Source organism: Lepidochelys olivacea, assembly GCF_965140295.1.
Source record: "Lepidochelys olivacea isolate rLepOli2 genome assembly, chromosome: 5".
In the NCBI taxonomy this organism is placed as follows: Eukaryota; Metazoa; Chordata; order Testudines; family Cheloniidae; genus Lepidochelys; species Lepidochelys olivacea.
The window spans coordinates 21,202,531-21,473,888 of record NC_140415.1 but is presented as its reverse complement, the minus strand read 5'-3'; the positions used below and the strand labels follow the sequence as shown (position 1 = coordinate 21,473,888).

Sequence of the window (271,358 nt, the reverse complement as noted above, 5' to 3'; positions counted from 1 at the left end):
TAGGCCTAGGAGGAGGTTAACCTGGAGATCCCGCGACTTTGTGGGGCCACGGATGGGGAGTGTGTAAATAAAAAGGTGAGGGGAAAAGTGCAGCCAAAAGCATAATAAAATATTCATGAGGAGCCGGAAAAGGGGCTGCAGCCTGGCACACTCTAAATATACGTGTGCCAGGGTTCCCCTCACGTTGCAAAAAGGGCAAGTATCTGGGATGGGGGTAAACCATGTCAAAAACACGCCCGTGCTCACAGCTCCATGAAGGAGCCACCAACTGATGTCCCCGACAGGCCTCGGGACCAAGGTGGAATACAGGCTGGCCCATCGGGGCTGCTCACCCTCCAAAGGTGGCAGGAGGTCCTGCCACTTTGTATCCGGGCGGGACACCAGGGTGAGGGCGTGAAGGGTGTGAAGCGTGAGTGTGTATAGATGTTTCCTTGGCATGGTTTGGAAGCTGACCGGCTGCAGTTCATGCAGCCGCCTCGCAGTGAAAGGGTGAGGGGTTTGTTGGGATCTACGGGGTAGGGGCCCAATTGAAAGGTCAGGCGGGCCTGGGGTAGAGGGTGGGCGGGGTGCGCCCTTGCGGAGGACTCGGTTGAGATAAGCCCGAGCAGCGGGCGTCAAAGCGGCCTTCACCTCCTGAAGTACGCGCCAGGGGGTATGAGGTCTGGAGAGCCACATGCACCGAGCGAGTGTCAGGGGATCCAGCCAGTCTCCCTGGTCGTAGTCCAGGAGGTCTCCGACTCTCGTGACTTCCGCCAGGACCAAATTCTGGCGCACTGAGCGGGACTCCGCCACCTGCACCCTGAGCTGGGGGTTGTGTAGCAGGGGCTCCGCGAGGAGATCTGCTCCCACGGTGGCCGCCGCGGACCTGGTCATTGAAAACAGTTTCCAGGTCCGCAGGAGGTCCTGGTAGAAGACCGGCAGCCCGGAGAGGTCTCGCGGAAAACCTCTCAGATAGAGATAAAAGAGCTGCTGGTCGCCAGGAAGTGATAGGAAGCAGCAGTGGCTGAAGGGGCCTGAAATCTGTCTCTAGAGGGGAGGGGAGTTGGTGAGGGACAAGGAGAAAATCCAATGGAAGACTAAGCCCTGGGAACTTCCCCTGGACTAGAAAGTCTGGCAAGTGGCCAAGAGAAGTGAAGTAGCCATGAGGAGCAGAGGATGCTGTGGAAGTAAACCCAGTGATAGACCAGGAGGCAAGCAGGTGGGGTAGCAAGGAGCTCTGGGAAACAACAACAGGCACTGAGACTGAACAGACCTGGAATGCTAGTCATAGGGTCCCTAGGCTAGAACCTGGAGTGGTGGGTGAGACTAGGTTCCCCTACCAGCCACTAGGAAGTGGCACAAGACCTAGAGTGGAACGGAAGGCTGTCTGAGGCAGCATCTGGACAGCTTGTTCGGTGGGACTTTGATACCCTAGAAGGGGAGGGGACCTGACTGAAAGACCAAGTCAGGAAGAGGGCGCATTGTGAGTTGCAAAGAGAGACTGACCACAGTGCGGGCAATGGGGCAGGCTCTGTCCACCTCCTCTGATGCCCCAGAAACATCTCAGACCCTGTCCAGTAAGTGGCAACTGTGTTTATATTCCCTTCACCAATACAGTCATGCGCAGGAAAGTATTTACCGTGTTTCTTGCCCTTTAGCCCTTTCCCACAGGGCCAGAGAGAAACAGAGGTCTCCCTTTCTTGAGATCTCAGCACTTACTGGGCTCAGCTAGCCCAGGTTTTCTCTCTCGTTGCCTTCTTTCAAACCCCTCAGCTGATGGCTAATTGGTTAGTAAGCCCTCCCAGCCTGATCAGCTAATTAGCTACATATCCCCAATCAGCTTTCTCCAGAGGAAACTATTGGTGCCTCAGGATATGACTACATGGTAATTAAAAAACCCATAGCACACAGTCTGACAGCCTGGGTCAACTGACTTGGGCTCATGGGGCTTGTGCTGCGGGGATAAAAATTACCATGTAAATGTTTGGGCTCGGGCTGGAGCCTGGACTCTCAGACCTTCCCCACTCATGGGGTCTTAGAGCCTGGACTCCAGCCTGAACCCAACTGACTACATTGCAGTTTTGTAGCCCTGTGAGCCTGAGTCAGCTGGCCCAGGACAACCGGGACCATGCTGAGAGTTATCGCAGTGTAGATGTACCCTAAGAGATCAGAGTGCTGATTCAACAGGGTAAAAGCTAATTCCCAGACCAACCAAGAAGGAGGCACACCTGCTGTGAGTGCAGCCCTTTATGATACCCTTGGCCAAAAGAGAATTCTGCACATTTGCTGGCACTTAACATTAAAAAGGTCATAGAGCAGTTTTTAAACTAAGGGCTGGGGGAAAGCCGACAGGTGCAGAGGAACACATGGTTCAGACATCCCTTAGGGGAGGATCTATTAATAGAGAATCTCTATGTCCTAGTGAGGATGAGAGGATGGAAAATGATAAAATATAGGTAGGGTCTGATCAGAAACAGTCAAATAAAAAAAAGTCCAATTCAACTACATCATGTGATGGCAGATAGCTAAAAGGAGACAAATTTTGAAAGTACTTATATACCAATATTAGAAGTCTAAATAATAAAATGAGTGAACTAGAGTGCCTTGTCTTAAATGAGGATATTGACATAATAGGCATCACAGAAACATGGTGGAATGAGGGTAATCAATGGGATACACTAATACCAGGGTACAAAATATATTGGAAGGACAGAACAGGTCATGCTGGTGGGGGAGTGGCACTATATGTGAAAGAAAGTGTAGAATCAAATGAAGTAAAAATTGTAAATGAATCAAACTATAAAATCAAACTATGAATCAATCCATAAAATCTCTATGGATAGAAATTCCATGCTCTAATAATGAGAATATAACAGTATTCCCGACCACCTGACCAGGATGGTGATAGTGACTGTGAAATGCTCAGGGAGATTAGAGAGGCTATTAAAATAAAAAACGCAATAATAATACTGTGGGATTTCAATTATCCTCATATGGACTGGGTACATGTCACCTGAGGATGGGATGCAGAAGTAAAGTTTCTTGACCCCTTAAATGACTGACTCTTGGAGCAGCTAGTCCTGGAACCCACCAGAGGAGAGGCAATTCTTGATTTAGTCCTAAGTGGAGCACAGGATCTGGTCCAAGAGGTGAATATAGCTGGACCACTTGGTGATAGTGACAATAATATAATTAAACGTAATATTCCTGTGGCAGGAAAAACACCACAGCAGCCCAATACTGTAGTGTTTAATTTCAGAAAGGGGAACTACACAAAAATGAGGAGGTTAGTAAAACAGAAATTAAAGGGTACAGCGCCAAACGTGAAATCTCTGCAAGTTGCATGGAAACTTTTTAAAGACACCATAATGGAGGCTCAACTTAAATGTATACCCCAAATTAAAAAACATACTAAGAGAACCAAAAAAGAGCCACCGTGGCTAAACAACAAAGTAAAAGAAGCAGGGAGAGGCAACAAGGTATCCTTTAAAAAATGAAAGTTAAATCCTTGTGAGGAAAATAGAAAGGAGCATAAACACTGGCAAATGAAGTGTAAAAATATAATTAGGAAGGCCAAAAAAGAATGTGAGGAACAGTTAGCCCAAGACTCAAAAAGTAATAAGCAATTTTTTTTAAAGTACATCAGAAGCAGGAAGCCTGCTAAACAACCAGTGGGGCCACTGGACCATCGAGGTGCTAAAGGAGCACTCAAGGACGATAAGGCCATTGCAGAGAAACTAAATAAATTTTTTGCATCTGTCTTCACGGCTGAGGATATGCGGGAGATTCCCAAACCTGAGCCATTCTTTTTAGGTGACAGAACTGAGGAACTGTCCCAGATTGAGGTATCATTATAGGAGGTTTTGGAACAAATTGACAAATTAAATAGCAATAAGTCACCAGGACCAGATGGTATTCACCCAAGAGTTCTGAAGGAATTCAATGTGAAATTGCAGAACTACTAACGGTAGTCTGTAACCTATCATTTAAATCAGCTTTTGTACCAAATGACTGGAGGATAGCTAATGTGACGCCAATTTTTAAAAAGGGCTCCAGAGGTGATCCCGGCAATTATAGACCTGTAAGCCTGACTTCAGTACTGGGCAAACTGGTTGAAACTATAATAACGAACAATATTGTCAGACAGGGATAGATAATAGGACAGAAAATATCATGTTGCCTCTCTGTAAATCCATGGTACGCCCACATCTTGAATACTGCGTGCAGATGTGGTCACCCCATCTCATAAAAGATACATTGGAATTAGAAAAGGTTCAGAAAAGGGCAACAAAAATTATTAGGGGTATGGAACGGCTTCCGTATGAGGTGAGATTAATAAGATTAAGACTTTTCAGCTTGGAAAAGAGAGCTAAGGGGAGATATGATTGAGGTCTATAAAATCATGACTGGTGTAGAGAAAGTAGATAAGGAAGTGTTGTTTACTGCTTCTCATAACACAAGAACTAGGGGTCACCAAATGAAATTAATAGGCAGCAGGTTTAAAACAAATAAAAGGAAGTATTTCTTCACACAATGAACAGTCAACCTGTGGAACTCCTTGCCAGAAGATGTTGTGAAGGCCAAGACTATAACGGGGTTCAAAAAAGAACTAGATAAATTCATGGAGGATAGGGTCCATCAACGGCTATAAGCCAGTTGGGTAGGGATGGTGTCCCTGGCCTCTGTTTGCCAGAAGCTGGAGATGAGCGACAGGGGATGGATCACTTGATGATTACCTGTTCTTTTCATTCCCTGTGGGGCACCTGGCACTGGCCACTGTTGGAAGACAGGATACTGGGCTAGATGGACCTTTGGTCTGACCCAGTAGGGCCATTCTTATGTTCACTTAGCCCCACCATGTTAAAAAAATTATGTATGTAAACATGCAGCAAACACTGTTCTCTATTGTTCCAGTGCAGAGCGTGGAACACGTTGCTTTTCTCTTTATTAGAAAAACAGACAATGATGGGAAAAATCCTAGAAGTTAGAGCTTGGAAAGACTTATTAGATCATCTTCTCCTGGAATGTATCAGCTTACGTTAGAGATGAAATACATTATTATTGCTTTTATTAATGCTTTTATTTTGTTTTGCAAGAGAATGAATGAAAGACGCCATCTGCTGCCACCTCCTCAAAGCACAGTAGGAATCCAAGAACTTTGCCACTTCTAGAATGAGAGAGAATCTAAGACGGGATTTCTCTTGAATTCTCCCTGCAGAACTACAACCAAGCAAAGGAGGTCCTATTTCACACCTGAGATTTAATCAGTGACAATAGTAGCCTGCTTGATTCCTGGGTTGACCAGAGAGATCATTTATATCAGTGCTCCAAGGCCTGCACTGGCTTCCCGTATGGTTCCAGTATTCTTATAGGTATTATACTAAAGAAACCAATGCCCCTGTTTACTAGGTACTGTGCAAAGAGCTCTCATTCCAACAGGATGCGACAGTGGACTGTGATCAACCATATGAAGGGAGAGAAGGAGGACGAAGGAAACAGTAACAAGGACATGTTTCACCTCAACTGGACAAGGCTCTATGCCTCAGTTGCTTTGTATGTAAAAGTGCGACAATGTTTGTGAAGCACATGAAGATCCTCAAATGAATGGCTGAAGTGCAAAGTGCAAATGTTTTATCATATCTGTCACTTGTTCAGAGCAACTGCACCTCTATTCCCCCTCTGTGGTCTAAGGGCACTCAGTCAGGCTTCTGGCTTTCCTTCCTGACTGGGGTATTTCCAGGCTGCACTGTTCCTTGTCTACACTGTGAATTCCCCAGCAAGTGAGACCGCTTAAAAGGCTTACCTTGCCTTCTCCTCAGAAGCTATAAATAGGGTAATTGCTCACAGTTAAGGTACCACACAATCCTTTCAAAGCAAGCACATTTATTCTTTAAGGAAAAGCATTACAGGGAACACATATTAAAAACAATACAAGAACCTATTGTTGTACTAATAAGCTTACCAGAGATCACCTCAATATTTCCACAAGTGCTGGGTATCAATCCCTCCGACACTTTCCCAGGACTGGGGCCCTCCCCTTGGGCAGAAGGTCCTGTCCATTTGCTGGATCAGAACAAAGGCTCTTAAACTTAGGCTCTTTATCCATTAGTCCTTTCTTCATCTGTTGGCCTCTGGTGAATCCATTTTGAACTAGTACATGCAATCCCCTCCAGGAAGTGGTAGCTCTCTGGATGTGTTACAATCTGAGTGAATTTGCCCAATCACCCTCCATTGTTAAAACTTTCTGGAGGGCTGTGTTCACTCTCTCCCGTGGAATTATATACAATCCCTGGCCCACAATGATACATAAACTTAATACAAAGATATTGCAGGAAGTTGTCATATCTGTCACAATAATGATCTTTAGAGTTCCTAACATTTGGCTTCTCACCTCAGAGAAGACACCTTTCCCCCCTCTGTTCTGTCATAAAAAGATTGAGATCAACTGATGCACTCTTACTAATAATTCCTAGGTTTGTATGTGCAGTGCCTGGAAATAGGGAATTCTTTGGTCCAAGAAAGACTGAGCACCTGACAAAGATCCCACACTGGCATAAATTAGGACTAAGTCTACTGAAGTCAATGGAACCAACACATTTATGCATTATTTTAACTAAGGACTCACATAAGATCTGTTCTCCCTTGTATCCCAGCAGTGTGTGCTCATAAAGGGGAAAAGAAAGAATTGGGGAGTCCATTAATTTGCTTTCCCATTAAAACAAATTTTCCCCTTTTTATAACTAGAGGTCAGGGGCTGAAAGTAGGAGTGTGTGGGAAAGGTTCATTTTTAACTGATTTTTCATTTTGGTGAGCAAGAGCAAAACCAAAACCAAAAATCTAAGTTTAATCTGAGTTGAAAGAAACTTGTCAAACATCAATTTGAAATAACATCATTTCCCAAAATTGACATTTCAAAAATGTTTGGCTTTTCATTCCCCCCCTGCAAATGTATTTACTGAATTCAACTCGAATGTCAGTTGCTTGAATTAACTCTGTTGTCACAGTTTCATCAGGCAATGAATTAACCATCTATAAACACCATGAAATCGAATGAAGTTTAAAATAGATGCAAAAAATTTTCCTTCTGCTTTTCCCAGTATTTGTCTAACCTAAACATGGAGCATGGAGGAGGAATTTAAATAGTGTTCAGCACAACTCATCATAAATGCAGTCTGTGTGACCATAAGACTGTAAGAGTGACACCTGGGAGCATGCAAATAAGAATAGAGATGGGGTCAGAGTTGAGTGTAATACTCTGGGGACATAGCTTTATTATACACAAGAAGTGCAACAGCAAGAAATGAAAGAAAATAATAAGTATTTCCCCTTGTGAAAGAAAAAGATATTCTGCTGGGTAGTTTAAATTAAGTATCGAAGTGGGCACAATGGCTAATCGCAATGGAAATATTGTGTGAATTTAATTCAAACGTCTTCTTGGAAAAATATCACAATGTATTAACAATATCTTAAAAAATGCCAGAATTATGTCAGTACGGCTATGCATGTATTTCCTCAATTTGAAACTATCGGTTAGGCTACATGCCTCTTCCTTCTCACTAGTGGTTCCCTCTCAGTGCTTTCCTTATGATCACTAGCTCAGCTACTGATCTCCCTTGAGCTCTTAGTCTGATCTTCCTTAGTTTTTCCATATCAAAATATCTGTTGCAGTTAGCAAATTTTGCAGCATTGGGCCCTAAATTTGTTGCCTGATGCTTATATTCTTCAGAATCTGGACACCACTAGACAATCATTCTCAGTAAAAAGAGAGATTTCTTTCTTCAGGGATTGGAGGTTCAGACACAACAAGGCTTGTGAAAAGCAGTGCCAGTCTGTCTTCAAAACATAGATCCAATAGCTCCTATTATTCTTCCTAACAGTATTGCAATTTTCTTTGTTTTCTTGTTCCAGATCTGCCAGAGAAAAATTCTGATTCTAAGGCAGGCTAAATCTATTCACACAGCAAAACTAGTGTTTTAGTAGTTTGCTTGTTACTGCAGGAATCCACATGTTTTTGATGCTATATGCCTTTTGGCATAATTAAATTAAGCAACAAATGAAACAAAACAATATATGGGGTTTGGTCTATTACTCACTTTTTAAAAAAGTTTGGGCTATAAGAGACATGCAGATTTTAATGCCCAAACCTGGCATCTTTCTAATCACCTTATCCATTTGGGAGCAGCAGTGGGGAGGTTAGTTAATTGTTACTCCTTCCTCTGACATCAGTGGATGACTTGTCAACATTCTGAACACCTGCTGCTTGCAAAGCTCCTTTTCCAAGGGCCACAGATCAGAACCTCGCATAACAAAAACCTAAGAACAACACAGCATGTATTCCCAGGACTGAACATTTGCTCATACACTAAGAAAAAGCACTCAGAAGTGCAACAGCAACACTGGTGACATCTGCCAGAATATTATTTGCATAGTGCCAGTCGCATACATGGTGCTTTACAAAACCAGTAAGGCCAGGGCCATGCCCTGAAAACCTTACCATTTTAGATCAACAAAAACAAAGCAGTTCAGGTATGGGAGAATTTTATGAACAACACTGGGGAAATCAAGGTTCAAGAGACTCATGGAGGATGTTTTGAAGAGGGCTTTGAAGGAGTCTAGGAAGGCATTTGGTATTCAAGAGGTAGATGAACAGCTGTTACAAAGATAAGAGGCAACAGAGAAAAGGAGCAAAGCAGAGAATGGGAGAAGGAGATGAAGGGAGCAGTAAGAGGAGGACTGGAAGGAATATAATGAGCAAGAGGGCGAGTAGGAGGAAGAGAAAGCTGAGATGTAGGTGGGTGAGAGAGTATGGTGTGAAAGGCCGTGAGGGTGATGCCAACTGAGAGGCAGAAAATCGTGAGTCAAACATTGAATCATAAGAAGTTTGTGATCACAAAGGGTGCCCCAGCTACTTTTTAATTTATACCAAAACTTCTGCAAAGTAACACTCCCTGTCCTAAACGCATTATGTAAAAATCAATATTCATCATTGTGGGTTAAGCAATATGCAATGAGTCATTTATCTGATGAGTACATGAGCGTGACTGAGCAGTAATAAAAGTTCAACATGTAATAAAGGGAAAAGAGCATGAATCAGCATAAAGGAGTACATTATAACGAAGAATATAAACATGGACACTTCTTTGAAAAGTCTCACCTGGGAGCAGGAGGAATTATGTGCCAGGCAACACCATTTTGGGGAATCTGGTCAGTGTTACAAGGGATCTGATGGGAATTAACTGTTTCTGAACAATTTCTTCAAAACAATATTTTCTTGTTCATCCTTTTTGAAGTCTGCCTACCAGTGCGACCTTATTGCTGTGACTTTTTTCAGTGAGAGCAGCAGGTAGAACCAACCCTCTTGGGCCAGCACGTTAGATTTCAGGAATAAACTTACCAAATGAGAGGACCCGGAAATGAGATACTTTCATTCATATTTAGGCTCCTTTGAAAAATTAAGCCACTTATTTAAGTTCTGACCATAGATACAGGTCCCTAACTCTATCTATTCTCTCTTTTGATCTTACATACTTACATGGTGCCCAGTATTGCGGTATCTGACCCCATAATCTCTCAAAAATTTGGTGCAGTGGCCTTATTCTACCTTGTACTGGGAAATCAGTGTAATCTTCCACCGCAATCAGACACAAATCTGTCAGTTAGGTACTTATTTACCCCATTACCATTGTATATCCTCACAAGACCCTGTGAGGTATGATCATCCCTATTTTACAGATGGGGAACTGAGGCATAAAAAGATTAAGTGACTTGAAAGTAAGCAACCTCAACATCTTCGAGAACACAGAATAGAACCTGGGTTTCTCAAGTCCTAAGCTAGTGCCCTAACTACTGGACCACCCTTTCTCTCTGTAGTAGTAATTTACTATATGCATGTGTAAGCAGAGTCAGGATGAGCTCTACCCTGACATCTGGTGGCGAGTCATGGTGGGTTGTGGAAAAGAACTTCAGGGGCTGATCTCATTTGCATAGGCACACCCACCCCGCCTATATGGTCGCTTTGGCTGCTGTAGGAGCCCCAGTTTCTCTGTTATTGGGGCAGGAATAAACTGTTATTATCCTGATTATGTGAATCAAGGACAGTGGAACTGTACTCGGCCTTTTGATATGATGGAGGGACTCACCATCAACGAAGCAGCACTCGCTAGGCAAGGGTCATGGGTTCCAAAACCAGTGAATAGAGAGAGGTTGGGGATAGATATTAATACTTGGTGGTATGGGCTCCTGGGTGACCTTACATGCTAACTGCACTTTCTCATCTCTCCATGTAGAATATCAGAGCTAATTTTGATTCTATTAGGTGTCTAGTTACAGGCTGCTGAGGTGAAGTCGCTTTGGGCTAATGGTGTACCAGTGCTGAGGCTCCCCTACTACAAGCTGAAATCACAAAAGAGCTAAACCTACTAAGAGCTGAAATCATTGAGTGTTGTGTTAAGTAGTGGGGGACCCTGAAGATATATGGTGGAGCAGTTTGTGGGATGGCGAGCAGAACGGCTTGTGGAGCAGAGCAGTTTGTTGGATGCCTGGAGCAGCTCGTAGGGGCGGCTGGCAGAGCGGAGCTCCATGGAGAGGTGGGGCAATCAGCTTTGGACCACGTAAGGTGCCCCTTAACCCCCCCTCCCATCTCCACCCAGGTTGGGAGGTAAAACTCTGCAGATAAACTTTTGAACTCTGGGGCTGCCCTGACCAGGGACGGAGACTTTTGGGTCGTTGAACTTTTGGGACTTTGGGTGATTTTGGGTTCCTGGACTCAAGAACCAAAGGGAAAGGACATGCCCCAATTTGCTTGGGGTGGGTTTTTTGCTCATGGGTTATGTTATGAATTCTGTTGGTGGTGTTTCCCCAACATAATGCCACATTGTTTCTCTCTGTTATTAAAAGGCTTTTTGCTACACTCAGACTAGGTGCTTGCGAGAGGGGAAGTATTGCCTCTTGTAGGCACCCAGCGGGGGTGGTATATATTTGTCCCAGGTCACTGGGTGGGGGCTCGAGCTGGTTTTGCATTGTGTTATTGGAATGGAACCCCTAGATACTGAACCCGGCCCTTTGTTGCTGCCAACTCTGAATGGCCTGAATAAAGACCTCTTGCTATAGTCTTGTTCCATTTAGAAATAGAAATATGTTGCATGAAGGACTAAATACAGGGGCCATGGGTAGTTAGGGCCACTATACAACCCTATACACACTTGGCCTCACCCCGTTACACCCTCCAATGAGACCTGCAGAGCCACCTCTTCACAGCTTTTCAGGGAGCTAGGACTGATGAGGACCTGCACTTTGTCAAATACCTATACCCAAATGATGAGGCCATCCACTTGTCTAATCTTCTATTCTCACATAGTAGTTATAATCGGCTAGGATATTGCTGTCAGCTCCTGGAGCTGAACTTTCCAGAAGTTTCTTCTGTTTTTAATCTTCCAGAGCCCATTTCTGTGATCCTCAGGGGACAAAAGATTGTGTTTATTATTTGGATTTAACAGCTGAGTTTGTATTTGGTTTGTGTTTCATCTTGCAGCAGTGCTTATGCAGTCCTTTAAGGGTAACTGTAGTTTATGGCAAGATTTTAAAAATGGGAGCCTAAAACTAAATCTATAGTTGAATGTCCAAATAACCTGAATTTCAAAAGTCATCCAAAAGGTTAACCAGCATTTTGACAACCAGGCACTGATGGATTTAAGCCAGGGATTTAAGAGCATAATTTTGGGTTCCTATCAGAGCTATAACTAGGCATTTTAGCGCCTGGGGTGAGCAAACATATTTGTACCCCCCACTGTTTCTTTCCTGAATTTTTTCCGCCCCTTTGGCTCTGTGCTCTGGGAGGCTGCCCCCACTCATCCTCCCTGGGTTATGGCCCTGGTCCTTATTTTTAAAAGTCATAGACCATGTGTTTTAATTTCAGTATCAATATGCTCAAAGTCTGTAGGTCTTTTACATATGCGAAAACTTTCCATGGACTCATTCCAGCCTACATCATCAATCTTGTCTCTCTACTGCCATCCCCATTTTTTATTCCCATCTAGCACTGGCCTGATATCTGTTCCTCATGCTAGCCATTATTGGTGCAAAAGTCTTCTCCATTGCAACTCATGACATCTGGAACAGCCTTTCTTAATCATTTATCAGCTCTCAAACTCCATTCACATCTTTTCTTCCTTGCCTGTATCACTTAGCAAAATGCTATAGCCTTTGGCATGCAAGTCAGACTCAATTGGGGTGGGCAAACTACAGCCCACAGGCTGTGTCCAGCCCATCAGACCTTTCAATCTGGCCCTCAAGCTCCTGCTGGGGAGCAGGTCAGGGGTTTGCCTCACACCATGTGTGCCATGGCTCCTGGAAGCAGCGGCATGTCCCCCCTCTGGCTCCTATGTGTAGGGGCATCCAGGGGGCTCTGAACGCTGCCCCTGCCCCAAGCACCAGCTCTGCAGCTCCCATTGGCCGGGAACCACTGCCAATGGGAGCTGCAGGGGCGGTGCCTGTGGACAGGGCAGCGCACAGAGCTGCCTGGCCATGCCTCCATGTAGGAGCTGGAGGGGGGACATGCTGCTGCTTCCAAGAGCTGCTTGAGGTAAGCGCCACCGAGAGCTTACACCCCTGACCTCCACCCATACCACAACCTCCTACCCCAGCCCCCCTTCCTGTCCTCCGAACCTCTCAGTCCCAGCCCAGAGCACCCTCCTGCACCCCCTCATCTCCAGCCCTACCCCAGAGCCTGCACCCCTGCCCCAGCTTGAGCCCCGTCCCACAATCTGAATGCCTCAGATGCAGCCGGTACCTCCTCCCACAGCCCAATCCCCTGCCTTAGCCCGGAGCCCCCTCCCATATTCCGAACCCCTCAGCTCCACCTCTAGCCTGCAGCCCCCTCCTTCACCCCAAGCCCCTCATCCCTGGCCCCACCCCAAAGCCCACACCTCCAGCTGGAGCCCTCACCCTTCCCACATCCCAACCCTCTGCCCCATCCCGGAGCCTCCTTCCATACCCTGACCTCCTAATTTCTGGCCCCTCCCCAGAGCCCATGCCCCCAGCCAGAGCCCTCACCCCCTTCCACATCCCAACCCCCAATTTCATGAGCATTCACGGCCCACCATACAATTTCCATACCAAGATGTGGCCCTCAGGCCAAAAAAGTTTGCCCACCCCTGCACTAAATGAGCATAATGGTCTCTTCTAGCCTTAAAACAAAAACTATGAACCTCTTAATTCCTCTTTCCCTTTGCCATTATTTATCTCTAAGCTATAGCTACACTAGGGAGCTTATACTCTCATGTAGGTGCTCTAAGCCAACAGAAGAGAGCTCTCCTGTTTACTTAATTAATCCACCCCCAACGAGCAGGGGCAGCAATGTCAGTGGGACAAGCTCTCCCGCTGACATAGTGCTGTCCACACCAGCACTTAGGTGGTGTAATTTATGTTGCTCAGGGGCATGGGTGGCATGTATCATAGGCTGGGGGAGGCTATGCCTCCCCCAACAGCCTGGCATGGTCCCGCCCAAGCTCCTCCCCAAGGCCCAGTGCTTCCTCTTCCCCCTTAGCCGCAGCCAAGGCAGGCTACTCATCTTCCGGGAAGCCTGCTGGGACTGGGGCTGGGGCGAGGGCGGCCATTGCTGGCCTGCAGTTAGGACTTGGCGTGGCTGGGGCCACCCAGTGCTGAGGGGCCCCCGGGTGCTGGGGCTGTGCTGCCCAGCGCTCAGAGTAGGGGCTGCTGGCACTGGGACTTCCTGCCCTGTGCTTGGAGGTGGGTGTGCCCTGCACACCTGGTGTTCGGGGGCTGGGTGGGGATGCGCGCACCACCCACCCGCCTGGTGCTTGGGGGCAGCCATATACTGTTAGGATATAGATATTCAGGCCCGTCTGTAAAGGCCTAGACTCTAAGAATTTAGGTGTATTCTTACCACTTAGCTAGTTATAGAGGTTTAAAGGAAAGAATCAAAATCACTGTCTTCTGGTGTAAGGGCCTTCTCTTTCTGAGACAGTCTGAGGCCCTGTTCTTAGGCTAAGATCTCTGGCTAAGCAGCAGAGGCAGCCATAAGCTGGGAAGGGAACGGTCACATCCTCACATTCCAAACCAGTCACACTGAAAGAAGGCAATCTGGAGCTGTTAGAAAGGTGATCTGATCTATCACCTCCAGACAAAGGGAAGAGCCTAGAGGATGTAAAGGGAAGTTTAGTTTGACAGTTTTCTGTTCAGTAAGAACTCACTTATCAATAGACACAGCTGGGAAACCCTTATGTCTTTATAGATGTAGTTGTGAAATCCTCACTTCTGTATTGTTTTGTCATTATAGTTCCCACTTTGCTATTTTTTGTCTGTATAATCTCTGTCTGGTTCTGTGATTGTTTCTGTCTGCTGTATAATTAATTTTGCTGGGTGTAAACTAATTAAGGTGGTGGGATATAATTGGTTAAATCATGTTATAACATAATTAGGATTGGTTAGCTAAATTTCAGTAAAATGATTGGTTAAGGTAGAGCTAAGCAGAACTCAAGTTTTACTATATAGTCTGCAGTCAATCAGGAAGTGCGGGTGGGAATGGGAACAGGGAATGGGGGTGGGGAAATTGGAATCATGTTTTGCTAAGGGGCGAAATTGGAACAGGGAATGAGGCGGAAATTGGAATCATGTTTTGCTAAGGGCAGGGATGGGAACAGGGATACAGGTAAGGCTCTGTGGTGTCAGAGCTGGGAAGGGGGACACTAAGGAAGGAAACTGGAATCATGCTTGCTGGAAGTTCACCCCAATAAACATCAAATTGTTTGCACCTTTGGACTTCGGGTATTGTTGCTCTCTGTTCATGCGAGAAGGACCAGGGAAGTAAGTGGGTGAAGGAATAAGCCCCCTAACATGCGCCTCCTGCCCAGCGCTCAGGGAATGGTGGGGGCCGCGTGCCACCCGTCTGGTGCTCAAGGGGTGGGGAGAAGGAGCGGGGGGCTCTGGGCTCCAGTGGGGGAAGGGAGGCGGAAGGAGCAGAGCCTTAGGTGGGCAGGGTGGGCCCGACTGGGGGCTAGTCTCCCCGAGCTGGCAGTTCACCCACTGTCCATACTTAGTGGGGTGGCTTATTCACACTGCTGAGTGACGTAAGTTAGACCGACATAAGTAGTAGTGTAAACATAGCCTAAGTTTACACTATCGAGTGTTTCAGGATACAGGTAGTAGATAAAATAAGGCTGTATTGTATGGCACTACTCCAGCATTCCTAAACTGCTGATGGCATACATGGCAGGAAGTGCTAGCCCTTTACAGAGCAGTCTGGAACTTACATCTGAAGCAAGCCTAGTGCAATAAAGTTATTCCCCCTGCCTTGCCCTGGCTGTAAGTGCCAGACAATTCCTTAAAGGGAAAGTACACCATGACAGCATTTTACCTAGCCAATGATAGGATGAGTTTTAGACCATAAGTATAGTATATGATGGTACTAAACCAGTTTATATTGTAAAATATATTACAAACTTTACAACAACACTGCAAGCTACAAATATGTGAGACATTTATTGTTTTGTGGTTGAGAAATTTTATCCTGCACCATACCATCTTGTTTGCATTTCTCAGTTTTGCTCTTAGTATATTATCAATTACGGTATTGATGTACTTCAGGATTTTATTCCATACACATCTTCTTTTACAAGGTACCTCTTCAAAACTCCAGAGCCATGGAGGACTCAGCAATAATTAGAGACAGCCTCTGATTAAAGACTTTGGGAACTGAAATTAGTTTTGCTCATTCATAAACATTCTGTGTTGGCCACTTGATCCATGACCTGACAATGTGAAGTGTCACCTAAGAGCAACAGTGATCCTGGCAGCACAAGTGGCAGCAGCTGTTGCATTAGCTGTGTTCAGTGACACAGCTCTTCTGCCAAATGCTGGAAGCTAAAAATGTCTTGGTTCTTATACACTGGTGGATTCTCCCCACTCCAAGATTCTGGATCCTCTGTAGGGACCTAATCATGTACAGCTGTAGCCAAATTATGGCTGGCTCTGCAGAGACACTAAAGGGTAAAAGATTTTTTCCTCCACATACAAAAGCATAAATGTCTGCTGCCTTTGACGCTTAGGGCAGTGAACCTTCTGCCTTTCTTAATGTAGCTCTGCCTGGTGGTTGTTTGTTAATATCTGCAGTCAAGCTATGGCTCATGCGGGTGAAAATTCAAGACTAAATTTTTCAAATTGTGTGTACTGGTGCTATTGGTCCAATGAAGTTCCAATGAAGTCACACAAATGAGGGTCATTCTTGTCAGTTGCCAGTTTATGCAGATCAAGGAGTGACTGGTTCACATTCTTTTCCAGGTGCAAGGCACATTCCATTGCTGTCAACCCATTCTCCTAATCATCACGATCTGGTTTCTTGATTAAAATCAAGAGACTAGTAGAAATGTGTTAATAGAGCCTACTGCAGTTTCCACTATGGTTATTGTGAGGCTCTGTATAGCGAGGTTAACCCTTGACAAATACCATGTAGATTTACTAAATAAGAACGAATACGGAAATGAAGCAGTGATGTACAGAATCCCAACTACATGTCTGAAAGTTGGCAACATCTGAGAACAATACAGTTTCAGTTCACTGTTGAAAGGTCACTTGTTAAGCAACAAAATTTCTTTTCTCAAACTTGTTGAAATCCTTTACAAACAAAATTTTGGCTCGAAATACTGAGCCCCTGTATGGTGGTTGGTGCCAATGTTTGACAAAGGTATTTTGTCATTCTCCCAGTAGCCTGGGAATCAGCTTGTGTTGTTTCAAAATGAATGTACATAAACTAGAATAATACAAGAAAAAAACACCTTCAGTGTCCACTGACTGCTATTCCCCATAAGGAAAATGTAATACACAGAACTATCAGAAGTTTCCTCCTCAGGAGAATTTTCTTTGCATCCAGTCCCCGCTATTTCACATCTGAACCATTCTTTTTTTCCTCCATCTGCCACGGGACTAAAGCTGAGAACAAAGAACACACACTGAAATGATTCTATGTACACACATTTATATTCCTGTAGTTTTAAAACCAGAATCATGTATTAAAATCTACAATTTCCAGGTGCTACACAGCAATGTTGGTAATTATAAGGCTGAGTCTGTTGGTTAAAGCAAGATCCTGGGAATCAGAATTCCTGAGTCCAACGTCCAGCTCACAAAACACTCACTTTTGACCAGATTCTGCAACCTTTATTCACTTTGATTAGCACTTTTTCATGTGAATAAATCCATTTAAGTCAATAAGATTACATACTTGAGTAAATACTGCTCAAGGTGAGTAACAGTTGCAGAACCCGGCCCAAAATGATTTAAATTACTTGTCTTTTCCTTTCTGTTCAATTGTCCCTTATATAACATAGGCAGACTGGTAATGCATTCCTTATAGGGTGTTCTGAGGCTTACAATGCATTCCTTAAAGCCCTAGTCTACACTAGGAGTTGAAGTCGAATTTAGCAGCGTTAAATCAATGTAACCCTGCACCCATCCACATGGCGAAGCCCTTTTATCAACTTAAAGGGCTCATAAAATCGATTTCCTTACTCCACCCCCGAGAAGAAGATTAGCGCTGAAATCGGCCTTGCTGGGTCAAATTTGGGGTACTGTGGATGCAATTAGACGGTATTGGCCTCCGGGAGTTATCCCAGAGTGCTCCATTGTGACTGCTCTGGACAGCACTCTCAACTCAGATGCACTGGCCAGGTAGACAGGAAAAGGCCCGCGAACTTTTGAATTTCATTTCCTGTTTGGCCAGCGTGGCAAGCTGCAGGTGAGTGCAGAGCTCATCAGCGGAGGTGACCATGATGGAGTCCCAGAATCACAAAAGAGCTCCAGCATGGACCGAACGGGATGTACGGGATCTGATCGCTGTATGGGGAGAGGAATCCGTGCTATCAGAACTCCATTTCAGTTTTTGAAATGCCAAAAGATTTGTCAAAATCTCCCAGGGCATGAAGGACAGAGGCCATAACAGGGACTCGAAGCAGTGCCATGTGAAACTTAAGGAACTGAGGCAAGCCTACCAGAAAACCAGAGAGGCAAATGGCCGCCCCGGGTCAGAGCCCAAAACATGCCGCTTCTATGATGAGCTGCATGCCATTTTAGGGGGTTCAGCCACCACTACCCCAGCCGTGTTATTTGACTCCTTCAATGGAAATGGAGGCAACACGGAAGCAGGTTTTGGGGATGAGGAAGATAGCTCACAGCAAGCAAGCGGAGAAATCGGTTTTCCCAACAGCCAGGAACTGTTTCTCACCCTGGACCTGGAGCCAGTAACCCCCAAACCTACGCAAGGCTGCCTCTCAGACCCACCAGGTGGAGAAGGGACCTCTGGTGAGTGTACCTTTTTAAATAATATACATGGTTTAAAAGCAAGCATGTTTAATAAATTATTTTCCCTGGCATTTGCAGCCAGTACAGCTATTGGAAATGTCTGTTAACGTGTCTGGAGATGGAGTGGAAATCCTCCAGGGACATCTCCATAAAGCTCTCCTGGATGTACTCCCAAAGCCTTTGCAAAAGGTTTCTGGGGAGGGAAGCCTTTATTCCGTCCACCATGGTAGGACACTTTACCACACCAGGCCAGTAGCACGTAGTCGGGAATCATCGCAGAACAAAGCATTGCAGTGTACGTTTGCTGGCATTCAAACAACATCCATTCTTTATCTCTCTGTGTTATCCTCAGGAGAGTGATATCATTCATGGTCACCTGGTTAAAATAGGGTGCTTTTCTTAAGGGGACATGCAGAGGTGCCCGTTCCTGCTGGGCTGTTTGCCTGTGGCTGAACAGAAATGTTCCCTTCTGTTAGCCATGAGGAGGGGTGAGGGGTTAGCCACGTGGTGGGGGGAAGCAAAATGTGACCTTGTAATGAAAGCACATGTGCTACGTATGTAATGTTAACAGCAAGGTTTACCGGGAAAGAGAGTGTTCCCATTGTTCTATAAAATGTGTCTTTTTAAATACCACTGTCCCCTTTTTTTTCTCCACCAGCTGCATGTGTTTCAAGGATCACAGGATCTTCTCCTTCCCAGAGGCTAGTGAAGATTAGAAGGCGAAAAAAACACACTCGTGATGAAATGTTCTCTGAGCTCATGCTGTCCTCCCACACTGACATAGCACAGACGAATGCGTGGAGGCAGACAATATCAGAGTGCAGGAAGCACAAAATGACCAGGAGGAGAGGTGGAGGGCTGAAGCTGAAAGGTGGTGGCAGCGTAATGAGAGGAGGCAGGATTCAATGTTGAGGCCGCTGGAGGATCAAACTAATATGCTCCAGCATATGGCTGAGCTGCAAGAAAGGCAGCAGGAAAACAGACTGCTGCTACAGCCCCGGTGTAACCAACCACCCTCCTCCCCAAGTTCCATAGCCTCCTCACCCAGACACCCAAGAACACGGTGTGGGAGCCTCCGGACACCCAGCCACTCCACCCCAGAGGGTTGTCCAAGCAACAGAAGGCTGTCATTCAATAAGTTTAAAAGTTTTAAACTTTTAAAATGCTGTGTGGCCTTGTCCTTTCCTCCTCCACCACCCCTCCCGGTGCTTCCCTCCTCCACCACCCTTCCTGGGCTACCTTGGCAGTTATTCCCCTATTTGTGTGATGAATGAATAAAGAATGCATGAATGTGAAACAACAATGACTTTATTGCCTCTGCAAGTGGTGATCGAAGGGAGGAGGGGAAGGTGGTTAGCTTACAGGAAAGTAGAGTGAACCAAGGGGGTTCATCAAGGAGAAACAAACAGAACTTTCACACCGTAGCCTGGGCAGTCATGGAACTGGTTTTCAAAGCTTTTCTGATGCGCACTACTGTGCTCTTCTAACTGCCCTGGTGTCTGGCTGCGTGTAACCAGCAGCCAGGCAATTTGCCTCAACCTCCCACCCTGCCATAAACGTCTCCCCCTTACTCTCACAGATATTGTGGAGCGCACAGCAAGTAGTAATAACAGTGAGAATATTGATTTCGCTGAGGTCTAACCGAGTCAGTAAATTGCACCAGCGCGCTTTTAAACATCCAAATGCACATTCTACCACCATTCTGCGCTTGCTCAGATGGTAGTTGAACAGCTCCTGACTACTGTCCAGGCCTGTATATGGCTTCATGAGCCATGGCATTAAGAGGGAGGCTGGGTCCCCAAGGATACATATAGGCATTTCAACGTCCCCAACGGTTATTTTCTGGTCATAAAGTCCCTTCCTGCAGCTTTTGAAACAGACCAGAGTTCCTGAAGATGCAAGCGTCATGTACCTTTCCTGGCCATCCCACGTTGATGTTGGTGAAACGTCCCTTGTGATCCACCAGTGCTTGCAGCACTATTGAAAAGTACCCCTTGCAGTTTATGTACTCACCGGCTTGGTACTCCGGTGCCAAGATAGGGATATGGGTTCTGTCTATGGCCCTACCACAGTCAGGGAATCCCATTGCAGCAAAGCCATCCACTATGACCTGCACATTTTCCAAGGTCACTACCCTTGATATCAGCAGATCTTTGATTGCGTTGACTACTTGCATCACAGCAGCCCCCACAGTAGATTTGCCCACTCCAAACTGATTTCCGACTGACCGGTAGCTGTCTGGCTTTGCAAGCTTCCACAGGGCTATTGCCACTCGCTTGTGAACTGTGACGGCTACTCTCATCTTGGTATTCTTGCGCCTCAGGGCAGGGGAAAGCAAGTCACAAAGTTCCATGAAAGTGCCCTTATTCATGCAAAAGTTTCGCAGCCACTGGTAATCGTCCCAGACCTGCAACACTATGTGGTCCCACCCATCTGTACTTGTTTCCCGGGCCCAGAATCAGCATTCCACTGCTAGAACCTGCCCCATTAGCACCATTATGCCCACATTGGCAGGGCCCATGCTTTGAGAGAAGTCTGTGTCCATCTCCTCATCGCTCTCGTCACTCCGCTGACGTCGCCTACTCACCGGTTTCGCTTTGCCAGGTTCTGGTGCTGCATATAATGCTGGATAATGCGCGTGGTGTTTAATGTGCTCCTAATTGCCAAAGTGATCTAAGCGGGCTCCATGCTTGCTGTGGTATGGTGTCTGCACATAAAAAAGGCACGGAACGATTGTCTGCTGTTGCTCTGATGGAGGGAGGGGCGACTGACGACATGGCTTACAGGAAATTAAAATCAACAAAGGGGGTGGCTTTACATCAAGGAGAAACAAAAAACTGTTATACAGAATGGCCCCCTCAAGGATTGAACTCAAAACTCTGGGTTTAGCAGGCCAATGCTCAACCCACTGAGCTATCCCTCCTCCTGGTATTTCAGGCAGGACTGAATCTCCATTAAACTTTTCAAGGTGCCCCTGACAGACCACACCGAAATGATTGTCAGCCATTGATTTCACGGAGGGAGGGAGGAGAGGGGGAGCAAATGAATACAAAACAAATCTGGTGTATTTCTTGTTTTGATCCACTCCATCTATCTTTTACATCTTTGGCTGGCAGCAGACGGTGCAGTAGGAGTGCTAGCCATCCTCATCTCCTGCCTACTCGGCAGAAGACGGTACAATAGGACTGCCGGAAGGACAAAAGAGAATGACCTGGTCAAGTCACTCCTATTTTAGTCCCTGCACCCATGTCTGCCCAGGTGCTCCTGACCGACCTTACTGAGGCGGCTAGGAGCACCTCAGACATGATGACGATAGTTATCAGGCTTATTGCACTGTCTGCTGCCACAAGGCAATGGGTTGCTGCTGTGTAGCAATGCAGTACCACGTCTGCCAGCACCCAAGAGATGTACTGTGACAGTGAGCTGAGTGGACTCCATGATAGCCATGGTACGGCATCTGCACAGGTAACTCAGAAAAAAGGCATGAAACGATTGTCTGCCGTTGCTTTCATGGAGGGAGGGAGGGCCTGACGACATGTATCCAGAACCACCTGCGACAATGTTTTTGCCCCACCAGGCATTGGGATCTCAACCCGGAATTCCAGTGGGCGGCTGTTAGCCGACGGCCAAGGATGTTTGGTGAGGTGCCAGCTATGCCCGTTTATACCATCCGTGACTTTAACCGCTAGGACGCACTGTCCCTTCGCGGCGGGCAGCCCGGGCTAGGCTGACGGATGCCCCAAGGTCCTAACCACCCGTGACTTTAACTGCTAGAGCTCAGAGCTCCTTCGCAGCGGGCAGTCAATACTGACTGACAGGTGCCCCAATGGCAGCACTAAGAGCCTCTCCACACCCGTGACTTTAACTGCTAGAGCTCAGAGCTCCTTCGCAGCGGGCAGCCAGGATTGACTGACAGGTGCCCCAAGAGTTTGCCCCGTGGAGGCGGCACAACTCAACGCTAGGCTCTTAGTACTCTCACCTAATGGCCAGGCTTTAGAGCCAAAACGGCTGAGGTTCTTTAATTGTGTTGGCTGCTTTACAGTAAACCAGAGAAAACAAGTCAGGCTTATGCATAAATGGTTACCAAAAATTTATTAAGCTAGATTCTAATCATGTGGTTACAAAATTGCTAGTGCCTACTTATTTAAATGTAGAGATGTTACACACACAAACAAGTTACAAAACTGAAGCCACAATCCCAAAGAAAGAAAACAAAGTATAGAGCTCTATTTCAAAATATGTGTACACTAAAGATAGGAGATCAGGTGTGGGTGCTTCTTACCCTCCTTGCATCTCTCGATTCCAGCGGTGCCAAGCCAGGATCGGTCACTCAATTCCGCGGAAAGACGAATAAGGGACAAGGCGTAGGGACCCTCTTAGCTGCAGAAGCCTTGGGAGGCTGTCACTTATCTGACCAGCAGATAGATAGTGAAAAGCACTCAAAAATCATGGTGCTGTAGGTCCCCTACTTATACCTCTGTACTCCTTTATTCTCTTTCTCCTTTCTTATGCCAAATTGAGGCTGGTCTGTCGGGGTGACGCCAGCTTTCGCAAGAGTAGTTTACACTTGCAAAGGAGAGAAACAATAAGTGTCGACTACTGGACATTTCTTTTATCAGGGTAAATATTTTCCCAGCTAGGATGTTGGTGTGTGTGCATCACGCTATTTAGTAGGGGCTAACAGCCATGTCTGTCACAGGGCCTCTGCCTGCTGTGAGCTTAATCGTTGTATCTGTTCCCAGAGGCACATTGTAGCAGCACACCTGTGCTTTCACAGCTTCAAAGGCTGTGCTGGAATATATGTTAAGTGCCCTGTTCCTGCTTCCTCCTGTGTTTCCAGCAATGCTGGTCTGAGGGTGGGGGGGGGGGGGCTGGCTGTCTGGCTACAGCGGCGGAGACTGCGGGAACTGTGGGATAGCTACCACAGTGCAACGCTCCGGAAGTCGACGCTAGCCTCGGTACTGTGGAAGCACTCCGCCGAGTTAATGCACTTAGAGCATTTTGTGTGGGGACACACACACTCGACTATATAAAAACGATTTCTAAAAAAATGACTTCTATAAATTCAAACTAATTTCATAGTGTAGACATATCCATAGGGTGTTCTGAGGCTTACTTAGTCTGACATTCCCCAGGATACTATCTGGACTGTTGGATACTTGTGGCCCTTCAATTCTCCAACCTGGGGTGCCTTTTACACTGTTTTGCTATGAGAGCAACCACTCTTGGCTGGCTCTCACACAGTTTTCAGCAATCTAACCAGGAAGAAGACAACTAACAAAATCTTTCAAAGCACAGGACTTTGTGGTGATGAGGGACTTCAACTACTCAGAAATCTGTTGAGGAAAATAACACAGCAGGGCACAGATTATCCAACAACTTAGTGGAATGTATTGGAGACAAATTTTTAGTTCGGAAGGTGGAGAAAGCTACCAGGGGGAGGGAATTCTAAATTTAATTTTGACAAAATGGGGAGGAACTGATTGAGAATGTGAAAATGGAAGGCAGCTTAGATGAAAGTGACCATGAAATGGTAGAATTCATGATTCTAAGGAATGGCAGGAGGGAAAGCAGCAAAATAAAGATAATGGATTTCAAGAAGGCAGACTTTAGCAAACTCAGGGAGTTGGTAAGTAAGATCGGGGGGAGGGATAGCTCAGTGGTTTGAGCATTTGCCTGCTAAACCCAGGGTTGTGAGTTCAATCCTTGAGGGGGCCATTTAGGGATCTGGGGCAAAAATTGGAGATTGGTCCTGCTTCAAGCAGGGGGTTGGACTTGATGACCTCCTGAGGTACCTTCCTACCCTAACCTTCTATGATCCCATGGGAAGCAAGTTTAAAGGGAAAACAGTTCAAGAGAGTGGCAGTTTTTCAAAGAGACGTTATTAAGGGCACAACAGCAAACCATCCCACTGTGTAGGAAAAATAGGCAGTATGGCAAGAGATCACCCTGGCTTAACCAAGAGGGCAAATATAGTGCCCATCTATAAAAAGGGAAATAAGAACAATCTGGGGAATTACAGTCCAATCAGCTTAACTTCAGTACCCAGAAAGATAATGGAGTGAATAATTAAGCAATCAATTTGCAGACACCTAGAAGATAATAAGGTGATAAGTAACAGTCAGCATGGATTTGTCAACAACAAATCATGTCAAACCAACCTAATAGCTTTCTTTGACAGGGTAACAAGCCTTGTGCATAGGGGGGAAGCAGTAGATGTGGTATATCTTGACTTTAGTAAGGCTTTTAATACTGTCTCGCACATCCTTCTCATAAACAAACCAGGGAAATAGAACCTACATGGAGCTAGGTTGAGTGTATAATTGGTTGGAAAACCATTCCCACAGAGTAATTATCAATGGTTCACACTCAAGCTGGAGGAGCATATCAAGTGGGGTCCTGCAGGGATCAGTTCTGGGTCCAGTTCTATTCAATATCGTCATCAATGATTTAGATAATGACATAGAGAGTACACTTATTAGGTTTGCGGATGATTCCAAGCAGGAAGGAGTTGCAAGTGCTTTGGAGGATAGGATTAAAATTCAAAATGATCTGGACAACCTGGAGAAATGGTCTGAAGAAAATAGGATGAAATTCAATAAGGACAAATACCAAAGTACTGCACTTAGGAAAGAACAATCAGTTGCACACATACACAATGGGAAATGAGTGCCTAGGAAGGAGTACTGCGGAAAGGGATCTGGGGGTCATAGTGGATCACAAGCTAAATATGAGTGAACAGTGTAACACATTTTCAAAAAAGCAAACTTCCGGGAAGTATTAGCAGGAGTGTTGTAAGCAAGATATGAGAAGTAATTCTTCTGCTCTACTCTGTGCAGATTAGACTTCAACTAGAGTACTGTGTCCAGTTCTGGGTGCTACATGTAGATAAATTGGAGAAAGTCCAGAGAAGAGCAACAAAAATGATTAAAGGTCTAGATAACATGACCTATGAGGGAAGATTGAAAAATTTGGGTTTATTTAGTCTGGAGAAGAGAAGACTGAGAGGGGACATGATAACCGTTTTCAAGTACATAAAATACTCCTGGGGGAATTCTTCACCAAAAAATTAAAAATTCTGCGCACAATATTTTAAAATTCTGCAAATTTTATTTGTCAAAATAACACTATATTATCATGCTAGTTTCAATTATTTTGGTAATTTATTTCAAAATACCTGTCAGCAAGTATGTCTATAACAATACAGACATGTGCATAAACATTTCCACAGGAGCAGAGAGTTAAAGAAACCCCTACGACAACCCAGTTCCTGTTTCTCTGCCCCTGTCCCCACAGAGCCCATCCAGGGGGCCAGACACTCACACCCCCACCTCCCCCAGCCATGGCCCTCCCAACTCATACACTCACAACCCCTCCCCCAAGAGCCCAACTGTCGGACTCTCCCCAGCCCAAAGACTCACACCCCTCCCCCCCAAGTCCAACCATAACCCTCCTATCCCAGACACTCATACCCCCTGCCCCCTAGAGGCCAGCTGTGGGGCCCTCCCTAGCCCAGACACTCACACCCCTTTCTCTCCAGAGCCCAGGGATCCAGATTGAAAAACACCCTGATGCTGGGTCCCAGGCTTGCACGGAGTTTGCTGTGTGCCACCTCCTCCTTCCTTCAGGGTGCGGTGGGAACTGCAGCTGCTGGGAACCCTCCAGTTCCCTCCTTCACCCCCTCGGCCTTGTCTTCTATTTGCGAGCTGGGCTCTGCTGCGTCCAGCAGCCCTAGTGGTGGCTAGCAGCACTGCAGCCCATTTCTGTGGGGAAAAATAAATTATGTGCACAACATTAATTTCTGCAAAATTCTCTATTGTGCAGTGGCCCAGAATTACCCCAGGAGCAATAAAAGGTTGTTACAAGAAGGAGGGAGAAAAAATTTTCTCCTTAACCTCTAAGGATAGGACAAGAAGCAATGGGCTTACATTGAAACAAGGGTGGTTTAGGTTGGACATTAGAAAAACTTCCTGTCAGGGTAGTTAAGCACTGGAATAAATTGCCCAGGGAGGTTGTGGAATCTCTGTCTCTAGATGTTTTTAAGAACAGGTTAGACAAACGTAGGAATGGATAATACTTAGTCCTGCCATGAGTGCAGGGAACCCCTCCCCCAATTCACTGATGCTTCTTTTGTCTTTCAAATGTTGTTGATCCTGTGAGTAGAGATGAGGGGAGAGAGGTGATTCGAGGCTGCTATTCTTCATTTTTATATCCTTTTCCTCCTCTTTGAGAATCATGAGGTTCAGGTGACAGCAATTCTGTTCCTTTGCCAAGACATACATTTTTCACTTACACCCTTCTTCCTGCCAAAGAATGGGCATTTAATTAGGTGATAGTTCATTTGATTACGCTGATGCCTGGCTGAGGTGTTGGCTAGCCTTTTGCCTTTGGGGTACTGGTCTGAAGCTGTTTCCCCAGACTTGGAACATGCCTTAGATAGTAGAATTTCATAACTTTACGTATAACATTGCCACACATATTTTACCAGGACAATTATGTTCAGCAGATTATGAGTTTTCAAATGATGCCTCACAAGGCATACTTCGTACAAAATTTATCATAGACTAAAAGGGTGAACATAAGAATACAGACTGTCACATTAAGCACTTGGAGATACACAACATCTATCTTCTGATGGAGTATCGTTATTGCAAACACAATACCTACTACCCAGAATGTCTCCTCACTATTAAGAAGTTTAACTAAATGCCCAGCTTGGAAATGTCTACACTGTACTGCAGTGCAGACTACAAAGGTGTGAATAGTAGTGCATACCAAAATGCTGTGCTGTTACTCCCCTGTGTGGACAATGAGGGCGTGAACAAAAAGGTTCCTAATCCGTATTAATGGCATACTCTTCCAACAGTACTACATTAACGTAAAATAGGAACCTTTCAGCTCATGCCTGCAGTGTCCACATGGCGGAGTAACAGCTTACTCTTTGGTGCGCACTTCTTTCAGACCTCTGTTGTCTGAACTGCAATGCAGCATAGTGTGGAAGTATAACATTGTATAAGTATAGCGTTGTATAAGGGGACATACTGGATACATTGTATATGAGAGGGCATGCCAAAACATGCTACAAAGTATCTGAGGGACCACATGTAGGGACAGTTAGCTTTTGAATGGAGAAGCAATTAAGATAGAGCCAGCACATCTAAGAAGCAGGCATCAGAATGGAAGGTGTGAAGGGCAATTAGTTAAGTTAACTGAAAGCTGTTAAAGGAGATTGTTAAGGGTGGCAGGTAATTAAAGATACGTGACTGGTCTCAGGGATCTCCAAGGGTGGTGACTAAAATCTTTTTTCTTCTTTTGTCTGTAACTTCTCTGTAACTTGTTCTCCAAAAACTGTATAAATTAAGAGACACAAGCCCCACTCGGGGGGCTCACTTCTAAATGTATTAGCAGAGCAGCTTTGCTAATAAAACAGAGTGGTCTGATAAATTGTGAGTCTGAGTCAAACTTTGACAATAGACATAGGCTTAGTCATACTCTCCTCTTATTCACACCCACGCAGCTTCACTGAAGTTCTTTACTACAGTCTGCTTCTCACGGTCACAAGGGGAGTGTTGGCTGTAGCCAGCAACCTTGAAATGCCTTGTGTGTACATCTGAGGGAGGAGAGGGATGATTTACTTTGAAATTTTATTTTTCAAGTAAAAGATGGTGTGGAAAAACCACAGCCAACATTTCCTTCTACTACAGTATGGTACCTGTATTTTCCCTGTGAGATAAAGTGCTACTTAACTCTTGGAAGCTCTTTATTATTCCAATAGTGGATTTGCAATATAAAATAAATATTTGATAGAAATGATTTTGTAAAGCAAAAGGATTTTTTATTTTATCAGTAGTGATTAACATGTTACATGTCAGAGATGTAATACATTCTCACATTTACTTAATGGTGGAAAGACTATCTAATCTTTAATTTTGGTTCAAATTATTTACATAATGATACTGAAGTAAATCCATTGTGTTCTGCAGAGATTAGCATCTGACCCACTGAGACAATGGGCAGAAACAGTTTGACAGAGAATGAATAGCTGTAGATATGCTTCAGAAACCCAAGAGAGCATCAGGTATTTTGGTACCTACACACCTCCATAGCCAACATGCACAGCTATGTTTCCCATCATTCACTTCAAATCAGCACTGCTGGAGAAACAGTTATAGCATCAGCTCATTGCCTGACATGTTATTTTAGAAAGTAACATTATCCACGTAATTAACGTATGGGAATGGTTACCAGTACACTCGGCATCAGAGCTCAGTGATGTATTTCATTCCCATTGCTTCTGCTGAGAAATGTGTAAAGCAGGGAGCAATGAGTATAATCATAAAGGGCTCCATCAATTAGCATTTACTTATTTTATGAAAAAAACCCCAGAGGATATCTTGACAAATCTCAAGGTAAAAGTCTCCAGTCATTTTATAGCATCTATTCGTGCTGCTCCTGAAATTGGTGCCCTTCTGCTGTCCAGTCTTTAATACTTCCCAGTGGGAAAGTGATGGATGTGTCTAGAGTCCAAGAGCAACAGAAAAGTGTTTCAGGATTTTTTAATGTAAGTAGTTGCTGGAAAAGTAGCACTTCTTTTTCTCCCTAGCTGACATTTATTGATAATTATAATCAACCATATTCAGATATTCTAAATGGGATTATATGCCATAAAGAATGCAAAATTAGGGTTTCATTCCTATTCAGGAGGAAACTCAGGATCTGAATGTCTGACCCTGGCTTCAGCTTCAATCATAGACAAATTTGTCAGCATGCACTAGTCATGCACTTAAGTGTGCTGACCCATGTATATGGGTACATGCATAGCACTTTCAAATGGGGTTTGTGGGGGGAAAACACAATCACCTGTGCACAGGTAACTGTATGCCAAAGCATGTGATGGTGTCAATGCAGCAAAGCATTTATATAGGTGAGTGCATAAGAGACCCACTGAAAACCAGACTCCTATTCAGTCTGTGGAAGCTGAAGTGTAATGTGCACCAGTCTTTTGTGAAGACGAAAAAAAAATTGAGGTTTAATGATATTGTAAGCTACGCAGAAGGTAGGGAAAGCTTAGCACAGCTTTTATGGGCTTGGCCAGAGGCTCCCTTTGGTTTATGTGACAGAACAGCTATTTAGGGTCCAGTACGATCCTAGTTTGAGGGTTGGTAGCAACAATGCAGAGCTGAATTCTCCAGTCAGTGACTAGGTTTGCTGCATGCATGTTTGTTCTGCACTTTACCAAAGTATGAGACACGGCATCTATTTTGTTCTACCACTGAGATGCAGGAAGCAGCAAAAGTTGAGCAGGGCCAGGACAGTAATGATATAACTTATCCATTTGTGAGAGATAAGGCCAAATATTAGCAGCACTGTAGCCCTACTAGGCCAATATATTCCTATTCTTGTGTAGAGCTGAGCACAGATGTTTAGGCAAATGGTTTATTTGCTGAAAAATGCAGTTGTGCTCAAGCCCAAAACTATTCAGTTCAGTTGAAACTATTCTGTGAATTTGTGAAAACCTCCCAAAGTGTTTTGGTAATGACAAAAATCACAGTTTGTTTTTACATTACCAAACAATTCCATTTTTCATGGGGAGTCACAAGATGGCCAAAGGAGAAGGTGCCCTGCTCTTAGCCCAGTGGTTAGAGAACTCTCCTGGGATGGGAGGTTCAATTTCCCCACCTACTGTGGAGGAGGGATTTGAACTTGGATTTTACACACCCTAAGTTAGGTGCACACCTTACCTACTAGGCTGAAGATTCTCTCACTTTTTTCCTGGCCCAATGACTATTTATTATCATTCACTGTGGCAATGAATATTGGGCCAGGAAAAGAGTGAGTGTGAATGATTCTGTAGTCTGGTGGTTAGGGTGTAGGTGACCCAAGTTCAAATTCCTCCACCAATTACTATTTAAGTAATTTATTCAGAGTGGAACAGCTTCAAGAGAAGAGTGCAAGAACCCCTCCCCAGAATGTCTAGTAGCTTGGGCAATACAAGAGACCCAAGTTCAAATCCTCTTTCTTAAACCTCATCTCCCTTTGTTTTCCTTAAAAAGCCCAAAATGAAACAAACATTTCAGATCTGATTGAATGAAACATTTCATTCAACCTGACTCTAAATGTTTTCTGACTTTTCCATTTATCAAAAGTTGTGAAAATTTTCATTTTTGGTTTGACCAAAAACAAAATACTTTTTTAATTTCAGAATCATCAACCAACCAAGAACTCCATTAGTCACCCAGCTCTATTCTTGTGTCTGTCCCTCCAACCCCGCAATACTAATCTTGATTAATCAGAACCACAAACTTACCTCACATGACAGTGAAAACCCCTTTGGGTTTTCAAAGCGAATACACTTCTCTGCTGCAGGAGAGATGGGATATTCCCCTCAATCTGAGAAGGAGAAGCTTTTCATGGTCTGCTAATCTGATATTTCTAGATAAAATTAAAATGTGGATGCTTATACTTGTGGGAATGGTTCTCCTGGCATGCCTGCACTTGTCCCTATCTGCTCGGCTTAGAAGGAGAGCCAGCAGAGCACAGGAAGTGACATTGTTTCTGCCAGATCATCCTGCTGACAATGCCAGAGTAGGGGCACATATTTCATTGTATGATCTGTTAATTCTTATGAGCCTTATATAAGTAGCAAGTGTCTTCCTCTTGTACTGAAAATAGGTGCTGTATTTAAATCTTATTAATTAGGGACAACAACGTATCTATTTTAATCCATTTATTTCTTGAAGGGCTATGTCTTAAATGGACTAAGGTTTCACAAATTTGCATTTATCAGAGAAACCTTTATTGCTCTGCTAGTATATTTTAATTTTGAAGGCAAAGATGTGGTGTGAGATGTATCACCTTTTGACAGATTTACACACCAAAATTGGCTCTTGGCCATTTGGGCTCTCTGCCGAAAACCATTTCACTGTTCCTTTGGTATTGCTTGGACAAAGTCACCATTCATGACCTGTTCAGATCATATCTAAAATACTTATGAAACAGGTTATTGGAGTATAAATGAAGCAGTAGAGTGGAAACAGGATGATACAGGAATATTTGTTACAAGGAAAGGCTAAATTTGTTGAGTTAGTTCTCCTAAGACAAGGGCACATTCGTACATCCTAATAGACATATACAAACTGAAGAGGTTTGATGCAGTGGACTGAGAAACCATTCTTATTTGACAGGTTTCAGAGTAACAGCCGTGTTAGTCTGTATTCGCAAAAAGAAAAGGAGGACTTGTGGCACCTTAAAGACTAACCAATTTATTAGAGCATAAGCTTTCGTGAGCTACAGCTCACTTCCTCAGATGCATATCGTGGATTCTTATCTGGGAGATATTCAAAAGTTTAGAGGGCACAGTTTAAACATTAGGAAGTTAGCACTAAAATGGGCATCCAGGCAGAAGTATTTCTCTCAATGGATGACCTAATCAACAACGGAAGGCCACTGAAGCAAACATTAAAACATAAAACCCTGTATAGGTACACCATTCATGTAACTAGTTTAAACATATAAAAGTTATTAAAACATATTAAAAAAAAATTAAGGTCCACAGAGAAACTTTAACTCACTCTCATTTCCCATAAATTTAATAGGTATTCATCCCTGCCTATCCTGGCTAATAGCCGTTGATGGACCTATCCTTCATGAACTTATCTAGTTCTTTTTTGAACCATGTTATGGTCTTGGCCTTCACAACATCCTCTGGCAAAGAGTTCCACAGGTGGACTGTGTCTTGTATGAAGAAATACTTCCTTTTGTTGCTACCTATTAATTTCATTTGGTGACCCCTAGTTCTTGTGTTATGAGAAGGAATAAATAACACTTCCTTATTTACTTTCTCCACACTAGTCATGATTTTATAGACCTCTGTCATATCCCCCGCTTAGTCGTCTCTTTTCTAAGATGAAAAGTTCCAGTCTTATTAATCTCTCCTCATATGGAAGCTGTTCCATACTCCTAATAATTTTTGTTGCCTTTTTCTGTACTTAATGGAAATGTCTTCAGAGTGGTACTTACATCTTCTCTGCATCTTCATTATATCTTGGTTCTGCTTCCTCCTCTGATATTCTAGTATGGTGGTGGGCCAGCCTGTATTCAACTCTGGTCCCACAGCCCACCGAGGATATTAGTTGGTGGCTCCTTCATGGGGCTGTGAGCACGGGCACGTACTTGGTGTGGTTCAGCCCCCCCCCCCCCCGCAACACCTGCCCTATCTGCAGTGTGAGGGAGACCCTGGCGCACATCTATCTTGAGTGTGCTAGGTTGCAGCCCCTCTTCCGGCTCCTCCAGAACCTTCTCCTTAGGTTCTGGCTGCACATTTCCCTGCATCTCCTGATTTTTGCACACCCCATCCATGGCCCCATGAAGTTTCGAGACCTCCTCACCAACCTCCTCTTGGCACTGGCCAAGGTGGCCATCCACCATGCCAGGAAGAGGATGTTGGATGTGGAGGTGCTTTGCAACTGGGGGCCTATTTCTGCTCCTTCCTCAGATCACATATCAGGGCAGAGTTCCTTTGGGCCATGTCCACTGACTCCCTAGACACCTTTGAGGAGCAGTGGGCACTGACCAGGATTCTCTGCTCCGTGTCCTTTTCTGGATCCTTGATTTTGACCCTGTGACTCTCACACCCAACCCTGTTTTCTCATTAGTTGTTCCCCGGAATTGCTTGGGATCTGGGTCTAGTAGCTCCTCTCCTTAGGCTGGAAGGACGAGCCTTTAGCTGTGGGCAGGCTTGCGCCCACCTATAACCAGATTTCAAATAGATGATCTTCTAATACGGACAAAGTTGGTAACAGGGTGGCCTTCCCCTAAGGGGGTTGGAGTAATTGCAATCGGGTGACATTCTGACACACCTGGGCCTCATAAAAGGGCTGAGAAAAGTTAGTTTGAGAGAGAAATCACAGGGAGTGAGTTGGGGTTCTGAGGAAGGAGTCCACGGAAACAACTAAGGCAGAAAGGTAGTCCATAGGGGCCGAGACTGTGTGAGGCTGCTCCAGGGAAGGAGCATCGGAGTCAGTGCTCTGTACCAGAGAGAGAGTGACTTAAAAGTAACCCAGAAGAGACTGGGACCAGAGGCTGTAGGGAGGGCTGAAGAGGAACCCAAACAAGGCACAAGAATCTTCTGTTGGTTTGGGTCTTTTATTCCTCAGAAAGGGGTTGATCTCTGACAGTAACTGTGCCTGAGCCACAGGAATCCCTGGGAAAGACAGGATGCCTAGATGAGGGGAAATTGAGACAGAGAGTGCCTACAGTACCACAGGTGGCACAACAGGACTGACATGCCCTAAGGCACATCCATGCATAGCTATGATATGTAGAAAACACATGAAGTGCTCCTTCTATGACAATAGCAAGGCAGGCAACCATACATTTCCAGTGTCCATGACTTTTAATGGCAGCTTTGAAAGACAACTAGGAAGAACAAAATTAAAGTCTTTATGAGAGAGCACAGTGTGTATTGCCTCTATACAAGCGGCAGCAACTTTTAGAACAAAATGGCTGCTGTTCTACATTGCAGTTACATTCTTAGAAATGTAAAGTATACTTGAGAGAGAGATGTTATTACTTCCTTGGTATGTATGTCAAAGTGCCTAATCCCAGCTCCATGGGCTGGTCCAGTAGCACAATGGCCACAGCAACTGAGAGTCAGCAGTGCTATGACTACAAGAGGGTCTTAACTGAGAATGCCTCTTCATGAGTCACCTTGGCAGGGGCCCCTCAAGCAGCTGACTGCAGCACAGCAGGTACATCCTGCCTCAGTTTCACTTTCTGTAGTCCTTAGAGCCAACCGAGTTGCCCATCCTTCCTGCCACAGACCAGTCTCAGCCATCTCACCCACATCTCAGCTATCTCACCCACCCAGTAAAGAACAGATGTCCCTTTTAGTCAAATCAGAGCCCTGTTTTCGGGCATCACTTAATGTAAGTGCATATCCAGAGCAATAGCTCACAAATCCCCAACTAAAATAAGCTGAAAAGACAACAGTTCACTAGTTACCCACCCCTCCTCTCCTCTCCAGGTCACCTGCCTGAAGTAACAATCCCTGTTCATGTTTCCTGTGCCCGTATTCCAGGGCTTCCATCCTGCTGGCCAGTCTTAAAGCTTCTTATAAGTGTTTTGCCATAACCCTTACTTCAGGACTTCCGCAAGCAAGCTCCCTGGCCCAGGGTTCCCAAGCCTTCTTTGCCTGTGAGTCCTGCTGAGCAGCTCCAGAATCACCTTCTTTTCTGGGGGGTTGGCCTGCCCTTTTCTGAGTCAGATCATCCCCTTTATCTAGGCAAACTCTCCCCCATTTTTTCTCTCTACTCGCTCTTTCACCTGCCTCCCTTTAGCTACTCAGGCAAGCTTCTGCTGGCAGACACTACAGCTGCTGCCTGGGTTGTCAGCTGCCAGATGCTTTCTATCAGGACCCATTGGGAGGTAACTAATTAGTCACAGGTGAATGGGCCTGTTCCCTCTTACAGTTACCAATCACCCTGTGATAGTGGGAAAGAAAGGCTTTTTAAGAGGAGAAGATTGATCACTACCCAGAAGTGATGGTTATATGCAGTGTGAGTGAGGTAATGCTGCTCTGTGTGCTTTAACATTGTTTTCTTATTTTTCTGCATTCTTGGCCTTGAATAACATTTAGAGCCTGATTCTCTTCTTACCCAAGCATGAGTCTGGAGTTATTCCCCAGAAATCAAAGGAGTTCTGTTAGAATTAGGCACCACAGTAGCATTTGTGTAAGCATCCGCATTTCATTTCCTTGAGGGTAAGAGGTTCTTTGGTTTTTGTCATAAAAAAATACAGAAGAGCCAGGAAAAACAACCCTGATACAGCAGCAGTTATGTAGTTGAGTTTCCTGTAGCTCCAGAAATCTTGGTAGGCATAGCAGTATAAGAAGTTATATATCTTTATATTTATTACAAATGTTTGCTGTATTTGTGCAAAACCCAGCTTTTAATCACCTGTACAAATTATTTTCTATTAAACTGATACTACAACTAGCCAATCATATGTGAAGTCCAGCTGTTATTTTAATTATCAGTGTTAAAAAAGTAGGGTGTTTTTAAACAAAAGAAGGGAAAATGCCATGTGTTTTTCCCTGATCTGTTTAGTTTAAAAGCAACTGAACAAAATTTCCTCCAACTTCCAGAAAAGAAAAAGATAAGAATCTATCTTGGAGAAATTCTTCAGAGGGGTAACACTTATTTTTTCAAAAAGAAAAGGAGTACTTGTGGCACCTTAGAGACTAACCAATTTATTAGAGCATAAGCTTTCGTGAGCTACAGCTCACTTCATCAGATGCATATCGTGGAAACTGCAGCAGACTTTATATATACAGAGAGAATATGAACCAATACCTCATCCCACCCCACTGTCCTGCTGGTAATAGCTTATCTAAAGTGATCATCAGGTGGGCCATTTCCAGCACAAATCCAGGTTTTCTCACCTGTTAGGATATAGATATTCAGGCCTGTCTGCAAAGGCCTGTACTCTAAGAATTTAGGTGTATTCTTATCACTTGGCTAGTGATAGAGGTATAAAAGAAAGAATCAAAATCACTGTCTGCTGGTGTAAGGGCCTTCTCTTACTGTGACAGTCTGAGGCCCTGTTCTTAGGCTAAGGCCTTTGGCTAAGCAGCAGAGGCAGCCATAAGCTGGGAAGCGAACGGTCACATCCTCACATTCCAAACTAGTCACATTGAAATAAGGTGCTATTGGGCTGTTAGGCACTATCAGGACAGGATTGTATTCCTATCACCTCCAGAGAAAGGGAAGTGCCTAGAAAATGTAAAAGGAAACTTAGTTTGATAGCATCCTGTCTGGCAAGAACTCACTTATCAATAGCTGGGATGTGAAATCCTCACTTCTGTATTGTTTTGTCATTATAGTTCCCACTTTGCTGTTGTTTGTCTGTATAATCTCTGTCTGGTTCTGTGATTGTTCCTGTCTGCTGTATAATTAATTTTGCTGGGTGTAAACTAATTGAGGTGGTGGGATATAATTGGTTACATAATCATGTTACAATATGTTAGGATTGGTTAGTTAAATTTCAGGAAAATGATTGGTTAAGGTATAGCTAAGCAGAACTCAAGTTTTACTATATAATCTGTAGTCAATGAGGAAGTGATGGGGTGTGGGTGGGGGTGGGTGTGTGAGATGGGAACAGGGAATGGGGGTAAGAAAATTGGAATCATGTTTTGCTAAAGGGGGAGATGGGAACAGGGAATGGGGGTAAGAAAATTGGAATCATGTTTTGCTAAAGGCAGGAATGGGAACAGGGACACAGGTGTAAGGCTTTGTGGTGTCAGAGCTGGGAAGGAGGATACTAAGGAAGGAAACTGGAATCATGCTTGCTGGAAGTTCACCCCAATAAACATCGAATTGTTTGCACCTTTGGACTTCGGGTATTGTTGCTCTCTGTTCATGCGAGAAGGACCAGGGAAGTAAGTGGGTGAAGGAATAAGCCCCCTAACATCACCCTCCACCCCCCCCCACACAAATTCACTCTCCTGCTGGTGATAGCCCATCCAAAGTGACAACTCTTTACACAATGTGCATGACAATCAAGTTGGGCTATTTCCTGCACAAATCCAGGTTTTCTCACATCCCCCCCATCCCCATACACACACAAACTCACTCTCCTGCTGGTAATAGCTCATCCAAACTGACCACTCTTCAAGTTTAAATCCAAGTTAAACCAGAACATCGGGTGGGGGGTAGGAAAAAACAAGAGGAAACAGGCTACCCTGCATAATGACTTAGCCACTCCAAGTCTCTATTTAAGCCTAAATTAATAGTATCCAATTTGCAAATGAATTCCAATTCAGCAGTTTCTCGCTGGAGTCTGGATTTGAAGTTTTTTTGTTTTAAGATAGCGACCTTCATGTCTGTGATTGCGTGACCAGAGAGATTGAAGTGTTCTCCGACTGGTTTATGAATGTTATAATTCTTGACATCTGATTTGTGTCCATTTATTCTTTTACGTAGAGACTGTCCAGTTTGACCAATGTACATGGCAGAGGGGCATTGCTGGCACATGATGGCATATATCACATTGGTGGATGTGCAGGTGAACGAGCCTCTGATAGTGTGGCTGATGTTATTAGGCCCTGTGATGGTGTCCCCTGAATAGATATGTGGGCACAATTGGCAACGGGCTTTGTTGCAAGGATAAGTTCCTGGGTTAGTGGTTCTGTTGTGTGGTATGTGGTTGTTGGTGAGTATTTGCTTCAGGTTGCGGGGCTGTCTGTAGGCAAGGACTGGCCTGTCTCCCAAGATTTGTGAGAGTGTTGGGTCATCCTTTAGGATAGGTTGTAGATCCTTAATAATGCGTTGGAGGGGTTTTAGTTGGGGGCTGAAGGTGACGGCTAGTGGCGTTCTGTTATTTTCTTTGTTAGGCCTGTCCTGTGGTAGGTAACTTCTGGGAACTCTTCTGGCTCTATCAATCTGTTTCTTTACTTCTGCAGGTGGGTATTGTAGTCTCTGTATATATAAAGTCTGCTGCAGTTTCCACGATATGCATCTGATGAAGTGAGCTGTAGCTCACGAAAGCTTATGCTCTAATAAATTGGTTAGTCTCTAAGGTGCCACAAGTACTCCTTTTTCTTTTTGCGAATACAGACTAACACGGCTGTTACTCTGAAACTTATTTTTTCGTTAATTAAAACGGTGGGAGGTGTGTGTGTGTAATGAAAGTTGCCTTTACAGTCTTGATTACAACTTTCTCTCTTGTGAAAACGATAAACTTGGGAGCCCAGCTACATCTGTGCTAAACCCTGAAGTTCAAGGTCCTGAAATGGACAAGATGAGAATTTGAAGCAAGCCAAATTCTAAACATCACGTATCTTACTGCACCCCTGGAGCTGGCCTCAAGGTTATGTTAAAGTAGATGGGAAGCAGAAATGGGGTGTGGATGGCTGTACACCTCAGAACCACTGAGGGCAACACAAATTTGCCAGTTGGCTGTATTTGTTCTACATGTTCCAGGCTTTTGATGACAAATGTGTGCAGAATTTGATGATGGTCTGGGATTCAAATAAGTCATAAACAGAGCGGCAGATGGTGTAACAGATGCAATGGGAGCAAAGATAGCAGGTGTCTGGAATTGTAAGGAGAGAGCTGGTTTGCCCCATTTCTGACATCTGGAAAGGATGTCAGCACCTATCCATGCCAAGGACCAAACTCCCACCCACTTTGTGTATGTAAATGTCTTGCATTCTCCGATGCAGAAGAACAAAGTAGAGGTAAGTAAGAGAGAGATCTGATGCTCTGCTGAGGCAGTGCTTGAATTGGAAAAATAAAAGGACTGGTACAGTGTTCATAATGCACTAGGATCAATCTAGAAATCTCGCACACAGAGATGCTTTCTTCTCAAATGCTAATGGCCTGAAGGTTCCCTCCCCTTTCATCTCTCCCTTTGCTCCAGAGACATATATGATGCTCTAATACTAAGGCCATATCTACACTACCAATTTGTGTCAACAAAAGTGATGTAATAAAAATCACAATTTCATGTTCACACTCGCTCCCTCTGTCAGCAGATCGCATTCACAGTGGGGCACCATCATCGACAGTGTGAGCAATGCTCTGTGGGTACCTATCCCACAGTCCAGCTCGACACCTTCTGTTGCTAGCTGTTGTGAGAAGGCGGAGCAGATCGCAGCACATCTTGGGACAGGGCTAATGTCCCATGATGCATTGCTTTCTGTCCCAGCACTCCATGGGCTTCCAGCTTTCTTTCGCAGCATTTTTGCTACGGCCCTTCTTTGCTGTACACACCGGTATCTTTGTGAGAAGGGTTGGATCCTGTCCTGCTCTCCTATACTCTGTTTACTGTTATGAAGATTTAGCGGATGGCAGTGCAGTTAATTGTGAAATTCCTAACTGAGGAAGAATCGCACGTGCCTGACATTCTGTGTGATATGGATAAGAGCAACTTTAGATTGCTTTTGGCTTTCACAGAGGAGGTGCATAGGGTAGATTGTCACTTCTGGGCTTGGGAAACAAGCACTGAATGGTGGGATCATACCGTCATGCAGGTGTGGGATGACGAGCTACAGAACTTTTGAATGCGGAAAGCCACCTTCCTGGAAGGTGGAGCTTGCCCCAGACCTGCAGCGCAAGAACACCAGAATGAGAGCTGTCCTCTCGGTAGAGAAGCGTGTGGCAATCGCTGTGTGGAAGCTGGCAACTCCAGAGTGCTACCGGTTGGTCGCGAATCAATTTGGAGCGAGAGAAGTCGACCGTTGGGGCTGCGTTAATGCAAGTGTGCAGAGCAATAAATTGCATCCTGCTACGAAGGACCGTGACTCTGGGAAATGTGCATGAAATAGTGGACAGCTTTGCACAATTGGGTTTCCCTAACTGTGGAGGGGCAATAGATGGCACACACATTCCCATTTTGGCACCAGATCACCTTGCAACGGAGTACGTCAATGGGAAGGGTAGTTCTCCATGGTGTTGCAGGTGCTTGTGGATCATTGTGGGCGTTTCACTGACATCAACATGGGGTGGTCTGGGAAGGTGCATGATGCATGCATCTTCAGGAACACCAGCATGTACAGAAAGCTTCAAGCAGGAACTTTCTTTCCTAACTAGAAGATTAGACTGGGGGATGTTGAAATGCCCATAGTGATCCTGGGGGACCCTCTGTACCCCTTACAGCTGTGGCTCATGAAACCTTACACAAGACACCTGGACAGAAGTAAGGAGCAGTTCAGCAACAGGCTCAATAGGTGCCAGATGACAGTTGAATGTGCCTTTGGCAGATTAAAGGCACACTGGCGATGTTTTTATGGCAGGTTAGACCTCACTGGGGATAATAGTCCCATGGTCATAGCCACATGCTGTACATTGCACAGACTCTGTGAAGCTAAGGGTGAAAGGTTTGCTCAGAGGTGGAGTGCTGAGGCAAACCACTTGGTTGCTGATTTTGAGCAGCCAGATGCCAGGGCTGTCAAAGGAGCCCAGAGGGGGGCTATTTGAATCAGGGAGACTTTGAGGCAGCACTTTGACAATGAGCACCAGTAACATATCTCTGTCAGAGGTGCTTCAATGTTACATTACATGTATCAGAGTAACAGCCGTGTTAGTCTGTATTCGCAAAAAGAAAAGGAGTACTTGTGGCACCTTAGAGACTAACCAATTTATTAGAGGGTCGGGGGGATGTGAGAAAACCTGGATTTGTGCAGGAAATAGCCCAACTTGATTGTCATGCACATTGTGTAAAGAGTTGTCACTTGGATGGGCTATCACCAGCAGGAGAGTGAATTTGTGTGGAGGGTGAGAAAACCTGGATTTGTGCTGGAAATGGCCCACCTGATGATCACTTTAGATAAGCTTTTACCAGCAGGACAGTGGGGTGCGAGGAGGTATTGGTTCATATTCTCTGTGTATATATAAAGTCTGCAGCAGTTTCCACGATATGCATCTGATGAAGTGAGCTGTAGCTCACGAAAGCTTATGCTCAAATAAATTGGTTAGTCTCTAAGGTGCCACAAGTACTCCTTTTCACATTACATGTAGTTTTCCTAGGGGGCAATGGTGACAATGGGGACATTATATTCCAGTAAGGAAGTGATTAAACTGCCTGTTCATATATTGGTAGTGCCTGCTATCTCAATTTATAGGAAACAAATAAAGATAAATTACTGTTCAAAAACTTTTCTTTTATTAAACAAGAAACAACATACACACACAAAGGCACTTGGTGGGAAAGGAGGTACCAGGGAAGGACAGACTTTCAGAGCTGTGTGTAGGTCCAGCTATCATTGTGAAAGTTGTCCAAGGGGGTGGAGTGAAGGGGAAACCGAGAAGTCCCAGAAAACAGAAAGGACACTGGGGGTGGAATTTATGGGGGGCGGCATGGAAAAGAGTTCTGAATGTGCTGCAGTGGAGGTTGAGCACTGATCTGCTCAGTCTGCAGCATTATTAAGGACTTCAGCATCTATGTTTCTCCTCCATTACGTTAATCATCTGCTGAGTTGCATCCGGAACAAACGCGTGATTCTCTTGTCGTTCAGCATCCTAGCACTCCTTGAGTTCCCTTTTTTCTGCATTGGAGCACTGCAGGACCTCCTAGAACATGTCTTCTTTGCTGCATCTTGGGCGCTTTCTTATCTTGTGGAGACACTTAGCTGGGGTGCATGGGGTGTTCTTGAAGCCCACATCTGGTGAAGCACAGGGGACAATGCACAGAAGTGGAATTGTTAAATTCACACACAGCATTGAAACACTTCAGTTAAATGCACCTTTTGCAATATTGCCATCACTTTCTCACTGACCCTAGTGAGGCACACATCTCTGCAAATACCCAAAGCATGATGAGTGTTGGCGGTGGGGGAGGCACTTCGCATGGAGAAAAGAGCACACACTCTTCAAGGGTCGTGGTGCAGCATTCTAGGGACCAAATTCTAAATTCTCCCACACTTTTCCACAGGTGGGGGTCATTCTAGGAGACATCTCACTGCTAAGGGTAAGTAGGGAAATGAGGGTACCTCTACTCCATGCTTGTGGCTTCTCTGCTCCCTATGCTGCTTGCCTATGTGCCGCTTTGGTTCCTGCACAAATGATTGCCAAATGGCGCAGGAAAGTTTCCTGCAATGAGGGAAGGAACAAAGCAGCTCTGCCACGGAACCTTCAGCAGAGGATTATCAAGTACCTCCAGGAAACTTTCCTGGAGATCTCTCTGGAAGATTCCCGTGAGATCTCAGTGTGCATCAACACCCTGTTCCGCTGTACCGATTAGCTACATAGGGAAATGTCCAGCTCACAGAAACACAGACAGCCTCCCACATTTCTATGCCCTGACCCCACTTCCACACTACACAAGCCACAGCCACTTACCAGGAGTCTCATCTCCTGCTTCTTGCTTGCCGGAGAGCAACTGCTGAGACTGGCTAGACACCTCCAGAGTGCTGAACAACAGTTCCTGGCTGCATGCCCCACTGGGCAACCCTGCCAGGAGCTGCACATCCTCATCTAACTCCACCTTTTCATCAATAATTTCCTCCTTTGGGTTAGGTCTTCTTTTCACTGCCTCCATGCCCTCCGAAGTATCCAAGGGGCTCTTAGCGATGGAGGTGGGGTTGCCTCCGAGGATAGCATCCAGCTCCTTATAGAATCGGCAAGTCTTAAGTGAAGCACCTGAGCGACGGTTTAACTCCCTCGCCTTATGGTACGCCCGCCTCAGCTCCTTTATCTTCGCTCTGCACTGCAGCGTGTCCTGATCATAGCACTTTTCGCACAAGCCTCGGGAAATCTTCCCATAGCTATCCCAATTCCTATGGCTCAAGCGCAGCTGGGACTACACAGCCTCCCCTCCCCATATATATAGCAGATCCAACAGCTCTGCAGTTGTCTAAGCGGGAGAGCATTTGGTGCGATAATCCGCCATAGTCACTGGTGAAGATGCAATGGGACTTCTCCATTCCAAGCCAGCAGGAAACGGAGTTTCAAAAATTCCCGGGGCTTCTAAGCGGGAAGGGTGGATGGTTGTTTACCTGGGTGCAGGGCAATGGAGCTCAAACTGCTGACCAGAGCGCTCAGGATGGGCATTGTGGGATAGCTCCTGGAGGCCAATTAAAGCGATGATATCAAGTGTGGTGTCTACACTGGCACTTTGTCAACAAAAATGTAGAGGAAAAAGACATAAATCTCTCATGAGGGTGGATGTATTTTGTCATCAAAACTGGGCATTTTTCCTGATAAAAGTAGCCTTGCAGTACACACTCACTGTTTTGATTGACAAAGGGCAGTTTTGGTGACAAAACTTGGTAGTGTAGAGTAAAACCCATGAGGATATGTGGATATTTTATTGCTCTTTTCCTCTCATCTTTGTCCTCTCCCCTATTTATAATGGATCCTTTCCTTTTTCTAATCTTCTGTGTAGTGTTTCCCTTTCCTCTTTTACTGTTTTCTTTCTTCATCTCTCACTACCACAACTTCTCTGAAATCTTGTACCTTTTTCCTTTCCTAGATCTTCACTTTTTTCTACTGCATTATGTTCCTCTCTCCTCTCCAATTTCTGTCTCCCACATCCTTCTCCAGTCCTTGTCCTTTCTTCCCCATCTCTCTTTACTGATATCCTTCTCCAGTTTCTCTCCTACTTCTGTTCCTTGGTTGCCTTCTCCACATACCCAGATGCTCTCTCCCACACTGTAAAGGGCTCTGCTATTCCCTCTCAATCCCTCCTTCCTTCTCTGACCCCTTCAAAGTCTCTCTCCCCCTTATCTGTCTTTCCCTCTTCCGTGAGTCTCCCTCTCATTCCTCCCACAGTCTGTCCTTTTCCTACTTCCTTACCCTCATCTTCTCTCCACCCATGCTTCTACAGCTTGCCAACTGGGAACACATCTTCAAGGTTTGAAAGCCGCAACGGTAGTTCATTGCGTGCTCAGTGTGGGCCTTAACACGTTATCCATACAATCCACCTCCCAAATGCTAGCACAAGGGGTTTAGCTTTTTATTAGACACTCCTGGGTGTACCTAAGCAGCAGTAGCTTTAAATAAAGGAAAAAATACATGCCTTTAAATTAGTATTAATCAATAGCTTCTAAGACACATGCTAACAGTTCTATGCCATCAAAATGGAAATTGTGGTAGTAAATATATCTCAGTTCCTTATCTGATGAGAGGGGCATATTTATAGTGTATAATACTTTACAAGCCGTGTGTGTGTGTGTGTGTGGGCAGGCAGGCAGAATCTGACTTTTTGGGGAGGGGATCCAAATAACGGTGCTTCTGGATAAGTGGCAACCATCATACAGACACAGATGTTTCCCCATTAAAATTGCTGACCTTCTTTATGAGAACAGCACACAAGCATATTTTTCAGCTACCAGCAATCCAGCACTTTGACATTTCTGGCTTAGCTTTTGTATACTGTTTAATCAAATGATAAAATCATAAATCAGTCATTTTAAAAGAGGCTTAAAGAAGTATGTATGAATGGACGTTGTTAGTTCATGCTTCTCTGCATGTTTATTTGAGGCCTGGAATTGTTCCAATTGATGCTTTCTCAAAAAAAAAAAAAAATCATCGTAGGGTTGGGTTTTTTGTTTTATTTTTGTTGTTAACTCTGTCATTGCAGCATTACATCTATGATTGTCTGTGCCTTGTATAACTCAAGCCTATTCATTCCAGCATCCTGAAATGAACATAAAAAGGAATGATCTTTGAAAGATACCACATTGTGATACTGTGGGTATAATTTCCAAGAATACCTCCAACCTATTTGAAAGGATTGCCATGGCCAGGCTAGTAGTCTGAAAATCTGGCCCTTAATGCCTAGAATTATAATAGCTCAAAGGTCTTTAAGCACCTCAAGATATGCTTAGGCACCTAGTGGGATTTTTAAAAGCACGTGAACAGGTGCCTAACCTACTCAGGCATTTTTGAAAATCTGGCCCTAAATTCATACAATATTCATGACCAGTTGAGGCCCACACTTTAGTAGATCTTAGTTATAGTCTCCATGTGAACAGATGGTATATGACATATCTTCTTCTGTAAAAAAATTATTTTCAAATGTAATATGGTTGAAAAAGATACATCAAGCAAAACTTTCAAAACGTTGCATGGGAAATGCACACACACACACCCTATAATTGCTCAGCTGGTTTTATAGGCACAACCCCTCCATAAAGTTTTTAAAAAAATCTTTCCCACAGTCTCAGGAATATGCAAGCTAGATGAACTGTGTGGTGTGCTCTCTCTTATGGAAAATCTCTTTTAGTTTCAGAATGTCAGTTATATCTACAGGGAACAGCTTTATAACTGCCTTAAAAGGTCTATATCTCAGTAGAGACTGGTACACAAAAGGGAAAAAACAAAATCATTTACTTGTGAAATTTAGCCAGCCACTTCAGTATTTCCTGTCTCACTGGTCTATTTTATCAAAGACTGAATGGCTTTCCTGACTATAGCTAAATGGAAGCAAGCTTGCCATTATTATTTAAACCTTTTTCCTCTGACCATGTACTTTCTTCTGGACAATTACTAAGCAATAGAAAAATTACCAGCAGAAAGTACATCTATGCTAGTTCTTTTTGTGTGCATATATGTTAAAGAAGTTATGCACAAATGACTGCACACATACACAAAAAAGAGCATGCAGACTGCAAATACAATCAAAAAGAGCTAAAAGATGAGAAAAGATACTGTGACAAACATTGAGACAATCAATCACACAGCCATTTATAACAATACCTCCGTTTATCTATAGACATGGCTCTTGTAAATAAACTCACGCATGAAAATGTTACATAAAACTGCTCTTAAATAACTAATAAAAGCAGTAACTTCCCTTTCAACAAGATCTAATGTTAATATGGTAAAATGTGGAAGTTCTCTATGTCCCACAGTATATATCCATTCCTATAAGAAGACACGTTTCATCACTAGACACCCAGGGCTAAATTGTGCTTTTAAGGTACAGCATATAGCAGCTGACATTGCATTCTCCTACAGAGGCACCCGAAGACGCCAAGGGCTTGTCTACACATACAGGGCTGCCGCAGTGCCTCCATAGTGCTTAGCTGCCTATACCAATGGCAGAGCTTCCCACTGGTGCAGGTACTCCATATCCCCAAGAGGTGATAGCTATGTTGATGGGAGAGCCCACCCATCGAAGTAGCACTGCCTACACCAGGGGTTAGGTCAATATAACTACATCACTCAAGGGTGTTTTCCACACTGCAAAGAGATGTGGTTATACCAACATAAGTTTGTAGAATAGACCAGGACTAAGACTCTAATTTGATAGAGCAGAGGTTCCCCAGCTGTGGTCCATGGGCCACTAGTCTGCAGAGCACTTGCTGGTACTCCATGAAGAGCTGCCTTGTGACATCATGCTAGCTCTCTTCCTTATTTCCAGCTTGTCAGCCACCCCTGATGTCATCTTTCAAGAGGTCTCTACCGCTCCCTGACTGGCTTTCTTTCGGTAGCTCCTGCTCAGGACAGTTCTTACCCCCGGCCTCTAATTATGCCTAGTGGTCTGCGTTGGTCTATTTGGGCTTTGTTTCTGGAGGTAGCTTGGTGCTGGGGTGTAGCCCCTTTGCAGTCCCAGGCCTTTCTGCCTTCCTTCAGTCTCTGAGCTCTCTCCTTTTTATAACAGGCCTTGTTTTCCTCATTGATTGCAGCTGAGTGTGATTGGCAGTTGTGGTAATTGCATGGGGGTGTGGTTTGCCTGTAGGCAGGAGAGGCTGCCCTTCCCCTTCTGCCTTTGCTCAGTATGGGGTTTGTAGATCCCATTACACAGCAATTACATTGCCTTTAAAATATTATTTTCACATGTTTACAACTCTGGTAACAGGCTAAGTGATTGCTGGTGGGGTGGGGTGGGGTGGGGTGAGGTGGGAAGGGGAGTGGTCCCTGTGACAATCTCAATGGTTCTTTAAGAGCCTTTGGATGTAGACCTAACCATGCAAATTTACTGAGATTGATTTTAGCTAGGTATTCTTCTGACCTTATGCAATACTTGGCAGAATCCTCAGTAATATTTAACTCAATAAAATTACTTAGTAGTATTTACCCCACAGAATTGCTACGAGGATTAATTTAGTTAATGTTTGTACAGTGCCTTGAAGCTGTGAGCACTATTGCTAAATTAATAAATTTCTTTTTCCTTGGAGATTTTGTTGTTGTTGTAAAACTCATAAAAAGCTACTGCTCAAACTGTTTGGCAGTCTAATTCACACCATGTTTCTAGCAGGGCAGCAAGTCTGGAGCACAACTCTTAACAGCAGAATATACTCAATGGAACAACAACCCTAAAGAAACCCTTGCATCTGCAAGTCTGTAAACAATATCTGTTTACAAGAACACTCCCAACAATGGCTGCAGCCTGCTGGGCAGAACTAGGATGATTCCCTCTGTAAGACATCTACAAAAAATAATACTTTGATTTTTTGGTAAACTGTCTTCATCAGAAAGCGATGCCATACCTGAAATGGAAATCTGATAGACACATTCCTGTGTGGCAACAATGCAAGTCACTAAATCAAAAACAAACATGGAAACACATGGTTAGGTCAAACCCTAAAAAGACAGTATGCTGCCTACTGGGAAGACACATGAAAAACACATAATGCTAGGTTGTTATAGAGCATACAGATACACAGATTGCTAGAGGACACAGAATCTATGAATTGTTATGGGTAAGGCTAAGATTTTGTCACGGTTATTTTTAGTAAAAGTCACAGACAGGTCATGGGCAATAAACAAAAATTATCGGAGCCCGGAAGCTGTCCGTGACTTTACTAAAAATAACCCGGGGCAGGGCTGACGGGGGAGGAATGGAGCCTCATGTGGGGGAAAGACAAGCCGAACCCGCCACCATGGCAGGGGGCACAGCCCTGGCTCCAACGGCCACATTGGGAGTTGCAGCCATGGGGGACACACAGCCCCCCACTCCAGAGCTGGCCGCAGCTGTGGAACAGAGGTGTGCGGCCCCAGCTGCAGCCCCTGCCAAGCAGCAGCTGCAGCCCTGAGAAGCCATGAGTGGGGCACATGGCCCCTGCTGCAGCCACCAGGCGGGGTCACGTAGAAGCCACGGGGTTGGGACGCAGTGGGGGCACAGCCATAGCATGTGCACACACCCTGCTCCAGAGTTGGCCACAGCTGCTGGACAGGGGCACACAGCCCTGCTGCAGGCTTCCCCCAGCCCAAAGCTGCAGGGCAGGGGCAGCAGTGTCCTGGTTCCAGCTATCCAGCCCCAGGTGCAGGGCAGGGGCAGCAGTGTCTTGGTTCCAGCTATCCAGCCCCAGTTGCAGGGCAGGGGCAGCAGTGTCCTGGTTCCAGCTATCCAGCCCCAGTTGCAGGGCAGGGGCAGCAGTGTCCTGGTTCCAGCTATCCAGCCCCAGGTGCAGGGCAGGGGTACATAGTCTTGTCTCCAGCCCCGGCTTCAGCTGCTGACAGCTGAAGTGGAAGAAGTCATGGGAGATCTTGTACAGTCACACAATCTGTGACTGCTGTAACCTCTGTGACTACATTGTAGCCTTATTTATGGGTCAGAGAAGCATCACAGTAGTAAATACCAACTTACTACAGGGAAATGCACAGAACACAGGCAGACTTACCAAATGCAGACTCCTCAGTGCCACAGGCTATGTCTTCTCTAGAAATGATGCAACTGCACCACTGTAGAGCTTCAGTGTAGACACATACTGTAGCGATGGGAGGGGTTCTCCCATTGCTAGAGTTGATCCACCTCCCTGAGAGGTGGTAGCTAGGTCGATGAAAGAATTCTTCAGTTGACCTAGCGCCGTCTACACTAGGGGTTAGGTTGGCTTAACTGCGTCACTCAGGGGGGTGGATTTTTCACAACACCCCCGCCCCCAAGCAATTTAGCTGGGTCTACCTAACTTTTTAGTGTAGACCTGACCTAAGTCACTTTTTAAAATAGGTTTTATGCTCCTAAGTTACTTAGGCCCTTTTGAAAAGCTTTTGAAGTTTTGAGACATTGAAAGTTTTTACCCTTGTGATAACCACATTAAATAATTATACAATGGCACTTGGAAAAACAGAGGGAGCCTAATCATGACCCATCAGAATTTAGGAGTAAGGCATGAGCAGGTCCCATACCCCCACACATGGGGAATTCAGAAGACTACCACACCAGTGTGGCTTCTCAGTTATTCCAAGGTGTCTGACTTGTGGAGAGCCCTAGTCTTCTCCACCAGCCAAAGGAAGACCCTGCTCCTGGTTCTCTATCTCCCTTGCATACGGAATGTACAGGCTACTACCTAACATTGTCACCTTGTGCACTGCAAGAGAACCAAATCTTGATCTCACTGAAGTCAACGGCAAACTCCCAAGTTCAGATGGGGAACATGTGACAGAGCCAGGAATAGAACTGCTTTCACCTATTTCCCAGTTCATTGATCTAATCCTTAAACCATGCTTCCTCTCTACTAATGCTATATATAGGAATGTATGTATATTCTGAATGTATCACTGAATATTGCAACTTTTCTGTTATTTCATGTACCTTAAGAATTCTAAGGTTTGGTTTGATTAATCCCTGAAATGTCTGGATGTATTTCTGAAATGTACCCAAATCACTTGAAGTTTCCATTCTCCTTTCCCACCCTATCCTTCTGCTTCCTATATTAACATTAACATTTAAATGATGTTAATATTTTCATTACTTTTGATATTCATGATTTTAATCTCTATGGTCAAGATTTTCAAACGTGTCTAATGATTTTAGTTGCCTCCATTTTTGGGTGTCTGACTTCTTGAGACATACATTAAAGGAGCCTCATTTTTAAAAAGTGCTCAGCACCTACCATGGTGCTCAGCACCTACCACGTGCACAAGTCCATGGGGCCAGATGCGTTGCATCTGAGAGTGTTAAAGGAGTTGGCAGATGTGATTGCAGAGCCATTGGCCATTATCTTTGAAAACTCATGGCGGTCGGGGGAAGTCCTGGACGACTGGAAAAAGGCTAATGTAGTGCCCATCTTTAAAAAAGGGAAGGAGGAGGATCCTGGGAACTACAGGCCAGTCAGCCTCACCTCAGTCCCTGGAAAAATCATGGAGCAGGTCCTCAAGGAATCAATTCTGAAGCACTTAGAGGAGAGGAAAGTGATCAGGAACAGTCAGCATGGATTCACCAAGGGCAAGTCATGCCTGACTAATCTAATTGCCTTCTATGACGAGATAACTGGTTCTGCGGATGAAGGGAAAGCAGTGAACGTGTTGTTCCTTGAGTTTAGCAAAGCTTTTGACACTGTGCCCATAGTATTCTTGCCAGCAAGTTGAAGAAGTATGGGCTGGATGAATGGACTATAAGGTGGATAGAAAGCTGGCTAGATTGTCGGGCTCAATGGGTAGTGATCAATGGCTCCATGTCTAGCTGGCAGCCGGTATCAAGTGGAGTGCCCCAAGGTCGGTCCTCAGACCAGTTTTGTTCAATATCTTCATTAATGATCTGGAGGATGGTGTGGATTGCACCCTCAGCAAGTTTGCAGATGACACTAAACTGGGAGGAGAGGTAGATACTCTGGAGGGTAGGGATAGGATAGAGAGGGACCTAGACAAATTGGAGGATTGGGCCAAAAGAAATCTGATGAGGTTCAACAAGGACAAGTGCAGAGTCCTGCACTTAGGACGGAAGAATCCAATGCACTGCTACAGACTAGGGACCGAATGGCTTGGCAGCAGTTCTGCAGAAAAGGACCTAGGGGTCACAGTGGACGAGAAGCTGGATATGAGTCAACAGTGTGCCCTTGTTGCCAAGAAGGCCAATGGCATTTTGGGATGTATAAGTAGGGGCATTGCCAGCAGATCGAGGGACGTGATCATTACCCTCTATTCGACACTGGTGAGGAATCATCTGGAGTACTGTGTCCAGTTTTGGGCCCCACACTACAAGAAGGATGTGGAAAAATTGGAAAGAGTCCAGCGGAGGGCAACAAAAATGATTAGGGGACTGGAACACATGACTTATGAGGAGAGGCTGAGGGAACTGGGATTGTTTAGTCTACAGAAGAGAAGAATGAGGGGGGATTTGATAGCTGCTTTCAACTACCTGAAAGGGGTTTCCAAAGAGGATGGCTCTAGACTGTTCTCAGTGGTAGCAGATGACAGAACAAGGAGTAATTGTCTCAAGTTGCAGTGTGGGAGATTTAGGTTGGATATTAGGAAAAACTTTTTCACTAGGAGGGTGGTGAAACACTGGAATGCATTACCTAGGGAGGTGGTGGAATCTCCTTCCTTAGAAGATTTTAAGGTCAGGCTTGACAAAGCCCTGGCTGGGATGATTTAATTGGGGATCGGTCCTGCTTTGAGCAGGGGGTTGGACTAGATGACCTCCTGAGGTCCCTTCCAACCCTGATAGTCTATGATTCTGCCATCTGAAAAGTTAGCCTTCTCGAAGTTTCTCACATTGGGTGCCTAAAAATTGACACATCCAAAATTATTAGTCACTGTCCAAAATCTTACATGTGGCTATGTGAAATACTCACAAAGGCCCAAATTCTGTCTTCCGTTATACCTGTATAACCCTACTAACTCAAGGAAGTATAACTGAAAGCAGAATTTGCCTCATAGTAAATATCAACTTTAGAATCTATAAACATGTCAATGCATTAATATTGTTTCTTCTGTCTAGTTTTGGCTTTTCAAGGTGAATTGCTCCCTCTACTGGCTAAGTGAAAAAATAACACGGTAGCCTGATATTTACATAAGGTTCTCCTTAATACAACATTAGACAATATTGTGAAGTTTTCTAGCGCCATTTGTATTTCTCACTAATTAAGTTATACTGGTTTCTGAGATAGATTATTTTATAGTTATAATTTGCCATCCACTGATTTTTCATTTTTCTAAAACAACTTTATATGAAGGAAAGAAAATTATTTCACCACACAATATACTGTACAGAAGCGTATGAATAAAACCTAGAAATAAAAGTGAGCACACACTCAAATAAAAGAAAGCATTTGTTCCATTGTTTAAAGAGCAAATAATATCTTCATTTGTTCTTATTCATTCCTTATCATTATTATTTTAAGAGCCAACAATATACTAAGTGATTTACAATGCATAAATAGAGGCAGGGTCTCTCTAACAGGCACCTAAAAAGTTAGGCCCCAATTCTTCAGTTGGACCCCCACAGGTATAGTTCTGCCACCCATGTGGAGCCCCATTAATCTCTGTGACTTTGAAGGGGTTCCACACAGCCTAAAAGACACAGGTTAGACAAGATGTACTGGGAGATTCCCCCAGTGAGATAACGTAGAACATTTTTCTTAGTGGGAGTGGTAATGACATTTTATTGACATTGGTTAGTATTTGCAAACCTGTGTCAGAAGACTATTTTCAAGAGGATGGAGCCTTGTGCACTGGGATAAAGAGGTTGTGACAGACAGAAGTGAGATAAGGAAAGAAAGCAAGTGGTCAGGGGGGAAGTGATGGGGGCAAGGAACCATGCGATCAGAAACAAGACCAACGACTAGGCAGCAGCCGCGTTGTGCAGCGACTTTAAGGCTTTGCATAAGATACTGAGACTTAATTTGGGAGATGAAGGGGATCTAGCTGAACAAAGGATATGAATAGAGGAGCAACAATGTCCAAACAGTGGGAAAGCAAGATAATTTTGGCTGCTGCACTCTGGATGGGCTGGAGGGAGCAAGGTGGGAAACAGTGAGGTCAGAGAGGAAGTGGTTCAAGTAGGAGATAACTTGACCATGAACAATTGTTTTAGCTCTAGGGGCAGTGAGGAAGGGACAGGTTTTTAAGATGTTGTGGAGAAATAAATGGTGGGATTTGGTATCAGCCCAAATGTGTGGGGTGAAAGCAGGCCCTCTCAGAGTTCCAGAGAGGCCCGGGTCACCTCCAGCTTTTGAGGCCCCTAGCCATAATAAAAATAAAAAATCATGACAAATGAAAACAAAATAAGGCACTAAAAAAAGAGTTAGACATAATCTAAATTTTTTTTATTTAACAAATGCTTTTCTAGCCTTTTTCTGTGCAAATGCACTAATTATTGAGGAAAAATCTAGCTTTCATGCAATGTCACAGTTGATATTAAGTAAGGCGAGCCCATTCAAACGCTCTTGTCCCATAGTTGAACGGTGATAGTTCTTCACCTGCTTCAACATGTTGAAGATGCATTCACCTGAAGCCACAGATACAGGCAAACTGACAAAAATACGCAATGCAATTGAGATATTAGGAAACACCCCAGAGAGTCCAAGTTCAAGTCTTTCTTGAAACAATTTCTTTGGCTTGCAATCCAATTTAAAGTTTGTGGAATATATTTGTTTGAGGAAGATGACCTCATCACTGAGAGCTTTTGAGATTTCTTTATTGTACTGTCGCTGAAATTGTTCAGCTGCAGAAAGTAGATCTTTATTACTCAGTCTGTTGAACTGCCAAAGAAACCCCAAAAGGGTACAAATTAGTCGCAGTGACAAATCAATGTTTAAGACCTGATTGAATAAAGTCAATGATGACAAGGAAGACATTGACCCTACGATGCTGCTCGGCATCAGATTCAGTAGGTAAATTGCAATTGGTGGAGAACTCAGATGAAATACCAATATTCTGTGTTACTAATTTGGACTCAGTCAGGATTGCATCCCATTGTTCATGAATCTGCTGAATGTCATTGATAAGATTTTCAATGTTATCCCTCTCAACATCAAGTGTAGGACTGCATGCTTCAATTACCAGATTAGTTTGGTGGATCATTGTAAATAGCTTCATCCACAAAGATGACATCAGTCTATTCAGAAGCACATATCCACATTTGAATGCATTCTGAAGTTCAGTTCGAGCCTGTGTAGTGAGATTGAGAGATTCAAGTTCATTTAAAGCCTTTCTCACTGAATTCAAATGCTGCGCAACTGGTTGAACACCATCAATCCATGCAGTGGACATCTCATGCAGTGAAACAGGAAGATATTGCTTCAGAATTTCCTACCTTTGTGGACTGCTACTGAAGAGCTTGTACATTTGCTGAACAGTTCCAAAGTAAGTAATTGCCTCCTTGCATGATTCAGCACAGTCAACACCTACAAGGTTTAGTGTGTGGTTTCCACAGCTGGAGAAAAAATACAGTTTGAATTATGCTCAAGCAGAACTGCTTGTATACCTTTGTACTTTCCAACCATAGTAGATCCATTGTCATAGGCTTGACCAGTGCAGACTTGAAAATCTAACTTAAAACCTTCTAGAATTGCTAATACTCGAGCAGCAATTTCTTTTCCAGTTTTTCTCATGAAATTATAAAAAAAAACAAACCTTTCTTCAATTGAAAATTTTGAGCTGTCCACAAGCTTCACATATCGAATAACCATAGTAGTCTGTTTCTGGTGAGAACAATCTGGAGTGGCATCAACAATGATTGAAAAATACTAGGCATTTTGAATCTCATCAAGAATTGTAGTTTGTACGAATGAACCACATAGCTCAATAAACTCGTTTTGTATGCATGTGGAGAGATAATGGATTTGCATGCGCTTTTGACTCGCTTGCGAGTCTCAAACACGTTTAACATGCTCTGGTAAAAGTGGGTCATATTTGCTGAGGAGCTCAACTATGCCTAGAAAGTTTTCATTTGCACAATCACCAATATGTTGACTGGAATGAAAGAAAGCCAATCCCTGCTCAGAAAGAAAAAGGAGGACATTCAGGATGCACTCAAGACATTTTTTCCAGTTATTAGTTTCTGTAGAGAGTTCAGTCAAGAGTAAATGCTCAACTGAACTTTCAGCTGATGCTGCCCTACTGGCTGATTTCCATGCAACATAGTTTTCTTTATGTGACTTTGAACTCTCATGTGATGGTATTCGGTCTTTAAACTTCCTCCAATCTCTGTTGATACTCCATCCTGATTGATCAGAGAGAACTGATGCTGTGATAAATGAAGGGGTGGGGGGTAGCTCCCTATTATGGACACCCACCCAGCCAGTTAGCTATATAATCCCTTTTAGTAACTGTTCTCTACTTGCTTTACCTGTAAAGGGTTAAAAAGTATCACTGCTATGCATAGAGAAAAGGAAGTGAGTGGGCACCTGACCAAAAGAGCCAATGGGAAGACTAGAACTTTTTTAAATTGAGAAAAAACTTCCCCTTTGTCTGTCTGTTGTTGCTCTCGGGGACAGGCAGACAGAGCTGCAACTATGCTGTAAGAAGCTTGGTGACAGGTATGAAAAATTATTAGTATTATACCTAGAAACTACTCATTTGAAACCCCAGATATATAAGTAGATTAGGAAATGTCTAGGAAGACACGATCAGGTTTATCTCCTTTTATTTCTTTATGGCTTGTGGACTCCTCTGTGCTAACCCCAGATGCTTTTGTTTTGCTTGTAACCTTTAAGCTGGACCTCAAGAAAGTTATTCTTGATGCTTAATCCTTGTAAGGGTTTTTTTTTTAAAATCTATCAATAGCCTACATGTTGTTTAATTAGCTGGTGGCAACAGCTGATTTCCTTTGTTTTTCTTTCTCAGCTCTTCCCCGGACGGGGGGTGAAAGAGCTTGAGGGTACCCCACAGGAAGGAATTCCCAAGTGCGCTTCCTGGGTTCTCAAAGGAGTTTTGCACTTGGGTGGTGGCAGCATCTACCCATCAAAGGTCAGAGAGAAGCTGTAACCTTGGGAGTTTAATACAAGCCTGGAGTGGCCAGTATTAATTTTTAGAATCCTTGCAAGCCCCCACCTTCTGCATTCAAAGTGCCAGAGTGGGAAATCAGCCTTGACAGATGCATTTGCAATACTTTTGTCCAAAATGAAGCAGGGTGCACGGTTTTTGTTTTTCCGTACTCCAGCATAACCAGTCTCTTGTGCAGGTCTCACCATTTAGAAGAGTTTTTGTCAGCAGACGAGTAGGGAAAGCATGATTATCAGCATCTCATAGAATATTATTTGGAATTTCAAAACAACTAATTTGAAGAAAAGATTGAATTTGGGCAGCATTGCTCTTGTCAATAATTCCAATGTCAGTCACAGTCAAACCTGTAGTACTTATGAATTGCTCTTGCTGCGTAAGGTCTACATCTTCCAGTTGCTGTTGAGTTTCTTGATTGTACACAGGGTCTTCTGCTGCATCTGTTACTGTTGGCACATCTTCTTCTTGACTACTGTCCTCATATTCAAGTATTGGCACTGAAATATCACCTGTTGCAGTCCGGAGTTTTCATTATCTGTAGCATTGTTTGCGGGGTAAGGTGTGTTTTCCAGTGGTTTGAGAAATTAAGTTATTGGCTTTGAGCTCTTAGCTGCTTCTTCACTCAGTTGTTTTCGCCATCTCTTGCTTGCACCACTTTCAAATCTCCTCTTCATAGTGATCTATCTGGTCAATATGTAGCCTATCCACACTTGAAATATTCTGCTGCACATAAGTAGCTTATCTACACTTGAAATCTTCTACTGTAAACATGTACACAAATGTTGAATGGTACACAAATGCTGAAAAGACTTAAAATGAAAGAATATAACTAAGAACACAAAATGAAACAGTCAGGTTATTATCCTTATCACTGAATCAAAACTCAAGCATGCAAATATAACAGGAGAAGCTGAAGACAAAGGAATGACATATATATATAGTAAACACAGACATGGATACAGACAGAGGGATAATGTCCAAAAATTTCAAACGTGTGTCCTCATGAAACTCACTGTACAAGATGGTCCTCACAAATTTTCACCTTGAATCTGGGCCTACAGACTATGAAAGCCCATGATGATGGCAAAGCTAGGGCTCAACCACCAAACCAGTCATCTTTTTTAGCTATGGTATGAAGATAATAATGAGGAATTCTCACACACAAATAATTCCTTAGTCAACTAGATGTAAAACTATAAAGACCCTAAAATATAACAATTCTCTACCTTTCAACACGCACTTGATCCAGCACCAGCCACTAGTAGTGGTTTGTTTATATAATCAGCTGATCTGAGAGGACACATTCATCACGGTCTAATCTTGTGCCATCAGGACAGATATATTTTTATTAATATTTATGAACATTTTAAATTATTTAATATGACAAAATCTATATCAGTTAACAAAAAAATTATATCTTTTACCAAATCACATCTCTTATTTGCTTAAATTTGCAGCTCTAAGCTGAGAGAGCATGTCACAATTTGGTCCGATAGGGATGCGCATAAAAACAAGTTGTGAAACTTATAAAATGCCAAAAAATTAACAAGTGTCTAAATTTGAGGCCCCCTTTGCGTTTGAGGCCAAGGCCAAATGGCCCTCCTGGTCCCCCTCTGATTGGCCCTGGGTAAAGAACAGTCAAAAACTACCTCAGGAATGTGAGTATGGGTGACAGGCCAGGGTGGTATATTACCAACACCAATATAAAAGGGATAACCCCTCCTCTTCTTACTCAGAATCTCCACAGCTCAGAATCACTCCTTCAACATTGAACCCTCTCCCATCAGACAGCCCCAGGCCACAAATATACCATCAACCTCACCCCATTTACACACACAACCCTCCAAGCCCATATCCCATCCCAAGGCTCAGAACTATTCTCCGTCCGACCTGACACCCACCATACATCAGAAGTCCCCCCACCTACTTGTTATTTAGTCTGGAAAAGCAGGAGAAGAGATAACAGAGAGCACATTCAAATAGCTCTGTGGGGCTACCTGTCAGATACTTTTGTTCTGCATCATCCCTCTGCGGTCTACAGTCTATGTGCTACAGGCCAGAGGTCCTCTGGTGGCAGCCAGGTGTATTGCAGCCTCCAGGGACTGGACTTCTCCCAGACCCACCAAATGTGCCCCAGTGGCAGCAGGTGGTTCTGCAATCTTAAGTAACACACTTAAACACAGTTGTGATATTACTGGTGGGACTTGGCCCCACTAACCCTTAATGAACACCGCAGCCAGTGTGAAAGGGGATTTTTTAAAACATCTTTGTTAGCTGAAACCAGGCTACAGAGGGTTTCTTAGATGATGCTGTAGCCGCAAGGTGTGTTCCAGCTAGAAATGGGCTCAGACCAAACCTCCACATCTGAATATCACCAAATCCTGGAGTAGGGAAGATCAGAATTCAGTTTCCGACTCAAATTTTGCAGCTCAAGCCCATCTCCAGCTACAGTTGTGTTAGGTTGTTTGGTTTCAAAAAAGTTACAAACCACAGTGTGCACAGGGCCTAACGGAAGAAATGTAAGTGCTGGCAGCCGTGTTTACATGGATGACACTACTCTCTGCACAAAGTTGTTTTGTGTCATTTCAAGTGTTAATTTCCTTTTCTGTCTCTTTTTTAAATGAAACTAATATATTTAATACAAGACTATTTAATATAAAATGTAAACATCAGAAATGTAAATATCACTTTCTGAAGAAATATTTAAACAACACTCAACCAAGTCTCTGTACCAACGCACAAAATAAACATGCCTCCTGGAACATCCTCCACTCCTTTGGTGTCATTCCAGTTATTATGTTCTGCAGTGAGCACTGTGCTATGACAGATCTCTGTATACCTAGCTTAGCCACTATGGTTTGCTGTTCCCATAATTATTGTGTGCTTAGGCTAGTCTTGCTAGTCTTTTCAATAAAGTATGCAGTGCATGAATGAGATATCATAATAAGTGACCTCTTTCTTTCTGTAAATTGTGAACTGCACTTCTCACAAACAGAGACAACTGTACAGCTTGAAGTAGAAACACCTCTTATGCTTTCTATCATGTAATGATAGAAAGATAAAATAGCAGCTATGGCAAATTATTCCAGGAACAAACATTTATTACATTTATTATAAAACAATTTCATAGAGAAAGCAAGGAAGAGTATGTCATCTAACTGAAACTGTGAGGCATTCAGGTACTATAGGCAGAATGTAATTACCCTAACTGGAATTAGATTAGAACCTCAGGGCTAATGTGTTCTAATATCCTGGACAAATCAGGTATGGAGGCCACACCCCTTTTTCAATATACAAAATAAATTATTTTTGAATCTTCATACCACAATTATTAAGTCAATTTATGGCGGATGTAATTTCTCTCTCTCTAAAATGCAGGGGGCAGTTCTCTCCATATGCATGTGGAGTTCTCAAAAATATCAGTTGTAATCCTGAATGTGTATGGAGAAAAAGAATATATCCCTTAGAATGGAGAATGCACTACAAAGACAGAATCCCTCCTGAATTGCACTGCTTAAGAGCTAATTAACGTTCAGAATCAAGCAAGTGCTAACGCATGTCTAGTTTAAAGCAGGGCGTGTCTAGTTTAAAGCTAGGTGTGGGAAAAGTGTGTAGCAGCAAAGAGATCCATATTTTGTAGGGTCCCATGCTATAAGAGCATTTATTCAGGGCTGTCTGTCCTGGAGACATTTCAGCTATGGAGGTGCCATCCATGGGCAGAAAAATAGGGATGTCTGCTTCACCATTTGCCATATCAGTTGAGTGCTGCAAGCATTGCCAGTTGCAGCTAACCACAATCTCCTTTTCTGGTCCCACTAGTTAGGGCCGGATTTAGGGGCAGGTGACCCAGATGCCTGGGATGCTGAGCTTGGGGGGCACCAGGCTTGGGGTGCTGCTTTATGGCCAGTGATCCTAAACTCTGCTTAAACTTTATGGCCAATGATCATAAAATGGAAGGGGTGGGGAAACGAAGATGCTCCTCGCCTGGGGCGTCATTTGATCTAGGGTCGGCCCTGACACTAGTGATACTCAAAACTGTAATCTGGCTGCTTTCCAGTCCTGGTTTAGGAAGTCTTCTTGGGTCTCCACACATCTGCCTTTGAACAATGTCCCCCAAAATGTCAACTGATCCATTTTTCAAGAATTTTAAGATTGTGGCACAAAATATGACAAAAATCAGGACATATACAGTTATGTCTGACAATCTGTCCTTAACACTCACTACTGTAAAGAAGATAAAATTGTAGTGCACGATAAATTACAGAGTACTAGCCTTAGCACTCAATTTCCTGCCTTTTGATGGTTTTTTTGCACCTTCAGTTGCAAAGCTGAGACAATTACGAAAATTATATAGGCAGCTCTATAAACTGGGGCAGAGTTTTATCATAAAATTGTATGGATCTACCCTACAGTGAGTTATGAATCTTTAAATTCACATATTGGCCAAATGAGCAAAGTTCAAAGTGGTGGGGAATCAAAAACATTACAATTGCCACTCCTGCCCCAGCTCCAAGAAGCAAACTGACCAAATCTCCTATTATGCTCAATCCACCAAAATGTGATCAAACCAACTTCAAGCCAGAGAAGGAAAAAAATCGCTGTAAAATTGTTGAATCTGAAAAATCACATTATAGCTAAAATCATATTTCTGCTGTGACTACATCACTCAGGAAGGTTCTTGCTCATAGCATCATCCATTGTGCCCTGTGATTCATCCTGAATCGTCATCAGAGTGGACATAAGCCATTTGCAAGACAAAAACTAAAGATAATTATTTATCATTAAAGAGTTCAGATGGCAACCTCAGGTCTGAGTAAAATTCTGAACATTGATAGCTGCATGGGACATTTGTGCATAGAAACAGTTGCATTTGCCTGGAGCCTTCTCCTTTTAGAATGGAACAGAATATTTATAACAAAGTATTATCAGTTGTGAGAAGAATTATGCTGTTAAGAAAGGAAGGATGGTTTTGTGTTTAAGAAGCTGGGCAGAGACGCAGGAGCTCTCGGTTCAATGACCAGCTCTGCCACAGTTTTCCTTTGTGCTCTTGTAAAAACCACTCAAATTTTTGTGCCTCCATTCCCCACCTGTAAAATGGGGATATTAATTCTTAACCCTCAGAGAATATAGTAATTAATGTCTGTGAGGCACTAAGGACCACAAGGAGATTTAGGCATCTAACTGCCACTTTTGGTACATAAATCCAAAACACAAATCCTCCAAACCTCTGCTTAACTACTGCCTAACTTTGTAGGTGCCTAAAGCCCCAAGCTAATTTCCACTGGTGAAGTCCCCATGGCACTAAAAATCTGCCACTGGGCATGTGCACAGTCACCTCTGTCTAGGCGCTCAGATGCCTAGCTTATACCTAAGCTCCAGTGGGATTCCCAAACTAGGTGTTGCCGTGCCTATCTCACACCTGGGGCTTGATCCAGTGGGTGTTCTCAGAAGCTGCTTACCAGATTAGGCCCAACACAAAACAGCACTGGAGAAATCATCATCCCCCTTCTAACCTTTAGTCCAGTGGTTAGACTATTCATGCAGGATCAATTCCCCCTACTCATTTGGTGTAGAGCAGGGATTTGAACCTGGGTCTTCCTCCTTGCAGAAGTGTGCCCTTATCCACTGGGTTGTGGGGCCACAGAATGTGCTCCACCTCTGCTGTTCACACTGTTCCACTGTATCTGACTAATTAAATATACATTGAGCCAGAGAGTGAGTGAGTCTGTCTGAATGGGCAGGGTACTCATCTAAGGTGCAAGAACCCAAGTTCCAGTCATGCTACTTTTTGGACTGGGGGAGCCGAGCAGGTACTTAGCTTCAGGAGAGTGGAGAATGGCTGTGAATCCTGAGTGGAGAGGTCTCCCTCTGACCCAGACTTAGGCCTGGTCTACACTACAAAGTTAGGTTGACATATGCCAGGTTAGGTCGAGTTAAGAATGTATGTGTCTACACTACCGAGTCCCTTCCACCGACCTAAAGGGCTTGTAAAGTTGACTTCTGTACGTTAGGGGGCTTATTCCTTCACCCACTTACTTCCCTGGTCCTTCTCGCATGAACAGAGAGCAACAATACCCGAAGTCCAAAGGTGCAAACAATTCGATGTTTATTGGGGTGAACTTCCAGCAAGCATGATTCCAGTTTCCTTCCTTAGTATCCTCCTTCCCAGCTCTGACACCACAAAGCCTTACACCTGTGTCCCTGTTCCCATTCCTGCCCTTAGCCAAACATGATTCCAACTTCCTTACTCCCATTCCCTGTTCCCATCTCCCCCTTTAGCAAAACATGATTTCAATTTTCTTACCCCCATTCCCTGTTCCCATCTCACACACCCACATGCCCATGCCCACCCCCACCCCAGTCACTTCCTCATTGACTACAGATTATATAGTAAAACTTGAGTTCTGCTTAGCTATACCTTAACCAATCATTTTCCTGAAATTTAACTAACCAATCCTAACATATTGTAACATGATTATGTAACCAATTATATCCCACCACCTCAATTAGTTTACACCCAGCAAAATTAATTATACAGCAGACAGGAACAATCACAGAACCAGACAGAGATTATACAGACAAACAACAGCAAAGTGGGAACTATAATGACAAAACAATACAGAAGTGAGGATTTCACATCCCAGCTATTGATAAGTGAGTTCTTGCCAGACAGGATGCTATCAAACTAAGTTTCCTTTTACATTTTCTAGGCACTTCCCTTTCTCTGGAGGTGATAGGAATACAATCCTGTCCTGATAGTGCCTAACAGCCCAATAGCACCTTATTTCAATGTGACTAGTTTGGAATGTGAGGATGTGACCGTTCGCTTCCCAGCTTATGGCTGCCTCTGCTGCTTAGCCAAAGGCCTTAGCCTAAGAACAGGGCCTCAGACTGTCACAGTAAGAGAAGGCCCTTACACCAGCAGACAGTGATTTTGATTCTTTCTTTTATACCTCTATCACTAGCCAAGTGATAAGAATACACCTAAATTCTTAGAGTACAGGCCTTTGCAGACAGGCCTGAATATCTATATCCTAACACTGTACTACACCTCCACGAGAGGCGTATCGCTTCAGTCGACATCCATGCGTCAACATGGGGATAGTGTAGACACTGCTGTGTTATTCGAATGAATTGGCCTCCACAGTGCTCCACTGTGACCGCTCTGGAGAGCACTTTCAATTCCACTGCACTTCAGCCATGTACACAGGAAACAGACTTCTCCCTGTTAAAGCCCCAGGAACTTTTGAATTTTCATTTCCTGTTTGATTGGCACAGAGAGCTCGTCATCACAGCTGACAACAGATGCTCAAGGCTGCAAACACACTCCATCCTGGAGCACACAGGAGGTGGTGGATCTTATTGCTGTGTGGGGAGAAGAGTCTGTGCATGCAGAGCTCTGATCCAGCAGAAGAAACACTAACATCTATGCCAAATAGGCTTTTTGCAACCACTGCTCCGCTAGGAAGGCTGTTCCAGAACTTCGCTCCTCTGAAGGTTAGAAACCTTCATCTAATTTCAAGCCTAAATTTGTTGATGGCCAGTTTGTATCCATTTGTTCTTGTGTCCATATTGGCGCTTAATTTAAATAACTCCTCTCCCTCCCTGGTATTTATCCCTCTGATGTATTTATGAAGAGCAATCATATCTCCCCTCAGCCTTCTTTTGGTTAGGATAAACAAGCCAGGCTCTTTGAGTCTACTCTCATAAGATAGGTTTTTCTTTCCTTGGATCATCCTAGTAGCCCTTCTCTGCACCTGTTCCCGCTTGAATTCATCTTTCTTAAACATGGGAGACCAGAATTGCACATTGTACCTAGAGTATGTGCAACTTTTCCATTTCTTGCCAGTCCTGGGGAAATATCCCTTCCCTTTAGACATGTGTCTAAATGCACATTGGGAAAAGCCTTTGAAGGATGGCTATTAATCATCATTAAAAGGTCTTCATATCTGCAACAGTCCATCTGCCAGAGAAAGCAGCAAGTCCAAATGGTATTATGTGTGCAGGTAATTGCTTTTCAAATATTTCCCACAAAGGTGGAGCCCTGGATCAGGAGCTAATTAAGATTAAACATTCTCAGGAGTTTAAGAAAACTATTTCTTGTATGTGAAGTCCATTTTCTCTGGTTTTAATTAATCTTGTTTTTATTAAGATTAATATTATGTCAATAATTCTTGCAGCTGTCCCCAAAAAGAGGAGAAACCTATAATGTTTAAGGATAAGTGCTGAAGAGTCAAATTACTAGAATCTACTCCCCCACGCTCAGTATTGGGCAAGGAACCTGAACAAAAGTGTCCATCCCAATAAAGCTTTTGTCTACATGGGGAAATTGACCAGCATAACTATTGTGGAATAAATTATTTTGCTATAGCTATTCCAGCCTAGCTCCCTAAGTGGTCGCTCTATTCACTTGTATTGTGGAACAGAGCGTTCACATGGGGGATAAATTGGTTAGTCTCTAAGGTGCCACAAGTACTCCTTTTCTTTTCACCTGGGGGAGTTATTCTAGAATAAGATAAATTAAACCAGAATAGCTAAAAGGTCAATTTCCCCAGTGTTCAAGCCCTAAATTGTGTTGCCATTAGGCTGTAGTGGGTCAACACACAGGAAGAGGCCAAAGGACAAAGCAAGAGATGACCTATTTATGGGGTATTGGTCACAGCCTGCATGACATGTGGCTCAAGTAGAGAAGAGAAAATATTAATACATAGTTTCTAGTAGGCTAAAATAGCCTGTCTTTGTCTTATGCCAAGCCAAAATAGGGTGAATTAAACCAAGGAAGCTTTTTCACTCCTAGAATGGAATAACTCCTATTGTGTTTCTTCATGTGCATCTTGGAGTAATGATTGATGTAATAAAGGTGTAATGTGCTGATCACACTGTTACTGGCTGGAATTTATTTTCTCACATAGACCAGGGTTAAAAAAGAATAATATCCTTGCCACATGATGTGGGTCAGTACATATCCACTGACTCAAATGGCTCTAATGACTGTTAGAATCAGTACTCCATTTGCCCATTTTTCAAATGGATTACATGGGGTCTGTTTGAGGAGGAACAGTATACTTTTCACTGAATTTTATTTCTTTAACTACTTAATGGTTGGAAAATGAGTCTTTTGATGCATAAAATTTTCCACTGCATGAAAATGCATGCCCTCCAATGCTATTGGGAGAGAACCACTTATCCTTGATAGTACAACAAACCATTTATTGGCACAGATGCCAGTCCTGCTAATAGTAATATTTGCTCTTATGTAGTATTTAAACCTACAAAGCAATTTGCAAACATTTGCTAGTAAAGCCTCATAGCATCCCTAAGAGATAAGTTAAGTATTGTTACAAACTGATAAAGCAAGTTAGAGAGTTTAAGGCTCTGAATTATAAACGAGTGAGGGAAGCAATCAGGGTGACCAGACAGCATATGTTAAAAATCGGGACGGGGGTGGGGAGTAATAAGGGCTTATATAAGAAAAAGACTAAAAAATCAGGACTGTCCCTATAAAATCGGGACATCTGGTCACCCTAGAAGCAATTGCAGTATCAAACTGTGCATATGAATGTGAAACTACCTGGTTGCACAGTTACTGTGACAGTGTGTACAAATAGGGTAACTATTTGCAAAATACGATTTACAAATGGCTTATAATGTGTGTTTGCACACATGCACATCTTTTGATACCCACATGCAGTTTCATGGCCTCACAGCTGGTCAGTTTCTATTGATGGAGAGAAACTGAAGTTATGCAGTCAGGAACAATGCAATCTGTTTATTTACAACACGTACATAAATCCTGTTAAATCGAGATAGACCAAATTGCACACAGCCGATTTCAGAAACCCTAGCTCAGTCACTACTGACAGCCACCAGAAAGAGCTGCCGTCCTCACTGTCCTTCCAGGTCTCAAACTATCTCTCAACAGAGACAGAACCATTCCCTCCCAGCTAAGCTATTTCCCTCAGTGAGGAAACTGAAGAGCAATAGAATATTCACCCTTAGAAAATTCATCACACTGCCCTCTGCTCACATATTATCGTTTAGCTAGTTCATTACAATATTGACCGCCAAGAATTAGACATCACAAATGTGAACTGAGATACAGTACAGGGTCTTAATGAGCCAGATTCTAAAGTCTTTTACACTGGCTTTATATTGATATAAAACCTTTGACTTCAATTTATTGCTCTGTTTGATAATTGGAACTGGTCAATAAATGTTAATTTTTTTCAGAAAAAAATCAAAATTTTTTCTGCAGATTTAGAAAAAATAATTTTGGGGTTTTGGGGGAAATTTTGTTGTGAAAAAAGTTTTACCAAAATATTTCATGTATTTCTTTTTTTCAAAATAAAACATTCAGTGTCCATTTTAGGTTTTTTTTCCTTTCTCTCCCTTTTTCTTTTCCCTCCTTTCTTCCTTTATTTTCATTTTGCCACTGAAAAGAGGTGAAAATGAAAAAAGTGGTGAGAAATGGGGAAAAAAGGAAGAAGAAGCCTGAAATGGGTTTGTTTAGTTAAAATACAGAATATTTTTTTAAATCAATTTTTGATGAAAATTGTCACTTTTGAAAATGGGTCACTTTATCACTAAAAAAATGCTTAAAATTAAAAATGTCCACCAGCTCTACTGTTTATCTGAAATTGCTTAACTGATTTATTTTATTGATTAACTTATTGCATTATGGCTAATACTGGCTAATTAATTTCTCTGCCAGTCCACAACTCACTTGGCATTACTTCTCCACACCTCTTCTTTATTATTTAGGTATTTATTTATTTGTGGTAGCACCCACTGTATGCTCGGTGCTTTCTAAACACTTCTCGGTTTCTCCCTCTCTTCCTCTTTTCAACTTCACTTTACCACTTCCTTCTCCTCATCCCTTTTACCCTACTATATTTTCTGCTCTCATCATTCTGTCTCCTCCTCCATTCATCCTGTCCCTATTCCTGCACTCATGTTCACCCTCACAAATCTCTACACTCCACTACATCCTTTTCTGAATTCTTCTCCTTCTTTCTAATAACAACTCCAAGCCATGTCCTTTGATCACTGAAGAAGGTTAGTAGCTAACACCCAAACTCTAGCTGACAGATACTATATGATGACTCTCTAGGAGTCGAAACAACACAATGTTTCAGAAGGAAGTTAAGCAAATTTCGTTGAAACAACTATGAACCAACTTGGTTCCAAAAAATAATGAGTCATCAGAAACCACTGCAAACAAGCTAACAGATGATTTATCAAAATGTAATGTCAGGCAAATACTGTGACTTTTTGGGACAAAACAATGGAGCTATAAGTACCTTTGATGCAAATGGTGCAGTAAAAGTGTGAATAAATCAGTAATGGTTTAGTATTTGTTTTATTTTATCATTGTGGTCTTTGTCTAGTTTTGATCTTGCTTTCACTTCAGTGTAAGAAGATATTGTAAGCTGTCTGTTAAGCACTTTGGAACAGAGACTATATTTGTTTCTATACAGTATTGAACATACTGTAAACACAAATAGGGGGTGAGAGAACCTGGATTTGTGCAGGAAATGGCCCACCTTGATTATCATACACATTGTGAAGAGAGTGGTCACTTTGGATGGGCTATTACCAGCAGGAGAGTGAGTTTGTGTGTGGGGGGGTGGAGGGTGAGAACCTGGATTTGTGCTGGAAATGGCCCAACTTGATGATCTCTTTAGATAAGCTATTACCAGCAGGAGAGTGAGTTTGTGTGTGTATGGGGGTGGGGGGGTGAGAAAACCTGGATTTGTGCTGGAAATGGCCCACCTTGATTATCATGCACATTGTAGGGAGAGTGGTCACTTTGGATAAGCTATTACCAGCAGGAGAGTGAGTTTGTGTGTGTGGTTTTTGGAGGGGGGTGAGGGAGTGAGAGAACCTGGATTTGTGCAGGAAATGGCCCACCTTGATTATCATACACATTGTGAAGAGAGTGGTCACTTTGGATGGGCTATTGCTAGCAGGAGAGTGAGTTTGCGTGTGTGTGTGGGGGGGGGGGGGCAGAGGGTGAGAAAACCTGGATTTGTGCTGGAAATGGCCCCACTTGATGATCACTTTAGATAAGCTATTACCAGCAGGACAGTGGGGTGGGAGGGGGTATTGTTTCATGGTCTCTGTGTGTATATAATGTCTTCTGCAGTTTCCACGGTATGCATCCGATGAAGTGAGCTGTAGCTCACGAAAGCTCATGCTCAAATAAATTGGTTAGTCTCTAAGGTGCCACAAGTCCTCCTTTTCTTTTTACAAATAATCATATAATAATAATAGTTAATACACATTCTTGGTATCCTATTTGTTATGTGTCTTAAGTAACATGTAAAATGTACACTTCCCATCATTTCGAGTGTTTGCATTACTGTGGATCTAGTTGTATTTTGTATCTTATCTGAAAACAAAAGAGTGCAGTAATTATATCAGGGCTTGCCTACACTGGCACTTTACAGCACTGCAACCTTCTCGCTCAGGGGTGTGAAAAAACACCCCCGTGAGCACTGCAAGTTTCAGCGCTATAAAGTGCCAGGGCACCAGCGCTGGCAGCTGTGCTCCCAGCGCTGGCAGCTGTGCTCCCAGCGCTGGCAGCTGTGCTCCCAGCGCTGGCAGCTATTCCCCTCCTGGAGGTGGTTTTTTTATAGCACTGGGAGAGCTCTCTCCCAGCACTATGCCGTGACTACACGGCCAGCGTTTTAACGTTGCTAGTGAAGACATGCCCTCAGAGAGCGCTTATTGAGGGCCTCTAGAATCCTTAAAGGCTAAAGGATTGGTATGTTGGTATGTCCTAACCCAAGTGTTTTCCCAGAAGGGCTCTTACCTGAGTATTGCCTTGAAGATGGAGAAGGTGGGTGAGGTAATATCTTTCATTGGACCAATATCTGCTGGTGAAAGAGAGAAGCTTTTGAGCTCCAAGTGCTCTTCTTTAGGTCACCTTGAATGCATTTGAAACATTATTGCCTGATATACTGACCTGCAGGTTAGACAATCTGGAAGGTTTCTTAGGCTGCCCAATTTAGGGTCAGGGACATCAGTGGCCAGGTTCTCAAAAGGTCTTAGTACCCAAGACCCTCCACTGAATTCTTATGAAAGTCTGTTGTTGTAAACTTACTCTCAGTACTTTTTTGTCTGTTTCATTTGATGAATCTCCATTCTGTTTTCACGATGTTTTATGTTTAATTTCAGAATTCATCTAAAAAGAAGAAAACCTGAAAATAGAGCAAAAGGGAGTTGCAAGTGAATAAACAAACTCTAACAACACATTCACAGTATTGCTAACCCCTCAGGGTAATGCCAGTGTAATTAAGCAATAGGCAGTACTGCCAACCCCAACTGTCCAAAAATCACGTCAGACCCCCCCAAAATCATGAGATTGGCTTAAACATAATACATTGTAGATTCTTTTTTTTTGCCTTCCAGGTTATGAGCCTTTAGGGTGCCTGTGGTTTATTTACAAGCTTTTCTTCACAATTATGAGAGCTAGAAACTTTTTCATAATGAAATCTGAATCCCATATAATTACGTGACTCCAGGAGCTGGGGCTTCAAGCAAAGCACCAAATATAGCCAGGCTCACAATAAAATTGTGAGTTGGCAACACTATACTCAGGTTTCAGAGTAACAGTCGTGTTAGTCTGTATTCGCAAAAAGAAAAGGAGTACTTGTGGCACCTTAGAGACTAACCAATTTATTTGAGCATAAACTTTCGTGAGCTACAGCTCACTTCATCGGATGCATACTGTGGAAAGTGTAGAAGATCTTTTTATATACACACAAAGCATGAAAAAATACCTCCTCCCACCCCACTCTCCTGCTGGTAATAGCTTATCTAAAGTGATCACTCTCCTTACAATGTGTATGATAATCAAGTTGGGCCATATCTAGCACAAATCCAGGTTTTCTTCCCCCCCCCCCCCCACAAACCCACTCTCCTGCTGGTAATAGCTTATCTAAAGTGACCACTCTTCTTATAGTGTGTATGATAATCAAGGTGGGCCATTTCCAGCAATGAAAATGGCCCACCTTGATTATCATACACATTGTAAGGAGAGCGGTCACTTTAGATAAGCTATTACCAGCAGGAGAGTGGGGTGGGAGGAGGTATTTTTTCATGCTTTGTGTGTATATAAAAAGATCTTCTACACTTTCCACAGTATGCATCCGATGAAGTGAGCTGTAGCTCATGAAAGCTTATACTCAAATAAATTGGTTAGTCTCTAAGGTGCCACAAGTACTCCTTTTCTTTTTACTATATTCAGAATCACACTTGAGCTCCATCTGGGGTTGCAAAAGATGCTTTGTTTCTGCCTTTTTTAACATCTCCAAAATATATAAATAAACGGGTTAAAACTGTTTATTAGCCCAGTAAAGACCAGGATTTCAAAGCGACTAGCAGAAGAAATCAAACTGTACTTGTATCCTTTTTTGTTTTTTGCTTCTCCATGACATGTAAAGAAGGCCTTATTGTTTACATAGTTATTTTTTGTGCTTCCTTTACAGTATCCACTCATTTCTCATCTACGATGGAGGACTCTGGCAACCAGAGCATCAGAACCGGTGGGATTGTAACATCATCACAAGCAATGGGAAAGTGCCATCTAACTAATTGTGAAGGAAGTGAATTTTGTACAGATTGCTTAAAACTCTTTGGGTATCATTTTAATAGCTATTTAATATCTATCTAGATATCTGAGGTATTTATATGGCTCCCATCATACCAGTATCTGAGAATCTAAAAATATTTCATGTGTTTATCCTCACTAATACCCCTTTGATGTAGGGAAGTTCTATTATTTCTGAGTCTTTGAGAAAAAGCAGGGAAGACCAGGATTGATATTCCAGATATTTCTAAGGCAAAAAACCAAACACACACAGAGATTGATTTTTTCCAAAGGTATTTTGTCTTTCCAGGGCTTCTGAATCCATTATAAAGAAGCAAAACACCCACAATTCTTTCTGTTTCTCCTTTGCATGCCACCTTTAACATTCAAATTTCTGGTTTCAGAGTAACAGCCGTGTTAGTCTGTATTCGCAAAAAGAAAAGGAGTACTTGTGGCACCTTAGAGACTAACCAATTTATTTGAGCATAAGCTTTTGTGAGCTACAGCTCACTTCATCGGATTCAAATTTCTGACACCAGTGACAGTAGCGATCTATGTGACAACATAAACCAGGGCACAACTGTATTGTATTTTTGCCCCAGCCTACACTCTGCTTTTTTTTCCAAATCTTTTTTAAATATGAGGCTTGGAAAAGGAACTACTACAATTTCCCTGTTTTCTGGGATTAGGTCTAACGTCAAACAGATGTGGCCCTTCACACAAGTTTCACTGTACTGTATCTCAAAACTGAACGAGCTTAAAAAACAAAACAAACAAAAACCCTTGCTTCTTTCCCCACAGATAATTAGATGCAAATGTACACAAACAGATGTGAAAGATAGCCCGGGGTTTAGTTCCCCTTCTTTCAAAGGGAAACAAAATAAAAAGACAACTCCCCCTTACAAGAAAGTCCCGAATTAGGCAACGGATACAGAGAGAGGGACTGGGGTTGAGATGAGTAATTGCCTCAGATGATTCTGGCATTGTTCAGATTTATTTTTAAGCAGGGCTCAAGGCAAGGCTGAGTACCACAGACGACGACAACAACAACGCAGCCAACCCCGGCAAACCCTCAGGGAGAGAGGGGAGGCCTGGGCACAGGAGGAGCGGGGATGTTCTGCCGGAGCTGCGGGTGTCTCCCTCCTGGGGGAGCGCGCTCTTGAGTGTAACCAGAGCTCAGGCCGCTCCCCTGCGGCGGGGATGGGGAAGGGGGGAAGTCTCCTGCTCCGGTGGCCGCAGTTATTACCTGGGAGTCACGTGGGCTCTTCCCTGGCTAGGGGAAGGGCTACGTTAGGGCTTCAGGGGATCTGCGGCAGAGGTGGGCCCCCCCGAGAATGGGATGAGCCCAAATGAGCAAACACCCCCACCCCACCCCACCCCACCCCACCCGGCCCTAACCTTCCTGCCTGCGGCCAGACACCTTGCGTAGAGTTGAGGAACTCGTTTGGCAAGTCCTGAGCCGGCTTGGGAAGGGAGCGGAGCGCCATTGGAGGGCTGGGAGAGCCCGAGCCAACCCCAGGCGGCCGGCCGGCGCGCCTCTGCCCGGGCAGCGGGGCGAGCATGCAGGTGTAGGGCGGGAAAGCGCAGCCGGGAGCGGCCGGAGGAGCCGGCGGGGCCCACGTTACCGCGAGAGGTGAGGGGCTGCGGAGGCAGGGCGCTGCTCTCTGGCTGTGTGCGGCTCTCGCACCTGAGCCGGGGCGGGGGGCGTCTCCGGGCGGGGGGGGGGAGCCCTGGCTGGTGGTGTGGGGAAGGTGCGTTGGCGTGTGTGCCCCCCCCCAGCCCCCGGGCTGCGGGGCTTGAGGACGATGAGTGCGGGTTGGTGGCTTGTGCGGGGCAGGTCCCCCGAGAGGGGCGGGACGGTTACATGGGGCCGCTTCCCAACAAGCCCAAACCGGCTGTGTCCTTAAGCCGCCCCGCTTGGCAACGGGTGCCTGGCCCTGCAGGCTCCTGCCGCCCCAGCGCGGCTCTCCGCCGCTGGAGCCCAAGCCCCTGCGCTGGGCAGTTCCCTCGGAAGGCTGGCTGCTGACCCTGGTTAAGTGACTCTAACTTTCGCGGACTCCTGATCCTCCCCTTTCCTTCTGCCGGGCTCGCTTCATCGGTGCTGGAACTAGGGGTGCTGCCGCACGCACCCGCTGGCTTGAAGTGGTCCCCCTTGTACACGGGGCTCGGTTCGGTGCCTCTCAGCACCCCCCGCTATGCAGATTGCCCCAGCGCTGTTCCTGTGGGCGTGCTCAGGCCTGAGAAAGCCAGGGCACCAGCTCCGTGGAAAGGATGGAGGCTCCCCTGCCAAGCGCTGGGGGAAGGAGTGGTTCTGCCTGAACCCAAACTAAAGTTCAGAGCCGCACAGCCGATCACCAGAGAAGGCCAAACAGGTTTTTGTAGCTCCTCCACAGAAATCCAAACAGGTCACAGCTAGATTCAGGGTGCAAGTGCTCTCACCCTTCAGCGTTTGCCTCTACAGACTTGTGTGCTAATTACCTCAGTCTCAGAGCTTTCTGTAGTTAACATACAGGATAGGAGCCTGGAGGCGCTTCATAAACTAAACTAGATATTTAACGTTAACTATTAACATAGCTTACATAGTGTAAACTAAAGTATCTTAATTTTTCCTGGGCATTCACTAGTGTCTTAATAGTGCGCTCTCAGCACTGCGTGCACCTGCCAGTTCTGATTCACTTTCAGAATGATCACTTTTTAAGGTAAACATTAACTCGGTGGAGAAGCGCCTTGCACTGATCTGTTGCTGAAGCTGGTGGAGGAAATAAAAAAGCCAAACCTACTGGTGTTTGTTTTCAAATGTCTTTTCAATCCCCGTCTGTTAGCACAATAAAGAAATGCACGTCATTCTCCTCCCTGGACTGGGTGGACAAAGGCAAATTATGGTGCACCTGCTTTGACTCCAGAATATGCTGTTTCTGTATCACTGTATATGCTGCAGTATGTTTTTTTTTTAAAGACTCTCTACTTCTTGTGCTCATTGGTAAAGTTTCCTTTTCCTTTAATGTGAAAATGATTGCCTGATTCCATTGTGACTGTAGCAATTTCGATCTGCACAACTTTCTATAAAGCTCAACAGTATAACAAAGGAAGAAAAACTCTACAGTATATTAATTCCTTAGTCAACTAAGAGATGGTTTTCTTCCTTTTGATTCTCTTAAGGAAATGAGATATATTGGAATAACAATGTTTAAACTTTAATATGTTGGTCAAATGTAAAGGTTATATAATTGCTTACACATTGCATGAATTTCGGGCTGTCACATCCTCTAATAAAATGACTATAGCATATTATCACAGAAAAATAGTTTTGGGTGAGGAGGACATTTTTTTTTGAATCCCCTTGGTTAGATTAATGTGACTTTTTTTTTGTGAATCACAAGTATAGAGTATTTCACCTAGAGTTGTAAGCAGTTTTTGTTGGTGGTGTTTTTTTGGTTTTGATTTGAGTGCCAAGGGTGTAATTTGGTGCTGTACAGACCTAGGCAGGTAATCCCGAACTGAAGGACTTTTACTTCTAGGGAATGTAGAAATGGAAGTTCAAACTCTAATGACAAAAGCAACTCCTCACTATATTTTAGGGAATGATTAGTAATTGGTTGGTGCATCTTACTTGTGGTGATGATAGGGTGACGAAGAGCAGTGAGCTCTGATAATCCTGGCTGAATCAGGCTGTGTGACCTTGGGCAAGGCCCTTAAATTTTGTTTGTTTCCACATCTATAAAATAGTGGTAATTTATTTTGCAGGAGTGAGATTGACTAATTAATAACTGTTTACATAGTCTTCTACAAAAGTGAATCTGGTGCTTATTAAGGAACATTTATAATCATGTAATAAAACTTGCTAAGATTATCATCTGTGAGGTTTGTCACTATTTGGAACACCTAATGTAATAGCAAACCAAAGAAAATTAGTGTTAATTCTTCTGGGTTTTTGGTTTATTGTCTCTGTGGTTCATATTTCTTACTACTCCATGTCTATTACCTATTAAAATTTAAAATAATGTCCCCAAAACATTAGCTTTTTTCTCTAAAAGTTCTAATAGAATTGCTTAATTGGATGAGTTAGTTATCAAAACAATATCCTAATTTTTTTTTTTTAAAGAATATGCTAGAGATATTTAGGAAGTGAAGTACTTCAGATGCTACAGTTATGAGGACTGTGTAAGTAGCTGTGTAGATATAGTACCAGGAACTTCTGGGTACTGGAGGCTCTCAGATTTGTGATCACCTTTTTCTATTGTAAATATATTGTATAAAAGATGAGAGAACAGTGAGCCAAGTACAAACCAAGTGGACTACTAGCTAACCAGTTCCTAAAATAAATCCTGCACATGCTCTTATTAAAGCCTGGAAATCTAACTCTTGGTATGAGCTTATGAGTGTCAAATTGTATGGTATCAAATCATGGTTGGTGGTTGATTTGTTTTTAAATAATAACTCAAGCTCACGGTGAACATGATGATTTGGTCACTGTCTGCTTTATTTCAAACTCTGAAGATTCCAAATGTGAATTCCCTTGCCAGTAAAAGATTGAATACTTTTGTAGCATTGGAGTAATTTATGCTTCATAGTCCTAAACGTATGCCCCAAAGATCTTTTCTTTTCTTTTCTTTTAACTAGTGCTAAACATTCAGGTGGCCTTACATAGTAGCTTGATTTGTTCTCTTTGCTGCTTCTCTCTCGTGAGACTTCCTGAGAGTATTCTGGTCCCTAGTCTTGCAATTTGTAACACTAAATTGAATGAGCCACTTGCCTGCCTCTTCTATTCAAATTAGCCTGAACTCATTTGCTTTTTTTTTCTTTTTCTTTTTTTTAAACTGTAGTTATGCAGGCCTTATTTTGACAGTATGTTAGTTCTGTTAGGCTTGATTATGTAGTCTGCCATAGTTTTAAATTCTACTTTTGGAAATTGGAATCATAAGGGTTTCCAGTCTTTATCTATGGCTGTTTTCTTTAACCAACATCTATTATGATCATTTAAACTCTGATGCCCTCCATAACACAGACCTAAGAAACTTGCCCAGTAAAATCTGTATACCTGTGAGGTAGGAAAGTACAATTATGTCCATTTTGTAGGAGAACTGAGGCACAGAGAGGCTAAGTGATTTGCCCACAGTCACACAATCAGGTAATGGTGAAGTAGGGAAATAAACCTGGCTCTCCCAAGTGCTCTAATCACTGAACCATCTTTCCTGTCCAACATCGCCAGAGAATTTAAGATTATCTGAAGCATTTTTTAATTCTGTGCATTTTGCTAAACAAATCCACTTAGTGGGAGGAATACAAGCTCACAGGCTATTTTACCTCTAAAACATTAAATAAATTAAATAACTGATTCCAATGTAGGACCCTGGGGAACTGTATTAACAGACAGATGCTGACTGTACCTGTTTTAAGAGCGTATCTCCACTTAAAATGCTACAGAGGTACAGCTGCGCCACTGTAAAGCTTCAGTGTAGACACTACCTATGCTGATGGGATTGATTCTCCTGTCAACGTAGGTAATCCATCTCCCCACGAGGATGTAGTTAGGTTGATGGAAGAATTTCTTCTGAATTCATCTACACAGGGACCTAAGGAGTATAGTTAAGTCAACGTAGGGGTGTGGATTTTTCACACCTCTGAGCAACATCGCTAGCCTGACCTAATTTTCTAGTATAGGCCAGGGCTAAGGGAGCCCCTGACGTCTAGTAAACATCTTTAATTTTCCTTCTGTCACAAATATACTTAAGTGCATTTCCATATGTGCTGATAGGTCATCCTTTTCTCTCCATGTGTCTCTGTTAATAGCCTTGAAATTTTAGCACTTATATAGCTGCTCACTGTAACTTTCCCATTGCTCAACAAATGTTTAATTCCTGCCAAGACTTTGCCCCTTATTCTGTTATTTATTATCCTTAATTTTTAGGAAGGATCTCATTAAAATTCTTGAAAAGACAAATTATCTTCTTGGGTCCACCTTTAACTACTGTCCTAAAGCTTTTTTTAGGGAGGGAAGGAAACCTCTTAACAGGTTAATATGGGATACACATTTATTTTACAGAAGTCATGCAATTAAATTGCCCTACCAAGTTAGTCTAGTGCAGCTGTTGAAAGCTGTCTTTATACTTTCAAGCATTTTCCACTGTAGTGAGGTAAGAGAGGTACTGGTTTATAATTCCTATGGCATGGTTAAAAAAAGTCGCATTAGGAGCTTTCTAATTATCAGCAACTACTGTTTTGAGGATATTATATATTGTCAGGCTCTCTATTCCACACTTCTTTTTTCTTTTTTTTTAAGAAACTCCCTATGTAAATATATGCTGTCTGCTTCTGGTAATGTACTGCTCCTGAATTTCTAAAATTGCTTTATACTTTCATTAGACCACAGTTCATCAAGGCCATGCCCTGCTCTCTTTAATTTTACCTCTTGGAATTTAAATTACTAAATTTCTCCTGTATCTCTGGTATGAACTAATGCATGATTGTTCTAAGGATGATGAAATCTCCCATAGTGCTCCTAGCTAGTTGCAGTGAAAAAGATTGCTTCCTTAATACTTCAGGCTACACCCTTAAGCGTGATTTGATCACTCTTATTTTACAGTAGCATGCCTATCCCTAAGCGTCATTACTAGCAATACAATTATCCAGCCTTGCTTAAAAATTCAGTTATGCCATTTGGCATAATGGCCTGTGGTAATGAATTCCATACTTCTGCTGACTTCACTGCACTGTGTGACAGATTTCTGCTGAGCCATATTCTGCCCCCAGTTACTTCAACCCCTGTAATATCAGTGGAGTTGCATGAATGAAACTGAGCCCAAAATTTGGCTTGTACAAAGTTTATCTAATTGTGCAATCCAATTCCTTAAAGCTTTTCTCACTGTCATATACCAAAACAACCTTGATGAATACAAGAGAACATTGTATATTCCATGGTTAACAATACCATCATTCTTATCAGCTCTCAGACTAGTACAGTTATTGACACATTTGCTGAGTGTCATATCAAACAGCATGTAAAGTACATTATAATGTTGAAATGACCTCAGACTCTAACTACTCCATAAGCTTAATTGTTCACATGTGGATCTCTGGTTTCACAAATGTATCTGTAGAGTCTAATGCTTTTAAGATCCAGAGATCCAAGGTTCAATGCCCCCTCTCTGTGATCTACCCATAGGTCCTACCAAATTCACAGTCAATATTGGTCAATTTCACGGTCACAGGATTTTAGACATTATAAATTTCACAGTTTCAGATACTTCCATCTGAAATTTCAAGGTGTTGTAACCATGAGGGTCCCAACCCAAAAGGAGGTCATGGGGTGCCTCAGGGCTACTGTAGGGGTTGTGGTGTTGCCATCCTTACTTTCTGTGCTGTTGGAGGTGGTGCTGCCTTGAGAGCTGTGTGGCTGGAAAGCAGCAGCTGCTGGCCGGACACCCAGCTCTGAATGCAGCACTGCTGCCGGCAGCAGCATGGAAGTGAGAGTGGCATGGTATGGAGGGGGGTCCTCACTTTTGGGGGCGGGGGGCAGGGCCAGCCTTATGGGTGGGTGACTGCCCAGAGTGCCGGGGTGGGTGACTACCCTTGGTCACTCCCCCCGACAAGCCAGCCCAAGGCCCCTTTAACTTCTGAGCGCTGGGGAGCTAGACAGGGCTGAGGGCACCCTGGCAGAGGGCTCCTACTATATGCCGGGCTCCAGCTGCTGGTCCTGGTTAGGCTGGTGAGGAATGGGACATCCTCTTCCCCTGCAGGGGCCACTCCCAGGGCTAGGTCAGACCCACCTCCAGGAACCTTCTCCAGCTGCAGGAAGCTCCACGGTGCAGAAATCAGGGTGTCATGGTATTGTCACCTTTACTTCTGTGCTGCTGTCTTCAGAGTGGGGTGGCTGGCCAACAGCCACCACTCTCCAGCTGCCCTGCTCTGAAGGCAGTGCAGAAGTAAAGATGGTAATATCACAACCCCCCTACAATAGCCTTGTGACTGCACCACAACTCTCTTTTGGGTTGGGACCCCCAGTTTGAGAAACGTTCATCTCCCCTGTGAAATCTGTACAGTACAGGGTAAAAGTACACAGAATGCCAGAATTCATGGGGGAAACCAGATTTCATGGTCCATGATGCATTTTTCACATTTGGTAGTGCCCTACCCATAGGCAAACCTATCCAACATATTTCAGGACTAGTGTTAGTGTATTCCTACTACTTTTGCTACTTATTTCTCTCCCTGAAGATATGTTTTGATTTGAAATAATACTTAGCAATTATGTAGTGCTTTTTAGATGTAGATGTCAAAGCCCTTTACAAGGGGATCATTATCTCCGTTTTACAGATGGGGAAACTGAGGCACTGAGCGGTTGAAGTCACTCACCTGGAGCTACTAAGCAGGTCATTGGCAGAGCTGTAAATAGAATCTAGGACAGTGGTTCTCAACCTATTTACCATTGTGGGCCATATCCAATACTACCTTTATGGCCCTGAGGATGTCACATTGGCCGTAGCTTTGTGATGGTTGGGCCACAGATTGAGAACCACTGATCTAGGACTTCTGACTCCTGGTCCAGTGCCCTGTGCACTACTAGATCATGTGGTCTCTAATAATAACAATGTAATATGCATTCATGACATACCAAAACTTAAAAAGTTACCCTTAATTGAAGAACTAAAGAAGGGAACAGCAAATGCTAATCTGTTGTATATTTTTCTATATTTAATGATACATCTAGAATAAGCATCCTCCCAAGTAGCCCATTTTGGGTTTTGAGGTATTTCTGGGAGTATCTGAGGTACAAAATGTCTACAGTTACCAAGGAAATATTTTCAATGCAGTCACTGTTAACTTTGCTCTGGTGCAGGTGACTGTAAAGCCTGATTATAATAGCATAATGTGAATTAAACATCCTGATCTTTTTTCAGCAGTGCAGCCTTAACTTTGAGCTGAAAGCCACATATCCCCTTGCTAATCATCTGGCCCACCCTGTCTGGTTTCGCAAGTTGCTAGTCTTTTGGAGAAGAGAGCATTTACACATTTTATCTTTGTGACCATCTTCTTCTCTGAAGATATGCAGCTTCTGTAATAAAACATTGTTTTGCAATGGTAGAATGTCATTTTCATATACTGTAGCATACCCAAGATATTTAATGCAATTCAGTTATCTAAAAGCATGTGAGTTTTTGGAAGATGGAGTGGATAATATGTCACTTCTGTTATTGACTAAATGTCCCACGCACTATAGACTTGTTCTCAGCAATACAGTTCAATAAAACTTTGTCCACAACTTCCTTGAAGAGATTTCCTCTGTACCCAACCCCCAAAAATAATTGAAAATAATTTCACTATTAGGAAAAGCTTCCTGAATTCAGCTGATGTTTTCATAGAATCCTAGAATATCAGGGTTGGAAGGGACCTCAGGAGGTCATCTAGTCCAACCCCCTGCTCAAAGCAGGACCAATCCCCAACTGAATCCTTTACTTAAGAGCTGGGTACAATCAACAGCTGAACAGATCTCTAATGAGATGCAAATAGAGCAAGCTACCTGTTCAGTCCTGTCTAGTGGTGCAACACATTAAGAGTAGAAATGCCTAACCTGAAGTGCAGTCTAGGCTCAGTGAGTGTCCTCTGTCATTTTTTTGTGTGAGCGTAGCAAATTGAAAATGGTGGTTGGCAAACTCTCAGTTCATCACTCATTTTACTTTTGTGTGTTTTGGCTTATAAACAGAGGCTTAGTTAATTCCAATCAGTATAAACTTGCTTGGGGTAAACTCTGACACAGTAGAGTTGTATGAGCATTGACAGAGACACACCCTGGAATGCAGCGCTCTGTGCGGAAGCTGGATATTACTTTTTTTTTATATAGAGATTATCTAAAAATTTGCCATTTAGCTAAGATGCTTACTCTTTTTTTGAGAAAGTTGTCCCTTAATCATGTCGAACATTTTTGGGTAGATTTATAAACCAGGCAACCTTCCCTATTTTAAACTTGCTGTGGTCTCCAAAATATGTTATGGGCTTACAGCAGAACCTTGAGATGTGTAGAAGGATGCACCTCCAGCTGCTTCTGAATTGTTAACCCCAAAAATTGTAAATCAGGCCCCCAAAAGCATGAGATCTCAAAAAAGTGGATTCACTTTCTTTGTTTTCTGTCTGAGCTGTCAGTGGTTTGTTTTCAAGCTTTTCTCCGTTACCAGGAGGATTAGAAACTTTTTTTTTTTTTACAAGGAAAGCTCATCTAACCACACAACTCCAGGAGCTGGGTCTTTATTAAAACCTTAAAATATTTCAGGGCTTGCAGTAAAATAACAATTGGCAACACTGTCACTTGTCTGAAAGGAGAATGGAGTGCAGTTTCAGAAGAATATGCCCCACTGCTGTGAATTTCAGAGACTACTCTAGCTCTCCTGAGCTTGTGCTTCAATGGCTGCTGGGCAAAAGGGCATGTACACCTCCATTTACACTAGTTTCCCCTCTTAATGTATTTTTTTTAATTATTATTTTAAATTGCAACGCCCTTTCAACAAAAGCTGTATTTTTTTTTTAAAAAAAGTGGATGATATAGGCTGTGTAATCTGAGGAATGAATTTGAAACTGCTTTCCAATTGGAGGGCCCTGTCTTACCTGAAACAAGAATGGCTATAGATGGATCCTCTGTGGCCCACAAAAAGAAAAATCCTGATATTGAAACACTGCCCTAAAAATAAAAAACAGACAAAGGGGAATGGAAGAACTGGGTTCTTGCCTTTTATTGCTTTTGAAATAAAGAGCTTAAAGTATCATGGCTGTGGTGTGTCATTCCCTCCCATTTTGTCTCTGATGCAATCCCCACAGCCTGTAATGAATACTTTATCATCTTTATCATCAGCGATAGTGCTGCATGAGTCTCGGGCTCTGTACACACAGCATCTTAAGTCAATATAAGTTAAGTTGCTCAGGGAGTGAATAAACCACCCCCGAGTGACGTAAGTTACACTACCTAAGCGCCGGTGTGGACAGTTCTATGTTGGTGCAGAACTTCTCCTGCCAACATAGCTACCGCCACTTGTTGGAGCTGGAGTAATTACGTTACTATCTCCTGTAGGCTTAGAGCGTCCACACTAGCAGCGCTTCAGTGGCACATCTGCATCGATGTAGCTGCACCACTGTAATCTCTATAGCGTAGCCATAGTCTTAGTTGCAAGGACAGACCTCTGCGATATAGAGGACTGCGCATGGGCCTTACGCCTGGCCTACACTAGGAAATTAGGTCAGTATAACAGTCACTCAAGGGTGTGAAAAATCCACCCCCTGAATAACGCAGTTAAACCAACCTAACCCCCAGTGTAGACAGCGCTAGGTTGATGGGAGAATTCTCTTATCTCCTAGCTGCTGCCTCTTGTGGAGGTTAATTACCTACACCGATAGAGAAGCCTTCTCTTTTGCACAGGTAGCGTCTTCACTGAAGTGGTTCTGCAGTGTTTTAAGAGGAGCCCTTATAGTTAAGAAATTTGGAGTTGTAAATGTGGCTCTCCCATTGACTTGAGTTGCCAAAGACCACAAGGCATTTAACCCATGTGCCTCAATTTACAGATGGAGGTGATATGTATTTCAAAGGAATATCATGATTTAATTTAAATGAGCTAATGTGTTGGAAACAATCAAAGAATGTTAATGTCAATTATTTATTGGCTTCTTAGAGGCTTCGCACAGTTGGGAATGGGGAAATTCAGTGTCAATCAACTATTACTTCTTCTAGGTTTGAGAGCCGAATGTGTGGTTGTTGATTTCTCGTATAAATAGAACAATTCCATTCTGCTTCCCTTTCATGCATCTGAACTTCAGTGTGAATGTGCCAGATATCAGAATTGCTATTTCTAGCAAAGGTGATTGAGCAGGTTATAGTTTATTCTTCATCCCTTTATAGCTTCCTCATCTTGGATTTTACCCCAGGTTATACCAATGCTGTGAACAGTTTAAGCCCCATTGCTATGCATGCTCTTACCAGAGATTTAAAACAACAACAAAAAACCCTGGTAAATGAATGCAATAAAAAAAATTTAAAAAAATCTCTTGTATGGTTCTTTTCATCCAGAGATCTCAAAGCAAAATGAGGTAGACATCATAATTAGAATTGGGGGAAATTATTCCAAGTGAAACTTTTTTGATAAAAAAAATTGTAGGTTTGGTGACATCAAAACATTTTGAAAATTTGAGTTGATTTTGCTGAACTGTTTCAATTGAAGGAAAAAAAATAAGATTGTAGCATTCCATCCCTTTGGTTCAAATCTACTTTTTGTTTTTGAAATTTCCTTTAATTTTAAAATAATTTAAAAAATAAACGTTAAAAACACTTAATCAAAATGAAACACTTCATTTCAGGCAAAAAAAAGTTTCTACTTAAAATAAGTTTTTAAACTTTGATTTGCCAGCTGTTTTCTTTTGGGTCAGCCCAAAACTTTGGTTTGTTGGAAATAGAAAACAAAACAAAAAACCCGCAACTATTCAGGCAGCTCTAATAATTATTTCTTAATTTACAGGTGAGGAAAGCGAAGTACAGAGGTAAAGTGACTTGTCAGTGGCAATGCCAGGAATAATACCCAGGTGCTCTATTTCCTTGGCCACACTGCTTTGAAGTTTACAATATTGCTGGTGGGTACCTCAAACCCTGCGACTTGGGACTCGTCTCAAGAAGGAGTTCTAAACTCTCCTTAGACTATTTCTGCAGCATTTTTTAGCTGTGTTGGTCCCACGATATGAGAGAGGGGAGGTAGGTGAGGCAAATCTCTTAGACCAATTTCTGTTGGTGTAAAATGCAATCTTTTGAGCTGTACGGAGCTCTTCTTCGGAGTGTCTGTCTTCTCCAGACCTAATTTCCTTCTCCAGCCCTGAAGAAGAGCTCTGTGCAGCTTGGAAGCTTGAATCTTCCACCAACAGAAGTTGGCCCAATAAAAGATTTACCTCCCCTACCTTGTCTTGCTTAAGTTCTTTGTGAATTATGTTAGGGCCCAATCTAACTCATTTAAGTCCGTGGCAAAGCAAAACTCCTATTTATCGATCCTAAAACAGGTTGGCGTTAAACTATTGGATCAATGTACCAAAACTCTATTAACGAAAATAACATTTACTTAAAAATAATGTTCCTGTTGCATGGGAATCTAGTTTACATTTATTAGCACACCTTAAACTATGTCTACACTGCTCGTCTGGACATGGGTACTGGACTGTGTGTGCTCCCCTATATACCCTATACCCAGTGATGAGCTGCCAAAATCTTAACAACGGGTTCCCTCCTCACCCCACGAGGGGGTCGTGGCCTGCCCCCCCCCCCAGGACTCCTGCCCCATCCAACCCCCTGCGTTCCTTGATGCCCCCCCCCCGGGACCCTTGCCCCATTCATCCCTCCTCCCCTGTCCCCTGACTGCCCCCAGAACCAGGCAGGAGGGTCTCGTGGGCCACCGTAGTGGGTGCCCACCCTGCCTCGGCCCTAAGAGCCAGAGGGAGCTGCCAGGGGGGCGAGGTGGGGAGTCCCAGCGGTACTTACCTGGGATGGCTCCCAGGAAGCATCAGGCAGGTCCCTCTGGCTCCTAGGGGTGGGGTAGCATAGCTAGGGTGGGAGCAGGGGGAGCGGCCACTCCCCCCACTGATCACATCAAAAGTGGTGCCTTTGGCACCGACTCTGTGGGTGCTCTGGGGCTGTAGCACCCACGGGGAAAATTTAGTGGGTGCAGAGCACCCACCAGCAGCTCCCAGCGCCAGCTCACTTCCACTCTGCCTCCTCCCCTGAATGCACCGCCCCGCTCTGCTTCTCTGTGCCCCCCAGCTTCCCGGGAATCAGCTGTTCACGCGGGAAGCCTTAGAGGGCTGAGAAACAAGCAGCGGCTTCGCGCTCAGGCCCAGGGAGGCGGAGGCGAGCTAGGGGCGGGTAGCGGTTCCCCTGCGTGCTGCCTGGGTTACCTGCTGCAGCGCAGGCGGCCCTCCTCACGCCCCCTCGCACCAGCTCACCTCCGCTTCACCTCCTTGGGCCTGAGCGCGAAGCCGCCACCTGCTTCTCAGCCCTCCCAGGCTTCCTGCGCGAACCGCAGATTCGCGGGAAGCCGGGGGGCGGAGAAGCAGAGCGGGGTGATGCGTTCAGGGGAGGAGGCGGAGCGGAGGTGAGCTGGGGCCAGGTGGGGAGCTGCAAATTTTCCCCGTGGGTGCTCCAGCCCCGGAGCACCCATGGAGTTGTAGCTGGCGCCTTAGGCGCCACTTTTGGCCAGTTCTAAAAGGGCTTCTAAATTTAACAACCAGTTCCAGCAAACCGGCGAGAACCGGCTCCAGACCCGGGGGAAAGGCTGCAGAAAATGTTCTGGGGTGTCTCCTGCGTGGGGTTTAGAGGCCAGACACATAATGGCCTTCAGGACAGTCTCTTGGGCTCATTGTTCCACTCCTGCAGTCACAGGGCTCCCCCAGGAGGGGTTTTGGGTATCGGTGCAGGGCACTGTGCCCGGAGTCCTGCAGCCTCCCTGCCTATCCTGGGGGGCAGGTGCTCTATCTCAGCAGCATGGTGAACTACAAATACAAGAGGAGGACTTGTCAGCTCTTGGATACTGAATGGCAGGTGCAACTCAAATCCATTCCATCACCACCACTCAAGGACACAACAGGGCATGGTCCTGGTCTCTTTGGGAAAACTCCCATTCCCCGAACCATGCATCCTGTTCCAAGAACTGGACCACTAATCCCTCTTGCCCTTGGAAAAAATGTTCCTCCCGCTCCATAGCCCGTTCCCTCAAAGTCAAATTGCTCTTAGCTCCTCCTGTTGATCCCAGTGTACAGATCTTCAAGTGTCCTCCTCTGTCTACCCATACTGTTCCTGGGCTGCTGCTCCTGATTGGCTGCAGGTCCTACCAATTCAATAACAAGAGTGACATATTTTCTCTCTCCTTGGAAAGTAGGTGAGAAATCCTCTGCCCCCATCCAGATAACATAACTGCTGTTGAAGGACATGTTTTTGATACTTTTCAGCATTTCAGGAATGCGATTGTTTCATTAAACTTTTTTCTTCAGATGACTTTTGCAGCCCCCAAGAAAGAAACACCTACTGAAAATGGTAGCTAGCTCAGTGGTGTCAGAACTGTGTTTTTATTTTTGCCCCAATGCTGGCTATTCTTTTTTAACCAAATTGAAAAGTTCATTCTTAGTTTGAATCTGTTACTACATGTTTATAAAATGCGTCTGACCTATCTGCACTCTTTTATATTTTTGCAGTATATCTAGTTATATTTGGCTGCTTCCATGCAGAATCTCCTATTACAGTGGATAAAATGATTAATAAATCTTTAATGAAGGATAATATTCCATTAGGCCATCTGACTGGGACCACTGACAATAAGAAGTGAGAATAGGAAAACAATATCCTATCATGAAAGTGCTTTAACTTTGACTGTTCCTTTGTAAGGAAAAAATGGCTAGCAGGAACTGTAGAAGCACTAACTAAACACATTGCCTGTTTGATAATTATCAGGCTGTGAAATGTACGGCTATGCAGTGTCCCAAAGTGACAACTCTTTGAGATTCTGTATTGCTCACTTACAGTGATTATCTGATTTGCTATTTGCAATAGTCAGCGGAAACTGGCAACTACTATTGTGGCTGCAGAAGTTTCACTTTACAAACTAAAAAATATTTTGCTCCCTTCCTGGTAATTGATTAGACTTCATTTGAAGATACATAGAATTATAGGATTTGAAGGGACCTCGAGGTCATTTAGTCCAATCCTCTGCACTCATGGCAGGACTAAGGGCTTGTCTACACTACCTGCCAGATTGGCAGGCAGTGGTTGATCCAGCGGTGGTCGATTTATCGCATCTAGTATAGATACGATAAATCGACTGCTGAGCACTCTCCTGTCAACTCCAGTACTCCACCAGAATGAGGAGCACAAGCAGAGTCGATGGGAGAGTGTCAGCTGTCGACTTATCACAGTGAAGACACCGCGGTAAGTAGATCAAAGTACGTCAACTTCAGCTACGCTATTCATGTAGCTGAAGCTGTGTAATTTAGATGGACCTCATGTGGTAGTGTAGACAAGCCTTTAGTATGTGGTATTAAATCAGTGTTCTCAGTTGCATCTCATGACTGCTTCTTTACTCGTGGGGTAAAATTCATCCCCGATATAACTAACCCTAAATGATACATTATTCCCATGGATTTAAATTTTTTTCTCTAAATGCCATTAGGAATAGATACTGGGTAGACACAAAGTCTCCATTTGAAATGCTGCCATGAAAAAAATCTTCCTTCCTTCTCAGTTGTACTGTGTCGTCCTCTCTTTGAATTACTCATCCAGTTTTTCCCTTTTCTGCCACATTCATTCTCATCCTTCAGAGCCCCCTGGTTGCCCCACCCACTTTCCCAAAAATGGCAGCCTTCACACAGTGTCCATTTCTCCCACAAACATCTCTACCTTCTTCCATACTGTGCCCTAGCCCTGAAATGCTCTTCCTGAGTCAGTGATGACCTATACTGAAAATTTACATTGGCATAGCTGCGTCTCTCAGGGGTGTGAAAAATCCACACCCCTGAGCCATGTAGTGAAACCAACCTAACCCCCTAGTATAGACAGTAGATCGAGGAAAGAATTCTTCCATCTACCTAGCTACTGCCTCTTGGGGAGGTGGATTAACTACAGCAACAGGAGAATCCCTCCTGTTGTGTCTACAAGCTACAGCAGCACAGCTGTAGCACATACCCTCTGCCAAAAACACCACCTCTTCTGGATTATAAATACTTTGTACTAACAAGACATGGTCGATCAACATTTGCCCTATGCACTTTCTTCCTCACTCAGTCTGACACTGTTTTTAATCTGTATGAGCTTTCAGGACAGGACCTGTGCTGCTTTTTGTTTTGGAAAGTGCCTAGTGCAGTGGTTCCCAAACTTGTTCCACCGCTTGTGCAGGAAAAGCCCCTACCGGGCCTGGCCAGTTTGTTTGCCTGCTGTGTCCGCAGGTTCGGCCGATCGCGGCTCCCAGTGGCTGCAGTTCGCTGCTCCAGGCCAATGGGAGCGGCGCGGGCCGAGGGATGTACTGGCTGCCACTTCCAGCAGCTCCCATTGGCCTGGAGCAGCGAACCACGGCCACTGGGAGCCACGATCGGCCAAACCTGCGGATGCGTCAGGCAAACAAACCGGCCTGGCCCATCAGGGGCTTTCCCTGCACAAATAGTGGAACAAGTTTGGGAACCACTGGTCTAGTACATCATGGGTGTAACCAAAATATGTAAGAGAAAACCATGCCCAGTCCTTATCAAGACTTTCTCCAGTCATGCATGGATGATATTTGTATTAGGTAATGGAAGACCTATTATTTTCAGAAACTAGCAAATCCCTGAAACAAAACGGGATTTTGTAACAGTGAATGGCCACCGCGACAAACCAAAATATACTAGGATTCCAGATCTCTGCTCCATGCAAATTATTTTGTACAGAAATGATCTGTTAAGTTCCTTTTGACAAAAGAATATAAAGATTATGTGTTAAAAATCCCAGTAGAACATACATTTCTAGCTAAGACTACTCAATTTGCAACTGAGATTCTTCTTTGGTGGATGCTTGTAAAATATTTGAAACATTTGTACAGTCACACACTTCGTGCATTTGTCAGAGCCAGACTTACAAGATGGTCACCACAGATGATATGGTTTGCTATATTTGTGTTTACTGAGAAGATGTGGTTGAAATCAGTTTCTGTTCCAACTAAACTCTGGAATATGAGGTATTCTTGTAACTATTTCCCTTTCTTGTTGCTAGTTTACAGTATTCAGCTTTCCACCAGTTCTGGGTATAGCTATAGCTGCTGGAGATGTAGAACTTAGAAAAAGAACTAGATAAGTTCATGGAGGATAGGTCCATCAATGGCTATTAGCCAGGATGGGTAGGGATGGTGTCCCTAACCTCTGTTTGCCGGAAGCTGGGAATGGGTGACAGGGGATGGATCACTTGATGATTACCTGTTCCGTTCATTCCCTCTGGGGCAACTGGCATTGGCCACTGTCGGAAGACAGGATACTGGGCTAGATGGACCTTTGGTTTGACCCAGTATGGCCGTTCTTATGTTCTTAATTGTGCTGAAGAGGCATCTTTAGGGGGCTGTTACAACTAATTGGTACTGAATAAGTAGGGGTTTTGTACTAAAAAAAATGTTGTCTAGTGGCATGAGTCATTCACCAGTAGCCAGGGTTCCTGGGTTCTGTTCTTGGCTCTGTCCTTGAGCGAGAGGCAAGATTACTTAATCTCTTTTATATAAAATGTGTATAATACTTAAGCCTTACCCATTTGAGGCAGGTTAACTGTAAAGTGCTTTGAAATCCTTGAATTTTACTCTTACGTACATAAGTATAGCTGCTTTTGCTGTGTTGTTTGTGTGTAAAAGAATATAGGAGTATCACTGGATTTGAACAAAATCTTTACCATTCATCACTTTAACATGACCGTGACTCAGAATCAGGATGCCTGATTGCAGTTTTGAACACATAACCTTTATTTTTGTAACAATCATACACTGCTTTTTCTACCACTTCCTTCTCCAACTTTTCTCAGAGTATTCTGATCTTCAAAGATTAAAACTGTGTGAGCAGAAAGTTATCACAGTTTAGTCTGACCCTCATCTCAATTGTTTCTGTTCCAAGTGACTTCACATATGACGTAACCTCATTTGCAGTACTTTTAAATATTTTATGCTTGCATTGAGTTCCTCAACATAAGACATGGACAAAAATATAATTGTCCTGGATGAAGTATAAGCTTTAACAATTTCAGCATATATGATAAAGGCCCCAAGAAATAATCTGGAAAGTCTGATCTCCCCTAGAAATTTATTGATGATTTTCTGGATATAAAGTGTAAGATAGAACTGTATGCAGTGGCCCTTACTCTGTTGAATAAAGTTTTCCATTATTCATAGTTTTCCCCATCCTAACATATTAACTAGGCAAATATTAACTTGAATCACTGATGTATCCCAAGAAGCCAAATATATTTTGTAATGTCCTGGAAATGTTGAAGGATCTAATTCTTTGTGTGTCACTGTTCTATGGGTTAGAGTCCACCACTGCAATTCAGGAGAGATTTAGGTCCTTTGCCACACTTTGCCATTGGCTTGCACTCTGACATTAAGCAAGGTCAGGCCAGGGCCACAGGCCAAATCACTTGCTATTAGGATAGATCAAATGTCAGGTTTCAGAGTAACAGCCGTGTTAGTCTGTATTCGCAAAAAGAAAAGGAGTACTTGTGGCACCTTAGAGACTAACCAATTTATTTGAGCATAAGCTTTTGTGAGCTACATGCATCCGATGAAGTGAGCTGTAGCTCACGAAAGCTTATGCTCAAATAAATTGGTTAGTCTCTAAGGTGCCACAAGTACTCCTTTTCTTTTTGAGGATAGATCAAAGTAATTGTTGAATGTAGAGGAGTGTTTGGTGTTTAAACTTCATGAAAATTAATGAGTCGTTACTTGCATTGTTTTCACTTATCTATTTATAATGTAACAGCAAACATTTACATTGTGTATACACTATAACTAAATTCCCATCAAAGAAATCTTATGAAATGCTAATGAAGGACTTAAGCATTTTAACAGAAAATGCTAATTTCAAAGCAAGTGGTCATTGTGTGTGATGATCGAGGTCATGGACTCCAAGTGCATTCCTCACTATCTGTCATCGGAGAAAAAGCCCACGTGGGTACAAACACTCTCAGCTAGCTTTCTGTGTAAAGGAGCTATAAATATGGATTCAAAAAATGACTGTTTGGGAAGTATGCCAGATGCAAAGTGGAGATCCCCAGAGATGTCCTCACCTGTTAATATATTTTGACTGCTTTAACCTCTCAATAACTCTAATTTCTTTTTCTTATCTAAAAAACCTGTAGTTAGTTTACTATAGAATTGGCTGCCAGCATTGTCTTTGATATAAGGTCTGGAGTACCAATTGACTTGGAGTAAGTGGCTAGTCCTTTTGGGACTGGGAGCAACCTGATGTGGTGTGATTTTTGGCTTATGTCACCATTATCACTAAATCCAGTTTCGCAAAAAGAAAAGGAGTACTTGTGGCACCTTAGAGACTAACCAATTTATTTGAGCATGAGCTTTCGTGAGCTACAGCTCACTTCATCGGATGCATACCGTGGAAACTGCAGCAGACTTTATTTATACACAGAGAATATGAAAAAATACCTCCTCCCACCCCACTGTCCTGCTGGTAATAGCTTATCTAAAGTGATCATCAGGTGGGCCATTTCCAGCACAAATACAGGTTTTCTCACCCTCCACCCCCTCACACAAATTCACTCTCCTGCTGGTGATAGCCCATCCAAAGTGACAACTCTTTACACAATGTGCATGATAATAAAGTTGGGCCATTTCCTGCACAAATCCAGGTTCTCTCATCCCCTCACCCCCCTCCCAAAAACCACACACACAAACTCACTATCCTGCTGGTAATAGCTCATCCAAAGTGACCATTCTCCCTACAATGTGCATAATTAAGGTGGGCCATTTCCAGCACAAATCCAGGTTTTCTCACATCCCCCCAACCCCCATACACACACAAACTCACTCTCCTGCTGGTAATAGCTCATCCAAACTGACCACTCTCCAAGTTTAAATCCAAGTTAAACCAGAACATCTGGGGGGGGGGTAGGAAAAAACAAGAGGAAATAGGCTACCTTGCATAATGACTTAGTCACTCCCAGTCTCTATTTAAGCCTAAATTAATAGTATCCAATTTGCAAATTAATTCCAATTCAGCAGTTTCTCGCTGGAGTCTGGATTTGAAGTTTTTTTGTTTTAAGATAGCGACCTTCATGTCTGTGATTGCGTGACCAGAGAGATTGAAGTGTTCTCCGACTGGTTTATGAATGTTATAATTCTTGACATCTGATTTTGTGTCCATTTATTCTTTTACGTAGAGACTGTCCAGTTTGACCAATGTACATGGCAGAGGGGCATTGCTGGCACATGATAGCATATATCACATTGGTGGATGTGCAGGTATACGAGCCTCTGATAGTGTGGCTGATGTTATTAGGCCCTGTGATGGTGTCCCCTGAATAGATATGTGGGCACAATTGGCAACGGGCTTTGTTGCAAGGATAAGTTCCTGGGTTAGTGGTTCTGTTGTGTGGTATGTTGTTGTTGGTGAGTATTTGCTTCAGGTTGCGGGGCTGTCTGTAGGCAAGGACTGGCCTGTCTCCCAAGATTTGTGAGAGTGTTGGGTCATCCTTCAGGATAGGTTGTAGATCCTTAATAATGCGTTGGAGGGGTTTTAGTTGGGGGCTGAAGGTGACGGCTAGTGGCGTTCTGTTATTTTCTTTGTTAGGCCTGTCCTGTAGTAGGTAACTTCTGGGAACTCTTCTGGCTCTATCAATCTGTTTCTTTACTTCAGCAGGTGGGTATTGTAGTTGTAAGAAAGCTTGACAGAGAGCTTGTAGGTGTTTGTCTCTGTCTGAGGGGTTGGAGCAAATGCGGTTGTATCACAGAGCTTGGCTGTAGACGATGGATCATGTGGTGTGGTCAGGGTGAAAGCTGGAGGCATGCAGGTAGGAATAGCGGTCAGTAGGTTTCCGGTATAGGGTGGTGTTTATGTGACCATTGTTTATTAGCACTGTAGTGTCCAGGAAGTGGATCTCTTGTGTGGACTGGACCAGGCTGAGGTTGGTGGTGGGATGGAAATTGTTGAAATCATGGTGGAATTCCTCAAGGGCTTCTTTTCCATGGGTCCAGATGATGAAGATGTCATCAATATAGCGCAAGTAGAGTAGGGGCTTTAGGGGACGAGAGCTGAGGAAGCGTTGTTCTAAATCAGCCATAAAAATGTTGGCATACTGTGGGGCCATGCGGGTACCCATAGCAGTGCCGCTGATCTGAAGGTATACATTGTCCCCAAATGTGAAATAGTTATGGGTAAGCACAAAGTCACAAAGTTCAGCCACCAGGTTAGCCGTGACATTATCGGGGATAGTGTTCCTGACGGCTTGTAGTCCATCTTTGTGTGGAATGTTGGTGTAGAGGGCCTCTACATCCATAGTGGCCAGGATGGTGTTATCAGGAAGATCACCGATGGATTGAAGTTTCCTTAGGAAGTCAGTGGTGTCTCGAAGGTAGCTGGGAGTGCTGGTAGCGTAGGGCCTGAGGAGGGAGTCTACATAGCCAGACAATCCTGCTGTCAGGGTGCCAAGGCCTGAGATGATGGGGCGCCCAGGATTTCCAGGTTTATGGATCTTGGGTAGTAGATAGAATATCCCAGGTCAGGGTTCCAGGGGTGTGTCTGTGCGGATTTGATCTTGTGCTTTTTCAGGAAGTTTCTTGAGCAAATGCTGTAGTTGCTTTTGGTAACTCTCAGTGGGATCAGAGGGTAATGGCTTGTAGAAACTCGTGTTGGAGAGCTGCCGAGCAGCCTCTTGTTCATATTCCGACCTATTCATGATGACAAGAGCACCTCCTTTGTCAGCCTTTTTGATTATGATGTCAGAGTTGTTTCTGAGGCTGTGGATGGCATTGTGTTCTGCACGGCTGAGGTTATGGGGCAAGTGATGCTGCTTTTCCACAATTTCAGCCCGTGCACGTCGGCGGAAGCACTCTATGTAGAAGTCCAGTCTGCTGTTTCGACCTTCAGGAGGAGTCCACCTAGAATCCCTCTTTCTGTAGTGTTGGTAGGGAGGTCTCTGTGGATTAGTATGTTGTTCAGAGGTATTTTGGAAATATTCCTTGAGTCGGAGACGTCGAAAATAGGATTCTAGGTCACCACAGAACTGTATCATGTTCGTGGGGGTGGAGGGGCAGAAGGAAAGGCCCCGAGATAGAACAGCTGCTTCTGCTGTGCTGAGATTATAGTTGGATAGGTTAACAATATTGCTAGGTGGGTTGAGGGAACCATTGCTGTGGCCCCTTGTAGCATGTAGTAGTTTAGAAAGTTTAGTGTCCTTTTTCTTTTGTAGAGAAGCAAAGTGTGCGTTGTAAATGGCTTGTCTAGTTTTAACCTGGATTTGTGCAGGAAATGGCCCAACTTTATTATCATGCACATTGTGTAAAGAGTTGTCACTTTGGATGAGCTATCACCAGCAGGAGAGTGAATTTGTGTGAGGGGGTGGAGGGTGAGAAAACCTGTATTTGTGCTGGAAATGGCCCACCTGATGATCACTTTAGATAAGCTATTACCAGCAGGACAGTGGGGTGGGAGGAGGTATTTTTTCATATTCTCTGTGTATAAATAAAGTCTGCTGCAGTTTCCACGGCATGCATCCGATGAAGTGAGCTGTAGCTCACGAAAGCTCATGCTCAAATAAATTGGTTAGTCTCTAAGGTGCCACAAGTACTCCTTTTCTTTTTGCGAATACAGACTAACACGGCTGTTACTCTAAATCCAGTTTGTCTGGGTGGCAAGATAGGCTGGAGAGCCTATGGGGACTGTCTGTGACTCCATGGTAAGACTGATATAGTGATCCAGGAGTTCACATTTGTTACTGACTTGGTGAAATCTAACTATAGACTATATCATCATTTTGGTGTGTCTGCCCTGTTTTCTGACCTGAAATTGGCACACTCAGTTGTGAGTCACGTGACGCTTGGGTCCTTTGCCAGATTTTGCCACTGACTTGCACTTTGACATTAAGCAAGTCATTTAACTCCTCCCTGCCTGCATTTCTCCACTTGGAAAATGGACATGATAATGATCAGTCTGGTAAAGCATTTGAGATCTTTGAAGAGAAACAACTAAAATACTCCAATTCTTTTGAAACTGGACGCATCTGATCAATTAACTTGTTCAAAGCTTCACTTTATTCAGAAATATGAACTTTTGGTGGAATTACACAGAGGAGGGGAAGTAACTCTTTGAGCCCTGCTGGCTATGACATTTTAAGAGTCGATGTGATGGATATGGGAATATTTTTGGGTGATCTTACTGCATTAAATTTATGCATCATTGTGGGCCAGGGACTGTATGTAATTTCATGGTGGAGGGTGACCACAGCTCCTCCAGGAACTATGAACAGTCAGTGTGGGGTGATTACCCAAATTTTACTCAGGTTGTAACACCTCCCAGAGAGATACTACCACTTGGAGAGGCTCTCATATACTGGCTGAAAATGGATTCTCCAGAGACCAACAGACAAAGAAAGGACTCTTGGATAAATAGCCTAAGTTTAAAATGACAAATGGCCTTTGTTCTGGTCCAGCAAATGGACAGAACCTTCTGTCCAGGTGGTTTGGGGAGAAGGGGACAATCCTTATGAAGCATTGGAAGTACTGATGCCAAGTAGAGATCTTGTTCGGTTGGAGGGCGGGGAGGGCGGGGAGGGAGGGGGGTTGTCTCTGATAAGGTTATTAGCATGTGTGTAAGTTCTTTTATTGTTTTCTCTGTAATTCTTGTTACCACGCAACTCTTTATAAGGTAACTTATAATTGCTGACAATTACTCTGTTCCTAGCCTCTGGAGAGATACAAAGCACAGACACTGACCTGTTTAGGCACTCTGGCTTGCTGGGAATATCACAGCGTAGGCAGTGAACTGTGCTGCATGGAAGAAAACCCTGGTCTGGAGGCAGAGACACGTGGGGGTCTACCCAAGAGAGTTGATGGCTGAGGAGCTGTGAGCTTAGAACGGGTAACCTTGAGGGACCATGGAGGGGGAATACAAGTGCAGCTTCCCTGTACTATGGTAGTAGGTGCTTGGAGTATTAAAATGAAATTAAAAAGCAAATTGAAATAAAGTATTTTAAATAATGGATTACTGCATGGGATTGGGAGCCGGAGTGTTCTGAGAAATCCCTTGCTATCTTCATTTACCAAAGGCTCCTACGCCAGTAACTTCAGAGCTATCCTGAGGTAGGACTGGGCAAGTCTCCCTCTGTATCCACTTACCCACTCTTACAGTAAATTTGACTTGCTTTTTTTTCATTATGTACTTTTATGATTGCTGTGATATTCAGTGTCACTGAATTTATTGGTACTAATTATTAAAGGGTGCTGCCATCTTAAATATTTCTTAGAACTCTTTCCCACAAAAAAAATTCCAAACTATCATTGAGAAGCATGAAACTGAAATCTATTTATATTTGCAGACTTTTACTACTATCTAACTTTTGGTCTAGATAGCTGGTCTTTTTCTTTAGAGTGCTGACCACTGCAACTTTTCAGTTTTGTTTGTGCTGGGCCTTTATTCCCCAAACAAATGACAAACTTTGCCAATGTGAGCAGGAAATACTCAAAATTCTGGACTTACCACCACCTACAATGACTGCTTTTTATGTCAAAAGACATATAGGAATCCAGGATGTATTTACTCTTCCATGCCCTATATGATTGACTGATTCCTTGCATTATGAAGCAATGTCATAGGACTGTTAAAGTACATAGCTACTTTTACAGACACTGTGCATTGCCACAGTACGTTTTGGTTGTGCAGAGTTTTGGGCCAATTGCCATAGCATGAAACCCTAAATAAATATCCTGTAAGCCTATGTGCACAATACAAACTGGCTTTTAAAATCCACATTGCCTATATTTTTATAGCTGCCTTTATCTTCTGCTCTATTGTTTTATAAAGTAGAAACTCAAATATCTTCTAACTGACATTGCTCCTATTGCAAAGAAATTAAGCAGTTTGCCTTTGAGCAAAGTAGTACGCAAACATAATGTAAAATGGCATAAAGGTTAGGACATTACCGATATTGTTTGACCAGCATAAGAGACAAAATACCAATTGTGATGTGGTTATATATCCTCCAGCCTTCACTAGCAGTGTCTTCTTCCATTCCTAGAATAATGGGGGAAAAGGGGAGCTGATCTTGGAATTGAGGGGAATCCCATCAGCACCACTTTCCCTATAGTTCTACGGGATAGAAGTTCAATTTGTGCCTTTCTCAAATAATTCTATTGATTTTAGAGGTATTTCCAGCAGCAACAAGTAGAGGTTTTCTTTTACATTTTCCTTTTCACGACTTAAATCTGAGAGAGAAATCCTTGGGATCTGCTTTCTGGAGCATAAAATTGCCTTGACGTGGGGATACAATTTGGGAATTTGACTCTTAACTTTGGGCTTGTTTCTTTGGCCCACATTGCCACTTCTCTGCAAAAATACTTAGTGTAGCTATGGAAAACTTTTTTTCAAGATAGCATGAGTCTCTTGTGCTTGGGATGGCAAGGAAGTGCTTTAGTTTTTTGTGTGTGCCAATAGATCACTGAACCCTATGGAATGGAAAGGCCCAATATCTGGAAAATATTTTTGCTGAATTCCTCACAGAAGAAAACTATTTAGAAGGAAAATCAAAAGCCCTGGCTCCATGTACATAGCCCTCGTTCATGTACCTCAGTCAACTCTGAATGGTTGCAAGGCAGCATTTGACCTTAGATTTAGTACCGACTCTCCATTCTTTTTCTCACCAAGAGCTTGGTCTTGCAAGGTACAGAGTGACTCCTTGACTTCCCCCTGTTCAATAAAGTAAACAGGAGTTCAGAGCATCTTGCAGGAGCAGGATCTGAGCTCACAACAGTGTCCCTGCAAGTTGAGGGTGCTCAGCACCTCACAGAAGGTCTTTGGTTTGGGCCCTTGGAGAAGTAGACTGGTAATATAATTAAAGCAATGTCTTCACTGTAACAAAAGGTGAGGTGCTTAAATAGTTAGCTGTCTCAGTGTAAAATCCTAGTGGAGAGAAGGTACAGTTTTACTTGGATGTAGCTAGTGAAGTTATACCTCTAACATGGGGTTTACCATTGACTTGAACTAATTTCATAGAGATGAAAACTTACTGTACCTAGTCTCTACTAGGATTTTATACTGAGAAGCTAACTTGATGTAAACACCACCGTTTTTGTTGCAGTGAAGACATAGCTTTTGTTTAGGTACAGTATATTATCTGTAACACTACCATTTTAATCACCTGTTTTCCCCCGCTAAGACACTATAGGTTAATACAACATAATGCAACAGAGCTGCCATGTTGGCTGGGTTTGTGTGTGGCACATTCACAGCCATTCCCTAAAGGATGTGGCTCCTCCCAAAGTAGAAAGACTCCTGACTCAGGAAGTGACTTTCACTTTGCCCAGGCAGGAGGCATACACCTCTCCCAACTTTGAAAAAAAAAAAAGGGGGTTTTGGAGTCAGCAGCAAGAGGGCAGCTGCCTTTGTCCCCTCTTATAGTAATAATTTTTCTGTTGTTACTGAATTCATGCCCGTGTCATCATTCTGGGAAACTCTGCCTGTCTGTGCTAACCTACCAGGAAGAGAGACCACAAAGTCATGCAACAGTACTCAATAGCTGTATATTGTGGACCTAATACTCAGTTTTTAGATTAGCCCTTAATACTGCTAATTCTCTCATGCAGGAAAGAATCATAAGCATACCTTTTCATACTAAATTAAAAATTCCTTTTCCATTTTATTTTTGATCAAATATTCCTACAAGTGTACTTAAAATCTGGCCCTGTGGATGAAAATCTGACTTAAAAAAAAAAATTTGGGTTGTGGTGGAGTTGTAGTTCAGTCTCTTAAATGTGGGTCTAACTGAGCTACTAGAGTACTTACGGTAGCCATGATCATGAATAGGCTATTAGAAAAGCTAAATAAATAAAACAGCTGGGTAGACAAATGTTGAACAGCCTCTGGGCTTGTCTACACTATAAAATTAGGTTGCCTTAAGTTAGGTCGACTTACAGCCACTGCAGTAATTAAATTGGCTGTTGGTGTCCATACACAGCCCTTCTTCTGTCGGTGGTGCGCGTCCTCACAACAAGTGCTTGCACCAACTAAAGTGGGGCATTGTGGGGCACTGACAGTTGGAGTGTGTGGTGCTAACATTTGGAGCCCCCCACCATTCCAGGGCTGACAGCCACAGTTTTAACCCCTGCTCTGGCTGACAATGGGAGCCGGAGAGGAAATGTGAAATAACAGCTGTGAAACTGACAAGAATAACAGGGCCTGACAGCCAACAGGTAATGTAAGTAACACAGTATCTACACAGACATTGCGGCGCCCGTACCTAAGTGCTATGTCTCTTGCAAAGGTGGAGTTATTAGGTCGACGTACTGGGTGACTTATATTGGCGGGAATACCATTCTAGTGTAGACACTTACATAGTTAGGCTGACATAAACTGTCTTATGTAGACCTAACTCTGTAGTGTGGACCAGGCCTCAGTTTACTTCTTGCTTGGTGCTTAGGGTAGAATGTCTCTAGTTAGCAGGATGAGCAATGCAGTGTGGGTGATAGTGTGCCATGTAAATACTTTTTCCTTAGTTCTGGGAATAAAATGTAATTACTCTAATTACAACATGTATCTGTTAGGAAGCCCTTAAAAGAAACCTAGAGATTAAGTGAGACACTTTGTCACATACACGGATTTGGAATATAGATATATACGCAAGCTGCTCTGTTCGGAGCAGCTATTAGAGTGAAATATTTAGTGTCTCTCTCGCTACTGGAGTGACAACTTCATTAGTTCTGTATACCAATGTGTTACATTCTAGGCTTCCCCTTTATTAATAATTCATCAAAGGAAGCTCCGTGTAACCAACTTGAATGATTAATGTTTGATTAACCCTGGACTCTCAATAACAGACTTAAAAGTGGCAATTCTTCAACAAAAAAATTTCAAAAACAGACTTCAGTGAGAAACTGTAGAACTGGAATTAATTTGCAAACTAGACACCATCAATTTAGGCCTGAATAAAGACTGGGAGTGGCTGGGTCACTACAAAAATTAATTTTCCCTCTGTTGATACACCTTCTTGTCAATCGTTGGGAATGGGCGATGTCCACCTTGATTGAATTGGCCTCGTTAGCACTGACCCCCCACTTGGTAAGGCAACTCCCATCTTTTCATGTGCTGTAATATATATACTGCTTACTGTATTTTTCACTCCATGCATCTGATGAAGTGGGTTTTAGCCCAAGAAAGCTTATGCCCAAATACATTTGTTAGTCTCTAAGGTGCCAAAAGGACTCCTCATTGTTTTTTGTTTGATTCTTAGGTATGTCTTCTCTATTACTGACTGAACAGAATTAAAGGTGATCTGCAAAGGAATAGTAACTTGGCTTATGCCTTTTTTACTCTGAAATGCAAAGAGGCCTGGTGATACTGTGTGTGTGGGGGGGTGGGATGGGGGGCTATTGTTGAAAACCAGACTCTTTGAAAGAACAAATCTCCCTGGCCACCTGTATATATAATGAAAAAACAAATGGCGCACATGCCTGTTTTTAAGGTTTTTTTTGGTAGATTGCTTAAACAGTTCACATAGTCTTTTTCTATTCATATTCAGTCCTCTTGTACATCTGTCAAAAGCTGTTCCACAACCTAAAATGTTGGAATGTAATTACAAACATCTTAATGTGGGCTGAAATAACAATCTGGTTTTAACTGGAACAAGATTTCTCCATTTATTGTGTTGCAATATTGCATCCTCTGTGGGAAGGAAATAAATACCACTGACCTGGTCAATGTTTGTTTCTTGGAAAGAGTGCTACTGTCTTAATGCATAATGGAACATCCCTGCCTGTCAATGTGAAGTATGTTGACTAGTGAACATGGTGGTGTTCTTAATAACACGCTTCCAGTTATTGTTCAACTTTCCTCGTAAAATACTTTAACTAGGGTTTATCTATCGTGTTGCTTTCCTGTTATGGCGGAAATATACATTTTCTTTATTTTGCAATACAAAAAGTGAACTCCTTAGACTTTGAACATAGTTAGGGTAATTAGCTATCAGTATTCAACAGTCAGATGCTGCTGTTCTTGAGACTTCAGCTTTTAACTTGGTCAGAACTACAAGGATTCATCATTACCTTAGATTTCATCTTGTCCAAACGACAAAGAAAATAACTCTCCATTGTTGAGTATCCTGAGATGGAAAAGTCACTTGTCTGCCATGCTGGTTTTTCATATAGAAGTAATTCCAGTTGTGACCTATTTGTAATTTTTCTAAAAAGCTTAATAAACCTCAGATGCTCACTATTATTTGTTCACTTTTAATAACAAAAAAAACCAAACTAAAACAAAAAAAATACCTCAACAACAACCCAGAACACCTTTGTCTTGTTCTTACATACTTCAACTCCAGTTGCATTCAAGAGCTGTTACTGGAGTATTCCAGAAATGTCTTTGCTTGAGCAGGCTTATTTACTGAAATAAGTTTAATGCAGATGAGTTTCTTATGCTGTACAGTGACGATAACTTGTCACTTAACAAATATTGACGTTCTGTATTATAGTAGCACCTAGAAATCCCAGCAAGGTTCAGGGACCCAGCAAATACATTAACCACTGTGTAAGATAGTCCCTCTCCAGAATAACACTGTAGAGTCCAAGGCAGACTAGATGTGGGAAAGGGGGATGCAATGTACAGGTACTGTGAACAGAGTGATTGTTGGTAAATGTCCTGTTAATTCCAGGTTTCTTCTTTTTTTTTTTTCTTTTGGGGTGGCTTGTACATAATAAAGCGCCCCAAAACTTATTAATTAAATGAAACTTGTATTGAGAAAATATATATAAAGACCTTGTCAGTGTTCTGAACTGATTTGTATTTTTGTTAGGAAATCCATGATTGTGATTCTTTAACTTAAACCTATGACAATTTCTATTAAGACTGAACTCTTTGCTTCTGACCCACGTTTCCCATGTTTTGCAGGAGGGGGAAGAGGGGAAGTCCCATGTGTTTTTTTTCTTCCTGGGGGCGAACAATTGTGTGTAGTGTTTCATGTTAAAAAAGACTAATATTCCATAAACAGGTATCTTGCATCCGCTGCACACATCTTAAATGGGATAGGGGAGCTTCTGTGTGTCCATGCTTACCTGGCTTGTTTGCCTCCTCATAATACAGCGACTCTAGTTGAGTTTTTATTTAATTTCTGTGCTCCCATCATACAAATGCTGTAACTAAAGTTGCATGTATTAGTATTCCCAGGGACTTCAAGATTACTGCATGTAAATAAAGTTCAGTGCATCTGCCTGCAACTATCCTTTTATTCAGTCAACAAGATGTGTGAATGAACCTAAGGGGATTGAATCTCTTGCTATACTGTCAACTTAGGTCTTGTCACAGTAGCAAGTTCTGCTGCTTTAATTATACCAATATAGTTAAAGGACAGCCCCCTAGCATGGACAGTGTTATATTGATATGAACTCTGCTTCCTGAAACAGAATCAACGCTAGTGAAGGCACCTTTATATGGGTATAACTGCATCATAAGAATGACCATACTGGTCACACCAATGGTCCAGTATCCTGTCTTCTGACTGTGGCTGATGCCAGTTGCTTCAGAGTGAACAGTACAGGGCAATCATCAAGTGATCTGTCCCCCGTTGTCCACTCCCAGCATTTGGCAGTCAGAGACTTAGGGACACTCAGAGCATGGGGTTGTGTCCCTGACCATCTTGGCTAATGGCCATTGATAGTCCTATCCTCCATTAATTTATCTAGTTCTTTTTGGAATCCAGTTATAGTTTTGGCCTTCACAACATCCTCTGGTAATGAGTTCCACAGGTTGACTATGCATTGTGTGAAGAAGTACCTCCTTTTGTTTGTTTTTAAACTTGCTGCCTATTAATTTCATTGGGTGACCCCTGGTTCTTGTGTTATGTGAAGGGGTAAATAACACTTCCTTATTTACTTTCTCCACACCATTCATGATTTTATAGATCTCTATTGTATCCCCCCTCAGTTGTCACTTTTCTAAAATGAACAATCCCAATCTTTTTAATCTCTCCTTATGTGGCAGCTGTTCCATACTCTTAATCATTTTTGTTAACATTCTAGGTACCTTTTCCATTTCTAATGTATCTTTTTTTTGAGATACATGTTTGTTGACCCTCTCAAAGAATTCTAATAGATTGGCGAGGCATGATTTCCCTTTACAAAAGCCATGTTAACTGTTCCCCCCAACAAATCGTATTAATCTGTGTGTCTGATAATTCTGTTCTTTACTATAGTTTCAACCAATTTATCTGGACTGAAGTTAGGTTTACTGACCTATAATTGCAAGGATCACCTCTGGAGCCCTTTTTTTTAAAAATTGGCATCACATTAGCTATCCCCTAGTCATCCAGTACAGAAGCTGAGTTAAGTGATAGGTTACATACCACAGTTAGTAGTTCTGCAATTTCACATTTGGGTGAAAGAAAATTTAATTTACCAATTTGTTCCCAAACCACCTCTATTGACACCTTAATCTGGAACAGTTACTCAGATTTGTCACTTAAAAAGAACAGTTCAGATGTAGGAATCTCCCTCGCATCCTCTGCAGTGAAGACCAATATAAAGAATTAACTTAGCTTCTCTGCAATGGCCTTGTCTTCCCAGCATCTTGTCTTTAGCATCTTGATCGTCCAGTGGCCCTCCTGATTGTTTGATAGGGTTTCTGATGTACTTAATTTTTTTACTATTCGTTTTTGAATCATTTGCTAGTTGCTTTTCAAATTATTTTTGGCCTACCGAATCACACTTTTATATTTGACTTGCCAGAGCTTATGAGCCTTTCTATTTTCCTCAGTAGGATTTGATTTCCAATTTTTAAAGGATTCCTTTTTGCCTGTAAGCACTTTTTACTCTGTTTAGCCGAGGTGGCATTTTTGGTGTCCTCTTACTATTCTTTTTTTAATTTGGGGTATACATTTAATTTGAACCTCCATTACGGTGTATTTAAAAAGTTTCCATGCTGCTTGCAGACATTTCACTCTTGTGACTGTTCCTTTAATTTCCATTTAACTTCCTCATTTTTGTGTAGGTCCCCTTTCTGAAGTTAAATGTTACTATGGTGGGCTTTTTTGATATTACTCACTCCCCACAACGGTTTTAAATTTAATTTATTATGGCTGCTATTACCAAGCGGTTCAGCTATATTTACCTCTTGGACCAGATCCTGAGCTCCACTTAGGACTAAATCAAGAATTGCCTCTCACCTTGGGGGTTTCAGGATTAGCTGCTCTAAGAAGCAGCCATTAATGGTGTCTAGAAACTTTATTTCTGCATCCTGTCTTGAGGTGACATGTACCCAGTCAATATGGGGATAGCTGAAATTCCCCATTATTATTGATTTTTTTTCTATTTTTATAGCATCTCTAATCTCCCTCAGCATTTCACAGTCACTGTCACCATCACCATCCTTATCAGATGATTGGTAGTATATTCTTATTGCTATACTCTTACTATGAGGTGAGCTGTAGCTCACGAAAGCTTATGCTCAAATAAATTGGTTAGTCTCTAAGGTGCCACAAGTACTCCTTTTCTTTTTGCGAATACAGACTAACATGGCTGTAACTCTGAAACCTATTCAAGCACAGTATTTCTATCCATAGAGATTGTAGGGTACTGTTTGATTCATTTTAAGATTTTTACTCTTTTTGACTCTATGCTTTCTTTCACATATATATTGCCACTCCCCCACCAACATGACTTTTTCTGTCATTCCTATATATTTTGTACCCTGGTATTTAGTGTTCCATTGACTTTTGTCATCATTTCACCAAGTTTCTGTGATGCCTATTCTATCAGTATCCTCATTTAATACCAGGAACTCAAGGTCACCCATCTTAGTATGTAGACTTACACATTTTTTCACTTTTTAGTTGTCTGCTCTCGTGTGATGTAATTGAATAGAACTCTTCATTTGATTCTTTCCCTTTGGCTCCTATCTATACTTTATCAACTTCTATTCTGTCTTCTCTAAGATGTAGAGAATCCCTGTTAATAAATCCTCCCCTATGGGAGGTCTCTGTCTGAACCATGTGCTCCTCCACACCCCAGCCTTAGTTTAAAAACTCCCCTAAAACCTTTTTAATTTTATATGCCAGCAATCTGGTTCTGTTTTGGTTTAGGTGGAGCACATTCTTCCTGTATGGGCTCCTCCTTTCCCCAAAGGTTTCCCAAGATCCTAATAAATCTAAAACCCTCCTCCCTATACCATCGTCTCATCTACACATTGAGACTCTGCAGTTTTGCCTGTCTAACTAGCACTGTGTGTGGAACTAGAAGCATTTCAGAGAAGGCTACCATGCAGGTCCTGGACTTTACTCTCTTATCTATCAGCCTAGATTTGGGTTCCAAGACCTCTCTTATACCTCATCCTCTGTACCTTGACCACCGTCTCCTCCCCAGCACTGCACATAAGTCTGTCTAGATGTTTAAAGAGATCTGCAACCTTTGCATCCGGCAGGCGGTTCTCTCAGTCCTCACAAGCCCAGTTATCTATATTTCTAAAGATCAAATCCACTGTTACTATTAACAGACCATAAACTCACTCCAAGAGTCACATAGTCACTCATCCTTTACCTGGAGAACTCCCTTGCAAAATTCCCCTGTTTGCTGTTCCTGTTTTCTAAAGTTTACACTAGTGTAACAGGATTGGTCTTAAAAATAAATAAATAAATAAAAAATAACACCCCTAACAGACAGTTATAGCAGTATAACTTCCTAATGCAGACCAGCCCACAGTCTGGTCTGAACCAGGAACAGGCAGTCAGCCATCAACTGCTGGCAAATCTGAATGCATTGCTAGCCCAATGCTTTATCTGGCAAATATCTGTCCATAATCTGACACACTGTCCTTCTAATGTATGTATTCCACTGTACCTGAAATGGAGTTGAAGATTAGGTCAATGCACAACTAAACATCAGTCTGTTGGCACTTATATCTGCACCAGGACGGGTTCCAGATTTACGTGGCAATTTTTGAAGGTCTCCATCCACTGAGAGTGGATGGGAATATGGTGCCAGAGTCAAAGCTGGTGTGAAGACTTCAACTGTGAAGTTCTTGAGTTTTATCTTTCCTTTTTTGAAGCTATAATTCTGTTAACATTGTGGGTTTTGTTTTGTGATTTATTTTAAAAGGGGTGGAAACTCTCATTGAGAATTAAGGTTGAAACTTTTCTGACTGGGAATGTATGCCCAGATTATGGGGATGCAGGGACCATGTAAATACCTAAAATATGACAGGTTTCAGAGTAGCAGCCGTGTTAGTCTGTATTCGCAAAAAGAAAAGGAGTACTTGTGGCACCTTAGAGACTAACCAATTTATCTGAGTATAAGCTTTCGTGAGCTACAGCTCACTTCATCGGATGCTGGTGAAGGGGAGAGGTTAACAGTTTTATCACCCAGTTAGACATTAACTCTGCCCTTCCTTGTGCTAAATAGCTGATTCTATTGTTTCTACATTTGTAGCAGGTGGGACATTCCAGTGCAAATGGAAAGAGGGATGGGAGATGGCAAGATAATGTCTGTTTGAAAGTAGGAGAAAGTATTTATGGAGCACTGGCAATGTAGTAGGAATTGAGCAAAAATAATGTTACCAATTCACACATCCAGTGCTGCATTTTCTGGGTTTGCATTAAGATAAGCATGGTCAATTTTCATATGAAGCTAGCAATCTTTAAATTATCTCAGAATAGTTTGTTATATTTTACCATCAAGTTAACCATTAACTGATTGATATATCTTGATTACTTGTTGACCCTTGTAATTGGGCTGTAGATTTAAGTGGTTTCTCTTGTCATGAAGACAAGCCCAATGGGGGAAGAAAATTGATCACAAGAGTTTTTAGTCTCTGTTTAAATCCATGGAAAATACCTGTTCAGGGGACAAAGTATTTGAAGCAGCAGTAAAGCATTAAGTCAAGTCCCCCTTTCTTTCTTTTTTTGGTTAAAGAAAATCTCAGTTGTGTCAATACACTATGTGGTTTTGATCTTTGATGTGTCCTGAAAAGTACAAACACACCCACCTCTCTGGGGCAGTAACCCTTCCAGGGCCATCTCTATCAGTATCCTCTCCTTACGGTCTCCTAGCTAGTAAACTGCGACACTTAGGCTTTGTCTACACTCCATCAGCAAAACTTTTGTCGTTCAGGGTGTTTTAAAAACAAAACAAAACAAAAACACACAGAGCCCCAAACGTACCGACGAGAAAAGTGCCGGTGTGAACAGCTGCCGCCAAAGACGCTGCTGCTCGTGGGGGTGGAAGCTTTTTGTGGGCAGGAGAACTCTCTCCTGCCGCTGCCGACGAACATCAGCTACATCGCATGCCTTTTAGCAGCCCGGCTGTAGCGGCGCAGCCATGTCGCTAAAAGCCTCGTAGTGTAGCCATAGCCTTAGTCTGCTCTGCATAGCCTTGCTATAAACTTGTCTCTGAACGCAGCATGACACCCCCACCCCCCAATATCTGCTACTTTCCAAAGAGCTCCCGAAGCTGAGTTGCAGTAGAAGGCTCATCCCACTAATGAAAATATGATGAGGCTACCCTGAAGAGTTGTTACCTATGTCCAATGCAGAGATTTTTCTCACTTATTTGGGGATAGGGATGTTTGGGGTTATAAATTTTAAAAAAGTGCCAGACAACTTTTAAGTGCTTAACTTTGCAGTTTTAACCCTCTTTTAATCTGTAATTTTAAGTGTAACCTTATTTCAGTACAGCCGTACTGCAGCCCATTTCTGTGGGGGAAAGGAAATTTTGCGCAAAAAAACATTAATTTCCACAAAATTCTGCATTGCGCTGTGGTGCAGAATTCTCCCAGGAGTATCTCGTGGAGGTGGATTATGTTGATGGGAGAAGCTCTCCCATTGACATAGTGCTTTCTACACCGGTGGTTAGGCTGGTACAACTGCGTTGCCCAGGGTGCGGATTTTTCACACCCCTGTGTGATGTTAATTATACCATTGTAAATTTGTGGCATAGACCTGGCCTGAATAGAAAATTAACTTCTTCCTGAGTGGTGCTCTCACCTTAGTATCTGAGTGCTTCCCAAATATCAATTAATTCATCTTTCCACCCCATGAGAATACGTGGTGATGGTATCCCCATTTTATAGCTTGGATGGTAAAGCAAAGACATTAAGGTTAAAACCATCAGAAGTGTCCACTGATTTTGGGTCCTCAATTTGACAACAAGGCTCCGATTTTATGTATTAACTTTTGAAGAGTACTTAGCATTTTTGTAGCACTTTAGAGCTGTGCTTTTAACATAACTGATTTCAGTTGGAAGTGCTCATCCAATTCTACAAACTTGGCCCCAGATATCTCAAGGTGGGCACCCAGAAACTGAGGAACACCTAATCAGTGGCCAACTGTGAACATTTTGGTGTATGTAATTTGCCTAACAGCAGATGAGAGCTCTGTGGCAGAGATAAGGATAGAATTCAGTTCTCCAGGGCTGCATTCAACTCCTATAACAAATGAAGGAGAGGTTCTACAGACAACCGCCTCTTTCACCATACAGTGCTGATTCATCCCCAGAACAAGTCTATCCTGTGCACTGAATGAAGCCTGGGTCCTGTGGAATCAAATAGTACGTGATCTCAATGCAGTATGCAAAAGGTGGGTAAATTAAGGGTGCCTGGATGAATTCTGGCATTTCCTAACTCTTAAGTGCATGACTTTGCAACATTCGTGTGTGTGTGTGTGTAATTTCCTAGCTTTTAGAAAAAGCAAATTGTGGAATCCTGTTGGCTCTCAAAGTGGGTCCTCAGCAGGGTTTGGACCTTTTAGATCCACTGTAGAGACCTCTACCACTTGAGCTAGCAGAGTGACTGGTAGCAGTAGGAGACTGTTATACTCCATGTGATCCTGCCACTAGAAAGGGATTAGACACACTTTGCCAATGAGTTTCACTGCAATTTGTTCACAGCAATTAAATGCAGATTCTCAAGTTTCCTGGGTTCAGTTTTAGGCTTTAGAGGGGAGTGTTCTCCAGTGGTGTTGGACTTTTCTGCACCTACCTCACCAGCCTGTCCTTGTTCCCCTCTCCTCTTCAACTCTCCATGCCTTTGGTTATCTGCTCCTGTCTGTCTTCTTCCACCCACCCTCTCTCCTGGGCCCACTGCACTCCAACGTGGCTGCTTCCTCCTCCTCTTTCCCACTACTTGGGCCCCAGTAGAGGGACGTATTGAAAGCACAAGAGTTGCTCTTCTCTCTTCTTATGCCTAATGCCATAGCAACCTCTGGCTGCTTTGAGGATCAATTTGAGTAAAATCTTACTTAGCCTTTTAGCCTCTAAGTTGGCATTTGCTCAGTTGTTCTGTGGGGAGAGCACCCTGCTCAATAGGTAGCAGCAAGAAAAGTACCTCTCAGCCCATGCAACCCTGGACTGGAGCATGCTCTGTGCAGATGAAGTCATTGGGAATTTAGTTGCCAAACTTTACCAAGTCTCAGAGCATGTGGGAAAGAACAGATAAAGATTATTTAGATATATTCAAGTCAGCAGGACCTGATGAAGTTCTGGTATATAAAGAACTAGCTGAAGCAATGATCTTAGAGAACTCACAGGGGATTGGTGAGGTTCCAGAGGATGGGAGAAGGGCAAACTTAGTACCTATCTCTAAAAAGGTGAACAAAGAGGACCCAAGGAATTAGACCACTCAGCCTAACTTTGATACATGGAAATATATTTGAACAAATTATTAGTCAGTTTAAGCACTGAGAGAATAATAAGGTTATGAGGAATAACCAGCGTGGATTTATTGAAAACAAATCACGCCTAACGAACCCTAATTTTCTTCTTTGACAGGTTTAATAGCATAGTGTTGGTGGGAAGCTGTAGATATGATCTATCTTGATTTTTAGTAAGGGAAATGTGGTTTAGATGAAATGGGTGCACAACTGGTTGAAAAAACATACTCAGAGTAGTTATCAATTGTTCACTGTCAAACAGGACAATATATCAATGTGGTCCCAAAAGCGTCTGTCCTGGGTCTGGTACTAGTCAATATTTTCATTAATGACTTGGATAATGGAGTGAAGAGTGTGCTTATAAAATTTGTGGAAGACACCAAGCTGGAGGGGTCACAAGCACTTTGGGGGGGGGGGAAGGATTAAGAATTTGGGGTCACAAGAACTTTGGGGGGGAAAGGATTAAGAATTCAAAACGACCTTGAGAAATTAGAGAATTGATTTGAAATCAGATGAAATTCAATAAAGACAAGTGCAAAGAAGGAAAAATCAAATGCACAACTACAAAAGTGGGGAATAACTGACTCAGCAGTAGTACTGCTGAAAAGGATCTGGGGTTACAGTGGATCACAAATGGAGTCGAAAGTGTGATGCAGTTGTGAAAAAGGCTAATACCATGATGGGGTACAATAACAGGAGGATCATATGTAAGACATGGGAGGCAATTGTTCTGTGCTACTCGGCACTAGTGAGTCCTCAACTGGAATATTGTGTCTAATTCTGGGCACCACACTCTAGGAAAGATGTGGATAAATTGGAAAGAGTCCAAAAGAGAGCAACAAAAATGATAAAAAGGTTTAGAAAACTTGGTCTGTGAGGAAGTTTAAAAAAACTGGACATGTTTAGTCTGAGGGGGGAACTGATAAGTCTTCCAATATGTAAATGGCTGTTATAAAGAGCCTGTAATCAGTTATTCTCAGTGTCCACTGAAGGTAAAATAAGAAGTATTCGGGTTAATCTGCAGCAAGAGAGATTTAGGTTAGATATTACAAAATACTTTTTAACTATAAGGATAGTTAAGCACTGAAATAGGCTTCTAAGTGAGGTTGTGGAATTGCCATCGTTGGAGGTTTTTAAAAAATGATCATTAGAGACACACCTGTTGGGGATGATCTAGATCAGTGGTTCTCAAACTTTTGTACTGGTGACCCCTTTTACATAGCAAGCCTCTGAGCGTGACCCCACTTATAAATTAAAAACACCTTTTAATATATTTAACACCATTATAAATGCAGGAGGCAAAGCGGGATTTGGGGTGGAAGCTGACAGCTCGCGATCCCCCATGTAATAACCTCACAACCCCCTGAGGGGTCCCGACCCCCAGTTTGAGAACCCCTTATCTAGATATACTTGATCCTGCCTCCGCACAGAGGGCTGGACTAGATAAGCTCTCAAAGTCCCTTCCAGACCTACGTTTCTATGATTCTGTGTGTGAACTGAAATTTTACAGGGGTGGTAAAAAGCACATCCCTGTCACCAGGGCAGTCCCCTGCCCAATTTTAAACCCTTGTTTCCAAGCATGGAGGCGCTAGAGCTTCTCAATAAAATGGCTGTGAGAATTTTAACGTGGGCAAAACAATGTATTTTTCCCTACTCTCGTTCTCGAAAATAGCCTAACAGTGTTTTCTAAACTTTCCCAAAAATTGAGGCTGTGAGGCGGTCACCCACCATGGAACATTTCAGTCCAAATGGTTAAAAGTTTTTGGCAAAGGTATAAGCAACTGAAAACAGGATCTTCTAATGGAAAGTACTTAGGGTTGCCAGGGTTCTGGTTTTCGACCTGAATATCTGGTAAAAAAGGGACCCTGGCAGCTCTGGTCAGCACTGCTGACTGGGCCGTTAAAAGTCCAGTTGGCGGTGCAGTGGGGCTAAGGCAGGCTCCCTGCCTGCCCGGCTCCGTGCAGCTCCCAGGCAGCAACAGCATGTCCCCCTTCTGGCTCTTATGCTCAGGGGCAACCAGGGGGCTCGGCACGCTGTCCCTACCACAAGTGCCAGCTCTGCAGATCCCATTGGCTGGGAACTGCAGCCAATGGGAGCTGCAGGGATGGTGCCTGTGGATGGGGCGCATGCAGAGCCACCTGGGTGTGCCTCTGCATAGGAGCTGGGGGGGAGGGGATATGTCGCTGCTTCCAGGAGCTGCTTGAGTTAAGCGCCACCCGGAGCCTGCCCCCGCCCTGATCCCCCTCCTGCTCTCCAAACCCTTCTATCCCAGCCTGGAGCACCCTCATCCCCAGCCCCACCGGAGATCCTGCACCCCCAGCCAGAGCCCTCACCACCCTGCATCACAACTCCCTGCCCCAGCCCGGAGTCCCCTCCCATGCCCTGAACCCCTCGTCCCTGTCCCCACCTGAGGGGCAGACAGAGCCTGCACCTCCAGCCAGAGCCCTCACCGCCTCCCGCACCCCAAACCCCTGAGCCAGCCCGGTGAAAATGAGCAAGTGAGTGAGAGTGGGGAGAGTGAGCAACTGGGGGACGGGGGGTGAGGCTGGAGTGAGCAGGGCTGGGGCTTCAGAGGAGGGGCGGGGCAAGGGTGTTTGGTTTTGTGTGACTAGAAAGTTGGCAACCCTAAAAGTGCTGGGCAACCATGACTATACAAACAGTATTACTGTAATGCCTCTAAGGCAGAGACAACGGGATTTTGGCCTCTTCTGGAACTAGGTTTGCAATCACTGAGAAACTCCAGCCTTTTCGCTATTTCCAATCCTCCCCAGAAGTTCTGATTGGCTTGCTGCCTTTCCCAGTTCCCTGACTCCCAGAGAGGAACAGTCAATTGGGGCTGCTGCAAGAGGAAGAGGGCACTCTCCCCTCAGGAGCTGGCAGACACTTTTTGGGTAGGAGGGGAGAAAGGAGCTGATACCATTGTTACAGGAGGGGAGGGAAACAGAAGGAGCAGGCCACCTTCACATTAAAAATAGGTCATCCTCCTTCCTCACCCTTCCCCTTTCTAGTCCTGCAGCCCCAGGCCTCGGAGGGAGAATAGCTGTTTCTCCTGTCCAGCTTGAGAGAGGTGGGTGAAGAGCCTCCACCATGGCTGGAAAAGCAAAGGTGCACAGAGGACAAAGGACAAATGTTGGGCTGAGGGGGACATAATCCATTGATTTGGTGCTGAAGGGGCTTGAACATTTTATATGGGCCTGGAGAGTGCATAACTTGGCTGGAGATGATGGCTGTGGGGTTGGGAGTGCACAACAGCATTAACTGGGATTTTGGGACTTTTGGAGAAGCTCTCTGCACCATCAGGCACCATGTGATAGAAATGTGTGTGATTTTGATCTCAGTTGGGCTTTCTGACAAGAGATCCTACAGCAAGGGTCACGATCTCCTTACTCTCTATACACTTATGAGATCTAGCACCACTGTATTTGTCACCCATGCTGGAGGTGGGAAGGGGGAGTTCCTTTGTCGGATTGCAATATTGCCTCCCTGAAATGTCCAAAAAGCACGAGTCAGACTCCCCCTCCAAATTTAAAATGATAATTTTTGAATCCTTTCTGTTTGCCATCTGTTTTTTTTAACTTTTGTGGGGTACATTTGGGTCACATTTTCAAGTTTTTCTCCCCAACTCTGATGGCTAGAAACTTTTCAAATGAAAGCTGAGATTCTTGCATCCTTACGTTAATTTGGGAGCTGGGAATTGAAGTAAAAACACCAGATATGACTTGCCGTAAGACAAAATTGCAATAAATTCACAAAAGCCTTGGCAATATAGATAGAAGATCTTGCATGTCAGAGATCTTATATGAAAGCCCTGGGTTTGCTTTACTAAAACAATGGAGCTTTTTATTTCTCCAAACACTTTTTGCATTTATTCAAATGTCAGGAGTTGATATCAACAACAACTAAAGGTTTTATATTATGTTGACACACATTGTATAGTAAGATAATGCTCCGAGTAAACTGAGCTCTACCAAAATGATTTTAGAATTGCGTGTAATCACTATGCTAATACACTGATGAAAGAGAGAATAGGTCTCAAATTTCAATAAATTGTTACTTTATAAGATTCATTCCCAGGATAAAATTCAAGATGTATACAGGTTTCAGAGTGGTAGTCGTGTTAGTCTGTATCAGCAAAAACAATGAGGAGTCCTTGTGACACCTTAGAGACTAACAAATTTATTTGGGCATAAGCTTTCGTGGAGTAAGATGTATACAGTTGCTTCTAGAAAATTTAAGGAGAAGTTGAACACCTTGGAATACCCCTTTGTATAAGAGTGTGTCACTCCAAGTTCTCGCACATATTCATGAGCTTTTCTTTTTGTGTCCTGTTGGTAAAACTAAAGGCATGTGTGTTAGGGAGTGCAGAGTAACTGGCACAGTGTAGCTATGTTAATTGATTTTTAAAATGTTTAAATTATTTAGCTATGGTTGTGACCCTCTTGGGTGTATTGTTGTTAGTTGTTTGATTAGCATACAATGTGCTTGATATTTATATAATGCAAATTAACATGCAATAACTGATTTTCATTGAAAGCCTTGATTATTTTTTTTTACTCCCGTCTTCACTGTCCCTGTAAATGAATATCTGTAATACTACTGCATTAGAGACTGCCAACAGTTACTTCTTTCTTCAATCTTTTATCTTAACTAGAAAATGAAACCAATATATGTTTTTTTCCATGTACATTTTGTTGCTGTCCTCTGAATACTTTTTTCTTTTTTTAAAGACTTTCAAAACTAAGCCTTGTTCCCATGGAGCCCTAGCAAGTGCAGAATACAGTGGGAAAAATATTCTTAATGTCCAATCAAACAATCCAAAGCATCCTTGTTTACTTTGGTGATGCATTTAGAGTACGACTATTCAATACACAATAATGAACTGGATTTAGACTGAGATTATTCTCACTAAATAGCAGTGCCTGATGGTGGTACCGGCTCTGCCTCTCCCAAAGCAGCAAAATGTATATTTAACTTTTGGTATGAGTACCTGACTTCTTGTAGGAACCAACTTTTGTCAGTATTGTATTGAGCACCAGAAGCACAGGGAGTCAGCCTGTAGTGAGGAGGTCTGGTTCCCCACCGCCCTGGAGAGTGATGAGCCTCTCTGGACGCCAAAGTGGGCGGAGCCAGTGAGCCCTGCGCCTGCCCCTCTGAGGTCAAGGTACAGGACAGGAAATATAAAAGCCCGATCCCAGAGCTCAGTTAAAAGACAGCCACCAGAGAGGCCAGACGCCTGTGATGGAGCTTCCAGCTGGGAGGCCACAGCAAGCGGCGGCCGACCTGAGGACTGGCCAGACCAGCCAATGCCTGATGCTAGCCCAAGCCCAGAGACTCTGCCAAACTTGCCGCTCACCAGTTACCCCAAAGAGCTGCCAAGCTACCTGTGCGCCAGTTACCCCAAGGAGCCCATGGTGTGTGACCCCTTGGAGGATGCCAGCCGGACCCAGGTACCTCTAGAGGGGGAGGTAGGAAGTAGCCTGGGGGCAGCCGACGCTAGTCAGGCTGCAACACTGCCAGAGTCAATGTCAGTGTGTTGCGGCCAAGAACCCCACTGACACAGCAGCAGGTTTTCTGCCAATGCTAGGGCCCCGGGCTGGGACGCAGTGGAGTGGGTGGGCTTGCATCCCCCCCTGCCACTCATCTCGCGGGTGGCAGTCTCCCCCTCTCTCAGGCCGCTCAGAGCCAAGAACTCTTTGCTCAGCCCCTGCCTGAGGGCCTGAGCTACTAACTGTTGGCCCTGCAGCCAGGTTAATTCCCTGACACACCTGACAGAAGTAGCAAGGCAGTCTGGTTCCCCACCGCCCCGGGGAGAGTGACGAGCCCAGGCCAAACTCACTTACGCAGCCTGTTTGAGTATTCAGCTTTCTTATTTTTTGGTTCTCATAATGAAACAGTAATGTGTGCTAATAGAAACAGAGATCTATATGGTGGAGAATGGGAATTTTTGGTAATATTTTTATGAACGATATGTGTGACTCAATTTACCCACCCATTTTGTATTGTTACCTAACTGAGGCCATGTCTATACTACAGACCTATATCAGTATAACTATGTTGCTCAGGGGTGTGAAACATTGTTCAGGGGTGTGGATTTATTTATACCAGTCTAACCCACTATGTAGACCGCACTGTGTTGATGGGAGAGCTTCCCCCGCTGACATAGCTACCACCTCTCACGGTGGTGGATTAATTACACCGATGGGAGACTTACTGCAGCTGTGTCACTGTAGTACTGTACATGAAGACAAGCCCTTACTGTGAAGGGTGAGGGGAAATGAGGCATAGCTGGATGTTGGACAGTGTCTGTCTGGGATGGATCCTAATGTGCCATTGAAAACTGAATGGAGTCAACACATATGGATGTTAGACACAATGACTGAACATTAACTCCTAATGACTGGCAGCCAGTAGGAAGCTATTTCCTTCAACTCTCTGCAGGGAAGCACAGTGGAAAGTCCTGAGCAAATAAAAGGGATGAGGTGTGAAGAGTCTTGGGGGTATGTCTACATTACAGAGACTATGATGACATATTTCAGAGTAGCAGCCGTGTTAGTCTGTATTCGCAAAAAGAAAAGGAGGACTTGTGGCACCTTAGAGACTAACCAATTTATTAGAGCATAAGCTTTCGTGAGCTACAGCTCACTTCCTCAGATGCATATCGTGGAAACTGCAGCAGGCTTTATATATACACAGAGAATATGAAACAATACCTATTCCCACCCCACTGTCCTGCTGGTAATAGCTTATCTAAAGTGATTTCCAGCACAAATCCAGGTTTTCTCACCCTCCACCCCCCCACACAAATTCACTCTCCTGCTGGTGATAGCCCATCCAAAGTGACAACTCTTTACACAATGTGCATGACAATCAATAGCCCAGCTTGATTGTCATGCACATTGTGTAAAGAGTTGTCACTTTGGATGGGCTATCACCAGCAGGAGAGTGAATTTGTGTGGGGGGGTGGAGGGTGAGAAAACCTGGATTTGTGCTGGAAATCACTTTAGATAAGCTATTACCAGCAGGACAGTGGGGTGGGAATAGGTATTGTTTCATATTCTCTGTGTATATATAAAGCCTGCTGCAGTTTCCACGATATGCATCTGAGGAAGTGAGCTGTAGCTCACGAAAGCTTATGCTCTAATAAATTGGTTAGTCTCTAAGGTGCCACAAGTCCTCCTTTTCTTTTTATGATGACATAGCTTCAGTACTCTCAAGTGTCTTTATGTTTTTTTTGTTTTGTTTGCTGGTAGTTTGTGCATGGAAAAATAAAGATCAAACATTTTCTGTCTAAATTATTTTAATCTTGGTGTGAAGAAAACCATGAAACAACACTTTATGCCAGCATATTGTGTGTGGCTTTGCCTATTGGAGCAACACTGCCTATTTCTGCAGGCAGCTGTGTTCTTAGTGATTTAAAAGTACAGTTCACAGAAAACAAGCATATTTTATAGAGCTAAATTGTGACACACATTAGGAAATATATGTCCAAATGCAGACACTACTTCCTATCTGAAAAAGGAATTATAGAATTTCCTGTAATTGCATTAATATTTTGGAGGTGGGGAAGAGGAAAGGTGAATAATAACAGTATGTCTTAGAGTCACCTAACAATTAATAAGCTTCAGACAGATTTGACAGAATGGCTGACTTCAAAATATTGTAGGTTACTTAGAATCATAGAATTGTAGGACTGGAAGGGACCTTGAGAAGTCATCTAATCCAGTCCTCTGCACTTGTGGCAGGACTAAATATTATCTAGCCCATCCCTGACAGATGTTTGTCTAACCTGCTCTTAAAAGTCTCCAGAGATGGATTTCAGAGTAGCAGCCGTGTTAGTCTGTATTCGCAAAAAGAAAAGGAGTACTAGTGGCACCTTAGAGACTAACCAATTTATTTGAGCATAAGCTTTCGTGAGCTACAGCTCACTTCATCGGATGCAATGATCTAGAGATGGAGATTCCACAATCTCCCTAGGCAATTTATTCCAGTGCTTAATCACCCTGACAATTTGGACATTAGGAAAAACTTCCTACCTAAACCAGGATATCTGGTTGCAGTCTAAGGCTATGTCTACACTGCACTTTCGTCATTAAAACTTTTGTTGCTCAGGGGTGTGAAAAAAACACCTCCCCTGAACAACAAAAGTTTTGACGAAAAGTGCTGGTGTGGACAGTGCTTTGTCGGCGGGGGATGCTCTCCTGACGATTTAAGCTATTGCCCCTCGTTCGGGTGGCTTTATTTTGTCACTGTGAGAGCTCTCCCTTGGCGACAATGAGCAGCTATGCCGTCCACCTTACAACAACACAGCTGTAGCAGCACAGCTGCGCCATGCGCAGTGTAGACAGCTTTAGAAGACTGCAATTTCAAGACTTTTTTTTTAAAATGGAGGAATTAAGACAACACTACTTGATGCTAGTAAAAGGATATCTTCTAAAATATAAACCCTTCCTGATTTAAAACCTAATCCCAAACCGAGGAGGAGTTTCTTCTGTTCAAAAGGGACTTTGGCAAGTTTTGCAAACTCTCTAGATTAGACATTTGACAAGAAGAATGACTTTGGATACTAGCTCAGCCAAGAAGTTGTTGGAGTGGACAAATGCTATACTATTTTTCATGCTATTCTGATTTGGATAGGTGAAACCAGAAACCCAATCTGTGTACTCCTTTTCTGTAAAGGATATAACATCTTACTTGCAAAAAGCATAAATTTAACTTTTCCATAAGAACTTCACCAAGTTCTTTTTATAGACTTTTAAGAGGTGCAATGCCTAATGCTAATACCCAGTCTTGATTCAGTACTGCCAAGCTAGCTTGTCTTGAGGAACGGAAACTTTTTATTTATAGATGTGATGTAAGGATTGCCAGGACTTGAACCCAGGCTTGAAGACCTACAAGGCAACCAACATCCTCACACTGCCACCCAGCAGCAGTTGTACCCTGGCTGCTCCCTGTGAGCCACAATCCACAGGAAGTTCTGTTTTGAGTGGTCTGATTGACAGTGATCCCATATTGATTCCTTGGTCCTATATAAGCCCATGGGGCATACCAGGAAGCATCCAGGTAACAGTGTGGATGTCTAGGTAGCTGCCATGACTGATCTGTTTCTGAACTCCATGCATTGACCGCGGCACTGACTTGGATTCCGACTCCCAATCAACCTCTGGGACTGTCTTTGTTCTGTTTGTACAGCACTTAATACCAAGGAGTCCTGGTCCATGACTATGGGTTGTGGGTGCTACTGCAATCCAAATAACATAGGGGGAGTTTATAGAGACCCTACCCACAGACATTCCACTTTCCCCGAGGGTGCTCCACCCCAGGTCCTGCCCCCACCCCAGCCTTCCCTCTTCCCATCCTTGCTCCGCCCCCACCTCTTCCCACCTCTGTTCCACCCCCTCCCTGAGTGCCTCGCCCTCCCTTCTCTCCATCCCCCTGCACAGCCCCTCCTGCATGCCGCTAAACAGCTGATCTGTGGTAGGCAGGAGGTGCTGGGAGGGAGGGGGAGATGCTGATTGGTGGGGTTGCTGGCAGGCAGGATGGCTGAGGGGTGAGGGGGAGCAGCTGATCAGTGGGGCTGCTGGTGGGTGCTGAGCACACTATTTTTTTTTCTTCTTAGAAAAGGTCTCGTTTGTTTGTTTGTCTGTTTGTTGCAGGACTATGACACTTGGCAGGGGGCATATGTGCAACTGTAACAACTCTTCATTGTGCATCATTAGCAGGGTTTGAACCTTGAGTCTTCAGCACCACGTACTGGTACTGGAGCTCCATTAACTGGCAGCAGAAAGCTATTATCTGGGGAGAAATGCTGCGGGGATGAATGAACCCATAGGTTCATATGCTGGGTTCTGGGAGAGGTTGGAGGAGCCCAGCCTAAACTGGCTCTCACCCCCACTTCTCCATGAGTTGGAATGTGATGGCCTTGGATGGGGGAAAGGGCCACTGGACCACGGTGTGGTTCGGAGGATCCCATTTCTTCTTCCCTCCCCTCTCTGGGAGTTGGGGGAGATCCAGTTTGTGGTGCCTCCAGAGAGGGACATGGGCTGTTGGGGCCACATGCCAAAGTCTGGGGTGCTGGAGGTATTCAAGTCTGACTCTCTTCCTTCCTGCTACAGCTGCTCTAGCAGTTCCTGAATATTCCCAAGTAGTGGAGGTGGTGGCATGAACCCTGCTGAGGAAGGTGGTGGTGGTGGTTGGCAGTTTGCCAAGTTTGTCTTGCGAAATGCAAGTTAAGAGAAGGGAAATTGTGATTTTAACAGTTTGTCTTTCTCAGCAAAAAGCTAGTCAGAATTCCATGGGGCAAAGAAAAGCCACTTTTATAGCCTGATGGTTTGTCTTTACCCTTTTTCGTTTTAAAACAAACAAAAAAAAAACCCTAAGAAATTATCTATGTTAAATGATATTTAGATTGCAAAGTCAAGCACTTGAAAATTTGGAAATGCCAGATTCATGATCGCCTATGTACTCTGAATTTTGGCTCCTTTTGTGACCATCACGGGCACTGAATGGGGGTAAAAAGATATGTGAACATGTAATTCTACCACAGAGCAGAATTAAGGTTGCCTGGGGGACTGTAAATTTGGCACTTTCTAAGGGAAATAAAATGTTTGTTTTCATGCAGTTTCTTACATAATTTTATTTAAGCTATAAAGAAATACCACTGTTCTCCCCCTCTCAGTCCGGGTTAGAGCAATCCATTTGCTTTGGGCTATCCCAAAACGATAGTGTGTGCTGCTCTGCATTGGAAAGTTAACAACTTATATATTTTCTGTATATACATTCTTTCCATTTTTCTGAACTGGGAACACACACTGAAACACTGCCTGAATTAGAGCTATATGAACTGCAGCTACAGATTTCAGCACAATTTATTCTGTTCTAGCTGTTTTGGTGGAATGGGTAAACAATTACTGGCACAAGTTCTCTGGATTGTATGCAATGTACTCCTTTATATAAATAGTCATAAAATCTGAATGGACTTGATTAGCAGTTAATATGTGGCTAAATAGTATGTTTTTAAAAGCATTTCTTCAAGGGCTTTTCATACTTCTGCCTTGCTGGAAACACCACCTCAAATACAACAACATTGAAAAGCTTAGTAAAGAAAGGTTTCAGAGTAACAGCCATGTTAGTCTGTATTCGCAAAAAGAAAAGGAGTACTTGTGGCACCTTAGAGACTAACCAATTTATTTGAGCATGAGCTTTCGTGAGCTACAGCTCACTTCATCGAAGCTCATGCTCAAATAAATTGGTTAGTCTCTAAGGTGCCACAAGTACTCCTTTTCTTTTTAGTAAAGAAAGACATCTGCTGCTGATGTGATATTCTTAAACAGCGGAATCATGGCTCCCTCTGTTTTGTTTGGATCCTGTGAGGGGAGCTGATCTATATCATTGTCGTCATCACTTTTGCTGAGGCTCTGTCCTTTCCTTCCAGGCCTGGCACAATGGAACCAGTTCATTTTCAAATTTTGCCCCGTTTCACTTTGTGGATTCAAATAGCAGTTTCCACAGCTCCCTCTAGTGGCAGTACCTTCTTACATACAACACTCACCCCTCCACACACACTTTTAATTCAGGTTTCAGAGTAGCACCCGTGTTAGTCTGTATTCGCAAAAAGAAAAGGAGTACTTGTGGAACCTTGGAGACTAACAAATTTATTTGAGCATAAGGTTTCATGTAGCTCATGAAAGCTTATGCTCAAATAAATTTGTTAGTCTCTAAAGTGCCACAAGTGCTTTTAATTCAGAATTTTACTCCAAAAACAAGGTGCTCTGAGATTCGCTTTCAGAAAATTACCAAAACAACCCACAGCAGATGGTGTGCTTGTCAAAAATTCAGAGACTTACTTCTGTTTGCTTTCTTAGATTAAATGTATATTGTTTGGATAAAAAAAATTAAGGTAGGCAAATAATGTTTAACTAGAATCTCTGTTATGTCCTTAAACTCCAGCTCACCAAGTTCTAGTGAAAAATGCAAGTTTTTAAGAACAGTAAATGTTGTTGTTTTTTTTCCCACCAATGTTGGGAAAACAGCCCTTTGTTTATCAGCATCTTCTATAGAATTTGCATAAAAATACTGCTCAAGTCTCTGAATATATATTGCAAAAAAAAAATTTCATTAAACTGGAAACCATCCATATTGATCAAATGGCTGCCTATGGCTTTAAACTCTCTTTTTATATCCCTTCCTTGTTGCCAGTCTTCTCTAGTGTGTTCATGGTATATACTCAGGGAAGCTGTAGAAAAACATATAACAATCTTGCTGGAAGGCTGCAACATAACACTACATTTATTGTTAGATCCAGAATGATAACACACAGCAACCAAAAACAGACACACAAAACAGGCTGCTCCTTGAGGCAGATTGGTACAACCCAACCTTGTACAGTCCAGACTGACTGATTGCATGCTTCCCAACAGAGCCTCCTAGCCTGCAAGCAGGACCAGGAACCCCCACTCCATCTACACACACTCTCTTAAAGGGAGAGCTTGCAATTCCAACACAGTGCTCTGTGCACCACATTTATGTTTAGAGTTGAGTGATCATATTTGCCTAATTACCTTAAGGCCCTATCTGTTCTTGCCCTGGAACCATGTTTAAGTGGAGTTCAGCCTTAAGGCTTGTCTACACTGGCACTTTACAGCACTGCAACTTTCTCGCTCAGAGGTGTGAAAAAACACCCCCCGAGTGCTGCAAGTTTCAGCATTGTAAAGTGCCAGTGTAGAAGTGCACCAGCGCTGGTAGCCGCACTCCCAGTGCTGGTAGCTATTCCCCTCATGGGGGTGGGTTTTTTTTTATAGTGCTGGGGTGCCGCACCTACACAACCATGTTAAAGCACTGCCACGGCAGTGCTTTAACGTTGCTAGTGAAATCATGCCCACAGATACCGCAAGATGGGGGTATAATACTGTTAGCTAGCCTTTGTGGGAAAGGCGGCTTCTTCATTTTAGAAGGGTTTACCTCTAGGTTCAGGAAAACCAGTACAGCCATAAACAGAGGGCCAGGCTACACAAGTTGTGCTGTAATTCTGGTGTTTGATAGGCTGAGTTCAAACTGTGCTTAAACCTATGGACACTGAACTTTACTTTAAGAAATATATTTTCTGGCTTGGTGACATAAGGGAATTTTTAAGAAGCATTAACTTTATTTTTAAAGAGTCCGTTTTTATGCTTATTCTAATTCTCATGTGTTATGTCCTACCTGAGGCACGATGCCTGACAAGGTACTCCATACATGGGCCAATAGCCAAGAATGTAATCCCTTCATGTGACACATCTTCCCAGGTGTCTCCCAAAAAAATCTTACAACTATACTTACTGACCTATAGTAGTTCTGTCATTTCTATTAGGTAGTTTAGTTTAATTTCTTTCCCCTTGGAGACCATGCTCACTTAAAAACACATGATTTATCTGAAAAATATACCTACCCACTTTTTTTTGTATTGTGGTAGCTCCTAGAGACATCAATCAGTGCCTTGTTATGTTTGTACATTACTTAGCACAAAAAGATGGTTCCTGCCCATTTACAATCTGAGACTAGAGATAACAGGTACATGTAAGAAGACAGATAGAGTCAGTACTAAGTACCAATGAAACAATTAATACTCAAGATTTCTTAACTTTAAATGACAGGAGCACAAATAGTTTTCAATCTTTTTCAGTTTACTTTATGTATAGTAAGTTCATTGTTGCTTCCTGTGTTGTCAGTTTGTCTGATTCCACTTTTTGGACTCTGGATCTTCCGCACCATGACATAGGAGGCATGTGGTGTATCTGCAATTATATGGGGTTCTAAAACTATAGAATGTGGCAGAGGGATTTGGAAGCGGGTGTAGCACAGAGATGGCTATTTTTAGTTTCCCTTAGACTGGCTAGAATACAATTTGACAGATAAAGGGATGTGGTCTCTGAGAAAAGGTACCTGGGCTTACCTCTTTCTATTAGACAGGACACTTACATCTCATTGTTTTGTGAAAAATTAGGCCATGCTTCTAATTTCATCCCCTGTAATTCAGTTTATTACAACATATGGCAGTAATGAATATGTGGTGGTTCTGTTTGTAGAAAGGGATGATTATTCAATATAAAATCATTCTCTTGAGGTTCACAATAGCTAAACTGGTCATGTGCCAAGCATAAAAGAATTACCATCTGTTCAAATGGGTCCTTGATGACTTGACGGGCTGCAGCATGGTAAAATTTTTAGCTTTGTGTGATTGTCTGAGAGTATAGTGTAGCAGGGCTGTTTTTGTATTTAAATGAATGCCCGTTAAGTATTAACAGACTTTTGAAGTAAGAGTGGAAATCTTCTTCAGTACTGACAGCCCTGTTTGGGCAGTTTTTTTGAAGGCTTTGCCTTCTTGCATATACATGACTATGGCTTGACTTTTGCGGCACTTATAATTTGGCTCGGATTCGTGAGGGTGATGAATGGAAGACAGAGTTCCAGTTTCAGCATGGCCATTTTGAGTATCTGGTGATTCTTTGGTCTTTCAAACACCCCAAACACTTTTCAGCATTTCGTTAATAATATTTTTAGGGACATTTTAGATCGAATACCTCAACAACGTTCTTATTTTCAGAAAACCAGCTCTTCCATGACGAACACTTTCGCCTAGTACTGGAACTTCCCTGTGAGCATTGGCTATATTGCAAATCTAGAAAAATTTGAATGGAATCCATGGAATTTCTAGGTTATAGAGACTTGCCCCGATGGCATCAGTGTGGATCCTAGAAAAAAGTATCTGTGATCACAAATTGGGTAACCCTAAGAAATGTGCATCAAGTACAAAGTTTCCTTGGATTTCCAAATTTTTTTACCAAGATTTTCTTAAGGATTTTGCTGGACTGGTGTCCCAAAGACTAGACTGCTCTTGAAGAATGCTCCATTTGCCTGGACATGGGAAGTTTGGTCAATCTTTGATCACTTAAAGGAGGCATTTACGTCAGCGCCTAGATTTGGTGAAATCTTTATAGTTGAGGTGGAAGTATCCAATATGCCAGTTGGAGCTGTATTATCACAATGACGTGGACCCTGGAACTTATTCCATCCATGTGCATTCTACTCCTTTAAGCTCAAAGAAAGAGTTACAAGATCTGTGATAAAGTACTAATCTCTATTAAAGCTGCCTTTGAAGAATGGCACCACCATCTTTCGGGTGCCCAACTTCCAGTCCAGATATCTACAGATCATAAAAATTTGGGATATCTGCATGCTGAAAAGACCCTGAACCAGTGTCAAATCTGATGGTCTTTATTCTTCTGCAGATTTAACCCAGAATGGCAAGCCAGTTGCATTCTCTTTTAAGAGGGAATAGCTAGGAGAAAAAGCTCGAGCTCGAGCTCAAAAATATTCTACAATCCTCAAATCTTGTAATTTTGCCAATGCCCTAGTACATGGGATTTGTTGCCCCACCTCCAATCCTCCTCATTCTATGACCAATTTGTGGTGGAAGGCATGTTGACTCAGAATGTTGCCAGTGACCAACCTCCTAAGCTGTCTTCCTTTATTTTAAAGGCTGCATCTGTTTTCCACAGGGACACCCAAGCTTGGAGTACGTAAACTTTATGGTGATTCTCTTCTGGTGGTCACTCTAAACCATGGATACTAGTTTCTCTAAATATCTGGGGGTCAAAGATGCAGACCTTCATCTTCTATATTAACTCCTCCAATGTTTTCTCTTGAACAGAGGCCCGCTGCGTGAAACATATTTGGGAATCATACCTTTATGAACCCCATCCCAATCCTGGTCATTCATCTCCATGAATTTTTATCATTGATCTATCCAAACTGGATCAATCCAAATTGGGACTAAAATGGTCCACTTTTATCTTGAATCCCAGGATCTCCATTTTTTTTTTTTTTTTAAACTCATGTTTAAACTCCCCGGGCTAGCATCATCATCAACTGGTGCACACAATTCATTTCCCATTTGTGGCTAGGACTTCTTAAATTGCTGAATGTTAAGCTACATCCTGCCTCTGCCTACCATCCTCATACCGATGGGCAGACATAAGAACATAACATAAGAACACCCATACTGGTTCAGACCAATAGTCCAATCTAGTCCAGTATCTTGTCTGACCGTGGCAAGTGCCAGATGCTTCAGAGGCAATGAACAGAACAGGGTAATGTTGAGGAATCCATCCCCTGCTGTTCAGTCCCAACTTCTGGCAGTTGGAGGTTTAGGGACACTTGAAACATTGGGTTGCATCCCTGACCATCTTGGCCAATAGCCATTGTCCTTCATCGTCTGCTCAACACAACAGTTGTCTGGCTCCTCACCCACGAGGTTCTGCGTTGTGTTCTCAGAATACACACCTGATGTTGCTTCAGCTGAACCTGAATCTGTTGTGAGTGTTACCTTGTTCCATGGCAATAGGTAACTATATTGGTGAACTTATTACATTTAGTAAAGAAAATAAATTTTTTGTGTTCTCAATGGTAGTTTAGTAACATTAAGGCTGCTCCCACTTTTTGTTCTTTTATTTTAAGACAAAAGTAGCTCATTGATTTGGTTCAAAGAAGCCCATTTAGGTTTTGAAATATAGGCCAGCTATGGTATATTGGCACAGAGAGATTCTATTAGCTTATTAGTCAGAGTTAAGCTAGCTTTTGAAAATTGATATAAAGCAAACATCTAATGTTTCAGCATTCAAGTGCAGTATGATGGGAGTAGGGTTACATTTTACAAATGTAGGCCCTGGAATAGAGAAAAAATAAAGTAAAGGTGGTATGTCATCCATTTGGCCTTCAGATTGCCATGTTTTCTGACTGTCCACAAAGGGATGTGTGGCCAAAGCCCTTGATCTTTTTTGCTAAAATTCCTGGAGGAAAAGAAGCATAAAATGAATTATATACAATAGTGATCCTCAAATCTTCTGTTTAGCAAATTGGGGAAAGTTCCGTGATGACACTTTAAAATGGCTCACTCCACAACACAGGAAAACTTCTATTCAGTTTTTGGTAGGGAGATCTATAGTTTTAAATAATCACAAATCTGAGGCAGTAATTAGTTCTCTCTCTAACTGAAGTTGTACTGAAAGAAATGATAGGTTTCAGAGTGGTAGCCATGTTAATCTGTATCAGCGAACAGAACGAGGAGTACTGTGGCACCTTAGAGACTAACACGCCACACGATCCATTGTCTACAGCCAAGCTCTAAGATACAATCACAGTTTCTCCAATCCCTCAGACAGAGACAAACACCTACAAAATCTCTATCAAGCATTCTTACAACTACAATACCCACCTGCTGAAGTGAAGAAACAGATTGACAGAGCCAGAAGAGTACCGAGAAGTTACCTACTACAGGACAGGGCCAACAAAGAAAGTAACAGAACGCCACTAGCTGTCACCTTCAGCCCTCTCCAGTACAACATCAAGGATCTACAGCCTATCCTGAAGGACGATCCCTCACTCTCACAGATCTTGGGAGACAGGCCAGTCCTTGCTTACAGACAGCACCCCAACCTGAAGCAAAAACACTAACCCAGGAACCTATCCTTGCAACAAAACCCGTTGCCAACTGTGTCCACATATCTATTCAGGGGACACCATCATAGGGCCTAATCACATCAGCCACACTATCAGAGGCTCATTCACCTGCACATATGCCATCATGTGCCAGCAATGCCCCCCTGCCATGTATGTTGGCCAAACTGGACAGTTTCTACACAAAAGAATAAATGGAAACAAATCAGACGTCAAGAATTATAACATTCAAAAACCAGTTGGAGAACACTTGAATCTCCCTGGTCTCTCAATTACAGACCTAAAAGTCGCAATATTACTACAACAACAAAACTTCAAAACCAGACTCCGAGAGACTGCTGAATTGGAATTAATTTGCAAACTGGACACCATTAAATTAGGCTTGAATAAAGACTGGGAGTAAATGGGTCATTACACAAAGTAAAACTATTTCCCCATGCTTACTCCCCCAACCCTGCTATTATTCTCACCTTCTTGTCAACTGTTAGAAATGAAAAGGAGGATATGCATCTGAGGAAGTGAGCTGTAGCTCACGAAAGCTTATGCTCTAATAAATTGGTTAGTCTCTAAGGTGACACAAGTCCTCCTTTTCTTTTTGCGAATACAGACTAACACGGCTGCTACTCTGAAACCTGTTAGAAATGAGCCATCCTGATTATCACTACAAAAGGTTTTTTTTCCTCCTGCTGATAATAGCTCACCCTAATTGATGACTCTCGTTATAGTGTGTGTGTGTGTGTGTAGCAACACTTTTTTTCATATTCTCTGTCAGTGTGTCTATCTTATCTATCTTCCTACTGTATTTTCCGCTGCATGCATCCGATGAAGTGGGTTTTAGCCTACGAAAGCTTATGCTCAAATAAATGTGTTAGTCTCTAAGGTGCCACAAGTACGCCTCGTTCTTTTTGTTGAAAGAAATGACTATCAGTTGCGCATTCTCCCTGACCTGGAGGGTAGAAGTAGTAATCTGACGTTACCTGTCTGTTTTCTCTGGCATCCTCCATCTACCAAGAGACAGCATTTGTTTAAAGAGAGTTCTAAATTTGGTTTAAACACTGTTTATATTTACATGTCTTCCTTAGCAAATGTATACACGTAAGTTACACATACATGGCCCTGATCCTGAAACCATAAGTATGCGGGTGGGATGTTACATTTAGAGTCCTATTGAAGATAGTGAGGATTGGTGAAGGCGCAACAGTCTGCTTGTATGATACCAGTTGCAGGATTAGGGCCCATATTTAAAGCAATGTTCTGTAATCAGGCTAGCATTGATAAGTCCAAAGTGTGCAAAATACTGAATAAAGAGTGGCTATTATAGATGGAAATAGATTCACAGACGATGAGCCCTGGAAAATCCATGCCCCGAGCAATGCAGTTATACCGACCAAACTCCCGGGGTAGACGGTGCTATGTTGACAGGAGGGCTTTGGCCATCGACCAGGGAGGTGGATTAACTATGCTGACAGGAGAAGCTCACTGCAGCACTGTAAGCAAGGCAAGCCCTAAGGCCAGAAGGGATCATCATGATCATCTACTCTGACTTCCTGTAAACACAGGCTGTAGGATGGGGGCGGGCAAACTTTTTGGCCTGAAGGCCTCATCGGGTTTCTGAAATTGTATGAAGGGCCGGTTAGCGGAGGCTATGCCTCCCCAACCAGCCAGGCATGGGCCAGCTACCACTCCCTGTTCCCAGACAGCCCCCCGGGGACTCCTGCCCCATCCACCCACCCCACCCCTGCCGCTCCTGTCCCCTGACAGCCCCTGGAACCCCCACCCCTAACTAACCCCTGCCCCATCCAACCACCCCTTCTCCCTGACCGCTCCTGGACCCCTCGCCCCCAACTGCCCCCCCACCCCATTCAACCCCCCCCTTCCTGACTGCCCCCCGGGACCCCTGCCCCCATTCAACCACCCTGTTCCCAGCCCTCTGACTGCCCTGACCCCTATCCATGCCCCTGACCACACCCCTGAACTCCCCTGCCCTCTATCCAACCCCCACCCCTGCTCCCCGCCCCCTTACCACTGCCTGGAACACCGGTGGCTGGCGGCGTGGCTGCACCAGGACAGGCAGCCGCGCAGCACAGAGCATCAGGTCAGGCTGGGCTCTGCAGCCCCGCCGCCAAGAGCATTGTGTTGCGTGGCTGCAGGGGAGCGGCCGGGGGCAAGCCTCCTGGGCCAGGAGCTCAGGGGCCGGCCAGAACGGTCCTGCGGGCCGGATGTGGTCCCTGGGCCATAGTTTGCCCCCCTCTGCTGTAGGACTTCCTTGAATTAATTCCTGTTTGAACTAGAGCATATCTGTTAGAAAATCTTGATTTAAAATTGACCTGTGAAGGAGGATTTTCCACAAACCTTGACAAATTGTTCTAATGGTTAATTACGCTCACTTTAAAAAAAAAAAAAAAAGTACTTTATTTCTGGTCTGAATTTGTCTAGCTTCAACTTTTCCAGGATTACATCTTGTTATACCTTTGCTATATTGAAGAGCCTTATATTATCGAATATTTATTCCTCATGTAGGAAAACTCATATAAACTATAATCAAGTCACATCTTAATCTTTTTTTTGTTAAAATGAATATGTTGACCTTAATCTTTCATCATGAGGCATGTTTAACTATCTTTCAAGCATTCTAGAGACTTTTATCTCTACCTTATGCATTATCAACATTTCTTGAATTCAGACATCAGAACTGGCCATAGTATTCCAATGCCAGTCACCAATGCCAAACACAGAGGTGATGTAACTTCCTTACTCCAACTTATTTCCTTCTTTATATATCTAAAGATTGCATTTGCCCTTTTGGCCACGGTGTTGCTCTTGGAGCTTATGTACAGCTAATTCTCCATCATGATACCCAAGTTCTTGGAGACTCACTGCTTCAGGATAATTCCCCCTCCTGTAAGTGTGGCCTTCATTCTTTGTTCCTACATGTGTGACTTAACATTTCGGCTGTATTGAAATACATATTGGTTGCACCCAGCTCACCAAGTGACACAGATTGTTGTGTATCTGTGATGTGTCCTCTTTATTATTTACTACTTACCTAATCTGTGTCATTGATTTTGGGGGGTTTTCTGGGTCATTGATAAAAATAATGTAGCATAGGGCCAAAACCCAATCCCTGTAGGACCCACTAGAAACATACCTGCTCAAAGATGGTTGCTGCTTACAATTACATTATGGGACCAATCAGTTCGCTGGCTTTTAACCCATTTAATATGTGCCATGTTAATTTTGTATCATTCTAGTTTTTTAATCAAAATGTCATATGGTATCAAATCAAATGTCTTACAAACCACTAAGTATACTACATGAACACAGTTATATTTAGCAGCCAATTAACCCCCTTTTAATCTTTAAGTCCTATATCAGTTGTTCCATTATTTTGCTAAGATGTGACTTGCTTGCTGACAGGCCTATAAGTATTCTGTTCCTCCCATTTACCTTTTAAAAATATTGGTATAACAGTAGCTTTCTTCTGGAACTTCCCCAGAGTTCCAAGACTTTTTGAAAATCAACATGAACAGTCGAGAGCTCCTTGGCCAGCTTGTGTGTGTGTGTGTGTTAACTCTTGGGTACAGATTATGCTGATCTTGATTTTTAAAATTTCTAACTTTAGGAGGTGCTGTTTAACATCCTCTTGAGTTGTTTTTGGAATAGAAAGTGTTTAATCATGACATAAGACTGCATCATCTGGCTTTTTCCTAAATACAAAAGAAAAATATGTATTGAACACCTTTTCCTCTTTCTGCATTTTTATTGACTGTTAGCATTTCCATTCCATAGGCCAATATCATTATTAAGATTCTTTTTTATTCCTAATATACTTAACTCTGCTGGCTGTAGATTTTGCCAAGCATCCTTTTGCTTCCCTTATCAATTTTTTGCAATTCCTAGTTTCTGATTTATATTCATTTCTGTCAACTTCCCCTTTCTTCTGTTTATGTGGTGGGGTTTTTTGCTGTTTGTTTTTAAATTGCTGCTTTTATTTCCTCTCTAAGCCACATTGTTTTTTTAACCAGTGTGACCTTCCTTCCCAGGTGAGGCTTTCTGGGCATCCAGTAAAATATTGTACAGTTCCCAATTATCATTCATGTTTTTCTGTTCATATTCTTTCTCCCAAATGTCATGGCTCATAATTGTGAAATGCTTCATGGGTAGGTTTCTAAACTTGTCTACAGTGTGATTTGTAATCTGTTAGCTGGGCAAATCTGGATAGGCAAACAGACTATTAAACATGTTTGTTTAAAATGGTTCCATTAGTCCTGTTTAGTTGCCAATGGGCACACAGAGTCTTTAACTTCTTAACCATGACTTGGAAGAATAGTATTAAATTTATATTCCATGTTTTGAAGATGAAGTTTAACTCCAGATTGTATAATTCAATGAAGGCACTTCTGTACCATTTAAGTATATTTTTAAAACTTGTACTTTTTAAAAATGACCTAATGTTTTGAAACATGCATCTTGGGGGGCTTACTCCAAAAATAGAAAATGATCCTTCACAAGATGCCGAAAATACTCCAAAATTAACAATTTTCAGCTCTTTAAAAATACTTTGGTAGAAGAGACTGATGATTCCTCTTAGAAGTCTTGCTCATATCCAGGATTGTGAAAAGTCAGAGAAGGCCAGATCTTTGAACATTTTAAAAGGAATTGTTTCTCAAAAGCCATAATCTGCAAAAACTTTTCTTCTGAAAATAGAGACCACAAATCTGTGTTTATATTTTGACTCTTGGGAGTTGGAATTTAAAATTTTAAAGGGTCTTTCAGGAAGAGGTGAAGGCTAGCTATGCTTTTATCTTATGAGAGTATGTAGGTACAATAACGTGTTCAATGCTGAGGATTTTTTTAAACAGACTTGTGTATAGTATAAGCCTTCAATGTAAATAATTTATATTTGTAATCAACTCTAAGTACATTACTTTTATTACTTCATCAGAATACTACATTTTACAGTGCAATAATATGAATGTCTTTACTATGTTTTTTTTTATTGCAATAGTCATGATGTCCAAATATCCTGTAGAAGTAGTTAAACACTTCACATTTGGTTTTTTACATGAAAAATAAAGGTTCATTTAATCTTATTGAAAGAAATTACTTGTGTGTGAGCTTCTCCCACTGCCCTCCTAATGGATGCAACTGGAACTGATTCAGTCCCTATACCAGTCACTGCTAATGAAGATTCTCTTCTAGCTCAAGTGGTAAGAGCCTGTGCTTCTGAACCAGAAGGATCTGAATTCTATCTGTAGTATCTCTCCTTTTTGAGAGGACATGGGCTCCAGTATAGTAACAGCTGTAAAGACCTATGTGGTCCTGAAGTTAGTAATACTATTGTAATACTTGCTAGAATTTATGGGTATATCAAGGAATTAGTATGTCAGTTACAATAATCATTACATTAGTCTGCTTAAAATTTCAGAAAGATAATCTAGAGGTGCTAAAGGTCTTGGATTAGAAATCCTGTTCCATGGCTCCAAACTATCTTTGAAATTGGAGGCTGAACTCAGTTGAAAGAGTTCTTAGCAGAGCTGCTTTCAATCCTGATTTTAAGAAGAGACAGATTAGAAGGCTTTCGATGTTTTTGTTATATTAACTGTCAATTGGTTGCCTTTATCAAGTGTTTGCAGACTGCTGGCAGAATGTATTCAGACAGGGATTCAGAGACAACCTTTGATGAGGACTCTCAGCCGAATGATGAGGTAATGCCCTACAGTGATGATGAAACAGAAGATGAATTGGAGAGTCCGTCTGCAGTTGAATTAGAGCAAAACCGAATCAACAGAGAGGCTGAGGAGAGCAGAGAACCAGTTAAGAAAGGTAATAGTATGAGAAATTGTATCGAACTAACTATTGAATATAAAGGTTCAGAGGATTGTTCAGTGTACCAGATATGCATAGATTGCTAAATTTGTTCAGTTTATTTTCAAATTTAAGAATATACTCAATACTTTCTCCCTGGGTAGATCTACATAGATTAATAGAAAATGCAGTTAACCAGTGGAAACTAGAAAGTTAATCCACATTCATCTACAAAATCAGATCCCACTACAGCTATTTGGGCCCAGTAAAGTGGCTTCACACTGTGATCTGAGGTCATCAAATATGAGCTTGATCAGATCCAGTCTATTTATTCAGAAAAGTTCACAAACTGATGGACTGTTACTCCTGAACCTTTCACATGATTTCAGATTTATTGCTAGCCTTCCACTAGTTTTTTTTTAGCAATTTTATTTAATTTTGTTTCTGGGTTAGCGGCAGATAGGTCAATTCCACAAACTGTTGTGGGTGATGCTGACATCAGGTGCTCTAAGGAGAGGGATTGTTCTTTGGATAGTACCTGACACATTTTGGGTGCCCTCACGGTTTGAAATAATAAATGTAATACACAGGTACCTGGAAGATTGACACAAAAATTGTCAAGATGAATGGCTAGAGTCTGTTTGTCTTTTACTGTTGGCTTTGACATCTGCCTCTAGAGAATAAACAGAAGCATTTAATACACGGATTAATTTTTTCACTAAGTAGGTTGCTTCTGAAACATTTCTACTCATTAAAGACTTAATTTACATGTAATGGAAGCAAAGAAAGCATGTAGATCTGGTGTTAATATCTACTAGTGCAAATGAGAGATGCACATGCTTTAAGTTTCAAGAGCTAAACAGTTTTCTAAATGACTTTTAACAAGTTGTCACTGCCAGCTGGAGACTTAAACTAAAAATAGCAGTTCAAAAATATTTTTCATCTTGAAGTAGTCTTCTTGATGGATTTTATGCTTCTCTTCATGGCCTCTAGAGACTAAATCATGAATCAGCACTGTTGTCCCACTTTTGCTACTAGAATGTGTTCTAGCAGCAGTTTCTGATTCTGACATCTGAGTGTCAGGATATGGAAGGTATTTCTAGCAGCACTGGAAATTAGACATTGCTGGCTATCTTTAGTTTGTCATTCAGCAATGACATGGTCAGCAATGTTGGTATCTAATTCAAGCATTTAATAATTTAAACTTCAAAGCTAACGTAATTTCATGATCATAGAATCATAGAATATCAAGGCTGGAAGGGACCTCAGGAGGTCATCTAGTCCAACCCCCTACTCAAAGCAGGACCAATCCCCAACTAAATCATCCCAGCCAGGGCTTTGTCAAGCCTGATCTTAAAAACTTCTAAGGAAGGAGATTCCACCACCTCCCTAGGGTAACCCATTCCAGTGCTTCAGCATGCTCCTAGTGAAAAAGTTTTTCCTAATGTCCAACCTAAACCTCCCCCGCTGCAACTTGAGACCATTACTCCTTGTTCTGTCATCTGGTACCACTGAGAACAGTCTAGATCCATCCCCTTTGAAACCCCCTTTCAGGTTGTTGAAAGCAGCTATCAAATCCCTCCTCATTCTTCTCTTCTAAATAATCCCAGTTCCCTCAGCCTCTCCTCATAAATCATGTGCTCCAGTCCCCTAATCATTTTTGTTGCCCTCCGCTGGACTCTCCAATTTTTCTACATCCTTCTTGTAGTGTGGGGCCCCAAACTGGACAGTACTCCAGATGAGGCCTCACCAATGCCAAATAGAGGGGAATAATCATGTCCCTCAATCTGCTGGCAATGCTCCTACTAATACAGCCGAAAATGCCGTCAGCCTTCTTGGTAACAAGGGCACACTGTTGACTCATATCCAGCTTCTCGTCCACTGTAACCCCTACGTCCTTTTCTGCAGAACTGCTGCCTAGCCACTCAGTCCCTAGTCTGTAACTGTGAGTGGGATTCTTCTGTCCTAAGTGCAGGACTCTGCACTTGTCCTTGTTGAACCTCATCAGATTTCTTTTGGCCCAATCCTCCAATTTGTCTAGGTCCCTCTGTATCCTATCCCTACCCTCCAGCGTATCTACCACTCCTCCCAGTTTAGTATCATCCGCAAATTTGCTGAGAGTGCAATCCACACCATCCTCCAGATCATTTATGAAGATATTGAACAAAACCGGTCCCAGGACCGACCCTTGGGGCACTCCACTTGATACCGGCTGCTAACTAGATATGGAGCCATTGATCACTACCCGTTGAGCCCGACAATCTAGCCAGCTTTCTACCCACCTTGTAGTGCATTCATCCAGCCCATACTTCCTTAACTTGCTGACAAGAATACTGTGGGAGACTGTATCAAAAGCTTTGCTAAAGTTAAGGAATAACATGTCCACTGCTTTCCCCTCATCTACAGAGCCAGTTATCTCATCATAGAAGGCAATTAGATTAGTCAGGCATTACTTGCCCTTGGTGAATCCATGCTGACTGTTCCTGATCACTTTCCTCTCCTCTCCTCTAAGTGCTTCAGAATTGATTCCTTGAGGACCTGCTCCATGATCAATGGGGGAAGTTCATACTTCTTCCTTTTGGCTGCAGATGTTTCAGTCTGGTTGCAGATTCAACAAGGCGAAAGTGCATTTGTTTACATGAGAGCGATATTTACGGCCATGTTGGCTAGACTTTCTATGCTCATCTTCGTTTCCTTTGCTCTGGTTAATAAAGTCAACTCTCTCTGCTTAATTTGCAGAATCTGTGGAATGTACCAAACTAGGTTAGTCTAGAGGTTATCTGTTGTCAGGTAGTGCTACAGAAATCTCATCCTTGTTGCTTTTTCTCAATAGAGAGGATTTTCATTTAGTTTTCTTAGAAGTTGAATCCTTAATTAACAGCTTTTCTTTTCCTCAATGAAGAGTGTAAAATAAGAACCCTTCCAAGTAGTCTGAATAATAAGTCTTTCCCCTCAACCAGGTTTCACTCACTTATTACTTAATTCAGAATTCTCCTCATTGTCCAGTCACCCATAGTCCTCCTTCATTAGCATCAGTCAAGGTTACCACTAGAGTCAACACTTGTCAGTGGACCTTCTTATGACAAGTGCGTTCATAAACACATATTGCTGTTCAGGACAGCACTTTAATCAGGTGAGGGGACAAGCCTGTCGTAATCAGGTCTGCTTGCACTTTTTTTTTTTTTTTTTGCAACTGGTTTGGCTGATCAGTAATACAATCTATTTTAGAACCTCAGTTTTCTTACAGTAGGGTTTATTGTGATCATGTAGTCCGACCTCCTGTGTAATACAGGCCACGAAACTGCCCCAAAGTAATTCCTAGAGCAGATCTCTTAGAAAAAACATCCAATCTTTTGCTGAATGGCCAAAACATAAGGTGCCCATTTATTGCTGGTGCTCTTGTTATAATTCTGTCTCAATGATAGTAGTTTGAGAAAAAAGGATTAAGAGAACGGACTGGAAGCTAGTATATCTATCCTGCAATTATTGCCAATCTTTTCTCTATTTGAAACAGGTCAGTCAGGTTGCACTTGGCTGACTATATTGACTAGGAAGCTGCTTTAAAAAAGCATATATTTCCCCACCCTGTGGGGCAGACCTGCAGGAGTTCCCTGATAGTGTGGGACAGGGTTCAGTTAGGTTACTGTACCATGCGTCTGCTTGTGGGATTCCCAGAGCTACTGGGTATAGTTCAGCACCCTTGTTGCTCCACACTCACGCACGTATAGCATGAAGAATAATCCGAGCAAGAAGGATTGTTGATCAGAGATGCCATTATCTTGTCTGTGGGACTGTGTGTAGAGGGAGACTGTTGCAGGTGCAGAATCTAGAAAAATGGTCTAATACTGGCTTGGCCTCACTCACACTGGGCAGGCAAATTGTTTGTTTGAAAATCAGTTTAAAACCTGTTAGACAAGTTGAGCAAAGTTTAGGCAGGGCCTAAATGACTGGATTTTTAGGTGCCGGGAGCAAGGTAGGTAGTGGTACCAACAATATGGGCCTGAGGGCAGGAGTGGAAACTGGAGGATAGTGGAGGAAAAGGGTTAGACAGTGAATAGAGAGAACATGAAGGCCTAGAATATACTGAGTGTGTGAGAACTGGACTGAACATATAAGGGGTGGAGTGAGGCAGTTGAGCAAGGGGAAGGGACAAAATGACACAATGGGGCAAGGAGTGGACTGGTTAGACTGCAAAGGCAGCACGGAGGGAAGCTAAGGAACCATCTGTATGAAGTACTTGTAGTGCATGTAACCAGACAATCCCCTTCTCACAGGAACTGCTTAACCAGTTCTAAATTCACATCTCCATGCCAGAGACAAGGTGGGTGAGGTAATATTTTATTGGACTAACTTCTTTTGGAGAAAGAGACAAGCTTTTGAGCTACACAGAGCTCTTCTTCAGGTCTGGGCATCTCAGGCATACCAGAGTGTCCAGGCCTAAAAAAATGTGGATTGCAAAACCCTGGCATAGCATAATGCCACTCTGGGATGTAAAAGGCTCCTTGGACTTTTTTTTTTCTTTTTGACACAGAGTTTCTGCTGGACACAAAGCAACTCAATAGCAGGAAAAATATTTCTTCATTGTTGAACCTGCACTTTATTGCTGTAAAACTCTTGGTTGTTATGTTAGCAATTCCGCAAAAGTTAGAACTAGCTGAAAGTCAGAGACTTAAAGATGAACTGTATAGGATTTTTAATGAAACTGGGATTGGGCCCTTCTCTAAGATCTAGACAGGTGGTCAGAAAGGGGTGGACATTTAAATTCTGCTTGTTTTTTATCTTAGAAATATTGGGGATGTCAAGTCTGGCTTTGCTTAGTATTGTTGGAGGATTTCTTAGGAGGTCCCAGAGGTGCATTGTGAGCTTTTTCACATTAATTAAAAGGGCAAGATCGCTCAGTCTCTGAGACACCCTCTTTTTGTTCTTTAGGCATTGGAGTTAGATGAGTGTAACAAAAGCAAAACAAAATAGTCTGATTAAAAATCTTTTCCCTTGGTTGTTTAGTTTCCAACGTCTTGTAACATAATGTCCCTAATTTTCTGCTTATCACACATTTTTTCTCCCAGAGTAGGTTAGATTTCAGTTGCTTATATAGACAAACAAACAGAATGCTTTTTTACAAAATCCTTTGAGGACTTCTTTACCAACAATACAGAAAAGAAAAAGGGTTCAGAGGCCCAACTTGATTTTTTCCATTGCATGTTGCCTTAAAAGATACCGAGGGGGTAAACCTTAAATTTTTAGACTTGTTTCCCCATCGTTGGAGCAGTCAAGTATTATGATTCATTTTGACGTGTGTGACACTCCTTTTTTTTTTTTTTTTTTCCTTTTTCTTTTTTCTTCCCCTCCCAGATTGTAGCTGGCAAGTTAAGGCAAATGATCGAAACTTCCACGAACAACCCCAGTTTAAGAAAACAACATTTCTATGCTTCAAGAAAAGCAAATATGCCGTAAGCCGTCCTCCTTTATATATAATGACTGATGTAATTTTCTTGTCAGGAGGAACACTTGTTAGTTCATGATTAAAACGTTCCAATAATTAAACAGTGTACATGTACTAGTATGCCTCTCCAATCTACAAAGGTGGGTAAGTACCATGAACGGATTAACTGAGGCACAGAATGATTTGACTAAGGGCTTGTCCACATGGTGATTTGGTGTGTGGCAACTCAGACTTTTTGAATCTACATCAAAGTTCATGATGGACCTTTTAGTGCACCATAGCGGGGTCCATCCTGTCAGTTCGTGCATGGCTAGATGTGTGCTATAGTCTGGCTTGCCATGCACTAAGTTGCTGTACACACTTGTGAGTCAAAAGCCGTTTAGAACCCAGACTTCCTGAATCCCAGAGCTGCATCCTATTCACTGGACTATGGCTTTCACTAACATTTGAATCAAATAATGTTTAAGTATTTTATTTTCAGTACTTTACTAAGGGCAGCCTTTAGGCAGACAGCATCCTGGTCAAGCCAGAATTTGGTACATCTTCAAAATAAATGATTATCTATTTCCAAATGCTTAAGTACAATGGAGTCGTCTTGTTGTTCATAGAATATCAGGGTTGGAAGGGACCTCAGGAGGTCATCTAGTCCAACCCCGTGCTCAAAGCAGGACCAATCCCCAATTTTTGCCCCAGATCCCTAAACGGCCCCCTCAGGGATTGACCTTGCAACCCTGGGTTTAGCAGGCCAATGCTCAAACCACTGAGCTATCCCTCCCCCCTGTTGGCTTAGGTAACCCCACTCTAAATCAAACCATGTTATGGATGTATTAATAACTTTCTTAAACTATGTTTAAAACATTTTTAAAAACAGTAGGATTATTTTAAAATAAACAGTAAAGTAGTTGTGCTTGTGTGCCGTTCCGGTCTTAAATGACCAGTAGTGATATCATGGAATTTCACATTGGCCTACCTGGATTACTTTCAGGGCAATAACTTGTTTATTTTACAAATAAAATGTTTTTTCTAATTGCCACCCCTGGAAGCTCTGCCAGTATCTGAAAGTCAGTTTGGGTTATTTCTGTCTTATGCATGAACATCAGTAATAAAGATTCTGCAACTGGAACCTTTCTTACCTATTCTACAAAAACAACGAGGAGTCCGGTGGCACATTAAAGACTAACAGATTTATTTGTGCATAAGCTTTTGTGGGTTAAAAAACACACTTGTTCAGATGCATGGAGTGAAAATTACAGATACAGGCATAAATATATATTGGCACATGAAAAGAAGGGCGTTACCTTACAAGTGGAGAAACAATGCTGAAGGCCAATTCAGTCAGAGTGGATGTGGTCCACTCCCGATAATTGATGAGGAGGTGTCAATATCAAAAGAGGGAACATTGCTTTTGTAGTGAGCCAGCCACTTCCAGTCCCTATTCAAGCCCAAATTGATGGTGTTAAGTTTTCAAATGAATTGTAGGTCTGCAGTTTCTCTTTGAATATGTTTTTGAAGGTTTTTTGTTGAAGAATGGCTACTTTTAAATCTGTTGAATGCCCAGGGAGATTGAAATGTTCTCCTACTGGCTTTTGTATGTTACCATTCCTGATGTCTGATTTGTGTCCATTTATCCTTTTATGTAGAGACTGTCCAGTTTGGCCAATGTACGTGGCCGAGGGGCATTGCTGGCACATGGCATATATCACATTAGTAGATGTACAGGTGAAGGAGCCCCTGATGGGTCCCAGCCACACCATCTAGGGCTCATTCACCTGCAAATCTACTAATGTGATATATCCCATCATGTGCCACGTAAAAGGCAGTCAGCTGTAAAAGCAGTCAGCTGTAATTTGAATACCCAGAAGACAGATGTGTTGAGTAAAAGGTGCCATTCTTCATTATCACTCTTTTGATCATAACATAGCAGAGTCTAGTTAATCATTTTAGTTACATTTCAAGTTAAAGATGAGTATTTGTTACAAGTGTTGGGTTTGTAATCAGTACAGTTCCCTATTCTCGGAACATGGGTAATATTGACATTGGCAGTACAAGCTTCCCCATCCTGCTTTGCGCTATGTAACTCAGTCCTGCTCAGAAGGGACAGTCTTTGTGGCTGAGTAAGTAATTCAGAGTCCGTTTCCATTCAGCTGTAGCTTCTCAGGCCAGGTCTAAACTATAAATTTTTGCCGACACAGCTACGTTGATCAAGGTTTTGAAGAGATGTGATTCCTGACCCGATATACCTGTGCTAGTAAAAGCCCTAGTGTAGATGCTGTTATAGTGGGCGAAACTGTGCTTTATATATTAGGATTGATGTAGATTTCTTCGCAGGAGGAACATTATGTTTACGCTTGGAACATTTTATCAAAACTGCTTTTATAATTTTTTGGAGGGGGAGGATGGGGCTGGGATTGGAACAAACTATATTGGCAAACATGTAATTTTATTGCATTAACATTAGGAAAGCTTTGTTGTTCTAGGTATTCCAGTATAAAAACCTGTGCTTTTACTAGTACAGCTAGCGCATTTTTCACATGTACATCTGGCCTCAGTTAAAACTACCGACAAGGATATCCATTGTTCTTGTGGTCATGGAAAGAGACCAAATAATCTAGACTTGCTAGATCCTAGTAGGATATCTATCTGGTTCTAGTCCTTTCCTGCTCTTCTTTTAGGATTGTAATTAGACCATTGCACAGTCATCAGACAGGAATGACTTTTCAATTATCACTACTGACCTGGGTTCAGTTTGAAGGAGTTGCCTTTAGATAAAAACTCAGTATCCTATTTCCAATCCCTTGATTTTACATATTGCTCCAGATAATCCTTTTAAGGCATTGTCAGTTGAAGGCTAAAGCAACAAAAGGCAGCTTAGAAATAACACTAAAGCCAACAGTCCTTTTGGTTGACTTGACTAGTGATCCTTGTTAAACTGGTTTGCATGATACACTTAACTTACACGGCCATTTGTAGAGAGGGATACCATAAAGTAAAACATTTTACATGAAATGCAAATTGGATTGGAAAAGTATGCATGATATATTGCTATTTAGAATGACTTGTTTTAAATTTTTTTCTCAACAGGGGAATGCAATTAAGACCTACAAATACAATGCAATTACCTTTTTACCATTGAATTTGCTAGAACAATTTAAAAGAGTGGCCAACTTCTATTTCCTGGTTCTTCTTATTTTACAGGTAAAAATTGATTACATAATACAGACAATTATGATAAAGATAATATAAGTTCAGTTACTCAGTAATGCAGCTGAATATGACTGCTTTTTGTGACGTTGCTATCATGAAACTAAAGTGGACTTCATAAACAACTCCAGACTAATGGCTTTTAAAATTCACGAACTTTTAATACGAACTTGGAGCAATGCACTTTATTTGCATGTTAATCATTTTAGCTTGATATTTATATTTCTGCCTTGTGTACCCTGCTTAGAATACAACTAGTTACTTAGATTGTAAGCAATTTGGGGTATGGACCATCCTTTTTGTTTTAAGTTTGTATAGTACCTAGCACAATGTGGTTCTAGTCCATGACTGGAGCTCATAGGTTATGTCTTCACTGCCGGGGGGGAAGTGTATTCTTAATTCATATAGTTAACTCGGGTTAAAATAGTTGTGAAGGCATGGCAACATAAAGCCAGTGTTCACTCCCAGGATCCCATATAGACTATATTGAACTGCTAATACAAGTTAAGAGTTGCCATGCCTTCACTTCTGTTTTAATCTGAATTAGCTAACCTGATTTAAGAACACACCTTTTAAAGAGCTTAATATGCTCAAATCAGGGAATTGCATAACTTATGTTCATCATTGAGTGATGGTCCCTATTGTAGTCCACTGAGGGTTTATGCATGTGCACGGGGTGTCCAGAGCCAGAGAATTTTGGTTGGTCCGCTCATGAGCCCTGACTCACCTCGTGGTTTTGTCTGAGGTGACAAAGGGCAGGACAGATGGACTGTGTCTCCAGTTCCTTCTCGTCACCGCATAGTCTGGATCGGAACGATCAGTGTCTACTTGTGAGTGACACACTTTCACAAACAAAGTTGCATATAGTCAGTGTTTTAGAGTTTTACTGTTTTTATTGCTTTTAGATAGTGTGTGATAGTTTTAGAGTAGAATAGGTTGTTTGGAGAGCTTATTTTTTCTCCATACTCCTCCCCCCATACCCGTGCACGGATAATGGACTTTGCTGAAGACCCCAGGCTTTAACATGGGTGCCTCCTGCCTGCATTCCTTCTCGGTCAGTGACGAACATCAGCGCTGTCTCTACTGTTTGGGAGAGAACCACATTGCATCCAGATGCAATATCTGCCAGTCCTTCTTCAGCCATACCCTAGAAGGTCGGGCTCCCTGTCTACAGAGCAACTCATGGAAGTTGCCATGAGGCCTCATTCGGATCCAGGCTGGGGAACCCCCGACCCCGTACATCTGCCTGAGACAGCCAGGAGTGCCCCTCCGGCTATAGACCCCAAGTCTGGCACCAGCAGTAACACTGCTATGGATCCTGTGCCGGGGGCAGTTGAGAGGCAAGGGAGCATAGCCATAAGCATGGTGGTAAGACTTCCTCTAAGACCAAGAATGGGGACATTCCATCTACTAGCTCCCATCATAGAGAGGGAACACGTGCCAAGCCTCATAAACCATGAGAAAAGGCCTCACAAGAGGATGGAGCCGCTGGTACCAGGGGCAGAACTGCCGACACCAACAGCATCCATGCCCCCATAAGACAAGAGACTTTTCCATAATGGGGAAGTCCACCGCTCCGATGCCAGTACCAAGTACGGAGAAGGTGCCCTTCACTTTTGGGAGATTAGGGAGAGTGCCAGAACCCCAGGATGTGTTTGCTCTGGGGGATCCAACATCCCCACACCTGTCCACACCCTCCACCTCTAGTGATATTGTGTCTCCCCTTCAGGATATGCTGCATTTGGCACACCACACAAGTCCCATTCTGGTGATCTACATACTTCCCCTGTTGCCAACAGTATCGCCTATGGAAAACGTCTCCTAATTCTTATCTTCAGATGAGTCGGATAATGGGCAGGGTCAGTCCATACCATACCACCACGAGAACTAATACAGGAAGCCATCTATACCATGGCAGTATCTTCTGCTGCAGCCGCCACAGAGCCATTGGTTTCCCACACCGTGGGGTCCACCACAACACCCACTGGATCCATCATGCTGGCCCAGTTGGGAACCTTAGCCCCTTTATCCTCTTTAAGAGCCAAATAGTCAGCAAGGGAGACTTCACCAATTTTCCCATTTCATGCACCTTCTAGCAGATACTCGACACTGGTGATGGAGGAAGAGTCACTCAGCCCAGTTCTGATAGTACCGATGGACAGGAAAGATTTCTGTCTTCCTCTCTGGATGTGGCAGTGGCTTGAGCATCCCCTTCACCCCCAGATAACTTCCACCAGTTTCAGGATCTCCTATGGAGGATGGCAGGGGAGCTTTACATCCCTCTGGAGAAGGTGTAGGATACCCAACGTCAGCTCTTGGACATCCTTCACTCGTCGGCATCAGATCTGCACCACCTGGTGCTCTGCCCAATCTCCCAAGAGTTAAGGGCACCCTCTCTGTACTCAGTACTGGCGTTGGAGTAGTGGACTTCTCCACAGTGGAAAGGTCTCATCTTATGGGCACTTTTTTTTCCCGAAGGGTAGAGTTGCATTGCCTATCAATGAAGCTATACTTGAGCCAGCTGGGACATTTTAGCACATTCTGACCAGGTGTACACCTACCCCCAAAGGGAACTGAGAAGCATTATGTGCCTGCTAAAGGGCCTGAGTTTCTGTTCTCACTCTCCCATCTCCCAATTCTCATGGTCCAGGTGGTGACGAAGCATTCCAGGCAACATCTCCCACGCTTCAGTCTGTCCGATAAGGTGGGAAAGAGATTGGACCTGTTGGGCCAGAAGGTCTTTTTGTCAGAGGGCCTTCAGTTCAGGAACTACTAGGTATTGCTCACCAAGTACGATTTCCTGAACTACGTGTAAACTGGATGAATTTGCTGAAAAGATACCACAGCAAGACTGGGCCTCTTTTAAGGCTATCCTAGAAGAATGTAAACTGGTGGCAAGGACAACTCTTCAGTTAGCAATGGATGCAGCAGATATCTACTCGAGGCCCATGGCCACAGGTATAGTTATGTGCAAGGAATTGTGGCTCTGCTCCTCTGGTTTCCCCAGGGAGGTACAAAATGCCATCAAAGACCTCCTTTTCAATGAATCCCATCTTTTTAACCAAAAAACCAATGATTCCCTGCACACTCTCAAGGATTCCAGAGCTACTCTGCGTTCCTTGGGCATCTACGCATCTGCACCAAAGCATCAATTCCACTGCCCACCTGCCCCTACACAATGTTACAGGACCACCCAGTTCTTTCTCCAGAGACCCTATGAACCACTGAGAAAATGTTAGAAAACTCACAGATTGTGCCCTCTGGGACCACCTTCACAGTCTTTCACCTTCCAGAGGCAATCATCAGAGAAGAATGATTTCTGAAGACCACTAGAGAGCTGCCGACCACATTGCCTGATGCTTTTCGAATCCCTGTCACTGCTTTCATGGGTCATCTAGCGCTTCTTTTTTACACCTTGGAGTGCAATAACAATGGACAGATGGGTGCTAAGTGTCCTCTAACATGGCTATGTGATTGAGTTCATTGTGCTACCTCATCCACAGCCTCCCCGCCTCTGATCCCTCCTTATGACAGCATCCTCACCCAAAAGGTGCACTCCTTACTACAGAGAGCAGCAACAGCATGTGTCTCTACTGAATATCAAGGAACGGGCTTCTATTCCACTTACTTTCTGATACCAAAGAAAAAGGGTGGGTCAGGCCTATCCTGGACCTTCATCTCCTCAATCAGTTCATCTGAAAGCCAAAGTTTTGTATGGTCGCACTAGCAGCGATCATCCCCTCATTGGAAAAAGGCATGTAATTTACAGCTCTCAATATGTAGGAAGCCTACTTACATGTAGACATTCATCCATCCCACAGATGGTTTCTGAGGTTTATGGTCCACTCACAACATTTCCAATACAGAGTTCTTCCGTTTGGACTCTCCACAGCTCCCAGAGTTTTCACCAAGGTTTTCTCTATGGTAGCAGCCCACATCGGCTATTAAGGGCTCCTAGAATTCCAGTATCTCGATGACTGGCTCCTGGCAGCACAGTCCAGATGAGAAGCTCAGGCCTCAGCCTCTGTTGTTGGGCCTTCCTTCTCCCCTGAGGGTCAGTATCCATATCGAAAAGTCAACTTGAAACCCTACACAATGCCTAGACTTCATAGGGGCCACCATCAACTCAGTTATGGCTCGAGCCTACCTACCACGTGACAGGTGCCAAACTCTGCAAGAGCTCATAACTCATGTAGTCAACAATCCTTCAGTCACAGCCAGGACTTGCCTCTCCATCCGGGGTCAAGTGGTCTTGTGCACATACATCGCCGCCTTTGCTCAACTTTACTGGCTGCCTCCAGATGTGGCTCCAGAAAGTTTACTTGCCTGCTCATCACACCATGGATCTCAGGCAAACAGTTTCCCCAAGGTAATCTCCTCCCTCCACTAATGGAGGGAACCTTGTCAGGTCTGCATAGGGGTTTCTTTCCTACCCCCATTCCTGGACAGGATGATTATCAATGATACCTCCCTTCTAGGCTGGGGAATACATACATATGGCACACAGGGAACATGGACCTCTTGGGTTTCCAGATTCACATCAACATTCTGGAGTTCTAAGCTGTAACAAAGGCATGCCAGGCCTTTCTCCCGCTCATCTGTTCCCATCGTATTTTCATGATGTCTGACAATACCATGACTGTGTGCTACATCAACAAATGGATGTGCCAGGTTGGTGGCTCTGTGCTTAGAAGCAGTCACCCTTTGGAACTGGTGCACAGATCACCTTATCTGTAGCCTATCTCCCAGGGCACTGAATGTGATTGCGAACTTGCTCAGCAGACAGTTTGTGGTTGACCACGAGTGGGAACTTCATGACACCGTACCATGGGACAGCTTCAACAAATGGGGAACTCTGACCAGAGACCTTTTCATGTCCTCAATGAACAGAAAACACTGTGCATCTTGCTCCAGAAGGGGTCTGGGACATCACTCTTCAGGCGATGCCCTCTTCCTCCCCTGATCAGACCAATTCAATTATGCCTTCTCTCCTTTCCCGCTCTTATCACAGATGCTTCACAAGATCAGACAGGACAAAGTGACAGTCATCCTGATGGCCTTTTACTAGCCAAGACAGTTTTGTTTTCCAGCCTTCATATGTCTGCCCATCCCCCAGTTTTCCTCCCTGCTGTCCCTGATCTCCTGATGCAGCACAATGGCCGCATCAGCCATCCTAATTCAAATTCAAAGGTGCTCCATCTCAAAGCCTGGTCTTTGGATAGGCATTTTCTCTAGAGTGGCCATGTTTACCAGACGTGCAAAACATCCTTTCTAGCAGCAGGAAGGACACCATGAAATGTGGTTACTGAGCCAAGTGAACACGGTTTGCTTCCTGGATGGAATACAAAGGACTTTCCCAGAAGCAGGGGGGATTCCCCTCCTCCTTGACTACCTACTGTCCTTGAAGGCATTGGGTCTTGCCCACAGCTTCCTCAAAGTCCACCAAGCAGCAATTAGCACCCCCTCCCCATGCTGTGGAATGACCTTCCATTTTTACCTACCTGTTTACTGTTCGGTTTTTGGAAGGGCCTCATTAGAACCTTCCTACCTGTACAACCCATCGCTCCTCAATGGGATCTTAACTTGGTCCTATCTGTGCTAATGAAACTACCCTTTGAACTGCTGCGATAGTGTTCAATGTCCCTTCTTTCCATGAAATGTGCCTTCCTGGTTAGTGTCACATCAGTGAGGGTAGGTGAATTTGGCCCCATGATACCGGGCCCTCCTTTCATGACTTTCCATAAAGATAAAGTATCCCTGTGTCTGCATCTCAAATTTTTGCCAAAGGTCATCCCCCAATTTCACGTTAATCAATCCATTCACTTACTTGTTTTCTTCATGAAGCTACACGCCTTGGAAGAGGAACAGCGACTCTACTCCCTCGATGTCCATTGGGCATTGGCCTTCTACCTGAAAAGGATGAAACCGATCAGGAAATCCCCCAGCTGTTTGTTGCAATAGCTGAAAGAGTTAAGGGGCAGGCAATCTTCACACAACGAATCTCTAAGTGGATTTTGAGCTGCATTACACTCTTCTATCAATTATCTGGCCTCCAGCCACCCTCAAGGGTGTGGGCCCCTTCAACGAGAACCCAGGCCTCCCTCCATGACGTATTGCTTCGGTATATCAGTAAAGTGGCCAGGTGGAGTTCAGTTCTCACCTTTGCTGAGCATTATGCCTTAATGCAGGACCCAGTGATGGATGCCTTCTCTGTTGCAGCTGTCCTCCACTCATCTATCCCATCTGCATCCTTGTACCCTCCTCCAATTTAGGGACTGCTCGCTAGTCACCCTCAGTGGAATACAATAGGGATCATCACTTGAAGAAGAGGAGGAGGTTACTTACCTGTAACTGGAGGTTCTTTGAGATGTGTGGTCCCTATCTGTATTCTGCTCCCCACCCTCCTTCCCCTCTGCTGCAGATCTGTTGATTTGCAGTGGAGAAGAACTGGAGACACAGTTGGTCCACCCCGCCCTTTATCACCTTGGACAAAGCTGTGAAGTGAGTCAGGGAGCATGTGCGGAGCCATGGATGCTACTTTTAAATTCTCCATCTCTGGATGCATGGTGCACATGCATAAGCCCTCCGTGGAACACAGATAGGGACCACACATCTTAAAGAACTTGAGTTATAGGTAAGTAACTTCCTCTTCCAGAACTGGCATATGAGACTGCCAGTTCTGAGAATTTTTAATAAATCTGTCCTTTATGGGGGTTGTACCATATGACTGGAGAATGGTAATATCATCCCTGTATTTAAGAAATGGGGTGGGGGAAAGTGATCAGGGCAATTACAGACCTGTTAATCTGATCTCCGTAGTATGCAAGGCTTTAGAACAAATGGTGAAGGAAAAAATAATTTAAATTCATAGAAGTAAATAATAAAGGGGATGTAATGCAATGTGTGTTTACCAAAAGTAGATCGTTCCAGAATAACCTTTTCTGAAGAAAAAACTTTTCCTTTTTTCCTCCCTTTTTTTCTTTTAAGATAAGGGAAGTGCAGTAGCTCTAATATCCTTGGACTTCAGTAAAAGCATATGGCATGGTATCACGTGGGAAATCGTTAGTTAAATGTGAGAAGATGGGGATTAGCACAAGAGTTGTAAGGTAGATAAGGAACAGGCTAAAGAGGAGAAGGTAACAGGTTGTGCTGAAAGGTGAACTATCAGATTGGAAGAAGGTTACTAGTGGAATTCCTCAGAGATCTGTCTTGGGACCAATCTTAGGATATACTTTTGTTAATGACCTTGTCACAAAAAATAGGAGGGTGCTAATGAAGTTTGCTGATACAAAGGTGGGAGGCATCACCAATACACAGGAGGATCAGAATATTATATAGGAAGATCTGGATGACCTTGAAGACTGAAGTGGATGAAATTCAATAGTTCAAAGGGCAAGGTCTAGTAAGTATTTCTGCTGCAAGCTGGAGACTCATCATTTGGAAGTGACAAAGGGGGAGAGAGACCTAGGTGTGTTGGTCAGTCACAGGATGACTATGAGCCACCAGTGTGATGTGGCTGTGAAAAAGGCACATACAATCCTAGGATGTATTAGGTGAGGCATTTCCAGTAGAAATAGAAAAGTGTTAATTCTGTTGTACAAGGCACTGGTAAGACCTTACTTGGAACACCGTGTACAATTCTGGTCTCTCATGTTCAAGAAAGATTAATTTAAACTGAAACGGGCAAAGAAGAGCTATTTGGATGATCATGGGGAATTGAGAGCTTCTCTTATGAGATGAGACTGGAAGAGCTTGGCTTGTGTAGTCTAGGAAAAAAAGAAGGGTGAGAAAATGTATATGATTGCTCTGTAAAGACATTGGGGGGTAAACACCAGGAAGAGTGAAGAACTATTTAAACTAAAGGGCAAGGTGTTGGCACAAAAGCAAATGGGTGTAAACTGGCCATGAACCAGTTCAGGATGGAAATTAGAAAAAGGTTTCTAACCATCACATGGGATAATGTTCTGGAACAGCCTTCAAGTAGGAGTTGTGGTTGCAAACAACTTAATTGGTTTTAAGAGATCTGGGCACATTGTTTGATAGGGTTGCATGTGATATAGAGGGAAGGGATCAACATCCCTCGAGCTCATTTCTGGTTTGTCTCATATTCCTAAAAGCTCTTGCTTCAGGGCTTCAGCTGGCCACATGCAGGGGTCAGGAAGGGATCTCTTTCCCCAGATTGTATTCTGAGGCTTTTTGGTCTCCTTCATCTGAAGCTGGAGATGGGACACTGGGCGCAGTGGGCCAGGGCTCTGAGATGGCCCCGAGCATTCTCTCTCTCAGGTGCTTGGCTGGCTGGTGGATCTTGCTCACATGCTCAGAGTCTAACGGGTAACCATATGTGGAGCTGGGAAGGAATTCTTCCCTGGGTTAGATTGGCCATGACTTTGGGTGCTCTTCTCCTTCCTCTGCAGCATGTGGGTGCAGGTCACTTGCCAGGATTATCTGACTCACATAATCATTTCCATGCCATTTCAGGGGACACAGGCAGGGGTGTCTCAGTCCCTCATATTCTCTGCCTGTGGCACATAATAGTGTAGTTTCCAGTGGGCTGTAATGCTTCGGTCTAATTTCTGTTGTTGGGTTTAGCGTGTAGGTGCTGGGTGGTGCTGGAGGCCTGTGCTGTACAGGAGGTCAGACTAGATGATCTGTTGGACCCTTTTGCCACTAAAGTGACTCACCAAGTTGTTCACTGATCTTTGTTCACATTCACAGACAATTCCTCAGATAACGACTTTATCGTGGTATACAACACTACTGCCTTTGCTCTTGGTGCTTGGGATAACTGCAATCAAAGACCTAGTGGATGACATCGTAAGAAATGTTTTCTTAATGTTAAAATTGATAAATTATTTAAATATGTAAGAGTAAACATACTCCTTTTTCCTGTCCCCTTAAGGCTCGCCATAGAATGGATAACGAAATTAATAATCGGACATGTGATGTTATGAGGGATGGAAGGTATTGTAAAGTTTTGCTTTAACTTTGAAAGTAATGTTTTTACTAGTTACTGATTACTTCTGCAGAACTTCAATTGTAGATTATATTGTACATTTAGATTGCAGTTCTCCACTGTTTATCCACTTGTATGTGTAACTCCTATTAACAATTAAAGTTAATTGTCTACATCCAATCCCTTGTAGTTTGAAAGAACAGTCTCATAAAAACAAAAAAACCCCAGCACTGAGTCTGTGTCAAGCGTGAGTTTTGGGGAAAGAGGCGGAAATATTCATGTGTGTTAAATGATGAAGCTTGCCTGCATTGCAGTTCTTAAGAATTTCAGTCATCAGGAACTGATTGAATAAGGAATGTTTCTCTCCTGAGATATAAGGCTCTTCTACTCTGACAGTGAGGAAGTCTGCTAGGGAAGATGCCATACACTTCAAGATGATGTATAATTTATGTCTATCCTATCCAAAATGAATCCTACTAATCTTAAAAAATATTTGACACTTAGGTTCAAAACTGCAAAATGGAAAGATATTCAAGTTGGAGATGTCATTCGTCTGAAGAAAAATGCTTTTGTTCCTGTAAGTGAATGGCCTCATTTTTTTTTTAAATAAATTCTTTATTTGTATGGAGTTTGTCTCTGGTGCAATGTTGTTTGGCTTTCATTTATTTACTGTACTGTTTTGACTAGGCTGATATTCTGCTGCTGTCCAGCTCGGAACCTAACAGCCTTTGTTATGTAGAGACAGCTGAACTAGATGGGTAAGGCTCTTTTTACGGGATTTCTTACATGTCATTTTTGGTTTAATGGTGAAAGGGCAGAAGTGTGTGTTGCAGAGATATTATTCCAAAGTAGTGAAATTCTTTAAATTCACTACTTTCAGGGGAAGGATACCCTGGTGATTAGACCTGGCAAATTTTAAAGTAATTAATTTGTGGGAGTTTTGTTGTTGTTTCATAAATATTTTAATTTGTACTCTCTCTAAAATGAATGGCTTTTATGAAGTGCAGGTGACCTGGACTCTGCATAAAATGGATCTCTCGTGCGATATGCTGGAGTAAATTTTTTCATCTGGCAGTGATTTAGCCACACAATTTCTATTGATCTTGAGGGCCACATGTTTATTCCCTACATTACAACTCTATAAAATCATGTATAGAGTCCGTTTGGATTACAAGACATTGCAGTCAGTGTGTGTTTTGCTCTTTTTCACTAGAGCTCTTAATTTTGTCAGTTGTTTAATTTTAGGTTCTGCTTTATTTACAACAGCTTTCTCAAGCTTAACTACTGCATCAGGAAAGCAGTGGCTTTAAGCATTTATGTCCATCCCACTAACTTTACCATTTGGCATCGTATTAACGTCCCATCCCATCCCCCACCCGACCCCCAACAACAGCAGTTAAAAGCTGAGCAGCCATAGGCAAACAATGTGGAAAATTACAGCTGCACTGATCTTGTGAAATGTACTGGAAAAAGAGACATTCAGGGAACCTCTAAAAATGGAAATTTACAAATCACTAGTTGCTGCTTTTAATATGAGTCTAAAGATAATCTCTTGAACCCTTGTAAAATGAATGAGGTAGGGGAAGAAACAATGTGTAAAAAGCTTTTTTTACACAGTGCCTTTCCACTTTTTTCCTTTTGGCGATGAAATACTATTAATACAGGGTTATAATAAACTAAAACCAATTTTTCTGAATTTTATTTTGTAATATCAAGACATAATAGTACATGCACAGATGTAACCTAATCCACTTATTTGGAAACAGCACTTTGTGCTGACAGTGCCTCTGAGGTGAGAAATCACAAAGCAACAAGGCACATCCTGGTGTTCGTTGTGGCTGAAGTGAATATTGCACCATTTGAGACTCTCCTTGTTTGAACTCTGAGGTGTTTGTTCTGTCTTTAAATTATTCCATTGAGAAATGTAAATAAGAGTTGAAGATTTTGTCAAAGCTTTCCCACTTTGGGTCTATTTTTCTACAAGTAGTGTATAACTGGGTTATTTTTACTGTGTTGCTGCCCCGAGGTACCCAGGGTTGTGAGGCATGTGACCATTACATGCCTTTATCATGAAGCAGTTTTGTCTGCGCCTGCCATGGATCAGCTCCCTGGAACCAGCAGCCCCTGGCAGCAGCAAATCTTGCTTTTTCCGCCTGGGTAACGACAGGCACCCACCAGCCCGGAATACACGGAGCTTTGCCTGCAGCATCCCCAGCCCCTTATCCACTAAACACTCACAGGATTACCAGGCCTGCTATTTCCAAGGAAACAGTATACACTAGCTTGTCAGATTCAGCTCGGGACCAGCACTTTGCTCCAAACCACAGCACTTACATTTATTCTTGTTTTCCAAATGAATATATCTGTTATTTAATAAAGATTGAAGTGATAGTGAGTAAGAATACTGGAAACAAATGGGTACATATAAAAAAATCTTAATGTGCTTTCTAGAGACTAAACTTGCCCCAAGGGTCGGTCCTGGGGCCGGTTTTGTTCAATATCTTCATAAATGATCTGGAGGATGGTGTGGATTGCACTCTCAGCAAATTTGCGGATGATACTAAACTGGGAGGAGTGGTAGATACGCTGGAGGGGAGGGATAGGATACAGAAGGACCTAGACAAATTGGAGGATTGGGCCAAAAGAAATCTGATGAGGTTCAACAAGGACAAGTGCAGAGTCCTGCACTTAGGACGGAAGAACCCAATGCACCGCTACAGACTAGGGACCGAATGGCTAGGCAGCAGTTCTGCGGAAAAGGACCTAGGGGTGACAGTGGACGAGAAGCTGGATATGAGTCAGCAGTGTGCCCTTGTTGCCAAGAAGGCCAATGGCATTTTGGGATGTATAAGTAGGGGCATAGCGAGCAGATCAAGGGACGTGATCGTTCCCCTCTATTCGACATTGGTGAGGCCTCATCTGGAGTACTGTGTCCAGTTTTGGGCCCCACACTTCAAGAAGGATGTGGATAAATTGGAGAGAGTCCAGCGAAGGGCAACAAAAATGATTAGGGGACTGGAACACATGAGTTATGAGGAGAGGCTGAGGGAGCTGGGATTGTTTAGCCTGCAGAAGAGAAGAATGAGGGGGGATTTGATAGCTGCTTTCAACTACCTGAAAGGGGGTTCCAAAGAGGATGGCTCTAGACTGTTCTCAATGGTAGCAGATGACAGAACGAGGAGTAATGGTCTCAAGTTGCAGTGGGGGAGGTTTAGATTGGATATTAGGAAAAACTTTTTCACTAAGAGGGTGGTGAAACACTGGAATGCGTTACCTAGGGAGGTGGTAGAATCTCCTTCCTTAGAGGTTTTTAAGGTCAGGCTTGACAAAGCCCTGGCTGGGATGATTTAACTGGGAATTGGTCCTGCTTTGAGCAGGGGGTTGGACTAGATGACCTTCTGGGGTCCCTTCCAACCCTGATATTCTATGATTCTATGATTCTATCTCACCCAGTGTTTTCAGCTAAGCCTGGTTGAGACCCCTCTTTCATGAAACAAAATCACTGTCCTTTTACTTCCTCAGTGAACGGTACCCAGGGAACTCCCCTGTTCCCCCAGGTACACTCAAGCAAACCTTTGATGTACACCTCCAGATAGGGTTTCCTCCTACCTGCTGCTTTTCTCTTCCTGTTAGTTTCTTTCTGAAGTCCTCATGATCCTTCCTTTGCATTCCATTCAGAGTAATCATAGGAGACCCTTTGTGAACAAGACCATTCTCAATTTATTTATAAACCTACAGATAAACATCTAATGTCTGACAGAAAACCTATTTTTCACCTTTGCTGATGACCAGCACCTTGATACAGATTTTAAGAATATATTTTGAGTATATACTCACTCCTTACATAGTACCTGTACATACATTTCACAATGCTATTATGACCAGAGCAACACCAGCTTTCATTTGAGACCTCGAGTGACATTCTTTGGTGAACTAGAAAGTACATATCAGACTCGGAAGAGTCCTATAATCGCTCTGCACCCCCTTGCCAGTTGGCACTGCGAGGTTCTTGGCTCACATTTCCTTATTTACAGTGAACGTAAGTCAATCAGTAGTTCCATTATGGACAGAAATGAGCAAGCTTTCTTGTTAGAATTACTTGTGCAATTCGTGGGAATTTCAAATGCACTCATGTAATGTTTGCAAATGTGCTATTTTACCATTTTCTCAAAGTGGGTGTGCACAGATAATAGCTGCATATGTATGTGTGTGTGTTTGTGTTACTTCAAATTTTCCTCCTTTTTCCAGATTTTAGTAACATCATTTTTTTTTCTTTTAGTGAAACTAACTTAAAGTTCAAAATGTCACTTGAGATAACAGACAGATATCTCCAAGAAGAAAGTGCAATGGCAGAATTTGATGGTTTGTGCAAACACTTTATTCTCATTACAGTTGCTCAAATGTAGCTTGAATAACTTACAGTTAAACAAAATGTAGAGCTCAGACTGGGCTGTCGGTAATATGTATGTGGTTCTATTTTTATGCCAGTGTGCAGTACAAGTAACTGGTTTGACTGAAAATTGTATTTTGCTCAGCAATACAATCTGAAAGACTAGATTTTGGATCATGGACATTCTGAGGTATGTTGATGAGTGGAGAGAAAGGAGATCCTAAACTAGCATTTCCATTCCTATGTTTTCTGTGAAAAAACAAATGTTTTATATTGGGAACCTGTAGAGTAGTTTCTATTCCTCTTAATATTAAACATAATTTTAACTGTGCAAACACAAAGTGCATTTTATTTTTAAAATTTCACATTCCCTCCTGTTGGGACCTGAGATAGAACTGTATTTCTTTACTAAAATTCTCTAGCAATCCTATACTTTATACTTCAAAGAAAAAAATTCAAACAAATTTACAGCAAATATGGATAAAAAATGCTAAAAATTCTCACAATCTGGATAAAGTTCAGATTGCAATATTCAATCAGTCATATTTTTTGTTCACTTACATTTGTAGAAACAGAAATTTTTGTGTTCATAAACATATCAGAATCCAAAATTTCAAGACGAGCTGAATTCCATTTTCAGATGGAAGCAGAAATACCACATGACATGAAGTGACCAATCATAACTTACACAATAGTAATAAAAGTAACAAAGTCCACAAGACCGACAATAAATTAAAATATATGAATTGTAGTTGTAGCCATGTCGGTCCCAAGATATTAGAGAGACAAGGTGAATGAGGTAACACAGTCTTTGGACCAACTTGTATTGGTGAGAAAGACAAGCTTTCAAGCCACACAGAGCACTTCTTCAGGTCTGGAAAAGGTACTCCCACTGTCACAGCAAAATGCAACGTGGAACAGCTTGTTTAGCATAAGTAATCATCACATATTGCAATGGACCATTCAAGGCAGAGTGGTCCATTAACATTTCTGCAGACCTAGGACAAAAAGATATATACCCCAAACACATTGCCAAACTCATCCTTTCCATCCTCACCCATAACAATTTTACATTCAACAACAAACACTTTGCTCAAACCATGGGAACAGCAATGGGTACCAAGATGGCTCCCCAATATGCCAACCTCTTGATGGGCCAACTTACAGTATGTGCTAACTACTTATGCTAAACAATCTGTTCCACATTGCATTTTGCTGTGATGCTGGGAGTACCTTTCCCAGACCTGAAGAAGAGCTGTGTGTGACTCAAAAGGTTGGTCTGGTCTACACTACAGACTTACATCAGTATAACTATGTCACTCAGGGGTGTAAAAAATCCATACCCCATAACGATATAGTTATACCGACCTAACCCCCAGTGTAGACAGTGCTATGTCAGCGAGAGAGCTTCTGCTATCAACATAGCTACAGCCTCTCAGGGAGGTGAATTAACTGTGCTGACAGGAGAGCTCTCTCCTGTTGGTGTAGAGCATCTTCACTGAAGCGCTACAGTGGCAGCTGTGCTGATGCAGTGTGTTAAGTGTAGACCTGCCCCTTGTTTCTCTCACCAACAGAAGTTGATCCTATCAAAGTTATTACCTCACCTACCTTGACTCTATAATAAGCTACAATGTCTAATTAAAAGCTTTAGGCCAAAAGGTTACCAAAAAAATCTTCAGAGATCTCAACATTGTTAATGTAGCTTGCAAACAAGGGAAAAAGGCCAAAAGATTCAAATTTGGAAGAATATCTTTACCACATGCGTGTTATCAGCATGGCAATGTATTTTTCTTGTTGGGTCCTTGCCACTTAAGTCTCAAAAGCAAAATAGCATCAAATACTGAATAATAGCCTCAGTCTGGAGTGTAAGAGATCCAGTAAGAGAGAAACCTACATTCCTCTCCCATGTTGACCACCTTCACTGTTAAGGAAATACTAAAGTAAAGATATTGGCTGAAAGTCTGCTTAACTGAGGGCTGAATAGAATATGCCACTTGTAGCAAGAAAATAGTTCTGCTGTATACTGTGTATTTGTAGTCTGCAGATGAACTTAAAAGTAAAATACCAATGGATTCACCATATTCAACATTTTTGGCAATATAGCGTTGAATATCTGCACTCAAATTTTCAAACAAATGTTTCATTCAGAACTTTTGCTTTTAAATGCTTTACTTTTTGTAACAGAATCCAATGCTGTTCCTGTAAAAGGACTAAAGTAAAATCCTGTATAGTATTTCATAACACATCAATTGGTATTGATCATTACATTTATTTAATTTTAATATTTTTATTAGGTTTTATTGAATGCGAAGAACCCAATAATCGACTAGATAAGTTTACAGGAACATTATTCTGGAGAAGCAGGACTTATCCATTGGATGCTGATAAAATTTTGTTGCGTGGCTGTAAAATCAGGAATACAGACTTCTGCCATGGAGTGGTCATATTTGCAGGTATTTATATAACAAATAGAAGTATATGAAATAAGTACAGCAAGGTCACTGGGTAAAAGCTGTGTCCCAGAGCTGTCCAGCATAGGCACTTCCATTAACTTCAACTGAAGCTCTTGTGTGAAGGATAGATCCCTGAACACCCCACGTTTAAAAGGTGCAAAATCTTCAATTCCAGTTGTTTCCTGTATCAGAGTCCTGACTTGACAGCACTCGGCACTCTACAGGATCAGACCCTATGTCTGCAAACTTACAAGATCTAGTACACTTTTTTATGAAATGATATCCACACTTGATGTCTGTCTTTTTATTTTTATTAATTTTGTTTGTTTGGGTTTTTTTAGGAGGAGACACAAAAATAATGAAAAACAGCGGAAAGACCAGATTTAAAAGGACTAAAATTGACTCTCTCATGAACTACATGGTTTACACGGTAACAGATTTTGATTGGGTTTTTTTACTCTATTATATTTTTGGAGTTCATGCTGTATAGTTGTGAATGTTGTCCTGTTGTGCCTAGTTTCAGTTATCATTATCCATAGTGCGACATGCTATCAGGTATGTTCAGGCCCAAATTTAGGCACTAACCTTGCAAGTTCCACATGGGTGGATCCCACTTTGTGGTTATACACTCAATGAAGTCAGTGGGCTTTATGTCAGTGATAGACCTGCCTTTCTGGAACAGCAAGTAAGGTTGAGGCCTTATTATAAAGGAAAACAATTACAAAGTGAGTAAACAAACTTTCATTGAATGTTGTTGTTTTTAAAAAATGCTCATTTTTTATTTTAAAATTAATTTAAACATTTCACCTGCAATGTTATAAACTTGGGCTAAGTTAGACTTGAACTAAAACCAAAAAAAAATTGGCCCCCAGGCACTTCGATGCTGCTAGTTTTGTTTCCAAACTGAATTAAAGTACAACAATCAAGCTATCTGCATATAGTAAAATGTGAAAATTAGACTGTAAAAGCTTCTTCAATTCAAACACAGGTCAATTTCGGGAAAAATCTGTCATAGGTAAGGACGTAGTGTCCTTGTAATTATTATCATCTTGACAAATGTCCTTTTTTTTTTAAAACGGAATTTTCAAGGGAAAGGTTGCCCTAGTAGATCTGTTTTTCCTTTTATTGAATAACTACTAAGAATATGTCTCATGAGAATCTTCATAGAGGTCAAGGTTGGGAATCCAGCCTAGCAAATAAGGCCATTGATTTACAAAGAACACTCTTGGCACTTTATGTTCTAGATCTTTGTTGTATTGATCCTCCTGTCAGCTGGCCTTGCTATTGGACACACTTACTGGGAGCAGCAGATTGGCAATACTTCTTGGTACCTCTATGATGGTGAAGACTACAGCCCTCCGTACCGTGGCTTCCTTAATTTTTGGGGCTACATCATTGTTCTTAACACCATGGTTCCCATTTCTCTCTATGTGAGGTAACTAAATCTCTTTAAAAACAAACTTGAAAATGTGGTGGGTCTGGAGTAAAATTAACTGTATTTCCATTTGATAAGGTTTCCTCCAATCCCCCTGTTCCCAAAAAGATGATGATTGTTCTTTTCCTCTTATGGATATTTTCAAAGGAAGGTGAGCCATACTGTGTGTCATTAGGATGTACAAATCTTGACTGAAAGATGCAAAATTAATGTTAAAAACACTTGGCCTCTTTAATAAATTAAATATTGTGTGGTGGTAAATTTCAAACATAAACAAATCGCTTCTTCAATATTCAAACAACGTACAGCGATAGGCCAGATCCTGAAAGAATTTACTTCTGTGTGTAGCTAATTCTGTACAGTCCTATTAACAAACTGTATGGAAGAAGCTGCTTACAGGATTAGGCCCTATGTTGAATTTTTTCATATGTTCTACGTTCAGCTTTTTTAAGACCGAGAACTGGCTCACACTTCATGTTTTACTGAAAAGTACTTTGAGTTTTGTATGTCAGTCTAGTATTCAGTTAGCCCCCAAGATGATGTCTACTTTGTATTTAAATGTTACTACTGAATATAGTTTTTTTTTCTCCAGTGGTGGCAATATGGGATCACCTTTGACATGGTCCATTTGGGGTCTCTTATCTGACTCGTACTAGGCTGTTAAACTGAGCTGTGCACTTTGAATTGATTGTTTTGAGTAGCTTGTATCCTGGGTGAGTTTTTGGAAATAAACTAGTTCCTTTATGACAGGTTTCAGAGTAGCAGCCGTGTTAGTCTGTATTCGCAAAAAGAAAAGGAGTACTTGGGGCACCTTAGAGACTAAAATTTGTTAGTCTCTAAGGTGCCCCAAGTACTCCTTTTCTTTTAGCTCCTTTATATAGTTTCTAAATATTAACACATCTGATAACATGGGTTTATTTGCTCTATTGGTGTCCTTGAAAATTCATTCAGAACTCAATAGATCTATATAATGTCTTTGCATTTTAATGTATAGCAACCTGTTAATGGTATGATCTTGCTGTTGTGTTTTACTCAATTAGTGTTGAAGTGATTCGTTTGGGCCAAAGCTATTTTATAAACTGGGATCTGCAAATGTATTACCCTGAAAAGGATACACCTGCTAAGGCCCGAACCACCACTCTGAATGAACAGCTTGGACAAATCCACTACATATTCTCGGATAAGACAGGAACGCTTACACAGAACATCATGGCATTCAAAAAATGCTGCATAAATGGACAAACATATGGTAAGTACATAAGAACACAAGAACAGCCATACTGGGTCAGACCAAAGGTCCATCTAGCCCAGTATCCTTTCTTCCGACAGTGGCCAATGCCAGATGCCCCAGAGGGAATGAACACAACAGGTAATGATCAAGTGATCCATCCCTTGTCACCCATTCCCAGCTTCTGGCAAACAGAGGCTAGGGACACCATCCCTGCAAGTCTGGGTCATTGCTAACTATTACGCCTCTCTACTGACAACTGTTTTTCAATCTTAACTGTTGCATGCCCACTATATTAAGTACTTATTTGTTAATGCAGTTCAGTGACACAAGTGTGTTCCGCTGTGAGAATTCTGACATTCTCAACCCCCAAAATATAAAGGGTATGGTACCTTTTTGCTTCTACAAGGACAGAGATCCAGCTGGTTCTGAGGGATGAACATGAGATTGCCTCTTCCAAAACATTTTCTCCCTTGTTCCACTCTCCACACTCCCAGCTTATGTGTAGTAGACAGAAGGGCAGGGATGGGGGCAGATGGCTATGGGAAATGGGCACTTTGCACACTAACCCCACTGAACACTTTGTGGCTATGTTAATGATGATCCAATCAGCATTAACTCACCCACTCTGGACTCTAGAATTCTCCATTTCGGGGGAGCTAATTGGTGGGCAGAGGGGTGAGCAGTACAATTTCTGAAGGAGCTTTACAGAGGGAGCAGAAAAAGGGACCACACGCCATTATGCTGGTTCCCAGTCTCAATGAGTGTGGTCTGTGCCTGTCTAGTTAAGCTGGTTGGAACACTTTTGGCTAATAGCATATTTTGACAAAATGATAGTTTTGTAAAAGCTGAAATATTTTGTGGCGATGTATCTGTTTTGATTTAAGTTTTTCGTCAAGAAGGGAGAAGGAGAGAGAGACACTTTAACCTGGTGGCTATGGCAGTGGCCTGGGATGTGGGAGACCCAGATTCAAGATCCTACTCTGCCTGGTTCAGAGTGATCTGAGATGAAAACTCTGCCTGATTCGGTTCCTGTGAGGAACAAAAACATATTTAAAAGTTGTCATGAATGCAATTGTCATCCTCTGGCCAGCTCTGGTACATGGGATATGCTGGTTTTACTTCTTGCTTCACCTGCAGGGTGCAGTTGTGCCAGTTTTGGTTAAACTTTCCTGACTAAATGATTGCTGCTAAAGTTATTCAGAATCAGGGCTGGGGGGTTGCTGTTGCTGTTGTTTTTTTTAGCCATTTTTAAAAGAGCCATAGCATAAAAAATTTTTATAGCTGGTATTTAAGTCAATGCTGAGTAGAAATGATTGGAAATTTTGCCAAAGGAAAATTCTGTCTGTCAGAAAATGCTGATTTGTCAAAAGCAATATGTTTCACTGAAATATGTTGCCTTTCACAAATTCATTTAGAACCAAATTTTGGGGAAAAGATGTTTAAAGTCAAAAGTTCCTTTTTTTTTTTTTTACCTTTTTGTAACAGCATGTTTGATCTTTCATTTTTAAACTACTTTTGGTTTAATTTATTATATATTCTAAAATGAAAAGTTAAAATTTGAACAAAATGTTTTAATCAACCCCAAACTAATTTTGTAAACTATTGTATACTATAAAATGATGGGTGCCAATATAAAAACCCAGGTACACTGAAATGCCCTTTAATTTGTATTCTGTCTACTTTGAGCAATAGACATTGAAATTGTCAGATACCCACCTTTAAGATTTCAGAACAATATTGTTTCCATTACAGGCGAATCCAGGGATGGGTCTGGACAACTTCAAAACCATGAAGAGGTAAGTGAGTTGACTTGTTTCACTAGGAATGTATTGAAGACATTGGGGCTTTGAGATAAGTGTTGAGGTTTATGATTTTATTTATCTTCTAATTTAGGGGATTTTTGCCCCCCATGTAATGTGAGAGGCTTTTATCTAGGCATGAAGTACTTGCATTCACCTCAAATTCTGTTCATTTTTTCCTAATCCAGCAAGTTGATTTTAGCTGGAACATGTATGCTGATGGGAAACTCACGTTTTGTGATCATTATCTGATAGAACAAATTAGAAGTGGAAAGGAGACTGAAGTTCGACAATTCTTTTTTCTGCTTGCAATTTGCCACACGGTAATGGTGGATGCTTCTGATGGTGAGTATTCTGCTTGTGTAAAATGCACACATGGTAGATTCAGTTTTAACATCATTCACACAAGTGAGATAGAACACCTGGCTATTGTATTAATTCTAGGCTAGTGCTTGCGCTAAAGATGCTCATCTCTACATGTGCCAAGAAGTCTCAGATTTAACTTTTGAATTCTCACAATTTTGACATAAATATATATAAAATACCTGCTTCAATAAACATTTTCTGAATCTAAGTTTTACAAATACAAAATACAGAGGACTAGTATTTTCTCAGTATTACACTTCACTTTATGGAAACCTGTATTTGGTGTACAGAGTTTCAAAAGCATTAACACCAAATAAAGGGTAAAATAAACACACAGGTATAAGAACAGATTTTACATACACACATGTAATTTCACACACTTGAAGTTTATCTTCAGTGGGACAACTTGGTGTATAAACAGCTAAGTATTTGTTTATGTGCTGGTATGATTGGAACTATAGATGCTTTTCTCCTTCAGTAAATGTGCTTTTTCCCTCACAATGGTTCTAATATATGCACAAATATATACAGTGCCCTAGAGGACTAAGTTGAATAAAGAGGAATGTTGAGCTTTACAATCTGAAGAATGAATAAAGGTTAAGGGTGCAGATGGGTGGCTGTGGGGAGAAGTGGTAAACTGTGGAAGCAAGGATAAAAAGTCTGAGTCCAAACATACTCTGTATGCAAAAGGAGGGGACAAAGTGCTGAATTTTCCAGCCACTCTGTTGTCCTGGTCTTATATGAATTCAACAACTAGATTAAGATCAAGAAGGATGTGGATAAATTGCAGAGGGTTCACAGAAGAGCCAGGAGAATGGTTAAAAGGTAAACAAACATACTTATAGAGCGAGAGACTCAAGCAGCTCTATCTGTTTAGCATAACAAAGAGAAGGATTAAAGGGTGACTTTATTACAGTCTATAAATACTTGTGTGGAGACATGAGGAACAAATATTTGATGATGGATTTTTCAGTCTAGCAAAAAAAATTTTAACATGATCCAATGACTGGAAGCTGAAGCTATATACATTCAGACTGGTAATAAGACATCAATTTTTAAATGAGAGCAATTAACCATAAGAGCAATTTACCAAAGATCATGTTTGATTTCACCATCACTGGCAATTTTAAAATCAAGATTGAACGTTTTTCTAAAAGTTTTGCACTAGGAATTAATTTGGGGAAGTTCTATGGCCTGTGTTATATAGGAGGTCAGATTAGATGATCACAATGGTCCCTTCTGGCCTTGGAATCCATGACTTTATTCACTGTAACTTTGTGCCTGTTTTTCTTGGTCTTCTCTAATTAAAGTTAATTTTTTCCAGTGGTTAATGTGACCACGGCTTTCTGTCTTGAGGCTGTTTATCTTCCAAAATGCTGCAATGAAATAAATGAGAAATTAAGATTCTACAAATAAAAATCACTTGTATGTAACCAAGTTATGTTATCTCCATTTTACTGATGGAGAAGCTGAGGAAGGAGAGGTTCAATGACTTGCCTATTTGAAAGGAGTCCAGGACAGGAATTAAATGAGCTCCCAGATTCTGTCACTCTTTTTTTTTTTTTTTTTTTTAATTAAATCCACAGTAAAAATGTGTCTTGAGTTATACAGAGAAATCAAAAGTGTAGATTATTAAACACGCCATATGGCCCTTTATTGCTACAAAGCATGGGGTGTTAAAGTCCCAACTGTCCATGAGGCTAATGAGGGGCTTAGGGATAATGGAAGGACGACAAATGGAAATGAGGATATGGAGGTAGATATTACCACATCCGAGGTAGAAGCCAAACTTGAACAGCTTAATGGGACTATACTGGGGGGCCCAGATAATCTTCATCCAAGAATATTACCGTTATTCAAGGTACTGGTGAGACCTCATCTGGAATATTGTGTGCAGTTCTAGTCTCCCATGTTTAAGAAGGATGAATTCAAACTGGAACGGGTACAGAGAAGGGCTACTAGGATGATCTGAGGAATGGAAAACCTGTCTTATGAAAGGAGACTCAAAGAGCTTGGCTTGTTTAGCCTAGCCAAAAGAAGCCTGAGAGGAGATATGATTGCTCTCTCTAAATATATCAGAGGAATAAATACCATGGAGGGAGAAGAATTATGTAAGCTCAGTACCAAAGTGGACACAAGAACAAATGGATATAAACTGGCCATCAGGAAGCTTAGACTTGAAATTAGATGAAGGTTTCTAACCATCAGAGGAGTGAAGTTCTGGAACAGCCTTCCAAGGGAAGCTTCAAGACTAAGCTTGATAAGTTTATGGAAGGGATGGTATGATGGGATAGCCTAATTTTGGCAATTAATTGATCTTCAACTATTAGCGGTAGATATGCCCAATGGCCTGTGATGGGATGTTAGATAAAGTGGGATCTGAGTTACTACAAAGAATTCTTTCCTGGGTGTCTGGCTGGTGAGTCTTGCCCACATGTTCAGGGTTTAGCTGATTGCCATACATGGGGTTGGGAAGGAATTTTCCTCCAGGGCAGATTGGAAGAGGCCCTGGAGGTTTTTCTCCTTCCTGTGCAGCATGGGGCAGGGTCACTTGCTGGAGGATTCTCTGCACCTTGAAGTCTTTAAACCACGATTTGAGGACTTCAATAGCTCAGACATAGGTTAGGGGTTTGTTACGGGAATGGATGGGTGAGATTCTGTGGCCTGCGTTGTGCAGGAGGTCAGACTAGACCATCGTAATCGTCCCTTCTGACCTTAAAGTCTATGATTCTGTGATTCTATAAATGCAGCACACTAGACGAGGGCATCAGTTACTAAAATATACTATGGCTTTCTTCCCTTTTCACTCTTTTAATATAGGTCAGCTCAACTATCAAGCAGCCTCCCCAGATGAAGGAGCCTTAGTAACAGCAGCCAGAAACTTTGGATTTGTTTTTCTTTCACGAACACAGAATACTATTACTATAAGTGAGATGGGGATTGAAAGAACTTATGATGTTCTTGCTATCTTGGATTTCAACAGTGATAGAAAACGAATGTCTGTTATTGGTAAGCTGATCTCGAAAAAGCTTTCTTTTTAGAGACCCCTAAAGAAAAACTCTCTAAACCAGTAGAATGGAGGTAGAACACTGTGCTGTTATGGTTGTCTTTGGCAAAATGGCTGGTTATATGGTGGTGGCTAATCTGTATTTCCAGCTGCTAAATTGCTTTAAATGAAACTGAAATACACAGAAGGCTTTTCTAACCTTACTCTAATTGGAATGGATATGAGCAACACATCTTGAAGAACAACAGTTACAAGAGAGGAGTAACCGTTTTGTTTGCATGCTGAAGTGTTATCTCACTTAAAAGTAATGAACAGTTTTTTAGTTTTGATCTTAGTTTCTTCTATAGCACATGAAGTTTAAATTCACTAAAACAATTTCAGTAGTGGACTATCAGACAATATCAAATTCAGGTTTAGTTTAGTTTATTGCGAGTGCAGGCACACTGTAACGTATCTTCACTGTAGTCTCTCTCTCTCCTGTCCTTGTGAGCAAATTGTGTTTTGATGTTTTTAAAAAATGCTCTCAAAACACAGTTCTTACAAATTTCAATACCTTGTTCATTTGCAGCAGGGCTGGAGGAGGAAATGATGTGTTTGTGAACCAAAATTAAGCTGTTGAGCCACATCAAAGAGCTTATACCAGTATAAGAGAGAAACTTGATTTAGTAATTCTAACTCTAGGCATACCAGCCTTGAATGTCTCTTCCTGTTTAAAGAAGTTGTGTGTTGGTTGACCTGTTTTTTAACCTTCAGTTCTCTGATGGAATATTTCAGGTTCTCTAATTTTAAAAAAGATCTTCCTGATGACATAATAGCAAGACACAAAAGTCTGATCAGTAATTTATCCTTTATTACATCTGCTCTTTGGGTTCTTTTGTTTGTTTGTTTTCCCTTCTCTGATTTAGTAAAAGAACCAGGTGGAAACATTAGACTTTACTGTAAAGGAGCTGATACAGTAATTTATGAACGTTTGCATCCAGTGAATCGTCAGAGACAGATTACACAGGAAGCACTAGATGTAAGTTTTGCTTTTTAAAATTTCATTTTTAACATGGGTAAAACTAAGCTACCTACAACTGCATTGAATTGACTTATTTCTATTTTGCTAAACAATTCTGAAAAATATAGCTCCATAGTACTATTAGATCAAAGTTTTCAAAAAAGCTGAATAGCAGCCAAAACAACTTACCTTGCTGCTACGAGATGTTCTGATGTTTGAAATCATAATGTGATTTCCCCTCCCTTTTTTTTCTTTTTAATGGAATTGTATCTTATATGTTTGCATTGTACATATGGAAATTAGTTTTTCATTATTTGAGAAACTTGCATGTCACTTCGGACTTTCCCGCTCCATTCTATTTTTTACTTGTACTTTGCAGCATGTTTTCTAGACCTACCTAGATTGACTGATAAATTGCACTAGGTACTATTACTGGATTGATTGTTTTACATTTTTTCCAAATGATTATAGAATCTTCTGTTTAACACCAGAAGTGAAGGATTAGAATTCTTTCAGGCTGCAGCTCTTCTTTGGATATTCTGCAATGTCCAACTTTCACTATACAGTCTGAGTACAGTAGCAACCAGTGACTGAGTTCTTTCAGATTGACTAGTCAGAGTATGTCTTCTCAACTTCAATTTTAAGCCAATATTGAAATCTATGCAGCTTATTTCTCTTCTTTTTCCATAGATTTTTGCAAATGAGACCTTGAGGACATTATGCCTCTGCTACAAGGACATTAGTCATGATGAATATGAAACATGGAATAAAAAGTTCATGGAATCTAGTGTAGCTGCAAGTAACCGTGATGAAGCCCTGGATAATGTATATGAAGAAATAGAAAAAAACCTTATTGTAAGTTGTAATATTTTAAATTATAAATGTGTTTTTATTCTTGTCCAATTAGTAGCAGACCATTGTGGAAACTGAATAGTCCTTTTTGATTAGAACATTTGTGAGTGCAATTTTAATTAAGATTTTGTGAGACTACCAAAACTCTCTTGTAGAGAGCTTCAGGGAATGAAGGAAGATGGATTTCTTTGGTTTAGCTTTCACTGGACGTTTTTCCTCCATTCCAAAAAGTCGGCTAGTATCTCTGTAGTGCTAGCTCAGAAATAAGTTGTATTAAAAAAAGTTCAGGTTTTAAAATTTGGGAGATAAACAGCTATCTGCTATGTCGGTAACTACACGACAAATAATTTGCAAAAGGGGAACCTTGCTATAGCTGTTCAAAGGTTATTTCATCCTTAAAGCTCTGAAATACTTCTAGTATTAAATTTACCTCCACTCTGTGTGATGCAACTGGTTAGTATGCTATGGGGTAATTTGCCTTCATTTGAAGGATTGAGTATTGCTTAATGTGCCTGACACAGGGGGTGAGACTAGATGAACCAAACAGTCTGATCAAGATACGTCACTCAGATAACTCTAATTGGGTATATTCCAGACCAATTCATAAGAAGCAAGACTATAAATTGCAAATAGCATTTAAATAAACAAAAGTTCTCATCACAGTCATTGTGAAGATTTTTTTTTTTTTTAAAGAAACCCAATACCCTGGGCCAAATCAGGCTCTATTGCATTGGCAAATGCTATTGACTTTACAAGAGTTTCTCTGGGGTAATTAGAGAGTAGAAATTTGCCATCTGAAGTATACTGAGGAAAAGTTTATTGTTAAAATGATTTGGTCAACTGTGAATTACAGGATAATCATACTGTTAACTGCTGATTTTCCATTTGAGCCTGCAATATATGTTGGATTGCTTTTCTAAAAATTGATTATAGATCAGAGTGTTGGAATACCATCTCAGTCATGCAGCCCAGTTTGCAACAGTATTGTTGTGGGAATCTTTTACAGTAAATTTTTCTGGATTTAAGAAGTCTCAGATGAAGCCTCTTTGGAACTCTTTGCTGCAAACAAACTGCACAATTATGACTATAAATAGGATCCACTTACTGAGTAAACTTCATGCTGGCAGTTTGTTTTAGTTCATACTGCCTATTATGCTCTATTTAGTAATATTAACCACCTGTTAATCACTCCTTATCTGCTACCTTTACCATCTTGTTAGTGGTATTGGATAGTGCAAGACTTCATGGTGTTCACTGTCCCTCTTAAAAGCACTTCTGTTACCTTAGGCTCTTGACATTCCCTCTTTTACTTTGTGAGTTCAGTAAAACATTATTTAAACATAGTGGGAAACATGTCTTTAAAACGTAAAATTCAGTATCTGAAGTGGAGAATTTATTATATAGTTGTAACTATTGTAAACAAATCCTATCTGTAACTGGGAAGGAATACAATACACAGATGAAAATGTTTCCTGTGGTGTCCTACATAATAACAACTATCAAAGTCATCTAGTTCTGTAATGGTGGTGTTTTATTATTATCATAGTACCTAGGAGCCCCAGTCATGGACCAGGACCCCATTGTGCTAGGTGCTGTACAAACAGACAACAAAAAGATGGTTCCTGCCCCAATGAGCCTACAATCTAAGTATAAGACAAGAGACAACAATATATTCTTCCGTATCTAAGTAGCTTCATTTTATGCTACAAACTAAACCTGTTTTCTCTCTGGATTTTTCTCTTATTAAATGCTTGTGTTTCCAATAACTTCCAGCTCTTGGGTGCTACAGCTATTGAAGACAAACTACAGGATGGTGTTCCAGAAACAATTTCCAAACTTGCAAAGGCGGACATTAAAATCTGGGTGCTTACTGGTGACAAAAAAGGTATATTTACATTACTATAATGATAGCAGAAACATGTGAGCTTATGGTTGGCAGCTGAAGCTAGACATATTCATACTAGAAATAAAACTCAAATTCTTAACAGGGTAACTAATCACTGGAACAACTTCCATAGGGATGTGGTGGATTCTTTGTCACCTGAAGTCTTTAAATCAAGACTGGATATATTTCTAAAAGATATGTAATAGCTCAGATGGAAGTTCCGCTTAATGCTGAGTTTATTGGGTGAGATTGTATGGCCTGTATTGTGCAGGAGGTCAGACGTGATGACCATTATGGCCTTAACCTATGAATTATTTTTAGAGAAAAATCTTTGCTATATATCCAAATGAGAAACTAATGAATGACAATTGGCTACCAACCAATTAACTTGCCCAGTCACAAGGGTAACTGAATGGAAAATAATGTTGATGACAGACGTGACTTTAACAGAAGCTATTTCCATTAACAACTCCTGTTTCTATGGTTATAAAACCTGTCTGATTCATGCAAGTGAATTTTGTCTTTTAAGTTGCTGGGACAAAAAGGAAACTTTCTTCTTAAAGGTGGTTTGCAAAAAGAGAATAAACCTTTAAGTGACTTGCCCACCATCACACAGGAACTTGGTGGTAGAGGCAGGGATAGAATCCAATTCTCCAGGGTTCACCTGCTTTAACCATGGAACCATCCTTACTCTTCCTGCCTCTGAGTCTCTGCCTCATTCACTATGCACCTTCCAAACTTCTGCAACAATGAAGCAGGGGTTCTTCAGATGAGTTTCCTTAACTATACAACCCTAACTCATCCCCAGAGCAAGTCCATCCTCAGTTCAGAGGTTCTGTGGACACAGTAGTAGGTGATCATGTTATGAGGTTATCCTAATGCATACGCACAAGGAGGCTGATACAAGGGCATTTTCTAACTTCTGACATTTTGAACGTTGATGTTCATAAGGGTGGTTTTGGGTGGCTGGGTGGGTGCAATATCCTAGGTTATTAAAAAGGCAAACAAAAAAACAAATTCCATCATGTAGTATCATATTGACACTCACGTGAGTCATCACTAAGGTTGGAACCAAGTTTAGATCCACTGCACAGCACGTAGACCCCTGCTACTTGAGTTATAACGGAGTAAATGAGGATAATAGTAGGTTTTCCTTAAGCTTGGAAGGATCAGATTTTACCAGGAAATGTCAGTTGCATTATACAAACCAATGAAAAAATATTTCCATTGATGATGATCGAAATTTACAGATAAGCAAAGTAAGAAAAACGCTTCTTGAGAATTTAGAACATGATTTAATATTAAAATTTAGACATTGATGTTGGCAGTTTGTGTTTTAATGGTTATAAAACTAATATAAAATGATTAAAACCCATGATTTTGCATAACTGAACAATTAAATAGATAAAAATTTAAAAAAGCTTACAAATAAAAATCAAGGTTAGCCATTGAAATTATTTTAAAAAAAATTTAAAAAAAATTCTGTCAAGCCTAGTTATCCTGTTTGTGGATGAGAGGAATGAGATGCATCCTTTGCCCCATCCCCTCTGACCTGTCCCTATCCTTTCTTTCCCCCCCACTCCTGGCTCCTCGTTCGACTCCCATTCTCCTTGACATCCCAGTCTCCACTCCTTAGGCGTCTTGTGCCACTTTTCTTGCCTACCAGTCCCAGTCTCTGGACTCATTGTCAGAGTCCCAGTGTCTCCCCCTCTCCACAAGCAGTCCCAGTATCACCAGTCTCCTTGTTCCAATCTTTGCCTTTCTCTCCCCCGGTCCACCTTTTGTCCCCTCTGCATTCAACTTGGGCTGCTTCCTATGCTATGGTGCCTTGGTGCCAGCAGGGGCATCACTGAGAGCACAGGAGACACAGGCTCCCTGCTCTCAAGTCCTAGTGCATGGCTCCACCCCAGCTGGTCACCAACCGGTCGATCATGATCGACTGGCTCATCCTAGAGGAATCTCCCAGTCGATCGCGATCTCCGGTGGTGCAGCGTGGCTGCCGCTAAGGCAGGCTTCCTGCCTACCCTTGCCCAATGCTGCTACTGGAAGCACCCAGCGCAGCACTGGGTTGGGGTTGGGGGGGCAGGGGTTGGGGGGCAGGGGTCTCCCTCCAGGTGCTGCTCCTGCCTGCAAGCATAGCTCCCGCAGCTCCCATTGGCCAGGAGACCTGCATGGGCAGTGTTTGCACAGAGGGGCTGCACGTGGAGTCCCGTACCTCCCACCACCTCCCCCAGGGTGCAGCGGCACGTTGGCCCCTTCCAGGAGTGGTGGGGGGCTGGGGTAGGCAGGGAGCCAGCCTTAGCAGCAGCTACACTGCACCACCAACAAGGAGCTGCCGGAGGCAAGTGCTGCCCGGTGGGAGGCCGCACCCCAGCCCTGAGCCCCCTCTTGGAGCCAGCACCCCATATCCCCTCCTGCACCCCAAACTCCCTTCTGCATCCCAATCCCCAACCCTGACCCCCTCCCAGGGCCTGCGTCCTGTACCCCTTCCTGCACCCCAACCCCCTGCCCCAGCCCTGACCCCCCTCCCAGAGCCAGCACCCTATATCCCCTCCTGCACCCCAACACTCTGCCCCAGCCTGGAGCCCCCTCCTGCAACCCAAACTCCCTCTTGGAGGTTGCACCCCTCACCCCCTCCTGCACCCCAACCCCCTGCCCCAAGCTCAGCTCAGGGCCCCCTCTCACACTGCGAACCCCTCGACCCCAGTCAGAGGTGAAAGTAAGCCAGTCCAGTCCAGTACAGCATACCAGCAAGAGCCAGTGCCGGACCAGACCAGCTTCCCCAGCGGTGATTTAAAGGGCCCAGTGCTCCTGCCACTGTGGGGAGCCCTGGGTCCTTTAAATCATCTCTGGAGCTCCGGCAGCGGGGCTTGGGCGGCGCTTTAAAGGGCCCAGGGCTCCCTGCAGTGGCAGGAGCACCGGGCCCTTTAAAGCACTGCTGGATCCCAGCTGCCGGAGCCAGGCTCAGGCGGGGATTTAAAGGGCCCGGTGCTCCGGCCACTGCGGGCAGCCCCCATCCGAGTCCCGCTGCCAGAGCTCCAGGCCCTTTAAAGCACCGCCAGAGTCCTGCTACCGCTATGGATCCTTTAAATCCCCACTTGAGCCCAGCAGCCAGAGCCCCGGGGCTCTGGAAGCCGCGCTCCAGCAGGGATTTAAAATGCCCGGAGCTCTGAGGCGGCCGGAGCCCCGGGCCCTTTAATTCACCCCTGAGCCCTGGGGCTCCCAGCCGCCTCTGCAGCGGAGTGATTTAAAGGCCCCGGGGCTCCCAGCCAGAGCCCTGGGGCCTTTAAATCGCCTCTTCCGGTTGAGGTCACACCTCTTCCTGTTGAGGCCACGACCCCATTCCAGACGGTAAATCCTTTAAATTACTTTCACCCCTGGCCTGAGCCAACAGCCTGCACCCCCTTCCGAACCCCAACCCAGTGAAAGTGAGTGAGGGTGGGGGACAGCAAGCGACAGAGAGGGGCGGGATGGAGTAAGTGGGGCTGAGCTTTGGGGCAGGGGCAGGGCCCTGGGGTATCGGCGGGGTAGATCCTGGTTTGTCCTTAGATTCAAAAAGTGATCTTGGGCATAAAAAAGTTGGAGACCACTGCACTAAAGAAGGCCCTAGATAGCCCTAAGTTGTAGCATGCTTAGTCAGTCTGTGGGGAGGGTGCATGCACAGTTCTGTCACACATAGGAGCTGTGGGAGGAAGAAGCCTATTCAGTTAGGATGGAATCTTTAGAGATTTTAGCTGTTAAAATTAAACTCTGGCAAGTATCTGAGCATGTGCAACCTGACTTTTTCAATGAGTCTGTTTTGGACAGATATTCACAGGGATGGCAAAAGGCATATCCCTTATGCAAAAGGCCACCCCATGCTACGTTTGGGGGTGCTAGAACTTTTTTTTTTTTTTAAACTCTCAAGAATATAACATGGACCACACACTCTATTATTTTCCCCTAGCCCTGTCGTCTGAAACAGGTGGCCTGCTCAGGTTTAAAAAAACAACAACAAAAAAGGCAGGCTGACGCAGACAACCAGTGTGGAAAATTTCCAACCAAACACTTTCACAAAGTTAAAAGCAACTAAAAACAAGGTCTTATAATGGGAAATGTCAGGCCGTCTTAATAGGTGGTGCTAGCAGTGCAGTCTTTAATAACTGCTTTATTAATGTTGTTTAGTTTAATTTAAAGGTGCAATGAATTTGATGACATAATCTCTGAGATACTATTGTATTTTTAAGGTTGCAAGTAAAGAAGAATATAACCTACAAATACAATGATCTTCAGTGATCTTGCTCTTGTTTACCTAATTATTGTAGCATATTTAATAATACCAACCACTGTACTGAGACCCTTGAAATATCGAACCATACTGTGACTTTTCCATTAGATATAGTTGCACTTTCTTCTTTTAGTTTAAGTTAAACCATTATTCAACATTTTTGTATTTATGTACCTACTTCAGTGTTTAATGAGGAGCCTGCCAGTTTACCTGTTCTGTTTGTGTTTTTCTCATTTGAAATTTTATCTTAAAATTTCTTTGGAAAGTAAGAGTTTCTTGAGACAGGATGGAGTCTTTGTACATAGATTGGTTAATTATCCTACATATGGCTAATTAAGTCAGTTGAAAGGTAGCACTGTATTGAGGTTTACTGATCGCAAACTTGCTGTGCTGAAACTTGAATCTTCAAGTCATTTTAAAAGCCCCAGAGTACTATTAATCACTATCTATAATAATTAAGGCCACTTTTTAGTCTTGTGTATTTTTAGTAAAAGTCACGGCCAGGTCATGGGCAGTAAACAGAAATTCATGGCCCGTGACGTCCATGACTTTTACTAAAAATACCCGTGAATAAAACTTGGGACAGGAGGACTGCCCGGGGGCCCCATAGGTGCTGGGGAAGGGCAGCCCAGGTGTTTGGGGGGGGGCAGTGGCGCACAGCCCAGGACCCCTACTGGTGCTGGGGGGCGGGATTGTCAGGGCCAGCAGGCTCCCTACCAGGTTCCGCTTCTCCCTCCCCGCCAGCAGCAGCAGTTTGGGTGTGGGAGGGCGCAGGGGACTGGGTCATGGGATGGGGTGAGATAAGCTCTGGGCGGCGCTTGCGTCGGGGGGCTCCCCAGAAGGCAATATCCCTCTGACTCAGCTGCTAGGTGGAGACGTGGCCAGGCAGCTCTGCGCACTGCCCCCGCCCAGAGCGCTGGCTTCGCAGCTCCCGTGGGCTGGGAACCACAGCCCATGGGAGCTGCAGGGGTGGTGCTTGCAGGTGTAGGGGCTGTCTGAGCTACCCTTGAGCCAGGCACACTGGCTGCTGCAGAAGCTGTGGAAAATCACAGAATACGTGATCTCCGTGACAAACTCGCCGCCTTAATAATGATTCATTAAAGAATCGAACTAACGTGTGACTTTGTTTGTTACAGAAACTGCTGAAAACATTGGATTTTCTTGTGAACTTTTAACAGATGAAACTACGATCTGCTATGGAGAGGATATCAGGTAAGTTACAAGCATACAACATTTCTTTGTGTAGGAGTTTAAAATCTCAAATTTCAAAATATTCTAAGTAAGCACACTGTTCCTGTGGCTTTCTTTCTTTATCTGGCTGTCTCCTTTGATTCCTTCTATAGTGGTGCTTACAGTGCCTTAGCAGTGTAACTGAGACTCAGGCTGTGTCTACTCTACGAGCTGGAGGTGTGATTCCCCTGCTCGTGTATGCATAATTGTGCTTGCTCCTAGCAAGCCAGTGTGAGTGTAAATAGCAGTATACCCACGGTAGCATGGGTAGCAGCGGTGGAGGCATGGCTGAGCCATGCAGAATACACACCCTTATCAAGCTAATGCAAGTATGTGTACATCAGCAAGGAGAATCACGCTCCTAGTTTGTAGCACGGATGTAGCCACAGTAGTGGCCAATATTCAGTTATGCTGTGGTTTGTGGATTTTTTTTTTTTTTTTAACTATTTTGCATTTCAGTTTACCAAGGCAACCTACTCATTGTTAGGTTCACGGCCATGAAATTCACTGCCATGAAAAATGTGTCACAGACCGTGAAATCTAGTCTTGTGTGCTTTTACCCTATACCAGGGATCTCTAACTCAAATGACCACCAGGGCCACATGAGGACTAGTATATTGGCCTGAGGGCCACAACAATGACACCCCTCCCCCACTGCCCCTGGCTCTCCCCCACTGTCCCTGGCCCTGCCCCACCCCACCCCTTCCATGAGGCCCTGCCTCTTCCCACCCCTCCCCCGCTGCCCCCGCCCTACTCCACCCCTTCCATGAGGCCCCACCCCGCCCCACCTCTTCCCACCCCTTCCCTGCCCCCATTCCAACCCCTTCCCCAAAGTCCCCACCCCAACTCCGCCCCCTCCCTGCCCCTATTCTAACCCATTCCCCAAATCCCTGCCCCTGCCCCTCCTCTTCTCCGCCTCCTCCCCTGAACATGCGGCTCTCCGCTTCTCCCCCATCCCTCCTGGAAAGCGCTAAGTGCTACCAAACAGTTGTTTGGCGGCGGGAAGTGCCTGGAGGTAGGCAGAGGAGCGGGGACGCGGTGCGCTGGCGGGGAAAGGGGGAGGTGGGTGAAGGGACCTTGGCAGCAGAAAATAACTCATGGAGGCGGGAAGGGCATGGGGAGCTTGGCAGGTCACAGCAAATAACTCTGTGGGCCGCATGCAGCCCACAGGCCGTGTGTTTGAGACCGCTGCCCAATACTATACAGATTTCACGGGAGACCAGTGTTCCTCAAACAGAAGAGGGTTGTGGGGGAGGTCACAAGGTTATTTTAGGGGGGGGTCATGGTATTGCCACCCTTACTTCTCAGCTGCCTTCAGAGCTGGGTGGCCGGAAGGCAGTGGCTGTTGGTCAGGCGCCCAGCTCTGAAGGCAGCACCCGTGATCAGCAGTGCAGAATTAAGGGTGGCAATACCATACCATGCCATCGTTACTTATGCACTGCTGCTGGCAGCAGCTCTGCCTTCAGAGCTGAGCTCCCAGCTACTGCTCTCTGGCCACCCAGCTCTCACGGCAGCGCTGCCTCCAGCAGCAGCGCAGAAGTAATGTGTGGAAGAAAAACGTAGTCTTCACTCTTAGGTTGTTTGCAACAAGTCAGAGACAATTTATTCTCAAGCAATTGCAAGGGGGAGAGTGCGCACGGGATTCCCCCTTCCACCAGATAAACAATTAAGGCAAGCATTTATACCTTTTGTTGCATACAATAATGAGCAACAGCCATGTCTTGTTTAGACATATTCCTTCCTGATATCTTACTTTTCTCAGCAGCTCCTGCTACAGTCTGTGTTCCATTCTTATCTAATACAAGGTCAAAACAGCATCTCTTACAGTTTTCCCACTCACTTCCCACTTGCCCACGCCCTGCCTTAAAGTCTCGCATTATTAGAGTAAGAGTTAGCCTGACTCCTGCTCTATTCCTAAGAACACTTAAGATGTCTGCGTCCAAATCCCCTTTATCCCTTTTTTTACTTCCACAAATGGTAGCAGTATCACAGCCCCAGTACAATAACCTTGTGACCCCACCCACAAATCCATTTTGGGTCAGGACCCCTACAATTACAACACCGAGAAATTTCAGATTTAAATAGCTGAAATCATGAAATTTATAATTTTTAAAATCCTATGACCATGAAATTGACGAAAATGGACTGTGAATTGGGTAGGGCCCTACTCACTGTGGATCAGGCAGAAACATGCCTTTTAAAAACAGTGGTGGTAATAAGCCAACCATTGTTGGCTTTATAAACTTGATTCTATCCCAAGAACTAAATAACTCACTTCAGCACCTTGCATAAGAACTTCCCTAAGTTAGGAGAACTGAGGCTTGTGTAGCACTTTTCACCCAGAAAGTTCTAACATACTTTACAGACTGTAGAAGCTATCTATAGTTAAGACATGTAATATCTTTATCCACCACCGTAATACAGTAACCTCTAGTATGAAAATATAGCAACTGTTTCACAGAAATAGCAACACAACACAACATTTTACAGCAGAAATTGAAGATTTTTTCCCCTAAACAAATTTACAAGAATGGGGAAACTTAAGATATCAAGTTATAATCACCGAGTTGGAATTTGTCCAGAATACCACAACTAACACTCTTACTTTAATAAAAAGTGCCATGCATTTTTAATAACTATAAGAGGCCAGGATTTTCCCTTTTCATTTAATTTGAAAGATATTATCAGTATCAGGGCAATGCAGATTACCCTTTGTGTTAGGGCTTTGGAGCAATACTGACTCAGAATGCCACCCACTGAGTTGTTAACCACTTCTTCGAGATGAGCGTCCCTGTGGGTGCTCCACTTCACGTCAAGCTGCATCCCAGCGCCTTCGATCAGAGATTTCTACAGCAGTACCCCTACGAGCTGCAGACGCGCTGTGCCTGCCTCCCGAGCTGCCAGTGTTTAATAGCGCGTGACCAGCCTGGGCTCCTCAGTTCCCTCTCTACCGTCCCCGGCTAGAGACGGAGTTCAGCGGTGCTCTTTCAGATTAGCTAGTTAGTTTGTTTCTCAGTTTAGTTAGACAATTTTTAGTCATTAGAGTTACTATTTAGGTAAGTTACATTAACTGTTACATTTATTTCTCAAAAAAAAACCCAAAAACAAAACAACCCAACCTCCGCGGTTATGGACATGCGTGGCTCCCCAGGCTTCAAGAGATGCGCCTCCTGTAATGATATCATCCCCACCTCAGATGGGCGTTCACAGTGTGTACACTGTTTGGGGGAGTCTCATGTACCCCAAAAATGCGTCCACTGTATCGAATTGAAAGCGCAGACCCGCAAGCAGGGAGCTCAGACTTAAAATGCTGCTCCTGGAAAACTCTCTTGGACCTGCGTCTGAACCTGGCCAGCAAACCTCTGAGACAACCTCCAGCGGCAAAGCCAAAGCAAAAAAAATGGCCAGCTTCCTTCTCCCCCTCAGGAGCCATTCCTCGGGGAAGAAGTTAGAACGGGCTCTCCTGTCTCCGGTAACTGCCGCTCCGCGGATCTGTACCTTTACACTCTGTACCTTACACTCGGCAGGCATCTCAGGGGTCGGCTGCCCCACTACATGGTGCTAAGGCTCAGGGCTTTCAATTGTCCGCCTCTTTCAGCTCTCCCTCAGCCACCTCTGTCATTATGGTGCCGAGAGCTGCCACAGTGCCGAGAATACAAGCGGCGGCTGCGGCACCATCCTTTGATCATGTAGCGCCGCTTTTGCAGCCGCCGCTCTTGGCACCGAGCCTCCTGCAGTCTCCAGCCTCCCTTAGAGTGCCGGCCTCAGGGGCACCTACTCCGCTGAGCCAGCTTCCACCTCCGGGACACCCTTTGATGCGCCAGCAGATGCCCCAGCAGACTCTGCCTCCACCAGCTACACCAGCACCAACTCCTGGTCAGTCAGCTCCACCGCAGTTTTTACAGCCAGAGGAATTAAGGGTGTCCCGTGCTCCTGAGTCTCCTCTTCTCAGCACCAGTCTATCACGAGACCTTTAGCACCCTACTATCAGTACTCCCCTACCACTTCAAGCCCCTCCAATGAAGTGTGGGAGGAAGAGGAATACGATGAACAGATGTTTTCCTCTCAATACTCTCCCCAGATTCAGTTACCTACAACTGGGAGACGCATTACAGCATGATCTCAATATCCTCATGGCTATCCACAGTGGTATGGCTACCCGGAGCAGTGGCCACACTGCGGTCCATGGACCGACACCAAACCACACTCAGGTGTTCCATGGGCTGTCAGACCTTCCCCACTGCTGGCTTACACTGACACCCAGATAAGACCTGAAGTGGCCGCCACACCTACAGAGGACACTGTCCCACACACCACCTCTACGGCGATAATACCACAAGACGCCATGGAACCCCCACTACCTCCCCCTACTGATGAGCTCGCTCATTTTCAAGAGTTGTTTCAGAGAGTAGCGGAAGAGCTCAAGATTACCCTGGAGGAGGTACCTGAAACACACCACGAGCTTACAGACATCCTGCAAGCTACGACCTCCTCCAAAATAGCCCTACCAATTAATGGGGCCATTATGGAACCTGCAAAAACTATTTGGCAGACCCCAGTCACAATAACACCCACTAGCAAGAGACTGGACTGCAAATATTTTGTCCCATCTAAGGGTTCTGAGTTTCTATTTATGCACCCATCATCTAATTTGCTAGTGGTCGATGCAGCCAATCAGAAAAACAAATACCAACACTTCCAATCCACTCCATCGGAAAAAGATAACAGGAGACTGGACTTCTTCGGCCGCAAAGTGTATTCTTCTTCCACTTCGCAATTTAGATTGGTGAACTATGCAATTTAGATTGGTGCTCTTAGCAAAATATGACCACAAAAATTATGCTACGGTAATGCAATTTATTGATGACATGTCGAAGGATAAACTACAACAGTTTAAAGCAGTGGTGTCCAAGGGCCAATTGATCTCCTGGGCAGCTCTTCAAGCCACCCTCGGTGCTGTGGACGCAGCGGCCAGATCCGCAGCCATGGCCATCGTCATGCAGCAGGCCTCATGGTTTGCTTTTTCCTCCTTTTCGAAGCAGATACAGATTACGGTTGAAGATCTCCCCTTCAATGGAGATAAGCTCTTCTCCTCTACGACCAATGAAGTCCTTCACTCCATGAAGGACTCACGTGCCACACTCCGATCGTTAGGCATCCAAACACCTGCCTCAAAGAAGAGACAATATACATATCAGCTATACCAACAACCGTGTTACCATACCTTTGTGCAACATCCACCTTTAAGACAATATGGTACACAACAACGACATAGGCCCAGGAACCAACAACGTCTCCCTCCGCAAACAGCGACCCACCCTCCTAACCCAAATAAACAAATCTGAAGTCTTGATTGAGGGTATAGAAAACCTCGCACCATCTCCAGCGCCAACTCCAACCAACCATTTTTTTGGACACTGTTTGCATCCGTTCCTGGCCAACTGGAAAACCATCACTACAGACAGATGGGTCCTGGAAATTATCAGATTGGGTTATGCCATCCCCTTCCTCTCCTTACCTACTACCCACCCTTCCATCCCATCCCTCTTCAGGGACCCCTCTCACGAACAATTGCTCTGTCAGGAGGTACAACACCTCATACGTCTCGGAGTAATAGAGGAGGTACCCCCTCAACACAGAGGGAAAGGGTTTTACTCCCACTACTTCTTGACAGAAAAGAAAAACAGCAGTTGGCGCCCTATCCTCGATCTTTGACGTTTGAACAAGTTCGTCAAGAAACAGAAATTCCGGATGGTTACTCTCCCAATGATAATTCCGACACTGGAGCAAGGAGATTGGTTTTCAGCCCTCGACTCCAAGACGCATATTTCCATGTCTCTATCCACCCTGCCCATTGACGTTTTCTCAGGTTTGCTCTGGGAGCGCAACACTACCAATACAGAGTCCTTCCATTTGGCCTCTCCACCACACCACGTGTCTTCTCCAAGATGCTAGCAGTTGTAATAGCACATCACAGGACAAAAAGGGATCCTCATATTTCCTTACCTGGACAATTGTCTCCTCAAGTCTCGCACACAGTTAGAAGTGAACCACGCAACTCTTGCAACCCTTCACTGCTTCCGCACCTTGGGCCTGCAAATAAACAAAAATAAATCTACCTTACAATCTACCCAACAAATCGACTTCATCGGCACCCACCTCGATTCTACCACTGGTCTTGCATCTCTTCCCCAGGACAGATTCCAGACAATGGGCAACCTTATTACCCAGATACGTGCCAGCCCACAGACTACAGTCTGAGACTCCCTACAGCTATTAGGATATATGGCCGCTTGCACATTTGTGGTCGCAAATGCTCACCTGTACATGCGATGCCTTCAGGGTTGGCTAGCCATGGTATACAATCCAAACAAGCAAAAAGAAAAGGAGTACTGGTGGCACCTTAGAGACTAACCAATTTATCTGAGCATAAGCTTTTGTGAGCTACAGCTCACTTCATCGGATGCATTCAGTGGAAAATACAGTGAGGAGATTTATATACGCACAGAACATGAAAAAATGGGTGTTATCATACACACTGTAAGGTGAGTGATCACTTAAGATGAGCTGTTACCAGCAGGAGAGCCGGGGGAGCGGGGGTGAGAAAACCTTTTGTAGTGATAATCAAGGTGGGCCATTTCCAGCAGTTAACAGGAACGTCTGAGGAACAGTGGCGAGGGGGGGGGGGGGAATAAACATGGGGAAATAGTTTTACTTTGTGTAATGACACATCCACTCCCAGTCTCTATTCAAGCCCAAGTTAATTGTATCCAGTTTGCAAATTAATTCCAATTCAGCAGTCTCTCGTTGGAGTCTGTTTTTGAAGTCTCTTTGTTGTAATATTGTGACCTTTAGGTCTGAGATCGAGTGACCAGAGAGATTGAAGTGTTCTCTGACTGGTTTATGAATGTTATAAGTCTTGACATCTGATTTGTGTCCAATTCTTTTACGTAGAGACTGTCCAGTTTGACCAATGTACATGGCAAAGGGGCATTGCTGGCACATGATGGCATATATCACATTGGTGGATGTGCAGGTGAACGAGCCTCTGATAGTGTGGCTGATGTTATTAGGCCCTGTGATGGTGTCCCCTGAATAGATATGTGGGCACAGTTGGCAACGGGCTTTGTTGCAAGGATAGGTTCCTGGGTTAGTGGTTCGGTTGTGTGGTTGCTGGTGAGTATTTGCTTCAGGTTGGGGGGCTGTCTGTAGGCAACGACTGGCCTGTTTCCCAAGATTTGTGAGGGTGATGGGTCGTCCCTCAGGATAGGTTGTAGATCCTTGATGATGCATTGGAGAGGTTTTAGTTGGGGGCTGAAGGTAATGGCTAGTGGCGTTCTGTTATTATCTTTGTTGGGCCTGTCCTGTAGTAGGTGACTTCTGGATACTCTTCTGGCTCTGTCAAATTTGCATAGGCTAAACAAGTTACTAACTATGTCCCAGAAAGTCAAGGACTCAGTTCTGTGGTGGACCTCTCCCATCAACTTCTGCATTGGGATTCCCTTCTGACAAGATCCCCCTTCAATTTCCATCATCACAGATGCATCCCTCACAGAATGGGGAGCACACATGGGCCACCACACCACTCAGGGTCTCTGGGCCGCTTCGGAAACCCAGCTTCACATAAATTTGCTCGAGCTCAGGGCCGTATGCAATGCCTGCCTCCATTTCCTTCCCATCATCCAAAACCGCTGAAGTCGAATCATGACCAACAACATCATGTGCATGTTTTATGTCAACAGACCGGGGGGAGCCTGGTCACACTCCTTCTGCACAGAGGTGGTAAAACTTTGGAACTGGTGCCTTCAACACAACATCCATATCTCCTCCTCATACTTGCCAGGTTCTCAGAATACCACCACAAACGAGCTCAGCCGATCATTCCCCATAAAGCACAAGTGGGAACTCAGCAACACCATTCTTTCCAACATCTTCCAGACCTGGGATTATCCCCAACTGGATCTATTTGCACAGCAACAAACAAAAAATGCCCGACATTCTGCTCCAGAGTAGGCCTGGGGAAACACTCACAGGGAGATGCCTTTATGCTCCCATGGACCGAAACTCTTATGTATGCATTCCCACCAGTGCCTCTATTGCACAGAGTAATTCAGAAGATACGAACAGACAGAGCCAACATCATTCTCATAGCCCCAGCATGGCCCAGACAACCATGGTACTCCTTCCTCCTGCGCATGTCGGTCAAGCCACCCATTCCTCTTCCCCCACTCAGCAACCTCCTATCACAACGCCGGGGACAACTAATTCACCCTGACGTACATCATCTCCACCTGAGGGCCTGGCTGATCAATGGTTCTCTAATGCGGAGTTAACATATTTGGACCAAGTGCTCACTGTCTTGCTACACAGCAGAACACACAACACGCATACTACCTACCTGCAAAATGGAAATGGTTCACATCTTGGTGCACTGACAAACTTACCTCTCCAGTTTCTGCTTCACTCCCACTGATACTGGATTACCTGTTACACCTTAAAACATCTGGCCTCTCTCTATGAGCTCACTCAAGGTCCACCTCACAGCAGTCACCGCCTTCCACCAATGTTATGGTCTGTGCCCATCCAGTCACCAAAAGTTTCCTGAAGAGTATCCAGACGTTATACCCAGACGTGAAACCACCTGCTGCACCTTGGGATTTACACCTAGTCCTCAAAGCCCTGATGGATAAACCCTTTGAACCGATGGCTAACTGCTCCCTTCTCCACCTATCCATGAAGACCACCTTCCTCATAGCAATCACATCTGCCAGACGAGTAGGAGAAATGGGGGTGCTTATGGCAGACCCTCCGTATACTACATTCTTCCGCGAAAAGGTCACATGCCTCACGCATCCAAAGTTCTTACCTAAGATACACTCTTCCTTTCACCTCAATGAGCCTATACACCTCCCAACATTTTCCCCCAAACCTCACGCTAATGCCTTTGAAACAGCAATGCACGCTCTTGATGTTCACAGAGCATTATCCTTTTACCTGGAAAGAACAAAACTGTTTAGAAAACCCCCCAGACTTTTTGTCTCCTCTACTCAGCGCTCACAGGGAAATGCTATCTCTACACAGAGACTTTCCAACTGGATTGCTGATTGCATATGCCTTTGTTACCAACTCAGGCAAATGGGCCCTCCTACATCGATTAGGACACACTCTACCAGAGCTGTCTCCACCTCCACAGCCTTTCTCTGTAATGTTCCACTGTCTGACATATGCAAGGCAGCTACCTGGGCATCGAACCTTACCTTCACCAATCACTACGCTCTCATCCACACTGCAGCGTCCGACACCAGAATGGGTAGAGCTGTCTTGTCAGCAGCCTCCTTGTCCTTCTCGTCTGAAGTCCCAAGCATCCTAAGGGATACTGCTTTTCAGCCACCTGAAGTGGAGCACCCACAGGGACATCTCTCTCTCTCTCTCTCTCTCTCTCTCAGAGGAGGTTATTCACCCTGTGCAGTAACTGACGTTCTTTGAGATGAGTGTCCCTGTGGGTGCTCCACTACCCACCCTCCTCCCCTCTACTTCGTAATTCGTAACGCACTCCGTTGTAGAGAGGGAACTGAGGAGCCCGGGCTGTGCACGCGCTATTAAACACTGGCAGCTCAAGTGGCAGGCACAGCGCATCTGCAGCCCGTAGGGGTACTGCTGTAGAAATCTCTGATCAAAGGCGCTGGGACGCACCTTGACCTGAAGTGGAGCACCCACAGGGACGCTCATCTCGAAGAACGTCTGTTACTGCACAGGGTGAGTATCTTTCTTGCAGATGGCCCATCCAAGTACTGACCAGTTCACACTTAGCTTGGTTTGAAGTTTACCTTTAGGTTTCCCATAGATAGGCCCACTACAGTAGTAACTGTAAAAATTATAGGCAGTATTTGTAGTTTTTAGATGACCTACATTAAAACTCTGCATTCATTTTCCAGTGCTCTTCTTCAAACAAGGTTGGAAAACCAGAATAACAAAGCTGGATCAGATATAAACTCCTCTCAAAGAACGAATGAGCCATTCTTTCAATCTGGTAGAAATCGTGCTTTAATAATCACTGGTTCCTGGCTGGTACGTATAAAGCAGACTTTTCCCTTACTTCAATTTGGGGAATTTTCTGGGATACATAACAGGTCAAAGGCTAATAGTGCTGTAAATTGGAATCTTATGTTCCTTATCGTTAACTACTCCTTCATTCACTTGATTGCTACCCTGAAGCACCAGATGAAAGATATTTAACCTCTCTGCCTCAGTTTCCTCCATCTATAAAATGCCAAACTATAGAACTAGTCTTTGAAAAGGTAATAGATAAAGCAATAAAATATCTCTCATAATCTATCCACTTTAACCATCAAAGCAAAAAAGAATCTTCTGTAAAAAGAACAATCTAATGTTAGAATTATTCGTAATCAAGGGACTCTGAAAGTCTAGAGCTAAAGAAGAACCAGAAAGATGCAAAATTAGATCTTTCAAGCCCCAATGCGCTCTGAACAGACAGCAGGCATTACTTCATGATTGAAATACAGGAGGTCCCCGGTATATGTCTCCCCATTATCTGTTGTTTCGCATATCTGTTACTCATCAATAGGGGAACTTGTTCCGATTCACATCGGGCCCGATCTGCATATCCGTCATTTGCAGTACTGTACTATAGGTTTCAAACAAGGTATATGCTGGAGCACCGGAGCGGGGCAAGCCCCTGTGTCTCGACACAGCTCCCCGTCTGGAGCTCTGGAGCAGGGCAAGCCCCTGCCCCACAACCCCACTCTCCGGCAGGAGCACCGGGAGGAGCGGGACAAGCCCCCATCCCTGCTCCCCGGCAGGAGCTCCGGGCAGAGTGGGGAAGCCCCAGACATCGATCCCTGGAAGGAGCGCCAGGCTCCCATGTCGGGCGGAGTAGGGCAAGTCCCCGCTCCTGCTCCCCTGTTGGACATAGCAGGACAAGCCCCCATGCCCCAATCTCACTCCCTGGCAGGAGTCCCAGGCAGAGCAGGTCAAGCCCCGCGCATCAGGGTGGTGGTGGTGCGGAGTGTGGCGGTTCAGTGATGAGACAGAACACAGCTTTATGCAAGCAAGCAGGCTGGTCAGCGGAGATGGGCTGTTCTGCCCCCCCTGCCTTCCACCTTCTCCTTTTATTATATTTCTCCCCCTAAGCATTACACACTGCTACACAAAGGAATGTATGACGTTAATTCATATGCTTAATTACCATCCTCTAACTACTACAAACCTGGTTCTCAGGCCTTGAGCCCAGGCTAAAGAAACCTCCCACAGTTGCTGTCCAAACAATCAAGTTCTCAGGGTTCATATCTAGCCCTTGTCCTTGGATAGAGCAATGTGTGCATTGCTCCTAGGAAACAGTCAGGGTGTGCCCCGCCTGCTTCCAGGTGGAATAGCTAGACATTAACCCTTCATCTCCCCTTTTTTGTTTATTGAAGTTGGCCATCTCATGGTAGCCGCCAATTTGTTTTGTCATGCTATTTAACTCCCAGACAGACAAGGACATAACCTGGGGAGCTTTCCAGGGCAAAATTTTACAAAGTCTTAACAAGGCAGGAATACATTGTACACAGCAACAACAAAAAATAAGCCCAATGATTACAAACACAAAATAACCAAAAGCTTAACATCTGCAATATAATCATCTAAAAGGGGTACACTTCTTTTACTACAATTATTAGCAGCAAAAGGCAATCTAAATATCATTCTACTAAGACAGCAAAGGGTGCCATCACTTAAATTTGCAGGAATATAATTAAAGGTGCATGAACCACAAGTAAAAACCCATCCTGATGGTAGGATGATATGGCCATAATTATATGAAACATTAACAGCATGGGAACAATTTAAAAGGGATTGAGAAATTTTTTGACAGCCCAATGGCACCTTTGTACTAGTGCAGTTAACTACACACGCACAGGTGACATTGTGAGCCCCGGCAGGGTACGGTGTGTGAAGGGATATAGCCGTGCGAGGCAGAATATAGTTGGCCGGGCCCCAATTAGCCATGCTAAAGTACTGGGAGAAAAGATTAGCATAAGCAAAGAGCAGTATCTTATTCTCCTTCGGGCTTGTAACGGGGGAGGCGCTTCCGAGCCAACCCCTACAGAAAATAGCAGGCACAAAAGGCACACAATCATCACAGAATTAGCAGTGATTTGGGCGAGAATCGCCACAAACAAAGTCTTAGGAGTTTCTGGCTGCTGATCTGCTGCCAGTTTTCGTTGAGCCGTGGCGACCAATGCTTTTACTGCTCCCCCTGTCACGGGCTGGCTTGGGACGTTACGCCTCCTCCGTTTCCGTCCCGCCGTTGTCGACTCGGGGGGCAACGCGGTCTCCTCCAAGGTCAGCTGAAACTCTGGTATGGGATTCGACAGCCCCTGGTGCCATGCCATGTTGTTTAAGTGCTGGTCGCACGCACCGGGCTGGAACCCACAACGGTCCTGCAGGGAGAGACACAGCAGCATATCCCCGACTCCAAGTGATTAGAGGTGCTGGGCCCAGCCACTGTGGATCGGAAAGCTGACGGTAAAAGACACGCGGTCTTTCCAGTACCTCAGATTTGTGAAAATGCCGATCCGCAGGGGTCTGCTGATCTGCATTCAGTGTTAAATTATTTAAAGTAAACAAGAGAATATACATCTGTTGTTGAATGTCTCCTAAGGTTCGGAGACGCAGCTCCCCTTGTTTTAATTGTTTATCTAGCAAGGTTTTGAGTGTGCGATTGGCACGTTCAACAATGGCTTGGCCCGTGGAATTATAAGGGATTCCGTGTTTAAGACGGACGTCCCAGCGGGCACAAAAGGTGGAGAGGGCTGCAGAGCAGTAGGCTGGGGCATTATCTGTTTTAACTTGGCAAGGGCGACCCATAACAGAAAAGCAGGCCAGCAAATGGTGAATAACTTTGTTAGTGGCTTCCCCACGTTGTGGGGTTGCCCAAAGGAAACCTGAATAAGTATCAACAGAAACATGTAAAAATGAATAGGGGCGGAATTGTGGTACATGAGTAACATCCATTTGCCACAGCTGATTTGCTGCGGTACCTCGGGGGTTAATGGCATAAGAAAAGGTAGGAGCAGCAGCAGCACAGTGGGGGCAGGAACGAACAATGGAACGTGCATGATCAGCAGGAATGTGAAACTGCCGGGCCAAAACAGAGGCAGACTGATGAAAAAAGGCATGGCTTTCAATGGGGTCAGAAAAAAGGGAATTTACCTGACCACGCAACGCGCGATCGGCGCATGCATTGCCCTCAGTGAGTGGCCCAGGCAGAGGGGTATGACTGCGAATATGAGCAACAAAGTAAGGGAAATGACGAGTGGCAAGAAGGTGCTGTAAAGACAAAAACAGGCGAAGGAGGTCTGCATCAACCTGAGGGGTAATGAGGGCAAGGGGTAAATGATCAATTACCTGATAAACATAATGGGTATCCACAATTAAATTAAAGGGACAATCAGTAAAAAGTTGAAAGGCCAAAATAACAGCAGCCAATTCTGAACGCTGTGCAGAACGCTGAGGCAGTGTAAAACGAGAATGCCAACGAGGGGGGTCACCCAACTGATAAGTGACTACACCTCGGTGGGGAGAGCCATCCGATGTTAATATCGAGGGTGGTGTCTAACTTTGTAAGTAAATCACGGCCCCAAATATTGAGGTGGACAGGGAGCACAAAAGGGCGGATTGTAGCAAGGGCACGGCCTCCTGGTTTAGAGACCGTGACCCAAGACAAACTTTGGCGCCCGGGTTTGCTACCCCCAATCCCCCACAACTCTTTAGAAGGAACCGTTGGCCAACTAACCGGCCACTCCAGATCACGAATCACTGTAACATCAGCTCCAGTGTCCACCAGCCCTGTAAAAGGAACATCATTTAAGAGAAGTGTTAACTGAGGTTTCGAGGGGCGGACTGACATTGTCAGAGCAACAAGTGGAGAAGACGCGCTGTGAGACGGCGAGTGAGATAACGTCGATCCAAAGCCTCCTCCACCCCGAGTTCGATCCTCGGCAGCTGGCACCTGATAGGGGACTAAAATCAATTGTGCAATTGACCGTCCACGCGGGAGCGACTGTGGAAGATGAGTCCACACCTGAACCTTAATAATGCCAGTGTAATCAGCATCAATGACCCCTGGAATGACAAAAAAGCCCTGTTTCCCAGCATGTGAGCGAGGGAGAACAAGACCTACAAAGCCGGCAGGGAGAGGTCCCGTCACCTGTGTAGGTATGGCACAGACCTCCCCTGGCAGCCGAAAGTCAGTGTCCTCCTGCATGATCAAATCAAGCCCTGCACTTCCAGCAGTCGCTGCCCTCATAGAGTCTACGGATTCCAAGGCAGAGGAGCGATTGCCTGAGTAGGAAACACCCCCGTTTGGCCCTGGGTTCGGGGGGGACCCGTCGCGCGGTTTCCCGACCCGCTACGACACTGATTAGCCCAGTGATAACCTTTCCCACACTTGGGGCACTTCTTTGAGGGTCGGGCTGGTGCCTTAAATGAGCGGCACTCCCGCTGAAAATGACCCTCCTTTCCACAGCGGTAACAACGCTTCCCCTCCTTCCCGGTTTTTCTGAGGGCGGCAGCCAGAACTCCAGCCTTGTGGGCTTGTGTGCCAATGTTCTGGCACGCCCGCAGCATGTCTGAGAGCTCTAAAATACCAGAGACTTGTGCTGCCTGGAGAGCACGGCGGCAATCCTCATTTGCATTTTCAACTGCCAATTTTAACAGGAGCTCATGAGCTGCCTCAGTGTTATCCACCTGTCGGAGGATAGCCTCCTGCAATCTGTTGGTAAAATCCAAAAAGGACTCTAAGGCACCCTGACGGATACTGACAAAGCTTTTGGTAGGCTTGCCTGAATCCGGGACCTTCTTGAAAGCATGCTGGGCACAGGTGGAGATAATGGGGAAGACGGCCTGAGGGAGTTGAGACTGCATCCCAATAGTAGCAAACTGGCCCTCCCCTGCCAAATGCTCATAAATGATACCTTGCTCTCTATATACCTGGGCTTGGCGTTCTGCCATCTGCCGATACTCACTAAGCCAAATAACATACTGACTGGGTGACAACATCATGCGCAGCAGCGTTTTCCAATCCTCAGGGATTAGGGAGTACCCAGCACCCATCCCTTCAATGAGACCACGCACAAAGGTGCTAGTCAGGCCAAATTCACGAATTGCTTTCTTTACCTCTCTAACCATCGAGTATGGCAGAGTGGTCCAGGTGCCCACAGGGTTGCCCTGGTCATCATTCTGCCAGGTCACCGGGCAAACGGAGACCAGATCAGCCAGCTCCTCTGCTGTAAGATCTGATCGAGCTTTCGCTGCGTGAACCATTTGTTGCACCAGCGAAAGCTTCTGAGCAGATGCAGATGACTCTCCGGGGGGCCCCATGGGGGGAGGGTGATCACACACCGGCTCCGGTGGGGAAGGCCAGGGAGGCGGTGGTAATAGAGGCACTGGGGGCGAAGCAGGGGGAGGGATGGCTGCAGGAGCGGACGGGGGTGGCAGGATCGGCAGCTCCTCTGTTGGGGCTGGAGAGGGCCTTTCCGAGGCGAAACGCTGTGTCGCATCGCCAGGAGGGGGGATGGCTGCAGGGGCGGACGGGGGCGGCGAGAGCACCAGCCTCGCGAGGGAGGGTCTGTCTGAGGCGACACGCTGTACCACGTCGCGGCAGAGGTGCCAGGCATGTAAAGCCTGCACGGGTGCCCGAGGCTCTTTGTGCAATGTCTGGCCCAATCGCTCCCAGTCCGCTAGCTTAAGGCTTCCAGCTTCAGGATACCACGGGCACTTGGCACGCACCTCCTGTAGCAGGAGAGTGAGTTCTCGAGCCGGGCAGTCATGCTGAGCCTTACGCAGCAAATACTGCAGCTCATTACGGTGTTGCACTTGCAAAGCAGAGAGGGAGCTTCCCATACTTACCACAATGAAAAATACTCACCGGGATCCACGAAGTGGATGAGTGACGCGTCTGAAACCCTTGCCGGGCGAGGTGAGTGCTGAGGGCCCCACGTTTGGGCGCCAGTTGTTGCGGTTCAGTGATGAGACAGAACACAGCTTTATGCAAGCAAGCAGGCTGGTCAGCGGAGATGGGCTGTTCTGCCCCCCCTGCCTTCCACCTTCTCCTTTTATTATATTTCTCCCCCTAAGCATTACACACTGCTACACAAAGGAATGTATGACGTTAATTCATATGCTTAATTACCATCCTCTAACTACTACAAACCTGGTTCTCAGGCCTTGAGCCCAGGCTAAAGAAACCTCCCACAGTTGCTGTCCAAACAATCAAGTTCTCAGGGTTCATATCTAGCCCTTGTCCTTGGATAGAGCAATGTGTGCATTGCTCCTAGGAAACAGTCAGGGTGTGCCCCGCCTGCTTCCAGGTGGAATAGCTAGACATTAACCCTTCAGCGGAGAGTGTGGAGGTACAGGGGGCACACATTTTTACGGGGACCCCCCCCATTTTTCTGGGAGCCCCTGGCCAGAGCATCTATCATTTGTTTCTCTCTCTCCCCCTCCCCCCAAGGGCGCTGGAGGGGGGGAGAAGCTGCCAGATCGCTCCTACCCCTCCGCCCCCCCATCATTACTTGTCCACCCTGGCGCCCACCCAAGTGTCCCCTCCTGCCTACGCCACTGCTGACATACTTAGATTTGTCATTTCAGTATTCATGGCCCTTTTCAAGAACACAACCCCGACGTATACTGGGGACCCACTGCAGAGGGTATGTTTGAGAGCAAAAGTGTGAACAAAGTGTCAGGAATAAAAGGAAGCTCATATGGTACCTTGTACTGTGGTCTAATGTTTTAAGAGTTCAGAAAACACTGAAGGACTTTCAGTAAAGAAGTGACCTGGTTGGCAATCCAAGTATTGGTGAGAATCCTATTGGCAGAATTCTATATAAACCAGAGTGGGAGGAGATAGATGAGCAAATAACAAATCTAAAATTATTCGGTTTAGAAGTGACTATTAATCCATGTATAAATCTGTGTCTCAACTGGATAACATAAATCAAAACCCAAAGGTTATACCTGAAATGATGAGCTTCACTGTCTTGCTAATATTAGGCTTCAGAGGGAGCTCAGAATTTTTAGTAACTTCACCAGTACAAATCACTGCATTTGATGATGACAGCTTGGTGTTCCGGGTGATCACATTTTCCATCCCCCCCCCCCCACCCCCCGCAAAAAAAACCACCTTTATACCACAGAAACTAATATTATTCTTCAAAACGAATTGGCTGAAGATAGAAAAAGGATTTTTTCCATTAGTTTCTGCAAGACGTATTACAATATAAGAAGTTCTACCAAAACCTACCACATTCACTGTCCCCTTTTTCTTCAGAGAAGTTTTATTCGGGTGGTATTACAAAAGTGCACATAATGCAGCTGAGAGTCAAGGTATTTCAGACTTTAAAAATGTTATGAGAGCAGTCCTTAGAACACTCTATCTTTAAATAGCGAAGAAAGGACAATAATTACTTTCTCTTTGATTATCCAGAATGAAATCCTTTTAGAAAAGAAGAAGAAGAAGAAGAAGAAACTTCTAAAACTGAAATTTCCCAGAACAGCGGAAGAGAGAGAAAAGCAAAGTCAGAGTAAAAGGAGAGCTGATGTTAACAAAGAACAGCAACAAAGAAACTTTGTAGACTTGGCATGCGAGTGCAGTGCTGTGATCTGCTGCCGCGTAACTCCCAAACAGAAGGCCATGGTGGTGGAGCTGGTGAAGAAATATAAGAAAGCTATAACTTTGGCTATTGGGGATGGTGCCAATGATGTAAACATGATCAAAAGTAAGTCATCTATAAAACTTCACTGGCTATTTGTTTTTTGTTTTTGCTTTTGAAGGTCTTGCATCACTTTATTAGAAAGTGCTATTTTCCCCAAGTTCAAGCAGTCTTTTTAATAATTGAAGTAGCTGTTTAGATACATAAAGAATAATTTGGGTCCGGAGAAATTTACAGTAGAGAATGGGAATTGTTAAATGATTCTATAAGCTGGAGCGTTACTGTGCATCTTTATTTGTTGAATAATATATCTTGTTTTAATAAAACCTTGCTTATTCAACGTGGTGCTCTTTCTTTTTGTTTTTTTATTTAATGTAGCTGCTCATATTGGTGTTGGAATTAGTGGACAAGAAGGCATGCAAGCAGTCATGTCGAGTGACTATTCTTTTGGACAATTCAGATACCTGCAAAGATTACTATTAGTTCATGGCCGATGGTCCTATATAAGGATGTGCAAGTTCCTACGATATTTCTTCTACAAAAACTTTGCATTTACGCTAGTACACTTCTGGTACTCGTTCTTCAATGGCTATTCTGCCCAGGTAAGAGAAGGGCTTTTCTAACATGAACTAGATAAACTTACTTTTTGCCAAAACAAAATAATGGAGACCAACGTATTAAGTGATGATGTAATTTAAGTGAACAGCATTAAAGGAAGCAGCCTTTCATGTTTGAGCCTTTCGTATCACTGTGGTGGAATTCATACTTACTCTATTACTCATGCCTTGGAAAGCTGTTAACCTCCAGCTATAGTGCTATTGGTATCTTAATCTTCGCTAATTTAACTTTTTTCTCATCAAAGTAGTTTATCATGTGTGCAGAAAAAAATATGGATATAGTAAATAATAAGAATTCCATGTACACTTGGCTGTTACAACATAAAGCTGGAAATCAATAGCATGACTGAACCATGAACGTTGTTTCTCTCCCACCACGTCGTCTGGTAATCTCAGTCTCTCAGTTTAGTTATTTGTGAAATACCCCATCCCCTCTACCCTCTTTAAAAGGCCCGGAAGGGTCAACTAGCTGCAGCACAACTTGGGCTTTGCAAGTTTTATCTAATAAGATATTTTTGTCCCAGACTTTAGAGAATTTTGGTTCTATTTTTCTAAACAATTAATAGCTTGGGAATGCATGTTAGTAGCCAGAACTGTTGAAAAAGCTATTACTGTGGAAAAAACGGTTACTCACCTTTGTTGTTCTGCGAGATGTGTTGCTCATATCCATTCCAATTAGGTGCACACCGCGTGCACAGCCATTAGAAAGATTTTCCCCTATCAGCATCCGTCAGGTCAGCTGTGGAGTCCCCTAGAGTGGCATCTCCATGGTGCTCAACATATGACCCTGCTGACCCAGTGCTCCTTCAGTTCCTTCCTGCCGGTTACTCCAACAGAGGGGAAGGGGGGCAGGTTTGGAATAGATATGAGCAACACATCTCGAAGAACAACAGTTACAAAGGTGAGTATCTGTTTTTTCTCCTTCGAGTGCTTGCTCATATCGATTCCAATTAGGTGACTCCCAAGCTTTACCTAGGTGGTGGGGTCAGAGTTAAGGAATGTTGATTGTAGCACTGCTCTACCGAAAGCCATGCCGGATGATGGTGTAGTGCAAGGCAAAGGTATGCACCGAGAACCAAGTCACTGCCCTGCATACTGGACCAGGAATGCCGCTGATGAGGCTTGGGCCCTAGTGGAGTGCGCAGTAAGAGCTAGGGTCGGCACCCTGGCCTGCTCATAGCAAGTGTGGATGAAGGATGTGATCCAGGAGGATATTCCTTGAGAGGAGACCGGGAGGCCTTTCATCCAGTCCACCACCGCAACGAATAGCTGGGTCGATTTCCTGAATGGCTTGGTGCGCTCTATGTAGGAAACTAGGGCTCTGTGGACATTGAGGGAATGCAGCATGAGGTTTCGGGTAAAAGACAGGCAGGAAAATGTCCTGGCTGGTGTGAAAGGCCAACACCACCTTGGGGAGAAAGGCTGGGTGCAGTCTGCATTGAACCTTATCCCTGTGGAAGACCGTGTAAGGCGGTTCCGAGGTGAGGGCCTTCAGCTCGGAGACGCATCTTGCTGACGTAATGGCGACCAGGAAAGCTGTCTTCCAGGAAAGATACAGGAGGGAGCATGTGGCCAGCGGTTCGAAGAGGGGCCCCATGAGCCTTGAAAGGATCAGGTTAAGGTCCCATGTAGGGATAGGCTGCCAGATCTGAGGATAGAGACAGTCTTGAGAAAGCGACCAACCATTAGGTTGGCAAAGACAGAGTGGCCAGACGCGCCCGGGTGGAAGGCTGAGATGGCAGCAAGGTGAATCCTCATGGAGGACGCCGCCAGGCCTTGTTGTGTCAGGTGCAAGAGGTACTCCAAAATGAGGGGCACCAGAGCTTGGAGCGGGGGGTGTGTGGCTCTGGTCACACCAATATGAAAACCTTTTCCACTTTGCCAGGTACGTGGCTTCCTGCTGCCCAGCAGGACCTTTCTTACTGGGTCCAAACACAGAAGCTCCGTGGGGTTCAGCCATGCAGCTTCCAAGCCGTGAGGTGGAGGGACCATAGGTCAGGATGACAGAGGCGACTGAGGTTCTGAGTTAGCTGGTCGGGGAGAAGAGGCAACATGACTGGATCATCCACCAGCAACTCTAGCAGCATGGTGTACCAGTGCTGGCAAGGCCACACTGGAGCTACCAGAATCACTCTCGCCCCGTCACTGTGGATCTTGAGCAGGACTTTGTGCACAAGAGGGAACAGAGGAAAGGCATAGAGCAGGTGACTAGACCAAGGAAGCAGGAATGCATCCGTGAGGGAGCCTGGGCTGCAACCCTGGAAGGAACAGAACGCTGGCTCTTCCTGTTGCTGTGGGTGGCGAACAGGTCGACCTGGGGAAACCCCCACCTTTGGAAGATGGGGTGGACTACATCTAGTCAGAGAGACCACTTCTGTGAGTGGAAGGACCTGCTGAGGCGGTCTGCCAGCATGTTCTGGATCCTAGGAAGAAAGGATGTGACCAGGTGAACGGAGCGGGCTATGCAGAATTCCCACAGCCAAATGGCTTCCTGGCAGAAAGGGGACGAAAGGGCCCCCCCTTGCTTGTTGATGTAGAACATGGCCATGGTGTTGTCCGTGAAAACCACCACACAGCAACATTGCAGTTGTGCCTGAAAGGTTTGGCAAACAAGGCGTACCGCCATCAGCTCCCTGATGTTGATATGGAGGGAGAGCTCGGCCCGAGACCACAGGCCCTGAGTCTGAAGGTTCCCCAGATGTGCTCCCCACCCCGTAGCTGACGCATCCATGACAAGGGACAAGGAAGGATGGGGGCTGTGGAAGGGGACTACCCCTGCACACCACTCGGGGGTCGAACCACCAGTGGAGGGAGGTGAGGACCCGCTCCAAGACACTGATCACCCAATTCAGGCTGTTGCACCCTGGGCTGTAGACTGAGGTGAGCTACACTTGTAATGGCTGGAACCGGATCCTGGAGTGCCAGGCCACGTATGTACAGGAAGCCATGTGGCCGAGGAGACTCGGGCATCCCCTTGCTGTTAAAGTCGGGAATCACTGAAGGCCTTGAATGATGCCCGTGATAGCTTGGAAATGGGAGTTTGGTAGGAGGGTCTGTGCCTGAACGGAGTCCAGCACTGCCCTGATGAATTTGATCCTCTGGGTCAGTTCTTGGGTCGACTTCGCTACGTTGAGGAGGGGACCCAGCCGTTCAAATGTAAACCTGACGAGGGGCAGGTCTACAACCTCCCTCCCGGCGCTTCCCCGGCGCAGCACTTGTGACATGCCAGGCTCCTCCGGCGCCAGGTGAAACCTGCCTGCGGCTGCGGCAGGACTGTGAAGCTCCGGTGCCAAGGCTTCAGGCTTCCAGTTGCCTGCCTCTCATATGGCACTGTTCGGCACCATGACGGAAGCAGTGCCGACACATGCTGACATGCCTGACACCCCCGCAGGCTGTTGTTGCTTTCCCGGCACCGACACCCGCTGAGCTGGCCGGCAGTGAAACAATGCTTGGGACACTGGTGCAGAGGAACTTTTCTTCACAGCAGATTCCTCTTGCGCAGCCCTCACCTCACAGAGGAGCTCCAGCACTGCAATTTACAGAGTGAATTTACAGACCTGCTGGTATCACCTATCTTGCAGTCACCTCTACTCAATGCCTACTTCTCTCCAAATGCTCAGTCAGGGTCCGGACAGCCTTCCTCCAGTGATGAGGAAGCTGGACTGCAGGGGGAATTTTCACCATATCAAATCTCCCATCCTCAGACCCCAATCAATAGAGGTAATAGAAAAATTATCTCATCCTACTCTCAGGCTCCTGCCCCGTGGTGTGTAAATTCCTGGATAGCACCACCTATGCCCTTCCCCACCACAGTGGCAATATTGGGCCCCATGGGCATCTTATCCTTGAGCCCACACTTGCTATGTCACCTCTACCAACCACGACACCTGTCCAGCACTGCCAGCTGACGAACCTGCCGCTGACGAACCTTCCACTGACGTAAGACACCAGGCAGCACCATCACAACTGCAGGATCAGTCACAACCTGCCTCAAACCCAGTAGACCCAGTTGTTACGCCTGATGAAGCCTTACTTCCCCCCCCACAACTTCTGATGATTTCTCAAAATGTAAAGACCTTTTGAAAAGAGTTGCCAGTCAGTTAAGAATTAACTTGGAGGAGGTTCCTGAACAGCAGCATGAGTTAACGGACATCCTGCAGCCCTCTTCTTCTTCTAGGATTGCCTTACCGATCAACACAGCCCTTTTGGAACCTGCTAAGGCCATCTGGCAGACCCCTGCTGCAAGCCTACCTACCTGTAAAGGAGCGGACCGCAAGTACTTCATCCCTTCCAAGCGCTCTGAATTCCTTTTCACTCATCCAGCACCAAACTCGCTGTGAGTAGATGCAGTCAACCAAAAGACAAAACACCAATTTCCCCACTCCACCCCATCCGACAAGGACAGTAAGCGATTAGATCTGCTTGGACGTAAAGTATATGCATCTTCCATGTTACAATTTCGCATTGCTAATTATACTGCCGTTCTGGCAAAATATGACCACAAAAATTACAACAAATTCATGGACTTCATTGATGACATTCTGGAAGAAAAGAAACAACAATTCACAGCTCTAGTTTCCAAGGGATAAATCATCTCATGTACCGCTCTTCAAGCCGCCCTCGATGCAGCCAACACTGCAGCAAGATACACTGCTCCAGCAGTGGTCATGCGCCAAGGTTCCTGGCTATCCTCCTCTTCCTTTCCTCGAGAGGTCCAGAATACCATTGAAGATCTTCCCTTCTGCAACAAATCCTACCAGCATCCACACTACCCTGCATATACCCAGCAATTCCATAGATTACATGAGCAACAGCAACAATGCTAGAGACCCAGATACCAGCATCACTGTCCCAATTCCTCGGCGTCTCAACCCCCTCCGACTAATAAGCAGATTTGAAGCCTTGGTTGAGGGTTTAGAAAACAATGTTCCCACTTCAGCGCTCACACCACATGTCCCTATTTTTGGACACCGTCTGTGACCATTCTCCCATCAAAGGCAGAACGTTACCACCGACAAGTGGGTTATAGAGGTAGTCACAACTGGCTATTCGATACCTTTCTTATCCTTGCTTCCTACCCACTCCCCCACCCTCCCCGTGCCTCTTCAGGGACCCCTCTCATGAGCAACTGCTCATCCAAGAAGTACAACCTCTCTTTCTATTGGGAGCAGTGGAACTTGTGCCCAAACGACACAGAGGGAAGGGGTTTTGTTCTCATTATTTCTTAACAAAAAAGAAAACCGGGGGATGGCAACCGATCTTCGACCTCAGGCAGCTCAACAAATTTATCAAAAAGCAAAAGTTCAAAATGGTTACCCACACCACCATAATCCCAGCGCTTGAGCAGGGTGACTGGTTTTCAGCCCTCGACCTACAGGACGCCTATTTTCATGTGACTATACATCCGGCCCACAGACGTTTCCTTTGTTTTACAGCTTGACACATTTTCAGTACAGGGTGCTACCCTTCGGCCTATCCACCGCCTTCCATGTTTTTTCCAAGATCCTAGCCATAGTCGCTGCCTACCTCAGGAAACAAGGAGTCATAATTTTTCCTTACCTTGACGATTGTCTCCTCAAAACTTCAATGTTCGACGAAGAGCTTCAATTCACACAGCTCACTGTCGATTGTTTTCCAATCCCTCGGCTTACAAATAAAAACAAATCCATATTATCTCCTACCCAGCACCTGGAGTTCATAGGAACATACCTCGATTCCCGGACAGGAATAGCATCTCTCCCACCCAATCGCTTCAACACCATAAAATTATTGGCAACGAAACTCCACAACGGTCTTCAGGTCACTGCTCGATACTGTCTACAACTACTAGGTCACATGGTCTCGTGCACTTTCATAGTCCAAAACACACGACTATACATGAGGTGCTTCCAAGCTCAGTTGGTCATGGTTTACAGACCGAATATGCATGCTCTAAACAAGCCTCTATCCATATCTTTCAGAGTCAAAGACTCTCTCCTATGGTGGACAGTTCCCTCCAATCTCTGGTCTGGAGTCCCCTTTCTTCAGGATGCTCCATCCCTCATAATGACTAGTGATGCATCCCTCACAGGGTGGGGTGTACACATGTCCCACCACAGAGCCCAGGGGCTATGGTCTTCAACCGAATCCTCCCTGCACATAAACATCCTAGAACTTTGAGCCATATGCAGTGCCTGCTATCATTTCCTCCCATTAATCCGGAACCAACATGTACGGATAATGACAGACAACATCGTCTGCATGTTCTATGTAAACAGGCAGGGAGCGGCTTGCTCTCACTTGCTTTGCACAGAAGCCATGAAGCTCTGGAATTGGTGCCTTGCGAACAACATTCGGATATCAGCTGCCTATCTTCCTGGAGCTATGAATACCACAGCAAACGAATTAAGCAGACACTTTTCCTGGGATCACGAATGGGAGATAAATGAGACAATCATCCACAACATATTCCGCATATGGGGCTACCCAACCATAGACCTTTTCGCAACTGCGAAGAACACAAAATGTTCTGAATTTTGCTCCAGAGCAGGACTGGGAAACATTCCTAGGGAGATGCGTTCATGTTCCCATGGCACCAGGACTTGCTATATGCTTTTCCTCCAATACCAGTTCTCCACAGAGTTCTAACAAAGATATAGATAGTTCGTACCACAGTAATTCTGATTGCCCCGTCATGGCCCAGACAACAGTGGTTTCCGTTCCTCACCAAAATATCAATCCACCCACCAATCCCGTTGCCCCTAAATCCGAACCTCCTATCACAGCGACACGGACGATTTCTTCACCCCAACCTGTTCATGCTTCACCTCAAAGCTTGGTTCCTACATGGTTCTCCCAGAATGAACTAGCATGCTCTGAGCAGGTTCAACGAGTGCTCCTACACAGCAGAACACAATCTACTCGCATCACCTACCTCCATAAGGGGAAGCGATTCACACACTGATGTTCACCTAAACAACTTCTTCCAACTTCTGCACCTCTTCCGATCATACTTGACTACCTATTAGACCTCAAGCAATCGGGCCTATCTTTCAGCTCCATCAAAGTCCACTTAGCTGCTATTACAACTTTTCATGACAAGATCGACTATACCTCTATTTTTGATCATCCAGTCACCAAGTGTTTTCTCAAAGGACTCCAATCCCTATATCCGGACATTAAACCTCCTACTCCTTCGTGGGGCCTTCACTTAGTATTATCTTGCCTGACTCAACCTTTCGAGCCCCTAGCAACTTGCTCCCTCTTACACCTCTCTATGAAAACAGCATTCCTGGTGGCAGTCTCCTCCGCCAGACTGGCAGGAGAAATAGCAGCTCCCATGGTAGACCCACCGTATACACTATTTTTTAAGGACAAGGTTACCTTCCGATTACACCCCAAATTCCTTCCAAAGGTGCAGTCATCATTCCAAATCAATGAGCTGATACACCTACCAACTTTCTTTCCTAAACCACATGCAAACTCTTTTGAATCCACCATGTATACGTTAGACAAATGCAGGGCTTTATCCTTCTATTTGGATAGAACCAAGCCCTTTAGGAACTCTTCTAGACTCTTTGTCTCCATCATGGAGCATTCCAAAGGGTCACCTATTTCTATCCAGAGACTTTCAAACTGGATTTCTGAGTGTATCAGACTGTGCTATCAGACAAAGAAAGTGACGCCTCCAGCCGGCATCAAAATTCACTCCACTAGATCTGTGGCTACCTCCGTGGCCTTTCTATGCAAAGTTCCCCTGGCTGACATCTGTAAAGTGGCCACTTGGTCTTCTGAACACACATTTGTTAAACACTATACCCTTACTCAAGGACCTCTCTCTGATACACGATTAAGCAGAGTTGTATTATCTACTGCATTCCTACCAAAATCTGAAGTCCCTACCTCCTTGAGATACACTGCTTTTCAGTCACCTAGAGTGGAACGCCCACAGGGACATCTCTCTCTCTCGAAGAGGAGGTTACTCACCCTGTGCAGTAACTGACATTCTTCGAGATGAGTGTCCCTGTGGGTGCTCCACTACCCACCCTCCTCCCCTCTACTTCAGAGCCTGCATTGTAGAGAAGGAACTGAGGAGACCAGTCACGCATGCGTACTATTAAGGTGCACTCAGAGCGGGTGGGCAGGCTCTGCGCGTGCGTGGCTGGTGTGAGTACTGCTGTAAAAATCTCTGAGTGAAGGTGAAGGGATGCACCAACACGTGGAGTGGAGCACCCACGGGGACGCTCATCTTGAAGAAAGTCAGTTACTGCACAGGGTGAGTAACCTCCTCTTTAACTAATCTGTATATATTAAGACAAGGCCCCTACCCCAGAAAGCTTACAAAGGAAGACCACAAGCTGTTCTTCCCAAGTGGATCAACTTGTAGAATCAGGGATTTAGTCAGGCAAGTAGTTCCAGGAGGTCAGTACTGCTATTTGCATGAGTGAGGGTCTGCAGGATCTGGCCCTTAATAGGTATCGTACTGATGTAGGAGGAAAGGGAATACAACAGTCACTGAGTACAGCAGTCTTCTTATGAGCACATTTATTTTTCAATTATGTTAACCTTCCCAAACACTTTCTGCTAAGTATCTATATCCTGTCAAGCCATGGTAAACTCTCACAACAGTAAGCTCATGTGTGTGTGGGGGAACTTAGCAACAACACTCTCTCTCATTCTTATTTCTGTGTGCATATGTATATGCATTCTTTTTACTGTTGGGATCTTAGTTTAGGGAGCTCATTCACAGCTGCTGGTGATTCCCTTCAGGAAGTCAATCTTCTATGAAGTCATATTCATAGAAGCCACTTGCAAACTAACAAAATGGAGACAGTGACTTCTGTGGGAAATAAGATGGAGAGCAAAATGACTGTAAGCAAGAAAATTAACTTAATGTGGAGAAGAAATAGGGAGCAGTAGGAGAATTCCTCAAATTAAATATCTGTTTTTCTTGGAGTTATTGTCACCATGGGTGCGCTCCATGGTAAGACATGCACGCACTCCTGAACTCTTGATCAGAGATTTAGTCAGCAGTGCTGTGATAAATGAAGTGGGGTGGGTAGCTCCCTTTTATGGACACTCAGCCAGCCAGTTAGCTGTAAAAATCCCTTTTGGTGTCTGTTTTCTGCTTGCTTTACCTATAAAGGGTTAACAAGCCCACAGGTAAAAGAAAAGGAGTGGGCACCTGACCAAAAGAGCCAATGGGAGACTAGAACTTTTGTAAAAGAAATCATTGGACAGGGAATGTTTAAATAGACGTGATCAGGTTTATTTCTTTATTTTGGCTTGTGGAGCTCCTCTGTGCTAAACCCCGTGTGCTTTGGTTTGCTTGTAACTTTTAAGCTGGACTCCAAGAAAGCTATTCTTGGTATTTAATTTTTGGAATTGCTCTTTTAAAATCTAGCAAAAGCCTCAGTTCCAGATGTATTTTGTTCCTTTTTGTTTCTAATAAAATTTACCTTTTTTAAGAACAGGATTGGATTTTTCGTGTCCTAAGAGGTTTGTGAATGTTTGATTAGCTGGTAGCAACAGCTAATTTCCTTTGTTTTCTTTCTCAGCTCTTTCCCAGAGGGGGGATTCAGCCTTGAAAAGTGCATAGAGTCTGTGCCTGTACTCTGTATATCCTCATACCAATGCTATTGCTCCAGTTTATTCTCAACCACCTTGGTTCGAGATGGGGCATTGTAGTGTCCACTGCTAGTTTTCAGCTGCCTCAGTATTTTATTTTATTCCTTTTTGTTGTTTTGTTTTTATTTTACTTTTTTTATTTACGTTAGCAGAGATTTGTGCTTTTGGGAGGGTTCCCTCTATTCTTTCTTGGGGCAGCCAGGCCCTTCTGCCCTTAGCCATTGTTGTCTGTGGCTTCCCTCCTTGCGTTATGCTAAAGAACCCAGGTTTCAAACCCTTCCAGACCTACCACAAGTGTTCCCCCTCCCCGCCCCCAGCAATGTGGATTACAGCTGCCCCTGACACTCTCGGAGCCAGCAAGGTCTGTACCAGGTTTTAAAGCAGATCTCACAAGCTGAGGGAAGACCGATGGGAGCGCTCCTTGAGGCCTGTGGGTCAGACAACAGAGTCGCAATGTACTGTACAAATCATCCTGGGGGATCAAGATCCCAATCCTTATGTGCAGAATCACTGAGACTGTGGAAATGGTGCATTATCCCACTATATAGGTAACTCAATGATCTACCTGCTGGGTCTGTTAAATACAGTAGCAGATTCCCTGAGCAGGCACTTCCACCAGAACAATGAGTGGGAACTCAGCAACTTTGTCTTTCAAAGCATTTGCCAGGCTTGAGGCCTCCTGGAGGTGGATCTGTTTGCAACACCATTCATCATGAAGTGCTGATGATTCTGCTATGGCGCATGTGCATAGGGCCACAACCCCATGGGGGCTGCTCTCCTAGTCCCTTTGCCTTGCACGCTCTTGTATGCCTATCCTCCAACACCATTGATCCTCAAGGCTCTAAGCAAACTGAAGCAAGACCTGGTAGTACAATCCTGGCCAAGGCAAGTGTGGTTCCCAGATATGCTTTGCCCTGTCTCTGTGAACCCCTATTTGCCTTTCTTTCTCAATGGAACTCCTCACATAGGACTCCGGCACCATAACCCACCCAAGTCTCTCATCCCTGCATCTTAAGGCCTAACTCCTTGATGGTTCTTGGTAATAAAATTGGTCTCCTTTCCTGAAGTTCACTGTGAACTCCTGAAGAGCAGGAAACCAGCCACAAAGAAAACCTATCTGCAGAAGTGGAGGTGCTTCCAAGTCTGGAGTGCCCATCAATTTTTATATTTGCTTCTGAATCTCTCCTTATAGACATTCTTGATTACCTGTGGATTTAAAAACACATGGGTTGTCACTGATCTCCATTAGGCTTCACCTAGCTGCGAAAGGTTTATTTTGGCCTTTTCTAGCCCTCCCATAGCTAGGTTTTTTAAGGACTTTTTCCAATCTGTCTTCTCACATCAAGGACCGACCAACCCCCTCAGATCTTCATCTGGTTCTTAGTGCCTTAAAAACCCCACTGTTTGAATCCTTGGGTAGCTGTTCAGGCCTTTACCTGTCTTCAAAACTTTGTTCCTAGCCATAACCTCATCAAAAAGGGTGGGGAGGTAGGGTCATTCAGGGCACTATCTTTTATTGTGACAAGGTGACCTTACACTCTCATCCTTGTTTCCTGTCTAAGGTCTCTTCAGAATTCCATGTCAATCAGGACATTCACTTACTACAATGGCTATTAGCCAAGATAATAAAGGAAGGCAACCCCATGCTCCAGGTGTCCCTAAACCACTGATTGCTAGAAGCTGGGATTGGATGACAGGGAATGGATCACTTGATAAATTGCCCTGTTCTGTTTGTTCTCTCTGAAGCAGCTGGTACCAGCCACTGTCAGAAGACAGGATACTGGGCTAGCTGAACCGTTGGTCTGACTGAATGTGGCCGTTCTTATGTTCTACTAGTATTTTACCCAGGTCTCATTCTTCAAAGGATACCCTGCAAGTAAGAAGGACCCTTGACTTATAACTTGGCAGAATAAGATCTCTCAGGGCTTCCCCCCGTCCTGCCTCCACCGGCTCTTTACTTCCTTTGCCAAGGGAATAAAAGGCAGTCGATTTCTAATCAGAGACTATCAAAATGGTTTCTGGATGCATTCTAGCTTGTTATGAAGCTGCTGCTGGAGTGCATCTCTGACTTAGCGTGACTGCCCAATCCACTGGATAGCCCTTCTTAAGGACCTACTCCTTGTGGATATTTGCAGGGCAGCAACCTGGTCCTCCATTCATAGGTTCCCCAGGCATTTGCTATCCTACCTGCTTTCAGAGCAGATTCAGTCTTTGGTGACACTGTCCTCAGAACTGTGTTGGATCCGCCTTCTCAGCACCTGCCTCCACACTGAGTTACTGCTTGTGAGTCTCCAACAATGGAGCACCTATATGGACAATAATTCAAAGGAGAGGTTACTTATCTGTTCAGTAACTTGAGTTCTTTGAGATGTTTTGTCTCTATGGGTGCTCTGCTGCAGAGTCTTCTGGGCTTCGTAGTTGAGAAGGAATTGGAGCAACAGCAGGACTGCTCTCTCTCTATATGCTCTTGCACCAGAGCCCAAGGAAGTATAGTGTGCTGGCATGGACCTGTGGAAACTGTTGACTAAAATCTCCTATCAAGAGTGTACGGGTGTGCACATGTCATATGGTAGGGCTCCCATAGGGACAAAACATCTTGAAGAACTCAAGTTACTGTACAGGGTAAGTAACCTCTCCATTTTCATTCAGATGTTCTGAGGAATAGAAATAAACTCTGTAAAAAAAAAAAAAAAACTAATAAAATTTTTTTGAGGTTTTTATCTGGAGCTGGTCAAAAATTTTCTCACTAACATTTTTCCACAGAAAATATTAGTGGGAATGTGTCTATGTTGACAAAAGGTGTTGTTTTTTAAAATCAAAACAAAGGGCAAAACATTTTGACCCCATCCAAACACTTTGTTCTGATTTCCCCCGCCCCCCAATTTTATATTAAATGTCAAGGCTGAACTTGAAACCAAATGTTTTGACTGGCCCCAAATGAAACTTGTTCAGAGACTTCTTTTCACAAGGAATTTCTAAACTTGTACTCTTTGTTCTGATTCAGAACAACAATAACAAAAATTTACAAATGTCAGAATTTCCTACAGAATTGAAACAGAGTTTCCACCAGCTTTAATTACATCTGTGAGGTATCAGTTCTTAATTTGATCACTGCTAGTATAGCACACTTACGGTCAAAAACTTCTGCAACTGTTGGAAGTTTCTACTTTGAGTTAAGTGGAAGTTGAATGTACATAGCTAGGGAACAAATTCTGTCCTTTTAATGGTCACCTGTATAGGATATCAGGGTTGGAAGGGACCTCAGGAGGTCATCTAGTCCAACCCCTGCTCAAAGCAGGACCAATCCCCAATTTTTTTCATTTTATTTTTTTGCCCCAGATCCCTAAATGGCCCCCTTGAGGATTGAACTCACAACCCTAGGTTTAGCAGGCCAATGCTCAAACCCCTGAGCTATCCCTCCCCGATATAGTATGCTGCTTTAGTAAAAAGGTTGTGCATTTTAACACACATGCTCAAAGAACTATTTCAAGACCTGGTGGGTTAATGCACATTAACTTTAAACCCACAAAACCTGGTGTTTCAATCAGTTTTCTTAATATTCTTGTTTAGATTAGATTGCTTCTGAATTAACTTTTTAAATGAAAATGATGTAACTAAATATAAAGTAATATCTAATTAATAAATTTATATTTATTTTCTATTGCAGACAGCTTATGAAGATTGGTTTATCACGCTTTACAATGTGTTATATTCCAGTCTTCCAGTCCTTCTGGTTGGCTTGCTTGACCAGGTATACTACTATGCTATTAAGAAAAATTATCCAAATGAATTTTAGAAGCAATTGTTAAAGAAAAAGATCAGAGTAAACATAACTGAAGTGACTTTTACTTCTAATCTGTGCCATTTTTAGGTTGCTAGATATCCTATTTATTAGAGGACAATAAGGCGTGACCTGCTAGAGTAGACAAAGCTGCTCAACTTCACATATGTTAAGTGTTGAATTGATCTGCTCAAATGTTTGTAGGTCTTAGCAGACAGCTTTTCTCCATGAAGCTAATAGAAAATGTTGTAGGCTTCTTTTCATTAATAACTAGAAATACCAGAGCATAACAATTGCTGTGACTTTTTGTTCAGGCACTCGCTAGAGGGCAGTTCCCATTAATCCCATAAGTGTAGATTGGAATTGGATGGTGATAGCTTTCTTCACAATGGCCTGATTCAGCAAAGCACTTCAGCACACAAGTCCAACTGACTTCAACAGAACTGAAGTACATGGTTAAAGTTAACCATATATTTAAGTGCTTTGCTGAATCAGGGCCAATATGTATGTATAGTACTGTCGAATGGCAATAATGGGGTTGATTATGAAGTATACTTGCATTATTTATCTTCGATTATAGTGTCAGAAGGTATTTCTATTTTTAAAAACATTTTCAATGGGAATAAATTTGGCAAAAAAAAATTATGCTGAAAACTTCAATATTTTATTTTTAATCTGAATGGGTCTTAGATTTTATTTTGGATTTACTTGATTTTCCAAATTGGGCTTGCCTATAGATTTTGCATGCATAGAATGCAATGCATTTTTATGGTGGGGGGGGAGGTTTAGAAGAAAAGAAATTTCAATAAATTCATGCAGTATGTATGCGTTAGAGATTTAAAAAAGAAAAAGGCCAGGAAATTGAGTTGCATTTCCCACAAAAATGCTCGCACTACCTTTTTGCATGTATATATTATAATAGACTCTTCCCATTACGCTGGGCATTGTTGACGCTATTATGGAAATATTTAGAAATAGGTGTGAATGGAAGATATAGAAATGGTACGTCGTTTGAGTGATGAAGGAAAAACGTACCATATTCTTAGATATTCATATTGAATAAATACAAAGTCTAGGTCATGGTAGCATGTTATTCCTTTCATTTCTGTACCAACACACTGCTGTTCTAGATCTCCCTGTCCATTTTCTAACTCTTTAAAAATATAGCTTGCATTCATATATGCAAATATGAATTCAAGTTATGTATTTTTTAAGCTTCTGATTTTTATCACTTTTGGGTTAATACAGAGGCAATCTGTTGGCTTGTCTTGCTTAGCGCCTCTCTCCTCCCACCCTAAAGATACATGTTGATGGGGGAAGATGTATACTGTGCTTCACATTCTATGGCTCCGATTTATTTCTAACTGCAGTAACTTTCCTTTTATTAAGGATGTGAGTGACAAACTTAGTCTTCGGTTCCCTGGTTTGTATATATCTGGACAGAAAGACTTGCTTTTTAACTACAAGAAATTCTTTGTAAGCTTAATACATGGAATTATAACATCACTGATTATTTTCTTCATACCGTACGGAGCATATCTTCAAACCATGGGGCAAGATGGAGAGGCACCTTCAGACTACCAATCGTTTGCTGTCACTGCAGCCTCTTCTCTCATAGTTACAGTCAATTTTCAGGCAAGTACATTTATCTTCATGATCTCCCCTGCTGCTCTGAAAGTGCATCTTTGTGAGAATAAACACTTAATTATCATTCACTTTAAATCTTTTTGCATATTGATATACTTTTGCCTGGTTACTATCATCTTCCCCTTTAGTATATTCACAGAATATTCTATATTGTATTAGAACTATATAATGAATAGTGTGACCCAAGTGTCTGCAGAAGAGAGAGTTTTCAGAATATTCAAATACATGCTTCTGACTTCTACATCATAAATTCATTGTGAGTTATCTGATTTACTTTCAGATGGGTTTAGATACCTCTTACTGGACTTTCGTTAACGCTTTCTCAATATTTGGGAGTATTGCACTTTACTTTGGTATCATGTTTGACCTTCACAGTGCTGGAATACATGTTCTCTTCCCATCTAACTTTCAGTTTACAGGTCAGTGTTTTGTTTCGTTTCACTATTCATGTGTTCTACCTCAAATGGTTATGTAACTAGAGTAAACACAGTACCAAAATGTCAGCTTATCAGATATCATTTGATGCCCAGCATGAGTAAGTAGAGGTGAATGTTAACTCACTTTAGAAAAACATTGCCTAGTTTATGGGGTCAACGTGTGTGTCTTAATAAAAATTGTTTTGTTGAAGTAGCTAACTCTAGAGGTATTTGTAGTTCCAAATTATGTAGTCAGTGGAATCATTCCTCCTTAATTATTTTATCTCAAAAAATAAAGAGCAGTTAAATCTTAGTACCTGTGTTGTGCAGTGTAGGGTGTTGTGTACAAAGGAGCAAAGTAAAAAGTGATCAGCGCAGAGTAAAGGGAAACCTGTAATCCTATGTTGAAGGCTGCCAAATTACTTCTGCACATCTGTGGGAGTAAGGCTCAAAGGTGAATGCTAATTTGCCTACTCACGCAATTGTATCACATCTCATGACCTTTGATGTTTCCTATAACTTTAGCTATAATTTAAAAAAGAAAGTATTATTCTCAAGCAAATTTTTCTAATCTTACTTGGCTGTGAAAAAGCTTGAAAATATAACCCGACTGCACCCTAAAGGATCGAAAACTAGAAGGCAAATAAAAAGAACTCCAAACTTGTTGTTTATAAAACGGTCTCATGATTTTGGGGGGCCTGGCTCCAAATTTGTAAATGGTTTGGGTTGGTAATATTTAAGGGCCTTATATGTCGACTGAACATGCTTGAGATTATCTTTTTTTTTGCCCATTGTCCTTCACCCTCCCAGCCTTTTTAATTTGTGATCTGGGTGAGTGGATGTGCAATGAGCTTTAGACTCATCTTCCCAAAGTCAGGTGCCTAAACTTACTTGAAACCATATCACATTTATGCATAACAAATTTCCTGCTGCATACTGCACAGAGATGTAGTCACGTATGAAACCAAATTACTTTCAGTTCAATATCAAAATCCATCTGAGAAAAATCCTGAGTTGCGTCCTGTACAACATATTCATGCTCTTCGGCCTCTGCTTTTTAATAGTACTTCAGATTTTAGCATTTGTTCTACCCGGTTGCTTAAATTAAATGTTACGATTTAAGTGCTACAGTGCTTCCATATTAAATTAGCACTTACATTCTACACTCTGTGTGTGTGTGGGGTGTGTGTGTGTATATATATATATATATATATATATATATATATATATATATATTTACAGTGATCCTAGAGGTTTCTCTTAATCAGTTTTTGCCCATTAAAAGCAATCAAAAAACCACATATGCCAGCCAAATACTTGTTCTCACCCTAACTTATCCCTTAAAGAGTTTTATAAGTTAATACAGTGAAAAGGAAATAAAAATGTTGTTGTAAATTTGTGGCACGCTTCTGGCTCTCTCCTTACCTCAAACTTTTTCTTACTAGTGGCTTATTTTAGATTTCGATACAGTTGTATTCAAACACACTTGGAATATACTTCAATTATACATTTCAGGACAGGAAACATGAATGTAATTTGTTGTGCTATATAAATTTAATTGAAAACAGATACAGACTAACTTTCACTCTTATTTCTCTCAGGGACTGCTCCAAATGCTTTAAGACAGCCATATCTCTGGTTGACAATACTTTTGTCAGTTGCAGTTTGTTTGCTTCCTGTTGTTGCAGTGCGATTTTTGTCAATGACAATTTGGCCTTCAGCAAGTGATAAAGTAAGTAGAAAAATTTGGTTAATTTGAACTGTATTTAGTTATATAAATCAATAATATTCTTAATGTTCAGAAAATAAGATAACTGGTAGTAGCCTTTTGCCAAGAGCTGGGAATGGGCGACTTGATGATTATCTGTTCTGTTCATTGCCTCTGGGGCACCTGACATTGCCACTGTCGGAAGACAGGATACTGGGCTGGATGGACCTTTGATCTGACCCAGTATGGCCGTTCTTATGTTCTATAAGGAGAATGTCATTAGGACTGTGCATCTGTCTTCCTCAAGAGCCTGATACACCCTAAAATGGCAATTTAGGGTTTCTCTGAAGGCCTAACCAAACTGGCAGTTTGGGAACCTTGCTAGAGACTGATGGTCTGTTGCTTTGCCACCCCAGTGGAGCAGGGAGTGTCAGTGCTTTGAGATGGTCTTCTCAATACTCTCCCACTGAGCCTTCTCCCAGTCTGCTTCTGCCTTTGTCTGATCTGCTGTTTTCTTCCGTACATGCTGGCCCACGTGTATCTTCTTCTGCCACCTCTAACTCACCTGCTGACATTTCTCTCTTTAACTTTTTATTCTCTCTTTCCTCCACTCTTTGTTCTGTGGGGTAGAAGAGTGAAGATCATCTTCCCTCCCAAACAGTTTGCCCCTTTTCTCCATATCTCTCAATGGTGGGGAGTGACTGATGGTTAGAAAGGTCTGGGCCCTTCACATTTACCATAGAGCAGCAGGGAGCTTAATATATGTGAGAAGTTCTTGGTCAGGGAGTTCTCTAGTTGCTGCTTAAAGAATGGCTCTTTGTGTCTGACCTCACACTATACAGTGTCAGAAGTGACTGAATCCTTGTTACTAGTGAAAGAGTAAAAAGAAAGAAAAGAGACCCCCCCCGACCCCCCCCCCCCCCGCAGACTGACAGTGTGGTGAGTCAGTAGGGAAAGTGGAAGATCAGACAACAGACCTGCGCCAAGAAAGTCTGCACCAAGAAGGAGATAAAGCCCTGTCACAGCAGTGGAGTCCATAGTGCAAATGGCTCTGTTTGAGAGGCTTGATTTTGGCATCTCAGCTGGCTCTGCTCAAGCCAGAGAGTTGAGCAATTCTAGATGGCTTCGGGTTTAACAGATAAAGCACAAAAATACCTGGTACATGCTTTGATATTTGCAGTGGGTGATGCTGCTGAAGACATCCATGTACCTCATCCCCTCACTGATGAGGAAAAGAGAGACTACACAAAAGTGAAAGATGCTTTTGACGGCCATTTCATAGACAGACAGAATATTACATATGAAAGGGCCAAATTTAATAGGAGGTTCCAGGAGCAAAGAGAAACAGCTGTGATTTTTATTATTGTATTTCATAGGCATGCTGAACATTGCAAATATAAAGCATTAAAAGAATAACTAATAAGAGACAGGATAGTTGTTGGCATAAAATACTTCAATTTATCAGCACAGCTTCAGTAGACCCAAATGTCACACTAGCAAAAGTGAGAATACAACAAACCATAAAGAAACAGCAATATAATTTATATGCTAGCAGCATATGGGAGACTGCATCAGACAATACTGATACAGTAAAGAGGAAAGACATAAATTAGAAAATAAGAACAGGGCACAACTAGAGAGTGGGAGACCAAAGAACCTTAATAGGAGGGAAATTTGGAAAAGCTGTGGAAGATGCGGCAAGACACCATGCCACAGTTGTCAACAATGTCCAGCCAAAGAGACAATGTAGGAGATGCCAGAATATGGGACTTCCTGCAATAGCATGCAAATCACCGGGAGCAGTGGACACAATCCAAGAGGGAGTGTTATCAGACAAGCCCTTACTTTTAGGGGCTATATTCTCAATAGAATAGAGAACTCCTTAGTACACAAGCATGAATCAAAATAGATGAAACCTTTAATTTAAAACTGGTACTGGAGCAGCAGTCACTGCAATTCAATAAATAAATAAAAATCATAAGCAATCCTGGAATGGAGATGTGCAAAGATCAAATAAGATTCTACATGGAGCTAGTAACAATACATTGGATGTTTGTGGCCAGTTCCTTGGGAACCTGGAGAAAGAACAGAAAAGTCTTCCACAAATAATATATGTAATACAAGGATTGACAACTCCCACAGTTGGGTTGCCAGCAATATAAAGACTACACCTAAGAGAGAAACTGGAATGCATCAATGGCAAAAAGCAAGTGCGGGGGATGAGCACAACAGTCCATATGCTGGCCCAGTCTGAGTAGGAAAATTCAGACCTCAGCAGAGGGTTGCAAAGTTTGTAACAAGGAAGAACAATCACTGGAAACATTACTGTCTACAAAGTTACCTGACAGACCTCCGCAGCAGGTAGCAACAGACTTTTTTTTTTTTTTTCTGGAAAGGTCATATGTACGTTATTGTAGTCTGTTACTTCTCCAGATATATTGACTTGATTGTACTTACACAGACTTCCTCAGCACAGGTCATACAGAAACTGAAGTCAATATTTGCAAGACATAGAGTTCATGAAGTCCTCATAGCTGATAATTGGCCTCAGTTTACTTCTGAAACATTCCTCGCATTTGCACAGGATTTGGATTTTGAACATTGTAATAGTAGTCCACATTACACCCTGAGCAACGGGGAGGTGGAGAGAGCATTTCAGATTTTAAAAAGACTTCTGCAAAAATCAGTGGACACATATAAAGCACCACAGGCATATCAGTTAGCACCCCTCGCATCTGGACTGTTTCCAGTAGACTGTCTAATGGGAAGATATCTACCTGTGGCTCCGGTACAGCTTAAACTGAAGTGGACACACCTGAAGGAATTTAGAAAATGGGTGCTGAAATACAAATTTGGCAGCAACAATACTTCAGTATCAGAGGGGGGTAGCTGGGTTAGTCTGTATTCACAAAAACAATGAGGAGTCTGGTGGCACCTTAAAGAATAACAGATTTATTTGGGCATAAGCTTTTGTGGGTAAAAAACCCACTTCAGATGCATGGAGTGAAAATTACAGATACAAGCATAAATATATATTGGCACATGAAGAGAAGGGAGTTACCTTACAAGTGGAGAACCAGTGCTGAAGGCTAATTTAGTCAGGCAGGATCAACTATCTGAACTGAGACGGGGGAACAAAGTATGGCTCAAAGGCTCCCAGAATTTCAGAACTACTCTGAACTTGGCAGAAACTCCCAGATGTTACCTAATGGCAACTCCAAAAGGACTTCTCCAGGGGTATCGGGTTCATTTTCAGTATTTCCCAACACAATACTGAGAGGATCTGGGACCTGCAGGTACTCTGTCAGGAAGTGAACCCCTCCACAGGGAAACTCAACAGAAATGAGAACACTGTCTGGAAGACTGGTCAGACCCCCTCAAAGACCCCCTCAAATACTGCTCAGAACTATGTGGATGCAATTCATAAGGGGACATACTAGTGCAAATAGTTTTAAGGAATTTGAAGTTTATTTTTAATTGTGTGTATATATGCCAGAGGTGGCCAAACCGCGGCTCACGAGCAGCATGCGGCTCTTTTACAATTAAAGTGTGGCTCATGGAATACACGATACAGCCCCCCCTCCATTCGCCACCTACCAGACTGGGAGGGAGCTTGGGGCTTCTGCCTGGTGGTGGGGCTAGGGGCTTCTGCCCAGCAGAGATGGGGTGTTGGGACTTCAGCCCTGTAGAGCGCACCTGCCAGGGATCGGGGCTTCAGCAGGAGAGGGGCTGAATCCCCAGCATGCACGTCCCGTGGGGCTGAAGCCCTCAGACCCACCTCCCCAAAGGGCAGAAAAGCCTCTAGCCCCACCACCCTGCTTCAAGGCAGAAGCCCCACTCTGACTGGCAAGCCATGGCTCTCGGACTTCTGAAGATTGTCATATGTGGCTCAGAGGGTCAGTAAGTATGGCCACCCCTGGTATATATATTGGTTGATAAATTAAGTTTTAAACTTTTATTAGAAAGAAAAGAGGATGTGACGTAGCTATAGAATTCCCGGTCCTCAACAGTTACCAGAGAGGATCAGGATGTGTTGCAGTGGGGAGCTTAATAAACGTGGGAACTTCTTGGTCAGGGAGCTTTCTAGTTGCTGCTTAAAGCATGACTCTTTGTATCTGTCCTCACGCTAAAGTGATGATATCCATACCTGATCTAAGGAAGCCTATTCTGTCACCCCCATCACATCAAGAGCCAGCAGAATGAGGTGCAGGCAGTTTCCAAGCAAACTAAATATGTTCTGGTAATTGGGCTGGGTGGGAGTGATGGGATGCACGCGTGTGTTGTGTGCGTGAGGGGGTAGGGTGTTTGAGAATCTTCATTCTTAATATTGGATTGTCTGCAGAATTGTTTATATATGCTTTTATTTAATCGTGATCTTAAGTATTTTAGTGCTGAGTCCATCCATAGGTCCAAAACTTTCTCAATAATCCTTATCTGAATACCGGTTGCCTGACATTCTGCCTTGGCAAGACACATGTCTGGCCACAACTGTTAAAACAGGCTTTCATATATTTATCTTCCCTATACTTCAGTTTGCAATCTGAACACATAGCAGTGGCTAATGTAAACCCTCCCAGGCTCACTTTGGATAAAAAAAACCTGCCATTTTTGGCTTCAGACTATATTATAGATTTATTTGTATTTACCACTATAAGTTTGTGGCAAGAGGCAGCAGTGGTTTCCTTTTGGGTTTGTGTGTTTGTTTGTTTTTACCTAGAACTGGCAAGAAAGCCGCTTGTGGAATCAGAGTTGTGATTATTAAAATCCTATTGTCTTTTAGATTTTATTTTTAAAGTTATTGCCATCTGTAAACAAGAAAATAAGCTTAGATACAAAAGTCAAATTTTTCATTTTGTTTACTACACAACATGCCCACTCTAGCTTGGAATACCTTAAGAAGTTAATAAAAATGCAAAATAAAATAATTTAAAAATCAATTTTTTTTGAACATATGCTTCTGGTTTTAACTCAGGTAAATTTTAACAAGAAACTCTTTTATAAAACTTGTAACACTTTTTAAAGTTACCATCACATTGTTCCCAAGACATTAAGTACAAATGAGCATCTGTTTTCCCTCTAAATTAACCGGTTACACCCTTTCCTTTCATAAAGATTCAGAAGAACCGTAAGAAATACAAGACTGAAGAACAGTGGAAGCGAAGGCAGAGCACTTTTCGTCGAGGGATATCAAGCCGTCGTTCTGCTTATGCTTTCTCACATCAACGGGGATATGCTGATCTTATTGCTTCTGGACGTAGCATACGTAAAAAACGAGCACCTTTAGATGCGGTGCTACACCACAAGGTGGCCGAAGATAGACAAGTTGGTGAAACCAGCTGATGATTGTCTAAGATTTAAGTTCTAGAAGACAGGCTTTTTAGCAAATGATTGCACAAAGAATGTTTATTTTTTATGGAAGACTCGAGATTTTTTAAAAAATGAGATGACATGAGATTATGAAGACTTCAAAATTTTCTTACAAAACTGCTTGGTTTGGGACTATTGAAAAACAGAAAAAACCAAGAAGTATGTGTTGTTTTGTTTTAAGTAAATCCTAATCCTTGTGCAAGTATAATGTGAAACTGAAGGATATATAAAATTCTAGGGTCTAAAAACCCAGAGTTTTAATTTTTTAAGTGATGCTTGGAAATGCTAAATTTTATCCTTTTTTTTTTTAATTATAATCATGAAATAAAATTGCAGCACACATTTCTTACCTTACTTTAAAGATGAACAGCTGAGAAGCAATCAAACTGTATGTGCCACTTTGTTAAACAATTCTATTTATACAATGGTAAAGGTGAATTAGATAACTAATATTTTTCTTCCTTTAGGGGAGCCATGCAATCTGACCTTTCATACAGCTAAACTAGGCTCCATGGTGGTATGTTGTAGTCACTCACTTACTTGGAACAGATTAACACATTTTAGTGAAAATACAATCACAGTTGTAGGTGTGGTTACAGTCCATTCCTGTTTACTAAATGGTTCACAGTCTTTTTTTTTTTTTACTCTTAACGGTTCTATCACTGACTTGGGTTATTCTTTCAATAACTTCTCTGTGTCTCAGGAGGAGAGTGTTCTGGAAAACAGTGAAGACCTCAGGATTTTTTGAAACACTTTCTCTGAAATATTTTTGTGTCTACCTACTTGTATAGTATTTTATGATGTTATTTGGTTATTGGAAAACTGCCTTTTGAATTGGCAGATTTGATTTGTTCATTTCAGTTGAGTTTCATAATGCAACAATTTATAAGAATAGATAAGGAAGAATAGGCCACTTTTAAGTTGAACATACTTCAGTTGGTAATTGTTGAACAGTGTCCTCTAACTGGGGAGGGAAGGGAGGAGAAAGTCTCTCCTTTTTTTTTTTTTTGGTACATATTACATGCATAGACGCACACACAGACTCTCACATAGTTTCCTCAACTTTAGGATGTATAAATGTTTCACCTTTTTTTTATATAGAATACTGACTTACACCGGCATTAATAACTGTTCCAATGTTTTTTAATAGGGCATAAACACAATGTGTACAGTTAATCTTTTAGATCTAGGCAAAGAAATGTATATTTCATAATTTTAATGGAGCAAATGCAAGAAAGTTTACAGTTTTTCTTTTAATATGGGATGGGAGCAGTATAGTTAATTTTAAAGAAAAGGAAGTGTATAATTTCAGTTTCTCTCATTAAGAGATGTGGGAATGGTCAACAATACAAGTGTCAGTCTTCTAAATTGGGTGCAATATTAATTTTAATATACAAATTGATTTGGATATATTCCATTTACATATAATTGAGGGTTAATATGTAACATATTTTGTTTATGGATAACAAATGTATTCATAAAATATCTTAAATTTTAATCTTTTGACGAATGTGGAAAACAAAGTGGTTTTTACCATTTTTATGTTTTATTTGAATGATTATTAAACAATTCTGTGTAAATAAGGTTGATGCTACCTGTAAATTAGTCTGAATTATTGGATTGAGGAGTTGCTTGTGTACTAATATACAAACAAAATATTTGTTAGCGGTTGGGAGAAAACATCTGAGATATTTCTTGGCCTATCAAAGGTTGAAAGTCAAACAGCTAGCCACCTAGAGCAGGGCTTCTCAGACTTTTGTACTGGTGACCCCTTTCACACAGCAAGCTTCTGAGTGTGACCCCCCCTTATACATTAAAAACACTTTTTTATATATTTAACACCATTATAAATGCTGGAAGCAAAGCGGAGTTTGGGGTGGAGGCTGACAGCTCATGACCCCCCCATGTAATAACCTTGGGGCCCCATGAGGGGTCCCAACCCCCAGTTGAGAACCCCTGCCCTAGAGCAAGAATGCCTCTTAAGAGAAGATAGCACTTATCAAAAGAGTGGAAAGATGTTATATTTTGAGCTGGGCAATTGGTAGTACTGAACTGAAGAGGAGAACATTTTAAAAAGATTGTATTTATTTCAGAGTGCAGTTTACACTTTGACTTATGTATCTCTGCTACATTTCAGTCTTCATCTGAATTCTTTCAGCCAGCGGTTCTCAAGCGGGGGTCCACGGTGCCCCGTTGCTGAAACGCAGTGCCCTGAGCCCCAGTGCCGCCCTGTCCCCACACACCCCTGTCAGGCTGAAGTGGGCAGTGGTGCAGAGCTTCAGCCTGCACCCTGTCCCACCCCTGCAGGACAGAAGCTGAGAGCAACGCAGGGCTGAAACACTGAGCTCCCCGTCCCTCCCCTGCCCCGAAGCCAGGGCTGAAACCCCGACATGGGCAGAAACTTTGAGTCCATGGGCAGAGTTGAGTGGGCACAAGAGTGTTGCCCCCCGCAAACTGCAGTGCCTTACCCAGAGCAGGGCAGTCTGTGGGGCAGCTCCACCCCCCCACACCTCCTCTCCTGCAGCTCCTGCCCTCTGGCCAGGTCCTAGGAGGTCCGCAGCTCCTAGGAGGTCCTAGGTGGGAAGCTGGAGCCAGGCAGTGCGGAACAGCTGCTCCTCTGACAGGTGGTGCCACCAGGGAGCAGGCAGCCATGGCATTCCCCCATCTGCCTTTAGTACCTGGGATTGTGCCTGCTTCTCAGCTTCCAGCCTCCTTTGACTGCTCATGCAGCTGCTGAGAGCTGCCCAGGCAGCTCTGGGCCCAGCAGAGCCCTCAGGGAGCAGCCACAGGCACACGGCCCCGAACAGGTAGGTGGCCTGCTGAGGTGAGTCGGGGGTGGAGGTGGCACTCCCTCCCTGGACCCTGCTGTGCATAGCTGGCCAAAGCCCTGCTGGCCCTTGCCCCTCCCCCACAATAGAAGTCAAACTATGCCTATGCCCAAGGGTTCCCACCCCTGGCCTGGAGCCCCAAGTCCTCCCCCCGGGCTCCGGCCTGGAGTTGTTCTAGCATGTTGAGGGGGGCACTTAGAAAAACGTTGAGAACCCCTGATTTAAGCCATACTGGCTTGGGCTGTGATTTTGTCTGATCTCACACACTTATACCAGTGTCAGCCTGCAGAGAGACCTCCATGGAAACACAAGCTTTTGCAGGAAGTGGTGCTAATTTCATCTGATGGAATTCTTCTTTCAAGTCATTGAACACATGACTTAATATGGTACTAAGAGACCACTTCTGCTGGAATTACTGCCTTTCAGATGAGGCTTAGTCCCTGTTCATTTAAAAAACCCATGGTACTGACAAGTAACAATTTCGTCAAGTATACTCTGCCTACCTGATTTCTCCTGGAAGCTTCAGTTGGGTACAGTATTCACAGCATGCCCTGAGAGGTTGTGTACAGTTGCCATGTACTGTGTGATGCCTCTTGTAAACTATCTTTGAGAGAGCTGCAATGCAGTGGTGGGTTTATGGATTCTGGTGTCATACAGCTGGACAAGTCCTCTGGGATTGTGTAGAAGTCAATACTGTCTTGATGACAGCCTGATATACCAGTGGCCTGTTGGGACTCCATAAACTGCTATCTTCTGCCAGTTATTCAGTGGCCCCCTGAACCTGACATTATTCTCACAGGTCACCATAGTATGTAAATTGTCTGTGACAGATGACATAGGAAGGCAGATGGGCAGAGTGCTGACGACAGTCTTGTGCTGAATCAGATTAGCAGTGATACTAGAATCTTTAAAATCTCTTATGGCTGTGCTGAAGACTGTCCTTCTTCACCACCACCTTGCCTAACTGAACTATTTAAGATGGTTAACAGCTTGTTAAATTAGAACTGTTTGCATCCATCGCTGCTTAACTATTGCTCACTGTGATGTTCCCCTCTGGTGTTCTCCAGACCCGTGATATGCTAGGTCATTCTAATCCTTGACTCTGAGAGCCAGCCTTACCCTGCTCTGCTGTGAGAACCCCCACTCCGGAGCTGTTCACGCACAGCCTCTGGCATGTAAGCTGCTCCTTGGATTGTGCAACTGAATGATACTAGCCAATATCTCCGGTCCCAGACACAATCCTATGAACCGCAGCCTTGCAGTGTCAGTTATGCCTGCTGGGCTGCAAGCTTTAGTAGGGCCAGGATTTCACCAAATGTTTAATAGTGATGTGGATAAAAAATTGGCATGAGCGAAGACTTATTCTAGGGCAGAGTTCCTCTCACTTCTGGTAGAGCCTGTTTCCCCATCTACCACAGAACTGTGCTGTGTGGTGTATTTAGGCACACGTTTTCCAAACTGGTCTGAATCTGTCTAGCAGAATTTAGAGGTTAGATTTACAGGTAAAATGTGTCCGTATTCTTCACGAGCAGTTTCTCTTATAAATTTTGCTAGCAAGCATTTACTCGTATTTGTTGTAAGTCAGCTGTTTGATCTGGTGATTCATTATTACTTTGATTCATTAGTGTGACTAATTATGCTATGACAGCCATAATATCTTTTGTCAGAGGGGGGGAGGGCCAATAAATGCCAAGATTTTCCTGCCTTGTCTTCTCACCCCCCAAGTAAACTATCTTTATGAACAAGAAGAGTCACACACTACTACCAGTAGAGTATGTACCACTTATGGCACATTATTAATTTGCAGTAGTACCTACTATATGCACAGCACTTTCCAGACACTTAAGGACGTTCCCAGTACTGAGGCTCTCACAACCAAATGAGAGGTCACACCTTTACAGGGATGACTGTAAAAGGAATCTAATGCATGGAGCTGAAGCTTTCTGCTAAAGACAGAGTTGACAAGGTCAAGCACCATATTGCAGGGATGAAAAGACTCTAGTGAAGCTATTTTAAATGACTGTTCAAAAGACAAAAATATTGTTACATTGGAGTGGTCTTTGATGTCAGGAGGTTGCTTAACAAAGATGATAGCACAGATTTCACGGCACATCTGTCTGATGGAATTTCATCACGATAACTTCCTTGTTCTGCAGTCTCTAAATTTATGGGCATGCTTTAGTGCAACATACCTATCAACATGCAAAGTCGAGGTGGATTTTAATCTTGGGCAGAAATATCTTGTAATGTTGTTGAAGTGTTTCCTTCAGAAGGAGCTTGTTCAGTCAATTTCTTACCTGTAAACCTAAACCGGGGTATCTTTGCTGAGACAAAGGCAGAAAGCATGCCAAGGAATGTTCATTAGGATGATCTTGTGTTTAAAAAAAAAAAAAAAAAAAGCAAAAAAACCGTTTTTTTTAAAAAAATAAATAGCTTAGACAAAACTGACTCAGCTGAGGCATCTAAATATAGAAATGGAGTACTAGTGGCACCTTAGAGACTAACCAATTTATCTGAGCATAAGCTTTCGTGAGCTACAGCTCACTTCATCGGATGTACTCAGTGGAAAATACAGTGAGGAGATTTATATACACACAGAACATGAAAAAATGGGTGTTATCATACACACTGTAAGAAGAGTCACCTACTACAGGACAGGCCCAACAAAGATAATAACAGAACGCCACTAGCCATCACCTTCAGCCCCCAACTAAAACCTCTCCAAAGCATCATCAAGGATCTACAACCTAACCTGAAGGACGACCCATCACTCTCACAAATCTTGGGAGACAGGCCAGTCCTTGCCTACAGACAGCCCCCCAACCTGAAGCAAATATTCACCAGCAACCACACACACCACACAACAGAACCACTAACCCAGGAACCTTGCAACAAAGCCCGTTGCAAACTGTGCCCACATATCTATTGAGGGGACACCATCATAGGGCCTAATCACATCAGCCACACTATCAGAGGCTCATTCACCTGCACATCTACCAATATGATATATGCCAGTAATGCCCCTCTGCCATGTACATTGGTCAAACTGGACAGTCTCTACGTAAAAGAATAAGTGGACACAAATCAGATGTCAAGAATTGTAACATTCATAAACCAGTCGGAGAACACTTCAATCTCAGACCTAAAGGTCGCAATATTAAAACAAAAAGACTTCAAAAACAGACTCCAACGAGAGACTGCTGAATTGGAATTAATTTGCAAACTGGATACAATTAACTTAGGCTTGAATAAAGACTGGGAACGGATGTGTCATTACAAAAATTAAAACTATTTCCCCATGTTTATTCCCCCCCTCCCCCCATGCCCATTTTAGTAATGTAACTGAATTACGGGCAGAATTCAGATTACAGGAGAATGCTTTAAAACCAGTACCCATGTTTGGACATTCTATTCTTCCCTTAAACCTGCATCTTAATAGCCAGGAACAGGAAATTCGGGAGTTAATTAGCCCCTGCTGGTGGATATAAGTGTACAAAGTGGAATTACATCCATGGTGAAGACTGATAATTACCAAAGCTTTTAATGATAATGTAATTGAGCTCATTTTAATTCTACATTGTCAAGTTTATTAGTGGTACAAAATGTTGCAAAATTGTACACATATTTTAAAAATGCTTAATGTAGTAAATCCCACATAATCAGGTTTTAAGGTGGAGAATGTAGGATAAGTATTCAATTAAAGAAAGTTAGCTTAAGTTTAGTTAAGGAAATATATGTGTTGTAAAGAAAGGCCTGACTAGCAAGTAGAAGGAAAGCCTTGAAAATAATAAATGATGAGGACAGAAAGAATAAAGTAGGAAGGATATCTGATTCAAAGAATAACTAACAAAATAAGGGGAAGTTTCTAAAAAAGCCTCTGATCAATAGCAGTGACTGCAGAGGAAGATTTCAGAGTAGCGGACGTGTTAGTCTGTATTCACAAAAAGAAGAGTACTTGTGGCACCTTAGAGACTAACATTTATTTGAGCATAAGCTTTGTGAGCTTATCCGATGAAGTGAGCTGTAGCTCACGAAAGCTTATGTTCCAGTAAATTTGTTAGTCTCTAAGGTGCCACAGGTCCTCCTTTTCTTTTTGCAGAGGAAGAGAATCTGTCTTAAAATGAGCTAACACAGCCCTTCTCCAGCCCACACACCAGTGTTAAAGCCTATGTGAGCCCAGGTACAATGGGAAAACTATTGAACAGCAACTGCATACAGCAGGGGTGGCCAATCTGTGGCTCCGGAGCTACATGCGGCTCGTCCGAAGTTAATCTGCGGCTCCTTGTCTAGGCACCGACTCCAGGGCTGGAGCTACAGGAACCAATTTTCCAATGTGCAAAGGGGGTGCTCACTGCTCAACCCCTGGCTCTGCCCCAGGCCCTGCCCCCACCCACCCCTTCCCACCCCCTCCTCTCAGCCTGCCATGCCCTCACTCCCCCCCGCCCCGCCCCACTGCCACAAAACAGCTGATTGGGAGGTGCGGGGAGGTGCTGATTGGTGGGGCTGTAGGTGGCCAGGAGGCGCTGGGAGCGGGGGGGCACTGATGGGGAGCTGCTGACATATTACTGTGGCTCTTTGGCAATGTACATTGGTAAATTCTGGCTCCCTCTCAGGCTCAGGTTGGCCACCCCAGCATACGGTATCATTTGGCTGATGGATTTTTTAAAAAATTATGGTTAAATTAGAGTTTGGTAATTTCTCATATCAATTTTAAAATATTACAGATTCCAACAAATAGTATCTAGGTTCCCCGCCCCACAAGGCAAAAAGAGCCCAGATCAAGGCAGCAGTTTCACAATGATTATTCCTCTAAGGACTCTATTTAGTAAGTACAGTTTTGCAAGCTATGTGTACTAAATTTTTTTTAAAAAAAAGCAAAAAACGTATGTTTAGAACTGCCACAAAAATTAGGCTAAAATGTCCGTTAGTTTTTAATTTAATTTTTTTAAAATTAAGGCGGTAAAAAAGCTTTTGCACAAAGTAATACTACAAAATATAAAGAAAATTGAACAGTTGGGAGGGAGTTGTAAAAATATTTTTTAAAAAATGGTAAAGAGAATGCTTGGTTTAATAACAAAACATAGTTATGGCAGTATAACTCAGCGCAGGCCTGCCCAGTGAAACCTTTAGTAGTAAAACCAATTATGCAAAGAGAAGCTCAGATGGTGACAACTACCACCACTATATGCCTTTTCTTTTTCCTCCTCTGAAAAGGCTTTACAGCCATTCTGAAGGAAATGGGCTCTTGCCAGAAAATGTGTCTGTAAATAATAAATTATGCTAATTGCTGCAGGCAGTGTGACAATCTGGTTTAAAAATTATTAAACTAGAAATAATTTAATCAAAATATCTAAAAGACATGCTTTTCTATATGGTGTAACTACTTCCAAAACTTGTAAAAATATAACCATGATAAAATTTAAAAAAATGAAGAGCAATTATATAGTTTTAATATTTTTAGTAATATTTATTTTATCTTAAAATGAAATAGAATTTTTCATGGGATTTTAATGGTTGGAGGTTTTGTTATGATTTTGAATGGCCACTGCACTATTTAAAGTAGTTTTATTATTTGCAATTAATAATTTGTTAAAAGAAAACAGAATTTGGATGGCACTTTTGAATAGCATTTCAGTGACTGGGGTTCACTTATATTTACTTATTTTTTATAGAATGCATACTTTTGTATAATTTAATTTTTACTTTTTACGTTATATTATTACACTAGGTGCTGTACAAACAGAACAAAGAGACAGTCTCATTATTTATCCCCCTTTTCCTTGCTCCAAAGACATACTTATGCTCATAAGTTATTTTCTACTGTATGAAATTACAGATTGAGTTCCCAGTAATAACTTCCATCTAGAAATTATGCATATTAGGAAATCATTCTTTTCAGATTCTCATTCCTGAAGAATAAGCTCAAGACAGGTGGATACTCAAACAAGGGACGGGCGGGGCAGACGGGTTAGATTTCAATTTTACTTTAGCTCACAAGCCCCCTTGCACAAATAACATGTTGGGGTTTTCTTTGCTAGAGAAATAACTTGTGTTTAGCTGATTATTTTCTCTAGAATGACTCTCAATACACATCTGCCTAAAGACAAAACTTCCTCAATTATGTCTTGGGTTGTGCTAGGTACCTTTGGGCTGACCTTAATGCTAACCTTGATTCAGGCTGAATTGTGTCAGCTCCTTGTGTTATTGCCCACGGGCATGGAGTTCACCACCCATGGCCCATAGTGGCTGGAAGCACAGAGAGGTGAGCTCTGAACTGCTTTCCTGGTGACCAACTGCTCTGGGCAGGTGATCAGTGAACTAATTCCTGGTTCATCCATACTAGACCTATAAATAGCTGATCCATCTATAACAAATCTAGAACTAAACTCAACAAACATATGGAGGGTGTCCTCTGAGTGGGTTGACAGCTAATCAGCAGCCACTGTGAAGGTACTATTTGTTTGCGTTTTGGACAGAGACAGCAGCACTGCAGGACCTCAGCTCCCCTAGGAGAAACTAAAAGGTGTACAAGACAATTTCAGAGGGAGTTATGAAGTTAGGTACTCACCAAACCAGTGACCAATGCTTGGAGAAAATGAAGGGTCTGGATAGGGGGCTAACAAAGGCCAAAGGCTATAATCACTACTTAAGTGTCCATCTCCTCACAGAATGGATGAAAGACTGTTCCATCACAATAGCTAATAGACACTGCCATGGTGATATTACTGAGGGACAGGTTTTTGCATCTGAGAACCATGGAGCCCAGGCCAGTGCCTCTAAGACCAGAGTCTCCAATATACTAGGGGCTGAAAAATGTTATCACTTTCTGAGTCTCATCTTCAACTGGTCAATTTGTGGTCAGTAGTGTCTAATGTTGAATTCTCTCTTGTATCCCAATTGCTGGAACTATTGGTCCTTCTGTTATATATCGGGCCTTACCAAATTCACAGCCATGAAAAACACATCATGGACCATGAAATCTGGTCTTTTGTGTGCTTTTCCGCTATACTATACAGATTTCATGCAGGAGACCAATGTTTCTCTAATTGGGAGCCTGACCCAAAAGGGAGTTGCAGGGGTTCATAGTATTGCCACGGTTACTTCTGCTCTGCCTTCAGAGATGGGCAGCCGGAGAGCGGAGGCTGTTGGCCGGGTGCTCAGCTCTGAAGGCAGTGCCCTGCCAGCAGCAGCGCAGAAGTAAGGGTAGCAGTACACTAGGGTAGGGCCCTAGTTATATATAACAAATTGTATATTTTAGTGGTACTATAGAATGGGTGACACAGCTTAGCAAGAAACTAAGATTCAAATTCTGTTCCTAGTGTGGACATAATGTCTATTATGGAGTAGTACTCGGATTACCTCCAATATCTGCAACCTGTTCTTGTATCTTAGTATGTATTCGTGCACGGGATGATGTAAGGTCAGTGCCTGATCCTGATTTTATTGAAGTCACTCTAAATCCATTCAGAAACTGGTGAAGAATGCAGGATCCTGCTTTATTAAATAGAATGCATAGCTGTGAGCACACCTCAAAATGGCTCCATGATGTGCACCCGTTTGGTTTTTTTAAAATATATTCTAAGTTCCCTAGTAATGGGAATTCACTTGTGTTTGATCCTGTAAACACTTATTATTTAAAATCCCTCCTGCTGCCCTGAATATCTGAATCCATCACTACTATTCACTATCTGAATAAGGAGGGTGGAATTTGGTACTATATTATAGTGTGCATCTCTGACCAAATGTGTAAACTCTAGTCAGGGGTGGGAAATGTTTTGTGTTGTACTACTTTATCATTTTGAGATGCTAAATGTAATAAGAACAGTGTTAATATACTCTACCCTAAAAGGACTTCTATTTTCTCTGCTGCAGCATATACCTCAGTTCGTAATAAGTTTTCAGTACCATACAAGTGGCCAGCAATGCAGTCCTTCAGTTGCTCTGCAGTGCAGCTTCTGCCTTACATGCACAAGCATGGGATGATGGGCTTCTTATGCAGCATGACTGTTATAAACGTTTCATGGCAAAAATGAGAAGATACAGCTCAGAATAAAATTAAAAGCCACAAACAGGGTTGCATTAGTAAGATTAAAACAAAATATAGTGGGAAGCAGGAAAGTAACAGCAGAGGTGAATGTACAGGGGCTCCTATGATTAGTTAAAGGTCTGTCAACCTCTCTGGAACCAAGCTGCTTTTTATGATTTCCTCATTAAGCTGTTTTGTCATGTGCAATTATTTCTTACGGGTGGGATGCTAACCCTGTTCAGCACCCGTGTCTGTGCTATCCATAACCCTTAGGGCAGGAGATGGGTCGGGGCTACTTTACGAGTCACCCAGCTCCTCTCCGGCGCACTTTCAGCAGCGGTGGCTGCGACTCTCCGCGCCAAGGTGCGCGCTCTCTCCCCACACAAGCCCGGCTGGTGGGAACCGGGCCCCGGCCTGCTCCCCGCAGGCGCCGATCCGCTCCGGCCCAGCGCCTGGCACCAGCCGCCGTCGGGGCGTTCCGAGGCTTCGCATTCCGCGCGCCCCGGGCCCCGCCAGCCCGGCTGAGATCCCCCTGCCCGCCTGGGCTGCCCAGCGCCCCCAGCCGTGTCCGGGTTTTGCACTCAGCCAGATTTCCAGCAGCTGAAGCACCGCGCCTCCCGGCGCCCAACAGGTCCCTCCAAGGCGGAAACCGGGCCCCTGGCTCAGCCGCAAGGCGGAGCCTCTCTCCCGGCGCCGGGGACAAGTGCAGGGGCGCAGCCCTGGCTCCAACCCCGCAGCCGCAGCGAGCGACCAATCCCGCCGCGGCGCACCCGGGCCCTATCGGGGCCGGCCCCGCTGCCGGGCCAATGAGCTCCCCGTGCCGGGGCGGGGCTGCGGCGAGGCGAGGCGAGGCGAGGCCCGGCCGCAGACTGATGCAATCCGGTCGCCGGAGCGCTGGGGAGCCGCCTGCTGCACCAGCCGCTGCCGGGCCGGGCGCGTGGGGAGTCTCCGCTGCCGCCATGTCCGCGCTGCTCATCCAGGAGGCGGGCGAGCTGGCCCTCGGTGAGTCCCCGCGGGGCGTGAGGCAGCGCGGGGAGGCCCTGGCCCGGCGCCCCCGGCCCGGCCCTGGGGCCCGCCCCGGCCCTGGGGCCCGCCCTAGTGCCTGGCCCGGCTGAGCAGCTCCGCGCCGCGAAGGACACGTTGCTCTAGAGTCGGTGTTCCTGGTAGGCGCGCTCTGGTCCCTCGCCTGGGGAGGTGCTTGGCCTGCCCAGGCCCCTCGTCAAAAGGGCAAATCCCCTCGTGGGTCAGTCAGTGGTGAAAACACGGCCACCAAAGAGTAGGAGTAAAGGGTCGGTTTTCATCGTGGAGAGAGGTCAGTAGCGGGGTTCCCCCGGCCAGGGACCGGTGCTGCCTAGTCCACATATTCGTTAGCGATCCGGGGGGGGGCGGGGGGGGATAACGGGTGAGGTGGCAGTTTGCAGATGATGTAAAATTAATCGAGATAGTTAAGTCCAAAGTCTTTAAAACAAAGGCAAGGAAGTATTTCTTCACATAATGCACAGTCAACACGATGAACTCGTTGCCAGGGGATGGTGTGAAGGCCAAAAGTGTAAATCTGGTTTTGCGTTTTCTTTTTAAAGAGAAGTTCATGGAGGATGAGTACATCAATGGCTATTAGCCAAGATGGGCACGGATGTAACCCCATACTCTGGTTGTCCCTAAACCTCTGACTGCCAGAAGCTGGGCTTGGATGGCAGGGGATGGATCACTCAGAACTGTTGACTTCCTCTGTAGCATCTGGCACTGTCAGCTGTTAGAAGACAGGGTAATGTGTTAGATGGACCATTGGACTGACCTAGTGTGGCAGCTCTTATGAGGTGGCTGAAAGGTCCCTTCACAGCCTGCTGCTGGGCAAGAGGCAGTGCTGTTGGAGGCTTGTGTATGCTAAAGAAGTGGGCACTGACCAGTTCTGGGTTGAGAGAGCTGCACCCATTTCCTAGTGTGTCTTCCCGCTATCTCCATCAGTGTCCTGATGCAGGAAAGGAGCTGTGCTAGACACCATCAGAAAGGCAGTATGTGATGTGTAAGGGATTAAATCAATTCCAATAGGCAGCATGGACAGTCCTTTTCCTTGGCTGCCATGAGGCACTTCAGTGCTGGTTTGTTTGTTTTTAATTTGATCAATTACTTCCCCTATGGAAGTATGAGTCACTGTTGTATCATTGCAACTAAAAAGTTTGTCCTCCAAACATGCTCAGTTAATTTTTTACAACGTTTTAAGACACACTGTATCCCAAATGCTTTATTGTAATAAAAACTAAACATTCATCCCCTTTAAAACAAACAAAAAGGGGACTTCGATTTGAGTGACATGCTGGTTATCTTATGCTAAAACTTCGGTGGAATTTCTCAATGTTATAGATGACAATTTCTTCACTCAAAGCCAACCTGGGGGGATTCTATATTAGACCTTGTGTTAGGGGCTTATTCCTTCACCCGCATACTTCCCTGTTCCTTCTCGCATGAACAGAGAGCAACAATACCCGAAGTCCAGAAGGTGGAAACAATTTTGATGTTTATTGGGGTGAACTTCCAGCAAGCATGATTCCAGTTTCCTTCCTTAGTGTCCCCCTTCCCAGCTCTGACACCACAGAGCCTTACCCGTGTCCCTGTTCCCATTCCCCCTTTAGCAAAACATTCCCCCCCCCACTTACTGAGTGACTACAGACTACATAGTAAAACTTGAGTTCTGCTTAGCTGTACTTTAACCAATCATTTTCCTGAAATTTAACGAGCCAATCCTAACATACTATAACATGATTATTTAACCAATTATATCCCACACCTTAATTAGTTTACACCCAGCAAAATTAATTATACAGCAGACAAAGAAATAATCACAGAACCAGACAGAGATTATACTGACAAACAATAGGGAAAATGGAGACCACAGTGATAGAACAACACAGAAATGAGGATTTCACATCCCCGCTATTGATAAGTGAGTTCTTGCCAGACAGGATGCTATCAGACTAAGTTTCCTTTTACATTTTCTAGGCACTTCCCTTTCTCTGGAGGCGATAGGCCATTATCAGGACAGGATTGTATTCCTAACAGCCCAATAGCACCTTATTTCAATGTGACTAGTTTGGAATATGAGGATGTGACCATTCGCTTCCCAGCTTTTGGCTGCCTCTGCTGCTTAGCCAGAGGCCTTAGCCTAAGAACAAGGCCTCAGACTGTCACAGTAAGAGAAGGCTCTTACGCCGGCAGACATTGATTTTGATTCTTTCTTTTATACCTCTATAACTAGCTAAAGTAATAAGAACACACCTAAATTCTTAGAGTATAGGCCTTTGCAGACAGGTCTGAATATCTATATCCTAACACCTTGTTCTAATAGATAAAGAGGAACTGATCACAGAACTAAAAGTTAATGGTAGCTTAGGTACAAGTGATTGTGACTTGATCACATTTATAATGTGCAAGCAGAATAAAGTCTAGACAAGTAATATATATACTTGGTGCTTTCATAGGGCCAATTTCACAAAGCTGAAATCAATTATGAGTCAAATCAGCTGGGAGGAATAATTTAATTGAAAAATGTGAATGATAATTGGGAATCATTTCAGAACACTTTCGTAGATGCCCTGAAAAGCCACAGTTCCACAGCTGAGGAAGAAGGCTGTGTTGATTAAAAAAACAACCTGGTTCAGAGTGGAAGAGAAGGCAGCTGTAAAATAAATAAATAAGATAAAATAAAATGGAATAAAGGGGAAGTTAATAGTAATGACTGTAAATCAGCAGTTAGGAATTGTAGACAATTGATAAGGGAAGCCAGGGGACACAAGGAGAAATTTATGGCAAGAAGGAGTTTTTAAAATATATTATGAACAAAAAGAATCCTGACAACTGTATTGGTCCATTGCTAGCTGGAATTCTCAAAATAACACAGAAGAGACAGAAATGTTAAATATTTGTTTTTTATTTGAATTTAAGAATTGCCATAATAGGTCAGACCAAAGGCCATCTAGCCCAGTATCCTGTCTTCCAACAGTGACCAATGCCAGGTGCCCAAGAGGGAATGAACAGAACAAGTAATCATCAAATGATGCATCCCTTGTCGCCCCTTCTCAGCTTCCGGCAAACAGAGGCTAGAGACACCATCTCTGCCCATCTAGTTCTTTTTTGAACCTTGTTATAATCTTGGCCTTCAAAACATCCTCTGGCAAAGAGTTCCACAGGTTGACTATGCGTTGGATGCAGAAATACTTCCTTTTGTTTGTTTTAAACCTGCTGCCTATTAATTTAATTTGGTGACCCCTAGTTCTTGTGTTATGAAAAGGAGTAAATAACACTTCCTTATTTACTTTCTCCACACCAGTCATGATTTTATGAACCTCTATCATATCCCCCCTTAGTCATCTCTTTTCTGAGCTGAAAAGTCTCAATCTTATTAATCTCTCTCTGTGTTAAGTTGCTTGTAGTCTTAACTACATATGTGCTGGTTACTCTGCAAAGACACCACTATTGAGTTAATAAGAACATAGGAATTGCCATGCTGGATCAGATCTAAGATCTGTCTGGCCTAGTATCCTGTCTCTGACCGTGGTCTGCATCAGAAGCTTCAGAGGAAGGTGTAAGAAACCTCAATAGGAGGATGGGGTTACTAGTCTATATCTACACTACAGAGTAAGCCGGGGGTTTGAACTACAGCTCAAGCCTTGCCCCCCTCCCCCCCCAATTAATCTACAAACAAATTGCACTAACCCTTGGCTTGGTCCCAGGACCCCACAGGTGTGGAGGGTCCGAGCCTGAGTCAAGCCAGGACCCAGGGTTCGAGCCCTGTTGCTTTGCAGTGTAGATGCTGTTCCAAAAGTATTCTACAGGCTGACTTTCTTTGTCCTCTGTCAGTGGTTTGGTGGACAGTCAAGTTTTCCCACACTGCATCACACACAAAGGGCTGTTGCTGCCACATTTTGGGAGGGTGCTAGGAAGTCTGAAGATGTGGGCAGTTGGACTCAGGCCTGCCTAATGCAGTGAAGACCCTGGAGCCCCAGGTAGGAACCAGGGTTCACCAGTTCCTAACCTGGGGTCACAAATGAGTGTTGACACTCAAGCTCTAGGTTAAGAAACCCAGGGTCTGGGAACTTACATTGCAGTGCAGACATGCCCTAACAGTTAGAGATTCTCGTGAGACCTGAAGCATGAGGCTTAATGTCTCTCCAAAAACATGTCTTCATTAATTATGGTGATGCTGAATATTCTTGATAGCTATATAAATATCCAATCCCTTTTAAAATCTTGCCAAGTCTTGTGCTTGCTTTAAAATACCTATATATGCTGCTCCTATATTACAGGAGAGATGTACGTTTCTGAACGTGAGGGCTGCGATTCTACTGGCGATGGAACAGAGAAGAAGCCTTTCAAAACGGCTCTGAAGGTATCTGCAGAAAACACACACAGTCTATTTCAAGTCATGTTGTTTCAATTCAGGACAAACAGCCAATTATTTAGGGAAATATTGTAAACTAGTGGTGGACCAGATTTGATCTGAATGGATTTTTAAGCAGCTGTTCTCTTTAAATGTAAATCATATATATCTTAACATCTGGTCATCATTGATGTGTTTTGTAAACGTAGAATGTCCACCATATTATCTCATTGACAGTCTGGCTTCAGTATTCTTATGATAAAACTGACTTTGCACTTTTTTTTTTTCCCTTTAAGGCTTTGATGACAGCGGGAAAGGAACCATTTCCTACTATTTATGTGGACTCGCAAAAAGAAAATGAGGTGATGTAATTTAAATGGATATTTCTAATTAAATGAGGTATTAAGGTTCCTATTTTTCAAGACACAAATAACTTCTTTCTCTTCCCCTCCTCCCCATATCTCACCGGATTCATCTAGAGATGGGATGCTATTTCTAAGTCACAAATGAAGAATATCAAAAAAACATGGCAGAGAGAACAAATGAAGAATGAAGCTAGGGAGAAGAAAGAGGTGAGTTATGAATACTGCCAAGTCAGCTCATTTAGAAATTAAAAATAAAAAAATCCATCTTAGTTCCTCTGAAAATGACATATGCTAATCCTGCGTGTGCTGATATAGCGGTGGATGAAGGCTGTAGCAGGCAAAGTGATCAGTAGTGCACTAGTCAGAATTACAGCCTTTAAGCCCACCGCTTGTGTGCCCAGATAGTTTAATTTCGCCAGAGAAGGGCAGAGAAAGTTAAATGTAATTGGCCCTATTCTATCCTTGGATATATGGTTTGACTCCCATTGATTTTACTGTATATGTTAGTTACTTGTTTTCACTTCATCAAGACAAGCAAATGGTCTGCGTCAGGGCTGGGATGAGTTTCTATAAATTTTGGATGTGAATGTGGATGTCTCTAAACTCCTCCAACCTTCTCTAAACCAGGTTAAGAGCACTTCTAGGAAGTGTTTCATGTCCTGGGGATCGCACCCATGTATCTTAGGGCAGATTTTTGACATATTGTAGCAGTGCTGAGATTGTATGTAAGCATTCATCTTTAGAGATGTACATTACAGTTACGTATTGCTGTCCGTGGAGAGTGATACTGGAATAAATAACCTGATTGTAGTTATCGTTAACACCAATACATGACCAATACGTCATTTATGGAAAAACTTCTTATAATTAGGCAGAAGACATTTTGCGACGAGAGAAAAACCTGGAGGAAGCTAAGAAAATTACCATCAAGAATGATCCCAGTCTTCCAGAGCCTAAATGCGTGAGTGAAATCTAATGGATAAGAAGCCCCTGTAATAATCTCTTACTTATATTTATAAACAGCATGATTCTGAGGTGTGCTCTGCATCATCACCAGCTGTTGAAGACTACGATACTGTTCTTTCCTTGAGATTTTATTCTCTCTGGTCATTAGCATATGCACCTCACAGTTCGCTGAGCCTGCTTGACTTTAATTTTGGATTCTCCCAGTACATAGGCACCAAAGGAAAAGAGCCAGGCTGTACTTCTGTTTGAAACAGCCTAATAAGTTTTTGTTGGTTTTTTTAATTGCTAAAAAGACATTTGTTTAAAATCTGCCCCCAACAGAAGAGCTTTTGCGATGATGGAGGAAATATTGCTGATTTGAAAAACATACTGAATTAATATCCAATATGTATAGGCCCAAGTTCTACTTAATTACATTCGTACAGCGACACTGAAGTCAGTGAAGTTTGGCAAGTCTAAATCAGAGAGGAATTGGGAAGCAAAACATAAACATTCTGCCAGATCACAATCTTGAAGACACTTCTTACAGCATGTGTGAAAGAATTTTGCTTTGAGATTTCCACTGCAACATAAGCAAACAGTGTGCACAGTTGTACCAAAGTCAATCTCTTGTCTTTCCCTGACCAATGCACTGACACAATTCCAAGTTGCAGATGGCTGGGGCTTTAAAATCTGTTAACCGATAACTAGATAAGTCTCTCTCTCTGAAGAGCAACACCAGCCTGCCAGTTGGAGAGTCAGCCTGACCACATGAGTGCCTCAACAGTGACTTTGCAATGGGATTCAATCAGTACCAAAATAAAATGCATCAAAGTGCCAGTTACCTAAAATTCTAATTCATTATCCTCTCTCTCATTTTGACTTCTAACTGAACTCCTATTTTACTGAGTAGTTTTAAAAATTAGTGCAGAAAAGGCTCTTCAGACCTCCCGGGTGAAGGAAAGCTGTATGTTCAAGGTCTTTTGCGCAGATTGATGTGGCAATTTGGTATATATTCAAGTATAAGTAATATCTGAGAGGCGAACTTTTGCGTGTGCTGACTGTTGTTGTATTCAAATAAGATGTAAAACCAAATTCCTGATCACTTGTGGTCATTAAAGTTCCCACTTTGCTATCTGACAAAGTAGGACTGTTAAGCAGAATGTAATAACCTAACATGAAATTTGGTTAGGACATCAGAGGTGCTTGAACACAAGCCTTTCTATTTTTAACTTGGTAGGATATTCTTCCCTTGGTGCCCTAAACTGTCGTGCAGTATTGATGGGTGCTGTTCAATCCCTGTTGTGTTCTACCACGGATGTCTGTGCATTTCAATGGTTAGAAGAAGCTGTTTCTGGGGGCATATCCCGTATGCCCATGAAGCTGTGGAAATGAAAGGCACTGTCTAAATGTCAGTTTGTTATGATTTTAATCCATGCTTTACAGGTGAAGATTCGTGCTTTAGAGGCACACAGAGGCCAACGAGTGAAGGTTTTTGGCTGGGTCCACCGGTTACGTAGACAAGGTAAATAGCTACCCCTTAAAAGTAATTGAGTCAATGCAAAGAGGAGGAACAAGTAGTAGTAATCCAAGGTGTAGAGTATAATAGGCCGCATTCTGGCTCACCTTGCTCATGCTAGAAAAGCTGGGAGGTGTGTGAAAAATGAACAGCTTCTGTAGCACCTGGTAAAGCTGTCCGTCCTAATCCTGGATCCACTAATGCTTCATAGATGTCCTCTGTCAGGTATCCTAGAAGGATTGAACTTGATGTGACCTGGGGATCGGGGTGTGATGCTGGCTGTCCTGTCTTAACAGCAATTCCTATTGCATGGCATGCTGTGCAATCTGTTTCTTCCCAGAAGGAAAAACTTGAACAAGAGGGCTTTCTTTAGTTGTGGATGGGAGGGACTACATCATTTCCCACACAATAGCTGTAATTTGGGCCTTTATATTCAGCACCTGTATATAGCACCTCTGTATGGCCAGTCCAAAGGGCCTGGCCCTGAGAACATCCAATACTCCTTGTCAAATTATTGGAAGTAAAATCCTGACCCTATAGATATCGATGGGAGTTTTGCCATTAACTTCAGTGGAGCCAAGATTTTGACCTGGCAGATTTGGATGCCTAACACTTCCTAGGATTAGGCTCTACATATGACTTCATCTTTCATTATCTTTTGGTGTAAAAAACACAGTTGTGTGGAAAGGGTTTTATCATCCAACAAATGGTTTAATGTGTAGTTCTGGTATTTATTAGTGATCATGAGCAACCCTTAACAGACAAACCCTGAAAACAAACTGCCTTGGTAACGTTTGCTGGGTGTGGGCCTGTTGAACTGAATAAAGTAATAGTTTTGTCTGACGAGTCTGGGTTTTTGTTTTTGTTAACTAGGAAAAAATTTGATGTTCCTCGTGTTAAGGGATGGCACAGGATTTCTGCAGTGTGTCCTGTCAGATGAACTGGTGAGTTGCAGGGTTTTATTCATCCGAGAGTGCTAAAGGAATTGGCGGCTGTGATTGTAGAGCCATTGGCCATTATCTTTGAAAACTCGTGGCGAACGGGGGAAGTCCCTGATGACTGGAAAAAGGCTAATGTAGTGCCAATCTTTAAAAAAGGGAAGAAGGAGGATCCTGGGAACTACAGGCCAGTCAGCCTCACTTCAGTCCCTGGAAAAATCATGGAGCAGGTCCTCAAGGAATCTATCCTGAAGCACTTACACGAGAGGAAAGTGATCAGAACAGTCAGCATGGATTCACCAAGGGAAGGTCATGCCTGACTAATCTAATCGCCTTCTATGATGAGATTACTGGTTCTGTGGATGAAGGGAAAGCAGTGGATGTATTGTTTCTTGACTTTAGCAAAGCTTTTGACACAATCTCCCACAGTATTCTTGTCAGCAAGTTAAAGAAGTATGGGCTGGATGAATGCACTATAAAGTGGGTAGAAAGTTGGCTCCTATTGTCGGGCTCAACGGGTAGTGATCAATGGCTCCATATCTAGTTGGCAGCCGGTGTCAAGTGGAGTGCCCCAAGGGTCGGTCCTGGGGCCGGTTTTGTTCAATATCTTCATAAATGATCTGGAGGATGGTGTGGATTGCACTCTCCGCAAATTTGCGGATGATACTAAACTAGGAGGAGTGATAGATATGGTGGCAGGTAGGGATAGGGATACAGAGGGACCTAGACAAATTGGAGGATTGGGCCAAAAGAAATCTGATGAGGTTCAACAAGGACAAGTGCAGGGTCCTGCACTTAGGACGGAAGAATCCAATGCACTGCTACAGACTAGGGACCGAATGGCTAGGCAGCAGTTCTGCGGAAAAGGACCTAGGGGTGACAGTGGACAAGAAGCTCGATATGAGTCAACAGTGTGCCCTTGTTGCCAAGAAGGCCAAGTGGCATTTTGGGATGTATAAGGGGCATAGCCAGCAGATCGAGGGACGTGATCGTTCCCCTCTATTCGACACTGGTGAGGCCTCATCTGGAGTACTGTGTCCAGTTTTGGGCCCCACACTACAAGAAGGATGTGGATAAATTGGAGAGAGTCCAGCGAAGGGCAACAAAAATGATTCGGGGACTGGAACACATGACTTATGAGGAGAGGCTGAGGGAACTGGGATTGTTTAGTCTGCAGAAGAGAAGAATGAGGGGGGATTTGATAGCTGCTTTCAACTACCTGAGAGGTGGTTCCAAAGAGGATGGTTCTAGACTATTCTCAGTGGTAGAAGATGACAGGACAAGGAGTAATGGTCTCAAGTTGCAGTGGGGGAGGTTTAGGTTGGATATTAGGAAAAACTTTTTCACTAAGAGGGTGGTGAAACACTGGAATGCGTTACCTAGGGAGGTGGTAGAATCTCCTTCCTTAGAAGTTTTTAAGGTCAGGCTTGACAAAGCCCTGGCTGGGATGATTTAATTGGGGATTGGCCCTGCTTTGAGCAGGGGGTTGGACTAGATGACCTTCTGAGGTCCCTTCCAACCCTGATATTCTATGATTCTATGATTTTGTTCTGCAGTGCAAAAGAGAAACGATCAATACCGAGTGTTATTTCTTTTATATGCCCCACTTGAAAGCTTGACTTAAACTTTTCATAAAGGTTTAATGAATTAAACCATAGTATGGTTAAGGGGTCTCTCTTTCTCACTCATACCACTGGAGTTTTTCTTTTTCACAGAATGAGTTAACGATGGGATTATGAACCTTCTTTCTTTATCTCTGGACCCTTGTAGAGTTTGTACTCTAGCTGTAAATTAAAATATCTTTGTCTGTCTCTTTTTCTATAGTGCCAGTGTTACAATGGAGTGATCCTCTCTACAGAGAGCAGTGTGGCGGTGTATGGTACATTAAACCTTGTTCCTGAAGGCAAGCAGGTGAGGGAGTTAGTTGCGGCTGTGAGTTTGCTTTTTTCCCCACCACTCCCTACCCACCCATCACTCAGTCAGATGGTACAATATGGCCCTTTTTGGGAGGGGCAGGGAAGGTGGAGGGAGCAGGGGGAAAGAACTTCTTAATTGATTTCAATGGGGGTTGCTGCTCAAAAATTGGCTGCATGATATGGCAGAGAGAGAGTGTGTGTGTGTGTGTGTGCATGGATTTGTGCGTGCGTGCATTCATTCTAACTGGGTAATATTTCTATTTTATCTTTTAGCTGAAATTGCATTTCCTTAGGGTACTAGTATGGTAGAGTATTGTCTCTAAATATAGACATGGCTTTAGTTTTCCTAAAAAGCAAGATGGATTTTTTTTTTTAAAGAATTGTTTTAGTGGTAATGTGGTGCTTCTCAACTCTACTCTCTAGCTGAGATTTGTGCTTGTAGGCTCCCCTCTATGCAAGATAACCTGTGGGATCATGGAGACTTTAATTTGGCCTTTCAAAAAAAAAATTTGAGGGGGACACAAAACCACGTAGCCTGAAAACTGGCCTTTAACTGTGTTTGTGTTCTTCAATGATGATTTCAGCATCATTGATAACGGCTGGAAATGTATAAAAATACAATAAGGTTGTAGACCAAAAACCATAAGTGTTTATACTTTAGTGCCTTATAATTGATCATGTAAATTTGAGATTGGAACGATTCCATTAACACTTATGAATTCTTTCACATCTGAAGCTAGGGCCATTTCTACAATAAGTAACTTCATAAAGGATACCCATAAAAGGAGTTCAAACTGAAGCTAGGGCTGAGAAATTTTCCAGGAGTTCCTATGGGGAGATAAACTGGATGAGAATGATCCAAAGTTTCAGGATATCCTAAAATATTGTAATGTATAGTAAATATAACTCCCATAAAATGAATTAATAGTAGGACATTTGTTTTCAAATATCTTCAGTTGCACTTAGTCTAATTCAGTTATAAAATGTCTTCTGCAGAATAAATATAAATCCATATTGTAAACCAATGCTTGAATATAGTTTCTTGATGTTTGTTGGATTTGCTGGAGGGGAAATTCAGAGAATGAAAAACAAAAGAGAAGGCTATTCTGATAGTGCTCTAAGTAGCTATTAAAGAGCCAACTTTGAAGAAGATTAGGCTGTTCAACTAACCACTAATGTTAAGAAAGAATGGGACAAATTCTGCCTAATTTGCACTCCCAGCAACCCCACTGATACTCAGTTTTCTAGGTTCTGCCCTCTGATTCACTGAGTTCCCATAACTATGGCACAGTCTACAGTGAGACTTTCAATTATGTTGTGGGCCCTTCCTGGAGAATAGTTACATATGGGTTTTGTTAGAAAGGTATTAATTTATTCAGAAATTTCATCATACAGTGAAAATGTATTTACTTCTGCACAAACACTTGTGTACATTTTATTGAGTCTAGCAAGTTTGGAAAAGGGGAAAAAGGAAATAGGGCCAAACAAGTCACAATCTGGACTATCTAATCTCTGTTTCACTGAGTTTAGGAGCCATGTTTGAATACAGTTCAGCAAACCTATTTCCAAAATGCACTTGCCAGCCAGTGTGTGAACATGGCCCAACAGTGTTAGACTTGTGTTTTTAAAAACCTGGGCTACAACATGCTGTCTGACAGTATCCACACTGGTGGGCAAAAGAGAGTTAGAAACCTATTAGCTGGAACCGTGTGTTTAAAACAGGTTGTAATCCTCCTTGTCGCTCTGAGATGACAGACTGCATCCATAAGAGAACTTGTGAACCCAGTCCCAATTGTATTGGAGCTTATAGCTGCTAGTATCAAGTTAAAATTATATTATCAGGTCAGAAATAACTTATTTTAAAAGCACAATAATGTCCTTCCCTTTGTTAGTAATAATACCTGAGAATATTAAACTCTAACTTCTAACTATTTTTTGTACTTTTTGTTTACTATTTATATTCATTAGCTCATTATTACATTATTGTCTCTGTCATTTTGGACAGCGAAAGCCAGATAGAATCAGAAAATGAAATTTTTGCCTTAGCAAATGGTATGATGTTTGGGATTATGACATTATAGCATATGCTACTTAAACTCCAAAATGGACAATTTGTTGTTTCCTTTTTCAGCAGTTAGCTAAAATTAGTAATGGGAGTGTTTTCTGCTTTCATATGGGCGTGAAATTCAACGCAATGCAGAAAGCTCAGAAAAGCCCCCACGTCCCATGCAAGCCCTGGGATGAAATTCCTCCATAGTCTATATATGGTGGTCCTTCCACCATCATATGGTCAACTCCCATTGACTTTAGTGAGAGTTACATGTATCCTTCAGCGGGAGGAGACGGGACAAAAATATACAAAGGTCAGAATGCCTTAGATTCCTGTCAAGGGTTAACTTGTACACCGCCTCCCAAATGTGGGTATTTTCATGGGAGTGGGGAGAGGAGGGATTTTTCACTGTTTTCACAAGAGTAGCTGTCATTTGGGAACATTGACAAGATACCTCAGACCATGCAAGTTCTGATGATGAAAATCTTTTACACTGAGTAACTTTTTATTAATCAGCAGTAGCACATAATGCCACTGTAGTTAAATCAGTGGATCTCAACCCAGTCTTGGGTTGCAAATCATTTGTCTAAAGGTGGCATTGTTGAATTTACAAAAAATGGCAATTTAAAAGCATTGCCTTTCTCAGTAGGCCTTGAACATCTAGGGCCAAAACAGAGCTCTTAGCAACAGAGTAAGTTAGATTATCAAGTTACCATTTTTAGGTGACAGTACCAAACTTCTAATGTGTATGTTGTTTCTTATAAAACCCATAGGCTCCAGGAGGCCATGAGTTGAGTTGTGACTATTGGGAGCTGATTGGTCTGGCTCCAGCTGGAGGGGCTGATAACCTGATCAATGAGGAATCGGATGTTGATGTGCAGCTTAACAACAGGTATATGATGATCCGAGGAGAGAATATGTCCAAAATCTTCAAGGTGCGCTCCATGGTCATACAGTGCTTCAGGGATCACTTCTTTGACAATGGATATTACGAAGTAAGTATAGCTTTCTTTCCTTCTTCAGAGCCTCAGTGAAGCTTTTAGATATACTTTATAGACTTTGATATTGAAGTGAATTACACAAAAATTACTTGTCAATTAGGAGACCACTTTCTGACTGGTTTTATAGACATAATTCTTAACTTAGTAACGAGGTTTTATTTAACAGATCACTCCACCGACACTAGTCCAAACACAGGTTGAAGGAGGCTCCACGCTATTCAAACTGGATTATTTTGGCGAAGAGGCATACTTGACACAGTCATCCCAGCTGTACCTGGAGACCTGCATCCCCGCATTAGGAGACACGTTTTGTATCGCCCAGTCGTACAGAGCTGAGCAGTCCAGGACGCGCAGACACCTGGCAGAGTATGGGAATAGTTGTAGTATAAGTATGCATGTGTTTAGAGAGCAAGGGAGCAGCAATCAGTTAGGAACAATAGGACTCTGCGAAAAGGAAGGTAGAGCATTATGTTAATATGCAAGGGGCTGACCAAAGCTACTTTTGGAAATGTCCTATTCCCAAGGTAGAGGCAGAGCATTAGAGGAGACTTTCACGCCTCTTCTCCAATTTGTCCAGGTGGAGAATATCTTTTATTGAGCTTCTGTTGTTGGAATATGCTGTGGATGCCATTGTGTAACTTGTGAAGGGAATAAGGTTATAAGTAGGGCTGTCAAGCAATTAAAAAAATAATCACAATTGCACTGTTAAATGATAATAAAATACCACTTATTTAAATATTTGTGGATGTTTTCTACATTTACAAATATACTGATTTCAGTTACAACACAGAATACAAAGTGTATAGTGCTCAGTTTATATTTATTTTTGATTACAGATATTTACACTGTAAAAAAAAATGATAATTTTCAATTTGCTCATTGCAAGTACTGTAGTGCAGTCTTTTTATCATGAAAGTTGAATTTACAAATGTAGAATTGTGTGTAAAAAAAAAAAAAAAAAAAAAAAAAAAAAACCAAACCCTGCATTCAAAAAGAAAACAATGTAAAACTATAGTGCCTACAAGTCCACTCAGTCCTACTTCTTGTTCAGCCAATCACTTGACAAACAAGTTTGTTTACATTTACAGGAGATAATACTGCCTGCTTCTTGTTTACATTGTCACCTGAAAGTGAGAATAGGTGTTCACATGGCACTGTTGTAGCCAGAGTCACAAGAAATTTACGTGCCTAATGCTCTAAAGATTTATATGTCCCTTCATGCCTCAGCCACCATTCCAGAGGACATGCGTCCATGCCGATGACTGGTTCTGCTTGATAATAAGCCAAAGCAGTGCAGACTGATATAGGTTCATTTTCATCATCTGATCAGATGCCACCAGCAGCGGGTTGATTTTCTTTTTTGGTGTTTTGCATTCTGTAGTTTCCGCATCAGAGAGTTGTTCTTTAAGACTTCTGAAAGCATGCTCCACACCTCGTCCTGCTCAGATTTTGGAAGGCATTTCAGATTCTTACGCCTTGGGTCAAGTGCTGTAGCTGTCTTTAGAAATCTCACATTGGTACCTTCTTTGTGTTTTGTCAAATCTGCAGTGAAAGTATTCTTAAAATGGACATGTGCTGGGTCATCATCTGAGACTTCTGTAACATGAAATATATGGCAGAATGTGGGTAAAACAGAGCAGGGGACATACAATTCTCCCCAAAGGAGTTCAGTCATAAATTTTAATTAACACATCATTTTTTAATGAGCATCATCAGCATGGAGGCATGTCCTCTGGAATGGTAACAAAAGCATGAAGGGGTATACGAGTGTTTAGCATATCTCGCATGCTAAGTTCCCTCTAAGCTGTGTGGCCGTGCATCTGCCTATTAAGCACCATGCAGGCGCTCAGGGCTGCAGCAGAGAGATGTCTCTCCTCAAGCCCCAGATCTGCCGTAGTGCCCCTTCTCCAGCCCCAACCCAGCTGCGGCTGCGGGGACAGGCGCTTGGCCCTGCCGCAGCTGAGGGAGAGGCGTGTCCCTGAAATCCAGGTGCTGCTGCAGGGAGAGAGAGATGGGGGGGATCCTCACTCCCCACCGTAGCCCCGGGGAGACCCACTGCACCCCAAACCCATCATCCCCGGCCCCACCCCAGAGCCTGCCCCAGCCCTGAGCCTCTCTTCCCTGGCCCCACCCCAGAGCCTTCACCCCCAGCTGGAGCCCTCACCCCCTGCACCCAATGCTCTGCTCCAGCCCTGAGCTTCCTCCCACATTCCAAACCTCTCGGCCCCTCCCTGCCACATGAGTTTTGTTATGTGCACCAATATGGAGGTGATCACACATCACCTCCATATTGGTGCACATAACAAAATTCATTCCGCATGTGGGTGGGAAAAACTACAGGGAACACTGTTGGCATGTAAATACCTTGCAATTCCAGCTACAAAAGTCTCATGCAAATGCCTGTTCTCGCTTTCTGGTGACATTGTAAATAAGAAGCGGGTAGTGTTATGTCCCATAAATGTGAACAAACTTGTTTCTTTGCAATTGGTTGAACAAGAAATAGGACTGAGTGGACTTGTAGGTTCTAAAGTTTTACATTGTTTTGGTTTTGAGTGCAGTTATGTAACAAAATCTACATTTGTAAGTTGCACTTTCATGATAAAGAGATTGTACTACAGTACTTTGTGTGAGGTGAATTGAAAAATACTATTTCTTTTATCATTTTTAGAGTGCAAATATTTGTAATAAAAATAAATATAAACTGAGCACTGTACGCTTTGTATTCTGTGTTGTAATTTAAATCAATATATTTGAAAATGTAGAAAAACATCCAAAATATTTAATAAATTTCAATTGGTATTCTATTGCTTATCAGTGCAATTAAAACTCGATTTATCGTGATTAATTTTTTTGAGTTAATCACGAGAGTTAACTGTGATTAATCGACAGCCCCAGTTATAAGTTAAAAGTGTAGGGAGGAAGGGGGCAAAATGGCAATTCGGATGAAATCCTCCCTTCTCATAGGGAGATTGTCTTCATTACTCAAGTCCTCTTGCTTCTGCATGGCTGATGAAAGGGGGGGAAGTGTCTTCATTCTCACGACGAATAGTGATGTGACCTTGTTCTTCAGATATACTCACATTGAAGCTGAATGTCCTTTTATGACCTTTGAAGACTTGTTGACCCGTCTGGAGAATTTGGTGTGTGATGTAGTGGATAGAGTTCTGAAATCGTCTGTATCAACCTTCCTATATGACCTAAACCCGGTATGTGGTGGTGTGGCAAGCAGTCCTGAATATTCACTTCTGTTTGGCAAGAAATATGACTTAATGTCCCTCAGAACCTCAGTCTAGCTTCCTTTGGCAGCATATTTGCACAGGGGGTGAACAGAGCACAGTAGTGAGCTCTGATCATTTGTAAGACACTGACATCAAAAGGAGTCCAGCCTCTGCAAGGCTGATACCTACATCATGCACGGATAGGGGTGGTGGTGGTTTATATCTTAAAGTCTCAGGATAAGCTGTTTGAATTCCAGAAGTGCCTAGGAGCCCCATTCATGCATCAGGTAGCCTTTTATTTTGCTTAAAGTGAATTTGATGATGTATTACACCACCATGCATTCAGCTCTGGTTGCTACAGTTTCAGACTCACCAGAGTGAAATTGCATCTGGTGCTTTTCTCAAATTTGGGGACTCTAGAAACACACACAGTCTTATCTGTACTACAAGTTTTATTAAGCAATAAGTTACAATTACCCATGCATATAGAAATCTGACAAAAACCTATGCAGTAATTATAACTGTAGTCACACTCACATCCTCAAAGATATTCTAGGGTCGAGCGGACCTCTCAATAGATGATCGTTGCTAGAGGGATGGTTCCTGCTGGGGCTTCCTGTGGGCTCGTCCCTTGGGTCTTCCCACTTTTACCCAACAATGGAACCCTCTTTTATAGAGTAATTCTCACCACACCTAACACATATGCATGAAGATGTCAGACTCTTTTCCTTATCTGTACTTCCACACCCCATAAATATGTCCTGTTTTTCATAGGTTGTTCTTAGTTCCTCTTATTCTCATTAGCATCTCTGCATACCATGTTCTCTGTGGTCAGGACAGTCATTGAAAGATGTTCCAGTCAGGTGTTTCGCGGTCTTGGACAATACATTGCTGTCTATTACAATCCATTTTTTCGTAATATCACCTCTTGGCACATCTTATTCAGTAACCTTACGACCTTGCTGCCACAGGGTTATTCCTATGTCACCCACTCACGTCAAGCGTTCTTAAGGCTATGGCCTAGTATGGCTAAGCTAAAATCTTATAGGTCTCAGCCTGTAGGCCTTGCCTTCCAGCCACGCTTTACTTCTATACCTAATACACACTCGTCACTCCTAAATACTTATCTATCCTGTACTTCTTTATAATCCTACCATTTAAATCTATAAACATTGATTATATATGAAATGGCATATAAATTGACCATAACATCACATAATACAGTGACAAATGGATGATAACCTGAACTAATTGGTTACAGCCAAAACCCCACTATGCTAGGTACTGTACAAACAGAACAAAAAGATTGTTCTGCCCCAATCTAGATATCTGACGAGATACAGGTTGGAGACAGACAGACAGGAAGCATGAGGAAACAGACAATATTAGCCAGTTACTTGTGCGGTTTCTAAGCGGAGACACAGTGCTCAGTAAGGCTGGTTCATACTCCTCATCCTGTCTGCAATGACCCACCTTACTTCATTGTCTTCTTAATTTCCCTCTTATAGCCAGCCAGTCTCCTCTCAGTCACTAGCCAACTCATTCATGTTGTATAGAGACCAGAGCATCTCCAGTTTCCTTGGCTTGTTCTGATAAGCACTGCCTTCCTCCTACTTGTTTAGTCTCTGCTAAACCTGCTCAGGACCTGGGTTTGGGGGAGGTGAGATACAGCAAAGGCCAGAGAGTGTGGTCTTCCCTTAAAGAGGTGAATGTAGCAAGTCTGAACTTGCTGCAAGTACAAGTTCTGACCCAGTCCTGTATCCCAGCAGATGGAAACTTTCTCTTGTCATAGTGTCCAGTAGTGCTATCTGCAGTATGCCTTGGAGCTGGTGCTGATGTACCCAATGCATCCATGCACAGAGGGGGCCAATGGCCAGAGTGGTACTGTATCCTGGTTCCTGCAGAGAGCATTCTGTGGGTTCAGAAAGCTGCATGTGGAGAGGGATAGATGCTCTGTGTGCACACACTCACTCACCACCCTAGACACCACCAGATATTTACCTAAGTCTCCCATAGAGGCAACTGCATTGCATTAGTGCACACACCATCCAGGTAAGGTCCAAGAGCTGTACAGGGAGCCTCACTGGCACAGCTCTTCTGGGTGGGAGGTGTAAGGGAGACCTAGTGGAGGCATGAATCAATTATTTTAAAAAATAATTAAACAATCCACTTTATTAAATCAATAACAACTAAAGTAAGTTTAAAAAAAGCAATTCCTCCATGGTTTGAGTTGTTTCAAACAATGAATGGAGAAATCATACATTTACTATATAAAGAAAAGGAGTACTTGTGGCACCTTAGAGACTAAAATTTATTTGAGCATAAGCTTTTGTGAGCTACAGCTCACTTCATCGGATGCATCCCATGAAGTGAGCTGTAGCTCACGAAAGCTTATGCTCAAATAAATTTTAGTCTCTAAGGTACCACAAGTACTCCTTTTCTTTTTGCAGATACAGACTAACATGGCTGCTACTCTGAAACCTGACCTTTACTATATGTTAGCCTAGAATTGGTTTGTTGCCTCCCATATTCAGACAATTTAAAGCATGGTTCTATTATCAAAGGATTCTTTGTCAAATTTGCTCTGTCTCAAAGTTCTTTCTAAGCATCACAAACTCTTCCTTGGATCTGAAAGCCCAGCTGTATTTATTCTGGCTACAGCATCTTTTCTAGTTTGTTTCAGGGGAAGAATCTTTATTACTAATTTGTCTAAAGCATGAGCTAAAAAATAGTCTGGCTTGCTCTTTTTAAGCCCTACTGGCTGTGCACTGCTAACAGATAAGCTTCTGTTGTTCACCAAAGTGAGCAAATAAGACTCTGAACATAGACAGGGAATAGATCTCCTGAGTAGGAAGGTGCTTTTTTTTATTAAACCTGGCTACTTTCCTAACTCTAACTGCACTGCTAAAAGGAAATGACCTTTCAAACAACACTAATGTTTTCATGTGTATCTAATCTTACATTGCAGAACTTCCAGCCCCCAAAACGCCCTTTCAAACGAATGAACTATACAGATGCCATTACATGGCTAAAGGAACACGATGTGAAGAAGGAAGATGGCACTTACTATGAATTCGGAGAAGTAAGACCCTTTTACCCTCTATTCTTTTGATATATTAAGAGATTGGAGCTCAACTCTGAAAATTTAACATACTTGTGGTTTCTTTCTAAATTTTGTGACTGGATCATAATGCAATAAATGCAAACAGTGATTTTATAAAGTACCTACTGACTTCTTTTTTTGATATGGCCTGGTCTTCTAGCTGTCTAAAGAGTAATGTTGATCAGTGGAGCCAGGATTTCCTTAAGTCAATGTCTTTGTCCTCCTGAATACTAGGTTTCAGAATCTATTCTCTGGTTTGAAGACGTGTGGAGGGAATGTGGCCTTTAAGATGCTCTGAGCCTGAGGATCCATAGGGAAATCCACATGAGTCTTGGGTGGAGGAGGAAACCAAATGCAGACACACATCCCCTCTGCCTGGCATTCCCTCATGTGTTGTGCTAACATTTTCCTCCCATTGCTGTGTACTACACTCCTGGTAGTGCAGGATAAGTAGAAAGACTGGATTCCACTGGGTTGGAAGGGAGCCTGCCTTGTGGGTAAAAAAAAATAAAATAAAATAAAAATGGCAAAAACACATTATTTGAGATTAAAACTTTTGGTCAAAAATGTTTTAGAAAATTGAGAAATTTGAATAAAATGTTTTGGTCAAAAATTTGTGTTTAGGGTACACTGAGGAAGAAAAATTTAAAATGTAGGTTGAAAAATTGGATACATTGTATTTTGCTTTTTTAAAAAAAAGTGGTCAAATTTGTATTATTTCAGTCAAAACACCAAGAAATTTGGATCAGGAAAGTTTTGTTATTTTGGTCCCAAAAGTTTTTAATCAAAAAGTAGAGAACTTTTGGTGAAAAGGTCCAACCTCCTTCTTCTTGTTGTCTTTTAACTTCCAAACTGTATAGTACCTGTGCTTTTAGTTGTGGGGTATTTTTTCTCCCTCTACCCGACTCCTCTCTGGATTTAGAGCCCTTGGCACCCTTTTCTGTGCACAGCAAGGGAAACAAAATTACACTTTTGTGACCTTGACATAGTCTAAATCCTCAGAGGGGCTGTGCGTCTGCAGCTCCTGGTGCAATCAGTGAAAGCCCCAGGTGCTCCATCCCTTTTCAGCATCTGGCCCTGAGTTTCTAGTGTCTGGTTTATCTTTACGTTTTGCCACACAATGTGGCATTCTTTATTCATCGCAAATAAGGCTAAAGCTGCCTCTGGTTGGAATTGTCATGTCTTTGGTGCTGTCAGTGCCTGCCTTAACCTAGAATTGAGAGGGAAATCATGTTATATTTTAGATTTCTAATATAACTTCTACATGTATTTAAATCACAGGCAACAATGGAAGTGAACATTGACCCACACACATGGTTGTTACATTTGTCATTAATTGAAGAAGCATTGCTTGTATCTGTTGGAATTAGACCTGGTTTACACTACAGAGTTAGGTGAACATAAGGTAGTTTACGTCGACCTAATTATGTCGGTCTACGCTACGGCCTTGATTCCGCTGTAAGAGCCCTACTACACCGACATAATTCCCCCTCCATGAAAGGTATCGGGCTTATGTCAGTTAGTTAGGGTGATGCGGTGCTGGAGCCGTGAAATTGATAAGAGGCTGTTTTAGGCTTTCTGCTATGAACCCCGTGTCTGGCACACAGCTTGGGCTGTCACCCCAGGGCGAGTGGGGGGCTCCCGGTTCCCAGCCAGGCTAGTGCTCTTAAGTTGGTGGAAGCACTGCTGGGGAGGATGTGAACCACTGGCAGAAGGAGGGCAGTGTGGACATGACACTGCAGCTAACCTAACATAGGTTGACTTAAGTTTGTAGTGTAGATGTGCCCTTAGTTTCTTTCCATCCTGCACCACTTATTGCAATCAAAGGCAACCATTTAGAGAATGGTCATAAAAGGTGGAATTCCAGTCTGGGTGAGTTTAAGCTGAGCTTTGATTTTGATGGAGTTGAGAACCCATGCTGTATAAAATAGATGAAATACTACAAAAAAGGGATATTTCATTGTAGTTGCATTTTATGTTAGATCATGTGAAACATATGTTACCATAGATTTGACTGTATGATACTTAATGATTATTAAATAAAGTTACTTATAGCAAAGGCAGAAAATACTAGCAATCTAACTAGTATTAAACTGTGCCTGTTTTTATTATTAATAGTAAAACTGCTGAATTGATTTTAAAAAAAAGCAACAACTTCTGGAGTGTATATTGCTAGGTGTCCTTCAACATTCCTTAGTAACTTCAAAGTTAGGAGGGTTTTGATGTAGTGGTACATATAATTGGACTTTAACTGGTCATTCAAGATATTCATATATGCAATATATAGATCAAAGGAAGTGCTTAAACAGTTCTTAGCAGTGAGACCTAATGCCCATGGAATATGTAGCACACCTGGGTTTCAGGGCCAGATAAAACTAGCTTCTGTGTAACAGTAACTGTGATCAACTCCACATTCTTCTCAGTTTCCAGTCTGGGACTGGCTTAGTTTTTCCTAGTGTCTTAGCTGTTATCCTCTGATATGTAGTGAATGTTCTGATGCAAAATAATTTTTTCCTGATTTAACATCTTGGAGTTTGATTAAAATTGCTTCCCCCCCACAACCCCTGCCCAAAGCCTTCCTCATGTCTGTGTTGTTATACTGTGTTCTTTGTGCCTGGGAGAAAAGCCTAGCGCTGAACTCAAGCAGTGTCTGGCCATAAATGTTAATAAAATCTTGTTTAACCTCAGGATATCCCAGAAGCTCCTGAGAGACTGATGACAGACACCATTAATGAACCAATCTTGCTGTGTCGATTTCCTGCAGAGATAAAATCCTTCTACATGCAGCGTTGTCCTGAGGATTCCAGGCTTACTGAATCTGTCAGTTTGTATCACACAGTATCCTTAGTTTCTTTCTGGGATTGGGAGGGTGCTTGTGTGTGTGAATGCACATAAAAATATAATAAATGACAGGGTGGGAGAGTCAAGTGGGATAGCTTTCAGTGAAATAATAATTTTGCATGTGTCTGTGCATGGCTTGTTTGCCTTAAAAAAAGAAATATTGAAGTAACTGTATACCTGCCTTGAAAATAATAAATGTCAGCAGTTGACTAGGGCTTTCGTTTAGTCTGATTACACACACTATATAAAGATAGTATTCAGTCTAATAGTGGGAGGAAAAGAACAGTCTTACGGTTAAAGCACAGGACCAGAAGTCAAGAGAGCTGGGTGCTATTCTTAGCTGTGTATGAGGAAAGATTAAAAAGACAGGGACTTGCTCAGCTCGGAAAAGAGATAACTAAGGGGGGATATGATAGAGGTCTATAAAATCATGAATGGTGGGGAGAAAGTGAATATGGGAGTGTTATTTATCCCTTCACATAACACAAAAACTAGGGGTCACCCGATGAAAATAATAGGCAGCAGGTTTAAAACAAAGAGAAGAAGGTGCTTCTTTACACAACGCACAGTCATCCTCTGGAACGGGTTGCCATGAGATGCTGTGGAGGCCAAAAGCATCACTGGGTTCAGAAAAGAATGAGAGAACTTCATGGACGATAGATCCATCAATGGCTGTTTGCAAAGATGGTCAGGGACGCAACCCCATGCTCCACGTGTCCCTAAACCCCAGCTTCTGACAGTTGGAGGTAGTGTGACTGGAGATAGTCACTCAAAATTGTCACGTTTTGTTCATTCCCTCTGAAGCTTCTAGCACTGGCCACTGTCTGAGACAGGATAGTGCACTAGATGGACAGTTGATCTGACCCAGTAGGGCCATTCTTATGTACTTGGATAAGTCAATCAGCCTCTCTGCTCAAATTCCCCTCCTGTAAAATGAGGCTAATAGGACTTGCCATCCTCCTTAGAATGTGCCTGAGAAGTGTTATCATGCTAACCTTTTAAGCCTATGATTGTTTTGGGGTTGCCCCCCACACACACATTTCAAGTAGCTTATATGTAATAGTTTGTGACCTCCTGTCTTGTCTGTTTTAGGTTGATGTATTGATGCCCAGTGTTGGTGAGATAGTTGGAGGCTCAATGCGTATCTGGGACAGTGATGAGCTACTAGAGGGTTATAAGCGGGAAGGTATTGACCCAACACCTTACTACTGGTATACAGATCAGGTACGTGAATAGATTTTACTCCCTGCATGTCAAATACAGAAGGTGTGGCTTTTTCAGATCATGCTAAAATGATAGTAAAAATTAATCTGAACCGTTTATTTTAGAGGGATCAGGACTTCTCTACCTTTTGGCCACTTGACCCATTGCATCTTGCAACTGGTTGCTACCTGTGGCAAGGTAGTTTTTAGGCTACTGAAATTGCTTTTGCTTGCTGCAGTGCATAAAGCGTCTATTAGAGCTACCTGCTTAGAGGCTTCAGTGCAGCCTGGAAATGGCTGGGCATGTGAGTGCAATTCCTTTGGAAAGTCTTCTGCCCCTGCTTTGCCTGTTTGAAAGGCAGTAGTTCCCTTTGGCAGCTTCCAAGTATAAAATATTTTTGCAGTCAGTGGACAGAAGAGTAATTTAGTCTATTGGAAAATGAACAGTCCATCAGCAGAGGTTGCGGTGGGAGGGGAATGGGGTGGAGAAGGACAAAAGGGCGGGGGGGGGGAAGTGTAGTGTAAAGAGTTGTCTTTCACCTTCCTCTTTCCCACTCCTTTCTTTTCCGGATAATAAATATCAGGAATCAGACTCCTGCTCATTCAATGGGATGAGCCCATTTTAGTTTCCCCATTTATCGTTCAGGATATGAGCCCCCGAGTGTGATATTTATCCCCGTGTAGATAAGTAACAACAGGTTGATGCATTTTTTAAAATATTTCCTCTTTGCATTTTGTTCCATAGCGTAAATATGGCACATGTCCTCATGGTGGGTACGGCTTGGGCTTAGAACGCTTCTTAACATGGATCCTGAACAGGCATCACATCCGTGATGTATGTCTGTACCCACGCTTCGTCCAGCGCTGCAAACCTTAACCACTTCCTCAGGAGAAATTCAACAGAAAATCAAAGCAACTTCTAAAATCCTACATGTGAGGGGGGGAAAAACAGTACACTATGTCATCCTACAGTCCGTCTAAAGGCAAGAGCTATTCTTCCTTGTTGCTTGAGCCATAAAGAAGTAGTTTTACTAAAACAACTATCTAATGTAGCAGGTAAAATTCTGCTTATTTGGAAGGTAACATCACTTTAAAAAAAAATCTGCAGAAAAATTGCTGTTTTGTCGTTTTAAAAATCTGGTTGGGGCATTGCAGCTTTTAGCTCACAGCATAGTTTTCATATTAGATTGACATTTGAAACATGCAGTGTACAGTACTTAGCATGCAACAATTATTTCTCCTGTGACTTTAACATTCAACCTATATGTATCTTAAAACATTGGGGCATTTGATTTTCTTTTAAAAGAAACTGGGTTTATGTTCTGTCTGCGGTTTGGGGATTGTTTTGGTTAAATTAAAAGGCAGATCATTTAAAGTTACAAATACTATTGTGTATTAATATGAGAGTGTGCAGCAGAAGTTTATAAAGATGGAATTGTGTAAACTGTTAGAAATACGATCTTAGAACATTTTGAGCCCAATCCTTCACTTACCCAAACAAAACTCACTGCAGTCAGTAGGAGTGTAGGATTGCGCGCATCATCCTCACACAAAAAGATCTGCTTTCTTTTGATAGAGTTCATTAATTTGGAAATGATGGCTTCAGTTTTGCAAGGTGCAGAGCACCCTTCTCTGCTTTTGATGTCTGCCAGAGATCAGTGGTCTACACCTTGCAGAACTGGGCCCTTTACCGGGATCAGCCGTTGTACAGCCTACATGCTGAGATAGAATGAGGTGAATGTATTCTTAGAATGTTGTGTCTGGCTTCTCCTGTACACCTACATGTTTGAGTTCCCTTAATCGGTTGGTCACTGTTTGACACATAAGAAAACTGAATTTTAAAGACACTGATACAATTTGATAACTTTGAAACTGAAATAGTTTAATTTCAGCATTATATGATTTGGATTAGTGTCCTCTTTAAGAGTATTTTAATCTAAGGAGCATATTTTCATAGGTCAGTAATGTCTTGTCTCCCAGATGGCTCTATACTGACTAAAGTTTGGGTAATGGGCTTAGTGTACTGTTTCTGCTTCTCCTCTATGGATTCCCTCAATGATTGTAATCAAATGTTACTTAATTATTAAGTGTTTTGAGCTGTCAGAATGCATTTTAATCATAAATTAGATAAATTTTACTGGAACAAATAGTAGGTGGATTATTTGAGACCTATTTGGATACCTGCCTTGGGACCTAGTCTGGACTTTCCATCTACACTGTATTTGTAAATTGTTAAACTTCACATTTCTGTAGCAAAATTTTGTTTTTCCTTTTAGAATTTTGCATGTTGCACACACAAATCAGTTCAATCTGCTAGTCAATAAATTTAGCATAACATACAAAAATGTGTTCAGGGTAATAACTTTTGGACTGTCCCCTTTTTGTACTTGTTCTTTTTTTCTCAACGTATTCCACCCTGTCAAAGGACATGTCTACAGGAGAAGACTCAAGAAAGTTGAACTGAATTAACTACTGGTGTGAACTGAAAGCACATTAATTAAAGTGCATTAAACCTACTGCTCTTGCTCAGAAGTAAAACGGCATTATTGCTTTAGCTTAATCAAAAGTCTGCAGCTGGCCCAGGTCAGCTGATTCAGGTTCACAGCCCACTGGTTCTGGGGCTAAAAAAATGGCTGTGTAGACATTTGAGCTTGGGTTGGAGCCTGAGCCCTGGGATCCTCGACCCTCACAGGCTCCCAGAGCTTGGGCTCCTGTCACAACAATTTTTAGCCCTGCAAGCCTGAGTCAGCTGACCCGGGACAGCTGCGGCTAAGCTGCAGGGCCTTTATCCCCATGTAGATGTACCCTTTGAAGGCATTTAAGGCTAAAGTGAACTAAGGTTACTTCTGAATGAGTGTGTCCACACAGGCATTTAATGTGCTTTAACTACTGTACTCTAAATCCATACATTTTAACTGTTTGCCTTAACTTTGCCTAAGAGTCTCTGGGGAGACATGTCCAAAGAGAAGTGGGGTACTGCCTCAAATTTTTATGTGGGAAAATTCCCCAGGGTGAACAATGTCATGTGTGCAAGGCATCATCGCTGCTGGGAGAGAAGAGTTCCTGATTGCGGCTTAGGTGCTCCAGGAATTACAGACATCCCATGAAATTCCCACTGTTCCTGTTCAGGACCTGTTAGCCGACGGCCAAGGATGTTTGGTGAGGTGCCAGCTATGCCCGTTTATACCATCCGTGACTTTAACCGCTAGGACGCACTGTCCCTTCGCGGCGGGCAGCCCGGGCTAGGCTGACGGATGCCCCAAGGTCCTAACCACCCGTGACTTTAACTGCTAGAGCTCAGAGCTCCTTCGCAGCGGGCAGTCAATACTGACTGACAGGTGCCCCAATGGCAGCACTAAGAGCCTCTCCACACCCGTGACTTTAACTGCTAGAGCTCAGAGCTCCTTCGCAGCGGGCAGCCAGGATTGACTGACAGGTGCCCCAAGAGTTTGCCCCGTGGAGGCGGCACAACTCAACGCTAGGCTCTTAGTACTCTCACCTAATGGCCAGGCTTTAGAGCCAAAACGGCTGAGGTTCTTTAATTGTGTTGGCTGCTTTACAGTAAACCAGAGAAAACAAGTCAGGCTTATGCATAAATGGTTACCAAAAATTTATTAAGCTAGATTCTAATCATGTGGTTACAAAATTGCTAGTGCCTACTTATTTAAATGTAGAGATGTTACACACACAAACAAGTTACAAAACTGAAGCCACAATCCCAAAGAAAGAAAACAAAGTATAGAGCTCTATTTCAAAATATGTGTACACTAAAGATAGGAGATCAGGTGTGGGTGCTTCTTACCCTCCTTGCATCTCTCGATTCCAGCGGTGCCAAGCCAGGATCGGTCACTCAATTCCACGGAAAGACGAATAAGGGACAAGGCGTAGGGACCCTCTTAGCTGCAGAAGCCTTGGGAGGCTGTCACTTATCTGACCAGCAGATAGATAGTGAAAAGCACTCAAAAATCATGGTGCTGTAGGTCCCCTACTTATACCTCTGTACTCCTTTATTCTCTTTCTCCTTTCTTATGCCAAATTGAGGCTGGTCTGTCGGGGTGACGCCAGCTTTCGCAAGAGTAGTTTACACTTGCAAAGGAGAGAAACAATAAGTGTCGACGACTGGACATTTCTTTTATCAGGGTAAATATTTTCCCAACTAGGATGTTGGTGTGTGTGCATCACGCTATTTAGTAGGGGCTAACAGCCATGTCTGTCACAGGGCCTCTGCCTGCTGTGAGCTTAATCGTTGTATCTGTTCCCAGAGGCACATTGTAGCAGCACACCTGTGCTTTCACAGCTTCAAAGGCTGTGCTGGAATATATGTTAAGTGCCCTGTTCCTGCTTCCTCCTGTGTTTCCAGCAATGCTGGTCTGAGAGGGGGGGGGCTGGCTGTCTGGCTGGCTACAGGACCCATGCTGCCCTTGAAAGCCAATTGCATCGTTTGAGTAGTGCCCCTTTTGAGGAGGGGGTTTAAAAGCTACCGATGAGTTAATGTTGCTCCAAGAAATGAGGATTTCTCAGGTAGCTGATTAGGATGAAGTTTTCCTCTTCTCCAAATTTTCCTTTGACCTCACTTCTTCCACCTTATTATCCACTATTAACTTACACTCCTTTGGGGCCTATTCCTTTCCTCGGGACCTACTGCAGTCTGTATGGGAAAAATGCCAGACCTTACAAGACTCCCTCACATACAATAACTACCATTAGTTTTGTTTCCTTCATCTATTCTTTTTCCTGGTTCTTCCTGCATTTTTTTTTTGGTCTCCATGTTTGTCTACTTGAGATTACAAAACTCTTCAGAACAAGGTAGTGGGTTTTTTAATCTGTGTAAAAGTCCAGGCAAAGTTGTAATGCTATATAAATATTTAACAATAATAGATTTCCCAGGGTTTCAATGTGTTTTATACTGAACTCATATAATCCAATGCAGGAGCCATAAAAGAAAAAAAATCAACATGAGTTGTCTCATTTTAGTATACCAGTAGCGACCTCCTGTCAAAGTTTGTGTTTGACTTGCTAAATTATATAAAAGTCAATTATCTTTATTTTAACTAAAAACTGGAAAAATATCCCATTCCCTGTCTCTGTCTTCAAAGCTGTTGTTGAAATATCAGCAGACATGTCCCTTGGGGAATTTTAATTTATAAATGTCTCTGAACTAAGGTGCTCAAGGCACTGCTGCAATTTATAATATAAAGACAATCTGATATAACAGCTGCAGAGGATGGAAAGGCAGGAGAAGGCTCTACAGCAGAAGGCTGACAATCAGGATTCTATTAGAAAACAAATTACTCATAACAAGGCCCATACTGGGTCAGACCAATGGTCCATCCAGTCCAGTATCCTGTCTTCCAACAGTAGTCAATGCCAGGTGCTTCAGGTGGACTGAACAGAACATGTAATCATCAAGTGATCCCTGTCTCTGATTCCCTGGTTGGCAGGGGAGGGCAAACTACAGGCTGGATCTGGCCTGACGGGGCTTTCAATCTGGCCCATAGGATGCCAGCCCCATGATGCAGCAGGGCTAAGGCAGGCTCCCTGGCCCCATGCCACTCCCAGAAGTGGCCTGCGGTCCGGGTTGGGGGCAGAGGGCTCTGTCCTTGCCTGCAGGCATCGCCCCCCACAGATCCCATTGGCCAGGAAGGGGAACCAACACCCCACCCTCAGGAGCTGCTGCAAGACATGCTGGCCACTTCCAGGAGTGGTGCAGGGCCAGGGCAGGCAGAGAGCTGGCTTTAGCCCTGCTGCATGCCACTGGCACTACAAAGCCACTCGAGGTAAGTGGTCCCAGGCAGGAGCCTGAACCCCAAACCCCTCCACCCTAACACCCTGCCCTGAGCCCCCAGCTCCCTTCTGCACCCAACCCCTTGCCTTGAGCCCCTTCCTGCACACCATACCCCCTCCCACACACATACTTCCTTCCACAACCCAACCCCCTGCCCCTGCATACAATTTCCCCATCTGGATGTGGCCCTTGGGCCAAAAGGTTTGTCTGCTCCTGGGCTAGGTACACCCAGAGCATGTTGTTGCATCCATGATTGTCTTAGCTAGTAGTCATTGATGGACTTATCCTCCATGAACTTATGTAGTTCTTTTTTGAACCTTGTTAGAGTTTTGGCTTTCACAACATTCATTGCAATGAGTTCTACATGACTGTGAGTTGTGTAAAGGAACACTTTTGTTAATGTCATTGGGTCACCCCTGGTCCTTGGGTTATGTGAAGGGGTAAATAACACATTGTTATTCCCTTTCTTCACATGGTTTGTGATTTTTATAAACCTCTATCCTATTTCCCCCCCCCAGTTATATCTTTTCCAAGCTGAAACATCCCAGTTGTCTTAATCTTACCTCATCTGGAAGCTTTTCTATACCTTTTCCAATTCTAATATATTATTTCTGAGATGGGATGATCAGAACAGCGTACAGTATTCAAGCTGTGGGTGGAGCCTGGATATACCTATAGTAGCATTGTGATATTTTCTGTTTTATACATCTCTTTCCTTCTTTATCCAGCTTTGTAGTGTTTAAAATCAGGACTGATGGACTAGCACTGTGGTACTCAATCAGGGGTACACAGAGATCTTTCAGGAGGCACATCAGCTCTTTTAGATATTTGCCTAGTTTTACAACAAGCTACATAAAAAGCACTAGGGAAGTCAGTACAAACTAAAGTTTCATAGAGACAATGGCTTTATACTGCTCTATATATTATACACTGAAATGTAAGTACAATATTTATATTCCAATTGATTTTATAATGACATGGTGACAAGTAAGCCATTTTTCCATAATAGTGTGCTGTGATATTGTGCATTTTTATGTCTGATTTTGTAAGCAAGTAGTTTAAGTGAGATGTAACTTGGGGGGTACACAAGACCAAAGCAGATGCCTGAAAGGGGTATAGTAGTCTGGAAAGGTTGAGAGCCCCTCTTTCAGCACAATCAGATTAAATGCACTTTATATCAAGTGATGGAACAGATCTTTAAGATTATTATTCATTAGGAGCAAACATGGCTACAAGCTTGGTAGAAATTTGTTACAATGCCTTGAAGACAATTGCTTCTCCTTTTCATAACTGTAGTCTCTACTGTCAGATAAACTCAGTGATGCTAACACTGATGAGCTAAACTACTGTGCCAAGTATCTGAATGTATCATTAAACATGAGCTAAGAATCTAATTTATAATTTGTGGGGGGAGGGAGGTCTGAACATAGCTACTTTGAAATCTGCAGACCAAGACTAAACTATATATAAAGTGCTCAAGAATGTAAAACTCAGCACTGAGTGACAATTTATGACAACATGTCTTCTTACATGAGACCTTGGCCCAGCTCCACATAGGCATTGCAACTAACTTTTAGGCAGCAAGCCCCCCACTGGAATCTACAAACCTTGGATTAAGCACTGCACAATGAATGTGGCGAGACACACCTGAAAACAGGATCCACAAAGGCCAGCATCCTGAGTGGAGAGCCACCTAAGCTAGCCAACAGCAGATGCCAGTGAAAGGGATGTGTCCTAAGCCCCTTCCCTCTGAGTTAGGCACCTCTCTCTCCCTGCATCCAGCCCCTAAGCTTTTCTTCCAAGAACAGCAGGGGTGCACATCAACTTGGCACAAAACAGCCACAGGAGTGGACTCTCTTATAGCCTTTACCCCGTGGTTAAAGCACTCACCCAGGATATTCAATTCACCCCTCCCCCTTCTGCTTAAGAGAAGGGATTTGAACAGGTGTTTCCCACCCCTCTAGGGAGTGCCCACTCACCCTTAGACTATGGGACATTCTGATGTGGGTCTCAATCTCTACTGTTCAAGCTATTTGACTTTGTTAAAATACAGTAGACTCTGCTTGTTAGCAACCCTTCAGTTGCCAGCAAAAAGTTGCTATTATCCAGCAGGTGCTAATAAGTAGGGCTGTCAAGCAATTTAAAAAAGTTACACAATTTATTTAAATTGTGTGGTTAATTGTGCTGTTAATAATAGAATACCATTTAAATATTTTGATTTCTACATTTTCAAATATCAATTTCAATTACAACAGCATACAAAGTGTATACTGCTCACTTTATTATTAAATATTTGCATGGTAAGTGTTTTTCAATTCACTTAATTGAAGTACTGTAGTGCAATCTCTAAATGTAGAACTATGTACAAAAGGTAACTGCATTCAAAAAGAAAATGTAAAGCTTTAGAGCCTACAAGTCTACTCAGTTCTACTTGTTCAGCCAATTGCTCAAAACAATTTTGTTTATATTTGCAGGTGATAATGCTGTCCACTTGTTTACAATGTCACCTGAAAGTGAGACCAGGCGTTCACATGGCACTTTTGTAGCTGGCATTGCAAGATATTTAGGGGCCAGATATGCTAAACATTCATATGCCCCTTTATGCTTCGGCTACCAATCCAAAGGACATGCTTCCATGCGGATGACACTCTTAAAAAAATGCATTAATTAAACTTGACTAAACTCCTTTGGGGAGAATTGCATTTTCCCCTGCGCTGTTTTGCCTGCGTTCTGCCATACATTTCATGTTTTAGCAGTCTCGGATGATGACCCAGCACATGTGTATTTTAAGAACACTTTCACTGCAGATTTGACAAAACACAAAGAAGGTACCAATGTGAGATTTCTAAAAATAGCTACAGCACTCAACCTAAGGTTAAAGAATCTGAAAGCCTTCCAAAATCTCAGAGGGAAGAGTTGTGGAGCATGCTCTCAGAAATTTTCAAAGAGCATCACTCTGAACTGCAGAACCTGAACTACCCAAAAAGAAAATCAACCTTCTGCTGATGGCATCTGACTCAGATGATAATGAACACGCATTGGTCTGTACTGCTTTGGATCATTATTGAGCAGAACCGTCATTAGCATGGATGCATGTCCTCTGGAATGATGATTGAAGCATGAAGGGACATATGAACCTTTAGTGCATCTGGCATGTAAACATCTTGCAACACCAGCTACAACAGTGCCATGCAAACACCTGTTCTCACTTTCAGGCGACATTGTAAATAAGAAGCGGGCAGCATTATCTCCTGTAAATGTAAACAAACTTGTTTGTCTGAACAGGTCATAAATATAAAGGGAAGGGTAACAACCTTTATGTATACAGTAATATAAACTCCATCTTGGCCAGAGGTACAGAATCACATACCTGTAAGGAGTTATTCAGTTCCATTAACCTAGTTGGCTTACATCTGCATTGCAGGCCTTTGTTTGGTAGATGTACAAACACTCCTTTACCCACTTGTTCACTAGCTCTCAACCTTTCCAGACTACCATACCCCCCTCAGAGCTTTGATTTGTCTTGTGTATCCCCAAGTGTCACCTGACTTTAAAATGACTTGCTTACAAAATCAGACATAAAAATACAAGTGTCACAGCACACTATCACTGAAAAATTGCTGACTTTCTCATTTTTACCATAGCATTATAAAATAATGCAAGTGGACTATAAATATTGTACTTACATTTCAGTTTATAGTATATAGAGCAGTATAAATAAGTCATTGTCTCTAAATTTTAGCTTGTACTGACTGCTAGTGCTTCATGTAGCCTGTTGTAAAGCTAGGCAAATATGTAGAGGAGTTGATGTACCCCCAGAAGACCTCTGCATACCCCTGGTTGAGAACCACGGTGCTAAAAGACAAGTACATCTAAAAACAAAACGAGGCAAGAAATAAGTTTGTCTCCAAAAGAAAAGTTGGTAAAGTTCCCTGATTAGGTTTAAGATATCTGATCTCTATAGTTCTCCCAAATAAGGCAAAACAAGTGAATTGTTTTTAGAGCATCTATTAGATTAACTAAGCAGGGTTTGCTGTACTGACCATATTCATTTTCTTTTTCAATTAATTTAAAACACCATGCTTTAAGAAATGAAGCTGTCAGGGAATTTTCACTCAGTCACACAAGTGTGGTATAGAATCCTTGCTGCAAAAATTTAGGTCTAGCTTGGTGCATGGCCTTATTATATATACTCTGGCAATGCCTAGTGGCCCCAGCTGAGATCACATGTGCTACATGCTGTACATACACATAGTGAGAGCTAGTCATTGCCCAAAAAAGTTTACACTTAAATAGCCAAGACAGGAAAAGAGTGGAGGGGAAACAGAGGCACAGAAAAATTACACTGCAAATCAGTGGCAGAAGTAGAATCAGTGTATCCTGACATCTAGTCTAGTGCCCTATCCACTAAACCATGCAGCCTCTGATTAGTATACTGTATGTGCAAACAATATTATGGCATGAATACAATGTAAAAGTATAACCAGGTCTGTAATGGTATGCGGAGGTGCTAGGTCATAAATCTAGACATGTGGGTTTCTGCTACCCAGCAGAGGGACTTTGTTCCTCTGTGTGTGTGAAGGGAATCTCATCAAATAATGTATCCAATAAACAGTGTGTATCCAGCTGTGCAGTCTCAATGCAAAGCTTCCCTACAGTGCCCTGTCAATGACAAATTTAATGCTTTCAAAAGAGTATTCTTTCTACCCACTAGAGAAGATTTCAGTCTGCAGAGCACAGAATGCCAATCATGGCAAATAATGATTCAGATTTTGTTCCTGAAGCACTGAGCTGAAATCAAGATTCATTTTATGAGACTACAAGCTGATAGCAGATATGGGGTCCCATTTGTGCCAGGCTTGAGCATTATCTACTAATTAAGCCTCCCAACCTCAGGTACAGTCTCCCTTGCCACACCCACACCCCAAATTCCCTGGTTATATGAATGCACACAGATTATTGCTTTCTGATGATCTCCAATTTTTGTTCCTTGTTTGCTTTCTCAAATATTCCCTCCCCTCCTTTCTTTAAGTACTGGGCTATGATTTATTTAAAGAATAGCTTAATGGAAGTGATCATAGTGCAAAGCGTTGCTTAGTGCACTACAGAAAGGTGCTCAGCTACTCCGCTGTGAGGACAGTAAAAGAACCTACATAGAATAGAAAGGGCAAAATTCAGAGAAACACAGTCATAAATAAACAGAAAATGCACAGATATTGTTTTTGTACCTAAATTAACCCTTATTCCTCCATATTAATGCTCATAAAGCCATGTACTCAGATAACATTTCTAAACAAGAGCTGCCATGAGAGAACCTACTTTAACAACTCAGCCTTCCAACTTTTCCCTTTACATAAAGGAGGGTAGAACCTCCAATGCCTCTTGGGAATTAAAGGGCACAATCAACTTTAAAAAAAAATCAGACTTTTTTTAAGCTATTGTTATAAGTATCACCTAAGTTTACCATGACTGACAACAGAATAGGATATTTTCCTCTTTTTTCATGTTGTTTACTACATATATAGTTTATTTCACTGTTTCCCTTGTCTAGTCAGTCACTTTATTCTGTTTGTGTGGATTTTTCACATAGCAGCAGGGAGAGGAAAATGTTGAAAAAACAGAAAAATTGGCGAAGGGACTCATAGGCAGGTTTAGTATCCAAAACTACATGTAAGTTATTATTTTAAGTTGACCATGTCCCTTTAAAGCATCCTTTACATGGTCAGAATGAGGCAGCATCGTCTATTTGATAGGGAATTGTACCTGGAGTGAAGTAACCAGGGTTCTGTTCGCAGCTTTGCCATTCATTTGCAGTGTGACATAGGGCAAGTCACTTAGCTTCCCTGTGCCTGGAGACAAGATGCATTTGCCCTGTGGCAATCAAGAAGAATTCAGCTTACTACATCTATGAACTTACCAGTCATACTAGAGGAATTAGTTTGTGTACATAAGAAAGCTGAATAAAAGAGAAACCTATTTGGACCTCAGTTACCCTGAATTATTTCCCAGTGAAATTATTAAAATGACCAACTTACAGTGTGGCCTATAGTCTGCATTCTTGATTCATATGACTGCTGGAGATCATTCATATTCATATGACTGCTGGAGATTTTAAAGCCATGTAAAGAATACCTGGTAGGCTTTTGTTAAACATTACAAAGAACAGCTGTTCCAATAAAGGTAGTAATTATAAAGTAGACATTCAAAAATAAACAGGAACTAAAATTCAGCGAGCCACTCCTCTAGAACCAGGGTCTGATGTGGCAAACCTTGCCTCCGGTGAGTAATATACTAAAAATCAATAATAGAATTCATGTGAATAAGGACTAGCGAGTAAGATGGCAGGAGTAAGCCTAGAATGTTTGTGAAAAGAGGAGCTTTCTGGCTCACAAAATAGGGACCCAATCTGGCAACACTTTCTCATATGAGTATCCATTAAGCTAGAAATCCCTTGGGAGACAATGGGGCTGGTTGCATGAAATAGTGAAGGACTGTACACTACCTCAACATCAGATTATGCCCCATCATCAGTCACCAACTCTCTCATGATTCTATTTCCAGTCTTGTGGCTTTGGTGTTTTCCTTAAAGCCCCAACTCCTGAAGCCATGTAAATACAAGAGGGTCTCAGCTTGATTTTTTTATTATTTTTTTTTTAAATAAGTGTTTAGCTTTTTTGGCTGCAAAGAAAAGTTTGAAAATGAGACCCAATGTAACCTAAAGCCTCAAAACCACAAGGTGGCTAAAAAGAACCCAATTAAAAAAAAAGAAAAATCTTGTGATTTTTAAGCCACTCCATGCATTGTGATGGACAATAACCGTTATATAGGAATATAGCAACAGCCATACCAGAACAGACCACTAAGCCATCTAGTCTAATATTTTGCCTGTAGCAGTGGCATTTAGTATCTACCGGATACTTCAAAGACAGACAACTCTGCTCTAACCCATAATGCAGCTAAGCAGTTGCATAACACTATAATCTTTGGCAGCGATGATTTACAGCTGTAGGGATTATGGTCCATTGTTAGGAAGAAGCTTTATGAACTCATCCTGCCAATTTTTTTCCTTTGTTAATGAAATCTTAGTTACGTAATTAGTAAGTAATGGGAATTAGCCTTTTGAGTATCTGCAACAGGAACAGAATGGAACTATCACATTTCCTAGCATTTACTTGCTAGAGTTTTTATAGGCTGCCTTGACTGTTCTAATAACAGATTGAACTTCTTTTGAAGAACATGACATTGAGGCATGAGAATATCCATGGTATGGCAAAATGGGGCAGGATAGAAGTCTATTTGATCTGATCTTCAGTCCAACAGGTACCTGTGCTATTAAAAAGTTGTGTTATGAGAGAGCTACAACTAAAGTGACATTATTGCCAATGAAAGTGGATTAAGGTGCAGAGTTCCAGAAATGAAAGCAGGAGGATGAACAAAAGGTAGCAGTCTTGATAAGAGGAATATGATTTCCAGCTGTTCATGTATAAACTGTGATATGCCAAAGACAAGGAATAGTTAGGTATGTTGTTTTTGGACAAGAGCCATGGCTACTTATCCTGGCTCCCTCAGATGCAAAGTGAGAGGCAGTTTGCAGCCTGGCAATTAGTGAAACAGACCTGCTTGTAAACATAACATGGGAACAGCTGTGAAATCGTGACCATGACCCGACTGGGTTTACAATGTAAGATCAAGGAAAGCATTCACCCTGTTATTTTGTTAATTCTATAGATCCCCATCCCAAGGATCCCACAGTCTGGAAATAAATATCCCACAAAATATGGAAGTATTCATGTATTACTGAGCAAAATTAACTGAAAAAAGGAATGGGAAAGAGGCCCTGGGAAGACAAGAATGAGTCAGAGGTGTAGTCTGAGTTGAACACACGATTTTGAGCAGAGAATTCCCACTTCTAATTCTGAATTCTAGCCCTGGCTCTGACACTGATACAGGCAATCCCCTATTCCTAGCATATACACCCCTCACTCCTGAGTCACCAGGCTTTGTCCCATGCACCTTACCAATTGCAGCTTTTCAGCAATCTCTCTTGGGGATGAGCAGTTCTTTGCCCAGGGTCTTTGAGTGAGTGCTCCACTGAGCTGTTGATGACTTGGAGGAATATTCTAGCTCTTCATGAACTAGACCCAAACAGCTTAAAAGCTAAATTTCTCTTAAAGAAAGCAGTTTAGTCTGAAAAAATTATATCTAATGTCATGAGGGAGACAACTTAGCTACATAAGAGCCATTCAAGATGTAAGTCAGTGCTTACTTACATAGTTTTGCCAACTTCAAGAGATCAAAAATCATGAGTTGGACACCCCCCCATCCCCCTCAAATCATGAGATTAGCCCCAAAATCATGACATTTTAATAAAAGATTATATTGTGTTTTTTAGATCAGTCTCTTGATTTTTGAACTCCCCTTGCCCATCCCCAGGGTCTGTGCATGTGATAATTAGTGTCACCCACTTTCCCATATGTACTAGATAAGGTGATATTTTTGGCCCCTGCTGCAGGAGCTCTCTTACCCCCACATCTGCCTGACTCCCACCTAGCAATTAATCCTCTCCCACATCACCACCCCATCAGTTCAGCCCCCCTGCCCCGTCGACCCCCGCCACCCTCAGTTCACCCTCCCAGTACTTACCCCATCTGCTCAGAACCCACCATCAATACAGACCTCCCACCCCATGGGCCCTCAATCTCCTCACTTCAGTCCTCCAGCCTCATCTCTGCTTATTAGGGTTCATCACCCTCCCCAGGCCTGGGGGGGGGAAGTGCAGTGGGGACCCCTCTCCCACTTCCCAGGCTGGCGGGGAGCAGCTGCCAGGATTTTTAAGTAAAAATTAAGCCTCACTTTTAGCGTGCTCATATGTCAGATTCCAAATGTACTTTGGAACTAACTGCCAAGTGGAGAAGCCACATTCTTTTGGTTAGGGCAGGGTAATTCCTGTTTGACAGGAAACACATTAAACTGTGCCCTGGCTGGGAAAAAAAATCCTGACATTTAAGAATTGTATCAGGAGATCATGAGTGAGGCTTAGGCCATGTCCATATAGGTAGAGCACTGCAGCCATGCAATACAGCTGCACCACTGCACCGCATCTGGTGAAGATGCTCTATAGCAATGGGAGGGAGCACTTGGCTCAAGAAATCCAATATTTACAATACAGATAGGCAGGAAATGAATTTTTTTCCTGTGACTTAACACACACAATTACTTGTTCTTTAATTTTTGTCAAAAGCCTGTTCTTTGGGGAAAAAAATCAAAACATTTTAATAGACAATTTGTGACCATCTCTAATTTACAATAAAAGGCATATTGCTTAAGGGATGAGAAGCAATAAGGATTTTACAAATATATAGAGCAAGAAGCAACAGGGAGGGTCTGGATCCCTGAGGAGACAGTGAGGCAAACTGTGACAGTACAAGTAATTATTACTTGGAAACCAGAAGGACTTCTTTGTGACTGAAAGGTTTCTGGGGAAGTAAAACTTTGGCTTCAACTATACACAAAAGGAATTTTGGTTTAACTATACTAGTATAGTTAGACATACAACTCCCCTAGTGTTGACAGTTATATCCATATGAAAGTGCTTATATACAGCTGTTCACAAAAGGGACATACCAGTTGTACCAGTATAACTATTTTGGTACAAATCAACACCCTGCCTGACAGTTGTACTGTACAAAATCTTGATATAGACCAAGCCTTGCTGCAACAAAGAATTTCACTGAAGCTGGTCAAACGATTTCCAGCAGGCCATTTTTCCATTGGAAAGTGCCATTTTGTTCAAATTGAGACTCTGCAGGAATATGTCAATTTTGATGAAATGTTCCATTCTGATAGTTCAAAACAGGAACACTTCAACCTCAGAGTGATTCTCTTTTTTTCTAAAATGAAATTTCAATTTCATTTAAAAACAACTTTTCATTTTGAAATGTATTTTATTTGCTATGTTATGATGCAATATGATCTATTTACAAATATAAAAAAATCAAAATGAGAATGAAACATTTTGATTGTATTAAAACAGAACATTTATATTGACCCCAAACACATTTCAGAAAATTTTATTTTATGGAATATTTTGAAATTTGTTGATTTTCTTCCAATTTGATATGAAAACAAATTTCAAAACATTAGACTTTCCTGTGGAATGGACATTCTGAGTTTCTGCCAGCTCCAGATCTCACCATGTTAAAAAACCAACAGAGCAATTTGAAATAGATGCTGGAGGACTGGAGGGTGAGAAATGCCAGAATTCTGGAAGAGACAGCAAACACAAAAGGAGGAGCAGAAGGAGATAGTTTTCAGTTCTCGTTAGAGAGCAGAGTGAAGAGGTATATCTCGGGACTTCAGAGAAGTTATCTTTGATGCTCCTGTTCAAAAAGGGAACAAGGGAAGATCTGGGAAGCTTCAAACATGGGAGTATGACCTCTGTATTGCTGGGAGAGAGTCTACTGTATAATTATTGATTAAGGAAAGAAAACCAAATTCTTGGACAGGTGTATGCTAGCTAAAAACCATGAAACTGGGTAATTTCAGGGACTGGTAATAGTACTGAGAGTCTTATGTCTGTAGGGCATATCTACCTGAGGTAGGGATTGAAAGTCATTACCATCTATTGACTGTTTAGATTAAATGAACTGATGGTCTCAGTTCAGTTCCTAGTGAACAGCCTCCATCACCACAAAAATCACTATTAGAACTGACATTGGCAGGATAGAGGCCAAGGTTTGAATAAGCAGAGATTAACCTGCTCTCATAACCCTACCAGTGGTCCTACCAGACCAGGATTAAGACGAGGTAGCAGGGGAGCTTATACTCCTGCTTTTTGCTAAAGCTGTTCTGAGGATGGATAGAGAACTTCAAGAAGCAGTCAAGTTAGCTTAATTGTGAGTTAACGTTGCTAGACTGTATAGCCCACCAACACAAGTCCTAAAAAGAAATTAAATAATCTCAGATCTAAACCTTGCTATTTAGTTCCCTTTCTCTGCCTCCACTGCTTTGGTTCCCCCACCCACAGCACACAAATCACCTCCCTCATCCCAAACATAAGTTTCCTCTCTCTCTCCTGGCCTTCCATAAACAACTATGTTACATGGTGGAAAGATATGTGGCATCGTTAGTGTTTTATATTTTGAAATGTGAAATAAAGAGCAAGTCTGAGGCAATAAGGAAAGCACAGATAATTCATCTCAAGCTTATCCTTCATGCTTAAAAGGCCCCTCTGTCCTGCGCACACGCTCTCTCCCTCTTGATGGGAACTTTTTAATCCTAGATTTCCCTAACAATTTAAAAAAAAAAAAAGTCTGGCTACTCTGATCCATCCCCTTTGTAGCAAAAAGAAAGTTTAATTGACCTCCTGGCTAGATCCTTACTGGTTATTTGAAAAGTGCATCCTAGACAAGTTAGATGGGTAACACCAATTGATGGGTCTCCACTGTGTATTTGGCTATCTGAATTTAAGATTATTTTATTGCCCTTTGATGTCTGGGCAGTCAAGACACATCAGCTATGCTATAATAGTTAATGTTCCTGGCCTGTTGGACACAATAGGACTCTCTGGGGGGTGGCATGTTTACTGACCTGATACAATCACCACACTTACCCTTGTTTAATATCCTTGAATATGAGCATGTTTATGTCAGTTTCCCCAAATACAATACATCCCCCACCAAGACATGACAGAGTCAATTAATGACTTTAGCCTGTGCCTAAACCTCGGACCATGTGTGAAATGTGCATTAATGGCCCCAGAAAATACACCATGGAGGATTGGATTGATTATAAAACAGACAGAAGAACTGAGTGATCTGATGGAGTGTAAGAATTCTGAACTATTGTTGTCATCAGTAAAATCCACTGCCTACAGCCTTGAATTTTGAGTTGTTCTGGCAATTACAAACAGATCAGAATGTAGGAAACTATTTTGACTAGTTTAATATTCTTTAAAACCAGTATTTTATAATTGCAATAAGATACTCCATTACCAGAGCTGGGATACATTTTAACGCATGCCTTGTATTGTACTTACCAACGAACGAGGAGTCTGATCCTGTCCCTTCATCACAAAGGTAGTCCTTTCTCCCCTGAATAATCCTGTGGAGTTCTGTACTATGCATATAATATTGCACCCCTGGGTGGGTTACCAGTAATCAAACCTGGAACTTCTGGATTTTAAAGCATGAGCCAGTGCTAATTTGAGCTAAGAGATTCATCTCTGTTAGCAAGCTTGTAGGAGGCTCATCAACTTCTAGATATGGCCCAGTTACCACTAGAGGGGGACAGAGGACCACAGTGAGTGGGGTTACTTCTTCCTCCAGTGAAGATCTCTGTTGTGTTCCACTGTGGGTTTATGCATGCGCACCAGGCGTCTGGAGTCAGAAAATTTTAAAGTAGCATCCTTTGGCTCGCACACATGTCCTGGCTCACCTCTTGCTTCTGTCTGAGGTGATAAAGGGTGGGGCGGACTGACCACATCTTCATTTCTTTCTTACCGCCACACGGTCTGGACTGGAACTTCCAGTGGCCTCGTTTCTGATGCACCTTTAAATACATAGCCGTAAACAGTTTTTAGAATTTTAGAGTTTTATTGTAGTTCATAGTTTTCAGTGATTAGTGTAGATAGATTGGGGGTTTGTCCTCCCCTCCCCCGCCACACACTCCTCGTATCCACGTGCGGGTACCAGACTATGTCCAGGACCCTGGGCTTTAAACTCTGTGCCGCCTCCTCCTGCCCATGCTCCTTCTTGGTCAGCGACAAACACCAACGCTGCCTCTATTGCTTGGGGGAAGCTCACATTGCATCCAAGTGCATGGCAGTATCTGCCAGTTCTTCCCCAGCCCTACACGAGAAGCCCAGGCTCTCTCCCTCCGGAAGCACTGCATGGAAGTCACCATGAGGCCTCACTCGGACCCAGGCCAGGGGACCCTCCTGTACATCAGCCATAAATGGCAAGGAGTGCACCCCCTGCTACTGAGTCCAAATCCGGCACTGTCAGACAGTATCACCACTATGGACCCCATTCCAGGGCCTAGTCAGGAAGCAGACCCATAAGCATGGGAATAGGTCTTCCTCAAAAGCAAAGAAGTGCACACTCCTTCCATGAGTTCGAACCATGGAAATAGGACATGCACAAAATCTCAGACACAACAAGTAGTCCCAGAAACAGTGGGACCGGTGGTTCCAAGCACCAGTCCAATGGTACCATCAACATTGGCGCTTCATAAGATGTGGGTTCCACCCACTCTGGGGAAGTCCACCTTGGCCCCACCGCTGACACCAAGTAAAGAGAGGGTACCTCTGACACCAGGGAGGTCCAGAACTGTGTTTGAGCCCAGGATGTATTCACCTAACAGAACTGGGATCACTCCATCTTTCTACCTCTAGGGAGGCTATTTCTCCCCCTCATGATCTGCCATCACTGTGGAACCTCTCACCTCCCATTCCAACCATCTACATACTTCTTCCAGCCCCGACAGTACTGCCAATGGAACTGGAATCCATTTTCTTATCCTTTAATGAACTGGATGCCAGAGAGTGTCCACTGATGTGATACCACCTGTATGTGCCCTCATGGAGACCATCCCGATCTTGTCAACATTCTCTGCTCCAACCACCACAGACCCACTGGTGCCCCATGCCATGGGGACTGCCTCAACATCCTCCAGATTCAAACTATTGGCTATACTGGGGACCCTGGTCCCAATACCCTCCCTCAGAACCAGCCCTGATCCACAAGGGAAACTTCACCTACCTCCCTATTGAGGGCCCCTTCAAGCAGGTGCTTGGATCCGTTGATGGAGGTGGAACCCCTTAGCCTGGCTCCGATGGTGCCCCTGGACAGGCAGATTTCCCTCCTCTTCCCCTGATGAGGCAGCAACTACAGTGTCCACTTCACCTCCGGGGGATTTTAGGCAGTTCCAAGAGCAACCGTGCAAAATTGTGGGGGACCACCACATTCCCCAGAGAAAACCCATGATGCCCAACATAAACTGGATATCCTCTACCTCAGACACCAACTAGGGTTGCACTGGCTAATTTAATGATGCCATTCTTGAGCCTGCCAGGGCAGTATGGCACATCCCAGCCACATGCCCCCCAAATGGGCAGAAAGATGCTACTACATTCCGGCTAAGGGGTCTGAGTTTCTCTTCTCACACCCCCTCCCCAAAACTCCCTGGTTGTCCAAGCAATGACTGAATGAGTCAGACAACAGCACCCTCACGCCAACCCATTTGGCAAGACGAGCAAGCGTTTGAACCTTTTGGGTCTTTTCCTCAGCCAGTCTCTGGTTCAGGATTTTGAACAATCAGGCATTACTAGCCAAATACGACTTCCTGAATTACAGCACATTTGAGGAATTTGCTGATAGACTCCCACAGCAGGACTGGACTGATTTTTAGATGCTCATTGAGAAGGGAAGCAGATAGCCAGAACAGCACTCCAATCAGCAGTGGTCATAGTAGACTCCTCTTCCAGGGCTACAGCTACGGCCATAGGGAATGTCGACGCCACTCTTCCAGTTTCACTCAGCAGGTACAAAACACTATAGAAGACGTCCCCTTTAATGAATCCCGTCTTTTAAATCAAAAGACGGATGATTTTTCCCTACATACCCTCAAGGACTCTAGAGCCACCCTTTGCTCGCGGGGCATCAACACCCTTGCCCGAAGCACAGGCAACACATGGGGGGACATGTGGGGTCAAGTCCCCCCCCCCCACATTGGCCTGTCGGGAGTGGGGAGGGAGAGGGGCTCTGTCCTCCCTCTGCACCTGTCCCCCAACATGCGCGGCCCCTGTTCCTGGCAGCCAGGCCTGGGCAGGGAACGGAGGGGGCAGGACCAGCCGCTTCTCATGCCAGCCACTCTGGGTCGCTGCTGTGTGCGGAGCCTGGCTGGGGAGGTGGTGGTGACTGGCCGCCCCCTGCCTGGGGCCCCCCTGTCCAGGCTCTGGAGCCCCTTCTCTCCCCCTCTAGGCATGTTTCCAGCTCGCTCAGCCACTGTCTCCAGCAGCTGGGCCTGGATGGGGGGTGGCCCTCTGCCGCTGCCACCACTCCCCAGCCAGGCTCTCAGGCAGCTTCTGCACTGCACAGAGTAGTGATCTGGAGGGGCCAGCTTGAGCCACATGAGAAGCAGCTCCCTCCTGCTCCCCACCCAGGCCCAGCTGCCAGGGAGGGTGGCTGAACATAGTGGAGGGTGGCGCATTGGGTTAAGGACAGAGTCCCTCACCCCCCTGCAGGTAACGTGGGGCAGTGAGAGTGTGGCAGCCCCACACTGGGGAGTTGCTGGACAGAGGAGACACATGGGGTGGTCACACATCCTCCCCTTTAGATTGTGCCCCCCAGTATAGAGGCACAAGTTGTCTATAGCCCAAAGCGCAAGTTCCACTGCCCACCACCCACACGATGCTATAGATTTCCCCCACGCCCCTCCTGCCCAATTCTACCCTGTGGTGGCGAATATACCAATGTCACATATGCGGAGGGGTTCCCTTCCTCCTCTCTGGACAAGAGGATCATCACTGATGCATCCTTCATTGGTTGGGGAGCACACATGGACAATTATGGGACAACAACAGGAAATGTGGTCTCCTCAAGAATTCAGGATGCACATCAATATCCCGGAACTTTGAGCTGTAAGGAAAATATGTCAGTCCTTTCTCCCCTTCATCCATTCCCACCACATCGGACACCATCACTGTCTTCTACATCAACAAACCGGTGGGACGATATCAACTGCTTTATGCGCAGAAGCGGTCACTCACTGGATCTTCTTGTCTACAGCCTATCTTCCGCTCAGCAGACATTTTGTGATCAACCATGAGTGGGAACTCTAATTCAGTAGTTCATGATATCTTCACCAGATGGGGGATTCTGACCAGACACCTCCCATATAAACAGCAAATGCACCACATCCTGCTCCAGGGAAGGTCTCAGCTACCACTCTCAGAGCAACACTCTCCCTCTTGCCTGGTCAGGCCAAGTCAACTACGTTTTCCCTCTTCTATCGCACCTGCTTTGGGTACTCCACAAGATCTGATGGGACAGAGCAACAGTCATTCTGATCACCCGCTGCTGGCCCAGACAATTCTGGTTTCCCAATCTCCTTTGTAGGACAACCTGCCCACCAATTCCTATCACCACCTTCCCCAGTCTGCTGACAAAGTGCAACTGCAACATCAGACATCCCAATACACAGGTGCTCTATCTCAGAGCATAGTATTTGGATGGGCATCT

The 271,358-nt window shown here is 43.2% G+C and overlaps 4 protein-coding genes and 2 long non-coding RNA genes across 10 annotated transcripts in view; 3 read left to right on the top strand and 3 right to left on the bottom strand.

The window, feature by feature from the left end:
• LOC311521339 (uncharacterized protein) overlaps positions 1-5,560 on the top strand; it is a gene marked incomplete at its 3' end in the record, with an annotated part of 19,480 nt that extends 13,920 nt beyond the window's left edge. The window contains exon 5 of the mRNA XM_084629620.1: positions 5,389-5,560. Coding sequence (XP_084485746.1) covers positions 5,389-5,560 — 172 coding nt within the window. The remainder of the gene's footprint in view (positions 1-5,388) is intronic.
• Positions 5,561-40,982: 35,422 nt separating this feature from the next.
• On the bottom strand, positions 40,983-68,586 carry LOC311520529. Of its 2 annotated transcripts, none has more exons than XR_014711624.1 (3): positions 68,368-68,586; positions 68,215-68,278; positions 40,983-41,452 (listed from the first exon to the last, which is right to left on the bottom strand). It is a non-coding gene; the product is annotated as an uncharacterized lncRNA (long non-coding RNA). The 2 variants fall into 2 exon arrangements; XR_014711625.1 differs by having other exon boundaries at positions 68,215-68,275.
• Positions 68,587-71,316: 2,730 nt separating this feature from the next.
• Positions 71,317-214,238, top strand: ATP8B1 (ATPase phospholipid transporting 8B1). Of its 2 annotated transcripts, XM_084628056.1 has the most exons (28): positions 71,317-71,626; positions 131,461-131,659; positions 136,994-137,091; positions 140,166-140,279; positions 149,001-149,099; positions 149,185-149,246; positions 149,743-149,815; positions 149,926-149,996; positions 153,518-153,600; positions 155,923-156,081; positions 156,423-156,511; positions 157,326-157,516; positions 158,557-158,765; positions 160,500-160,543; positions 160,735-160,891; positions 163,733-163,921; positions 164,825-164,937; positions 165,610-165,774; positions 167,545-167,656; positions 173,060-173,135; positions 183,089-183,221; positions 190,639-190,930; positions 191,243-191,466; positions 204,755-204,838; positions 206,258-206,503; positions 206,796-206,934; positions 208,533-208,663; positions 213,752-214,238. In XM_084628056.1, exons 2-28 carry the CDS (start codon positions 131,482-131,484, stop codon positions 213,977-213,979), a joined length of 3,759 nt encoding a protein of 1,252 aa, XP_084484182.1. In that variant the 5' UTR covers positions 71,317-71,626; positions 131,461-131,481; the 3' UTR covers positions 213,980-214,238. The 2 variants fall into 2 exon arrangements, with proteins under 2 accessions (XP_084484182.1, XP_084484183.1); XM_084628057.1 differs by lacking the exon at positions 140,166-140,279.
• On the bottom strand, positions 178,061-189,544 carry LOC311520528. Its single transcript, XR_014711623.1, has 3 exons — positions 189,082-189,544; positions 179,160-179,246; positions 178,061-178,319 (listed from the first exon to the last, which is right to left on the bottom strand). It is a non-coding gene; the product is annotated as an uncharacterized lncRNA (long non-coding RNA).
• On the bottom strand, positions 184,213-189,088 carry LOC311520527 (endogenous retrovirus group K member 21 Gag polyprotein-like). 3 transcript variants are annotated; one of them, XM_084628059.1, is made up of 3 exons: positions 187,061-189,088; positions 186,366-186,432; positions 184,213-185,593 (listed from the first exon to the last, which is right to left on the bottom strand). In XM_084628059.1, exon 1 carries the CDS (start codon positions 189,054-189,056, stop codon positions 187,467-187,469), a length of 1,590 nt encoding a protein of 529 aa, XP_084484185.1. In that variant the 5' UTR covers positions 189,057-189,088; the 3' UTR covers positions 184,213-185,593; positions 186,366-186,432; positions 187,061-187,466. The 3 variants fall into 3 exon arrangements, with proteins under 3 accessions (XP_084484185.1, XP_084484184.1, XP_084484186.1); XM_084628058.1 differs by lacking the exon at positions 186,366-186,432 and having other exon boundaries at positions 184,213-185,657; XM_084628060.1 differs by lacking the exon at positions 186,366-186,432.
• An 11,413-nt stretch (positions 214,239-225,651) lies between the features above and the next one.
• On the top strand, positions 225,652-251,677 carry NARS1 (asparaginyl-tRNA synthetase 1). Its single transcript, XM_084628685.1, has 15 exons — positions 225,652-225,862; positions 230,161-230,243; positions 230,531-230,596; positions 230,714-230,806; positions 231,471-231,560; positions 232,991-233,069; positions 233,937-234,007; positions 235,826-235,912; positions 238,741-238,962; positions 239,135-239,334; positions 242,039-242,174; positions 245,155-245,268; positions 247,978-248,109; positions 249,223-249,354; positions 250,078-251,677. Exons 1-15 carry the CDS (start codon positions 225,667-225,669, stop codon positions 250,207-250,209), a joined length of 1,833 nt encoding a protein of 610 aa, XP_084484811.1. The 5' UTR covers positions 225,652-225,666; the 3' UTR covers positions 250,210-251,677.
• Positions 251,678-271,358: the final 19,681 nt, after the last annotated feature.

Bases quoted from the DNA above. Each gene is read 5' to 3' on its own strand.
- ATP8B1 (XM_084628056.1), top strand. From the start codon at position 131,482: ATGTATTCAGACAGGGATTCAGAGACAACCTTTGATGAGGACTCTCAG. The intron at 149,100-149,184 runs GTAAGAAATGTT...TGTCCCCTTAAG, and splicing joins AAGACCTAGTGGATGACATC to GCTCGCCATAGAATGGATAA. The intron at 153,601-155,922 runs GTTTGTGCAAAC...TATTTTTATTAG, and splicing joins TGCAATGGCAGAATTTGATG to GTTTTATTGAATGCGAAGAA.
- LOC311520527 (XM_084628059.1), bottom strand. From the start codon at position 189,056: ATGGGAAGCTCCCTCTCTGCTTTGCAAGTGCAACACCGTAATGAGCTG.
- NARS1 (XM_084628685.1), top strand. From the start codon at position 225,667: ATGAGCTCCCCGTGCCGGGGCGGGGCTGCGGCGAGGCGAGGCGAGGCG. The intron at 233,070-233,936 runs GTAAATAGCTAC...TTTGTTAACTAG, and splicing joins CCACCGGTTACGTAGACAAG to GAAAAAATTTGATGTTCCTC. The intron at 249,355-250,077 runs GTACGTGAATAG...TTTGTTCCATAG, and splicing joins ACTACTGGTATACAGATCAG to CGTAAATATGGCACATGTCC.